At 40.3% G+C, this 281,038-nt stretch overlaps 2 protein-coding genes across 2 annotated transcripts; one reads left to right on the top strand and one right to left on the bottom strand.

Annotated features, from left to right (window-relative positions):
- Nucleotides 1-70,935: 70,935 nt before the first annotated feature.
- On the bottom strand, nt 70,936-97,039 carry MAN2B2 (mannosidase alpha class 2B member 2; the record flags this gene model as incomplete). Its single annotated transcript, XM_079534219.1, is given in 20 exon segments — nt 70,936-71,030; nt 71,916-72,033; nt 72,563-72,675; nt 73,049-73,195; nt 73,842-74,034; nt 74,120-74,230; nt 74,335-74,587; nt 74,857-75,048; nt 76,058-76,314; nt 78,448-78,581; nt 79,471-79,654; nt 80,640-80,830; nt 84,281-84,479; nt 85,225-85,402; nt 86,469-86,584; nt 87,474-87,646; nt 89,948-90,053; nt 93,557-93,703; nt 96,822-96,955; nt 96,958-97,039. Coding segments are annotated over 20 exon segments (3,123 nt in total).
- A 53,364-nt stretch (nt 97,040-150,403) lies between these two features.
- On the top strand, nt 150,404-269,107 carry PPP2R2C (protein phosphatase 2 regulatory subunit Bgamma; the record flags this gene model as incomplete). Its single annotated transcript, XM_079534795.1, is given in 12 exon segments — nt 150,404-150,473; nt 184,745-184,754; nt 184,756-184,820; nt 184,823-184,894; nt 221,338-221,435; nt 221,994-222,159; nt 226,468-226,580; nt 228,073-228,250; nt 244,849-245,013; nt 257,345-257,514; nt 261,410-261,501; nt 268,816-269,107. Coding segments are annotated over 12 exon segments (1,491 nt in total).
- Nucleotides 269,108-281,038: the final 11,931 nt, after the last annotated feature.

Raw genomic sequence — 281,038 nt, 5'->3', positions numbered from 1 at the left:
CTGTGCAAGTTTTCTCCTCTCCAGCTTGACAGCAGAAAACAAAGCACAAATCCAAGCAAGAAATATACTTTCACTGAAAGGAAGCACCAAAGAAAGCACCTAGCAATATCTACTGGTTCACTCCAACCTACTGCAAGGTGCAGGGGACAGACCCGCTGAAACAGCCATTCCTTACTGTAACTCTGAGCAATGCTGTGAGGGCAGTGCATGTTTTGTGGGCAAACAAAATGAACAGTGCCTTTGCTATTGACATGTGTCTATATGACTTAAGATGACAGCTTTTAGGAGCTTTCTTTGCATTACTATTCAGATGCTGCTGTATACTCAAGAATTTTAATGAATTGCAACATCATCAGGAAAAGAACCTAAAGCATGATAATGTGACTTGACAAAGCCCTCCCTACAGTTAAAGCTGCATTACTGCCTTACTCCAATAGAATCATAGAATCATAGAATCATAGAATCACTAAGGTTGGAAAAGACCTAAAAGATCACCCAGTCCAACCGTTCACCTATTCCCAATAGCTCCTACTAAACCATGTCCCTCAACGCAACATCCAGTCTTTCCTTGAACACCCCCAGGGTCGGTGATTCCACCACCTCCCTGGGCAGTCCATTCCAGTGCCTGACCACCCTTTCTGAAAAGTAATACTTCCTCATGTCCAGCCTGAATTTCCCCTGGCGTAGCTTGAAACCATTCCCCCTGGTCCCATCACTAATGACACGAGAGAAGAGGCCGACCCCCAGCTCACTACAACCTCCCTTCAGGAAGTTATAGAGAGCAATAAGGTCTCCCCTGAGCCTCCTCTTCTCCAGGCTGAACATTCCCAGCTCCTTCAGCCTCTCCTCATATGGCCTGTGCTCCAGACCCCTCACCAGCTTCGTTGCCCTTCTTTGAACACGCTCCAGGGCCTCAATATCTTTCTTGCAGTGAGGGGCCCAAAACTGGACACAGTACTCGAGGTGCGGCCTGACGAGTGCTGAATATAGGGGAACAATCACCTCTCTGCTCCTGCTTGCAACACTGTTTCTGATGCAAGCCAGGATGCCATTGGCCTTCTTGGCCACCTGGGCACACTGTCGGCTCATGTTCAGCCGAGCATCAATCAATACCCCCAGGTCCATTTCCTCTACGCAGTCCTCCAGCCACACTGCCCCAAGCCTGTAGCGTCGCCTGGGGTTGTTGTGGCCGAAGTGCAGGACCCGGCATTTGGCCTTGTTGAAACTCATCCCATTGGCTCCAGCCCAGCTCTCCAGCCTGTCCAGATCCCTCTGTAGGGCGTCGCTACCCCCAGGCAGATCCACGCTTCCAGCCAATTTGGTGTCATCTGCGAATTTACTGAGGGTGCACTCGATGCCTTCATCGAGGTCATCTATAAAGATATTGAAGAGGACAGGCCCCAGCACCGACCCCTGCGGAACACCACTCACGACCGGTCGCCAGCTGGATTTGACTCCATTCACCACCACTCTCTGCGCCCGGCCCTCCAGCCAGCTCCTTACCCAGCCAAGAGTGTACCCATCCAAGCCTCTGACTGCCAGCTTCTGCAGGAGAATGCTGTGGGAGACAGTGTCAAAGGCTTTGCTGAAGTCTAGGTAGACCACATCAACAGCCTTTCCTTCATCCACCAGATGGGTCACTAGATCATAGAAGGAGATCAGGTTGGTCAAACAGGACCTGCCCTTCATGAACCCATGCTGGCTAGGCCTGATCCCCCGGTCACCCTGCACATGCCGCATGATCTCCCTCAAGACGATCTGCTCCATAACCTTCCCTGGCACCGAGGTCAGGCTGACAGGCCTGTAGTTCCCCGGATCCTCCTTAGCCGTCTTCACTTGAGCAGGCAAATAACACACCGGTATTCAAGCTCTGTCAGTAGCATGTTTGTATTGCCTGGCCTCTCGTATGATAGCAGAAGGAAAAGCACGTAGAAACCCTTTGCAAAGGCTTTTCATCATGAAATCATGTAAAGTTGCGTATTGTGACTGATGTATTCTGAATGAAAAGTCACAAGCCCAAACTCTCCAGCAGTTCGTATTCTCCTAACAGCTGAAAAACTAAATTTCATTTATACTTTTTTTTTTTTGGTTAAAGTCAGGAGTTAAGACAAAGTGTCAACGTTGCCCCAAGACTTTTAGTCAAACTTTTATTATCATATTTAAGTTCCCTTTTTTAATGTTATTTCACTGTATCTTTAACATATACAAATGGCACAAAAACAGGAAATCTGAACAGAACTCTCCAAGCCTTTGAGAGTTCTCATTTTACAACAGCCTCCCGTGCTCTGCCTTACCAGAAGCACTAAGCATGTATTTCCATTATGCTTGAGAACAAAATCCTGTCCAAACAGAAATATTTCCCTATCCCAGCCCTACACAGAGGTTTTTACACCAAATTTACACACGTCATTCAAAGAAAAGACACTCTGCAAGATGCGAAGTCCAATTTGTATAATAACAATCTTTGACAAATCAGTTTTCAACTCTTCCTATCATCTTTTTGACACTGTCTTGTTAAAAAAAAAAACACCTTCTGTTCTTGCAATAGTAACAGCCAGTCTTAACAAGGAGACTACTATATAGCCTTAGCAATTAGAGCAAGGCTAGTTACTTTGACTACCAAGCTGGAAAGAACTCTCCATTTCCAGCCATAAAACATGGTAGACTTATGAGAATTTCCAAATAAGAAATCACACATCTCTCTCAATAGTTTGTGAAATCTGTATTCATCACAAATCCCAATGACAAAAACATGAGATGAAACTCCTACAAGACAATTTCTGCTTACAGCACACCCAAGTACACTTTCTAGTAACCTTCAGACTTTGTACTACTAATCAACGACCTTTCCAAAGCACTACAGCCAAATTACAAAGTGTCCTACAAAGGAAAGAGGATACAACAGTATGTAAATAAACACACCGACTTTACCACTGAGGCTATTTGAGAACAGACATTTCTCAAAATCACTGGACATCCTTTTCACCCATAACAGTGAAAGACAACAACTGAGCACTAGTATACTCAAATGTAGTTACAGGAAAGCAGTTGTAAGTGTTCCACGGTGGAAAATAGGATGGAAGCCCAACGATCTGGAAACTGAAGCTGGAACACCTCGTGCCAGTCCCCTATGTCACTGTTGCTGCATGGCAAATCTTTCTGAAGGCTAAACAACCTTAGTCTTCCCTGTAAGTGTAATGGAATACAGCTCTGGTCACAACTAGTTCGTAGTAATAATTCTGTGTGTCTTGGACCACACAAATGCCTTTTTGCGACAGTTATGAGTGCAGGCTTACAGAGCGCAGGCATGCCAAGAGGACAGTAAAAGGAAGGTGTAATTAAATCACTCCTCATTTAAACTGATACAAACCTACCCAGAAAGTACCAGTATGTGTAAGTGCTTTTACCAGACTACCAGCAGAGAGAGCAAACCAACCACATCCTTCATTACTGTCCTTGCAGGTAAACTAAAGCACAACAGACTGCTCCTTGTACACTATCAAAAGGTAACTCAAAAAGCAATCAAGCTGTCTGCAGGCTTAAACCCACAACATAGGAGACTACACTCCAAAGGAACAAAAATTAGAGGATCTATATATTAAAGGAAATAGGAAACTAATAATTATTTCTTTGCATGATCTGCAAATAAAGGCTCCCAAGCCACCAAGTTGTTCTTCACAAACTACTGTACAACTACTGCAGAGAAGCAGTTCCTCAATAAAGCGACAGGTCGTCTCTTTCATTCCTTCAATTCCCAGCAGGGACAACCTCCACATCTGTGCCTCCAATGCACCGTTCTGCCCAACACTGTACAATAACAACTGGAACAAACACACTGTCACACAGCAGTTGTCTTTAGAGCTGTTTCATACATTTCCACTAATATTCTGTAAAATACGCCAGTGTATTACATAGTTTACAATTAAAATTTCTCATTTTCTAAAGGTGTGGGCCTTTCTGCTACAATCTTTGATGACATAAGACAATTTCTCAATGCATGACGAAGCAATCACAGCACTCTTACTGCTTATAAATGTGGATATACAAGTCCACACATTTTTAACCAGGACACCTTTTAGAAGTAGCACTTTTCTACAGAGTGGTTTTATTAAAAACAAACAAGCAATCTTTCCTCTCCACGACAACTGCATGTAGCAAAAACCAGTGAATCCTATTTACTATAAATCAGAAGTGAAAATGTTACCGTGTGGTCAATAACACAAGTATCCACATTAGTATCTTTCAGTCCCCTGCAGAAAACTAAGGATCAAAAGCACAGTCACAGATGGCAATAAAAGTTCAAAATTTCTCATATGCATTATGGAAAAATCAGCAATTTTACCACTATTTGTTTTGCCTCTTTCAGTGAAAAGCCTCAACAAATCCTTAATACGCAAACCAATGGGCCACACACTGGGGAGGGCACTGTCACAGCCCTGAAACAAAGCCTATTTAGACTGCAGCAAACAATGGCATCTGTGTCCTTAATAAATTTCACATGGCACTTAAAAGACATGTGAATTCAGAAGAAGTTGTTGTTTTTTAATCACATTCCTTGACGACCAGAGAAATTTGGCTCTGTAATTCTCAGAGCAGAAACAATCTTTTCATGTGTTGGTGATGTTTGGTGGTGTTGTACAACAAACAGCAGAGCAGAGATTTGACTCATGACTAAGGCACTGAATGCAGTAAAACAAAAAATACTGATAATGTCTGCATTGCAAACAAACCTCTGCCTCCATTCCATTTCAGTCCATTCCTGCCACAGAGCCCCAGAAGCGCCGCTGCATTACAGCAAACACAGATTAAAGCATCTGTCAGGAATCAAAGGAGCACTTTAAGAAAGAAGCGTACAAGCAGCTCTGTGAATTGACTTCCTGATAGATACAGGTTTTCTCTTTTTAAGAAGTTTTATCAGAAGGGCAGTACAAGCTTGTTTCCAACGGGTAGACATTTTACAGTTGTCTGATGTCTACCCAGGCCGCCATTATGCTCTGGTTCTACGGTAACTCAGCCAAGTGGGAACCCACCTGGGACAGGACACAGCGCAGGGATGTCACTGCAGGATGCTTCTCTTGAAAAATCTGCTTGCTTATTTTCATAATGCTTATCCAAGGAAAACCTGAAGCTGCTAATCCTGCATCAAAGCTTAATGGAATTACTCGAAGAATTCAAGAGCTACCCTGTAAGCCTCATTTTCTTCACTCTGAGGGTGGTGATGCACTGGAACAGGTTGCCCAAGGAGGTTGTGGATGCCCCATCCCTGGAGGCATTCAAGGCCTGGCTGGATGTGGCTCCAGGCAGCCTCGTCTGGTGGTCGGCAATCCTGCACACAGCAGGGAGGTTGAAACTAGGTGATCATTGCGGTCCTTTTCAACCCAGGCCATTCTAAGGTTCTTCCTTCTTAGCAAATAAAAAGAGCACGGATACAATCAAAACAACACAGGGAAAGTTATCAGCACAGTTCTCTAGGACCTGCATCACTTCACAAACCTATAAGGGATCTGGAAGGTGGGATACATGACACAGTGCTGAAGACAAGGAATTGCAGCAAGCCAGCAGGGACAGCAAACAGAGAAAGAGAAAAATGCAGGAGATGCTTATGAAAGACAGTGACTGAGCACTGAAAAGGCAAACAAAATTCAGTGTAGAGAGACTGGAAATCACAGAATCACAGAATTGTAGGGGTTGGAAGGGACCTCCAGAGATCATCGAGTCCAACCCCCCTGCCAAAGCAGGTTCCCTACAGCAGGTCGCACAGGTAGGCATCCAGGCAGGTCTTGAACATCTGACGCAGGAATAGTAATTCCGTGCTATCAATACTAAGTTCCTCATATAAAACAATAGTTCTGAGCTGATTCCAGGATCTAGTTCCTAAGCAGTATGTTAGAAATTTCATGAAACTGCAAGTTTAAACCCTGCAGCAGTGAAAAGACAGAACCACAGTACAAAACCAAAGTCATCTGCTTCACTGCACGCGTATACAGTGCTATAATGGATATACCTTCAACTGATGTAATCTGTGATTTGAGCTGTTCCTTACAGGGATCCTTACAGGAACCACCCAAACTGATGGAGGATGAACATCCAGTGCAGCAATGCAGGTGGTGCAGTGCCCTGACATGAGCTGCCTTCAGTGCCCCAAAACCCATGCAGCACACTGCCCTCCTGCCCTGAGCAACTGCCACACACAAGCAGAAGCCAAGCCAGGAGCTACGTGAACTCCACCGACACCTCATGGACATTGTACAGGGGCAATGCACAGACAAGGGAAAGTCTGTATATAAATGAAAAGGCTGGAAGAGGAGTGGTGATTAATGAGAGCATGTTGGATAGTGTGAGTAGAGTATGGAGTGAAGATTGCATTGGTTTGGGCTGGGATAGAATTAATTTTCTTCAGAGCAGAATGTATCCTGCTGTGCTTTGGCTTTGCAAGCAAACCAGCTTTGATAATGCAGGGACGTCCAGGCCATCACCAAGCAGTGCTCACTCCACATCAAGGCCTCCTCTTTCTCAGGCTGCCAGGCTGCCAGCAAGGAGAACAGGACTACAAAAAGCCAGGGCAGCTGGCCACAGATGGCTGCAGGGATGTCTCATACCATGTTGCTCCCTGCAGTAAAAGCTGGGGGAAAGACGGCAGAGAGAAGCACATTTTCAGTGAGAAGTTGCAAATTCTTTATTTTGCTTTGCTTTCACATGCAGCTTTCTCTCTACCATTCTGATCCTCTTCCCCACCCTGCTGGGTGAAAGCGAGCGAGCGGCTGCCTGCTGTTAGCTGCCCACTGGCATTATGTGCAACAGCTGCACGAACTTTGCTCCTGTAATATCAAAACAGACGTGCCTCTCCATGGACAGGGATTGCTCAATGCACTGCTGTTTGGTTTTGTGTTGGTTTTTTTAACACGAGTTACATACAAAGCTTTATAAAACGGGGATCAGGAATTCCTTGTTAAAAGATACTGAAAACACAGAATATGTATATTTTCATATTCAGATGTGCTTCAAAAGCAATTGAACAGGAGAGATCCTTAGAAAGTTTCCAACAAGGCAAAACACATCAGGTTAAGAAGATCCCCTAGGCAGAAAATAGTGAGGGGCTGGGGGCAATCTGAAAGAAGTATCACATGTACTTTCCCTGTTCCTCTGTAACAGCTCACTTACAGATGCTGATGCAGACGAGTACTGGATTTGACAAAGCCTTTGTCTGAAGCAGTACAGTTGTTCTCATAAAACATTCATGTTCACCATAATACAAAAACAACACTCAAGAAAAAAGTAGCTGAGGAGTTCAATTAGCTGAACAGCTCACAGAGCTGCACATTATTAACATACATGGACTTTGTTACAGGATGTCAGAACACCAATCCTGCCAAAGAGCAAAGCAAAAAGTGAGCTCTGGGGAGCAATTACTGATGGGCTGCAGAAGCAGCAGGGATGCACCTGCACCAGGTTCAGCTGCATAACCGAGATCCCAGTGCCCTCGCTCACCAGAATATTCTCTGCTTCCTCAAAATAAACGTGTAACATAAGATGTACAGTATGTAAGTTTGAAAAAAGCAAGAGAGAAAAGCAGGAAAAAAGCAGGATTTCCTAGCAGGAAAACCTGCAAGCGCTGTGAAGAACAGTCACAGCACACTGTGTCCACCACACATCAAAACTTCACCACTTTACAGAGGTACAAGGTCTGAAAGTGGCTTCACAAGAAGGCTCTTTTGGAAGTGTTCCTATTATGTACAGCAGACTTGCAAGAAGTATCTCTAGATGGTGGACAACCACTAGGAAGTGGTTCTTTATATAATAAGAATTTCAGGAACTCTATCAGTTGACAAGTTTTGTAAAACCTGTTTCAACAGTTGTCTCTATTTAGTGAGCAAATTTGATCTTCAAGATGGGAGTATTTCATAGCATCACTGAGGAAACTGTTTCAGGAAAATCAAAATTCAACATCAAAAGACATTCAAAAAATCCAAGAGCAGGCACTTCATTTGCAGCACATCACCACTATCTTCATTCCCACAAACTTAAGGGAGTCCAGAGCAATTCAGACAACACTCACACACTTGACAAATAAAACAACTTGTGAAAGCTTTGGTTGTGTGGCTGTACCAGACAAGCCCAGGTACCACGAACCTGTAAGCCCAAACTGTCCTATCTCCAACACTCCAGTACTCCTCACAACTTCAGAAAACACCTTCACGCAGAGATTAGATTTAACAAACCAGAGGATATTTATAGATGGTCTGAACCTACACGATTGAAAACACTGCTTCACTGATTTCAAACGCACAGCTGTCATTAACAACAGAAACATCTGCATTGATCCAGGAAGAATTTGTCCAAACAGGGTTATCCACCTACCAACGCAATCCTAATGACTCTATTCACAACAGTGAGGGAGGTACACCGTTGTGACAATGTCCTTTTTTCCCCCATTTAATTTGTTACTGTCCAGGACTGAATTTGGCACTAAATTTAAAGCTTGCTTAAAGCTGGTGCTTGAACTCATTGGTTCTTGTTTAAACAAGACTACAAGATTCTTTAAATCCTAACTGAAAAAAAAGAAAAATGTACACTCATCACCCAACTCAGAAATCAGAATTTACAATAAGCTTTGAAATACACCTCGGTGTCTAACGGCAAGGAACTCAACTGCTTCCCACATTAAAAGTGAACTTAAGAACCAGTTTGTTCCGAATGGTAAAAAGTCACTTTCGGTGCCTTTTTTTTTTTGGTGGGTCAGTTTCCAACAAACACAAATAAGCCATCAACTTTTGTTGCCACAAAGTCTCCTCCACAGGTGCAGGTGAGGAAATGACATTGCAACTCAGCACACTTGGCTTTAAAACAAGCAGACCAGAGCCACAGCAGCCTGGAGACGACAAATTCCAGTTGCTGTAGATCGTGGTGACGCAGGGGGAAGCACTGCACTGCTACTAGCCTGGAACACAGTGGATCAGCCAAGCATGGCAAATCCAAGAAAAACTGGGTGCTAATTCAGAAGAAAGTATATATGCAATGCTTCCAAAAAGCAGATAGCGCCTCAAGTCATACTTCACATAACTCCCCAGACATTGCTATAATTTTGGTATCACACCACCATCAGGTTTCAGACTGTTCTGTTTCATTTCTTTCTGCCAATGAAGATGTCAGTATGATTTAAGTGTTTCAATCTGAAGTTGCAGATCCCATCAGCATACCAGAGCAAAGTCAGAGATGAACATCTCGCCCTCTTGCACCCATTACACAAATGGAACACTTGGATGGATCACTAGGGGGCTGAGAGGAGCTGCGAGAACCCTCTGGCTGTAACCTCGAAGAGGAGACCTCATCCATCGTTTTTATTCAGTCCCATGAGAATTTTTTTACAGACAATTTATCAGGAGCCGTATCTTTTCCTACATACACATACAAAAGCAACAGATGGCATGCCACTGATTACCATCAATCACCATTCATCAGCAACTCTTTCTTTGGAAAAGAAAACAACTACTTTACTTTATACGTTATTACGTTACTACAAACCATATATAGCAAAGATCACAAAGAACACATGCTCTAAGCTCACTGGGACATTTATTTCAGGACTTGTGGCATATGACATCTGCATCCCAATAGATTTACTAATTTTTCTCTCACCTAAAACACAGGCAGGGCTTTACAGTGCAGACAGGGAGGACACAGTCAAATAATGGAAACATCAGACAGAGGACCTACTGTTGAATCACTCCGCTTCCTGCCCTCCTGATGCCTTGCATTTGTCCAACTCCTGGAGTAGCTTGAGCTCTCTGTTACAACAGCTCCTTGACAGAGCTCAACCCACAGAATGACAAGTCTGTAGGGATTGAAAGGAACCTCTGGAGATCATCTAGTCCAATCCCCCTGACAAGCAGGGTCCCTACAGTACAGGGAAAGCATCCAGGTGGGTTCTGAATACCTCTAGAGAAGGAGGTTCCATACACTCTGCGGGCAGCTCATTGCCCCCCTCCAAGGAGCAGGGTAATGGCTCCCAGGTCTAAGCACCAAGCTGATACAGCTTTACCTGCAGTGTCACAGCCTCAGCACCAACACAGACAGGCACTTCCTGCCTCCTGCAGCACGGGCAGCCAAAGGGATCACCAGGATAAAATACTGAGTTGCCCTTCCCATCAGTCAGAGCACCACTGCATTAAATAGCCCACAGTTCATTCATCGCACATTCATGCAACTGTACAGCATTTAATTCAACTAATATAGAATTTATTCTTGGGCACACTTTGCATCTTTCAGCTCAGAAGGAATGCAGAATTAATTCTGTATTCCAGACATGCAATAATTACTGTCCATTTAAAGGTAAAGGTATTTCTCCAGCTATTTATACTTTAAAGTTAATCATTTGGCTATATATAAATTCCTCCACAGTAAATGGCCACACTATACATTCTATTTCATTAACATGGACGTGGCTCTTCCGTGAATGCTTCGTATTGAAGTTTTCTGTATTTGGCTGAGGTTTTCTATAGTGGGTCTGTGACTCAAACGGTCAGTTACTATCCTTTTGAAAAGCTTAAAAATAGCCCCACAAAGGGCTCAAAAGACAAAGAGACTTGTATGACCACACAGTCTTTTCAGTATCTCTTTACCAAAAGAAAATTATTATTGAAAAAAATATTAAAAGCGTACAAACTAAGCAGGTAGGACAGGTTAACATCGCTTTTAAAAACCAAATATTTGCTACTTCCAATGGTAGCTGGAAATAGCAGGTCAGCACTATGCTACTTCTCTTCCTGGAAGTTGTAGGACTGTTAGCCAAGTTATTTCCTTCACAACTCAAGAACCAAGTTACTGAAAACTGGAACTCTGAGGTTTCTCTCCAGCTGATAAGATACGCTGTTCAAAGAAGCTGGTGAAAAGAAGCAGAACTACATAAATACGAAAAGATAATAAACTAATAGCTAGTCAGAACAACTCCTGTGTGACCCCACACAACTCAATGTGACTCCAGTAAAGCGGTAATGAAAACTCTGACCAAACAAAACCCAGAACTCCTACAGGGAGCTTCGCTTCGCTGCTGAACTCAACCACATGGCAGTGAACTTCTAACCCAGAAGACAGAGGCAGGAAAATAGGAAGTCACTGAGCAGCAACCTTTAGCTAATTAGTAACAGTTGCCAGCTCAAAATCTTCAAGCAGAAAATACCATGAAAAAGCACAAATCATTCCTTCACCTTCCTAAGCAAAGCTATCAGTCAGACAAGTTGCTGGAAGCCTGCCCCATTCCTGCCAACATCCTCCAGCTCCCCCAGCTCGACGCACGGCACGAGCCTTGTGCTCCCACTCAGCCAGAGTCCTTACATTTGTTTCAAGTTTGTAATAACTCCGTACGGTGTCACAAGGATTTACTGAGAATTAATTACTCACTCAGTAGCAGCAACACGCATTACCTATTTTTTCATTACTGATGCTTCAAGCAGCTTTTTCCCTTAAGGCTAACAAAACTATTTTCTTAAAAAGCATACATGACACATCCCTCCAAAAATGCCTTTAATCACTCTGTGTATGTTTTGGTATGTGTCGCCACTTTGCCGTTAAAGATTATCTCAATCCAAATCTTGGCTGAGCTAATATTACCTGGAATAACCTTGCAGAGGGTATCTTGCAGCTGAGCTCTGCTGTTCTGATGCTAAAACGACACAGTTTTATGAAAGCGTGCTTTATTTCCCCTGCTTTCAGCGAGCCCCTGATCTCTCATCTCCAGACTTCCTTTAACAGGACACAAAATCTTTCCTGCAACGTAACTGCAGTTCTCTTTGGAATTCTTCCGCAACCAAACTCTCTCCTCTAATCAAATCTCAAAAACCACCACCAAAACAGCCCCCACACAGTTTCATAATATATGAACAGCACAACCACTCTTCCTTTCCATACAGCATGTGAAACACAGGCACAACCAAACGGAACGCTGTGCTTCCATCCACGCCGTGACGCAGCTGACAGAGCAACAGGTTCAGCTGCTGGACCACCTTCTTTCGCTTCTTTCACATAAAACAACATTCATATCTTATCCCTGTTACAATTTATAAGGTGTCTGTGGGGTAAGGAGGGGATTTTTTCTTCAGACTACAAATTTTCACCTGTGATCCTTTCTAGAATAAGGCCCAAAAGGTTACAGACATGAGCAAAGTTGGCATCGACTGCAGACTTGAAACTTCCTCCTCGCAACAGCACATCACTAAAATGAGCAATGTGATCATTTCCAAATTACACTGAAAATTATATTTATTACAGTGAGTCTGCATACAGACTATGCTTACACATCACAGGACCTAATTAACCTACCACATATAATACCACAACGGTAAAATGAATTTAAATTCAATTAAATTCAGCGAGGGAAAAAAAAAAAGAAATTTTAAAAAATGAATTCAAATTTAAACTTCCACACTACTGAGTGAGAAGTAGTCCTTCCTCCTGGAAGGACAAATAGATGCCAAAGCAGTCGTGCAGCAGCTCAGTTAGGAGCAGAATCCCTGAGAAGAACACTTCTGTGATTAAATCCAGATAACTGCACATGAAATTATAAAGGAAATAGGTTAAAAACTACAATTTCTAACTTACAACGCAGCTAGAGAAGGAGCTTTTAGTGAGAGCTTTGTGAAAGGAGAACCTTCTTACTGAACACTACTGAATGCTGAAAACAGCCCGATGATAAAGCACACATCCCACCACTCAGCATCCAAACGTGCCCAACCAGCTGCTGGGAAACTACAACAACCTCTCCAGTAACAGAAGAGGTCACTGTTGGTATAGATCCTTTCCTACTGAACACTCAAGAAGTCCCACAGTTACCTGCTATTTCTGCCTAACAAGAGGTTGGGTAAACGAACTCCAAATTTAAAAACACGCTTTTTCTTCACAGTAGCCAATTTTCTTTTTAACTATACGCTAAAATGCAACTGAACACTCAAACATTCATTTGAATGTGTTTGTTTTGCCTCACGGAATTACTGAGAAAATAGCTTGGGAAAACAACCACAAAACAAACAATGCAAAGACAACTCATTTCTATACTGATATTCAAATGACCAATGAGCCTGGCACTGCTCTTGAGGTGAACTGTACGATTCCAGTCTCTGTCCCACAACACAGAAGGCACAATCCCAATAAAAAGAGCATATGAAAGAGCTCCCACGATCCCATTAGTGTTCCAAGCTCCACCAGCAGTGTAGGTGACCAGAACAGTCCCTGCTACCTCTCAGCCTATAGGAGTTCTAAGTGTTGCTGTCCTCATCACACTCTGCTTCACCACATGTTATTACTCATCACTTTACATTAGTAAGTTATTACCTACAGCTATCAGCCATTAGTTGTTATTACCATTGCATAATTTTAGGGGCTTTACATTAGCACTCCATCAGACAAGTATGAAAGATGTGCTACCAATGTATGTCTGAAGGAAAAAAAAGCAAAATAAAAAAGCAGTGAGCTGCAAAGGAATACATAGAAATGGGGGTCTTTTTCTCACATCATCTACAGAAAGCCCTGGAATTACATATACATTTGAATTTATATCATTATACGGGTTTAGAGGCAACATTTAACATATACCACTTTCAATACCCAACATTATGCGTTTTTGTATGCTTCTTTAAGCAGGGTCTGAAGTGGTGATGATTTTGCTCAGTTTGAACTAAATAGCCAGGAATCCTATTGGGGCTCTGCGATACTATTCCGAAAAATCAGTAAAATTTCACTGAAGATTCACCAGCACCCATTACAAAATCAACCTCTTGGCTTCCTTCCCTGCCCTCATTCACCTAGAAACAAGGTGCTCAGGAAGGGCAAGTAGGGAAGCTGACACTAAATTATAAGCAGTATCCAGATCCCACTCTGTCCCTCTTCCTGCTAGGATGCATGGCAAAGCAGCAGAGAAAAATGCTGACATCATTTTACTCCTATGGAATTTCTGTTATTCGGAAGAGCAATGAATAGCAAAAAAGGAAAAGCAGTGCAGATTGCAGGCTAAGGAATCAGCATATTAAGGTAACAGATGTTCAAGGCCTCCTATCTTTCCTCTGGGGTCCCATATCAATCTGTTCTCCCCTTCCTTCTGATTCACCTGCCGATGAGCAGAAGGGCTGCAGGGTCGCATAGCTAATACCAATCTGCAGAACCTGCGGTCTGGAACAATCATTACCTCCAATGGTGCACAAAACAGACAAACTGAGATTAAGTTCCATTGCTGTCAGCACAGGAACACCTGCTACACGCAGTGGGCAGGGACAGCAACTGCTGAGGTTTTCCATTGAGAGTTTAAAGCAGGATTTCCCCTAAAATTCTTGGAACATGAAGGACATTACAAATGTACAAGGCACTGCTTGTCTTCGTTCATGTTACCTACTTCCTCTCTTACATCTCTATGCCGGAGATTGGGGATTTTGATGCATAGACAGCACACTTTATTAATTGCAAGGGAAGGGTTGTACACTACCATTTTAGCACATCCATACTGACAAGGAGCAGCAGATGGAGGATTAGCACAAAATAAAATCTGTAGAGTTACACATCAAGTAACGATCAAGTTACATGTCATTTACTTTTATAGGGAATATTTTTGTCTTCAACAATACATTAGAAAAAGGCCATTTCAGACGGGCAGGGACCACAAACAGCCTGCACTGGTTGGGCTTGGGTGCTGTGGTGAAATAGTCTACTTCATGCAATTACCCACTGTGAGCTCAGTGAGTAATTTTGACATGACTTTTGACAGCCAGGACACCCAACTTGAGCTGCAATTTCCTCTTCATCACAGCGACACTGAAGTCGGACGTGTGGAAGAAGGACATAAAGCACAGCACTTCCAAGGGCCGGCAGGAAAACCTGCCGCGCGCACCGCAGCGTCCTCAGCTCCGGTCCTATCAGCTACAACCCGACACACGAAAAGCACGGGAACATCGGAACGCCTTCTCTTCAGAGGACAAACCGCACCGTCCTCACCCTTCAGATGAGCTCCGGGTACCGCAACGCGCGTTTAAAACAAAGACAAACCGGCGGAGCACGCCGCGCTCCCACTTCTCTCAAAGTTTCGGCCGCCGGCCGCGCTCAACCACGTTTTGGGAAGCGCGGCCAGCGGGAAGCCGTCTCCGCTCCGGCGGGCGGGGGCTCGGCCGCGCCGCTTCTGCATCCAGCCGTAACCTTCGGCAAACCTTGGCCCCCGCCCCGCCCGCCGCCCGCCGCCCGCCAGCGGCTGCGGCCCTGCCGGGCCCGCCCCGCGCGGCCATAGGACGCCGCTGCCGTCACTCCGCCGTCAGCCGAGCCCCGCCCCCCGCCGGCGGCAGCCCGAGCCTTTCTGTCCGCCTTTCGCCTTCGATAGGCCCCTAAAGGACAATGCTGCGGGAGGGGAAGGAAAGAGGGGGGGGAAAAAAAGAAAAAAAAAAAAAAAAAAAAAAGAAGCGGGCCCGAGTCCCGCCAGCCGCCTCCCGCCTTAACCCTGCTCCGCTGCCCGCACCGCCCCGAGCCGCAGCGCTCAGCCCCACTGTGCTGCCCGGCGCCGGCGGTGCGCGGCCGAAAGGTCACGGCGGGGCCCGCGCTGCGCCGTCACGGCCGCCCGTGCTCCGGCTCTCCCCGCCGCCCGCCCGCGAGCCGCGCCGCCCGCCCTCCGCCTGTCCCCCTCCGGGCGCGCCCGGACCGCGGCGCGACTCCCTCCGGCCCTCACCCGGCGCCGGGACCCCGCGGGTCGGAGCAGAGCGCCGCGGGCGGTGCCGGGCCGGCCAGCTGCTCGCACCGGGACGCCCCGGCCGGGCCCCCGGCCCCGCCTCCCGGCCCTGCCCGCTGCCGGCGCTCGCCGTCACCCCCCGGCCGGCCCCTCTCTCCCCTCCCGCCGCTTCCAGTCCGCGCTTCCCCCCGCCCGGCCCGGGAAAGCCGTCCTCCCGCCGCCCGGCCCCACGGCGGCTCCTCCTCTAGCCGTGCCGCCGGCGCGGGGAGGGAGCGAGGCAGGCCGCCCCGGCCCGGCCCTCGGCGCGGCGGCGGGAACGGAGGCCCCGGCCCTGTCCTCCCGCCGCCCCGGTGCCGCCCCTCCCGCCGCTTTACCCGGGCTTTACCTGCCGTGGCGGCGCGGGGCCCCGGGGCCTCTGGCAGCCGGAGGAGGCGGCGGACTCCGTCCCGCTGCGGCCGTCCCCGAGTGAGGCGGGCGGGACGGAGCCGGGACCTGCCCCGGGAGGCGTTACGTAAACCGGCGGCGGCGGCGGCTCCCAGCGCCACGGGGAGGGTGGGGAGAAGGGAGGGAAGGGGGGGGGGGGGGGAGGCGGCCGTTCCGTCACCCGGCAACAGGACTCAGCGCCCCGGCGGACCGCGCCGCAGGCCCCGCCCCGTATCCTTCCGCCCAGAGGGCGACCCGGATCCCGCCGCCCGAGCGCGGGGGTGAGAGGAGCGGCGGGCGGGACGCGAGGGGAGCGGGCGGGAAGGCGGGAGAGAAGCGTCCCTTTGGCCCGGCTGTGCGCTACGGCCCCGCCCGCCGGGGGAGCAGCCGGGCGCCTGAGGAGAAAAGGGGCGGGAAGAGTACAGGGATGGAATGCGGAGGAGAGGGAAGTGGGGAGAATGACCTAGCGTCAGCGGGTGCGGGCCCGCAGTACGGCTCGGTGGCTCCGAGGGCGCGGTGTGCAAACAGAGCGGGTTCGGGGAGCCCGTGTGGATAGAAAGGGTGCCGTTGAGAGCTGCTGTCAGGAGCTGCGAAACTTTCGTCCCCGTGGATGAAGTGGTGGGTTCATCAGAGCTGTGTACGCACCGAGGGGTAATGAAGGAGCAGCACTTACAGCGTGGCAGATGGATGAAAATAGGCCGCGGTGAGACTGAAAATATGACGAAGGCGGCACGCAGCAGTGCTAATTAAGTGTCTTAATTGGGAAAATAATAACGCCCTCCTGGACGTGCTGTGGGTCTGCTCATTCCTCAGCTGTATGAGCACACACAGGTGGAAGGAAAGTCAATATTATGTAAGATGCCAAAGTAAGTCAGACCGTGTCATCCTGAGGGTTTTCCCTTTACTCACAGCCTCGTAGTGAGGTGTGCCATCTAACCAGGCTCACACTACCACTTCTGTCCATGCGGAGCCTTTGCTGCAACTATGCTCCCCGCTGACAAGATGATCCCACAGCTGGGTGTGGGCATTCCAGAGAATTAAACCTGCATATGAAAGCACATCTCATAGAGACCATGAATGTGTGCCAAGGTAGTAGCCACTGCCTCCCCACCTACATATTTATTTGTGATACATGACAGCAGCATTACTCTTATTTCTCCTTTATTTTCATTTTAGTTAGGTTTTTTGGGTTTTTTTTTTTTTAGATATTCTTTACCAGGCACCTAATTTAGTTGTACATTTGATTTAGCTAACCAAATAAACCTATTTTTAAAGTTTAACATGGACTGTGTGGCTGCATGAGCTACTGATGATGTCCTGAATGGTGCCGAGGCAGTAATTGATGTCATATGAACATGGAGTTGATCGGTGCAGTTTCTTCCAAACCTTGAGAGTATTATGGGAGTGCTCTGAAGAGAAAGCAGAGCTTCAAATTCCGTGCTAGAAGAGCAGAGTCATTCCCTGAGCTATTTAATTACTGTTTAACTTATTTTCTTTTAAGAAGAGCTGAAACTGAAAACGGAAAAGCTTGGGGAAAAATCCTGCTGGCTGTTTTCTGCTGAGTCACTCCACAGCTTTATCAAAAGCACTTCACCAACACAGCAATATGACTTACGACAATCAAAATCAAATCTCCCTGTGTTTTCAAGCTTAGAATCTGAGTTCCCTTTTTCAAGATAGAAATAAAATACAGTAAAATGTGGGACACCTGCGATTTGTCTGAAGTGAAAATTGGCACTGCTTTAAATTGATCTCCACACAGGCTGTCGAACATATTTTCAATGTATTAGTGATATATATTACAAGTGCAAATCTACTTACCTTATTTAACTCTTTATATGGCTTTCATGTGTTAAAAGCTCTGTGGAAGGGCCAAGCGCTCTGATTATCAGTGTTCTCCTAGTAGAGGAAGTCATAACATGCAAACAAATGACAGATTACTCTGAATATTCACATAGTTGCTGCTTGTCATTTCAAATCCACAGCACTGCCTCTGTGGCCAGGTCTCAGGAATACTGATAGTGGATTTTTTTTTGTTTGTTTGCTTGTTGGTTTATGATGAGTTTTATTTTCCTAACAGCCAACCAGATTCTGGTCTCCCTTTGGCAAGTGTTTCAGAAACAGCTGGTACATGACCATATGCTGTGCTGCCACTGCTGTGAGCTTATTTCCCACTTGTCCTCCTGGTCAATCAGAGCTGCTCCATGTGCTGAAGGACAGCTGGTCCCTTGGCATGTGAAGCAGCTAATGAACTTTTCCTCTGAAAAACCATGGGGATGGACAATGCTAACTCCAGTGTTTTGTTGTTTTTTTTTTTACTTTTTGAACTGATACCAAAGGTGAAGGTTCTCTAAAGGAATATAGTGTGACAGTCTACACACAGCATGAACAACTAGGTGGGTGTGTGCTGTAGGTAACTGCACTTGTTTGGAAAATCAAAACCAGATGATCTGTGCTGAAAAGAATGCTGAACAGACATGGAGTGACTGATAGATCTGTGCCTTTAGCTGTCAGCCTCAGCGAGTACCACTGTTTCCCTTTTTCATTCTGACCCCTGCTGGATAGGGTCTCCAATGAATTTCTTAGAAAATTATAAATTTCACCATGTAAGATTTTCTCCTATTCAGTTGCATATTAAAGAAGGAATTGCACAGCAATTCAGCAGCACTGTGTGCAGGGCTTATAAGCATTTACTCTCAGGCATACATCATACATCATTCCCTAAGATTTCCTGCTAGGTGCAATAAAAGGCTGAATTTCCTTGAGTAGGCCTTCCATATCACTAAACTTTGTAATTCTGAGAACCAATCAGTTGACAGTCTCCTATTGTTCACACTTCATTGACAGTTCATGTAAGATATTCGATAGAAACAATCTGCCCATTCCGCATTTTAGAAATGGAGATGGTGCAACATCCATGGGGGAGCAAATGTAGCTTAAGAAAAAAAAAAAAACCAAAAAACAAAAAAGCAACGAAGTGTGCAGGATCTAAATCCAAAATATATACATACATTTATAGATAATTTTAAAATCCAGAAAGTGAACCATCAAAAGTAATGCAACACAAGGAATGTCCAACACAGAAATAGTGTATGTTATTGGCTATCACAATGTACTGTGTATAGTTAACTTTTTGAAACTACTTTTCTTAATTGCATGAAGGCTTGCATAACTTTTTTAGCACTCTTGACAGTCAATTTCAGGTTTTGAATGAAGAGCCATGCAAAACATTCACACCTCCCAGAAGTAATAACTAAATTCAAATAACACACTCAAAAGGCATTCCTCAGCACCAGATCAGATTGCAGATTCCTTTTTACTGATCCTTCCTAATAATACCACTGCACAGTTAAAAAAGCTAGCTGGATTTACCCACAGCAGCAGAGGGTCGCTTTCTGGTTAGCATCAAGGACCTCATCTACGTGAATGGAGAACAATAGAAACGTTACTCAGGTCTGCGTTAGGCCTCTCAGGCCATTTTACGCTCAGATTTTGCTGTGACAGGTTTCAGTATTATTAAAAGGGCATAGTAGCACAGTTAGTTTAGAAGGCCTGAGTCATCTGAAAAATCAGTTTCACAACTCGAAGAGTTTTTTTGCTTTGTTTCATTTTGTTTTGCCAATTTAATTCAATTACATTAATTATAATTAATTAATTACAATAATACCTTGAGGAGCCTTCAGGAAGTCCAAAATAATACACGCACAGGCCTCTATCACAGCACGCCGCTTTGTGTGCAGAGCAGACCACCTGAAGTCTACTGTAAGAAATATTCTGAACAGATGTGAAAGAACTGTGATAATCACCTACCATGGTTTGGCCAAACAGCCAAGCAATACAAAAGAGAGAGAAAATGAAAGCTTTATCCTATGCAATGAATATAAAAGCCCAAGTGTCCAGGCAGAAGCCTCTGAAACAATAAAGCAAGGAACAGCTTTCACTAGTGATATAATGGAAAGAGCACAGAAGTATAGTGTTATAGAAGTGAAATAATTTTCACAAGTGATGAAATACAGAGGGATTGTTACATGTGACAGTGTTTCAAGGACAATCACCATAAGATACAACAACACCTCAAAATCTGTTCTTGTTTTGCTAGTGCCTATGTAGAAAAATTCAATGTCATAATGAGACACTAATTCAATTGCATTATATTTGTTGCTACATCAGCTATTGTCAAGCCATTAAGTTAATTACATTTTAAGTTTTAAACTAGATGAAACACATTATGACATCTGTTTTCTCCTATTTACTACAGCATTCCTGAATTACCATGCTGGAAATGTCTGAGGTTTTGGCAGCTTGCTGTCTTACAAATAGTCCATGAATACAATTAACCATCCTTGAGTAGCCTGCAGCATCAGCACCCAGTCCTCGCCTTACTCATCAGAAATATAATTATTGTTCCACAGTAATTCCACCAAGCATTTTTTCTTTTCAGATACTGACCGTATTTTCAGTCAGTGAGAATGCTGAGAGCAGGGTCGGTCACGTTATACTAGCAGCTGATCTGGCCGATGTTTTTTGAATGAATATATTGGAAGGATAGGCTGACTGGTTCAGTCTTTGTTAATCACTTACATGACATGAAAACTGAAGTAAACACATGAAAATATTGTGTTCTTAAAGTAATTGCCCTGGCATTATTCTTTTTTAATCCAATGCTTCAGCATTCTCTTAGCATGATATTCTGTTGCATACCCTGGTAATAGAAAAGATCTTTGTGTATTAATGGCTTGTTGTCCTGACACTTCGACATTCTGTTTTGGCTGATCAAAAAAAAGCTTTCTTATCTGATCCTATAGTTAAAACAAAACAAAAAAACCCTGCAAAACAAAAGTAATGCTTGTGTTCAGATACTTGCAAAAAAAAAAAAAATGAAATATGTGTTCAGAAAACTGTATGCATTATTTATAGGCTGTAATAAATTTACATCTCTTCTGTACTCTGTTTTTTTGTTTGAGCAGGCTGTTTTATTGGTGGAGCAGCAGGGGGGAGAATGGTCACTGCTCTCACTGATAGCCTAACAAGTGTAACTACTAAATACAACTAATTTCATAGGTGGTGAAAAAGCATTAAGAGTGACTGATCAATACCAGCAGCCGTTACAAAGAATTCATGTTGAATAGGGGAAAAAGTCAAGTTTGGAAAAAGCAGTATTTCCAAAAAAGCAATTGAATCCCAACCAGAAGAACTTTTAGTGTTACAGTTTGGGACAAGAAAAAAAAAAAAAAAAAAAAAAAAAAAAAAAAAAAAAAAAAGAAAGAAAGAAAGAAAAAGAAAAAGAAAAAGAAAAAGAAAAAGAAAAAGAAAAAGAAAAAAAGAAAAAAGAAAAAAAAGATGTTTCAAAGTACTTGCTGTGATGTAACACCTGAACTTCCAGTATCGTAACTACAACAAGGAGAGTCATCTGGACTGACTCTGTCTGACTGCAGGGCTTTCAAGCTGAAATAGAATTGGGCATCCTGAGAGCAGGAAAGCACATTTTTCTGCCAAGAAGTAAAGAACATTTTGATACTTTTCAACTGCACTGATATGCTATCTAAAATACCTTTTGTAATAGTTTGCCTTGAAATTCCAACTTAATTACATTTAGATGCTCATTTGAAGAGCTACTCCATTACAACTTGTTAAAAGAAGCAAAAGGCCATTTTGTATTTTGTACTTATGTTATCAAGGTGTTTTTCCTTGAAAGCGCTCTCCATTGAGATGAAAATTCTTCATTTTCTGCTTTCAGTAGGACTTTATGTTGAAATGAAGGTGTCTTTTGAGTTTGATACTGTTTCAGTGTTGTAGTCTTAAGAGACAAATCTGTCTGGTGTTTAAAAAGAAAAACAAAAACATTTATTTGGCATTTAAAGATGTCATTAAATAAAGGGATGGCTAAATATCCAGATTCATCCAGTCTTTCCAGGCATACGGAAGATAATCATTTCCCCTACCAAAGGAGCAATTGTTTTTCTTTGAGGCTGACTGTAGACTCAAATAGAGCTAAATCAGGAGCATGTGATGATCAGACAACACAAGGAAAAGCTATTACAATCCGAGCTGATGCCATGCAGGTGTATCAGAGAACACTAAATGCCAGACTGGGGCCAGAACTACAGATCACAGAGGAATATAATCCTATGACTGGATTATCCTATTTAGACTTTATTTTACAGCAGACGAACGTCAAATACACCATCATTAGATAAGAGAACAGTGTGTTTCTCAGAACAGGTATTTTCTTCCTAAATGTCAGTATCCAGAGTGGTAGGAATTATCAGTCAAGGACATTGTTTCATGGCTTGTTGCAATGTTACAATTTTTGAAGTTTTTCTTCCTGGGAGCCACTTTCTCAGGGGCAAGTTCTTCTGGATAGTGAACAGCACTTCACTGCACAGTTTTTCAGGTAGGAAATGAAGTTCTTAAGAAACAAGTGGAGAACTCCATTCATCACCACTGTGCATAGAAGTTATTTCCATATCTGGAACTGATGTATTGCTGTGCCAGGAAAGTACTATAAGATTTCTTTCACAGCCAGTTAAAAATTATAAGACCTTGTAAAAAGGGATTCAGTGCACCTGTATGAGGCACTGGCTGCTCTGTCCTGATTGCCTAGGACTGCCAGCTGGCTCAGGACTCCCACGTACTGACATGAAGTTCTGCAGGGAGGTCTTCAGTGGAAAATGCTATTGAAATCACCTGAAGAATGAGCAGGTTTGGCTTTGCCAGAAGTATCTGTGATCACCAAGACATTTTTAAGAGTACATAGTATAATGAAGCCTGCCAAAAAAGACTCAAACTCCTTATCTTCCAGTGCTAAAAATACTTTTTTGAAATGAGAAGTCTTTGGGATTGAAACTCTGATGCTGGTTATATGCATGCAGTTTAGTCAGCAATGCAAAATGTAAATACTATTGCAATATCATGAGTGAGCTACTGAGAGTTACTGGGAGGGCAGATATGGGCCTCATCCGAAGCTATTCTCTAGGCTGCTGCTGAGAGCAGTCTACTGGAAGAGCTCTCTCCATGGGCAGAACAAGACTGCTTGTGCCAACTGGAAGCACTAAATGGATTTTGAGCTAAATTCAATGCTGTTCATGGATACTAGATGTGAGAATGGGCTCTCTGGGAATGAATTTAGACACTTCTCAGTTACAACTTTAAGGGTTCATTTTGGGATGCATATAAGTATGTAAGTGTGGAAGACTGTAGAAAATTTTGCAGTCCATCATGGAAGCTAGCAAACTTTTAGCCCTTCCATGGATAATAGGTGGCCTGAATAGCTGTACTGCATTTTAGGCACCATGCAGATCGAACTATTATGAGGCTGTAAGAAGACCACTGTTGCATTGCCCGCAGTCACCTACAACAGACCACCAAGTAGTGATAGGCTTTTATGACTGAGTTTTGTTTGTTTTCTCTTCTTAAAGACATGCACATTTGGAAAAGAGTGGGAGGCAGCTTCTTCCCCCAGCTTTCTGAGTGAGAGGGTAAATTTCCATCGTTTAGATTCACCTCCTTGAGATATCTGATACGTTTTCTGTGCCTCTGCGCTATTTCTTCTCTGAATGAGGTTAACCGTATATATATTAGAGTAGTTTTCAAATTCCTTGTTTCATAGATTTAGCACCAACTGCCTGAAAATGTACTGTGCAGAGAAAGTAAGGCATTCAGCTGCAGTTTCTTTTCAGCATGCTCATTAATTGACTCTTCTAGACAGTCACTGTCATTACTTGTGACAAGGGCGTTTTGGAACCTTACATGAGCTAGTGGCAGAGAGAAATACTTCCTAAATACTTTTGAAGCACAGTCCCATTTTACAAAGAAGGCCTCAGCAATAGCTAAGCTGAAATTTAACAGCAGCCCGATTTCACTGGGGTTGGGGGTCTCATTCAAAGTTAAGACAAGTTCTTATGTTTTCTTCTCAAATTTTGAGTCATTATTTTGTCAATATTCTGCTTGCCCTAGTTACTGAGCTGATAACCAGCTTTCATGACTTGTTACGTTCATTTTTTTTTACCCATAGATGCAAAGAACATTTTAACAGCACGTTTTCCTTTTCCAGCTCACAGTCCCATTTCAGGGATTCACCTGACATATGTCTCATAGGATGTAGCCAGGTTTTCAGTTTATGCAGAGGCAGGTTAAATCAGCATACTTATTTGCTTGTAATCCTGATTTGGGGAAGGGTTTTGTTGTTTTTTGTTTAATTCTGTAGTAATTAGGTTCTCCAGCGCACTTCTCTTTTTTTCTGTGGTGGTAGGTTTTGTAATGCCAGCTGATATTACATTCCTTTGGCACACCTATTATTTGCATGCGCATAAGGCACTGAAGGTGCTCATTATTTTCAGCTAACAAGTAATCTTGTTCCCACTTAATTTGAAATACATTGTTCTCTGTATCCTGATTTTGACTTTTACAGTTACTTGCCTCATTGCATTTGGATTGCACTGCACCATGTTTTAATACATCATATTCAAAATCTGCAAGATAAACCACCACAATAAATAGCTACACAGATGTAATTGCAATGGAAACATTACTGCAGCTAGGGAGGTTATCGTGATTCATCACCCATCAGGTGTACTTCATCATGGGCACAGTGGGCAGTGCAGTACTGCTCCGTTGAGTGGAAGCTTAGCAGCCTCTCAGCATTCTCAGGGCTGAACGCAGAGGGCTGTACCAGCACATCTCTGCACTCACCTGACAGCAGCAGAGCTCTCTACAGACAGTCTCTTGTGCTAATATTATTGCAGCAGCAACCTATTCTCAGAGTGAGTTGGGAAGGTCATCAGAGGTTCACACACCTGCATTCTCCACTTTTTTAATGCTGGAGGACAAATTTTTATGCCAGTCTCTGCTTGCCAAATGATGGCAAGCCACTCCTTCACGTGGAAGCAGCAACTTCTGCTGAGATTCATGCACCTCCCAAATTAGTCATTTCCTTTCATCTCCTCTCCAAGATTGTACAAGATGGTAATGATAGTATGAGAGGAATTGTCCTGTGGGATGTATTTGGCTTGCACAACACCCACAGTAGTGTATCATATTTGCAGACAGTATCAGTTGCTGTTTGCAGGGGCTAAATGTCTCAGGAAGAGATGAACATAATGCCAACAAAAGAAGCAAGCTTAGTAATGTATCTAGTTTGGAAAGTTTAACAGTTTGAGCTATAAATCCTCATTTTTTACTGCATATGGGGTTGTTTCTTTCACTTTCAGGCCTGTTTCCATATGACATCAGCTAAATCAAAAAAGCAGCATGTACACTGCAATGTTAGAGTGTTCTTGAAAAGGCAGAGCAGAATATTATATTGAAAAGCTTGCTCTGAAAATAAAGCATTAAATGAAAAATATAATCTGCATTTAGCTTTGCAGTAAATAACATGCACAGTAAGTCTCAGAGCCTGTGAGTTCTTTGGGGCAAGGACTGTATGAGCTCTGCCACATTTGGACCCTTTAGCATATATATGTTTCCCACCTCCAGAATTCTGCCATGTTAGTTGTAGACTTCTGGGAAGAACAGAATCACAATGTTACAGCCAATTTTTCAATGTAGGAAAATGTCAAAGATTGGACTACACAGAGATGAATCTATGGTTAATATACAAGAATCCCTTGCTCCTCCAGGAAGAAGAAAAATTGCCAAATTTGTTGCGCAGGTCCATAAAAATGATAGTGGAAATCCAAAAAAAGTAGGTGATTTGTTGGTATGTATTTGTGTCCAGAAATTATGCTGGTATTGCAGATAGGAGTGCAGAATGGTATGCCTTGGCATCTCTCAGTATACATGTACGTAATTTCCATGTGTGTTTCAAGAGATTGACTGAGGTCTTGAAGGTGAATGATAAGAGAGTGTGAGTTGTGGAGGACTAAGATAATGCAGTCACCTGTGGGGTATGAAAAGGGTGGAGTTAAGCTTAATATGTCAGACCTCAAAAAGTTGAATATGCGAGTTGTCTCCCTGTCATTTAATAATTTTTTCTATCTCATGATCTCTTAGATCTCTTTTGCTGGACTGCCTGGATTCTGTGCCCCAGTCTTAGTGAAATACTGGTTTATGATAATAAATATTCTTTCAGGAATGCATTAAGCTTCTCTTCTAAACACTGAAGTGTACACTGAACCCTAAATGTGTGCTGAGGTGTCCCCTTGATTTCTCTGGGATTTAATTACAGGTTAAAGTGTTTGCCTGAGATAGGGTCAGAAAGATTTACAATTTACAACTAATTGAGCAGGAAGAGGCTGTTAAGGTCCTAGTCTGCTCTTGTCATCCATATACATGTGTTTACAAAATGATTTTCCTATAAATCTGAGCAAAATTAGAGCTTTTAAAATGAGTTCATAATTTGCATAGGGTTTTCAGATAATAAGATTAAGGGATACACGCAGGAAATTTGTAAGAGAAAGAAGGGAGCACATCAGTGCCTGCATATAGACTTCCCTTACATTGTCATTGATTTTGGAGAATTAATTCGAACTGTTCTCTATAGCAAACGTGATTTGGAATGGCCAGAAGATGCTGGGATGACATCTGAAAGGCAGTTTATAAAACAAAAGCTATTCACATATTTTGTGACTTGTATCCTAGCTCAGTAGAACTGGTACTGATAAAGCCAATGTGGCCTGGGTTATTGGCACTCAAAACTATACCTTAAATATTAGAAAGATTTATCAGAACTTGCAGAATAAACCATTTCCATGCCTAGGAAATTGATGTTTTATAGTAAATAATCCATTATTGCAGTTCAAAATTAAGTGTCATGTGAAGAGAATTTCTTATGTATCCCCATAGTTTGGGAAATACAAAAAAGGAGAGGCGTAGTCCACTATGAAATAAATCATTTGACAAAAATTAACATTATTGGAATGTATCCTTTAGATTCTTCTCTGTGCTGTATCAACAACAATAATCAACAAAAATAAACATTTCCAATATTAAAGATAGAATTAATATGTATCAATTTAGCTAATGTATACAAAACAGCAATACCTGTAAAAGAGAAATAGAGGACTTTTGAGAGCAAGAGCAGCTAGTCTCCCACATCTAATACCCAAAATCTGGGACCAGATCCTGTTTCCTTTATACCATTTTAGCTCTTTTTTTATTTGATCCTTTGCAGAACTGAAATAGTAAAACAAAGGCCAAATTGGCTCTTTCATGATGTCACAGTCACAAAGCAGGCTGCTTGCTTGCCTGGAACTTATGTTTGAGAACAACTGATAAGTTTTGATCCTGAAAATATTTTCACATCTTGTGAGTAGTAGCAAATTTCCTAGGAAGGGGCAGCAAGGAACAGTGGGCTGCAAATTTTGGCACGGTTTGTTAGACATCACATCTCTGTACTTTTTTCTCATCCCCAAGCTTGCAGTACACCCTTGTCAGCAGCCAGGCAGTGCGTGGTGCATGCAGTGCGCTACTTGGTTTGACGCACCTGGTTGTGGTGTCACAAACAAGGTTACTCAGTGATTCACCATAATGGAATTACTGGTCGCAATTGACAGGCAAGTTACTCATAGCCATTTCTCTGTAATTATGTAATGAGAGGAGACTTCACAAATAGGTAATGTTGCTGATCAATTGTGTCCATTTGGGTACTTGCATACAGTAAATTGGAAGCAATCTATATGAAATTTTCTGTTGCTGTTTTTTGTTTTAATGGGGATTTTTAAAGAAAAGAATGCCTCGAGCTGAGAAGTCATGCCTCAAGAATATGGATTTTTGAACTTTATTTTGAAATCTGAATTCTGATTTGGAGCCCAAATTATCAAATTGCCTCATTAAGCAATCAGAGACGAAACCTCTCCCTTGGATGGTGGCTTGTTCCTCTAGAAAAGAAGGTACTGAAGCTAACAGAAGTTCCACCCAGCTAATATGTAACACTTGTTTGTCATTGCTAATCCTCAGAGCGCTGTACAAATTGGCCTTCTTTCATCCTACAAAGGAAGAACCAGAGAAGTGAAGAGATACGATTGTATACCAAGGACTCAGATTCGGCCAAAGGCAGTACCCAGCCTCCTCGGCCTGGTGCTCAGGCCTGGTCACCAGTGCCATGCTGCTCTTCCATCCCTTTAGCAAATGTTCATCAGCTTCCTTCGTAATTCTGTGTGTTTCTAGCTCATATGCATGCATGTTCTCTTGCTTTCTCTGACTGGAAGAATAAAGAAAAAATCCCTTCAATTTTCAAGATGAGAAAGTGGAGCATTATAGTAAAATTAGTGCTGGCAGGAACATTTATATGTCTGTGACCTTTTGCTGTTTTCTTTAAACCAGCAGTTCCTCTCCCTCCGGTCTTAGTGCTTCCCACTTTGTGCCTGTTCAAAGAATCAGTTCAGGCTGATTCAAGCACTTGTGTGCAGGCAGCAGCCAGACAAATACATCATGATCCTCTCAGCTGCAAGCGCTGCTTAAGTCACAGGGTGCTCAGACATGAAACGCTCTGTCCTGAACAAGGGACACGTTCATTTCTTTCTTCTCCTCCTGTGTGCAGGAGGGGTAAGACTCACTGATTATCATTTATCTGTGGAATAAGGAGTCTGATCTCTTCATAAGTCATGCAGCAATTTAACTGTCTGAGCTGTGAATTTTTACAACTCGTTTAATTGTGCTGTTTAAATTGATGCGTGGTTTTACTGCCGTGAAGGTGTTTTACACTGTTGCTGTTCTGCCTTCTGCTAAGGAAAACATAAGCTATGCAGATACAACACCAGCCACGCTGGAGAGGTGCAGCTTTAACTTTAGGCACACGGTCAGGTCAGCACAACTTTCTGTCGTAAACAAGGCCTACGTTGCACAGCCCCGACTACATTACTCACTTTTTCACAAGATCTGCCTACAGAATATGCACAACCAGTGTAGCTAGTTATGTTTTAATAAATAGTAATAATAGGTGTCTAATTACAGCAGCCTGTTTATGCAATTTCCTGTGGGCCTCTCACAGGGCAATGATGCACTCTGTGCTTCACCACGCAGCCACAATGGCAATATATGTCATATGGACTGCTGGCAGTTGAGCACTGTCCATCCAGAAAAAAAGCATTGTTTGCAACTGTTACCAAAGGCTCAGCCAGGTAAATGTTTACTCATAGTCACAGATTTTACGACTGTGAATTGTCCCACTGATTTCAAAGGGACTGTGCCTGGTAGTAAGTCTTTGCAGAATCGATGCTTTAATCAGCATGCTTAGATGTTTAATTTTGTTCTTTCCAAACATGTTTGCAGGATGCTAAACCAGTCTCATGATTCCCCACGTGCAGGTTAGCTCCTCTTTGGGAACTGCATTGCATTTCAAATTTTAAAAAGCTCAGGCAAGCAAAATGCACTGTCACACTTACTCCAAGATATACCAGTATATATATTGGTGTTTTGTGATAGATGCAGTGGTCAGAATATCACACAGACAAATAGGAAGGTGCAAATATTCAGATAGACAAGTGAAAATAATCAAATGACAATGTTCCAAAGTCGTGTTGAATAGTGGGACATGGAAGCTGAGGATTGGATTGGTTGTGGGACGAACAGACATCATTCACTGATGTCAAAGGCTAGGATGAAATGGAAATAAAAATAGGTAGAAAATGGGGCTTTTACGGAAAGAAAATCAACACTGTTTTTTACTTGTTTTCCCTCCCCTTCTCTTATCATGTGTACAGTTCCTGTTGTCTCTTTTTGCCCTGCTGTCTTGCTTTTCCTCTCTGTGTACCCTTTTTATGCTTCTGTGTGGCACAAATAATTAGTTTTGTCTGATACTACCAAATCTGTGTGGTTTTTGAGTGCTCCTGTCTGGCAAAAAATCAATTACATAACTTTGGCACTTGATGTTTCCCCCCAATGCTTAACCTGTTACAGATCACTAAAGAATTTAGTCACAAAGGTGCTCACCTTCTTTGTAAGCAGCAACGGCCTTGAAGGTGCCTTGACCCTTTTCCGAGAAGCTCCAGGAAGATAGATGACATGTCTGTTCTGTCCAGATTGATCTGCTGCAAATCTTGTATTTACATCTTACCTTCCCTCAACCACAAAGCCTGCCTCTCTGTGTTCACTTGCAAATTCAGTTGGACACCTGTCAGCTGAGTATGTAGGTGAGAAATTCAAATATGGGTAGTAGCTGGGTCCATACCTGGGTTGAACCCCTCTGCCAGCAGGTTGATGCCTGTGCATTCCAAAAAGGTGCTGATATCTCCATGCTAGAGATGTATGTGGTGTACAGCACCTGGCTTATGAATGTGATTTTATGTTTTGACAGTGTAATTAAAAACATAACCACCGTGTAAAGAACCAGCTTTCTAGAAAAGGTTGTGAAGAAGTTGAAGTTATAAACAGTTATAAATTATATTACCATAATTATGTCTCTATTGTGAAAGCTCTAATAATTAAAGTCTAATCCAGTAAAACCATACAAGTTGCCATTGCTCTCACCAACATATGCATAGAAACAGGAGAATAGGGAGAATCTGTACATATACACATAGATATATATACACAATGAGGTTAATACCTGGTGTTTTCTCAGCCAAGATATACTGCCCGTAAACACCATTTAATGTTAATAAAGTAATATTAACAATTAAAAAAATGTTAAGTGCTTACTAGTGGCACTTGGAAGAATGCAGAAGGAAAAAGGCACAGATGAATCAACACCATCATGCTGCTGCACAAAAGCAAACATCCTATGGGGTGATATTCAGAGGAGTGTTGCATGTTGGTAAAACCAAGAAATGCTTCCATGCTACTCAACATGCTAAAGGTCTGAATTTCAGAATTACTTGTGCTTGGTTTTAAAGATCGAAGAGAGCAAAAATCCATGGAAAAGCAACAGAACTGATCGCTTTCCCTAACCTGTTATGACCAGAACATTAACTGAGATGCTGCAGAGAAATTGACTGTCTGCATTTTTGGATCTAGATGATTTGCATAAGTTTTGCATGTTCATAAAGTAGGGAGGGAATAGGATATTACTGACTGACTGTCACTGAAAGCACTCACAATTGGTGTAAAATATAATGATCTCCCTCTTCACAAAGCAGCATAGGACTTGCAGAACGGAGGCTGAAAATTTAAGTGTTTCCATTACAAGCACAATTTAAAAAGAAAGAGATTATTTCAGGACAGTACCAAAATACTGAGGCCAAGACTGTCAGAAGCAGCAGTGTGCAATAGGAGATTAGACAAGGAGCCAACAGACTGAATTCAAATCCTTCTGTTATTGATCTGCTCAGCAGTTGTGTTAAGGTCGTTTTTTCTTTCTCTTCCCCTTTGCACTGCTTGCTGTCTCTTCTATGCGACCTTTTTGGTACCTTTGACTTGTATCTCTTTGGAGCCTGCCCATCTTTCCCAGTGTTTCCCTAGTGTTCAGCACAATGCATCTCTGCAGTCTTTTGTGACACTGTAGACACTACTGCAGCACTAATTTAGCAGAGAGAAAACGAATTTTTCAGAGAAATTACTCCAAATATATATTAACATCTGAGGCTTGAATTCTTCGGCATAGCACTGACTTCACAGTAACTATGCTGCAGAGTGAAACTATACATATGCTGCAGACAGCTTTCCTTTGGCTGCAGACTGCAGAAAGTTAGACTGGCATTAACAGCTGCCTGCAGCACAGGTTACAGTAAAGTATATCATGTTCATATCATCATTACATACCTTGGATTCCTTGGCAAGCTTCAAGTCTGGGGGTGAGGATAGCCCTTGGAACCATAAATACATTAGCTTGACATGGTGAACTATGCAGTTCTGTCCTTCAGCTAGGAGAAAAAAACGCTTTTATTCCATGGAGATGTTCTTGAGACTGCTGAGGAGCAAATCAAGACTTGATCTCTTCCATTCTTTCAGAAAACTTGGAGACATTTCTGTTTGTCACAGATGCTACAAATATTCTTCATGCATGTACATATCTGAGGCAAGGTGAAGTATTAATCTTCATTCACAATGCAACTTGGATAATTAACAAGTGTGCTTACAGCTAAGTGTGCAATAAAACAGTTCATTATTGTTCATTATGCAGTTTGTAGAGGGCTGGCAATTTTCTCAAATGGAATAGGAGCAAAACTGTAGAAACAGGAGAAAGTTATTGAAAACCTGGGGAAAAGAGGATTATGGATTTTAGGATGTAAATATAACAGTGGGAATCCACGGAGGTGGGAATCCATCTGACTGAGGGTGGATCCAAGAGGGTCTTTTTTCATTAAAGTTCACTATGTAGTTGAGAGGTAAAGATTGTTCAAAATAATGCACATTTGAAACTAATTGTGTCAGCAGCTACAGGAGTAAGTTCAGCATTAGGCAGAATTGCTTCATTGCTTTTCCTAGCGAGGGAAGCATGGCATGACAGATGTCTCCAACTGAAAACAAGTTCTCTTTTTTTCTCTCATTTGCTGTCAAAGTTTAACAAACCTATCTGCATGCACTTCTCCCACATTTTCTGATGGTTTATCAGTTGCAGGTGAACCTTTGTGCCATGAAATGCAGCATCGTCAGCTCACTGAAACAAGCTCTGAGCTGCAGTATCTTTTGGTTTTGTTTTTAAAGGAATAAAGAAGTTCTGAATATAGGACATCAGCACATTTGTTTGTACTTGGAAATCATCACCATTTTTGAATCTTCCCAGAGAAATTGCTGTGCAAAGCAATTTCCCACCCTGGATTCAGCACTCTGCTTCTGCATCGTTCCCAATCCCTCTAATCCTGGGCACAAAAAGTCCCTGCGGCCATTGGTGCTGCTGTGGGGCACACGTGGTGCTGCAGTCACAGGGATGGCCCTGTTATGGGGCTTTTCACCTTGATACGTTGCCTTGCATCAAACAGATAATGTACAGGCCTCAAAATACTCATCTAGCAATAGTTCAGACGGTTAGTAGGAGAGGTTCTGCTGCCACATGCAAGTTCTGCAGCAAACAAGGGATTTGTGGACTGAAACCACGTAGCATCTCAGCAGTGCACCTCCACAATGCGAGGATGCCAGCTCTTTGGAAAGGGATGCAGAAGCTCATCCCCAAAACAATACTGCTAATTGCTTAATGTTCTTCAACAGGTGGAAACTGCAAGTAAATCAGCTTTTTGTCTGATGGCGTTTACAGAAAGATTCCCTGTATGTGTTCGCAGCCGGCACTACTATTCCTGACAGATTAATGGTGTGTGTTGCAGCAGCTCCTATAGACACCACTCATAAATCAGGTCCCTGCTGCAAGAATGTCAGTGGCTCTGGAAAAAATGTGCTTGCTCTTTCCAGTCAATTGGACATCCAGACTACTTGGAGTACAGCTGGCCTGGTCACATGCAGCGTGCCGAAGCTGAACGCGGCTGCTCTCAGCTCGTGATGTGTGGTCCAAGTCCTGCAAGAGATCTGCTGCCTGATCCCTGCGAGAGTACATGAGGGCGGTCAAAGGCATCTCATCATAGGCACGGAGCTGTGATGGACATTTAGGCTTTGGAAGATGTGCTATATAGCTACCCAGAGCCCCAGCAGTGCAGCTGGTGTGTCTCGGCGTGAAAGATCAGCACAGGAATGGGGATGAGAGCACAGAACACAGCCTCACGCTGTCTCACCACAAGCTATCACTGTGTTATGGCTGTGGCTGAAAATAGCTGCCCTACAATGAGTGTGAGGATAGCAGTGCTCACGGTGAGCGGAGCCACTGGCCTGGCTCAGGGCTTCCCTTCTGGCAGTCTGGGTCTGAAAGGAGGAACTTTCCATTCTGAAACTTCCACTGCGATGCTCATGCACTTCCCTAAAGTGGAGGTTTGCACAACCTGAAACAAACCTCTTGGCCTCACTGATCATCCTGTGGGAAAATAAGACAGAGAACAAACTTCCCTTTTCCCCCATTTCTCTCTGTTTTTACAAAAATTACTTCCTTTTTCCCTAAATTCCTTCCATTTTCTACTAGGCTTTGCAAAAACAGAATCCCTGATACTGTATGCCCTTAGAAGTACTTTTTCTGAGCAGAACTAGAATCCCTATGCATGATCATTTCCAGTTACTGTACTCCATGAAGAATGAACTATCCTTACAGTTCAAGCAGAGCAGGTCAGACCCCACTCCACTGGCGGTGTTTGCAGCTGTTCTCACAGCTCCAGCCGTGTCCTTTCTGTGTTTATGTAAACACGCTCTATCCCATTTATTATTGCCAAACTCCTGCCCATCGTCCGCTTCAGAGAAGTATCCGCACGTGACCTGGCACGCATCCCTCAGTGATAACCCTGCTGGTTATCGCGCTCCCCACCTGCCTGCCCCCTCCCCTCCTTGCTGCCTTTTCGCTCTTATCCTTCTCAGGATCTCCCTTTCAGCACTTCCTTCCCCGTTTGCTGTGCCGGGGAAGGATTCAGCTTTCACTGCTCGCTGTGTGTTAAATCAGAGGTATTTCTGTAAATACAGAGGCTGCACATGCTCTGTTTCGAAGTCATGCCTATGGGAAGCTGTGACTGGGTTTGCAAAAAATGCGTGGAAAAAAAGACTGAAGTTTTCAAGATTCCTTCAGTGCTGCTCAGAATGAATCATCCACACATAAAAATTATGAAAACTTCAGAAATGGCACGTTAACATACCTATGAAGAGCAAGTGCCTGGCAATGATATAAAAGCTGTCTGTAGCAGGATGTGGAATATAATTATAGGCTCAATTTTCTGAGAGATGAAAGAGGCAATTCTTCAGAAACTTGGTTATGTCTGCTCCTCAAAGACACTGAATAAAGTGATGGAATTTGGTCCTGCTACACTGTTCATATTAATCAGAAAAATTCTTTTTTGTTGTTATTTGTTTGTTTTTGTTTTTTCATAATGTCTTAACTGGTACAAATGCTTCTTGGAGAGTTGTGGCAATCACAATACTGGAATTTCAGCCTTGATGACTGGTAATGCTAGAAGATGGCTGTGGGGCAGTAATTCAGGTTGGTGCAGCTACGATGGGTAAATCTTCTCCTGACTTTTTAACATTTTTATTCTTTAAGTAAATGTAGGCAGTTCTCAAGGCTAGAATTTATATTTTCCAGTGGATTTTCAGACTTTTAGTTCATTTTGTTCTGCCTGTCCCCTCTTCAGGCAAAGCAGTAGAAGGCATGATCACTAGTACTTCCACTCGATCCTTTGAGTTTGCAGTTTGGTTTACTTTTGTGATGGATGCAGCAAAAAATGCGTCAGTCCAGGCTTTGCATGAGACGAATGGCAACCAGCAGCTGCTCTCAGGCAGGATTCCCAAAAGCACCTGAGAAGTTCACTGATGCTCAGATAGAACGTGTTTATGTATAGCTCTGCTGCATCTGACAAGGCTGCACCGAATGACTGCATCGCATTTCAGAAGTGGCAGAGATGCTGTGATGTCTGAAGGTGCAGCGTGACAGCATGCAAAGAAACCCAAATTAGAGGCAAGTGAGGTCACTCTGGAACCAGAGTACAAGCTAGCCTTGGACCTGAATTAACCCAGCAGCCTGCCCTGGCTCATTGACCCTGCCAGAGTGTGTGTGGTCATTAATCTGGGTGCAGTATCATGCTCATGCCAATCTCTAGACTGAAGCTACTATTTTGGATGGCTGTGACATGCAGATGCAGGAATTTGCTCGCAGGCTCACAGCACTGTGCTGCACACACCAGCAGGTTTTCTCTTCTCAGTTCATCAAAAGCCTGATGAAAACCAAGACTGGGGCCTCCTGAAAACCCATCCGTGTTGCAGGAGGATGAGTTTTTCTGCTCAGTACAAATATCTGCTTTGGTAGTTCATGTAAACGGGTTGAGAAAGGCAGCAGGCAGTGAAAGCTGGGGGAGAAAAGTGAAAGGCAAATCTGCTCAGGGTTAGGGCTAATCTGACAGAGCATCCTTAATCTGGGAGGAGAGGCTGTAATTGCTGGGCTGGCTGTAAAGTGCCCAAAGAAAGTCCTGCACAGCTGGGGGCTGACTGGCACCTTTCTTGCAGCTGTTTCTTCACTGCATACTTTTAAAAATAAATGATTCCTTCTAAAGCACATCCCAACACATCAGTGAACAGTGCTGGAAACCTCTCTGCATCATTTTATCTTGCGGATGCACATAGGAGCTATCAGACTACTGTTGACATATATTAGGTTAGGGCTCCTCAGACTAAGGGAACTTTGTAATTCTTAGCAAGGAACTTCTGAACTTACTGATAGTCTTTTATTTATGATATCAGGGTAGAATTTACATTATCATCTACAAAAATATGCTCAACTCATCAAATCCAGCGGATACATTACTGCTGGAGGTTCAGCCTGGAGGCACTGAGTCGTCGTTTAGAGTAAATGAGACATTTGTGCCTGAAAATATCTTGGACAGCATGTTACCCCAGTGTTCATGCTTACACTGGCTGTGACAAAAGGGTTTTGCTCTGGACTTCACAGAAAACATATTTTGGGTCTTACACTCCTTTGAAAATCTAATTTTGCAAGTTCAACAGGGTGAAGATACAACTTCTGCACAGAAGATTTTGCTTTGATGAAGCATCTATCCCATACACAAAGGGGAGCAGAGGAAGAGGATGTGTTCTGGGGAAGATTTGGCCTGCAGTAATAGGAACAAGGGCAGAATATCTGCATGAATTTCCACTTGATGGTAAAGTTTTCCTTTTCCAAATCTGTATCTGAGTGGATGTATGTTTTGTAAACTGCCTAAAAGGACAAAGCTGTCTGTGGATAATTTATTTTTGTTTTGTTTCTGTAAGGATTCCTCTATATGCCTGCTCACCTCTCTGTCTGTCCCACCAGTAAGTTCTGGACCTATTTATCAGATCATAATTAGTCAGAAGAGTGAAAGTTCTACAAGAAATTAAGCTCCTATAAGTCTTGTGGGAGAGGGTATCCAGTAAGAAAAAGTTTTGACTGTGTGCTCAGCAGTATCCAATCTGCTGCTAGCAAATTGCTATGTGTGCTCTGGGCAGGCAACCCAGTATGCATACACAAACCAGACATGTATTTAAATATACGTATTTCAGAACAAGACAGAGCATATACCACCTCTTGCTCAAGCTGGTAGTTACCAGACCAGGAAAGGCTGGGAGATGGGTGAAAGCTCAGCACAGACACGGGAGTGAGGATGTCCTCAAGAGAGCAGGGAAAGGGTAAAGATGTGTAGGGAGATAAGGCACAAATCCATAAGTAACTGGATTTGATTTACTCTGGAGCTGATGGGACAATAGCTCTAAGAACTGTGAGACTTAGGTGGCAATAACAGAAAGAATGAAAGTTAGTCTGGCTGAAGCATGGCTTCTTGCTTCCATGAAAAATGGTGTTGTTAACTGCAAATTGGATTATTCCATTCTCAGTCTATTGCTACAATATCTGATGGATGCCATTTGGTTTAGCTTGCAGCTTCTTCTCTTTCTTGCTTTGGGATGCACATGTGTGTACATTGCAAGCAAAAGAAGGAGTGGTAGTGAGTGTTCTACAGGAAAGATGCTGGTTTGCATTTGTGAGAGCAGCAGTGAGATGTTTGTTAGGAGAAATGGAGTTAGTGTATGTTCATGGCTTAATTTGAGTGAGCTGAAGTGTGTGTACACAACATAAAGCCAAAATTCTCTCCCTAGCCTTTGTATTCAGAGAAATGTCTGGGCAGCAGGCATGCAGCAAGAGCCAAATCTGATGGAAGCCTCAGTGCTGGGTCAGCTATCCATTCCTGTTAGCTTCTTGGAGTATGGGTGCTTTTTTCAGCTTAAAATGATGAGATTAATTTAGATTCCTTGGCTCCATACTTCAACCAGCAAGAGAGCAATATATTTATGTTGAGAGAAGAAGATATATTGCTTGTGAAAAAGACTCGCTGGAGAACCCTGGAAACAGAAAAGTCTGCTACTTCTCGTTCTGTTATTAAAAATAATAGGGCATGGGCTCCCTTCCCTTCTCTGTCACAAAAAAAAATGGCTCAGTTCTGACTTGAGGAGACTAGATTTATGCAGAACTGCTTGAATTGATGGGTCCAGATCCTGGCAAAGGAATTTCATAAGCCTTGGATGTCGTTAGTGTCCCATGAGTAATTTGTATTACATGTACATGACTTATTTGCACGTTCGTTGAATCACCTATTAAGGAGACATTTTGGAAGGTGTGATGAACTGGAGAAACATCGGATATCAGTTTTTCTAAATGTCCTGCTGCAGTGGAGGACAACTGTTTTCCTCAAATGGAAAACCAAACCTTTTAACCAAAATGCAATCAGCGTTAGCTATCTCAAAAGTACTCTGTTTTCACAGGTGTGCAATGCCTAGGCCAGAGGAGGCCGGAGGAAAATGGACACTCCTCATAGAAAGACAGAAGACACTGTGGTGGCAGATACGTGTCTGAGAACCAGAGAGCTCACATGAGGGAGGGTGAGCTGCAGGAACGGCTGGCTTCAGTCGATCCCTGCCCTTTATTACACACTAATTATTCCCACTGCAAGCCCTGCTGCTCTGCTGCTCCTGCTGTAACGGAGCAGCTCAGGTTTTGTCCCTGGGCCCAGGTACCAGCATGCAGGCAGTGAGATGGTTCCAGCATGTTTTAGACAACACTAAAAGATCTTGACTGAAAATCTGGTGAATTTAACCTCAACCAGTGAGAAGACACTGTTTGGGTGTGGTTACCTGCCCACGGACACCTTGAGTTCTAGATTATAATGTTATGCAAGTTTGTCCCAGGTATCACTTTGCCAATACAAAGAATAATCTGTGTTTCTTCATCTGGGTACCCTTCAATGCCCCCACAGTGCTGCTAATTCCAGATAGCTCAACAGCTGCTATTGGCCCTTTAGTTGTTTCAAGAAGATCCTCAGCCCTCATGCAAGTTGTAGTCTTGTCCCTGTGATTTCTCCGTTTCTACACAGAGATAAGAATCGATGATGGGACACACAAAGCCTTTTTCCTTCCCCTTGCAAAGGGAGCTTTCGGTTAAGGAAAGGGTGCAGCAGCAGTCCCACAGGAGTAAGGACCTGGACAAGTTGTGCTACACCCAGGCCCAAGTGCAATGGTCCCTCTCATCTGTCCACCTCTGTGCCTCCACCCCTGTAAAACTGGTCCTCAGAACATGGGCGTGTGTTGCAGGACAGAAAGATTACAGCGTGAAAAAACCCAGCAGCTTTATGCAGGACAAGAAGAATGAATTACAGGGCTGGAGAGAGAAAGGAAACCCAGGAGAGCAGCAGTTGATTCACACATAAATCAGCAGAATCTGCTATCACCCAGCCAGATTACTGAGTTATCCATCCTGAACCTGAACAGCTTCCAAATCCTGCACTGCAGATTCAGCTTATCTAATTCAGTGTGTTTCAGAGGCTTCACTGCTCTGCATGCCTCTCCAGACTTATTTTGCAAAAATGTAGGTAAAAAAAAAACAGCAGCTACCATTCACACCACAGATACTGAATCTGTTGTGCTTGAGAGTGCTCTGTAACCACAGGGTGCCACTTTCCCAAGAGATGCTGATTTCAAACAGAATTGCCGAGATTATTACTGAAGGCAGCGTATTGGTCCTGTTTTTGAGGCTTTGCTGCAGATGTCACACATGACCATAGTTGTTTCTGGTTGAGAACAGCCCCTTGTTTTCTAAAGACAGGCAGCAGTCCCTGAAGGCAGACTGTGTCCTTCCTAGAAACTGACTTAACTCCCTTCAAATACACCCACCCCACAGGAGAAGTCTTGATCTGAATATGTCTAGTCAACATAAGTCACAGTACAAATTCCATAGAGGGCTGACAGTGTGAGTCACTCCCAGAAACTTCGGGCTGTGCTCAGAAGTGTGCTGGATTGGGATCCCATGCACTGAGGGGAACACAGGACATTTCTGCTGTGCAGTCCTTTCCCCAGGGTAGGAAGGGCTTTGGCAGACCGCTGTCCTGCATTATCTGGCTCAGCCTGTGTGTCGTACCATGGTTTGCTCCTTGCAATATCTCCAGCAAACCCATGGATGTTCCCTGAACATCTCCTGTGCCTCCACCACAGCGACCCACATGAAGCTCATGTTTTGCACTTCTGCATAACCCCATTAAGGCCCTCCAGAGACAGGGCGGGTACAGTGTCTTCTGAGGAAAGAAATGTTCCGCGGTGATGTCCTGCCAGGGAAAGAAATGTAGTCTTTAAATATAAGAGTGGATTTATTACGTGAGAAAAATCTAGAGTGCATTTTGTCAGTATGTTTTTAATACTTTCTGATTTGGAGGAAAAAAATGTATTACCACTGCAGGTGCCAAATCAACTGCTACTTCTCAGCCATCCCCAAGGTGGGGACAGCATGTCACCTGGCTGTGGGCAGAGGCTGAGGGCAATGACAGCTGGTTTTTAATCACATATCACCAGGTTTAGTATAGCTCAGGTTTACAGTGGTTATTTACTGGCTGTTTTATGACCTCTGCGACGTGATTCTGGATTTTCTCCAGTTTCTGGTAGAAAAAATCTCGTGTGTTTCACTGTTCTGTTATTCTCAAACTGCTGTCCCGTCCCCTTCCTTGTGCCTCAAGGGAGCTCTGGTTGGTTGGTCACTGCATCCTTTTTCAGGTTTTGGAATGTATTCGTCAGGGTTTCAAGTGAGACCTCAGCCAGATGAAGTAACTATTGACTTCTTAAAGCCCATGTCATAGTAGAAAAGTGTGACTAGTGTAAGTATACCAGTTAATCTTTGAGATGCAATTTATTCCAGTAGGCACAGGTATTTGCTGTTGTTTTACTGTGTGCCTTGTTATTTATGATCTTTACCCTCATACTCAGTGCAGAAATTGCACCTCTAACTCTTCTGTATGTCATCCTCAAAGAGTATTCAAAAAATCTCCGTTCTACTTTGATGCCACAACCTGCCTTTGCAGACAGAATCTTCTCCCATGCCAGGACAACGGTAGGGTGCAAAACCTGGGTTCCCATGGGAGCTCCCACGGATCCAGCTTTAGGGTCTTCTCTCCTTGGTATCCTTGATTCTTCATTTCATCACAGTACGTGCATTGCCGGCACCTTCTGTGCTCGTGTCTGCTGGCTGCAGCTCTCCTGGGGCAGGTGAACATGGCACAGGGAAAACAAGATGATTCAGTCCCTTGCTCTGAGCATGGTAGGGCAAGAACAAGTATGTTGCTCTTGCTGGCACAACTGCCCAGGGAAGCTGTGGGTGCCCCCTCCCTGGAGGCTCTCGAGGCCAGGTTGGATGAGGACTGAGCAGCCCGATCTGATGGGGGACAGCCCTGCCCATGGCAGGGGGTTGGAACTGGGTGGGCTTTAAGGTCCTTTCCAACTCAACCCATTCCATGATTTGATGTTCTACTGAGCCACCAGCCCTGCTACCACTCTAATGCCTGATAGAATAATATCAGCAATAGCAATAATATAATTTTAAGTTTTCTGTCACTTGCCTGTGCCTGTATAATCAGTGCAACTTACGGACACTACTGTGATGCTACCAGAAATCCATTCCCTCACTCTCCTGAGTTCACTGAGCCTAGCGTGTAAAAGCAGGTGCACATAACACTTCCACCTCTTACGCAAAGGGGAAGAATTAATTCACTTTTTCTTTTGCTTTGAAAAAAAAAAAAAAAGACAAAATAAATAGCACTGAGAATGAGGGACATAAAGTCTGGTCTCCTCAATTTCTCTGAAAATGTTCTGTGCGTGAACCAGGAAAAGAAACTGAGTGTCTTTATCCAGCTTCTTTTAGCACTTAAATTTGCACAGTACATATTGCTTTTCAGTGAATGTGCTCACTTAGTCCGGGATGTCTCCTCTTCCCCCAGATAGTACAGAAAGCAACGCACTAAGCAGTTAAAGCACAGTGCAACCCAGTCCTATCTGCTACTGGAGAAAGAAGTTATCCTTGCCCCAGTTCAAGCTGGGGTTGGAGTCAGTGGGCCTGAGAGAGCACTGAGTGGGGAGAAGAAAGGCACAGAAGAAAAAGCTTGGACTTTTTTTTTGTATCAGAACTAATAGTGCCCAAGTGTGTTTAATATTCCATTCTTTCTTCTTTTTCTAGTGAGTATAATTATTATTTTTTAAATGACATACATAAGAGGACTGTATATAATGGGCTCCATTTGGGAAAATAATCAGCTTCTATTGCTCAAAGCAGCCGTGATCAAGTACTGTTCCTTCAGGTACCTGTTTGGAAAAAACATCAGTGTGCATTGCATGTACCACAAAAGCAGGAGTTTAGAGTCTGAGAACCGGGGAATGAAGAGAAGATCATGGATGGTTGGCCTTTCTGACTGCAACAGCCACTTCCAGTCCTGGTTTCTCTTTAGTTGGTGAAAGGGAAGGGAGCTTAATGAAAAATGTGAAGTATCCCATCAAGGACCGAGGGGCACAGCATCAAATAAGTCTTCTGCTATACAGTGGTTGGGGGCAGTTTCTGTTTTGGAAAAAGAAGGAAACGGTGACTGGCCCACGGGATGGCTGCTGAACAGGAAAGAAACTTTCCCTTTCTGATTAATTTTAACTTCCAGCTCTGAATATTAGAAGGTATGTTTGCAACAGATGTTTCATGAGGAGAAACCTCTTTAATCCCTTCCTTCAGGCTAAATAGCTTTACAAAATCCTCCCCAGAGCTTTGATAACCCCGTAAAAATAACAGCTGAGCTACAGATGATCACTAATCTTGCTGTATGCTTTTGATCACAAAATGGATGGCCAGTAATTTCTCAGACGTAATGGGGTTTTTGCTTGGATATGACATAAGATGCACTTTTTAAAAGTCCCGATATCAATTAAAAAATTAGAAGACTGTGTTCTCAGATCACCAAACATAAACCACTTTCAATAACAACAAGATGAGTATAGAATCTACCAGGACAAATTATTTCAGGGTTAGCATAAGGTTGAGTTAATATGGTTTAACAAGGAAAATATTACACTATAAGATTAGAAAACAAAATACTTCTGTGTCCCAAGTGATACAATCATATTGGGATCTATTTTGAACAAATACCTCAACCTCTGGAAGCAACAAGGTCACAGTTAGAGCAGCACTGGGCAGTTCTCAAAAACCCAGCCATGAGAACTGTTAAAAGATATGTAAGCAACTGGAGACACCTAATGAGAGGTATTATTAACATTCTTTACTTAACTTGCCATAATAGCTGGAGCCTTAAATCAGGAATGGGAACTTCCTTGGGGCAGGGCACAATGCATAAATCTGAGCAGACCTCTTTAAATGAATACAAAATAATGCATTTAGAGACCAAAATCTATTAAGACATAGGGTTCCATGTGCCTTCATCTATGCTTCTACCAACCAGAATGAATAACATCTTGAGTGGAGATTTTTAGGTGTAAAATCAGCAGCAGCACATGGTTTGCCGAGAGCCAGGTGCAGATTAAACCACTGGCTTTAGGCTCTGTGGCTTCTGGAGTCACATGTCTTCACCAGCATCTAAATCGTTTCTAAACTTAGATTATTTTAAAAAAGGAATTTCAGCTTTGCCCTTTATTTCCTTTAGCACTGCTGCTGTATGTAGGTCAGTGGCCAGCCTGCTGGAGCAAATGGTCCTTGATCTTGCAGCAGAAGCTGGTATGGAGAGAAAACCAAGGCTCAAGACTTTGTGAAGAGTTTTTTTTAGATGGAGCCAAAACCTGTTGGCACAACTGTTAATTACAATTTTAATTCCTGGGCTTTTAGAAGGCTAAAGTGAGTGTCTGCTAAACCCGCCCGTCTTTGGCAGAATCTCTCACATATCTCAGGGCCCCATCCTACTCCATATGCCCTGAAGTGTTTGCTTTCAAGATTTTCCAGGGAGGACCAGAAAGGCAGTCGTCTCTTGCACAGTGCATCAGGGTAAAGCTGGCTGCAGGACACCAGGGCCATTGCCTTTGCTCCTTCAGCTGCTGCCTGTGCACAGCACTTTTCCTGGGAAAATGAATGCACTTATATTTATCTGGACAACAATAAACAATTTGATCCTGGACAGAAGGTATAACTGCTGTCTTGGTTTAAGAGTCCATCCCAGTGCTGTCTTGAAAGCAGAGTCTCACATAGATGAAGGCAAGGTCGAGGCAGAACCTCTCTGGGGACGAAGGGGACAAAGGGTAAAGGTGATTCAGAAAGGTCTGAGAGACAAAAGCAAAGCTAAAATGACTGTGCTTCTCAAGTCAGAGACATCAGGGCAATGTAGACATTCTCTGTATGTGATATAAAACTTGCAGCACCCATAGCAATGAGTTATTCTACTGAGGCACTGTCATATGAGGAAGCATTTAATCATGGTCTCTGCCTTTTCTCTCAGGATGATGCAGCAAAAAGTACATATACTTGCTTGGCATTCACAATTTCAGCTCTAAATATAGCCATAGGAAACTATTTTAATTCTTTTGTTCTGCTTTCCAACTGTCTTGATTCTTTCTTAGGAAATACTACTTTTTTAGGAAATACTGCTTTTCTGCAAGAGTGGTCAGGCGCTGGAACGGGCTGCCCAGGGAGGCGGTGGAGTCACTGACCCTGGAGGTGTTCAAGGAATGTCTGGATTTTGTGTTGAGGGACATGGTTTGGTGAGCACTATTGGTGATAGGTGGATGGTTGGACTGGATGATCTTGAAGGCCTTTTCCAACCTTGGTGATTCTGTGATTCTTTTCCTCTGTAAGCCCAGTGCATTGTTCTCACTTGAGATACTGAGCTGGCTTGTTTGCTTCCATTATCAGTCGCTGCTTTCTGTTTCAGTGCTGTTATCCTTCACTCAAACTTTGAAACAAAGGTAATATGTGCATAGACAACAAGTGATATCCTATAACAAAACCTCTATGGCTTTTGTGTTTAGTCATGAATCCATGTTGTTGAGCAATGGCAAAACCTTGTACTCTTTGCTATCAGTTGGAATTGGGAACCCAACACAGAACCAAGGTCTGCATCTTGTGTGATGGCTATGGGTCAACATTCCTGTAGCCTGCCAGAAGGAGGCCACCGCCTCTGATCCCAGCGTACAGCTGATGTTTGGTGCTGACTAAAAAGAGCGATACCACACCCGTTAACCCAACACCATTATTAGATAGAGACTTAAAGTTACTGAACTGAATCCTTCCCTAATCAGACGTGTCAGGAAAATCAAATGATTTGTCCTTCTATTTTCATTAATGCTGAGATCTGCATAAAACAGGCTACCTACAGAGAGCTCTTTTGCTTGTGCTTCTGTAGATAATACCTTACAGAAAACTAGCACTGTTTCATTTTTACTGCTGTCAAGTTAGGAAGATTTGCAAAAGCAAACCTAAAACAGATTTATTTTATCTAAACCATGAGGAAATCGATTCATTAATGAAGTAATTGGGCATAGCCTGAGCAAACTGGAAGCAACATATTCAGTGCTCCTCTTCTGGGCACTGAAAGATGGAGCTGACACGTGCTACTGGTTAAACTGCAGGACGAACAGCAGCCTCCTGCACTAAGGGGAGAATAGCTCTTTTGCTTGATCTCTGGGGGCAGAGCATGAGAAAAATCCTTCAGTTTGCTATTCAGCTCGCGGAGGTGAGACAGAGGTGAGGACACACAGTCAGCAAGGATGTGCTACTTCCCATGATGTGGGGCAGCAGGATGAGTCCTCTGATGGGAAGACCAGCAGAGAATCACCTGGGTTCACAGGGATTGTGTTCATCCCTGTCAAACCCAGACTAAAACCCTCCTGCCATTGCCATTTCATCCTCAGCTTCGGGCAAGACATGCGTCTTTTCTCCAACAACAGACTCCTCACAGGACAAACCTGGCATTACTCTTGGTATACCTGGGACTTGGGATCTCCTTTGGATCCTCTCCAGCTCCCCTCCAGCCACAGTTTTGGGCTTTCTCTTTCTCTCAGCTGTTTCATTTGGGATCAGCAAATCTCTGCTCTGCTCCCTTACCCATTTCTTCTCAGGAATCTTTTGTTCTTTCTGAATGCAACAGTCAATAGCTACCTAATACTTCAGAGACCTACTTCTGCCTGTCATAAAATAAAAGGTTATTGGCAATTGTGTTGACTGAAAAGCTATAAAACCATGAGGAAAAAATATCAATGCATTTATTTGGATGTCATGGAAATGTTTATTAGACAAAAATAAGCCTATCTGTAGACTGTTCTGCTGCCTAGTCCTGCTGCATAAGACAATGTGTGCAGCTATTTAGCACCTGCTGGAGAGCAGAAGTGCTGTGCTGGTAAAAGTGTTGTTTTTCTCTTCCTACAGACAGTGACCAGCATCAGACAGAGCTGCGACCCAGGGGTTACTTCTGGATACAGGAATAAAATAATCTCAACTAGGGGGAAAAATAATTGGAATGAGTCTAGGGAAGAAAATGGCCTGAAAAAACTGTATAAAAGCACAGTCAATTAGCTGCTGTAATGACTAATTTCCATGTGGGTGGCTCAGAGAGCAGACTGCAAGAACCTGAACATGGGAAAGGTGTCTCAGAAAGGGGTCTAAGAGCAAGTGTGCAACCCCTGGGGAGCAAGAGGACACTGAGCAAGCAATGAACCTCACCTGGGCTATAAACATGAAACTTCTGTAGCAAAACAGAGGTGTAAAGTCTTCCATGTGTCTAAGCAGGAGTCACCTAGCATTTAACACCAGTTACAAGGATGACTGGCTTCTCTGAGGAGGAGAAAGAGGAGGAAGAGGTGGAGATGCCTCCTGCCCTGCTGAGACCCTTCCAGCCTGCTCCATGGGCTCGAGTGAGAGGAACGGCTTGGGAGTGTGGCCCAACCTTTCAGTGGTTTTGGAGCTCAGCTAGCAAGGACCATCTTTTCAGTTGTGCCAGATATGTATTTTAAGTAGATATTGATTAAAATATAAAATCTGCCCTTACGGAGTATCCAGGACACAGCCACCCGCACTACTGGCGACATACTTGATCTGCCAGGCTCCAGGGAATCACTGCTTCTTGTTCAGTCCCTCCAGTCTCTTAGAAAACAGAGGGACCAAGTGGAGTCATACCAATGCTAGCTGGATCCTGCTGCATAGTACACTCAGCTGACGTGTGTCAGAGGTGAAGGGGAAGGCTTAAGCACAGTTTCCTAGCTCTTAGAGGAGTGTTTTACCATGAGACAGGTCACATCTCCTCCTCCTCCTTCTCTTCCTTGTCTCTCCCATTTATTGTACGGAAACAAGCAGCTCAAACAAATGTTGTGAAGGTCTTGATCTTAGCAATATAGGTCAAGTGTTGAAGGTGTTCTCTGCTAGCATGGAATGCTCAGAGTACACAGGGACAGAAGTGTCCTGTTTTAGCCCCAAGCTGGGCTTACTGGGAATATAAACCCAATGCTTTCCTGGGAGATGTATTTTTTTTTTTCCATGAATCTTTTTTTTCCTGTGATTATTCTGAAGGTTGTATGATGAGGGACCTTCTCAGGTAACGCCACAAGTGTTTTCAGGGTTAGGTAACCTGATGCCATTTGTATATCTCCTGTATATACACTTCCATTCTTACAACTGAAAGCCTTGATCACAGATACTGGAATATGTTATCACTGGAAGGTGACTACTGTTAATCCAAACGCATACTGTTCTATAAAAGACAACACAAAATATCTATTGGCTGGTCTTCTCTTAGCTGACCTTTTGAGCCTTTAAGCCTTTTCTCCTTTGAAACTCACCATAGATGAATATTTCCTATATCTTCATTTGCGAGTCATATTGTTTCCCAAATCTACTATTTTCTGTTAACCCAACTAAAACAAACACACGCTATCCACAACTATTAGCTCATATTTGCTGAGCTGCTGGTTGTGTTGTCTTTTTCTTTCCCTTAGAGTTGCCTTATACTGTCTCTTAAACTGTCTCATCCTTTGTAATACTTAGGCCTAGGAGCTAAGATTAAACTGTAGGTACAAAAACAGGCCCAGCACCTCTGCAACCTAACTAAAGTTTACTCAGGGAAGGAAACGCAGCACATTCTGGATAGATGTGCTGAAAATCAATGGTACTGGGGAATAAAATCAGTGGATTAAAAGAGATTTAAATGACTCTAATGAAATGCTTTTAGGTTGATAATATATTCTGAAAAGTCACTTTTGTTCCATGATAAGGTGGGAGCTATATGTTAATTTCTTTTATTCCTGGATCATTTTCTCTCTGAGGTGTCATCAGTTGAATTTTCAGCACTACACTGAAATGAATATTCATCATGGAGTTGGAGCTTTTGAAAGAACTGCAGCGAAAAAAAAAGCCCCACGCTCTGTGCTGCCAGGGATGCTCTCGTAGCTCCCCAGGTATCCCTATGGCTGCTAGTGGGACCATGGCTCCTAACAGGAGCTAAGCACATGCCTAAGAGTATGCAGGAGTGGGGCCTTCAGGAACAGTGAGAGAAATTATATCCCACTCATTTCCTAGCACGCTTGAACTGCTAATGAAAAGGAGAAAGTGCTGTAGCTCAGCATGTTGCTAGGATTTAGACTGTTTCATATTTTGGGACTGATTACAAAAGGTTTAGCTTGGTGCTGCAGCCAGGCAGAGTAAAGCAAACCTTCAAATGACCTACAAGGACAGGCAAAACCTCACCGTCAGGAAAAGGGGCAAAATGGAATGAGAGAGCAGATGCTGTTGTGTGGATAGTGAACACCAGCGGCAGGGAGCTCAGGAGGGAAAAAAAAGGTACAGTTCACAGTAAATTACAGCATTGCTTATAACAGTATACAGCTCTCACTACTGAGCAGTGTGTTCTTCAAAATTAGAGACAAATTGGAGAAATAAGATTCATCTCTTTGCCAGGAAGGCTGCTTTTCACCAGTATGCTCTTTAAAAGGTGTGTTTTAAAAGAGCTGGCAGTGGTGTAAAGAACTACGCTCCAGTAATTGCACGAGGGATCTGAGATCTGCAAATAAGGGGAAGTGCTTTCCCTGGGGTGGCTGCAGCAGAGCAGCAGAGCCCAGGAGACAGAGCACCTCAGCAGGGAAATGCTGGCTGCAGGCAACTCGTCCCGCTCTCCATGGGATGTTGATGTAGAGAGAACATTGCCACAGAAGTGTGAACACTTCTGATTTTTTTGAATCTTAACACTAACTCTTCAAATTTTGGCTCAATAGTGATGAGTGAGGTTTTAGACCCAACGAGTAAGAAAAAGGTTGCATGTAGTGCCACACAGTGGTAAAAACAGTAATAATGTCTGTGAGAATGGATGTTACTGAGCAACCCAGAGGAAACCTGTGAACTCAGCAGCCCCTGGGTATCATTTAGCATGGCTGTGTATCGCACTGCTGTACCACAACAACTGGAGACTTAGCTGGAAACTCAGCTGGAGACTCAGCCAGCCCTGTGGCTCAGCTTCAGCCTCACTCAGCACAGCAGAACCCAGCCCTTGGTCTGGCTCTGGATGTCTGTGGCAGTGGCAGCTGCCCTGGAGTGCCTGCGTGCTTCACAAGGGTGGGGACAGGAACCGCCTGGCTCTGAGGACAACACGGGCATGACACCAAATGGGATGGCTGTGAGGATGAAGGAAGTGAAGTCGTTTGTGGATTTGTACCTGTAATGCACTCCAATGCCTGCATTGCTTTGGTCTCTGCGCAGCTGGTGGCTGTTGCTCATCTCCGGGGAAACCTGACTGTGGCCTTCCAGTACTTGAAGGGAGCATATAAACAGGAGGGGGAATGGCTGTTTACAAGTGTGAATGGTGATAGGACAAGGGGAAATGCTTCTAAACTGTGACAGGGGAGGTTTAGGTTAGATATTAGGAGGAAGGTTTTCACTCAGAGGGTGGTGACACACTGGAACAGGTTGCCCAAGGAGGTTGTGGATGCCCCATCCCTGGAGGCATTCAAGGCCAGGCTGGATGTGGCTCTGGGCAGCCTGGTCTGCTGGTTGGTGACCCTGCACATAGCAGGGGGGTTGAAATTAGATGGTCATTGTGGTCCTTTTCAACCCAGGCCATTCTATGATCTCCCTGAAAGAAAGCAAATAAAGCAATTCCACTGACCCACACAGGCACAAAAATCGCTCTCTGTAGTTATGCCTCACTTTGGCATGCTATTTTGGGGCAGAGGGGGTATTGAATTTTATTTAAAATAAAATAGTCATAGTGCGCAACTCTATCTACCTTGCCAACTGCATGGCAATATCACTGTATAATACCATTATGATGTTAGAGGAATTAAAATCATCTGAGCTGGGTAGCTGGGTGAAACAGTTTATCAGCACACAAAAAGAAAAAAAAAAAAAGCACAGAATCCTCCATGCTGAAATATATATACATATAGATAGATAGATATATTTTTTTCAGCCAGAAATGATAATCTGAACTTAAACAGCATCATGGCTGAAGGTAGTGATCAGGCTGTGCACACACACGTGTTCTGATGGCTGCATCCCAGGGAGGCTGCTGCACAAAACTTGCCTCCGGCTGCTTTCACAGCTCCAACAGCATTTATTCTTGCCTGGGCTCTGCCCTGGGATGGATATTGAGCCTTTTGGATAAGAGCAGCATTTTAAAAAGCTGAGAAAGAGAGAAATTCTCCATATGAGTCAGTGTGACCCATCAAGCCCAGGCTCTTCCACAAAGGAGTGGATATCAGCATTTCAGACAGGGATCTAAGCTGAGGAAGATTTATTTTTACAGCCCAGCATGCTTGGAAACTACATCACAGTACATGGAAGGGATGACGGGATCCACAGCAGTAGCATATGGAGCACAGGCAAAGATGGCATCTTGCAAGCATTTTGACAACAATTTGGCTGCTTTCTGCTCAAAATATTTATGGCAGCAGCAAGTCAGAGCTGCCACAAGGATGACAAATTCTTTGAAGTCTACTTGGGAATCACCGTTTTCATCCAGATTCTTGAAGACCTTATTTACAGCATCCTTGTCCTTTCTTGTCTGTGAAAGAAAAGGAGCAGGCCAGAACCCCAGAGCGCTATTACCTGCATCCCAACATCAAGCACGTGAGGCATGAGGACAATGCCTGGGAGGTGGGCCTGAGGGAACGGCATGGAGCTGCAGGAGAGGGCAGCTGGGGGTGAGGGAAAGAATCTGCACCACAGGTGGTGGGCATGGAACGGCTGCCCAGGGCAGTGGGTGCAGCCCTGAGCTGCTGGAGATCAAGGAGCGTTTGGACACTGCTCTCAGACACAGGGTTTGGGTTTTGGGGGGTGCTGTATGGAGCCAGCAGTTGGACTTGATGATCCTTGTGGGTCCCTTCCAATTCAGGACATCCTGAAGTGACTCCTGAGTGACCTATTTCTCCCGCACCAGATCACTACACTGATTCTAAGCACGATGACAGCCAAGCCAAAAGATGCGTGTGTTGTGTTCTTAATTTTGATAAAATAAAAAGCATTTCTCTAGAGAAGCTCACAGGAGGCCTTTTTTCTTTTTATGGCTCGAGTCCTGGCACTGATCAACTCCAATGATTTTAGGAGTAAAAGCAGTTTTAAAAATAAGCAGGGGATGGCAGTAGAGACCTGTGTAACACAGAAAGCAAGAGCAGGCCTTTTGGGAGGCTAAACAAGCAAACAGAAATAGAAATATTTGAACTTGTGGCATTTTTCCAGGACTATAACAGTAATGATTGCCTGACCCGAACCCCCACGGCACTCTGTGATCATGCTCCGAGTAACTCCATTTTGCATTCTGTAACTTCATGTTTCTCTTAATAAATAACTAAAGGAATGCATCTTTAAATCACCATAAATGGACACAATTGCCCAGGTTTCATGGATGAGTGTGTCTGGGAAGTTTTACTCCTTGTCGATCATCAATATCAACTTTGTAAGTGCATATTTTAAGTCACTTAGTGGAATGCATGAACTAGTTTTAGCCTCAGAATTACTTCTGAAAGGCTCGTGTGGGATTTTTGTGTGCATGTGCAAATACTGGTTCACTGGTTTGTCCAATTCTTCAGTCCTATGGCATGGATTTATTTCTGCTTTTGATTGACCGAAGGCATTTCCAGGCAGTTGTGTGCTCTGCCATTACTCATTCTAGGACCAGAAATATAGGAGTATTTAAAGGACTCTGCTTCATAGAACATTCTTGAAAATAATAATAATAAAAATTATGCATATATAAATGCCACTGAAATAACAGCAGGTATAATAGTGACTATTTTTCTGAACTAAGACTTACATTCTCTGTTGCTTTCTTGCAGTTATTAGCCTTCAAGACAACACGCTGTTGATTTAAATTTACTTAAAAGCATTTATTTAGAGTACTGGCATAAAATTTTTTCATATATATATTTGTGCATATATATATATATATATATATATATATATATTTTTTTTTTCCTAGAATAGGTAAAAATGGAAATGGAGACTAGAACATAGCAGCATAAGTAACTAATAAGCTTCTTGGAAAACTATGTTCTGTTTCCAGTGATTTCAGAAAATAACCAGAACCAGGAAGAGCAGCTACGAGCAAACAGAGGTGGTGGGTGTTGGAGCCTGGTGCCAGGGAACACACTCAAGAATGGCCTCTGGGGATCCAGCATTTTGCTGTCCTCTGGGGGAACGGCTCCACAGAGTTTTGGAGACCAAAAGTGAAATGACAGTTTTTGATGAGATTTCCACGCTCATCATCATGATGGGTGAGGGGTTCTTTTGTTTGCTTTTCTTAATGTGGACGTATTGTAACTCACATCCAGGCCCGTGACGAGGAACGGGATACTTACTGTAACTCTTACGGGTCACAACCACTGGTCTAAAATATTTTCAGGCACATTTTCTTCTACTCATCCACAGTCATCCAAATTCTTACTCTGAATATTGCATCTGCATTTAATTTGTGAGTCGTAAATCCAGCAGGCGTGGATTTCATACAGAGATTTCATACAGCATACATGGAAAGGGACTAAACCGTATTAGGCACCCTGTCTGCAGTGCCCTGATTTTTTCAGTTGTTAAAAAATTGAATTATACAGGATAAAAAAGTGGCAGCTACATTTGGAACATTTGATTCTAGACTTTTGCATTTAAGGAGAGTATTTATTGGCAGCTAAACATAACTCCCGTGTGGAAAGAACAAGACTTTAAAAACATCTGATTTTTTGCAAAGAGAAGCAAATACAAAGAATTGAAAAGGGAAAGTTTTATCTCCCAGGTAATTAAAGCTTTTGCTGCAATGTGTTAAGAATTTTGAACACCTAGACAAATTACATAACTATTTAAATGTTCACAGAATCACAGAATTGCAGGGGTTGGAAGGGACCTCAAGAGATCAAGTCCAACTCCCTGCTGAAGGCACCCTACAATAGGTTGCACAGGTTGGTGTTCAGAAGGGTGTTGAATATCTGCATCGAAGGAGACTCCACAACCCCTCTGGGCAGCCTGTTCCAGTGCTCCGTCACCAGTATTTAAAGAAGTACTTCCGCAGGTTTCTATGGAGCTTCCCATGCTCAAGTTTTAGGCCATTGCTTCTTGTCCTGTTGCTACACACCACTGAGAAGAGCCTGGCCTCATGTATTTGTCTCCCAACTCCTTTTAGATATTTATGAACACTAATCAGGTCCTCCCTCAATTGTCTTTTCCCCAGGCTGAACAGCTCCAGGTTACTCTGCCTTTCCTCATACAGGAGAAGCTGCAGGTCCTCAATCATCTTTGTGGCTCCCTGCTAGAATCCTTCTAGGAGATCCCTGTCTTTTGTGAACTGGTGAGCCCAGAACTGGACACAGTAGCCTAAATGTGGCCTCACCAGGGCAGAGTAGAGGGGGAATCACCTTCCTCGACCTGCTGGCCACGCTCTTTTAATGTACCCGAGGATCCCCTTGGTCTTCTTGGCCACAAGGGCACACTGCTGCCTCACTGCCAACCTGTTGTCCACCAGGACACTCATCCTTGTCTACAGAGCTTCTCTCCCACAGGTCATTCCTTAATCTGTACTGATGCATGCAGTTATTCCTCCCCAGGTGCAAGACTTTACGCTTGCTCTAGTTCATTCTCATCAGATTCCTCCCTGCCCAACTCTCCACTCTGTCCAGGTCTTGCTGAACAGTAGCGCATGATGCTTACATACAAACCTATGATGTAAAACACTTTTTCATGTCTTTCTTTTACTGTAAAAGATAATTGCTAAATTCTTAGTTCACCCATTATTCATGTTTATGCATCACTTTGATGTACACACTGAGTATGTAAATAAAATAAATGTAGAAGTATATAGATTCCCCATCTCCAGTCAAGATCTTCATTTGTTGGCAACATAGCTACCTTCCCAGAAACTGTGACATTATACAAGATTGTAAACCCAGGAATTAGTTGATGAATTCTCAAGACAAAAACCAATCCATTTCAAAGGTTTTTTCTTGATGACTTGAGTGATTAATTCAGCAAATTAGGAATGGCCCTCAATGTGAGAGTCAGTTCTACATTTATATCAGCTTTATTCAAGAGATGAACTTTAAAAAGTTTTAACAACGTTGTTGTCCTTTTCTGACACATGAACATAAAACATGGCTATTAAAGAGAAACCAGTTCTTCCGACTAGGGGAAACCTGAGCAAAATGAAGTGTCTATTTCACACACTCTCTGGACTTTGGATCATGTTCATCTATATTAGCGACCATAGAGGAAGAGAAAAAAATGCCCCCAAAAAACAGATGGGGGACAGCATTAGCTTCAGTCAGCAGGATGCATCGTTGCAGCCACACCTTTGCCATGGAACTCAGCAGAAAAGGCAGCCTCATCCCCAACTTCTCTGTGCAAAACAGTTGAAGTGAGGTTTTCAGAAAGTGTCTCAAAAATGCTAAAACAAAATAGACCACAGGACTTGAATTTCTAGAAATAGAAAGGTCACCATGGTGGCAACGTCTGCTTTCTATTTATTTATTTTCTTTAAATGTTACATATTTGCATTCACGTGCACGCACACACCCCAGAACTACTCAGACTTTCAATTCACATGCTTTGTATTGCTTAAATATTTTCTTCTGATATGCTTTTCATTAAGAAGAGCAGCTTGGTGCACAAGGCACCATCCCCAACTGTTTGCCAAACAGAGCAGAGTACAAATACGAGGCCATGCAAGAGAGCAAGAAATGCTTTGATGCCAACCCACCTATCCAGCACTCAGGGAGATGAGCTGGGAGCTGGCGTTGGGTTACATTTTATATCAGTCTCCATGCAAACGACAGCCACCAGTTGCTTCCTTCAAGTTTCTTTCTTGGAAGAATGTTGTAGACAACAGCTTGGATGAGGCATTACAGAGAATTTATACAGAATTAGGTCCTGCTGCCCTGACTTGGGCCAGAAGTGTGATTTATTAATATGACGCTGATGTGCAGAGTCATGCTGTTTCCAGAAACCATTCAGATACTTCAGTTGAGTGGCACTTGGCCAGGCACTCAGGCTTAAATGTGATCTGTACAACCTTGAGCTGATTTTCTCTCAGAAAATAAATTTTACCCTGTGCTCCTTGCAGCGGCTTCTGCTTTGGAGAAGTCTGACTAAATACATTCATCAGGTCTAATGAGCCATTTGTGTCAGCGTCACTGCCGGCAGAGCTGAAAGGTTAAACTTCTCTTAGAGCTTCTCATCCCCTAACATTTACCCCAAAAGGTTTGCAGAACAGCTTTCTGACAGTTCTCACAATTTAAATACCAGAATGTAGGAAGCACAGGAGAAAACACAATTTGAAGTGAATTCAGTGTTCTTCTTGCAGCAGTACTAAACAGCCCTTCCCTTTCCAATTAGTATTTCTAATATTCCCTTTTCAATTTGCCTTTTACAGAAAAACAAGCGGTGCATGTTCTACACTGAGACATAATTATCAAAACCCTCATCTTCTTCAGCATCCCATTTTCTTGTTGAATTTAGAGCAACAACACATTTCAGTCACTAAAGAGCAAGGTTCTCCTTTGCACCAATTCCAAAAACTTGCTCTGCATCTGGGTAATGGTTTTAAAGGCCATCTCACTTTCACAGCACACATACGTACATCTGGGGATTAAATGCTGCAGCCACTCAGAGTTTTTTGGCAATTTTTCAGGGTTCAAAACTGCATAGGTCATCATTTTATCATTTATTTCTCAAAATACCCTTAAAATTGATTAATTAAAATATATGTACATATATTTTAAAGACAGGTAAAGCCATGCATACCAAAGCCAACTAACAGTAAATCAATATTTACAGTGTAAATACTTCTGTCTAGTTTTCAGCCTCTGATTGAATCATTTCCTTCATGCTACCCTGCATGGGATTTATATACTTCTGTGCTGAAGTTTCATGATATTAAGGCTTCCAAGGCTCTTTTGTTTTTTTATTGTAATGATAGGCAGAAGTTTTTCACTGTTGTTTTCCAACAACCACGACAGCTTGGTCACTCTCACACAGGCAGTCCTGTTGTCATTTGCACTACCTTCATGCTTCTGTAATTCTGCAGGCACATCCTACTGAGCTGTGGTCAGCATGGGGGAAAGTCCTGTGCTATGGTCAGAAAGAACAACAAAAAAACTCCCAAAGGGATCATTTCAAGCAGTGGTCATGAGGCTGACCCCCAGCAAATGACCGAAGTGGAATGCCAACATGCTCAGCATACTTGTTCCCTTGTAAAATATTATGTATGTGGGTTCAGAGCAGAAATAATACAGGATGCTTAGCAGCCCCATAGCACTGTCACAGCATTGCAGACAGGAAGGATGAAAAAACAGCTCTTGGTCTTTCTGCCTAGAGGCCGTCAGCCTCCTCGCTCAGAGCCCGAACAACATGTCAGCTGCTTTTTCCATTTCCTTTCTTGCTCGATAGAGCCCACTTTAGGGCCAGACTATTTATGTAAAGTTAGCATTTTAAAAAGAAACTTACAAGGAAAAACTAAATTTAACATTGTAGAGCTGCTAACATGAGAAAGGAGGGTTACTCTGAGCCAACTCCATCAGACTAGCAGTATCTTTGTGGAGGCTGTCACTTTACCAACTGACCTCTTCTGCTGCATTCACTGGTGATGTTTACCTTTCACTCTCTTTCCAGAATTAAAAGCTGTAACAAGGGAGCAAAACCTATTGCTTACATTCGGATTTGCTTTCACAGCCCTAACCAGAGGCTGCCATCCTGCTATGCAGGAGTGCAGGTATTCAGGTGTGGAACAAGGCAAACACGAGCAGGTAACAGAGCACCGGGCATTTCACTGACACAAAGATCTCAGATGACTTATCTGAGGGCAGCTCTGCCTTCATACAGCGTTGCAGCCCACACATTATCATCCACCCTTTCTCATATTCAGAGAAATCAGTGAACGTTCTTTTGATCTCTACATCCATTTTCCAGTTGGATTTGCAGTTTCCTGTTCACAGGAGTGATATAGGATGACATATTAAAAAAAATAAAACCACCACCAAACCAGCCTTTGCTGTACCTACCCAAGACAAGTATGGCGGCAAAAATAAATTCTGATCATCATATATTTATTCCGCTTTGTTTCTGCAGTTGTTTATAAAGGATGTGGCAACATGCATCAGTTTGGTGTCTGACTGAAATTGATGCAGTGCACAAAACTGCACTGAGGTAGGAAAGCCCAGTTTGTGAGCCAGAATAAAAGCAACACAACGTTTGTCTTAGGTGAGTGGAAACATGGGCCCCACATCATATGCGTCAGCTCCTCCTCAGGTGGTTCTTCAGAGAACAGTGTTTTCCTTAAATAGAAGATCTACTTGAAGATGGTAGTCTTCAATGGAGGAGCAGGCAAAACACCTTATCTCAGGTCAAGCATTAATTTCAGCTTCTGTCTCGCAGCCAGCGCTCGAGTTAGCCAAGTGCTGCCATCCGAACACATCCTGCCTGCATAGATCTGCCCTCTGTACGGACTGGATCCAATCACACAGCTGCCTGCCCCATGGAGCTGTGCTTCCACACTGACAGCATTCTCAACTAACACAGGAAGCAGCCTGAAATCAGTTAAAGCCTGGGCCGTAGGTGTTGTTTTTGTGAACGCCAGCAGTTCTTGATGTCAGCAGTACAGAGAAACCACTTCAGATAAAATCAGATTGCGGATGAGTTTTAGTTTAACTAAGCTAATGTCACTGCTGTTCAGAAAGTGCCATTAAGAGGCACAAAAATATGAGTCACAGCATCACGCACAGGAACATGACTATTTGGCCAGAGGGTTGGGGGCTCCTTCTCCTCCTGTCTGCTGCCAGGGATGCCTGATGCTACAGAGCCAGGGGTGCAGCTCCAGTCTCCTCTTCCATAGATTCCATGCCAAGTTAGTAAGGTTTGAGCCAGACCAAAGCACCCAGCAGCCAAACTGCCAAGGGTAACTGCCCAAATGCCAGGTAGCTGAATGGAGCTGAGCCCCACAGGACCTTTGCGCAATGAAGCAAGGAAGAGAGCAAGCTGAGGTCTGCAGTCCCAAGTGAAAGGAAACAGGCTGAAGTGCAACAACTCCAAGCCAGTGCCATCAGTGGGATAGAAACAGGGAGGGGAGCTCAGCTGCAGCTCACGGCTCTGTCAGACAAGAACAAGACACGATGAAGTGGGGGTCGATCTCCCCATTGCCAGATGTTGGACACAACGATGTCAGCATTCAAAATACGAGCAGCTGTCAGTAATGTGGAGCTCTGCTACTAGAAACCACATTTAATCAAGGATTTGTTACTGGTGCTGTAATGAAAATATGATTTACAGACTATTAAACTGTGGCCAGGTGGCAATCTTTATTTAGTGGTTTTACTTATCATCTGAATATTGTACACATCTCTTCACAGAGCTTACTCATAGAAGTAACCAGTAACAGATAAAATGGCCAGCATTTACCACACCCAGTTACATCTGTGATACATAAATGAGAGTTTCCTTGACCTGTTCTGAAGGTCACCACTCCTGTTACTGCCTCTGACTCTGTGGTGTAGAGAAAAAAAGCTGCAGTGTTTGCAGAAATCAAGGACAGTCATGTCTGTGAGCCTCAAAGGAACATGGCACAGCACAGAGCTCACCACGCAGCAGAGGAAGCATCTGTAATCATGACTTTCAGGACAAAAAAGACCAAGATTTTAAAGTGACTGAAGTTCAAAAGGAGGAAAAGAAAATCCTCTACATAAATTGTAGAGTAAGAAATAATTTCTCTCCTGCAGGACACACATCCACAATGTACTGCAGCACTCTGGGAGGGCAATCCATGAGCTGCAGCCACCACAGCATGAACAGAGCCAGAGCACAAGGCACGCTGTAAAGCAAGGAGTTCACTACAGGATGCTGAGCAGCCAGCAGCCAGCAGTTGAGATGGTGCCAATTGCCTGGAAGGGCTTTGGAAAGCTGCTCTGTGTCCAGCATAGCAGACACTAGGCAATAAATACACCTAATTATATTACATACAACTTCATTTAAACCAAGTATTTCTTTTGACACAGGAGACTGCATTCTCTGAAAGACTTTCTGTAGCTCTACGAATTAACATCTTGCCCCTTTCCACAGGAACACGACGCCTCCTGGCACACCACCCATGCTATGACACTGTCAGCACAGATGACCTTTTCAGAGAGCAGACGTCATCCTGTACGTACTACTGACTGCTTGGCCAAGTGATTACCATGACGTGCATTCTCCTTTAACTTCTGCAATTTCACAGAATCATTTGAGTTGGAAAACAGCCTCAAAGGCCATCTACCATAGCTCACCTGCATTCAACAGGGATACCTCTATAGCTCGATCAGGTGCCAGTCTGATCTTGAATGTCTCCAAGGATGGGGCATCCACCACCTCTCTGGGCAACATGAGCCAGTGTCTCACCACCCTCATGGTTAAAAAAAAAAAAACACAACAATAAACCTTCTTCCTTATATGCAGTGGTAATCTCCTCTCTTTTAGTCTGAAACCATTTCCCTTTGTTCTGTCACAACAGACTCTGCTGAAGAATATGTCCCCTTCTTTCTTACAGCCCTCTTTAAATACTGAAAGGCCACTCTCAGGTCTCCCTGAAGCCTTCCCTTATCCAGGTTGAACAGCCCCAGCTCTCTCAGGATGAAAGACTGATTTACAGAGGGGCTACCTGAAGAAATGCATTTGCTGTTCAGAGGAAGTTGTTCAGTACAGAAGATTTTTCAAAATATAATGCATCCTATATTATTTCCATACTCTGAATTCGGAGGAAGAGTTAGAATCATAGAATATCCCGAGTTGGAAAGGATCATTTGGTCCAACTCAAAACAGTTGAGTTGAAGACAGTTTTCTAAAAATTGCTCTCAAAATTCATAGACTCCTTACAATAAAGTCAGTCAGAAAACATTCAGGAAATGGTGTTGAACCAACTTTTCTTCTGACACTCTTCTCACAGGAAATGCATGTAATCTTTATTCCAGCAGCACATTACATACTGTTTTCAGTTCCAGAACATGTTAACAACATTATAGTTATTACATGATCCTTTAGTTCTGAATGTCAAAGTGGATGGAAGCTCCTCACCACACCCCAGTTCTAGACTTTGCAGCTGCCCCAGTTTGTGGGATTTGCTCATCTGCTGCACTGGGTCCAGTAGTGACAGTGGGTTTGTCATCTTTTAGTTTGATGCATCGTAAAAAGAATCGAGTGAGTTATAAAGCGTAGACACAGCCTTAAAAAACAAAGAAAATTTCATTAAAGGCTATTTAAAATGAACCTTACATCCAAGATACAATATATAGCATAGCCAAATGAAAAGAGGGACAAGCACGACACATCACAGAAACGTGGAGTTACAGTTCTAGATGGAAATTACTGACATTGAATGGCAAAATCTCCCTATGTTGGGATTCAGTTCTCAGCTAACGAAGCACCAGAATCAAGGTACCCACCTTAGGATACCAAAGATATATGGGTTCAGGTGTAAATAAGGCTCTATGAATTCTGAAATGCAAAAGCATTTCCCTTAATCATTTAGCTCCAATATTTCTAAAAAAAAAAATCTACCACATTGTTCCTTCTGGGTGGGTGCTTTTTGATGCAGTAAACCACCAAACTGACGTGGCATTCAGATGTTATTCTGGGCTATACAGAGACCAACGTATATTCATTTCCTAAGCACAGGTAGGATTTGGGAACTTCAAGTCAGTTCTTCAGCAAAACCTGAGAATTAGTGTTCTTGAAACGTGCACAAAGGTCTGAGCTCTCAGACACACAGCAAATAAAATTCTGACTGTAAAACAGTAAGAAGGTGGATGCTGTAGAGTGTGAAGACAAAAAGCTAGCACTTCCCTCTGAAGGCTTTCTGTTTTTGCCTTCATAAGTCTACCTGCTCTCAGCAAGCACTGCAAGTTGTAATGGCCTTTTGCACTGAAGCTGGTCCAAGAATATATGTGAACAAAATTATTGCTATTTTTCACTTCCTTTATACTTCTTTCAGACAGTATTTATATTGAGATTCTCCACTTTTTGCTGCCTTTCTTCCCAGAGTCATTGAACATAACCACCTTAACAAGTGAAACCAATACTTTCCTAGTATTCTGTGTCTTTTTCCTTAATTCAGAGTGCTGGCTTTTAAAGTACTTATTTTACATTTTTGTGCTTCAGAACTTCTTTGCATACAGTAAGATGCCGTTCTTAAAGCTGCAGTTTATCATTGCATGCTCTCAGTTCAGTCATACTCCCCACTGCCTTGTTTTGAAATTCTTTTCCTCACAGCAAGAGAAAGCTCTTTCATAAACCACTTACCCATCCAGCTTCTTCTCTGGTGGATTCAGTTCTTCTATAAATGTCTGCCACCTCAAGTGTCTGCTCCTCCTGATGCCCTTCTTGTGGTGCAGGAAGCTGGGCAGAACCTTAGTAGAAAAAAGTTATGGTCACCACTTTCTTGTTGCCCACACTTTTATTCTACCAGAGAAAACTGCTGAAACAAAGTGTGCAGAGCTCATGTATGGCCAGTGAGTGAGAGATGATGGTATGGCATTGTGCAGGCAGACGATATCAGCTACCTTCTGATTTGTCAATTTTTCTTATGTGATAGAGATCTTGATAGCAGCATGTGCCACAAAAAGCAGTCGATAACCAATCAGCTTACCTCTAAGTAGACACCTACTACTTACCAGTTCTCACATAGACCTCAAGTTCCATTCCTGTGTCACCTCCAGTTATCAAAACAGAATCATACATTCATAGATTTGTTTGAGTTGTTTAAAGATCATCTAGTCAAACTTCCCTGCAATGAACAGAGACACCTACAACTTGACCAGGCTGCTCAGAGCTCCTTCCAGCCTGACCTTGAATGTCTCCAAGGATGGGGCATCCACCACTTTTCTGGGCAACGCGGGAACATCTCCTCCCTTTTAGTTTGAAACCATTTCCCATTGTTCTGTCACAACAGATGCTGCTAAACAGTCTTTCTTTCTTACAGCCCCCCTTTAGACACTGAAAGGCCACTCCCAGGTCTCCCCAAGACTTCTCTTCTGCAGGCTGAACAGCCCGAGCTCTCTCAGCCTGTCCTTGTAGGAGAGGTGTTCCATCTCTTGGATCATCTTTGCAGTGTCTTCAGTGTCTTCTGGATGTGCTCCAACAGGTCCATGTCTCTTCTGTACTGAGGATTCCACATCTGGATGCAATACCCCAGCTGGGGTCTCGCCAGTGCAGAGTAGCAGGGCAGGATTTTGACCTGCTGACCACGCTAATATTGTTGCATCACAGGATACAGCTGGCTTTCTGGGCTGAGAGAACACACTGAGCTTAGTGACTCACCTGTCCTAACTGCCCCAGAATTTTTTATTTTTTTTTTAAACTGGGAGTTGAATCGAAGAAGTTGAATGTCATAGACATTCCACCTATATTCCTGATAGCCCACCAGCTGAGTAAGCCCCTATTGCCACCATAACATTCGTGTTATGTAGTTACTTAACAGGCTGCCTTAGGTTCTGCGTCACTGGCCTGCACCCATCACCTGCAGATGACTTATTTCTACAGTTACTTATTTCTACAGTCCTACACCCTTCCTGTGCACTATTTTCTCTCATGATTTTTTCCACCCAAGCCAGGTATCACTAGCAGGAATAATGCAGAGTTAAATTCTAGATGCTCAACTTCTTTTGGCTGTAAGATGCTCGTCTGAGGAACAGCCAGTGGCTTCTGGACCCTCCTCTCAAATTTCTCAGCTTGAGGTGCCCATTGCAGGTAAAGAGAAAGTGAGCAGAAGTTGTACCTTGGAAGTCCTCTTGGTGATGCCTCAAGTTCATCTGTTCATACAGCTCAAAATAAATATTTAGTTTAGAAAGCATGCGTTAATGGAAACACTGTCACTCACCAGAAAACGTCGACTTCTGTTTCTTTTTGTAGCAGAAGTATAAGCTCCCCACTGCAGCTAAGAAAGGAATGATGGGAACGATGAGCCAAACTACTGATGTTTTCTTATCCAATGACTGAGCTTCTGCAATTACATTTTTAAAGTAAAGTTATGCACAACTCAAAGAAACAATTGAAGAACATTATTACAAACCAAACCAAAATGCAACTTCAGGAATGAATCAACCTATTCTCCCACTCATATGCAAGGTCATCTGTGCTGCATCATTCGTGCTGGATGCTCTCTGATGAGTATTACCATCAATCCCACTTATAGCTCATTGTTCCTACAGTAATGAAAGCTTTTCCCCCAAGTGAATCTGAACCTTTTCTACTGTACTTCTAGGCTACTGCTACTTGACCAAGAGATGGAGCAGATCACTAAACTCAATTCAGGAGAATATTTCCCCCTCCTGCTTAGAACAACACTATTTCCTTCACTCTTTATTTCAAACCTCCTTTGGTGTTTTCTAAATCTTTTGTCATCTTTGTGCCTCCATTTGGACTACCAGATGTCAGAAGCATAAAGCAGTGCCCCAAACTGGACTGGATGAGCAGATGTTTCCATGCAATAAGCGGCTGATATAATGGGTGTATGATCATTTTAAGGTCTAGTCAGAACTGTCCACCTTGTCTTTTCTTTACAGTTCAGAGGCAGAAAAAGAGAGAAAGAGATTGGCATTTTCAGAAAGTGATGCCTGGTATCTCGAGACAGCTGTGAAACACAAGTGAGGTAAATTACTTTCTAGGTATGACACACTCTTTCTCTGGAGTTAGGTGAAGCATATCTTATCCCTGCTGCCTAATAACTTAATTGTGTTTGAATACACATTGCATTAATGCTTATCAAACTTGAATTCAGAACTGGGACCTTAATTTGTTCTTGCTAAAGTTCAGCGCGTGACAACATTAAAGTAAGATAATATAGCCTCTAGAAATCAACTTGTCATAAGTTAATGGACAAAGACTCTTATAAATGTAGACACTCTACTTCTGTATCTTTCATAGTTATCTCCTATTTTTTTTTTAAAATGTCTTCTCAATAAAAGTAAATGCATGTTACTCAACAGGGACCACGTGATTATTTCATCCGTATCCCACAACACAAAAGATACATTCATTTTCTCACATCCACCCTAATGGATTCCTCTAAAGAAGGAATTGGGTTTGGGCCTTTTGTGAAACACACTGCTGTTACACAGGTTTTCTGGATCCTAATTCAGTACTAATTCTTCTTAGTAAAGCCCTTAAAGAAGAAAGCAAACACTTTGCACTGGGATAGTTAAGGCAAGGAGCTTAAGGTAACTGTCATAAGGAGCTGTTCAGGCCCTGCTGTGTTCATCTTGCTCATTCTGAGATCTGCAGCATTGAGGGAGGGATGTGGGAAAGGGAGGAAGTGATAAGCTAAGTGACATAAAAATACTCCTGCATTCTTACCTCGCTCTTCAATGACCAGCATTGTTCCATTTCCATATACTTTTTTACAGAAAGGTATTTCAATAATTATCTCACAGTAGTAAAACCCAGTGTCATTTGCACTGGCAGCTTCAATCACTAGGACATCCTTGATTTGATGGGTGGAGTTGCGTACATAGACAAGATTTGATGATACAGTTCTGGTGATGTTCTCCTTATTAACAAGATACCAGCTGATTCTAAATCTCTTAACTGACTTTTCCCAAATACAGGCTATTTCAGTGGAGTCTCCAATAGACAGGTGCATTTCCGTTGGTGTTTGGGTGACTATTACATTACTGGGATCTGCAGCTACTGGGAGAAATACATATAGATTTAAAGAGAAAGAGGTAATTAGAGCATTTAACACCTCTAATATCTACAATTTTAAATACTATTTTAAGTAGTGCTAATACTGTAAAATAGTGATGACATTAATTTTTATTACTAGTTACTACCCACTTCTTGAAAATAGACACACTGTGGCTAAAGTAAACTTTTACCATGTGTTGTATCACTTCATCACTGGTGCAAAACATGTGAAGTTTTTCTTTGTACTTGACAATATACTTATTTTTCCATTTTAAATAAATAGCTTTTTTTTTTTTTTTTTTTTTTTTTTTTTATAAATAAGAGATGTTGAATTAGAAGCACATTAAACACATAGTTTTCATCTGCCAGATAAGGAATGACCAAAAGGAGTTATTCGGAATGATTCATCCACGATGAAAAAGATTTGTCAAAAAGAAAGAAAAACTCACTGGAAATTTTTGTCCCCATGTAGGAGTTCTTTTTCTGCCCTGCTTCTACTCAGTGACAAAAAGTACAGCATTTTTGCCTTGGGTTCCGTAATTTTGTTTGAAATTTCCTTTTAAGTTATTGCTGAAAAAGTTACATCTATAGCACGACATTTACCTCCTTATGTTATTACGTATCCCACTCACACCACAGTTTTTTCACCAGGTTTTCATTTGGCTTTAAGCTAAGGCTAACTCAGATATCAGAGGACATCACACTTTTTACTCTTTGCTGCTTTCAATCACTTATTGCCCACCTGCTAGATTGTCTCCATGAAGTGCAGTACAGCAGTGTACAAATTATTTTCTTCCAAAGTAAAATCACTGTGTGGACATCAGATCATGTTTTTATTCAGTGTCAATGATTTGGTTGCTCATCACAGAAATTCCAGTCTTATACAGATCTATCCCTAGATTGCTGATCATACGGATTTCATTTGCTGTGTGAAGAATTATCATCACTGTTCTTCTAGTGTGTAAACTGTTAAAGCGAGGAACTAATCAAAAGGAGTGTAAACTGTGTAATTTTCTTCCAATTCTTACCCTGCAACTCAGACTCTTTACACCAATACATAAGGAACGTGATGACTTGGTCTTCAGCTGCTCCTAACGTGGCATCTGATTAATTTTTGTTAGAAATGCATAAATTATGCTTTCACTTCCTTAGCTTCTTAGCCATCATACCTAACAGCACCTCTACTTTTTCCTCACAATGCAATGCTCAACAGCACCTCCATTTCAGTGAGCCCAGCCATTTGCAGCTGCTCTGTGAATTACCCAGACCTTTGCTGGATATGTATGAGAAGAAGAGTAACAGCAGAGGCTCACAAAACCAGCCTGAAATTCTATCAGGAGCCTTATTATTACAACATTATGCTGGAAGCCAAATGCTTTGCACTCCCTATTGAGGATACTTCTAAGTAAGAACTCATCGTATTTACTGCAGTCAATTTGTACAAACAGCTCTAAGTTTGCATTAAGACGTAGACTAAAACAGAGTATCTTCCTACATTAAAAGCAGAGAACACCGTAAGGGTAATAAACAGCTGAACAATAAGGGAAAGGACCGATGCAGTGAGCAAACACTTGGAAGCTGTTTGAAGAACTGATTGCTCATGCCACTTCTGCTCACTTGTTTTGTCATTTAAAATACGTTTAAAATGTATTTTAAAAGTCTAAAATTTGTTCCTCTACATGTTTTCCTACAACAATCTCTTGGTAAAACTGCCTTTCAATCCCCCACACGCTTTAATTTTGATTTCTGGATTACAATAACACACTTCACTTTTGTCTCACATACACACAAGTCTGAGGTTGACACGCTTTGGGCTGGATTTAAAATAAATAAAAATCTCACGAACTACAGGTTACTAACGATAAAAGAAGAAAAGCCATCAGCAGTACTTACCTAAGCAGCCAACACATGTTGCTAAAAGGAGTTCCAGTGAAGAGACTACCATCATGCAGTTATTACAGCACTCACATCAGGGTGTCTTTGCTGAACTAAACAACAAATGAAAGCACATCAGAGCTCCAGCCCAACTTCCTCTTCCCTCATGAAGTGACGATGACATGAAATGCAAGTATAGCCCCGTGTTTCTCTATGCTCTTTTTGACGCTGCAGTTGTAGTTGTCTCTGCTTCAGAGCCCAGTTATGCCTTTTGAAATCACAAATCTTCTCAGAGTTTCCACCAGTTGCCTTTCCTCACAAGCAGACGGGCCTCCCTTCCGTTAAGTCATGAAGGGCTGCCTTCCAACAGTTGCAGCACTTCAAAATTCACCACTTTCACAATCTTACATTTGGGAGCATTTTGTAAAGATGAGATTTCTCACCTCCTAAGGCTGTCGATAGTCTTTTCCATCCAAACTGAGTAATGCTGCCCAAGCCTAAGAGGCTATGCTCATACATAGGTTACACTGATAGCAAGCACTACTCCTTCATTTCTTTATCACACATCTGCTTGAGGAAGATTATGAGCATGGGTTGTATGAAGTGAGCTATGGTATGTCATTGAGTTAATGGCTGTCTTGATGAAACTCATCTCCATTCAATTGTTAGAAAAATAATCTGAAACTCAGACAACTGCACTGATTTTTGATGCCAGCCCAGAATCGCTTAGATTGCCTGGCAGAGACAGAGAAGGCAAAATACATCATCAGCCTTATTCCCTTGACCGAAGCTCTTTCAAATGCAAAAGTAGCAGGCCACACAAAATCGTTCCACAAATATGCTTAGTTGTATTACATTAAAAATTGCAGAGACAGAAGGTAAAAATAAAAAAGAAATTAAAAATCTAATAGAACATGAGTAGTTAATTTAGAAGTCTTGGTATGAGCCTGTCTCATCCACAAAATATTCTAGTGCCAACATCTGGTTGGCAGCAGTACCAGGCACGTGTCCAGAACAGCTGAGCTGCTATTTGTAATGAAGACACAGCCACATTTACAGCCTAGAGCACTGTTCTCATCTGTCAGCAACAAAACACGATGCATCAGTATGTCTGTATCTCAGCATCTGCCTTATCAGGGTTGATTCTACTGTCACTTGCATTGCCAGGTCAAACACAAAATATACCCCAATACAAGAGCAAAGATAAGTAAGTTCCTAAAACCGCAAATTCTAGGACTGCTGTAGAGTTCCTTATCTCTGATGGTACCCAGCTGGCTAGAGCTACTGAGAGCAAAACAAATATCTTTGAACTGAAGTGAAGAGATAAATACTTAGAAATATTCTATTAGCTATGCTAGTACTGAAATTTTGTTAATTCTGGTGCAGAATAAATGAAATATGTATGCACAGATCCAATGGAGAAATTAGCTTCTTTTGCATTTAAATATGTGTATTCGTGCACTTCGTGTTCAGGTGTGCAGCTGGCAGCTCCATATGTAGAGGCTGGGTGAAACTTTTCCAATAGTGCTGACAGCAGCTCACATTCACTCTGAAAGATGCTCTGGTTCTGATCCAAAGCATCCACTATCAGAGACGAATGAATTGGCATAGAAAGAGGGATAGAAAAAAGGTTTATTTTTAGCCTGCATTACTTCATTATAGCAGTTCACAGCATGACCCCACAAATGCAAGGTATTCATATTCAGTGGTATTACTGAGTGGGTGGAAAAAATATGAGTGTTTCTCAAGGCAATCTGCATCACACAAAACAACTGTGTGGTCAGAATGCATCCTCAACAGAGAGATTCTTCTCAGTTTTCTCACTTCGTCTACAATTAACATCACCACATTTGGACTCTGCAAGACTCACAAGTCTTCCTTGCCTCCAGCAAACACTAGGTGTGAAGCATGCTGCCACTTGGGCTCTCACCTGGCTCTGTGTAACAGACCTGGTAACATCTCACTACCGCCAGTGGAGCTTTACTTGCTTTCCATGATACATCCACACTACTAATTTTGTCCAGCTTTCACCCAAGCAAAAAGCTGAAAACTTGGTTTAATATTATCTCCAGGACTTTTCTCAAAACCTTTGTTAGCATGGAAATAAACCCCATCTAATTTGTTTTCCAGTAATGAATGACAACTTACATCTGAGCAGAAAAACAGCTCCGTAGCACAACAATCGGCCAGCTGTGCCTACCACAATTCATTTTCAAATAAATATGAGCGAAAGTCATACTTTTACCTGCTCTAGTGATTAAAGTAGTGATCTGCAATATTTCCTCTTAAAAAAAAATACAACAGAACACCATGTAATTATTGCACAATGAAAATAAATCAACCACGGTAGTGGTATCAATGCATTCACCAAAAGCACCTTCTCAAACTAGGTGAGTGCAGGCATGAAAGAGGAACTACTTTGGGCAATATTTGCTTTGCTCACTCAGTATACAGCTCAATTTTATAATCTACCAGCATGCCTTATTGTTTTTAACATGTGTATCAGACAACACAACCAGTTAATCCACAAAAACACAGGGTGAAATCATACCACTGTGCAACCTACACAGTGCCCATGCCCATGATGATACATGGTACCTCCAAGCAGAGACTGAAAAAAGATTACCAAAGTGACTCAGTTGAACACATTTTGTTTTCTGAATACACACAAAATAAAATGAAAATAGCTGCCATCATCCTTTACTGCAGCCTGGTTACAGTGCTATATGCTTTCCCTATGGGATTAACGCTGCAGGAAAACAGCTTCCACTGCAGCAGGGCAGGTCAGATTGGTGTATGCCAAGTGTTTATGGCCAAGTGTGAAAAATAACAAATATGTAACAACAGCAGTCCACCTACTGAGAAGCAGCACTTTCTGGTGATTTTAAGGTGACACAGTCAGTTTGTACAGGCTGTCTTCACAAAGAAGCCGACACCAGTGTAGCTCTTTCAGCACAGCTGTTTTGCAACAGTCCTTTCCACTGTTTCCTTTGTTCTGGAACAGCATCTCTGCATGGGGGGAGAAATTATTGGTGAAATAATCAGAACTACATCAAAACAACTATCACAGCAACATTTTTTTAGATGAATCTAGATCTGAAATTATAGATTTAAAACCCGCCTCTATTTCCCTTTAAATCCCATGTGTTTCAAGTTCTGCTGGCCAGAAATACAGTTCTGTACACAGCACAATTCAGCATTACCACTGCAGTAAGTGATCAACTTGATTCTCATCTCAGCCACGTGCATTTTCACAGTGAATACGTAAATCAAGGGCATGTGAACAGAATGAGATTCTACAGTTTCAGCTAAGAAAAAATTGAAAAATGCAACGTTGCTTTTGAACACAAAAACATACCAGCTATTAGGAAAGCTGGTTGCTGTCTGTTTCCTTTAGCTGCTGCTCAATCAGATCTGCTTAGAACTTGCACTTACTGTCAGTTTCTCTCTAAACACTGTACTTTGTATCTAACTAGAACAGAACAGAAGACTAATGGGATAGTGTGAGGCAAATCTAGTCAACCCCAAATCTTAAGAGAGACAGTTTTAATGAACTTGCTGCACAGGAATACCAACACCGCATTCAACTTGAGTTCACAGTAAAGCAGAAAAGTTGTGGTTGTTGCCTGAAAGACAAAGTAGCTTAAAGACATGATTGGCATATAGAAACAGAATGGATTTGGGCAAATTATTATTCTGTGACTGAGAAGCCATCACTAACAATAAAAACCCTGTGAAAGGACTGTTGAAACTATCGCAGTAAGAAAGACAATTCAAGACTAGAGGACTAATGCGCCTTTGTCAGCATTCCCAAATGAAACATCATAGAAGCAATCACTTTAAAGCCACCCACAGCAAACATGAAATTGTTCAAACCACTTGTACGGCCACACTAAGGCCATTTTTGTATTTTCAAATTGAACAAATTTCAGTTAAAAAAAAAAAAAAAAAAAAAAAAGAATCGTAAGTAATTAAGTACTAAAAATATACACAGGTCAACGGTTAAATTTAGAGTTCATTCCAGAATGACATTCTTTTCATTGACAGCAGCAGAATACCTTTCAAGACCATCATTTATGTTTACAAACAAAAACGGAAAGCAATTACATATTCAGTCCTGAAACAAAGTCAGACTTTATTGATCTTGAAAATACACAAAAAAAGTCCTTATTTCCTTTGGGTGAACAGTTACAGTAAAGTCGTCGGAGATCTTTGTACTATTGGAGAATCCTGTAAGACACAGAAACATTGGTAACTTATTCAAGAAGGAGCTTTATTTAAATTTAAATTATTCTATATCAGCAGATGCAATTTGTGTATTCCTTAAAAGCTAAAATGTTTGAACAGGTTCTCTTCTTTTAAAGCTATAGGTTACATGGAACTTACAGTGCACTCTCATTCTTAATATTAAGATACACAACAATCTATCTACTTTTCATACACTGACTCATACTAGAAAACGTGGGTGACTTTCCAGTCATGCATTTTAGATCATCATGAGTAAAAAACAAGCCAGTTCCTAGCTGCAGGTCAAGCAGAGCTTGAAACTCACAGCTTGCCCAGGCCAAGATACCTGCAAGCATTTTACAAGGCACATAATATGCTTGTGAGAGCAAGGACTATGTCCAAGCAACTAACTGGAATGGGAAATGAAATGAGGTCACCTACAGCACTTGAATGAGAGTCCTAACTGGAATCCTATCCACACAGACCTTTAAGCTGATTACAGTGGGAGATTTTTAACTCCAGCTGTCTGTTTTTCTAGAGCACAATGTTAAGCTCAGATTGACACAACTCAACAGCATATAACAAAATTCATGAAGCATGACTTCATAGAGTAGCCACTTCAATCTGGCCAAAGATAGAAACCTGAAATCTTTTAGGAGTTTAACACTTCTGGGTGAAATAAGCCACAAGAGAAATACTGAGGTCTAGTTCTTGCTGAGAACCTTTGCTAATTCCTACTGCTTGCAGACTATGCTAGATAATAGGTATGTGACGTAGACGAACAAAACATTTTTCATCTTGCAAATACAGCAATATTTTTAATCAGAGAACTCATATAGCTTCAACAGTCAACAGGAATAAAGACACCAACTGTCTTGTTCCACCTACCTTTGCTTGGGTTTTGTGCAGTCTTCCACTTCCACCGCTTCAAAGTGTTTACATCCCAGGTGCCTGTGAGTGATCGCTCTTCCACGAACTTCACTGCCCCCAGTTCTTTCAGCAAACACTGTGAGTAAAGAATCACAGTTTATTGAGACTAGCTTAACAACGACTGATCTAATACATAGACCAGAACTTTATCTAAAGCACTGACCCGGTAAGTAGAGCAGTAGAGACTTAAATCTGCCATAGGATTCTCCAAGTCACAACACAAGGACAACTACAGGCTCACCTGAACGAAGAAGCAGAGGTGCCAAGAACTTCCTCTGTACTGTAGCAGAGTTCTAAGCAACTAATCTTGCAATTCAAGAACTGAAACTCTTACTAACTTTCAAGAAAAAAACAGAAAGCCCTACACCTTGTTCAACCTTGCTATTGTCATGTCTGCATACTGTATCTAAGACAACTTTATCTGAAGTAATAGCTTTTGTGGTGCAAGTCCGAATATAAATAAGACCTGCAATCCTCTGAAGCTAAAGTTACAGCAGCATTTTCATACCTTTTATGGAGTCTATCACATGGGACATATCATTCCAGAACCAGTTCTCCTTGGAACAAAAATACCTTAAGCGGTGTTCCACAAGGATTAGATTTACCTTCAAATTCAACATCACAGGCTGAGACAGCACAGGATCCTCCCCAACTTCATACAGGTGTCTAATTCTTAGCAGGACACGACTGAAGTCTGCATCACCTTGCTTCTGTTTACCTTTAAGAAAAAACAACATGAAATGGTTTCTGACATAAAATAAAACCAATTTTTTTTTTTTGTTGTTCAGTTTTTATTTTAATTTTTTGTGCTTCACAATTACATTATTTGAACTTATGTTCCATTTCTGAAGATTAGCCAGAGTGCTAAGAGCAAGAAGTACCCTGTTCCCACTGTTAACAGGACATGACACTAACTCATATAGGAGATGTTTTACCATTTGAGTAGAGCAATCGTTAACTGTCAAGTAATCAAGACAATTATCTGTCTTGATGGAGGGATTTAACACTTAAATGCTATTTAGAGAATACAGAAAAATAGAAAGACAGATTTTTGGAGCATAACTTTCAGACACCCTTATGAAAGCACCTACCCATGTGAATGGTGCGGAGCTGCTTTGCATGATTAGAGCTGTATCTCCACCCTGGAATGCTCAGAGTCTGGAGATGAAGATTAGGTGGGACAGTTACAGAAAAACTGTGGGCTGATCTCTGCTGCCTGGGTAGCTCTGGTTTACCTCCTCCATGCAAAAGGAAACAAAGTGGACATCAAACATCCATCACGCGTACATAAGCCTGGCTAGAGTACCATAAAAAGATTTTTTCGTTTCCTGACAAAGCAGATCTAAAGCAGATGCTGTGTTTTCTCCTCTGAGGTCTTCTGAGATACAACACCGAAGGAATTTATGAGCTGGAGAAGTGTATTAAAGCTTCCAATAAAGCAGAATTCACTGCAGTCTGATACTACTATTCCACTACCAGGCTTCAGTTTTAGTTAATAAGTCAAATATTTTTAAAAGAATGACTCAAAAAAGGTCACTAAGACTCGCATCCAGGAAGCTGATTGCAAAGTACACTAGCTACTTTGCAATAATTCACTGTGTGGACATTTTGTTCTCATTACATGCTCTACAATTTTTTCTCCTCTAAAAGCAGAGATAATTACGTAACAAGAGAAACATTCTTGGAAACACTTGGAAAGCATCCATATCTGAAATTAATGCAAAATAATTAACAGTCTCTAAACCTGCCTTCAAACTCACAGTATACTAACTTCACCAAACAGGAGGCTTAAAGTCTGCATTTACAAACTTAACAGTGTAAGACAAAGCAAAATAGATAAACTATTCAGATACTAAAGATAGCACAGGAGATAGAATGAATTACCTGAAAATGTTCCAAACATTACAACTGGCCTGTGTTGTAATGCTAAGCCACTTGTCTGATACAAAGCATTGGTGGCAGACTTAGTCCCTAAAATAAGCCAAAACACAGGACGAACCACTGAAGAGTCATTCAAAGTAAGATTGTTATTTAGGTCCCACTGAAGATTGTTCCATAGTCTCCTGTGAAGCATCACCTGTGTTGAGAATGAGTCACAACAGTTATCAGTCACAAAGCTATCCTCTCCTAATAAAAAAAACCCGCACAACTGCATTTGTTACCTCCACTTGCCCATTCCCTTGACTTGAGACACCATGAGCTCTTTCTGCAAGCAGCACTAGCCTTGTGGTATCATCTTCAATGTAGGCAGTCTGGACCATAGGATAATAGTTCTGAAAACACATAGTAATTCATGCTGTATTAATTTTAATCTAGATAAAAGTGATGAAAAATGAAGTTAAACAACATTTAGTTTGGATTATGCCTTGGCACCTACCCGTGCTACCGTATTATTCACATATGTCTTGAATGGTCTCTTCTGAATCTGAAATCCATTGTCATCAGTGTAGAGCAGCTGCCCAGTGCTCAAATTTGTGCTTGTTCTTAGAACTGCCTCATGATTTACTTCCAAAGGTCCAACACTGTATTCTTGCTCTATCCTATGACAGAGCAGCTTCCCATCATAGCCTTCGGGTACTGAAAACATCCTTGTAAATACTGCATGTGTGTAATACTGAGCAGTAACATTGCTATAAAAATAAGAAGGGTTATTAATTATATACAATTACATTATAAAGCAGACTACTGAGGTAACTCTGAACAATCCTTGCCTCCCTCCCCCAGTGATACGGCTTATCTAAAACGTAGCATTATGCTTAGCAGATTCATGTCAGTTCTCGTCTGGAACTTCCAGAGTACAAGAACTCCACTGTGTGGAGGAGGAGCTGCACTGAACAACTCACATACATCAACAGATGACTACACATTCAAGTGAAGTGAAGCTGTAATGGAGCTGCACCTGAAGAAGTATTGCCGTATCTCTGTCACTAAGTTTCCAGAGACCACTTCCAATCCAACCGCTTGCGATACTGGAACAGCAGAAGCATTAGGGGCAAACAAGTAGTTGTCTGAAATGGGTCCTTTTGTAACATCTCCATTCACATGGTACTCGAGGAACTCCTGGGTCACCTGGACAGTCTGGTTAGTCTCCCTGTGAACCACAGAGGGAAAAAAAACAACCCTGTTATTACCCTACAAATACGTTTTTTACGTATTTTATACTTCCGTAAAATAGGAACATCTTAAAACAGGAACAGCACTTACTTAGGTCATGTTTTGAAGCGCAAGTGAGAGCTGCTACAGGATCTAAAACTAGCTGCTGCACAAAAATGAGGAACGCCTCGATTTAGTAATGAATAATTAAATTAATTTATCTGATGTTGTAGCTAAGAAAACTGCTGTGGCAAAGGTTTCCACATTTAACAATGGTGACAAGGTATAGTGCCAACAGGGTAACAAAATACACACTTGCTCAGCATACTTTGTCTCCTCCTTATGGCTAAGATACTTAGGAACCCATTTCACACTCCCTGCAAAGTCAAGTGAAGATAATTTAAGATGCTATCTTAATCCTGATCAGGCAAAAAGCACAGCTCCACTGAAACCTCGAGGAATTGGGCCAATTCACATCAGCCAAGAAAGCCAAGCTGCAAACCTCACATTGATCTTGATTGTTCTTTCATTTCATTTGCTTAACCAAATTTGCCTAATTCATCTGCCTAAATGTTTACTTTCAAAATATTTTGTAGTTTCCTAGAAAGAATGACTTCCAAATACTACTAACTAGTAAGCCCTTAATTTACCTTTTAAAGCTCTTACTGTAGCCATAGAATATGTGCTTACATCTTTGCACATTCAAACTTCTCTTTAGCTCAGAAGTGAAACAAGCTTCTTCTGATGTATTAATATTGTGATCTGTCATGTTCTCTTATTACTGGTTGTATGGTTAAACAACAGGACAGAAATAGTACAAAATTACATCCAACATAAAATCCTCCATTCCACAGAAAATACCAACATGCGAATGGCAGAGAAAAATAAATAACTATGAAGAAAATTCAGTTAGGTCTCACAGTATTAAGGCACACAGTGTAGTACTTGGACTTACTTTTACAAAATGGTTTTACAGAATCTGAAACACAAAAAGCAAGCAATCTCACCTGTTCGTAATGCTGTGCATTAGATTAGTGTTTTGGTCAAACACGATCTCGTAGCAGTTGCTGGCCACAGGAAGCAGTTTTTGACTTGGCTGAACTGAATGCAACACGTCTTTTCGCTTGTATTTAATTGATCTTCCAATAAATGCAGACTGCTTATCACTTGAGGGCTTAACATTGTATTTTTTGTAAGTCAGACCACTTACTTCAACTAGAATATACAGATCATAGATAGAATGGGACTCAGCTGAACTTTGAATCTGTAAGTTAACATATACAACATTGTTCCATTACAGAAAATGAATTAGCAAGGGAACTGTACTCATGTGTTATAAGCTCTAAACTACATAATTAACTAATACTATAAAATATATTTCTACACATGCTAGTCTTATGCTTCTTAATTATAATGTAGATCCATACTGCTTTTAATTAGGAGTCTAGTGACCTCAGAGTAAGCTTAGCCCCGCTAGCAAAGGGAAGAAGGTTGCTAAGCACTTTGCAAAGTTGTATCATACTTCGTTGTGAATATAGCATTAAAGATCTTGACTTAATATCACATAACAAAAGATAATGACAAAAAATAATCCTAACTAAAACTAATCAGTTAGACAGACGAGGCAGAAACATAAAGGAAGCGATCAGTGTGAATATGAGAAAACAGGTGGCAAGAGGAAGAAGCAACCAGGTACACCCTCACCTTAAGAAAGAGACAAGGAGAAGAAGTGTAATCTTGTGGCATATTTTTGTGTAAAGAGAACACCAGTGTTATTAAGTACCTAAATATCTTGATTTTTTCTTAATCATTATTCAATTACCTATATTCTTCCCATTAATGTTATGTAATTTTTATTACTTCCTATTTGGGGAAAGAAAATGAATTACATAAATTCTATACAGACTACATAGTCAGAGAGCTTAATTACCATTACAAAGAAATTAAAGCAAGCTGTCTAAACCTTCACACTTTGGACTGGCACGCATTCACTTACTCATACTGCAGACCTCCTATTGTTGGTACCAAAAGGGCCTAATCCTATTTTCTCCCTTTACTATGCAACTCTTACACCTGGTACCAAAGGCAGCAGTGTTTTTTGCCAAGCCCCACTTCCTTTCAACCATATACTTAGACCAAAGCTCCCAGCTAAAGATTTCTCTCGAGGGGAAGTAATGTACGATATAAATGTACACTGAAATGATCCTGAACTAACTGCACATTACTTATAAATGGATTTAATTTTGCTTTAAGTGACTCTCCATGTGCACATGGGGGTAACTCCTAGCAAAAAAAGACTACAGAACAACTCTGGAAGAGAAAACTTTTAGGTAAAAAACAACAGCTTGATCTGAGGGCATTCTATATCCTGAAATAAAAGCTTTAAAAGCATTTTAGGCTCCCACTATTATCTTACAAACCTAAAATAATTCAGAGAAGATGACTTCTGGGAGGTAAGTGGCTGATAGGTAAGCACGATCATGTACTAACCCAAGAGACTAATGGCATCCTGATAAAGGCAGTAAGACCTCATGCCATCGTCACGTTCATATGCCAGAACCCCAGATAGCTGCTGTGTATCCCTAGCAGACTACAGCGTGATGCCTTGATGCATAGTGACAGTAATGAGCCACAGATAAATTAATAAGAGAAACTCTGTCCACCAGGCAAAAGCTGCTGAGTTACATGGCATTTTGGGGACAGAGGGGAGCATCAGGAAGCATGTCAAACCTCTTCAGGCCTTTCTGTGCAGGTGGCATTCCTACAGGTCTTTCAAGCCACTGGGTGAGGCACTCTACAAAGCAAACTATCCTGTGAAAGGCTGGTGCTAGCTTTCATGTAAGGTCATCATCTTTCCTCCTGGGAAACAGATGTTCTTGTCATGGAGCTTGATTACAACATAGAATGAGCTGGATTTCCTTGGAAGCTGCTTGTCCCTCATTCCCTTTAGGCTTATAACTAAGATCCTACTTTTCTAAAACCTCTCTTCCTATCCAAGGCAATATGTCAATTGTACAAACTGGACTATCAACTGGGGAGGGCAGGGTTTATGCTCATAAGGCTTTATTGGAAACAGCGGTGTTCCATTGCTTTTATTTTTTTATTTTTAAAACACAACATAAAAGCTAGATAAAATCCTGTCAGGTGGCACACAACAGGCATGCAAAGGACAAACCAAACACACAAGAGTCGAAAGGCTTTGGCACATTAAAGCCAAAAAAAATTCTAATTGAGAGAACAGGCAAGGAAAACAAACAAACAAATCACTTAAAGGAGAACTAGGCAAATCCCAACTTGAAGTAATCCTTGGTCTCCTATGTACTATATTACCATGTAGGATCAAGTCAGTGAGAACTGGCAAATGAAAGAAAATTAACAGAAAGAAACTTTGCAGTACCTGTGCTGGTACAAAATGTCCCAGTTCATCATAAACGCTCATTGATGAGATGTTGACAGGGACCGTGACAATCGTGGTGATGTTCCAGGCCAGGGGATTGTAGACAATGACGTAATGGTCAACATCTGTAGTACCTTTACATAGATAAGCAAACAAAAAGAACAATCAGTCACTACAATTACAATCTTTAAAATGTGATGTTGAAAAATAGTTAAGAGGTCTGTCTGGCACCACTACATTACAAAATTTTAACATAGCGACCTGCAGTAACACTTCAGGATTGAAAGTAGTAGTACATTTCACAGTATTTCATGAAAACCCCTTCTGCACTATTTTTCCTATTATTTACCCAATAAAAAGAGACCTTGTGTTCAGCCAATGGCACCTGAGTTGAATGTTACATTTAGTGAAAATAAGCAGCTTACCAAAACTCGCTGTCATGCAGAATTAACTTTATACAGAGAGTTATACAGAAGATCAAATGAGAAGCCTAATCTAAAAACAGCCCTGTAAAAAACCAAATCAGTCTGTTGTGCAGCCCACGGCACTGCTTATATTTGACAGCTTAAAAAGTTTCCAAAGTCAAGACAAAAAGCAATGCAGCCTTTAGAACAGCATCCTTAAAACTATTCTATACTCACTGGCAGTACATCATAGCAAGAACTTTTCTTAGCTGTGACTATGATTCTTACTGCATAGGATTATGTTGTGTAGTAGACGTAGTTTAGTAATTATACCACCTCTTCCTCCTCTCTCTTATATAGGAGAAGTCTGAACTTAGGAGCCAGCTTTGACATTTGCACTGGGTCAGAGCTCTGCCTAACAGCTAAGAAGTCCTGTTTTCAGGTGTTCGAGATCTGAGAGCTCATTAATTAGTTCAGGCTTAGCACCTCTTACACAGTAAACAATTTTACAGTTTTGGTTGACAACATATAGGTGGTAAATATCTTGACTCTCTCTGAAGGAAACATGGTAACTTTCGTAAGACAGGCAAGAAACTGGAAAAGCTGTTCTAAAAAGTACCTGGTTTTCCCGAGTCTTTGTTGTAAATATAATACACCTCTTCACTCTTCTTAGCATTGTTCATATCAAAGATTATGGAAGCCATTAGCTTCTTAACGTTGAACATTCCATACATCAAGTTGTCCATGTACATGTTTGTCACTTTGGGAGACTCTGTGCCTGTTATGCCATCATGGTGCTGGACCTTACATTGAAGAGCAGTTTGAAAGGTCAGAACACAATGCAAACAAATGACATCTTCAGAACATTTTTTTTTTTTAAATAACAAACAAAAAAATCCAGTAACCCTCAGACATTTCATTTAAAATAATAAGGTATTACAACTATACTCACAGATTTGCATTTTGCCTCTCCATATTGCTATACATAGAAGAAAATGGTCAAAGAGAAGATAGACACAGATGTCCCCCTATATTTTATCATTTTTTTAGTATTTAGACATTTCTGAAGGTATGTATTAGAAGAAAAAAAAAAAAACACTTAAAAAAAAAATATCAAGAATACCACAGCAAGATAGATTTTTCATTTGCTACAAAGTTCTGTTCAGTAACTTAGCTGACAAAATATTCATGACCAGCAAAAGCACTAATGTCTATAAATTCTTGCTTGCTTACTTGCTTAATTTTGATGGAACAAATCTTTCCTCTCCCAACTTACACAAGTAGAGGTTATCACAGAACTCTAAGTTTGTTCAGGCTTTTATTGTAATCATTACAACTAAATAATATAACTGAGAAAAGGACTTACACATTTTTAAAATTTGGAAGTAACCACTCAATGAATGTATGGCTAAGGGATTGAAGTCTTGTTTTGGGACAGTTATTTGTCAAATTTTATTATTATTATTATTATTTATTTATTTATTTATTATTTTTTACATGTAAGACTTGCTACAAGGGAAAATTATTGCTAAAACAATACATGTGACATGGAGACACTATAAATGAAGTGTTTCCTTTGTGCAATAAATACTTTTATTAAAAACAATTCTAAAAATATAAAAAATATATATGATATATATATACTATATATATAAATATAATATATATGTTATATACATATTATATATTTTATATATATGATATAAAAATATGTATTATATAAATAAACATATTTATAGTATATGTATGTATATATACATACATACACACACACCTATCAGTCTTTACCTCTGAAACTGCCCATCTAAGGCTCTGAAGCTGCTTTAGGGCTCCGTGTTTGCAGATGGAACCTGCTGGGTGTTTCCGAACATACTGTGTGAAAAAGGACTCTCCAGCATAAAGCAGTGAACTTGCTCTCCTTGCAACTCCTTTTAACACGCTCCGAGAAGTATAAAATCCAGTCCAGGCTTGGAATGGCTCTGTTAAGAGTTGAAGAGATCCAACAAAGGCCAAAATACCGCTTCAGTTACTGCTCATTTGCTATTTATTAGACTATACTGTACACCTTCTCACATGAAAACTGCTATGTATTGCACACCATACATCAAATGGAATAGTTATAAATCTTACAAAGAAAGAGCTATAAATATGCCCTTTAGATAAGTACAGTCTTTAGTATAAGTCTAGGAATGCAGTTACTGATACAAGGCTCTTGCCTGCGGCATTGACCTGCATTTGTAGAAACTTCTCTTGTGGACCTGTACAAAACACTGTAGAAATTTCAATACAGGACATTATATTAATAAATCAGATTATAATCTTTGCTTATTAGCCTCCATATTCTCTCTGTTAGTCAGATAAAATGATCTGTTTTAAATTATAAATCCTCAAAATGGAGTAGAAACAGTGATGAGACAACATGACCCCATACTACTCCAATACCTCAAACTACACCAAAACGTGCCCAAGTGGTAGTGCAAAATATTTCAATGGTTCCTTTGTGCTAACATGTTTTAGTATCACAAACTAAGAAAATAAATTATTTGTTTTAAAATTCCCAAATCTTTCCTTAGTTGCTGTTTTATAAGCAGATAAACCACTGATGAATTAGTTTTTCATAGAGAAGCTGCAGACAGTGATTTCTAAAGTCTGTATACACAACTGTAACAATCTGCTAGCATTCTACAACTAAAAGCAACAATTAGAGAATGGGATCTCTAGGTTAAAAACCGTAGGGCAACCTCTTTTTCAACTGAAGAAATGCTATGAATTCAACCAGGATTAATTCCTTTCCAATTTTCAAGGTTACAAGCAAGTTTTGCACGCGCACAGCAACATGGTGCAACAAATGGAGAACGGAAATAACTTTCAGGGACTTAAAACTTGAGTTTCCAAGGCATATGTCAGAAGTGACACTGAGCCCAATAAGTGACTCATAATAAAGTGACATAGAAAGAATGAGAGAGGATTAATCATCATGAAGCAAAACAGTACGTGGGAGAAAGTGCACTCAAATCTACACTGTAATTGCAAGGCACAGTACGATGTTTAGGAAAGAGATTGCATCTACGTGTAGGAACCCACATGGAGCATTAAGGGCGCTGCTATTATGCAAGCGAGTGACAAGTGACTGCTGCCTGTAAATTACACCAAAAGATACAGGTAAGAGCTCAGATGTAAAAGGCTATTAGCAGTTAGAACCCACAATGTATTTATTAGCAAGTTATTAGATATGACATGATCCCTCAGGGGAAGTGAGTGAGTCAGGGATTGGTCCATGCAATGACTCACAGGAGGAAACAGTTATTTTTATTATTTAAAAGTTAAAAGACATGCTACAGATTATTAGATGTATAAGATATATTTGGGTCATAATAATAGTCCAAGAGATAATCCACAGCGTCAAGAATGTGATGAAGCAGTTGTAGCTACAATTATATATGAAAGTTATTTCAATAATAATTTTATCCAGAAATGAAACAATGAAAGAAACTAATGAGTTTTGAAAGTGAGAAGTTACCTATTGTCTTCTCCTTTTTTTTTTTTTTTTTTTGCCCTAATATAAAAAAAGATTGAAGATTAAATTTAGTGGGGAAAGGGATTAAAAGGATGGTGAGTACAGCACATCTTCCTTAATAACTTCCCAATTTTACCTGAAAAACACAGCAAGTAACAAGCAAGCAACAACTTCAATAAATTTGTGCCACATCATACTACAAAAATTCAGTATTACAGGGGATGTTTTTCCTTTCTGAGGCCTCACTTATAACACAATTCTTTTTCCCAAAACTTACAACTGTTTCATTTAATGAAAAGGACAAGATTTTCTCGTAGAGCTACAGTAGATGGAAGTGGGGTGGGGACTGGGGGTACTCCTACCAGTGTTTTGCTTGGACCAGTACGATGTTGTCAAGTGAAACCACAGGTCATCCTTACCTACTATGTTTCACTTGACATTAAAAAAAAATGGCTTTACAGATCACAAACTAAATTTCTTTCATGTAGTAATACTCCTGAAAGCATGTTCCAAGTGTTATTGGACCTTCAGTCCATGCAATCAGATTATACCTATATACCTAGAGCACGTACCATGTGAACATTAAGTTCTCAGCATCAGTTGTTTCACTTTGATCCACTCCTGTTCTACTGCACTAACACAGAAGTAATCTCTAAGATCACCTTGTGCCCTTCTTTGTTCCCTTTGTTCCCTGACTCTTCCTTCAGATTACTCAATACCACCCTTCCCATCTCTGCTCTAATTTATGCAAAATCCAATTTTTTTTGAATAGGATGGGACATCACTCTATATGGCCACACAGCCATTTGTTTCAAGGCATCTTTTGGTTTACTGGTTTCCTTTCAGTTTTCTGGATCCTGAAGCACTGTGTATCTACTATAGATCATTTTAGAGAAACACAAATATAACGCACACATTTAATACTGTAGGAGACCACAGGTATTTGTGCATTTGTGCTGTGTATAGAAGGCAGAGAAAATAATGAATAGCAAGTTTTATGTCTACAAAACAGATTACTAAAAAATGTACACTTCAAGCAAAACAGAGACCTAGGAGTTTTCCTATTTTCATTTTTTTTCCCATGGTTTCTTCCTCCATTCATTGCTGCTAGCTGTGCCAATGAATATTACAACCTCTGCACTAAGTTTGGATCAATTTGTCTTATTTTATAGAACGTGGTAATGTAAATAAATGCCTCATCCCTGGAAGCATTCAAGGCCAAGCTGGACTGGGCCCTGGGCAGCCTCATCTAGAGGGAAGTGTCCCTGCTCATGGCAGGGGAGTTAGAACTAGACAGTCTTTAAGGTCCCTTCCAATGCAAACTACTCTATGATTCTGTGATTCTATTTTTCACAGAATCACAGAATTGTAGTGGTTGGAAGGGACTTCTGAAGATCTTCTAGTCCACTTCCCCCACTACAGCAGGCTCCCTACAGTAGGTTGCAAAGGATACACCCAGATGGGTTTTGAACACCTCTAGAGAAGGAGATTCCATAAACTCTCTGGGCTGCCCATTCCAGAGCTCCATAATGCTCAAATTAAGTAAGTTTTTCTTCATGTTCACATGGAAGGCCATTGCCCCTTCCTCCTCACTGGGCACCACTGAAAAGAGTCTGGCCTCAACCTATTGACTTTTGCCCTTTAGAGAACTTCTTATCAATGCTTATATATATCTGTCTTCCTTGAACTGAGCAGCCCAGATCTGGACATAGTACTGCAGATGTAGCCTCATCTAAGAAGAGAGGAAGGGGTGGAGAACCTCCCTTCTAGCCATGCCATTTTTAATGCATTGGCCTTTTTGGCCACAAGGGCACACTGCTGGCTCTTTTATTTCTCATTTTCTCAGTTTCCTTTATTAAAACTATAAATATGTGCAATTGGGCCAGATGTGTGCAGTTGTTAACGCAATTACCTGTTGAATACGGAAGAAAGTCTCGAGAATTCCTTATTTCCCATGTAAGATTTCTGCTATAAACTGCTTGGAAGTAATCACCAACAGTTGCATACTGGACAGTCACTCCAAACTCATCAGAATGCTTGTTAATATAGTCCAATAATAGGTCCATGTTGGAGTACTGAACAGATGCATTAAAGAACTGTTTGTCACAGCCCTGAAATTCCAAAAACAGAAAAGTAAAATAACTTTAAGTCATATAATTTAGTAGGATCTTTTTAACAACAACCTACATTAAAGTGGTATTTCTTTTGAACTTCAAAGCTTCAAAAACAGACTGAACATTCAATTTAGAAAGGGTTATTATTTTCTATCAACTTAAAACTAGCAGAAGTATATCAGTGCTATTTGTACATGTTGGACATAATTAATACAGCAGATTGCTGAAAAAAAAGCGTTTGCATGACCCATTTAGGATACATCACTGTTTTTAACTAAAATATAAAGAATAAGGCATAAGAAAACGAGTCTGAAAAGATGTTGTCTATCTAACGCTTAGTACATTTTTCTGTAATGCTAGCATTTTTTTAACACAGAATTTTGTAGTGCTAAACAGTTACGTAAAGAGGTAATCTAAATAGGCACTACAAGGTGAGGAAAACAGACCATAGTACATAGTTAGGCAAGAGGTTATCTTCACAACTCTGGTACATCTCTTTCTACATTGAGTAGGCTAGAAGATTTGGTAGACAGACCACAGACAGTATGAGGAAGCTCTAGTTTTCAAAAATAATTACTAATCAGACACTTGGTCCCCACGTATTAGAAAAACACTTCTCAGTCACATGGTTTGTACTCCATACTTGGGTAGTACATACTGTAGCAGAGTAGCACCTACCTACTGCCCATACTGTAGGTGTACTGGCCACTTCTCAGGCAAACTCTGATGATAATGCACTTACCCACGGCCACAAAACATCATTCGTTCGGAACCAGGCTGCTCTCTCCTTAATGTTTGCCACCATGGCCTGTGCATACATGTGGATGTTGGTATCTGTAACAGGGAGGCTCATGTTTGGATAAACACCATCTTTTGGTGGATCTGGGAAAACTGCAAATCCATTCCAATAAAATCCTGATCTAGGTAGAAGAAGAAAATAATAGACTATAAACAAGATTTATTCAGCTAACTGAAAGAAACTCATCAAAAGGTGCTAGGGTAAAACATTGACAGAGGGTATACAGAAGCAAGAAATTCAGTTAACATCTGCTGTTAATGTTTAGTGTTTATTAGGAGGTAGGTTAAGAGGAAGGCTGCCTGCTTTTCTTTCTCTCAGTGCAATTTTCCAAGTCCCTACTGCTTGCTTCCATAGAATAAAGAAATCACAGAACAAACCAGCCAGGTCTGAAACAATGAGGATGTTCCCCCAGGTAAACTGTGCTTACATGGTGTGTATTATTGGATAATAAAGTTTTCAGTTCACAGCTCTTTTTTTTTTTCCCACAAAGTAAATGGAAAATTTGTCTATTCTATATACACACAATGTACACAATCTCAGTCCAATATAATGCTGAAAGTCTCCCACAGAAAATCAACTGGCAATAGCCAAATCCACATTAAGCTTCCTGGAGTTCTTAAATTTTCAGGCAGAGAAACAAAAATCCAGTCCCGTTTTGGGCAGATCCTGCTTGCAGTAATTGATTTGTTCCCCATTTTCATTCTGTATTTATTATTTTGATAGGAACTGACATAATTTGTGTGTAGATGAAAGTTGTACCTGAGTTCTAAGACTCCTGCTGGTAGAAAAGATTATTTTTAAAGTCTGTCAATATTTTGAAGTATTTTTAATGCCTGTCAGTAGAAAATGTCACTTTTGAGAATTCAATTGTCAGGTAGTGAGCAGATTTCATGCATCACGGTGGGTAGCTGGGGGTGCTTAATAACCTGACTCAGATCCACAGTCTAGACTTCTCACTGACCTACCACAGGTCTACAAAGGAAAGCAGGAGAATATTGTTGAAAGAACACTGTTGTGGGTGGTATCCTTGCCCATGGTATGAGGGTTGGAATTAGATGAACTTATCTTTAAGGTCATTCCAAACACAAGCAATTGTACGATTCTACGAGCACCATCAAAGGAAATCCTTAAACTCTCAATATAAACTCTCCAAAGCATATTTCTGCTTATTTTTGAAATCTTCAGACCTGTTTGAAAAAGGCAGTTGCGATGGGGTACAGTAGCTGTACTGATCCATAGTATGGGTGAAGATCTCCTGACTTTCAGATAAGGAAGGAGAACCCTGCCATACAAACTGAAGCTTCTGGAAAACAAAACAACAACAAAACCATTATCCTCGAGGACAAGCACAGAACTATTATTTTGGAAATCTCTAGACTGCCAGGTTCCTGAGAACGTTTTCATGGGAAAAGATAATCAAAAACTCATAAAAGAAGAAAGGAAGAATCAGAATTCACTACAAGCTTGAGGCAGTAAGTCCTGGTTTCATCAAATTCAACAAGAGTCCTGTTCTCCAGAGATGCTTGAATTCTGTGCAACATTCACAGCAGCTTTGCCTAATGCCCAGCTCATTCCAGTCAAAGCCTTTATTAGCACACAATTTAGTGCATAAAAGCATTGACAGACCAAGATAAAACATCATGTCATGAAAAGAAAAATATTTACTGGAACACTTTGTGCAAGAGAAAGCAGCATTTGAAACAAACTGAATTCAAACAGTGTTTAGCTGCAACCCTGACTGACAGAATATTATCACTTCTACAGCCACAAATAAGTGTTCCAAGCCATGAGAGTCTCCACCCCAAACACAAACTCTACACTTTAAGGCTGTGTATATAGAAAACAAGATACCAAAGATTTTCTTGTGGGAAGGTGAAATACATTCTAAAAGATTACAATTCTAACAGTCCTAACTGCATGACCACTTATTCCTTGACAAACTGCCCACATTTTGCATCCTTCTCAAGCTAGACTACATTTTGTCCATGACCAGAAGTCATGAAGACTGACAGTATTGTACAGACAGTGTATTTTACCACTACCACACACAATATTAGAGAAGAATTTCAGTTACTTTTAGAGAAGAAATACCTATATTTTCTTGCACAAATCAGAGAGGGCTTTCATAATGTCATGGTTTAGATTATCATATGGGTATGCTGTCATGGGTTCCAGTCCTCCAGTATTTTTACCTTGTTTTTCTGCATGTCAGCCTTCAGGTCATAGTCAATTCGAGAGATAAGATGAGCATTAAAGCCAGCAAGAGCAAAAAGAGTTGGTGTTGTCGCTGAGGCTCCGAAAGGATCAACGTGCCAAGAAAACTGAGGTCTGATCCCAAAAGTTTCATATAAAAACCCATGGCCCTCTGCAAAGCAAAATTTGTTTATATTAGGTGCACTCCTACAAGTTCATTCTCTAAATGTAATATGCATGTAGTATGACAGATAGGCACTTACATGATAGCTCTTTGTTGCTGTTTACCAAAGCATTTAAAGTCTCACAATGACAGTATTTATTTTGCTATGCCTAGCATACCTTATTAACACCATAAAGGATGAATAATAAACAGGAACTAGATAGCCTCAGAAACAGTACCTAAAGAAAGATTAAGTTACGGCTAGTAGGTTGATGCTGGAGTTTCAGCTTGGGTTTACTGAAATCATTCAACCTAACCTCAGGAAATGTTAATCTCCTATCAATGACAAAAGAACAAAGGAGGCAGCCAGTAGACAAAACTAATGTGAATATGACTGAGGATCACAAAGATAGAAAATAGACAAAGGTTAACAGCAATATTGTTAAAAGATGTTATTTATAACCAGTGTTTTTTTATACTGAAATGATTTTCAATAATAAAGAAAACAATACACAAATCGGAGACACCAGACAACAGGATAAATTCAGGTAAAACCAATTAAATGAAAACAACTCAACCAGCTAAGCAGATGGTCTCACAGAGAGCTCTAGAACATGGCATATGGATTATCACCATCAAAAAAAAACCAAAACAAAACAGATCTTTATTTTATAGCTCTAGAGTTGCGCATGTAACTACTTGAATATACAAACATCTTTCCATTTTGGACTAACTTCACTCCAAAGGCCATGTGTAAATAACTGAGGTTGCAAGGCACCTTCTTTTCACACCATCTTTCCCATGGTTAATATCTGTTCTAGTGAAAACATTCGCAAATAGTGAGTAAAGCACATTTCAGACACTGTTTGCTAGACCATTCACCTAAGCTCAGCTAACTGGGCAGAAGGAAAAGATAAGCAACGTAGATCCCAGTCATCCACACTGGCTTTGTCTTTTCAAGGTGTACACAGTGCAATTATACAACCTTTTTCTCTTTTTCTTCCACATACTCCTTTAGTGGAAACTGAGCAGAGTTCTTTCAAGAAAAAATAATGGGGATATTTTATGATGTTAATATTTGTTTTTCTGCCAAATTAGCTAGTAAATTGGAATAATCCTTTAAACAACATTTACATTTGCACACTAAATGAAACATTAAAATACAAAGAATAGTTTGCACAACTAACTCCAACTGAAGAAAAAGTTTGTAAATACCATATATTTTTGGGTGTACTAAGCTCTCAGCCAGTTATAAACATAGGATTCAAGAGAAAAAAAAAATTTCCATCCCCTCCCTATCCTTTTTTGCTTGAGTGTGATGTGGTGACTCACTGAGATGGAAAAGCAGCCGTTCTCCTTGTACTCCAGATAAACACCAACAAGCAAGGAACACAGAGTGTTACTGTGCAGTCAGGTTTAGCTGATGAAAAACCTGTTATCTGACCCATTATTCTCTGATGTAAGAAGCTGTCCAGAGTGCAGCCCTAAAACGGGCAAGGCCTATCAGCCATGATAGGCAACTAGTGTTAATTTACACACTCTTATCCCTCCCCCTGCCCCCAAATATGCCACTCCCTCATAACGTATTCTAGGCATATGTAGTGTGACAGTGGCATGAACTGTCTCCCCCTCCCCCACTTCAACCAGATGGAGATAACCTTAACCACTGAAAGAGCCTTTACACCATCCGATAGAGAGGTGTAACATACAAGTGGATGGAAGCAGAAGCTAGAAAATTAAAATCAGAAATAGTGCACCTCTTGGAAATACGAGACAATTTCTAACAGAAACTGTCCTTAATTATTACAAATAGGGGCTTCTTCATTAAGCAAGTCTTTCATGCAGGTTAAGATGTCCTCAGTGACCTTCTGCGGTCATTGCCAAAAGACTTCATAAATACACTGCCAAAGACTTTACCTAAACAACACAAACCCTCTGCCCCAAATTCCTCAATTATTAAGAGGTATTTTCTTCCAGAGTATTTCAAATCCTCAGTTTAATCATAACTGTCTTCACAGGAGCTTTAGCCCTCAAATAGACAAAAACCGAAAAGGTCTCTGCCCCAAAGGAGTTTATAACCCCCCTGTTTACTGCAGGTTGTTTTTGTTTTTTTTTTTTTTTAAGGCAAAGGCTTTTTTAATACAGATGACTCATCAGTGAATAAAAAAAAAAAAAAAGAAATACTTAAGTCAGTTCTTAAAGAACAATATATATATTTTTAAAGCAAACTGGGGGTTGAGAAATGAAAACAAAACCAAACCCCCAAGGTCACAACAACAAAAGATAAAAATTAAATGCACACATGCATACCCGTCAACTGTAAAATCTGATCATCAATTAGTGTCACAGCTTCATCATGCATCACTTGCCCTCCAATGACAAATTCCAATCGTCCTTCCTGAAGTAACTGATGGACCTATGATATTGAAATTAAGACACAGAACATAAATGTCATTTCTGTCTTCTCCAAATAGGCTGCAGATTCATTTCAATCACAGCATATTACCTAGACAAAACAGTTGTCAAGAGGGCATCTAGGTCATAAGTAGGATAAAAGGCTGTCTGTACTGAGTGCCATGAAAAGCAGAAAAGCAGGGAGTCGGGAGGGAAAGTACATTAATTGGTTGCACAGTGCATTGATTTCAGCTTACAATGAAACCAGGTAGAGGCACAAAGATGCACCACCATGTAGATACTGCTGCTCAGAATAAAATCATGACAACAGCATCTACTAATCTAAACATCAGGCTCTTGTCCCCACACACAGCCTAGGATCCTGTCTGAAGACTAAACTAGAGTTGGAAGATTAAAAAGGATAGTATTGCTTCTCCTGAAGAGTTCCTCCTGCTGCAGCCATCCTGACTTAGGAAAGCCGTTGGGCAGCTAGATGAGAGAGCAATATGAAACCCCATATGCAAGCAGCAATGCCCAGGCTCCTGAGGTTTCCTATTTTGTTAACTCCAGCCACTAGAAGCCCAAGCATATGGTCAAGTGCAATAGTCAGCAAACATGCTGGATGAAGTTGTACAAGTTTGTGTGGAGGGAGGGCAATAACAATCTGTGTCTCTTTCCAAAAGTCTTCGTGAGGCTTCTGTCTTCATTATGGCTACTTCACTACCTGGAACTTTGAAGATACAGTTGTTGAAAGTTTGAGGTATAAATACATATTTTATTCTCCCACCACTGTTTGTTTATTGTTAAATATCTGTCATGTAGGATGGCTGTTCCAGGCCTATTATGTTCATTTCCCCAGGAACCTTCAGCGAATGCCCCTGTGTCTGCTCAGATACGATGCCAGATTGTCAATTCTGATTATAATCATTTCTCTCATTCACAATGTTGTGAAAATGCTTCAGGGCTCAGCATTCATAAATTAGTTCCAGCTGACTGTGGTGACTGATTAGCATGCTGGGAGACCAGATAACTGATATCTGGTGTCAGCATAGAACTGGTCCTGACCTACATGAAAAGCATCTGTGGTTATTATTCCATGTTTGAATGGATGTCCAAAAAAGATATCTTTGAACTAGACTTTGCACTGCAGAAACTTCATTTAAGTTTCACGGAACCACACAGAGGTTGAAAATACTAGAAGAATAATATAAGTAAATTGAATTTTATCCAACTTGAGGAAGGGGGAAAAAAAAGTAAAAATGGATATCTACATACACTACGCCTTTCACTGACTTGAACTGAGAAAAAGGACAGGGGAACTTAGGAAAGAAATGTAACAGTTTTATGAGCAGCAGGCTGCTACAACAGTGGAACACATCTGCAGATCTTGCAACAACCAGTACTTCCTTACATGAACCCACCTCTACAAACTAGATAAGCAGCTAAATATCTTTTTTCCCCACTAACTATTGCCTTGAAACATCAAGTCAGGGTAAGGAGACAGGAATATTTCACAAAATTAAACACTGAGAGAACAGACTGCCAAGAGAAGTTATGGATGCCCCATCTCTTGAGGCATTCAAGGCCAAGTTGGATGGGGCCCTGTGCAGCCTGATCTGGTGACCAGCAGCCCTGCCCAGGTAAGGAGCTAGAGCTTGATGATCCTTAAGGTCACTTCCAACCTAAACCATCCTATGAACAACATGTACTGAGACTTAAGAGGTTCACATCCAGCTACATGCAGCTGCAATGCCTTTCAGTCTTACATACACCCTCGCCCAAACTGTAAAACCAGGTTCAGTTTCAGGACATAATTTTTAATGATTTGAATATTACCACTAATCTAAAGCAGAAAGGCCCAAAGAAAAAAGAATTAAATCCTGCATTTCAAGTAAAATACGAACTTATGAGAAACCAGCAAAACTAAAGCCCAAGGAAATAGTTAACGATGGAGTTCAAGTGGAAAAAGCAGGGCAATAAACAGAGCGACCTAATTCGAAGGCCCAATATTTGCAACTTCCTAGTGTTAAAAACATGTCAGCTATTAACAACCATCATAGCTCCTACAGATTCAGTGTTTGGACACACAGGTTCAAGAGAAACTTGTTTTTAATCATTTTAATTTTCAGAAAAGCATCAACTATAAACTAACTAGAGAATGGATTAAAATGCAGAAAAGTCTCAAGTATCAGGACAAAGAAAGTAAGGGCTGAATCATATATATTAATTTGGTGCTGCTGAGGTCAAATGCGATAAATATTTACTCTTCAGATACCAGATAATAAGAATAGATATTAAGAACTATAGGGAATTATAGGTCTTTTACTTACAGTTTGTATCACTGCAACACAATGTACTTTAAACAAGAACAATTGCCATTTGAAAGAGAACTTCACTGCAATACACAAAGCAGTCTATGCTATTTTCTTTAATGGCCCCACCCCAGATTTACAACACTATTTTTGAATAAAAAACAAGAAAACTTTCTTGCAAACCATGGGCAAAGAGCAGCCTATGCACAGCAAAGCTGCACACAGGTTGCAAGCTATTATTTAAACAAGAAACACTACAGAATTTTCAGAATTTAGTGAAAAACTGTGTTTAAACAAACGAAACAACACAGATAGGAGGAGCGTTTCTTACACAGCACTTTACATCTACAGAGCTTCATAGAATCATGGATCATGGCAAGTTGGAAGGGACCCACAATGATGATCAGATCCACTCACACAGACTCCACACAGGATCAGCCAAAAAATCAAAGCAGATGTCTTAACACAAAATGAAATTTAGTGTACTGCATGCAATATGATGCTGTTGGCTGAAGTTCTACATGAGGACCTATAGGGAGATGCACTTGTACCCACTGATCTAGAGAGGGTTAAACATTATACCCTGCAATCAGACACATAACCATCCATTAGGCTGCCACTCCAGTCTTCTATTTCACCACGACTGATTCGTAACAAACCAAACGTCAAAAAGTATTTACTAGGAAAAAAAAATTCTTGAGTTAAAACTCTCAAGATTCAAATGGATCGTGGCTCTTCAATAAACAAACCCAAGGAACAATTCTTGTTGCTGAATCATATGTTTTTCCCTTAGCTACACTAACACTGCTTAAACAGCAATTTTTTGAGCAACGTTTAACTGCAAAGAAAGAAAGAAGTTCATTCTTGTGGACAGCATCAGGCAGCTGTAATTCTCAGATGTTTGAGAGGTACTAGGCACAGGTTCTTTCAGAATAACCCATCTTACACCACTGTGCCACCAAACAAGAAACTCATTGATGAAACAAGAATTGCGAAGTGTGAAGAGTCTTCAGTGCAAAGGTCACCACCACCTACTGCTCTGATCTGCAGCTTAGCTTTTAACCTCTTGCAACTGCCTGCAGAGTTAAAGTTCTTTAACTTACACAAGATCTGGATAAAAATCAAATGCTGAAGTACTTTGCCTCTTCTCACCCTTCGAAAAAAAAAGCACGGATGCTTCGTTAGAAGCACATTTGGCTTCAGTACAACTTACCTGCTGCTTGTGTGTATCCGTGGCTACTGCATCCCACCAGAGCCGAAAGAATTCCTGTTCCACAGCAATAAATTTGCGCTGCTTACCTTTTGTTAGTTCTTCTACAACAGATGTGTAGACATTTGCTGCATAAGCATGCATACTCTCCTGAAAAAAAAAGAAAAAAAGAATATTGCTTTGTTGATATTAAAAGGGCTGTTTTGAACACTCACTGGGCTTTACCCTTTCTGCTCTTTTGATTATTTAGAACATCAGTAGAATTGCTTTTGCAGAGCAAGCATGCTCTGCTGTCTGTGTATGTTTCTGGTATAACAGTTCTGCACAAATTAAAAATTTTACAATTATGGCCCTAGAGGTTTCAGTCATGAACTCTTAAGACTGAAACAGTAATTTTTTGAGCCATATTCAAAGTGAAAAGAAAGTTCCTTCTTGTGAGAAGCATTAGGTATCCGTCAAACAAAATGGAGGTCTGTTCCTTGATTTAGAATAAAACAAAACTGGTAAAGGACTCTTAGAACAAATCTGACTGTTGATGTAGAATAATTTGACACGAGAATCTGCGCACCTACCCCTCCTGTTCCTAAAGCATCTTTGATTCTAGAAGGAGGCCTATGGATTTTACTGGCATGCAAGCACAGCAACTGAACTCATCAAATAACCTATCACATGGCTACAGTGCTATCAAATTAGCAACATCATGTTAATTTAAAAGTACACACATTAACGTTTCTTGAGTAAGCTTTCCCTTGTCAGAAAAAAAATTCTGTTTGTCCAGATTCGGTCTTCTACCCTTAACTTCAAAGTGATATTCAACACCTAAAGGCAACAGAAGAGCTCCTGAAAATACCTGTAATGTCTGTTGCACCAGTTTCAGCACCTGGCTACAACAGCAGAGTTGTTTTAACATCAACCATATCGCTTTTCTACTCGATGCCACTGGCTTTTGCTAAAGAATACACGTAAGACATCCACCTGAAAGTGATTAACAGACATCCCTCATGCAACTGAGACTAACAGGCATGACACAATTTTAATCCATAGTTTTAATTTGTGCAATTTTCCTCCAAAAAAGAAAAGTCTGCTCTGAAATAAGAGCAGGACGATGTGATTCAAAATAAGAAATTAACTTTTCCCATGTCCTTCCTTTCCACAACTGGAATCTTGCTATCTTGTTTAAAGGTTGTCATCAGAAAAGCAAAAACATCTGAATGTAGGAGGAAGGGCCTAGAATAATTCAGAGCATATGTAAATAACTCCTTGCAATGACTTACTCATCACTTCTTAATGACTTCATAAAAAAAAAATAAAAAAATCAAGACTATGATTAGAAACTCATTATTATCCAATTTTCAGAAAGGGAATAGCCTTCAAGTTTTACTATTACTCAAGCGATTGCTAAATTTTCATGTGTCACTAGCAATCAGCTGCAAACTATATATTCTAAAACCTTTATTTACAGGGATTATGACAATAAGCTTAATTTAAATTCTTAATAGTTAAGCAAAATACATTGTGTTTTAAGAGCTGATCAAGGACTCTTGAAATGCAACACAGTACTAAAACATTCAGAGCAAAAACTTCCTAAAAATACTTTCTTGATGTATTTTGGAGAGTAAGATATGACTCAAAATCAAGCTAATCAAGAACTCCTACAGAGCTTATAGAGCCCAGTGGTCTGGGAGTGAATTAAAAATAATTGTTCTCACAAGCCAGGCCACCAGCAAGCAATAATAATAATTTCCTTTCTAATACATATCCTCTATCAACTAAGGAAATGAAACAATAAGCAGTGATAGGACAAAACTGCACTTATTTATATGTAGATTTTAAACTTGTAAAGTGATTTAAGAATTATACTTTGCTTTTCATACAGCATTATGACAATGGTGAGGTGTTCTTCACATCTTCAGTAAGACATGTAAGTGAAATGCCACATTTCACTTAAGTTAGGATACCACTGGTACTACCAGATTGCAACAGATTGCCATTGAAGATGCACTGAAGGTGAAAAACAAAGTTTTATCAAACATCTAATACTGGAATTATCCATCAACACCATAATTTCCAGCACACAATGAAGACTAATGTTTTCCACATTATAAACACAGAAACAAAACACTAAAAAGGTAGTATAAGTGAAACTTAATAACTAAACAAACCTGTACAGCAGGTTGGGACCACATCCCCAGGGAATTACCTTCAGGCTTCATCTTACTACAGAAGCATGTGAAAGGATGGAGAGGGAACCTTCATGCTTTTTGACCAAAGTAATCTTTGACATTCATAATTTAATAACAGAGGAACTGAAGTTTCTAGCAACTGAATTTTTTTTTTTAACAAATCATTATCTTAGAGGAGCTCTTCAGTCACTAACTGCATAAATACAATTAATAAATAGTAAAAATTAATGTTGTGTCCTCTTATGGAGTTTGAATACTAAAGGAGAAATTCACTGAGCTTCTTAAAAAATATAACACATGCACAACAGATTTCTTGGTGAGCCAAAATCTTTTCATTAGTTACTCTCAAAGACGTGATGCCAAAGCACTATAGCAAGTCAAGTATCCACAGCATCTTCTGTACAACCTAAAAAAAACAGAGCAACGAAAAAGGATGCAGGATTTAGCTCAACAGATATAAAAGGTACTTCTGTCCCACTTGATTTATTTTTTCCCTATGCATCTATCTCCTCATTTAGCTGAAAATATTTTGCTGCTACACTTGTGCTGCCATAGGCACCACCTCCACACTGGACAATGGGAAGAGGAGTCTTTGAGGACTGAAGTTTCATCACAGAACCGCAGAATCTTTGATTTGGAAGGGACCCTTTAAAGGTCATCTAGTCCAACTGCCTTGCAAAGCACAGGGACACCTACAGTATTTCTTGGGTTTTGGCTTAGGCACAGGATAAACTAAAAGACCAAGAAAGCATGCAAAATAACTAAAGCACGCCGTTTGTTAGATTGAATACTTTTTCCTTTAAGAAAACCCCACAGAACACACAGCACGGCACTTCGTCAGCACCCGAACTCCGGTACAAGCAAAGCCCAGAGTCCGGCAGCCCTAGAGACGGACCCGCCTTCCCAGGCCAGCACCTGGAGCCCCAGACAGCGAGCGGGTGCCGAGCCGGCCTCCAGGACGGCGAAGGACGAGGGAAGCCCTCCGGGCTGCTCTCATTTCGTCACAGGCCGAGCAGAGAAAGGCAGCGGAGACGCCCGGCCCGGCCTTGCCATCCCCGTACCCCGGCAGCGGCGCGGCGCCCCACCTGCACGGTATACACCCAGCCGACGTCCATGTGGCTGTGGGCGACCACGAAGGCCCGCAGCTCCCCGCTGCCGGTGGCCGGCAGGGCGAGGCAGATGAGCAGCAGCAGAAGACCCATGGTGGCTCCGCGGCCCGGCCGGCAGCAACCCGGGGCCAGCCGAGCTTCCGCGTCCCGCCCCACTGCGGTCGGGTCCCGCCTCCCGGCTCGGGGGGCTCCATCTTGGGCGAGCGGTTGCTGGGCCTGATCGCCAAAGCGCGGGTAGCGGTTCACCTTACGGTGAGAGGATGCGGGACGGCACTTGTCCCCGTGGGGTGCTGGCAGCCCCAGTGTATTCTGCAGGGTGCGAGCCCCCGGGGAATTCCAGCCCCTGCTCGGTGCCTCGTACTGGTGCCTCTGGAACTGTTTTGTTAAATAAGATTCCTCAGAAAGATGATGAGTTGGGCATGGACGAATATAAATCCTTCCTTGCTTTTCCTTCCTTCCTTTTTTTTTTTCCCTCCCTCCCTTCTTTCTTTTTTTTCTTTTTTCTTTTCTTTTTTTTTTTTTTTTGGTGGAAATTCCATTTTGAATGAGACAGGAGTTCTTTATTTCAGGGCACGATGCTGCAATATGGATTATTGTCTTTGAGGGCTTTGAAGTAGTAAGATTAAGATTTTATTTTATGCAGTTGACCTTCTGATCCCATTTAAATTGGTTTTCTCCCTTGTTTTATCACTGTTAGCAGGAGCTGGCCCCTGTGACTGCAGAAAGCCCTTGTGAAAAGGGAAAAATGAAAGTCCATCATTACAAAAATGTTATATAGGCATTGTAGCTCAACCAGCCTCTGCAGGAATTTTGTCTGCAGTTTCACCTGGTTTTGCCCAATATGTCAGTATTAACAGCCAAAATAGTTCTTCCTGTCTTTACACTGACAGCAGTATAATTTGGCTATTTTATTGACGTTCTTGTTTCAGTAAATTACATGCTTCTAACAATCTCACAGTCCTGCAATGATTAAAAGTATCATACTTAACTCTTTATTTCCAGCAAAAGGAAAAAGGAAAAACTCCAGCAAAAGGAAAAAAACTCTTTATTTCCAGTGCAAAAAGAGATCAGCTGAAACTGCTCCCACCATCAAGCTTATCTCTTGATTTAGTACTACTAGTTTAACTAGTTTTAGTTAAGCAGTTATCTCCAAAGGTAGATCTCACAAATAGTTTAAGTGTCCCTCTACTGATTTATGCCAATAAGATAAATTCAAACAGAACTTGCAAATTAATCCATTTAAATATTCAAGGCACCTGTAGAAACTGACCAAACTTCAAGTAAGATCTACATTTAGACAAGAAAAAAAAAAAGTTGCTGCATTACATGCCAAGCTAGATAATTTTTTTAACATACAAAGTTTGTAAATCTTTGAAGTCCAGAACAAGTCCAGAATAACCTTTGAAGTCCAGATTAATACAGAACTCACTAATACTGATTTGAAGACGCGATTCCTGTATTTCATAAAAAATAAGCTTCATATGAATAGATTATCCCACATTAGGGCCCCTGTTTGCTTATCAGTATGGGAGAATATAATTTTCCCTAAAACCAAGAAGCAAAACTGGAATCCTCAGGTCAATTTTATTTAAAATAATGCTTTGTGAAGAGCAATCGAGGTCTGTGAGTACTTTGTAGAGGGAGTTATTATCTCTGTAAACAAAGCTTTACTAATAGAGCCCTATGAAACCATGTTTTCCCCCGAATCACCAGCTTAAACCTTTTCAGTTCCAAGAAAGCTATTGCACATCCAGCAAACATATGGCTTAGAGAGATATATATACACACACACAGTCTAAATGAAGTGATGGGTTTTTTTTTTTTACCTCAGAAGGCATTATGGTCTTTGTAATTCAGGTGAAGTTTCCAGGAAAGCTTATGTGTTGGCATTTACTTTCTTCCTAAAGTAGCTGAAAATGTCTGCAGAATGTTATTCTTATTTTGAACCTATTTTCATCAGAATATGTAATTGTCCTCCTTGCTGTTTCACAGGGGTCATAGTGTTACGCTGTGCGGAGTGGATAAAAACAGAAACATTTCAGCAGAATATTTTCATTAGTAAAACGGAATCAAATCACCTGCAGTTTATGAATGTGCATACAAATCTGAAGGCATCACTTGCTGTGAAAAGGAACGAATGTCAGCACATCAATTGGAATTTATGCCAAAGATAATGTTTCTCCACTGCTTACACACTGCTTCAAAAATAGCAAGAAGCTGGATGGCAGATCCGCTGCCAGCGTGCCATGACAGCTGCCTACATTGATATGTTATTCTTGTGCTCCTCATCTCTTAGTGTGGCTTGATTATAGTCCTCCTGTACTAATTCGTACACTTTCCTCATTTCCCATGCAAAGGGTGTTCGCTTCCTCCATGTGAGCTATGGCACGAGTGGGCCTCTGTCACCTTGGAAAGACAGGTGAAGTGAGCACAACCTGCTGGCAGTGAGCTACAAAGCCACATCTTTGTGCTGAGCCAAGAAAGCACCCGGCGTACACAGCAACTAACATACCTTCACATTCCCTCCTGTGGTGTTTTTAGGGTGGACATCTGTAAGAATAAAGGCATTTCTAACTAAGTTTGCTCTAGCTGACTGTTTCCTTATTCTAAAATCTAAAAATTCCCAGTGAAGACAAAGGTCATTACACAGCACGTAAGCTCACTTTGCATGAGGTTTGCTTTCACAGTTGCCTATCGCAGAGCTAGGAGGACAGCTCGCAGACCCGCAGGCTCGAGGACAAGAAACTCTCTGCAGCCTCGCAGTGCTCGAAAGGCCGCCGAGCTCTCTCGGGGTCCCGTAGGGAGGAAGGGCAGGCGGTAGCATCGTGCGGTGCCGCTCCGCTCCCGCTCGCACCTGTTGCGGCCACGGCAGAGCCGGGCGCGTCCAGCCGAGGCGGCACCGCCCCCGCCGAGAGCTCCGGGTGGAGCCGCCCCTCCTTCCCTCCCGCCCTCCCCCGGCTCTCTCAGCGCCCCGAGGCGGCGCGGCTGGTGCGCCGCCCGCTCCGCTGGGAGAAGGAGGAGGCGGCCCGAGCTGGCGGCGCTGGGAGCAAATCACAGTTCAGAGCACTGGGCACCTTTCGCAGGGCTGCACACATGTCCCAAAAGCAGGGTATTTGGAAACGCTCTCTTTTCTCCCGGCTCTCCGTAGTCCTCTCGCGTCCGCCCGCTCCCTTCCGTCCCCTTCGTTTCTCCTCGCACTCCTCCCCACTGCTGCGGTTCATCCTCTCTCCGCCGCTCCCCGTCTCCTCTCCCGGCTGCCCCCGACTGACGCTGCCTTTCCTCCTCCTCCAGTTGGCGCCCCCCCAGGCGAGAGCGCGGTTGACTGGTGCCTCTACCAGCTCAATGGAGCGGCCGAGTTCGAAGTCTCCGAAGGTGAGTACGGGGCGCTGAGGTGGGATGCAGCCCGGTGGCCGTTTCCACGTCCTGCTGCCCGCGGGCGGCTTGCGGGCTCGAGGCCGATGGCCTCGAAACGTGGCGGCTGCGCTTGGCCTAATGAGGATGGCTGTGGGTGCTGCTCAAGGCAAGGGGGGGAGAGGGGCTCGTGGTGGGGTTTCTGGTGTGAGCACCTCGGCTGGTTGGCTTTTGTGGGGAGATGTTGGGTTTTGTCCTGTTTTGTCCTTTTGTCCTAGGTGGTGTTGGCCTGCTTGGCCACTTGGCTCTGCTGTTGCTCGTGAGGCCATGCAGGGCGTGTGGAGAGTTGTTGTGTTTTCTTAACTTTGATGAGAATCGTAACTTGGAGAGTCTCATTTTTGAATATTCTATAAAAAAAGGAACAGCCTTTTGGTGCTAGGGCAAGAAAGTCTTCCTTCTGCCTCTGAGCCATGTATTCTTTCGAATGTATGCCGTATTTCAACCTAAGGGTCAACCTTTATTTTCCAGTACATCCTGTACGTAGAGTTGTGAGTGTCAGTGAGCACATTTCCATATGTCCACTGATTTTGTTTCCAGTAGGTTAAGTGGAGCAAGGACCTCATCTCCATGATGGCAGTTGTTAGTGTGATTTCTGAGGGGACTGCGTTGCTGTTTGCAGGGTGAACGCGTGACAAGTTCAGGCCTGGCTGGAAAACTTTCTGGTAGTGAGGAAGGTGAAATGCTGTGCTAGGCTGGGCTCAGGTGTTAGACAGCAGGAAAAGCTTTCCAGTGATGAAGCCCCAGAATGGGTGAGGTGGATGAACAGTGAAGTCTCACTCACTTGAGATATTGAAAGTTTGTTTTGCAAATGTTGGTTGAAGTGAGAAAGCTGCAGATCCTGCCATGGGGCAGGTGGACAGATTAATGATTTGAGGTCTCTTTCGGCATTGTTATCTGTGATCCAGTGGGATGCTAACTTTTCTGTTATGTCTATGTCTTGTGTTTTTTTTTCTATTTGGAGCACTGATTTAAACCCCAGTGTACTGATAATAAGCTGCAGCTCAATCTAGGCTTTGGGCTAAGTTTATTTTTTCCTCAAACTATTCCATGGTGGTTTCTATTTGAAGGTTTACTTAATAGTGTGCATAATTGCACTCGCATGCATACCAGATATTTCTTAAAATGCTTTGTGATTTGGTGCCTACGTAATATTTTGTTCTTTTTTTTTCTTTGATATTTTTTGTGTGTAGCTGCATACCAAACCAGATGTGATGACGATAGGTGGGGGTGGAAATTACATCCGTGTGAGGGAGTGTAATGAGTGAGTGACAGCATTTCTCAAGCATCATAGAAAGTTGAAAACAAGCTTTAGGTTGGCATTTAATTTTATTTAAAGATTTGAATGTGTGGGATATGCTTCTTAACCTTACTTGTCTGGGTAAATACCAGTGTTTCAGCACTGATTTGATAGTATTATGTTTTATTCAATGCAAGTGTTGCATTCCTTTGATTTATTGGACATCTTTGTCATATGACAGAATCAACTGTGACTTTTAAAATTAGTTTGCTAACCCTGACTTCAGTTTCCTTTAACATGGATGATTTATGGATGCCCAATTTTATACCATAACATAAATGGAAATCTTGTATGTTTTCTCTTTCTTACTCAGCATGGGAATATGTGAACTTCAGAGGACTGAAGACAGGCTGAAGCACCATGATTTGCTCACACGAACTGCAGAATTATAATCTTCTGCAGGCAGTACGCCCCATTTTGGTTAATAGGCTTATATATCTGACATGCATTTTGTTCTTTTTTTCCATTTTCCAGAATAAATGTTGTCTACTAAATAGTACTGATATGTAGGGACGTGTACAGCAATATAACCAGCACACTTTGCATAAGAACAGCATTTAAAAGGAAATATTACAGTAACAGGTGGCTTGACCTCTTGCATGATAGTAGAGGTTTGGACAAAGTCAAAACTTTATTTTCTGAAGTTTTCCTCTAAAATAGTACACAAAGCCAAATTCCAATTTTCGAGCTGGAAATTGATTGTTCCTAGGACTTCCAATGCAGATTTTTCTTCCATTCTTATCCAAAATAAATCCTTTTACTTTCAAGAAAGGCCATAACAACTGTGATCACAGATGCGTTGGTTGGGGCCACCCAGTCAGTGAACAAAAGGACTAATTAATGTACATTAAATATAATTGTGTGTTCATGTAGATATATATCTGTGCAGATAACCATTTATATATTAATAATTCTAATTCAGTGATTCTTCTGGGCACTTCTTGCTGCTTTTGTTGCTGAATGCATGCAGTGGTCTTGCGGTACTCTGTCAGTAAGACTCCACAGTTGTGTTCAGCAACATTTCTGTCTTAGACTAGGAAAGAAAATTATCTTTTTCCAAAAATAGATGTGTTAGATGAAAAGCATTCATTTACATAACACAAAAGCAAAATTGCATATTTCAAATGCAATGAAAAATAGAGCATAGTAAGTAAAACATAACAATCAAAGCCCAGATAATCATGTTTGATTTAGTCTTGCTTCCTTGAAACAAAGCCCCATTTAAAATATTGCTACTTCTATAATTAACATCTAAGTGCAAAATATATTTTATTCATGCTAAAGATTTCAAAGCACTTTGCTCGCATTAAGTGCAGCCTCACAAAAGCTGCATGAAGAACAGTATTAGAGTTCCCATCTATGATCTAGCAAAAGGAAATACAGAAGGATGTGATTTTCATTGTTGGTAGGAACTCAATGTCTGCTATTGAGCAGTGAGTACTTTGAACTTCTGAAAAGTCAGATCTCATGCTGTTTGCCCAAAATATCTGGTGAACTGTGAGCAGGACTGCTTGTACAAGACTCTTTGCTTTGAGTTACAAACCATGTTAACTTTTTGTAAATGTTGTGTAAGTTAAAAAATGTTTGAGATGTTCTGATAGGTAAAATCAAATCTGTTAGATCTCGTACAGAATGTGAATAGCATTGCAATCACTAATGACTGTGTGCTTAAGAGAAGATTGAATTAAAATTCATATTCCTAGTTTTCAATCTTGGTAACTCCTCAGAAACTGATGAATTGAAATTGGTTTACAGTTTTAATTTTCGTCCAGTTTGTAAATTTATGCTGCTGAGTGACTGAAAACCACAACAGTAGTGCCTTGTGAGTCATGTGATGTAAACTTTCCTGACGTTTGCCTTAATGCTGCTTTACCATTCTCTTTTCTTCCTGAATAGTTTGAAAAATGAGTCATTGAGTAGGGAAGGTGGATTAAACTCTTCTTTTAGTGTAAATATACATTTGAGCAATGTGTTATTTGAAGAAGCCAAAAGACTTGGGAACTGATGATTCTGAATTCAGTTACTGTAAGGTTTAGGTGCAGTAGTTTATTGCTCACTGTAGTTTTCAGAGATGGTAAGTCTGCTTTTGGTTCAGCAGTGTCTTTTCCAGTATTACATGAATTTCATGGAAAGCAATTTGATTGCACAAGCTTGCAGCTGAAGTGACATTCTGGTGGGCCACTTCTTCATTGCTTTTGTGCAATTAAATAGGAAGTTTCCATCTGTAGCTATGCTGACATTTCAGTCTTCTCTTGGATGAACTAAACAACTGTCCTCTGTTTCTTCTAAACAGACATAGTGGCAGCTCTTAACAGTTTGTAAGCATTTCTTTTGAGGTGTGATCACCATGAGTGGATGTATTTCTGTGAGGCCTTAGTTGGATGGACATGCTTTACAGTTCTGGTCTTCCAGTTGTCCAAAGTGGAGTTAGACTGGAATGAACCATGCCTCTTCTGAGCCTCACAATTTTGGGAGAGACTGTTAAACCCATTGCCTCACCGCAGTGTACACAGAAAGCTTGCATACAGCACTGCAAGGTGATCGCAGGATTTGACTGTGCCCTAATGTACCTCCTGATACCATTTATGTGACTGATATCATTATTCCAATCCTGTTTCACACATCCATGATTACACATTCAGCAACTTGCTGTTTTTCATCTCTCCTCATTGTACAGTCTCTTATGTTGGTGTTTGGTTGGTCAACTGTCAGTGATATCTGGGAGCTGCTGCGGGGCAGGGAAAGGTCTCCTTTCTGGAAAATGCTATCACTGTATTGCTTTCATTATGATGGTTTAAATGGCTGTGTAAGACAACAGGAGATTCTATACAAGAAGATACGGGTTTTCAATTTGGTGTAGCAGAATCTGATGTGTATTTCCAGTATGAAAAGCTCTGCATTACTGTAGACCAAGGTATGCTGAGGCTATGTTAGTTCATCTGATGGCCTTACTTCTAATTATACTTACCACAAAATAGAATGTAGGTATGTTTATCTCTGGGTTTTGTCTTTGTGTATTCATGAATTGGGTTTTTTAAGGGTCTTTCTTCAAATGTTACTGTGGATTACTATTCAAAATGCTTCTTGACTGACAATAAAATACTCAGATATACTCATGTATGTAGTTGTTATAAAAAAGTAAAGGTGAATGGCTTATTTACACTTCTTGTTTTCTGATTTTGTGCTTTGAATAAGAGTCAGTTTAATTTTTTATGGAATAAATTAATTTAATGAAATACATGGAGAAGACTGAAGCAAACTGTTGTGTGAAGTCTGCACGGTGTTTCTACTGGAACTTAATATGGGTGCTGGATTGTGTTTTCTCCAAAGAGTCATTAATTGTCATTTGACCAAGAGAAAATATTTTGTTAACACTTTGTTAATTATATTATTTCAATATCCGACTGAGAATTTTAGCTCCTTCTCAGTAATCTGAAGCATTGTTTGAGAGACGCTTGAAGAACATGCTAAGCTTTGTAAAATTTTTTGCTAGGTTTCCAGTTTTTTTTTTTTCCTGTTCTTTTCAAGGACTCGCTCCCTCTAACATACCGTATTTGTTTATGTGATCTTCTGGCTCTTTGCTGTCTAAAGTTGTAGCCTTCACAATCTCAGTGTCTAGGATGTGGTCTTCAGCCACATTTTCCTCTCTAATCTCCTATTGATCCTTTTTCTTTCCTTCCAGTCTGCCCCATTGTAATAGCTTTACTTACATACTCAGTCATATTTTCTAAGCTCAGTTGGTTTCGTTTTGCTTTTCCTTTGTCCCTTTAACTCTTCTCTCTGCCAGGCTGGTTATGGGGGGGTCTCAGTCCATCAACTGTGGCAGGGTCTGGTGAAGGGATCTCCCCTCTGTGCCACTGGAAGTCTGCCATTTGCAGCAGGTGCTTGCACAGCAAATCTTAGCTCTTTTCCCTCTGTCTCTCACTATTTCCAGGTCTCCAAGGCTTACCGTTTTATAGGATCTTTTCAGTTCCATCCAAGTAATTCCTGGCAATTTTGGGTTTGTTTGTGGTTGAATGATCAAAATTTCCTTGGGCGTTTCAGTTGGCTGCATCCTTTAAGATGCACTTGGTATACACATCATGAAAGATGAAATCACGCTGTTGTGTGCCTGATTATGCAGGTATTAGCAAGTCAAACATCATGCTTTCAAGTTATCTGGTTCAGAATTTAACAGGAACGTCTTTTATGCTCCCTCTTTCTCATTAAATACGCGGTAATTTAATTTATGCCATGATTTTGTTATAAATAACAACACTGATGAAGGAAACTGATTTTAGTGGTGCCACAACTTTGCCATTTAGACTAATTTTTGTATGTAAATTAAATATTATCATTCAGCTTGAATATAAATTGGTATGGAATTGCCTGCTGGTCCAGCTGGAATGCAGAAAAATCACCAAGTCTTCACAAAGCCTCCTCTAATGTTATCAGTCAAGTCAGAAAGCACTGTGCAGTTGTTGCTGATCTGTATGAACCTGTTAAACATGAAACGAATTCTAAAAATGTAAGATTGTTTTGTTTCAGGAATTTCAACCCAGAAGCTTATGTTCTATGAGCGCGAAGCCAAAGGTCGTTACTGAGCTGTTCAGGGGATTCAAGCATCCTTCTGTCCCAGTCTATGTTTAAACAGAACCTTTCTGTCCTCAACTATGCAGTCTTTATTCAAAACTGTGGTATGTAGCTCGTGTTTCTCTAAGTCTGTGTGATCAGTTGATGGTCTGGGATGGAACCCGAAAGAACGGAAGGTATTGTGTACTGGCTGAATTCTGCATCTTGCCGTTTAGGTTGAATTGTCATTGTGTGCTAAACCAGAAGAGGGAGCTACTTCACAAATTTCCAACAGTTTTGAACGTAACCCTCGTGGGTCTTTTCTCTTTGGCTGGGTGGAGGGTGGAAGACTGAATCCAGAAACTTCTTGTGATGCCTTTTTTTTTGTCACTCAGTTCATAGTTTGTTGATTTCTAAGGATTTTCTTTATAGACTTGCAGATATATATTTTTTCTTATAGACTTCAATTTTCTTCAATTTTCAACTGTCACTTCAGTGTTCATCTTCAAATGTTGTGTTTGTAGAACTCCATAAAACCTTTGGTTTTATATCATGATATCATGATTGCAATTTCTTATGTTTAATGTGCTGAGTTCTTTCTAAACATAGGTTTCCTGACTAGGATGCTGTGAATGTTCGCAGGGTTTTCTGCAGCATGCAGAATGAACTTGGTGGTCCAGTGAGATGGATCAGGCATACAAGGCATTGTACTAGAGTCTTTTTTTTTTTTATTTCTGTGTTGAGGGCATTTCTTCTGTTTGTCCCAGTAAGAAGATACAGATAGTATTTTGAAAACAGCAGTTGTAACTAAAATAGCAGAACAAATGCATGCTAGCATGTACTTTTTCTTTTTTATTTTTTTTCCCCCAAATTTTATTTTAAACTGCAGTGCAGTTTAGTTCTAGTGAGTAAATATGCTGTTTCTGAGCTGTAAAGGACTTTTGAAGTTTGCTGACGACACCAAGCTGAGTGGTGCAGCTGGCACAGTAGAAGGAAGGGATGCCATTCAGAGGGACCTCAATGGGCTCGAAAGGTGGGCCCAGGTGAACCAGATGAGGTTCAACATGGCAAAGTGCAGAGTTTTGCACTTGGGCCGGGGGAATCCCAGGCATCCGTACAGACTGGAAGAAGCAGTCCTTGAGAGCAGCCCTGCAGAGAAGGGCCTGCAGGTCCTAATGGATGAAAAGCTTAACATGAGCCAGCAGTGTGCCCTTGTGGCTCAGAAGGCAAATGGTATCCTGAGCTCCATCAGTAGAGGGGTGGCCAGCAGGGACAGGGAGGTGATTGTCTCCTTCTACTCTGCTCTTGTGAGGCCCCATCTGGAGTACTGTGTCCTGGTCTGGAGCCCCCAGTACAAGAAAGACAGGGAGCTGTTGGAGAGGGTCCAGAGTAGGGCCACTAGGATGATCAGGGGACTGGAGCACCTTCCCTGTGAGGACAGGCTGAGGGAGCTGGGCTTGTTCAGCCTGGAGAGAAGAAGACTACGGGGTGACCTCATTGCAGCCTTTCAGTGCCTAAAGGGAGCCTGCAAGCAGGAGGGGAATCAACTCTTTGAAAGGGCAGATAACTGCAGGACAAGGGGAAATGGTTTTAAGTTGAGGGAGAGGAGATTTAGGTTGGTTGTAAGGGAGAAGTTCTTTACAGAGTGTGGTGAGGTTCTGGAACAGGCTGACCAGAGAGGTTGTGGATGCCCCGTCCCTGGAGGTGTTCAAGGCCAGCTTGGATGAGGCCCTGGGCAGCCTGGTCTAGTATAAAATGTGGAGATTGGTGGCCCTGCATTGGGCAGGAGGGTTGGAGATTCATGATCCTTGAGGTCCCTTCCAACCCTGGCCCTTCTGTAAATCTGAGAAGTACCAGGAAAAAGCATTTTAGCATGCATTTACAGTGCTGGTTGGGAAGGAGACCAGACTTCCAGTCATTCTGAAGTGCGTGACTTGCCTAGGTCCCAATATTTGTTGGCTGGCTGAGCTCTAGGTTGATGCATGCTGCAGTGACAAATCTTGTCAAAGCTATTGTACCTCCAGGTTCATTGGTGGTCATTTTCTGTTAAGAACTGGCACAGTGCTGTGACTTCACTTTTTAAGGTACTGCTGAGAAAGAGATGAGTCTTCTTCCAACTGACTGCTGTGTTCCCCGTGTTGAAGGGCAAAGGAGGATGCTCTTGGTATTTTGAAACTTGTTTTTGTTTTTTTATCAGGAAGAGAGGATACAGCATTGCACTGCATATTGCTTTGTGCACAATCACCTTGATTAATTTCATGGGAGTTTTGAGATGCCACCGGGGCCTTCTTTTGCTGGAGATGAATATAGGATAGTAAAAGTCCTCATAATGCCACTGAGGGGTGAGAGTGAAGTATTTCTTTTGTTATTGCATTTGGTAGCATTCCACTGTTGACTAACTTGAGGTTTGCTTTTAGAAAATCTTCAAATATGGCTGCCTTCATGGTGAGTCCCACTGGATTCCATTCAAACCTATGTATGCTGTTGTCGTGTGCCCTTCAGGTTATGCAGACTGCTCTGCCACAGTGTTTAGACGTCATAGTAGGTATTAGTATACAGCATTCTAAAATCTAAGTGAACCAAAATGAAAAATTCCTTTGCTTATTTTTAGCTGTGTTGTAAAATGCTTTTTTTTTTTTTTGCATGTACACACATCAGCAAGTGCACACACAATGCACACTTTTTTCTTATGTTCATGCAAGATTTATACAAAAAATCTAAGAATGGTAGATTAGATCAGTGAACATGGGTTTGTCCTTTTCTTTCTCCAGAAGTTTTTAGAATACATAGTGTTTATTTAAAATAGATAATATTTTATATGTGATACATGTCTATAATAGTTGAAATATGAAATATTTAACTATATGGAAAAAAATTAACCTGTTATTATTTTCTTAAAACTGACAACTTGTTACATGTTTTTAGGTTGTTCTTAGAGCACAGTTTTGTTTCAGAACGCACGTCTTCCCCAGATGTGTTGGCTATGTTCATTTACAAGCACATTTTATAGAGGCTCATGTCACAGTGAATAGCATTGACAGTTGTGATGATTACAGGAACATGTAAAGTGTTAACCTCGTAAATCTTTCTCCACCTATTGTGTTAAGCAATTTTAAGTTATTATTCAGAAGTATGATGCAAAAGACAGTTCCATTATTTTAGTTGGAACCATTTTGATATCACAGTTAAAGACCATGTATTCAATTCAGAGACAATTAAGTCTAGAAACTAACAGGGTCCAGTGACTTGAGGTTTTACTTACAGAGAAGGCACGTGTCATTCAGAAGAGACTTGTACCGTCATTTAGCACATTTTCATTGGCAGTGATGTGCCACTCCATTTCAAAGATCTATCTTAAGTAATTACTGTATTTAACAATCTTTTCAGAACCCTGTAGCTGAAATTATCCACAATTTCTTTGTCAGGTACAAAGTATAGTAATCTTCATTCTCTTTGTATCCAGAATAATTTCTTCTCTTTTCACTAGACTCAAATAGCTTCATCTTTATGAAGATGATTCAGACATGAAGATGCATGTCTAATAGTAGAAGTGTTACTCTTACAAGACTCAATGGTTTCTTAGTAGGTCTGTCTTACTGAGTAACCTTCTAGATCTTTGGAAGCTCTAACATCAAGGCTATTTCTGTGATCAAATGACTCTTAGTTTAGAAGGTTCTCTGATAAGCTCTCGCATTAACGTTATAAACTCCGCTTTGAAACTGAGTGCTTGCTCTGGAAATACTCTGTGGTTTGGATTTTGTTCAAAAGAAGCCTAGCACTCACTGAGTTGCTCAAGTGCATTCAGAGGAGAGCAGGAGTCTGGTGAAGAGGCTAGAATACAAGGTGATGAGTGTGGTAGGATGTGAGGCAACAGCCTCAGGTTATGCTATGGGCATTAGGAAGAATTTCTTTGCATTAAATGTAGTTAGGCATTGGAATAGGCTCCCCAAAGAAGAGCTTTAGTTGTGGTCCTGGAGGTATTTAAGGGATGTGTTGTCTTGATGCTTAAGGACATGGTTTAGTGGTGGCTTTTTAGTGTGAGGTGATGGCTGGACTTGGATGATCTTAAGGATCTTTTGCATTCTACGTAATTCTATGATTCTAACTTGGAGACCTTCATAATAACATGCAAAGTAGGTATTACCAGTTCTAAATGATTCTGGGATTCTAAATACTTACGAGCTCACATTTTAAGCTTTCGTCTTATTTTTCATAGATTTAATTTATATTATAATATATATATATATATAATATATATAATATATATTAAATATAATATATATTATATATATTAAATTATATAATTAATTATATAATTTAATATATATATATAACCCTATTAATATAATAGGGTTGAAAAGTTAAGAACATGATCTGTTTATTTATTTATTTGAAAAAAAATCTTAAGGCTTTCCAGATAGATAGGAAGTTTATTTCTTAGGCTTGGTAGGATATTGTTTTCATGTGTGCTGTCTCCTTCGCTCTGAGCCAAGAGAGTACAGCTGTATTTTACTTTGGCTGTTTTTTCTGTATTTAATAGAGGTTTTGATCCCACTTGCCCTTGTGGAACACCCACCTTTTCTATTATAAATGGAAGCTGTTTGTTCATGGACAGACTGGCTGTGCATTGCTGTGTGTTCTTCACAAATATGCCAGTGTCTTAGCAACTTTGTGACATGATTTTGCTTTTTGATTTTCCCTTCTTCCTAAACTCCTCAACAGTAAGTAACATTCTCACTATAGAAGTAATACCTTGTTGGTGTTTTTTTGGACATAGTAACTGTGCAATGGATTTTATTTTCATTTTAAAATTCTGTAATATTAACTTGGTATTTAAGATTTCTAATCTGATGATTTTAGAGGCATAACTGTTCAGTGACAGTTCCAAAATAGTGAAGTTTGTTGAAAACTCCCTCCCTGGTCCTGATTATGCCAGAAGACAAGATGTAGTAGTAGGGAAAGAGGAAAATGTGTATTTGGGGACAAAGAAACTGACCTCAGAGTTTGATTTCTTGTTCCAGCCATGAGACAAATCAGCCTTTGCCAGAGAAAATCTCCAGGAGCAGCAAGAGGCTGTGCCTCTCTCCTGCACTGATGCATGTCTCTGTAGCAGCTTGTGACCTATATTGCCTGTCAGGTGTCCGTCCTCAATAGTCTTATGGCAGAAATCACTTCCTTTTACTCTGTGCTCACAGTGTACCATAGCAATCAATGCCCTTGCTGACTGGGGCTAGGTAATACGGGTTTTGACAGCTCTGTCACAGGGAGATAGCAAAGATGACAATTATATATATATGCTCTCTTAAAACCTTGAAAGAAAGCATGTACTGAAACCTTGAAATTCAGAGGTGGAACAAATAAAGGAAGATGGTTAAAAAAAAAAAAAAAAAAAAAAAAAAAAAAAAAAAGCTTTCAGTGACATCACTGTGTTTCTGCTATTTCTGCAGGTGCCGTCCTGCATTTGACTCACAGGTTTTATGTGGCTCTGTTTTACTCCTTGTATATGCAGTGTGAGAACAATTAGAGTGCTCTACTTTGACAGACACAGCCATGTGTTCTTTCTTTCGTAAGAAGAGTTAAATGTTTAACCATCCGTGTAGGTTCCTTTTTCTGGAAAGAAACCAGCACATACTTACCTATGTTAATGTAACATTTTAGTTGAGATGATGGCATAAGTCAAGAAATTCAGAGATACAGTTCCCACAGCAACCATAATTCAACCTCATTGCTGGGAAAGCACAAAAGCCCACACCAAACACCATACACTGCCTGTATGCAAGTGTGTGAAATACAGTTGCTAGGAGAGCCATAAATTTTACTATCCAGAGGTTTTATTTTATTATTATTTTTTTAATTCATATTTTGTAGCTGTAGTTCTTTGTATTTTATGGAAACAATGCAGTACTGACAAACTGAGGAAAAGAGGCCAGTTTGAATAGTGTATCTTTTTGCTTTCTTGTAATGTATAACAATAGATTATATTCCTATATCTGCTTTTGTGTGTGTGTGTGTAGAGTTTTCCTTTATTTCAAAGTGAATAATACTGAATACGAAATATAATCTGACTTGCTTCCTTATTGATTCTATTCTTTTCTCTTCATCTAGCCCTATTCCTGAACTGTTGCAAATGAAGCTTATTCCTTTGCCTACCAGGGATTAAAAAAAAAAGCCCAGTATTTATTCAGAGACAATCATGTATCTTGTCATTCAAGCACATCCATAGTGTAAGATTCCAGTATAAAATATCTCAAAGCATTTGGAATGTATTTCTTTTCAGTATTCATTAGGACTTTGTCAGCTGAATCTGCCGATTTCTTGATTTGGTCCCATTAAACATTTCAGTATTAGCAGTTAGTGAAGAGGTGGAAGCATCCTTGTTTTGAAATTAGAAATGTGTAAATACTTGAAGTATAGTTCGTACTGGACACAGAAATGATTTGTTAAAAAATATTTACATGATTTCCAGAAGATGTCTGGCTGGAATGTAACTTTGGGACATGTGATATGTGTATGACTTGAATCTTTTGAATCTGGCCAATTGAGACAGACTTTGACGCTTGAAGATTGTTGTACCAAGTTTTATTGTCACTGAGGTTGAGTATTATATCTGTAGGTTGGATTGAACATTCATGATTTTTATTATTTTTTTAAATCAAACACATCCCCTTTGATTGAGGCATATGCTAATGCCTGCTAATTTATTTATGAAATCCATCCTAATAGAACTGTATCCCATCAATCATTAAAAAAACATAGGAAGTTACACAAGATAAGGGAGGTTAATGATAAGATTTCTTCTTCGGCAAACTACCAAAAGATTAATTTGGACTTAATTTAGTTTCTACTAGACTGCATTTTTTTCAGCTCTCCATCAAGTCTTAGCCTCCAGTATGAGCTCTTTTATGGACTGTCTGGGCAGAGCTGAAAGACTGATTGGATGTGAAAATGTTCTCCTAGGAAAATCCTTGGATTCTGCCCTTCCCAGATAGTTAGGCAATCTGCAATAGGAAACCTGTTCTGACAGTGCCTGTTATCTCTGCTAGGCAGAGACCTACAGGGACTGTCACGGTGTACCTCAAAGCCAGGGTGAGGGGATTCACTCTGCAGCCCACCGCCTTCCCAAAGCTTTTATTGTTTGTTTCATTTTGCTTAAAAGCTACTGAGGAACTGCAGGGATTTTATACAAGCACGTGTACAAAGGTATAGAATTATTAGTTTATATGAAATGCAGGTTTTCTTGTGTGAGAGTTTATGTACCAAAGTTGGAACTCGACCTGAAAATTAAAAGGCAGAACAAAAAGCCGTTCACAATGGCTCAATAATTTCTTTACAGCTAAATGCAGAAAGATTAGTTGAATTGTGGCTACTGTGCGATCAAGAGTTGGTGTAGTCTCTCCACAGAATCTTTACTGTTTCTGAAATGAGGAAGGGGACTGGGAATTGTGAATCATAGGAGTTCTTCAAGGGGAAGGCACAATAGTGGAATTTGGATTGAATTCTAGGTAAAGTTTTGATGTATGAGGCTGAATGTGCTGGTAAAGCAAAAAACTCCATCAGCAAAGTGAATACTTGTGGTACACAATCTGTGTGAGCATAAGCTTGCATCAAAATTCTGACTTATTTCTCGTTTCAGTGGAATGTTTTGGGGCTTTTTCAAAGTGTGAATAGTTACAAGGTTAGCTTTATTTTCTTATGTTTATCTGCTTACACCTAATAATTATGGAGTTGATAACTGAACTGAATACATAGGAGCAAAATGTCAGTGGAAACTAGGAACTGTTGATTAGCGGTGTTGGCAAACAATGAAGCATCCCACTTGAAGTTGAGCTGTTGCTAATAAATAGGCAGGGGATCTAGGAAGCACTTTGTTTGCATTAGTTTTGTTACAAGCGGATTAATAATGGCATTGCTGGATGATTTGGTGCGGTGATAAGTTATTATTTTGTGCAACAAATAGCTCTGCTTTTAGGTCTGAGGAAGTGCAGTGCACTGTAGATACTGCCAGAGACTGCCAGTGATCTCAGGCGTCTTGTTTTGTTTAGGCAGGTTGGGGATCCTCTCAGTACGACTCTACTGATGCGCATGTTTTTCCTCGAGTGTGTATCTTCCTCTGTGTGCACATAGCCCCCGAGATGTGGATTTCCTAATGGAACGGAAGACTTTGATGAGAGCGGATGGCCGTGTCACCTCTGTGTTCTCAGTGGAGAGGAAAATCTTCCGCAGTGGGATTAAAGCCATCTGCTTGCGTCATGGGCTGTTAGGTGTGAGATACGATTCGGCTTCTATTTGTTAGTTGCCATTAGGAAATGATTTTTGGTCGCTGTTGATTTGGTGTACGCCACGTTCCATCTGTTAGGGACTTTTGTCATTTCTCATTATTTGAAAATATGTATTTGTGTCAACTGCAATTAGCTGGAAAGAATTAATGGGAAGTTTTTGCAAATTTTCAGTTCAGTGGTGGGGAATTTAGAGTATTTTACGTTTATCTAGTCATTAGGATGTCATGTTGTCAAAATTACCAAGAAGATGTTTGTGTTGCTCTTGTTAAACTGATAGAGGTTTTACAGAGAAGTTGATAGTGCTCTGTTAGTGCAGCAAGCACTGCCTTTTGCAGGATCGTGTTTCCTGCTTTGACCAGCACCTGACCACTGAAGCTGATAATAATAATATTTCTTTTAGGTTTGTCTCAGACTGATTTTTCACAGAAAATTCTAGTTGAACCTGCCTAGGTGGTTTTGAGAATAAGCCGTAGAAGAAAAAATACTACTATCCTTTTGCCCATTAAAAAAAGAAGTAAATTTGTCAACCTTTCCTTTGAAAAGTTTTCATTTTTTGCATGTTTTGAATCAGGTGCTTCATAAAACGATGTACCTATATTAAGGAGTGTTTTTCACTATAACTTTGTTCAGTTGACCAGACCTCTGAAAAACTGCAGTTTTTTCTCATTTTGCTACAGCTTGGTATGTGTCTTCTCAGGGCAGAACTGGAACGTATGTTTCTCTAAGTTCTGGTTTGATTTGGATGAGAGGTGTTTCTGGTACTGATGTCCTGCAGATTCCTGTATGGTGTTGGAGCTTTCTCCCTGCTGTGAAGGAGGAACCTCTGTCTGTTTTGATGCAGAGCAAGACTGGCTGTCAAGAGAAAAAGATACTGGGGGAGAAGGAATGGACTGGCACTGTGGAGCTTAGATGAAAAGAAAATCAAAACTCTGAGGATGTGGAGGAGGTGTGTGGTACCAGGTATGACATTAAGTGAGCTACATCCATCTTGTGTGCTGAGTAAAGTAACGTAAGAAGTTTCAGACTGTCTCAACATGTACCGGTGACAGAGGTACTCATATTTTGACATTTAGTTTCTGTCTGTTTGCATTTGCAAAGCTGGTGAATAACTTCTTAATTGTGAGAATGAAGGAAAAACAGTCTACGTATGAAAGAAATCAAATATCAGTGTGGTTTTTATTAAAATGGCTTGGCTTTAGAGAAACATTCAGCATGAAAAAGAACATATTTAAAAAAAAAAAAAAAGTTGAAATGGTCATAGGTATAGTATCTTCCCATGTAGTTTCTTGCTAATGTAAAAAAATATTATGAGCTTTGTCATCATAATTTTTGGGACTGAAGTGAAACATGGATATTTGGATTTAGACAAGAGATAAAAAAAAAACTTATTACAGAGTTCAGGAGGTTGGCATAGCATCCTTTGCAGCTTTTCTGCCATTCCACATGGCCAGACAAGTAGTGGATGCCCTATCCTTGGAGACATTCAAGGTAAGGCTGGACCAGGCTGTGAGCATCCTGGTAGAGCAATAGGTGTCTGTGTTCATTGCAGGGGAGTTGGGTTACATGGCCTTTAAAGGTCCCTTCCAACTCAAAGGATTCTGTGATTGTCCGATCGTGATTCTGTGCTTCTAAGAAGCCCTATGACTAAGATATAACATAGCACATGGACTATTATGTTCTGAGGTGGGATAAACAATTAAATTAGAGTTGTTTTTTTATTGTGTTTTGCAGTCAATTGTTAATTTGCAGAATTTGGTAATTCTCCATAGACATCTCTGTCATTATTATGGAGTAGCAAGGTTCTATTGTAATTGACAGTGGCTGAAAATAATTAATATTTCAAAAATGCATACATAGTTATTTTCCTTTTTTTTTATTAAAAAAAAAATCTTTCAAAAATGATTTGTATCCCAGTGGGAGTCAATTTAGAACCTGCCCAATGATGTACTGAAACTTTCATGGACTTCATTAGGAATAGAAACCTGGCTTTTCACATCAATTTTTGCTGATGAAGTGATAGCTGTTTTTCTATGGGGAACAGTTATAAAGTATTGCTTGAAACCATGAAATAGTAGCTGCTGTCTTTGTTCTCCCCTTTGGCATGGGATTCAGGGATACAGAACATAGAAACCTCTCTTTTCTGAAAGTAGAGAAATGTCTGTTAGATCACAGCTCTTCAGATCCTCCCAGAGACTTGCTTGGGATATATATTTTTTAATATGTGTAGTAGTAGATGACAAGTAATAAAACCAGGGGGGTTATTTGTTGTGTGTTTATGGTTGAAACTGTCACATTGTATTTTCAGACTTGTCAGTGGCCAGTCAGCTCTGCCTGAAGTCTCAGAGGTCAGGATCTGAGCACTATGGAATGACGGCTTGTGCTGTGATTGTAGAGAAGGGCCTTAGGTTGCATTATGATGATTTAGGTTTTTCAAACAGGAAATTTGATTGCTGCATCTTGGATGACTTATAACGTGACAAGCATGTTATGTATTTAATTATAAGGCATGCTGATAGAAGGAGCTGGGATGGCAGAATTGTGGGATAGAACAACCTGCAGTGTGGGACGTACTGGCACACTGCATCCCTTTGCCAATCTTTTCAGCTGCAGCTGATGGGAGATTTTATCTGTTCCATTTTCCTAGACCAGATGCAGTGCTCTGGCTATTGGCAAAATGGCTATACATAATGCATGGAAGGAAAATCTTAACTAGCAGGAGATGGTGAGTGCGTGGCAAAGTTTAAGCTTGTATCCTTTAGATATTAGGAAAATAAAGCAAGAGATGTGCAGGGTTTAAGCTGGTTATCATTCTATTTCTGTAGATACACATAGATTAGTAAACTATTTTTACTGTATCGTGAGTAGCAAAGAGCTGTAATAAGCTGAACTTGTTCTACAAGTATCTTTTGATACTGCATTGATTCTTTGTTCTTACATGTTGTTAGATATTTGTATTCCTTGACTCATTTTTTTCTGAATTACATATACATTTGTACACAGTATGCTTTATTCTTCCTTATTCTTCACTCTTTTTTCATTCTTTATTTACCATGGTTAGAACTGTCTCTGTTGTCCCAGATCATTCTAAGTTTCTCTTGCTACAAGAAAGACACTGAGGTGCTGGAGCATGTCCAAAGAATGGCAACAAAGCTGTTGAAGCTTTGTTTGGAGCACAGATCTTACGAGGAGTGGCTGAGGGAGCTGGGATTGTTCAGCATGGAGAACAGGAGCTTGGGGTGGCCTTCTTGCTCTCTACAACTACCTGAAAGGAGGTTGTGGTGAGGTAGGGGTCAGCCTCTTTTTTTCCAGACAACCAGCAATGAGGAATGAGCCTTAAGTTGTGCCAGCGGAAGTTCAGTTTGGATATTAGGAAGAATTTCTTCTTGGAAAGAGTGGCAAGGCATTTGAATAGGCTGTCCAGGGAGGTGGTGGAGTCACTGTCCCTGGAGTGTTCAATGAATGGAAGATGTAGTACTGAGTGCCATGGTGGTGATGAGTCAATGGTTGGACTTAGTGAATTGAGAGGTCTTTTCCAGCCTTGATGATTCTGTAATTCTTTTTTCTCCAGAGGCATGCAGAGGCTGTTACCTTTTCTGGAGTCCTACATAGCAATGCTTCTGTTTAGCAGCCTTCATGGTTTCCTTTCGTTACTGTAAGTCCAGATGTAGGTAGCACCCATACACAACTCCATCCAGCTGTGATGTTCTGTCAGCCTCTGCATGCAGTTGAAGGTACAGATTATTCTCATCAGTCCCTGGTTGCTGTGCTGTGCCCAGGCACAGGCTGTGTGTGTGGAACCCCTGAGCTGAAAAGCAGCTGCAGCAGCTCGCTGCCCCTGTCACTGCCAGCTGCCCCCTGCGGCTTGCACTGCTGAGGACATCTCATGCAGAAATCCAATCTAGCTGTAACGTCAGTGAGCACTGCTGGGGCGTTATTTAAAACTTCCCTCTCAGCGTGATACTGTGCAAATACACACAGTAGATTATATGCAAAGACTCAGGGCTTAAGTCTCCAAACATTTCTGAGTTCACTGGATTTCAAGGGTAATTGTCTGCTCATTTGCTATTGCGTGTTTTTAAATATAAGTGAAAAGCTTTGATAGATTTTAAAGTGCATTATGTTTAAAAGAAAGAACACAACCCTTATCTCACATCTTTTTTCTATACTTACTGGATACTTCTGTACTGGTACTTTTGCTTTGTTTAAACAAGTAGTGTACACTCCTAAGTTATTTTTTTTGTTTTTGCTCTGAATAAAATAAAGTGTTTACCATTTATACTGATAGGAAAATATGTTCTTTAGGGAAATTTCTAGCCACGTCTAACCTAAAGAGACCTCTAGGCCTGCTTGTTTGGTACGTTCACTGTGCCTTGCCTTGGTACTGAAATGTGTGGTTGGACAGATGAAGGAAAAAAACACAAACCAAAACAAACCAGTACGCAGTTGGTTGTTTCTCTACATTGCTACAGAAATTAGATGGTTAGGAAATATCAGCTACCCTGATTCTTTGTAAAGTTTAGCTGATGGAATTAGGGTACACGCAGTGGTGAGTGACCTGTGTAGAATCAGTTGCACATCTGTCTTAGTAACAGTTGGTATGCATTTGGTCCATCTGAGCTCCAATGTTAAGATGCTAGGAAGATCGATTAAAAATTAAATTGATATTTGAAATATTAGGCTTTTTATGTAATGTTTCCATTATTGGAGCCTCTGTCAGTTCTGCAGTTGGGGAAAGTTCTCTCCTGTTGCTTTGATGTGGCTCCACCAAGCTTCCAGACAGAGACTGAAGATAAGAACAAAGAGATGATTTTGACAGTGTAGTCTGACCTGCTTCATAACACAAACCATGAACTTCTACCCAATGATGGAACATTAGATGAGTAATTTGTGAGTTTTATGGACAGGTCTATGTGGGGAATAGCAGTCCTGCTCTAAATTGTAGGTTATAGGGCAAAGCACCTTAATGAGTAAGCTGTTGTTGGATTTATTGGGAATTTACTTAAGTGAAAACTGGAAGGATTTGGCTCATTTACTTTTAAATACCTGGCTGCATGCACATCATTTTCAGCGCATCTCATTTACTTTTAAATACCTAGGTGTATACACATCATTTTTAGTGTATTTAGATGCTTTATGGTATGTCTCTTTGATTTTATCCTTTTTTATTACACCTGCATCTGTTCACCATAATTGTACATCGTGGATGTTTACCTGAGGCTGATTCAAAAACCATTGCTCACATTGAGTGGCTCTCTACTCGAACGAATAATTTGCATCCATACGGAGGAGAAATCCAGTTCTGTCCTTCCCTGTCAGCTAAGTATATCACACTGTTTTAAAATCCATTCTTAAAGCCTTTCTTCTGCTGATATCCCAACTGGTAGAGAGTGTAACCAGTGGTGGCCGCTCTGTTTCTATCAGTATTGCATCCTCATGGACAGAGCCTCTCTTGCATTACAGTTATTTATTCTTTGTTTTCAAATATAAAAAAAAGGAAAGCCTTTTTATGTGCTTAAAAAGGTGTGCGTTAACAACTGTAATGTGATTTAAATATGATTTAAAATGTTTTTCCAGCAAAACTTAATAAAAATGATGTTTACTTTCATAGGGATTAGTTGGAAATCAGGAGCAAATGTACAGTAATTTCATCTAATTTTAGAATTTGTGAGGGTACTGTAAAATAATCTTGTTTGTGAAAAGTACATGGTTTTGGAGAGACAAGCAATAGGACATTAGAGTTGCTGTTCTGTCTTCTCCAAGAAAAACCCAAACAACCCTGGTGCCTTTGCCTGATACCTCTGAGCATAAGCCAACATTGTTATGCCTTTGCTGAGATCATAAAACTTTTGCTTACAGGCTGAAAACTGAATGGATCAGAGTTCTCCCAGAAATTAATGCTGATTTTACTTTTTTTCTTGCTAAATGAACTTAGAAATGAGATGGAAGAGAGATTTAATTACTTTACACTAAAGCCATTTGTGCCTGGCTTAGAGCAACTTAGGGAGGTGTGGAAGGGTTGTTGTTTTTTTTTTTTTTTTTTTCCATCAGAAACACCACCTCCATTCTCACCTCTGCTGATAGCTGGTACCTCTGGTTCCAGTGGTAAGCATTAGTGCAAAAATTTGAGAAGTGCCACAGAAATGCAACATCTGTCAGCGTTTATTGAAGTCTTGCAAGTCTAGCTGGTATTCAAGTCGCATGCTTTCAGACTTGCCCATATGGACCAATAGGGCATTAAGGAAGAACTGCTCTTGAAGTTCGATGCAGTAACTGCAGTGCATTAGCTATTCTTCATCAGGCACCCTAAATGCTTTTTTTAAATTAAATTAATTTTTTAAAATAAAGTGTGCTTAAAGAAGCTCATCACTTTCTGTCAGATGATGGTGTTGCTTCTTTAGTTTGCATTTAGATCGTACAGCTCTGTTTTAATTTTGGAGCTGGGAAGCAAGATGTTCTTAAAATGATGCTGACTGTATCACTGGTGCGATAAAAACAGAATCATGTGCAGAAGTTAGCTTTTCTAAAATGGAGAAAAAAGCCCTGTGCAAGTTCAGAGAGTTCACATTGCCGTTTCTCAAGTATGTTGAAAGGAGAGACTGTACTAACCTGTTTTTGTATAGTTCAGTCTAGTTACTTTGTTTCTACTCAGAAACCAATGAATAAATCATAAGTGTTACATGGATGTTAATCTAACTGGATCCTCGAGGAAGAGTAAGTAGAGCAGCTGTTATTTTTACAGCTGTAGCTCATAATTTGAGTGCTTTCCATTTAGCTAAGTATTCAAATGATGTCTATTTAAATATAGTTGCAAGATTTAGACTTGTGGTAAGCGTATTGATACAATACATCAAGTCTCTTTGCTTTTTCCTGAAGCTCTAATTTTATATCCACAATTAGCTTTTAAATTAGTTTAAAATTAGCTTGTACCACAATCCCTTTGGAGACGGCTCATCTCTTCAAAGATGTTTCTGCAGTACCTCGCTCCATCGTCAAGTTGAAGCTGTTAATTCTCCTTCAAAATAACTACTAAACTCTAGCTCTCGTGCAGGTCTGCAGTCCAGAACCATTGAATTCTGAAGATCTTTGTCCAGAGTTGAATCTGTAAATGGGAAATCATTGGCTTCATAGGAGCTAGAGAAAGTCTAAGTTATTCTCTGGCAAAAGTGAAGGATACATTTAGAGAGGTAGTGTGCTTGTTTTGCATTAGAAAATGGTTGTGTTGGTCACTTATTTCTCATATGGAACAAAAATGTTGGCATTTTGCCCGTACTTTTTTTGTTTCATGACTTAGATGGTGACCCTGCAAATTGATTCCTCTCAAGAGGCAGTTATGAATGAAAATGAAACAATCTATGAGTCACATATGGTAACTAATTACTGGTTTACTCAGATGATTCATGTATAAAATATTGTTATTAATTTTATCATTACTTTCTAAAGTGAAATAGTCTCACCTTCTGGCTCTGTCTTCCTCAGAGGTACTGTATTTCTGGTAGTACATTTAAATATTCAGAGGAGCTATTAGTAACTTCATGGTAGAGATGCAATGCTTGTGTGTTTGAACAAAAAAGAACAGGTTTTGAAACAATTACAGCAAACTTTAAAAAACTTACTATTTCTTTTATATATATCTCTGTGTATCTCTATATACATGCTTAAGTCAAAGGAGAGAGACAATTCAATACCCCGAAGGTGCAGTACCGTGGCCTGGCATGTTGTGACACTGGAGAGACTTTAATTTGGCAGCTGGTGGCATTAGGACTATGATTCAGTTATTTCTCAAAGGCTGAGAGCTATAAATAAAATTAGATTTACTTGTTAACGTGCTACTGAAATAAATTCAAGTATTCTTTTTAATTAGGTTATTTGGTGCTCCTCTGTTCAACTGTATACATCATTTAGATATAATCAGTAATTCTTCAGTCTGTAGGAACTCTTTATCTAATCAAAATGAAATATTATCCTGATTGCTTTTGAAAGAACGAGGATGTAGAGCTGAGAAGAGAGCAGACCATAACATTTCCAGTGGCTTCTAGTAACAGGTAGCACAAGCAATTTGTTGATGGGTGATGCCCTAAATAAGCATATTTATGCCCAATTAGGTAAGAACTGTGTATCACTGTGAAGGGAAGCACTGTGATTGAGTTCAGAGGGTTGGCATTGTGCTCTGCATACCTTTGAAGACATTTTTATGCTGGGCTGCGGGGTGCAGCCCCAAGGACTTTGCTGAATTTTTGTTTGGGATTCTTGAGGTGTAGCACTGTGACGTATGTGCTGAGGGTTCTTCATGAGGGCACCCATCTAATTGATCTTCCTTCTGCCTTCTTGTTCTAGTTCGTGCTTGCAACAAAGACCCTTTGTGTCCTGGCCCTTGTGGGTCTCCTTTAAGGGCGCATCCATGCACTGCTGGTAGTGCTAAGTGTTTCCTAATTAGGTCTGAAAAAATGCTATCATAGGCACTTACAGTTTTTAAGCATCAATACCTGTAAAGCATGACTTTCCAACCTTTTGCCTGGGCTGCATTGAGTGAAGAGGAATTATCTCTGGCTGCCTACATGTACGTTGGTCCAAAAGTAATGCCTCCTTTTTATTTCAGTGGAAACAACAGATAAAAAGAGCACAGTTGGTAGAGCAAATTCTCGGCTACAAAGCACTTTCAACATAGACACCACCATTAGCTGTGCATTTTTGCCAGCAGTGAACAAGAGCCTGCATACCATGCTCTTAAACATTTGCACCAGGATCACCAGACTGCTGCCACTGCTGAAGTGCACCATGCACAGCCTCACTGTGCTCACATCCACTGCTTGGTCTCCATAAACATTCAGCAAGCATCAGTGAATGTCAGTGGGTACCTTTTTTTTGCATGGAGGAATTCCGTGAGACATCTTTGCTTCATTTGCACTTCTGTGTCAGAGACCATTTTGTCAATGTGCTCCTCTGCTGCCATCTGTCACATGGCAACAAAATGTAATGGAATACTGGTGGGAAGGCTCACCCTGTACTGCCATACCACCAACATCTGCTTCTGTTGTTGTGGGCCAGTATAATAAAAGGAGGAGGCATTATTTTCAGAGCAGCCCTTGTAAAATGCACAATATCATTAATATATCAGAAAAAAAAAACCAAAAAAAACAACAAAACCAACCCAAACATTGTAATATTTTTCTGAAAGCATTAAAAAAGTGAGGAAAAACCAAAAAAGTAGTAGGATATTTGACCGTGTTTTTGAGAAAGGAATGTATCAGTGCAGCTTGATGGCGGTGGTTGCAGTTCTCAGCGAGGTCTCAAGGTGTTCATCAGAGGTTTTTGATGAAATTTTACTTTTCCTGTACTTCATCCTTGACCATTGTTCACAAAGGAGCGTGCTGCCAAAAAGCAGCGGCATGAATAAGGTGTGACAGTGAAACGAGGGATGTTTCTCTCTGATAAGAGAGCGCTTATGAGAGTCTGGTGGAGAGCCATCACCAGATTTGTAGTTGAGGATCTGATGGCGGCCGCATCGCGAGGCAAGACAGACTGCGGGGTGGATGTGCCTGCAGTGTAAAGGGTAATGGAAGAGAAAAATGAAGCTTGTTGAGAATGTGCCACAAATAGGATCTACAGGTGCTTCAAAAAAACCCCAGTCTTTTCGGCACCAAAGATTTTTTTACAGATTTATTTATTTTAAAAGTGAAAACCTTTAAACATGATTTCCCTTGGAATCAACAAGAGATGTGAAAAGTTCCTATTAGTCTGTTGTTTTGGTGTGACCTTTAGGGTATGGTTCTCATTGTTCTGCAAAGTGCCTTGGCAGGTTGCAGTGCTGTAAAGTGCAGAGGAGCCCTCGGTGCCTCAGGGACCCATCTGCCTGGTGGAAGCTGGGGCTCATAGGGGGCCCCTGGTGTGAACCTCTGCAGTGAACGCTCTGTAGACAAGCATGGCTAGAGGGTTGATTCCCTTTTGTTTTGCTCTTAAGGAAAAAGGGTCTGTTTTTAACCGGATTTTTATGTAGGTTTCCATGGGGCTGTTATTGACAACTGCCTTGGAGATTATATACTGTTGATAGAAGCAGAAATTTCACCTTTGAGTCACTAAGTTAGTTTAAATATTAGGAAGAAGATCTTTTCACTACCATTGTCCATGTTTGTTCAGATTACCTCACAAAATCTATATATTTATTTGTTTTTTCTCATTGAATCCAACGTCACTTTTAAAGTATAAATATTTAAGAAACTAAAAATGTAGCAATATCTATTACAGTGTCAAAAAAACATACCCAGCTTACTGATTTAGAAAAATACAAAATAACTTTGAAGTTTCTAAACCTAAAATAAGTTTTGTAGCGAGAATGGTTCTTCTAAGCCATTGCATGTATACATCTTTCCTTGAAGGTAAAAAAAAAATGTATATTTAACTCGGTATTTCTGATTTCTTAATCTTATGTTCTGTAATTTATAAAGTAGTTGAGAAATTTAATTTTCTTTATATAGGTTTGAACAATAATCAGGAGAATACCAGGTCAATACCATGCTCAATAGACAAGTTATGATTTCATTAATCTTTATAAGTTAATACTTATGTGCTCAAGAAGAAATTCCTTCATAATTGGACTGTGGGAAGAGTAAGTAACTAAATTGGAAACGTTAATTTTAGCAAGAAACTGTCAAGCAAAAGGAACAGTGCTATCAGCTGTGCTGCTTGCTGCTCTGTTGGAGATGGTGTGAAACAACTGCTGAGACTGTTCTGGGGCAGGAACGAGCCTGCCTTATGGCTCACGTTCCATGAGAAATGACAAGTGATTTTGTAGGTAAGTTCTTACAAATGTGATATTTTAAAACTGAAGTATTGAGTCAATAAAACAATTAGATTATGGCATCTGTAAGAAGTTAAAAAGGTCATTTTAGGCAATCTTCTTGGGTTCTGTGTTTTCTTTATGCTTTATGAATTCTCAATGGAAAAAAAAAAAAAAAACCACAACAAAGCAAAATAATTCCTTTTAAAAACAGTAATAACAGCTTTCCTCCCTAAAATGCTTTTGCTTGTCTTTCCTTGCATAAAAAATGCTTTTTATGTTCTACAGTTACAAAGAACTACATAAGTGTTAGAATCAAATCCTTTCTCCTGCACTCCCAGGGGAGAGTGTAAGAGAACAAACATGGTCTGGCACAGCAGAGGCTCCAGGAAGGGGTTGTAGGGAGCATCTGCACATGCCCTGTTGATGAGAATAGAACCACCTCTATAGATGAGAGGAGTAATGCATTCCTCTTGCTTCCCCCATTCTTTCTGTCTGGAGCTCTAGCTTGCTTGCTTGCTTGTCCTTTACAGCAGTGCTACAGGGTGAGAAGCAATTCAACAGGATAAAATGATCAGTGCTGATGAGCAGTTAAAGTCTACTGTCAACATATTTCTTCAGACTTGCCTTGACTGATGAGACAGTCGGTGCATCTCTGACTGTAATTTGCAGAGAGTAACAAACTCAGAACTGTTTCAAAATGACTTGCTCATACAGATAGAGATGTAATTGGTGCAAGTAAATTATGTGTCACATCCCTCAAGAATATTTTTTCAAGGATATATCTAGTTTTGGGTGTGGAAAGTCAGTAAAAAGAAAACAGTGCTTACAAGAGAAATCCTGTGCCGTACTTCAGTAGTGCAGTACTTTATTTATCTTTATGGTTATTTATCTTGCTGGTTTAATCACAGAAGTATTGGCATGATGGGACTTAAGTGTTACCTACTCTAGCCTCCCATTCTAAGCATGCTGTGTATATGCAGAAGCTTTTCCTATACAGATCAAGACAAAAAAGACAACCGGGCCTTCTCTTGTCTCTCACTGGGTCTGCCTGTCACCCAGAAATTCTTTGGACTTCCTTTTGCAGCTGGCATGCTTATAGCTCCCTATGTCTTGCCCAAAATGTCCCTCCCTCGCTCTGACATCAGGTGAGCGCTGGCCTTCCCCATTTTGCCTCTAAGCTCCTCAGCAGTGCTTTTATACTCTTTCTTTTGTTGCTTCTCCATGTTTTCATCTCCCATTTATAAATTTTCCTTAGCTGTGCTGTTTACAGCAGGCTGAGCTGTAATGCCTGTGCTATCTAAACAGGTTTGTTTGTCTCTGCAGAGCATTGCACTGCGAGTAGAATGTGCCTTAATCTGATCTCCTGCATAATGGAGACCAATTTGTTATCTGTATACATCTTCTATCTGATTTCCTTTTCTCAATTTGTGTTGTGGAACTGATCTCAACCTCTTGCTGTCAGTTTTCCAGTTATGATTATCATCTGGCTGCGTTTCCTGTGAAATTACTACTTTTCTTGTGGGGCTGCTGACAGGTTGGAGCTGACAGGCTGTTGCATGCAGACTGCATATTTATTTGTCAGAGTGGAAAACCATATTTATGTTTTAAGCTTTACTTGGCATAAGTGACTGGACTGAAATTTTGTTCTAATGAGTTTAAGAGAAATTAATGACAGATTTACAGTACTTCTGTATGGTGCTAGTGTGAAGGGTTCTGGTCTATCACAGCAATCTCTAGGCACTAAGAAAATACAAGAACTTCAAGTCATGATGGAACTGTGCAGGTTATAAGTGTTTGAGCATTCCCTTCTTTCACTCTCCTTCTCAGAAGTGCCGTAGAGGCCTCTTGAAGACATGCAGAACCACCACAAGCTGTAGGAAACTGCTCCTCCACACCTGGAGCACCTCCTGGCCTCCTTCTGCACTGACCATGCTGGATACAGGGCTGCTTCTCCTATGTTTCTTGCTGCTCTCTCCCACCTGCTGCTGCTCAGCTTTTTCCTCTTTTTTCAGTCTGCTCTCAATGGCTCAGCTCTGGCAGCAGCAGATCCCCTTGGACACAGCTGTGATCTGACATGAGGCAGCTGCTACACTCCAGTAACAAAACCTGGACACGTAAGTGCAGTATAGAAACCTAGCTAATCTGTAACATATTATATGGAAAAACAAAAAGGTATTTCATAATTGCTGGTGGATGATGGATGGTCCCTTCAATTAAGTGACTCATGAAAATTCACATGATAGCAAGAATGAATGAGGGAGTTGTATCTACCCAGAGCAGTGGAAAGGTGCTGGAAGCTGATTGAGAGTGTCAGCCTTCTGCCCTGCTCTATCTTGTTTACTCTGTTAGAAGTTGTGTCCTGTGTTCAGAAGGTCAGGACGAGTCACCTTGGGCCTTGCTTACGGATCCCAGAATTAATGAAATTCATTGGGCTGTATCCCTCTTCCACTCATCTGCACAGAATCAAAAGAATAACTGTGCTAAGTAAAAAGCACCACTGAAAGGATATGAATTTGCCATAATTCCCAGTGTCTCACAGCTTTTTGGGAAGCTCTGCAGGTGAATGCCTTCTGCATTTGTATGCAGATAATAGATCTTAGAAAATGTCAAGTCTGGCTTGTTTCTGAAAGCATTTGTTCAGGATCTTCTGATACATTTTTTAAAGCTGTTATGTAGACTTAGAGAGTTATTTTGCGATCTCTGTGAAGAAAGAATGAATTCACATTGCTGTGAATGTTGCAGTGAAGAACTTCAGTGACTGTGAGCACTGACTTCATTGGTTAGAGGAATGAAGACTATTGTGTATGAGAGAGCCTGATGACTTCAGAAGGTTACAGACACAAAAGTGAGATGGACATGGCAGTACTGCATAGAGAGCATCAATTAAAATGAAATTGGGAGTTATTAGTACGTCTTTCTTGAAAAGAGGGTCATGCAAGGTGTGTTTTCTGGGGGCACAATAGACCACTCTGTCTCTCATCAGCAAAGTTTGCCAATTACCCTATCTTTAACCTTCCTTTTATTATGGAAAATTAATTAGAAGTTTCTGGAGAGGAAATGGGGACTAAAAGGGGTCTTTATTTTTTTATGGCCTACTTAGCTTTAAAAGCATAAATCAAAGTATTTTTCTAATATTTATAATGGAATCTGTCCTCCCATTCTCCTATCTGAGTGATTACAAAACAAAAGCCCAGACTGCGAGGCTTCAGCCTGTTTAATGGAACAAACAGCAGCTATGTATTTACTGTGCCAGTTGAAACAGAAGCGTAAAGAATTTAACCAAGGCAACATGAAATGTTTTGAGTCATTAAAAATTCTTTTTAAAACAAAAAAGTTGGTATTCACTGTATTTGAAAGCTGGGAACCCTGTAGAATAGGGAAAGCTAATGTGATAGCATCTAGCTTCACTTATAGCGTTGAGATTTGATCAGAAAAATGAGGCAGTCTACTGAAGGTAAGGTAAGGCATACAAGAAATACAGCTGCAATTTAAATATGATGAGATCATTTTAGGTAGCTGAAATTGCTTACTAATTTATTTCCTTTCGTAAATGTATTTGACCGTGTTTGGACAGATTTAAAAGCCATGAGCACATTGTTCCAGCCTTATAAAACTGCTCAGGTAGGAATTGTACCTCCCTCACAGCTTGAGTCCTTGCTGCGTGGTGGTGTATCACAGATTGATAACTGCAGAGCAGATGGAGAACAGAACGCCTGGACAGCTATTTTATGAGAAGATCAGGAATTATGACTTTATAATCCTCCTTCTTGCTATATTGGAAAAAAGCCATGTTTACTGCTTTTACAGTAGGCATTAGCATAGCAAATTATGCTATCAGCCACAATGAGTAGTGCTAGTGAGAGGAGGTGAATAGTGAGATTGGGAAAGACAAGCTTGAACCAGAAGAGCAGGGAATTCTTATTGGAAATAAATGTTCCTTATGCTGTCTGTGCACTGAAACATTGCTGTTTAATGGTGAGTCAAAGCTGAAGAGAACCAAAACAGTTTTTTACTGTATATCCTTTTTACCAGCACATGCCAACAAAGTGAGACAGTTGTCATGCATATTTGGTGTGTTCTTGTGCCTTGCAGGGTATGTGGATGGGGAACATTAAGAGAGAATGCTTCCCCAGAAAGGCTTTAGCATGAAGTGGTTCTCTTCCCTCTCTCCTTTCCCCTCCATTTCCTTTTTTTTTTTTTTTTTTTTTTTAATTTGACTCCAGGAAGCTGAAGTGATTCCATATTCCAATTTGTATACTTGTGGAACCAAGATGTAGTGTTTGTGTTGAGTCAAATGCATATTAATGTTTATGTGAGCTTTTATGATAATTTCTGCAGTTTGTAATTCAAGTCCTATATATCCTCATCTACTTTCTTATCACTGAGTCTGTTTTTTCTCTTCCCCTTCTCCCTTCTCCTGCAACTCCCTACAGCTCTTCTTGTTTATGAGTCCAATACTGTAATGGTTTAAAAAATGGCACTGTTGGCAGTGTCTCCATAGTTTCTAGTGTAGAGAAAGGAAATGGTTCAGGGAAGTATTTATTAATGAACTCTGCTTTTGATGCATGGCTGAAAGCAAAGCATTTTAAAATGTTGCATCTGTATGTACATATAAAACAACTGCGTTATAATGCTGCAAGTTTTCCAATAGTCGTAAAAGAGAACTTGAGGCAAAGGTAGTAGTCTCTCATCTCACATGAACTGCAAAGCAAGAGAGAGCTCTGGGGACTTCCTATATAGCTATTGATTTTGTTCTGTATTAGCAGAGGGGTTTTTCATCTTGTTAAATAACAGTGGCACATATCTTTCTGGTTTGTTCGCTGACATTTTGACCAAGATCTTTCAATGTTGAGTAGATCACCCCAAAAACATTTTTCAGTTAAGGCTTCTTGCTGATCATCAAAACTATCTGTTGCCATTCCTCAACCTATAGGCTGCAGTGGGGAAAATCACTTCTGGAAAATGGCTTATCCCTAGTGTAACCTGAGAATCAGAAGATGTAAGAATGGCAGTCTAAAACCTTTGTGGACAATCCTTTTTTGTAAATTGCAGAGGATTTCTGCTGTGAGATGACAGAGTGAGCTCCAAAGTTTCTTTGAAGAATTGTATTCTGCACCTGGAAAGAGGCAGCCCTGGCTATACATACAAACTGAAGGATGAGATGCTGGAGAGCAGCCCTGCTGAAAGGCATGTGGGGGTCTTGGTTAACGGCAAGTTGAACAAGAGGTAACAGCGTGCTCAGGAAAACAACCATATCCTGACATTCATCAAGCAAGGCATTTGAGCTGCTGGTGTTCAGGAAGTGTGGGAACAACCTTCTCACTCATATGGTCTGATTTTTGGGTGGTCCTCTGTGGAGCCAAGAGTTGGACATCTTGGGTTTCTTTCAAACTCAGGATGCTCTTTGATTGTACAGTTCTATGTCATCTTATTTGCCTTAGTAGCTCTAATGATCATGATTTGCAGTAGTGGATCTTATGTTGTCTGATAGTAATTCAAGAATTTAACTGTTGGTATCCATGACAAACTTTAACTGGCATGGTGTTTGATAATCAGTTCTAGTCACCACCTGATGGTGCGAAAGAAAAAAGTTGTGAGTGTAGCAGTTAACACTAGCACCACATTGGAATGCAAAATAATCTGAAAAAATATGGAATAACGTGGATGTGAGAAATGAACAGAAATGTAAATGGGAAAATAGAGCTGCTTGAATGTGTCTTCAACTCGATCCCATAAATCTTATCAGTTAGAGCCATCGAACCACAGAATCCTTCTGCTGAGATGAATAAACGCGTGGATAGGTCTCTTGTCTGTGAGAAGTCTGTACAGTTTACGTGCCTACTCCGTTTGATTGCCTTTTCAGTATTTGTCAACTACAGGTATTAACTCGCTTCCTGCTTTTTAGTCATTATTTTATGTGTAATAAAACATGTTCTGAGTTTTAGAAATGCATCAGGAGATTAGAGTTAGGGAAGACAGGATTTTATGTTACTCTTCCTTTTGGAGCACACTGGTTTTTGTTTTTTTTTGTTTTTTTTTTCTCACGTAATTTGATTAATTTGGAATAGATAACAGTGGTTTTCTTTTATTTTTAATTAGAGTATGAACAGTGTATGGGTATGCTTTGACCTGCTTTCTGTGAAAGGAAGGAATGTGTAGGAAGGAGTATAATCTTGCCTTGAGCATCTGGCTCAGAGCAAAGAATTCAGATGGAGCTGTAAGAAACAGAACTAGTAAAGCAAAAGGCCCAGGGTTTCTGCTTTGGTTCTAAAGCCAAGGAATACAAAAAGTCTTGCGCTTGCACAAAGTTGCTCATGTGAAAATACCCCTATACGCTTAAAAAAAGAAAAAATAATGGATACTTTGTGAACTTTCCTGCCACAAGGAAGGATGTTAATTGCTTAAAAACAATTAAATATTCTCTATGCTGCATCTACTCAATCTGTCCCTCGAGGCTGTTTCTGATACTTTGCTATGTGGGCTTTTGACCACGTCCAGCTGATTTTATGTTCTTTCTTAATTATAATAACTGCTTTGTCAAGTGGTGGCCTTCTTTATGCTCAACCATACTCAGTCTCATTTTGGCAAAGAGAATACAAGCTGTTTAAAGAAGAAACTGCTGCAAAGGAAGAGTAAATTCTGCATATGAATCTTGTTGACATTGCACTTGACAGAGTTGGAAACTTTGTCACAACACGGCAGTGTTATATAAGAGAATGATGGTGCAGAAATGTTGCTGCAAAGCATACAGATACTTTATCCTTGTCCCTTAGGGATGATCTTCTGAAAGAGACAAATAGAAGATGACTGGGGAATGAGAGTGTAGAATACAGGACAAGAAACATATTAAAGAGCTGGCACCGTTTGCTTATGTGCTAATAGTTGTGTAGGTCTTTTTTTTTTTTCTTTTTTTTCTTTTTTTTTTTTTTAATGACAGTGGAGGTAATGAATTTTTATAATTTTAATTTACGCATTTGCTGTATTGGCAATGAAAACAGAAGTATGTAAGGTAGGGAGGAAGTGGGAGTGGTAGGGGCCAGCACAGGGAGCTGCAGCAATTCTGCAAACTGCTTCTATCAAGAATAGCAAGGGCGTACTGTTGGCGTCCATGTGCTACTTTTCCACATGATACCAATAACAGAGAGGTTAATTTTGGATTGTAGTTGCAACCAATAATATGTTTCATAGTATTTTTTGTCTTTTTATTTCACCATCAGTTATTATTACAGGGAAATTGAGAACTATGGCAGAACTTAGTTCTTTAATTTATGTCATTTATATGGCAAAAAAAGCTCAAGTTCTTCATGCCTTACTATGACTATTGTAATCCTACAAGAAAATGGCATGTGAGTTGTGTTTCTGTGCTTTAACATGAACAGCTTTGACTTCTAGACTTAAATCAATCCTGTCAACTCCTTACATTTCTGTTAATAAAGTTGTATGAATAGAGCATCAATTTTCTGCTTAAAACAATCAGACTGTAGGTAGGGACAATAAGAGGCTGGAATATCACCTTATGCCTTAGTAATTCAGTGGCATGTACACGATGGATTTTACATTTTCTTTTCAACATTTGCTAAACATCATTTCCTTTCCTTACATGGTGGATATTTGCTTAATGCACGGTTGTTTGCAGTAGCAAGACTGATCCTATTGCACTTTGGTGATAACATAGCACAGAATAAGAAGGACATAAAACTAATGGAGAGCTTCTAAAGGAGATGGTGAAGGCTCTGGAGAGGAAAATATATAAGGAGCAGGTGAGAACAGAAGAGGCTGAGGGAGGTCTCGTAGCGACCTACAGCTCCTCACAGGGGAAGAAGAGGCAGCACTGAGCTCTGGGCATGGAATGGGCTGCCCAGGGCAGTGGGCACGGTCTTGAGCTGCTGGAGTTCAAGGAGTGTTTGGATACTGCGCTCAGACATAGGGTTTGGATTTTGGGTGGTCACGTGTGGAGCTGGAAGTTGGATTCAGTGATCCTAATGGGCTTCCAACTTGCGATGCCTTATGATTCTATGGTAGTACTATTGGTTTTTTGAAGTGACACCTGATTTTTTTTTCCCCATTTTGTGTGACCTGATTGTATCTCTTGGGTATTGTTATGGTAATAACTTCTATTTTCTTTATCTGCTGTGTGTATTAATTTTAGTCTGTACTGATTTTAGTTATAACAAAAAGAACTAGAGCAGAGGCACTGACCTATTTGTATTGTCTTAGGTAAAATACATCTTCAGTAAAAAGTCATGTGCATCATCAAAATGGGTCATGTCCTGAAATCCTTACTAAAGTTTACTTGAAGTTCAGCATGTTTTTAAAAGTGAGAGATGAAAGCCTTCACTAATTTGATATGAAATTGAGAAATTCACCTACAGCCACATTTTCTGTTCACTAACCGTATAAATCTCTTTTTAAAGTTGTGATAGTTGAGTGCATTACATCTTCCAATTGCATCTTCCAGTCATTTTACTCACTGTTGTTTAATGAGCCATAAAAAAGCTTACTACCAAATCCATGCATATAGTGAATATTTTTCTACAATATCAGGTAATGTGCATTTACCTACAAAGCGTAACTTTATACACCTAGCTTTAATATGGAGATAATGTTCCAGATATTTTTTTATATTGGTGGTCCTATTCAAATGCTTTCTCTACAGACTTCCAAAAGCACAGCTGGTTTTGAGTAGGAGGCATTCCTTGGATTGATAAAAGCAGAGACTGGGTCCTAGATTTCATGTGACTCTGAAAGGTACCTTCACCACTGTTGATAAATATTTCATCACTATTTATAAATACCAGAAGGATGGAAGTCAGGTGGATGCAGCCAGGCTCTTTTCAGTGATACCGAGTAACTGAAGAATAGGCAAAGGGCAAAACTGGGACCTGGGAAGTTCCTTACAAACGTGAGGAAGATTGTTTTTACTGTGAGAGTGTTGAGTTTTTCTGTTTTGCTGTTTAACGTTTTACAGGTGTCTTGGCATGTCACAAAAAACCAATGCCATAGTTTGCTTTGCTATTATTCATTATTATTATTGTTCTTTACATTTCCAGTGAGAACTGCAAATCCAAGTTCAAATGTGCCACTGAGTTGCTTAGAGAATCTAAAATTTTGTGTTTTACGCTTTTCAGTGGACGCTGAAATACCTAATTAATAAGAAATAGCAATGCTGTTATTGCTCGTTTATTCTGTATCTTCTTTGGTAAATATCAGATGTATTCAACTGTTTCTTGCAAAGTTTTTCAAAAAAGTTGCACAAATTAGCGTTTTTTTTGTTGTTGTTGTTCTATATCTTTTATGTTATTTTCTGCTTTCTTTAATATATTTTCAATGCATAACTTTCTCTCGTCACTAATACCTAAACAAGAGTTGCAACTCAGGCTGGATTAGAGAGAATCTACTTGAGTAGAGGAAATTAATTGCTTCCTTTGATGCCTTGAAGTCATAATGCTAAGTATACAAAAATACTCGTGAGACCTTACGCATTTGTGTTGTCTACTTTTAGCTTCCTTTTTGGACATTCTTTAGATTCTGTGGAAATACAGTGAAATTTGTTAGGGTTTCTGTCTTTCATCATGCATTATGATTTGGTGCTTAAAATCTCTGACAGTTTCTTTGGTTTATGTGCTGGATGTTCTCCTTTAACATGTTGTGTAGTTGAGCTATGCATAGTTTTGTTTCCAGGTTAGTTGTGCTTTTTTGATTTTGAGTGGAATAAATTTATCAATTTTATGTCTTATATAAGAACCTATGATAATTTCCAAGAAACCATGCTTTTGTTAAATAAAGAAGCTATGGCATGCTTCTGAAGATCTCTGTTTCTCTTCAAGTGTCTGGGGATGTGCCCAGAAGAACACTTGAATTCTAGCAATGCGGGCTGTGTGCCATGTGTGCCAAAGCAGATGCTTGTCTGTACAAGAACAAAGCAAGCAGGGCCCCAACCTTGCATAATCCAATCTGTGCAGAAGTTCCCACAAAATCCTGCTTCAAGAGGGTGTTTTTTGTGAAGTCTAGGAGGGTCCCTGGGAAATGGGGATTGGGATCAGTGTTGAGCCTTGGTTTGTTCGTATCATGCTGCTTTTTACTGATAGAAAACCAGTAAAAACCTGCAAGTAGAGTGTTGCAAAGATTGAAAAGTAGAACAAAATACTTATCAGCATTGTATAATTGATTGTTCTGTTTTTGAAGCATGTTTATATTTAGAATACTTTATTCTTAGTGGAAATTAAAGTTGATTAATGTGATTCACCTTTTCTTAACAAACCAAATATCTGTCTACTCTGCGTATCCCATGATGTTTAGAGCAGTATAAAATTCCATTGTTATTTATTATTTGTTTGAATGCGATTCACAACACATGGCTGTAGAAATTCTCCTGACAGTCTTGTCAGATTGGAAATATTCTTCTTGGAATATTACTTGAAAATTTGAATCTGAAACTTTTAGACTGTTTGATGGGAAGACCTTTAGTATCTCTATGAAGAGCCTGCAGCACTTCAGAGATGCCAGCTGGGCAGCTCAGGGATCAGTGGCAACACTTTGGTTGAAGAAATAACTAAAGACCTTATTCTAGGGACTGCTGCTTCAACATGCTTCGTACTAATGAAGGCCTTCATGCTGTTTTTTCCTGTGCTGCTGTCATGTGCCCTGAAGGAAAATCTGATTTGACACATTTTTATTTGGATAGTACTTCCCCTTTCTGCTCGGTAGATGGACAGTTGGATACTGTTTCCTTTTAGGCCCCTATCTCAACAGAAAAACCCCTGCTTTCCCAAGAGGAAAATTGATCATCTCAGCCCGGATGCTTGCTTTGGTGGGAGTCAGTAGGAGACTGCTGGGTGTGGGAAGGAGTAGAGAGAAAACAAGATCTGAGAAGAAATTAGGTGGTGGAGCTGGTAGAAATTTTAGAACGTCTTTGATAAGCTGTATAAAAAGTTTTAGACACATATTGTGCAGTGTAGAAGCGTGTCAAAGGATGCTGGGTTTATGTGTAGCAGTTTTTGCCTTTAGAGTTCACTGGATGAAGATAACAGGCTGAGTGAACCACTTTAGATCCCCGTCCACAGCTTTCATCGTTGTGAAAAACCTGGAAAGAATTGCAAATGCAATTTGCCATTCAAAGGCAGATCAATTGCATTCATTTTCTATATGATAAAATAGGGTTGCTGTAGCAGTTGGCTGCTAATTATGAATAAAGACATAGCATTTTTTTAACCTTGCAGTCTTCAATGTCGAGTGCTTATTTTGGGGATTAAGCTGGAAAGTGTTTGGAAGAAAGCCAGCATCAGTACTGTTACTGTTTTAGATATTATCACAGCTACCAGTCCATGCGGCACATCTGAATCTTCCTGCATTTCTAAAGCTAATCCAAGTGGTTTCTTAGGTTTTGTCACTTTACCTCGTTATAGTATTTTAATTGCACAGCCAATTCCTGATGGTACAAACCTCACTCCTAACCACAGAATCACAGAATCACAGAATCACAGAATCACCCGGGTTGGAAGGGACCTCAAGGATCATGTAGTTCCAACCCCCCTGCCTAGCAGGGCCACCAAACATACACCCTACCTACCCTGTTTGATTGCACCGTCAGAAAGATGTCAGAAATTTGTTGCCTTTAGTTTGGGGATTCATAGTGTAGGGGCTTTTTTTTTTTTTAATGCATGTTAGCAGCATATGGTTTACTTGTCTTTTAAATTGCATTTGTGAGAAGACATTACTCTCTATTCTTGCAAAGATGGGAATAGTGATATGAAGCACAAGGCTTGTGAAAGATGCAGTTCAGTATGAAGCGTGAATATAAATCTTACAATGTTTCTAAAAATCTTTTAAAATTTAAATACAATTTTTAAGTAGCAGTTACACATGCCATTTAATACTGTAAAACTGGTCTGTCTCTCATTTTGGTACAGAGTAATTAATGATTCATCTGTTCTTATAGCTAGCCAATTTATATTTTATGTTGCCAGCTGGTTTATGGTATGTCGAAGACGCAGAGAAAGGTATCATGGGTGTAATACATTAAAAATATGGTTTTTATCTATTGCTACACAGATACAAACTAATCAGAAATGGAAATTATGACCTTGCATTACTGAAGTCATTATGTAAACTGGGTACTTTTAAAATGATGACAAACAGCACGTAAGCAAGACAAGACAAAAGAACTTAGTAGTTGTATTTCTACAAATAAGTGGAGCGTTTTAAAGTTGCAAGAGGAGCATTAAGTTACTTGCCAGTGAGATTTTTACCAGCCCTCTTAACTGGATCGTCAATGTCATACTGTGGAGGTACTTGTATTACTGGGTGTTCTCTTTAATTTTATCATTTTTACTGTGTCAGCTTTTATTATCATTAACAACTAGGCTCACAAACTCAATTGTGTCCCGCTAGGATTTCAGATTATTCTTCAAATTACAGCAATTTGTCATGGTGTCACTGTTTTTTAACCTCTAACCCTAGGTTACCTACAGAGTCTGCAGAGTCCGGATTTGGCATGCCACAATTCAATTTATATTGAATGTAAACAATTACAGTGTCTCACAAACAAACAAAAGGCAGTCAAAGTCAAAACTAAGGGTCGAAGTCTAGCTTGTTGTGAATCCATCTCTAATTGAACTGTTTTTTCCCCCCAAATAAGATCTAGGCGATACAATAGTATCAGCACTTTACCATAAGGAGAAGCAGAAGTGAGTTGGGCTCTCATTAATGGCAGACACCCTACTGTGTTGGCAGTGACAGAATTTAGAAGAATCACTGCTACAGCTAGCGTTTTTCATGGTATGTCACTGAAGAGGTTTTCAGGAGTTTTCATTGTGTGTATGTGTCTGGGGGTGAGAGACAGAGAAGCCGACTAATCTCAAAGTCGACCAAAGTTGAAGGAACGTACTAATTCAGAGGCAGGTAAGAAAAGGTAGAAAGGAGGGGAGAACATCCAAAGCCAGAGAAGAGAAGGGAGGGTAGGGACTGAACATCCTCCAGCAGCTCATGGGGCATCCCCAGGTGATCTGAGGGCCAGGTGTGTCCAGGTGGCCCGATAGCCCTGAAGTAGCCCTGCCACCCTGATGGCCAGAGCTCTCTTGCGGGACACAGCTCTGCTTACTTGCATGGACAAGCCTTCAGACAGCCCAACTGCTGAGTTGTGGTTGGGACAAATTTATCATCTTCAGTAATTCACAGATGTGGTGTTGCAGTGACTAAGGGACAATGTGATTGTTAAATGTGATGTAGAATTGCATTTCATCTGTTCCCTTTTTGCCATTTTGTTACTATTTCAAATACTGCCATCATAGATCATCCCATGACTTAGAAATATCTTTTTTTTTTTTCCCTCCACTATATGTGCTTTCCATTGTCTTTGAAGGACAAACACAGATATTTCTCAGAACTCTCTTCCTTTTGGATATTATAAATTCTCGCTTTCATTTGGTTTTTGTTTTGATTGAATGCCATCATTTCATCATTTCATGAGTTCAGATCGCAGTACTTGAATGATATGGTAAAATCTTAAAGACCTCACAGACACAGTGTTTCAAGCAGTAGCAATTGCTGGTATGGTCAGATCTCAAAAATAAGACTTTCAATTGTAAATATAAAATCTTAATGAGATTTGTAAGGTGTACTAGTTCTGATCACATTTTTTTTTTTCTGACAGTCATCTAAAAGTCTGCAGTGTTACTATAAAACTCGTATGTTAAATGTTACTGAAGATTTTCATAGCTTCAGATAACAAACCTTCCATTAAAAGTCCTTTGTCTGGATTGTTTTTTGTGATATAATGGTGATAGCTGCAGTTATTTCCAAGGGCTGGGGTGATTTTTGCCTCTTTAATTGGTTTCTTGTACTCCATTGCTGCTAGTACTGGAAGCTCCAAATTGGCTGATTCACAGTTTTATTTGCTTATAGCAGGTATGGGTTTGTTGCTTGTTTCTTCCTCTTTCTCAAAGATGGAAGAATTGATGCTCATTTAACATCCTATAAAAAAAATTTCCACACTCCATTCAGTTCTGAATTATTTCCACTTTGGAAAATTTGCATTGTGAGGCAAAATATGGAAATATTGCATCATTCCTTCTGTATTTAACTTGGAAAACTAATTTGCGTTCTGTGAAAATGCTGAATTTCAAATTGGTGAAATGCAATTTTTTAAACTTTTGTTTTGTTTTTGCTCAGAAGATAATCATTGAAGGGGTCTTTGTTTCATGCAAAAAGACCATTTCTGTCAAAAAAAAATGGTAATCTTTCATAAACTTGACATTCAGGAGCTGTGGCTTGAGGAGGTCACTTGGAACAAAGTGTTACAGTGAGTACCCTGTGGTCAGCGGTCATACTGCCAAAGCAGGCAGTGTTTTCTGTTGAATGTGAAGTGCCTACTTCCATCAGTTACATTGGCTCAAATAAAAGATAAATCTTCAGGCTTATTATAGATACATTGAATAATTAAGAAGCCACTCTTAATTACTGCCTGAAGGAGTCATAGAAGTTACAGTACTGTGTTACCAAGTAAATTTTTAGATTAAACTTCTTTAAATAGAACTGTGCAATGTACATACTAGCAGAGGAATCTGCCATGTCTTATTTTAAAGGATCTTTTATAATCTAATTCCATCTGTTCAAAATTTTTAGAAGTGCTTAAAAAAGTGGCAGTGTAAGGGATGATCAGAACAGCGAAGGGCTGCAGGCAGGCTCAGCAGGCAGGGAAGAGGAAGGGCGCCGTGGGTTAAGATCACTGGTCACTTTGCCCTTAGATACAGTGTCCCTGATCTGCAGATGGTCTTCTTCAACCCACCATAGGTAGCTGTCCCTCAGAACTTACAGACATCAGTCTCTTTCATTTGATTTATAATTGTCTTAACAGTAATTGCAATACTGAGTGCATATTCTGTTATTTCATTGTGCTGCCTCAGCAATTCATTAGTTGAAATTAGTTCACTCCTACAATCTGTAGATATTTTAAGGTTGAGCATTTGTGCTTGCTCAGTGACTGAGTTAGTCTCTATCTAGCTGTAAGTAAAGTTAAATATAGTTGTGCTGAGTTCAGCAAAAATTGCACTGTGATCAGCCAACGCTCCCCTCCTCCTCGTCGAAGGGCTGGTGATGTGCTGGGGGTGTATTTCTGCTGGGCAGACCCCTCTGAAGCCTTTCAGCCTGTGCTGGGTGGGGGCCCTTCTTCCCTCCTTGTGTTATGGAACTGAGGCAGCCTTTGCCAAGCCCAATCCCTCTGACACAGAGTTGCATGTCGCTGTGCTCCTGCATTTGATCCGCATGACTATTTTCTCTTACGTGTGTAAGGTAACTCCAAGTGCAAATCTTTCAACTACTTTTCCCAGTGGGATAATTTCCCTTGCCTAAGGTGAGCATCTCAATCACCAAAACACAGATCTATCTTCTTTTTAGTTGGGATTATTTCTGGATGCACAAAGAAAACATTCTTTGTTGCCGCCTGATGCGTCTTCAGCAGGAAGTATAATAAATATCCATACCCAGAATATAATTATCTCAAACCGAATTAGATGATATTGGATTTCCCATTTCAGTGTTCAGCATGCTATTATACAATAAGGTGAGACTGTCTCCCAGTTTTTCAGGGAATATTTAGTGACACCAAAGTCTTTCATCAGCGAGCAGGCATCCCTTGTTGACCTTATTTCACAGAATCACAGAATTGTAGGGGTTGGAAGGGACCTCCAGAGATCATCGAGTCCAACCCCCCCTGCCAAAGCAGGTTCCCTACAGCAGGTCGCACAGGTAGGCATCCAGGCAGGTCTTGAACATCTCCAGAGAAGGAGACTCCACCACCTCCCTGGGCAGCCTGTTCCAGTGCTCCGTCACCTCACTGTAAAGAAGTTCTTGCGCATGTTTGTGCAGAACTTCCTATGCTGCAGTTTCCGGCCGTTTCCCCTTGTCCTGTCTCCACTCACCACTGAAAACAGTCTGGCCTCGCCATTCTGCCCCCCACACCTTAGATATTTATAGACCTGGATCAGGTCCCCTCTCAGTCTTCTCAAGGCTGAACAGACCCAGTTCACTCAGCCTTAATTTGTGACCTCTAAGCTCTGGGAAGGATCGTACCTGCCTTTGTGTTTGGTGGTTCCAGTTATCTGATTCTGTGAGTGCCAAGCTAGCAGCTCCTGTGCTGGATGGGCAGAGCACTTCACTCAGCATTTCCATCATCTCCTTGGTGCCAGGCATCTCTTCTCTCTTCATTATGACACTTCATTTTCAGGTGCTTACTTCTTTATTAGGTTGCAAAATCAATTAATTCTAGCTATACCTTTACCTGCAAGTATAGTTCAAAATAAGCAATGTGTGATTTCCTTTATTTAATTTACAATTATTGTGTCTTCAGCCACAATAAAAATAATTTGTTTTGAAGTTTGTGCTTACCTTCCTTCCAACTGACTGCTATAAGGAGCCTTGTCCAGTCACTGTTCCCTTCTAGTTATGTTTCCAATGCCAAATTACCTCTAATTTGTTCTTTTTGTGATTTTTTGATTCCTGCTTTTGGTATGAGGGTGGCCAAAAGTGAAATTTCTGAGTAGGTGTATTTGCTGTTTATTCCTTGTAGGCTTCCTTATTTGAAATGCCCTGAAATGTTGGGTTTAAGCATGTCTTGCAAACTTCAATTTCTATTCAGTAATAGCTTTCTTTCTGTATACAGATGTTTTTTTGTGTTTTTTTTTTTTTTTTTTTTTTTTTTTTCCATTCTGGTGAATGCTTATGCATTTGTTTTGTTGTAGTTTTGTTTATTAAAGTAGCTTGAATTTATTTTTGTCTTATGTTTGCCAGGTGAGCATTATTTCAGAGAAGGAAGCTCTTACATTGGGTGCTTCAAATGCTTCTGTAGTTTAAATATTTAGATGATCTAGAGGAAAAACTAATAACAAAATCATTGCTTATATTGAAGCAATTTTTTTGTTGTTTATTTTAAATTTGAGAGATTGCACCCCTCTTAAGCTATCCCAACAATATTACAGTTAATTTTATCTACAAGAAAAACACAGGGCTCTCTAGAACAGCCTTTTTGTTCTGCAGCAGCTCTCTGGTTGTGGTCTGCAGGCATTCCCAAATCACCAGATTCCTGTGCCTCCTTAGTTATCACAGAACAGAGAAATACGTAACCACTCCTTGTGAACTAAGGCAGTACTGGAGAAAAAGCTCTTGGCACTTTATCTATCTGAGTTAATTAAATACATTGGTGAAAGGAAGGAGGCAGCATGACTATCATGTGCCACGTTATGTCATTTCTCTGCAGGCTTGTGAAGAGCATCGCCTTTTGGGCCAAGTTCCCTTTGCAGCTGTCATTTCTGTATGGCTGTGTGTGGAATGTAAAGATGGCAATAAATGATCCTGTACATTGATTTTGTTTAATAGATTTGCCAAGTGCTCAAAGGCTTCCTGAATTATTATTTCCTGAGATATTTCCAGTTCTGAATTAGCAAGGTGTTAGGAAGAATGGCTGCGCTATGCTTTTTAATGTGAAAGCTAACACACTCTTAATTTGATTAGATTCTTAATTCTTTGCTTGACTCTCAAAAATTTTTTTTGATGTGTGTTACAAATTCTCAGGCAGCTTTTGATATTTTATGACAGGTCATAATGTTTAAAAGTTTATCCTCTGTTTCTTTCTTTGCATAGAATGTTTGTCTTTTCATACCTGTTTTCTTGTCTCTTCAGTTTTGCTATTGAAATTGTTCCAGCTTCATCTGTCTGTGGTTTCTGTATCTTCCAGCTTAAGGCTTTCAGAGCACCCATTTTGTAAGCTATTTTTGGAATACTTTCCCAGTGTTTTGACTGTGTTGTAGCTGCACTATACAGGTGCTGTCTTTAATACAGTGTTTCTTTGCCATGCAAGGCTGTGAGCCCAAGGATTTGCCCCTGGGTACTTTTCCTCCTTGCCAGTCTCTACTATGACTTCTGCTTTGCAGTTCTGTTTCTTCAGTTGCAAGCTAGCTCTTCCACTGCTGGCTTGCTCTGCTGGACTTAAGGCAGCAGATAAGGAACAGTTCGTTTTTTTCTGTTTATTCCTTTCTTAGAGAGAACACCTGCAAGCAGTGCCCAGGGTTACCAGCCTGGGTTAATGTGATGCTGTGGGGCTTGGAAAGGGCTGTGGTATACGCAACTGCTGTGATGGCATGGGGGAGCCTCCTGCTTCCCTTTCAAGGTGAGATGGTGGCCCTGCAGGGGAGCATTTGCCGTAGTAATGTCCAGCTAAGGGCATCTGTCCTGCTTTGGATTCAGTGGGACTTTTTGCAGGAGCCACCATGGCCAAATACCCTGACTGCGTTCTCCTAGTTGTAGAAAAGATAGAAAGTTAGGCCCAGAGCTCTCTCTGTTCGTTAGCTCTGCTGTCCTCACCACCACACTGCAGAAGAGAAGGGCAGAACTGTGCTTGGCTATGTGGAATGCTGAGCATGGTGAGGACCCAGTTCATCCTGTGCTCTGGTTTTCTGCACACCTTCATGGCACTGACTCTCAGGAACAGGCAGAGTGGAGGATGCTGAAGGAAGTCTGCTTCTGTAATTTCAATTACTTGATGATAATTTTTAATTGCTTGCTTTCTAATATCGCCAGGTGCTGGGAGGCATTCGCTTTATTCGGTGTCTAGAGTATATAGGCTAAAAATAAATTATTTCTTCTGGGTTGGTGTTATTTTTAGGTTTAACACAGTGTGTGTTAAAGAAGCACGCTCTTTGTGAATAACAGGATGGCTTCCATTGTGGTAGTAGCCATTAGGTTTTTCAAAACAGTTGGGCTACTGCATCGTTTTAAATATTAAGTATTCCATTCAGTATGTAGTAACTGAAGATTGTGTATTGAAATGTAAATTAAATGCTATAAATTTAAAGATTCTGAGCAATTACTGGAGAGGTGTTACAGTAAGACAAAATGATTTACTTTTTTCTTGAGGGTAATGATTGATGCAGTTTTTCTTTTATTACTTTTTGTATGTTAGCTTTTAGCAGTATCTTTGTTTTTGTTTAAGCTGTCAAAGAACTTAAAAATGGAATTATAAGGTAGTGCTGTGCATTGCATTTGACTGTTAGAGAAGAAATATAAAGGGCTATTCAAAAATGTATGGGAATATGGATTTTTATTTTTAAATCTCTTATCAGAATCATTTATAATGCGTTATCACTATAACAGCAATTAGATTAAGTCCTTTGCCAAATACACATCATGTAATGAGATGTGCTTGAAAGTCTTCAAAATAAGGGAAAGTGGAGGGATGCCATTACATCTTTGTCATGTGTGGGGTGATTCCCCCTAGGGCAAGTGGCTGGTACTGAGGTCTGTGCTGTCAAGGCAAGGTGGTTTCTACGATCTCATTTGTTCACAGTTAGCTTGGATATTTCCTCTGCCCTGCTGTGAGGGGCTAGCATCACACAGGAGAGAGAAGGATCCAGAGTGATGTGCGTTCATTCGGGATGGAAATGCTAAATGAGGTGTAGATAGCAGAGAAAAACATTACTGTAAAGGTAGTATTTTCAAATACTGAAAAGTAAAACCCCTCGAAACCAGAAGGAATATATTTTCTATCGCACAAAATGCTTCTCCTGGGCTGAGGGCTCTGAGTTCTTCTCTGTTGTGCTGAGCTGGGCTGGAGGAATACTGGATGTGGAACACTGTATCACATGGTGATTCCTTGTTGCTCTGTCCTTCAACTGATGGGCACACAAGGAGTTCCCATACTTCTGAAGAGGAGTGTGGCTGTACTGCACAATCTTATTTTCCTGAGTGTTAAAGATAAGTAAATAAAAAGCCAAACTAATTTGCCAGTGGCCTAATTGGAGAAGTCTTTAAGCCTTTTCTGTAACTGTATGTAAACGGAACATGCATAAAGGGAAGTGAGCGTCTGGCTCATAAATATTCTCTGTTGGTGAACAAATTCAATTGCTATGAAACATCAACATAAAGGGTTAGCTAAATATTTTATTATGTTTTTCTGTAGCTGGCTGTTTGAATGTGTTAATCTGTCCCATTTCAAGATGAGAGGACAAAGTTGGTTCTGATTCGCACAACTCGCTAACCTTGGGATGTGGTGAGCACATTCTGTCGGGGCACTAGAAGGACTCAGGTGGCTACACAAACATTACATTAAGGCAATAAGATAGTCTATCTTCACTACAATTTGTGTAACTTTTAAGGATTTTAAAACTCACAGTACTGTGAATCTTTCATTCTTCAGAAATCATTAGTTTGAAGTTCAGAGCCAGTTAAAAATTCAGTTCAATCTGAATTAAAGCCTTTGTGTTTTACTGAAAGAACTCAGAAGCATCTGTATATGAAAAGTTTGGTTAGACAGAGAAGATACTTCAGTATTCAACCACTTTTTTTTTTTTTTATCAACTGCTCTTCAAGCTTAACTGTTATAATTCAGTGATGAATTTGAGGGTAGTAAAATGGAAACAAGTACTGACAATCCTCTATTTCAGATCTTGAGGGTTTAAATTATTAAAGGTTGTGCTCTGATATCAGTTTCTAACAAAGCTAAATGGAAGCTCTTTGTGTGAACACGTTTAAGAGAAGAACAAAAACATTCTGCATGAGCAAAATGGAAAGATCAAACAATCACCAACTATTTATGAATAGGATCACATGGAGCTCAGGGCCATTTGTCTTCAGGCTCCTCATTCTTCCCACTCATGCAGTAGGGCTTATTGGTGGAAATACAACCAGCAAACATTACAGCTGTTGTTCAGTGAACATGTGTTCTCTTCTGCTTCAGTTTCATCACCATCCAGCTAAGCTACGTTGTAACATAATCATGCATTCTCAACCCTGTTTACATTTTTGCTAGTTTTGATTGCTTCGTCAAGGTCTGGCTGCCTCCTGCTCCATTCTGTGGATCCTTCCTTTGTTTGACCTCCATCTTCCACTTTCTCCACTGTATCCTGAAACTCCTGACAGGGTGAAATACAGGTTTCTTCCTCATTTCTCTCCCTGTCTTTGAGTTCTTCTCATCTTGGCACAGAAACAGTTTTTGTTTTCCTTTTCACTGTTGTTTTCTTACTGACACCATCAGTTTCCACTGGTATCTGTCCTGTGCCCGCTCTTACTTTGCTCCTTATCTTTCCCTCAACCGACGCTGTCTCTGAACAGCTTGCACACGTTATAACACATCTTAGTACACTTAGTCTTTTCCACCTTTGGGGAAGGAATAAAACAGAAAAAGCTCTTGGCTTGCTAGCCTATCTTCTTCCTTTCTCCTCTGTTCTTATTAGGCATGTATATTTCAACCTCTTGAATCCAGGTTTTGTTTATTGCTGCTCTCCACAAAGTCTCTAATGACCTTCTTTTAAAGGAAGCTCAAAACCAGTCTCCATCCTCATTACCGAATCAGTGTTTACTCGCATGTCTGACTGATCTGTACTTGGCTCTCCCACTTTGTAGTTTGCTTGTAAATTCTTTAGGATAGGGTGCTTCTTTATTTCTGTTTGTATGCTATTCTGCTCAGTTAGAGGGCTGTTCTAAGCACAGGACTGTGAACTGCTTTGAAAGTGCAAATAACTAATATATTCTTGATCAAAGCTCCCTTTCCCTGGATATTTTGACTGGATCAAATTATGTAGATTATCAGTGGGATTGCTAATCAGCAGCATTTTCAAACGACATGGCTAGTTATCCACAAATGTTGTCTCACAAATTTGCATTGCACTGCAAATTTAGAGCAGAATTCTGCTAATCTTTCTCATGTGAACTGACACACTTACGTCAGTGGACGACTGAGATTTGCCACACAGTAAGGATTTGGCTCATAATCCCGGGGAAAGCATTTGCATACACGCAGGGAATACTGTCTGGTGGCTTTGTTAAAAGCTTTCTCCTCACTCCAGTCCTCCTTGTGTGATTTTCAGCTTGACAGTGGGAGGAACGAAGCAAACTCCATCTGACCCATGGTGCCTAAGGAGGTTGTCTATAGGCTGTCTAATTCAAATGGCGAGAGGAGAAAATTATCTCTGGATGAGAGTTGTTGCACTGACTTCACAAAAAGAAGTGAAAAAGCTCTTTAACTGCTTAAATTATACCTAACAGTTATGGGCAGGGTGCAAACTCAGAATGGCTTAAAATCATAAAATTTCAACAGATTGAGGATGAAGGACAAATAAGAGATGGCGACTGTTGAGCTTATGTTGAAAGGCAGGGAAATTTTCTCTCAGGTGCTGTAGAAGTTGCAAAAGCTTTGGTGACAGAAATGTAGATGTGTTTACAATAGTAATTTGCAGTGTGGTTTTTGTTTCCTTCTCCATGAATTGCCAGTGTGGCTTTTTTTCATACCTCATTTGAGAAATTTATTGTAGATTTATTTCCAATATTTTTTTTTTTTTAATGTATAGGGTTTTTTTTTAATGGGAAAGATGCAAGTTCATTTCCTTTATGTTAGTGGATATAAATTATTCACTGTATTTTTAGTCAACAGTGTTAGGTAACTTTTGGGATCAAATACCCTGCAATGTGGCATTTCTTCCAGCTTCAGCAGTCACAGATCAGAGGAAACTGCTAAAAGAACATGGGTGCTTTATGCATCCGTTATACAAAATGGAGAAAGAGATTTCTGACTCATATGCTCTGAATTGCTCCCCAGGTTCCTAATGAAAGCAGCCAGGTTAGTTTTCTAAATTTGGGTGTAAACTTGCTCTTTGTACTCTTTGCTGCTGACTTCAGGGTGTCAGGATGCCATGCGCAGTGCGTGTTGCTCACGACACCTCGTCAGTGCAGGACCAAATCCTAAAATAGCACGACAGAGAGGGACAAAATAAACCAGCTCTATCAGATAGATTAGAGTTATATAAAATAAGTATCAGTATTTGTAAGGTCTTCTTTCTTATTTCAGTCAGCTTCTGGAAATATTTTCCCACTTACTCTGTTACAAACTCTCACAATTACTTCATGTACTAGCTAACATTGTCTTCCAGTGTTGATGTTGTACTTGCTTCTGATAACCAGATAAAAAAAAAAAAATAAATCAGAATAATAGACAGCAGGATAGTCTACCCAAAGCAACCAGAATGACTGGATCCTTGTTTTAGGATCTTACCTTGTAACTGACACTTCAGCTGTCTACCAGTCCGTGTATGCCTATAAAGATGTTCCTGATCATAAAGCAGCAGGCCCTAGGTTGTTTGGTGTTGCTGCTGATGTGCTTTCCCTCTAAACTGAAAAAGAGAACTGGTTTTGTGCACAGCCTTGAAAAATGGATGGTACAGTGTGTGAGCAGATGGGATATCCTGAGGTTGGAAGGATTTTGTGCATGGACAGGAGTGGAGAAAGGCAGCACCTGGCTGAAGAGGAATAGCTGCAGGTAGCACACAGCACTGACCGATACTGAGTGGAGAAGTAAAGGTTCTAGTGTTGTCACCTTGAACTGCTGTGTGTATGTAAATGTCTTCACAATAAATGCAAGTTTAGAATATCTTCTTTTACTTCCCTACCTTCTCAGATGCGAATATATGATAACATTTACTTGGTAGCTTGAAGATGTTTTGGTTTTATTTTGCTTCATCAATGAGAAAGGGGGGTCATTTTGCTGCTATTTTTCCTTCTTCCCCAACCGCACTTCATTCTGAAATTAGATATTTATCCCAGGAAAGTCATTACAGAGAATATTTGATAGTTGTCTGCTTTTTCCAAAGTCATGTATCCCTTTTATAGTAATGGCACCGTGCTTAGTACGTATGGTTCTTGAAAGTAAAGCTATCTTCATTAAAAAGATACAAGAACAAAGATCAACAACTCCAGGATCCGTGTAATATTACACACACAAAAACGACCTGTGGTAATGCTGGTAACTTAAAAAAATTTTCTGTGTTCAGTTCCAGGGCCTAAGCCACAGGCCTGTCCCTCTCCTCTGAATGATTTTGTGATTGTGTGCTCCCTGTAATTGCTATGATGGCTTTGGTACCCAGCCGCTTGTCCTCTATTCAGATGTCTGTACTTCAGAATACATTCCCTCTGCAAGCAGTTTGTACTTCCTGAACAGGAACTAAAAGCTTTCAGCTGAAAGAATTTTGTTTTATTACATACCGTTGTAACTGCCCTTAATTTAAATACTTACTCTAAAGAACAAGGTTTATTTTATAATGCAAGTGCATCATTTCTCAATTCTATTTTTTTTTTTTTTTTTTTTTTTTTTTGTATTTCTAAGTATACAAATTTCAGCACTACTTTTTCCAACTGATGGGCAAGTTCAAGGAGTGAAAAAAGATCAAAGAAATTGCCTTAACCTGTATCATTCCCTTTGTCCAGGTTTCCTCTATGGTGGGGCCACTGAGACTTGTTTTCTGGCCCTCATTTTCTTTTCCATACTTTGAATTCTTCCTTTTTTTTTTTTTTTTTCCTTTAATGAGACTGGCAAAAATGTTAAGACAAATGACAGCTGTTTTATCTTACTTTTTCCTGGTGGATGCCTAGTCTCTCACCATTCCATTTTCAGAGGCAGGCATTTGGCAATTTCAGTAATATTTATCTAGGCTGACATTGAACGACTGTTGCTTTTGCTGCATATGACAGTATTGACTAGCGCAGAGCTGTGGCCTCCCGTCAGTGTGCAATACGTGTCGATGCAAACCCATTTAAGCAGCTGGAAGTTTTTTCTCCTGCATCCCCTCCCTTAAATTTTTCATTGCCCATCTTCGCAGCAGAAGGGCTAAAATAATTACCTGCAGTCTCATTTTTCACTTTCCTACATGCAGATCTTGCGTGGTTGGGCAGCGAGAGGCTGGCTGGGAGGGGCCTGCTCTGATGCAGCACAGGCATATGACAGCAGCAACAGCCAGCAGAGAGCTTCACCAGGCAGCTTTTGCTGCAGTACGCTGATTGCCACTTGAGAGCATCCGCCAGGATCCCCGGCAGCAGGCACTCGGAGGAGACGCTGCGTGGGCACTTGTTTAAGGAGTACCTGACTAAACAATTGGGTTATTCTTTAACTGCAGGAGAAGTGCCTGTATTCCCTTCACGCAAGCTCCCCACTGGCTTTCTGCATTCTTAATTTGTCGGAGCCGTTCTTCCCTCCGCTTCCCTCCCGTGACTTCTTTTCCTTTCCTTCCTTTTATTCTCGTTATTTATTTTGAGCGTTTTCACCTCCCAAATCTGTGCTGCATCACCAGCTCTCATTATGCTGTGCTCGGTAGCCCGGTGTGCTCCCCGCCTCTGCTAGGCAGTGGCAGCATGGATGGTGCTCTTGTGACGACCTCTGCTGATGCTATCAGTCCACTGCGGATAGGCATGCTGAGTAATCCTGCTGTAAATGGGCGAGGACACGGACACACGAAAAATTAACCACAGCTTTCTTCGAGACCACAACTATGTGACTGAAGGTAACAGAAATACTGTCGTTATTCTCTTCTCGCATTGCATATTCTGTGCCAGGAATGTGCTGTCACGTTTGGAGATGTAGGCTGTTCTTTCTTTCTTGTTGTTATTTTTTTTTTTTTTTTTTTTCCAGCAGTCTTTCAGGGCGTTTTTCTGTGTGATGTAGCGACAGAATCTGTTTGAATTTGCTAAATCTCAAAGGCATTCTGTCTTGATGTGATGGTATATGAAACTATATGTGCTGAAGAAGGTCTTGCATTGTGCTGAGTTTGTGCTAGTGAGGTGTGCAGCACCTGGCATTGAATGCACAGGAGCTGCAGTGTGAAAGCCTGGAAGCAGCCGATCCCTTTAAAAAGATGAAAGATTTCAGATCTCTGCAGTAAAAGAAACAATCTGTAAAGTTAACTGTTTGCTGGTGTAATAAAGGTTATGCATCTCATTTGGGTAATTGTAGCCTGAGCATCACAGACATTGCTGAGCTGATTGTTCCCTTGAGAACTGTATAAATTTAGAAAGGACGTGTGTGCATTATCTTTAGAAATACTGCTGCCTCCTTGCCACCCTCTCTCTGTATGTGCAAGGTATAAGAGGAAAGAAAAGGCACCTTCATTTTGAGTCCTTCAATGGCTGCTGGTTTATTACATAAAAAGGGTTTTCTTGCAGGTGACATTAAGTACCCAGATATTTTATCTTGAGGTGAATGAAATGATTGGGTTGGGTGCTGATCCAGCTTGCATCACCAAAAAGTTGCTTTAAGAGCAGGCCATTTTAAGGTTGATTTAGTGAACAGGGGAAACCTAACTGTAGGTGCTTGACTTTGCAAATATATTTGTGTGTGCTGAGTTTTAACAGCACTTTCTAGCATAAGAAGCAGTACTTCAGTGTAGGCTTATATAATATGAACATACTTAACATCAGGGTCACCCAGCACTACTTGAGACTCAGTCTCCAGATTGTGTCATCATTTGATCAATGTTCAGTCACTTAATACTCCCATGCTGCATCCTGAAATGTGATCAGCTGATTCTCTCTCGATTATTGATGATTTGCATTTTTTCAGAATGTGGAGAACAGTGAGACGATGTGGCCAGACTGAGAACACAAAGCAGATTTTTTCAGAAGGGAAATTTAGAAAGCTGTGCACTGTAACTGTTACCACTGGCTGGTGTAGCTGTTTGATCATCCTGCCTCCGGGACATTCCTGGCATCCTGGTTCATGTTTCTGTGCATTCTCAAAATTTGTTTTCAATTTTCAGTGCCTTTTGTCTGAATGATGCTTTACATTTTGAGATGTATTCATCTGTGAGAACATTTGAAGCAACTTTGTCTTACGTTTATTAGGTTTATAAATTGATGTCTTTGCTTTTGCAAGATGTACTGTGCAGTTACTGCAGTGTACTACCTACATGTTGAGATTCAGATGTATATTTAATGTGCACGTGCGGCTGCGTGAAAATTTGGACTTTTAACCTGTCAGTTTTGTAATCTGAGGGAAAGAATCACTTGTGGATTTTGCAGATCAGTCCTTTATATGTTATAGGTGTTTTAGATGGCATTTTTTTAGTAATTTGGGGCACACGACTGACTGAAGCGTGAGATTTTCTCACTTTCTATCTTCACTTGATCTTTAGATTGGAAGGACTGGATGTTCTTCCATGATTGCACCTGGAGTGGCTCGTCTTAAGTGGGTCAAAGTGGGCCTGAAATATCAGTGTCAACCTATATTTCCCATGGGAATGAGAGTTGTTGTGAAATTTGTTGATTTTAAGTAGATGACATATAGGAGACTGTCATAGCAAAGGTTATTTGAAATGGTGTTAATTCTTCAGCTCTGAGTACTGTAATGCTCAGCTGGACAGCTGTAGTAAAATTCTTTCATCTGTTACATCGGAGGTTGTCACACCTTTTGAAAACATCATGAAAATCATGAGGGAACAGATTTATTTGTGAAATTTTTCCAGGGAGGCCTTCAGGGATCCAGCTCACAGATTTTCATTTCTAATTGATATTAACTGATCTTATTGATAATTGATTTTATTTAAAATGCCTAATGACCATGTAAGTTAAACTTGCTTAAAATGTACTTTGTTCATTGTCTTATGTTTTCTTTTTCTTTTTTTTTTTTAAAAAAATTTTATCTTATGATTTTATTTATTTAAAGATCTGGCTCCATGAAACAGCCTTTAACACTTCCCATCTTAACTTAACATCTTAACATCTTCCCATTCCCTGAATCCCTTTTGCAGCCCTTTGCATTTGGCTCTATCATGTTGGTCCTGTGGGTATGATAGAGCGTACATCTGCAAATGCAGCCATGCTGTTTTGAAACAGTTTTGCATTATTTTGTTATATTGAAATATGTTTTGGGGAGGGTCAAACTGAAGACGGACTTTTTTTTTTTTTTTTTTTTTTTTTGCTTTTGTAATCCACTGTTGAAAACAAATAAATACTTTACATTTTATTCAGCATATTGGAAAACTTATTGATCTGTTGTTGTCTGTGAATAATTACAAAGCTCTCTTTCGTTTTCAGAGTTTAAAATCTTGGTAAGGGGTTCTTCTGTTGTTACTGCTCTAAATTCAGCAGACTAAATTCACTTGCAGAAGGAGGTGTTTCTGACCTTTATATGCACTTCTTTCCCATCTGTTCCCTGAGGAAAGTAAAGCAATCAAGATGATGTGGGTTAACTGGAGTATTACTTTATTTCTGATCTATAACTTTATAAAAAAAAAAAAAAAAAAAAAAAAAAAAACCCAAACCAAAACAAAAAAAACAAAAACAAAAAACCAACAAACCACCAAACAAGCCTTAGATAGGTGCACTTAGATATGAATGCACAGGGTGCTGGGAGACTGTGAGCCAAGCCTGACTTGGCTTTGCTCTCACTAATGCCCCCAGCACATCCCTAATGGACAGCTTGCTTGGGCAAAGAATTATCTCCCATGTATAAGACGTTATTTTCTAACATTTGGATAATGTACCAAGCATGACTGACCTTGACTACTGGAACTTTAATTGTTTTATAAATCTCAAATGTTTCTTGATCTGATTGATGATGCATTGCTGTCAATGTTTTGCTGTTTCTGATAGGCATTATAGACACACATAAAGCACTACAGACATTTAGATGGCAGCAGTGATAACCTAGACTTGTTTCTCCTGTTCCATATGCACATTTGCAGTAAAGTTAATGGAGTTAAACCAAGCAGGACTTGAATCATTTTGTCATTATAAGTCTTAAAAGTATGTTACAGTTGCACTGTGGAAATAACGCAATTTAATTCCAGCAGCACCATGCAGGAACTTACTCAATGATGATTTTCAAGAGCGGTTTTTAAGGGAATGGCTTCAATTTATGTTGTCTGCTTGCTGAGATCTAAAAAGATGAGATTTAAAGAGAGAGACAAGAAACACCTGAGGCCTGGAGAACATGACCTGCAAGAAAAGATCCCTAGCTTGTGAGGTTTCTGTCACTGGACACTGTTAAATGCAATTTCATTCTACCAACATACAAAATATGTTGGTAGAAAGTGAGATAGTGATGGCTGATCCTCCCCTAGGCAAAATAGGAGCTCAGTGATGCCCCGCATCCATTCAGGCTCATGACTTGCTGGGAGCTGAGGTCTTTACAGCCTCTTGCAGCCCAGCTGCCCAGGAGCTGCAGCGTCAGTGAAATGCAGAATTTCAGTAACACAGTGGGACATGGCTGGATGGAGGAACAGGGCTTTGGTCACAAAGTCTGTCAGGGAAGATGGTGGGAAAATGGTGGCCAGTGGGGTGGGGGCAGCACGTGGGTAAGTGGTAGTGTGCTTATGGGGCCAGAGGCTGCCCTTCAGTCTGATGGCTGCCTTGACACTACCTTAACAGTAGAATTGACAGATAAGTAGTTATGTGAGGAGCAAAACTCAATATCCTTACAGAACAGTGTTGATAAGTGTGATTAATCTCCATGAACTTGAATTTATCTGGAGAGTTGCTTCTCTGGAGGCAAAGGCATTCTGCAGGTTTTATGCAGGTGTCTCTTACTTATCAGTTCATCCCCATGTTTTCATGGAGTTTCCCTGTTTTGGGAAAAACTAAAAGGTTATTTGTCCTCTCAGTTTCTCCCTTGATCTGTGCCTTTACTTTCAAGTGAAGCTGGGGAAGATGCACAGGTGCAGTGAGGCAGAAGCTGACCTTCACTATTTAGTCACTTATATGGCCAAATGGTGCAGATTGGTTCCATATGGCTTAACTTCTATTATAAAGTTAATCATGTTAATGGTGTATTAACCTTCTCAAATGTGATATTTGAAAAATAATGAGAATTACCAGTGCAGTGTAAAACATATTGAATCATAACCATGTAAAGCATTTATTATAGAGGACGAAAAAAAGATACTTTTTTATTTGGTAATGATTTTAAAGTAAAATCCCCTGTAGATAATGAAAACAGATTTAGGAGCCTTTTTTCTCCACTTAAATGGGCGAGTTAGTATCTCTGTTCTTCATTAATCAGTGTTAAGGGAAATTATCCATTCTTGTACACTAAGAAGACATTTATTTATGAACTGCCTTTCATAAATATCTCAAATGTAATTTGAATAAGAGCTGACTACCAGAGAATACCAGAAGAACACAGAGAAGAGGTATGGCTCTGCTGGCTCAGGCTCCCCATCACTGTTGCTGGTTCACCTGTTTCTTAGACCAGCTGTTAACAAGTTTATTCAGAAAAGTGCATAGGGAGCTCTTCCTACCTAATCTCCAGCAATTCAGGATTTATCTTGTGAATACTGATGGCTTTTATCTTTTTACAAAACTCGTTTAGAATGTTTAGAACAACCCTAAAAATTATTGTTCATTCTAACTCTAGTCAACTGTATTATTTTATTTCTGTTCCTGGATTAGTAACTTCCATCCAAGTGACGTTGCTGCCTTTATAAGCTTCATTCATGCAGCTCGCTTTGGAGAAGCAAAGGAGGCAGGGCAAGAGCACAGCTGTCACACCAAATTGTTTGCTTTCCTGCTCCATCTTTTCATCTTGCAGCTGGATGCATGGTTCAGCATGTAGGAAAGGCAACCATTGGTACTACCTGGAGCCTGGGTCAGTGTAGCATGGACTTAGTTAAGGCTGAATTCTAGCATGAGCAATGGTGGAGCAGCACTTTGTTCAGATGAGGCACCTCAGCCAGTGGTCAGCTGCTTAATCTGCCAAATGGGCAGGGGTATGTTAGGATGGTTCTGACTCTAGAGTGGGATTTTGGAGTTTCTTGTTTTGCTTCTCTCAGCATCCCCATAGTGCAGGGAGGAGTCAGTGTAGTTACTGCCTCTGCACAAGACCTTGGAGCTCAAGGAAGGGGCTGGTGTGATGAATGTCTGACAGTTGGGTCCTCCTAAGAGAGCACTTGATGCTGTTCTGCACTGCTGGTTGTGCTTAAAAGGCATGGAGTTAACTCGCTCAGGAGCTGCACTTAATGTTAGGCCTCCAAAGGACAATTATTCACCAGTGTCGTGTGTACCCTGTGGTGGCAGCTCTTTCCCCCTGCAAAGGCAGAAGTCTAATGCCAGAAGGATGGTTTTGGTGGCTGCCCTCAGAGACTGACAGCAACTTCAGCTCTCTACACACACATAATTAATAGATGATCTCCCACTCGGTAGCCAAATAAAAACTACAGATAGTTGCTGTGCAGTGTCATCAACAAAAGGAAGGAAGCATCTAGAATATTGGCTAAGGGATGAACAAGCCAAGCTGCTTCTACAAGTGCAGAAGATGCAGCAGGTACCTGCACAGGGCTTTTGTCAGGAGCCCAGCAGCAGGGTCTGACAGGTGTCTGAGTGGCACAAAGAACTGCTTGATTTCAGCAATTTAGGCTGTATGCACTTTATTCATAACTACTTTTGATACTAACAGGTAGACTAGAAACATTAAATAGCGTTATTTATAGTATATTTAACCATATAACTCCAATATGTAATATATTCAATTACACCTAAACCTTGAAGTTCAGGAGGTCAACGGTGTGTTGTATATATGAGATAAAATCCAGCAAAATATGGATTTATGCAGGCTCTACTCTATCTATGCCAGTTTTCTTTCTAATTGAAACTGACAATTCAAAAGCATTGAATAATGTAAAACTAAACAACGCAGTGCAGGTAGAGTAAGTGTCATCATTCACTGCAGGAGCAGCTGATTTAGCATATGCATCATTATGAAAAGAAAACTGTACCTTGCAGTATATTTTGTTTTCTACGCAGACCACAGACATTTCAACAATGTATCACATATTTAAAGAATAATAGATGTGGTTCTTACATCAGTTTGAAATGTGAAACAGAATACACTAACACTGAATATTTTATAATAGAAACAGAACTGAGTATGTTTTATTACATCCATAAAAAGGTAATCAATCAGTACTGCTTGCGTTGTGTAATTACTTTGTTACTAGTTTCTGGATCTTCAAGACTTCTCTGTTGCAGTTTATTTCTTCCCCCTTAGTAAGGCTTGGTATAGAGGAGCATATGCTACGAGAAGGCAAGGTATTTACTTACTAGCTGGGAAAGGATGGCAGAGGAAATAATTATCTCAGAGAATCACCTGCTGTTGGGGTTTTCGTTGTTAAACAAGCAAGGGTTTTAAGTGCACTTCCAGTCATACAGAGATGCTTTCTTGATCAACTGTTTCTGTAGTTCCCAGGTTAACACCAAATTGCCTTTAGTAATCAACATGGTTGATTACTTTTTTATTTTTAATTATTATTAATTACTTTATTATTGATTTCTGGTAAAAAGCCCCCCAATTTTTTACCAAAAATAAGAAAAGAAAGCCTACCAAAGCCACTTTATGTATTGTTAGAATTCCTTTTCTCAGGAATCTTTCCCCGTTGAACTGTTTTACCTCTTATTTTTGTTGCTTAAATGCAAATGAGAACAGACTGTATCTGGGCAGTGCCAATGCAAGTTATAAAAATACACATCAAAAGACTCAGTTCCTAATAAAATTTTTCAGCACGTGTCACACAGTTAAGTAACTTTTGTGAATTTTTAATATGATGAGCTTTGCAATCTGTATCAGCAAATATAGCACTGCCTTTCATATTTGTCTACTTAAAAAAAAACAAACTTCTGTGTGTGATACAATGACATCCATGTGTGTTTTAATTAAGAGCAAAGTACTGAGGAAAGTCAAGGACTGAGAATTATTTTTATTCTCTAGTTCAGCTCAAATCTGAATGGAACTTAATTGATTGTCGCCTTTGTTCTCCTGGCGCATGGTGCTTTTGTTGTAGATGTGACCCAGGCATTGCAAGTTGGGTTGCAATAGTTGATGATAGTTGATGATAGAGCAAAATGGGACCATTTACACCAAGTCTGAGGTTAATGCTGCTTACTGATGCACTGGATGCTGTAATGTCAGCCATACCATCCCCTGTTCTGGGAAAAAAGAAAAAAAGAAAAAAAAAAGCAGAAAAGATTTTTAGTAGATTGGTACTCTTTATCCATAATCTAAAATGTTAAGGGCATTTTTCAAAGAGAATTAAGATAGATCTCAAACAGTGAGCTGGTCTGCAAATTTCAGTAATGTATTTCTAAACTTTTATCCAGTCAATGAGACCTTATGTTCCATTAACTTCTGGTGGTTTCCGTTTATGGCAGAAGTTGACACAAGTCCTTAAACCTTTCCGGAATGTTATCAGAATTGTAAATCAGACTTTTTATATCCTTATTTAATAATTTCTGATATATTTATTTCACTACTGTTGTACATTAAAGAGGAAAATTTAGTAATAAATTCAGTAACTGTAATTAGTAAATACAATGCAACAAATATGCACAGCGAACTGGGCAGTGCAGAGGAAAGTAGGCTACCAGCATAGCACACAAAAATCTCATCAAGCTATGTTTAAACTTAGGTACCTTGATTTGATAGCTTTCAGCTGTGCGTGCACATCAGCAATCCTGCAGTAACCAGGAGATAAAGTCATCTGTGGGTTCTGGAGTCATGTTTGGAATGGCAGTAGTAGGTCAAGCACATTCTCTTTAATCAAAGCATACTCTTTTTAATCTCAAAGTAGAATTCACATATGTGGTGTCTTTGAAATAGGTAGCTGTGAATTATTGCTCATCTAAAAGAAATTCCTGGAACACCTGATGCTAAGAATCAAGAAATGGCCGTATGGACAGGTGGTGCTTTGCATTGCTTAGAGGCGTATATTTTAGGTCAAAACGAACACCTTGTCCCCAAACACCAGATGCCAACTTTTTAAGCTCTGCCAGAGGGTCTTTCTTTCAAATAAAGAAAACCTGGAATTTGGCCAGTAGTTCAGCATTAGGCATTTATAATTTCTGCTCATCAACTTGACAAATATGTGGTTTCCAGGCATAGGGATGGTGTGTAGAGCTTAACATGCAGATCTTGGTCGCACACACTTCTTTCTTCTAGAGTGCTGCATGGTTGGTTGGGAAAGACTGGGTTAAATGTGTGCCAGAGGTTTATTTGCCTATTTGTTTTTATCTGCCCTATTTAACTGGTCTTCAGGAAAGTGTGATTGTGGTGGGACTCTCATAAATTATAAATCTGCTCCATAATTCTATTATGTATAGCCAGTGTCCAAGAAGACCCAGCAATATGAAGTGTGATTTTATTTGTGTGATGTGTGTTCGTGTATATGTTGCACTCATGAAAGTTTTCTCGATGACTGTTGTCATGTGTGTCTATTCCTACCAGTTGCTACACTTGAAATGGGAATCTGAAACTATTAGTATGACTATTTATGTTTCAGCATTGGGAGATGGGACAGTAAAAGCCTGAATGTGGAGTGCTGTGTGTCCCATCTGACTTGCATTCTGTTATGTCCACCAGTGTTTGCTAGACTGGGAAGTCTGTCTGGAACAAAGCTTGCTTTCTTTATAAGTGGGTGTGAGAAGCAGTGTCCTTGCATTTCTGATTGTCCCGTGCTGATGATGAGCTGAAGCTCTCTGAAAAAATGGATTAATAATTTGGATAAGGATTTTACTTTTCAGGATTAGGTGTGTGCTCACTGAATTGTTGGGTTGGACGGTTCTGAGCTTCCCCTTAGTTTCAGGAAGCAGTTCATAGAGAGTAGAGATCTTTTGTGACACTGGAGTTTATAAAAACACCAGATTAAAAATAGATAGCAGTTGCACCTCTAAGCAGTAATGATCTTGCTCTAATAAAACTTTGACTGTCTGCAAGGATTTACAATATGTGCAAACGAAAGTTTTTTTGTGACTTGAACTTCGAAGTGTCCTGCAGAAATGAATGCAGAATATGATTTGTCCAGAGTAAAAACACTTGGTTGTTGTATTGATCTTGATTTTTTGTTAGGTAGAAATATTGAGAGAATTTCTAGTACTTTTTTGTACCATCAAACCAACAAAGTTATTTTGAGTTTGGGGCTTAGTTTGAAACTACTTGTGCATGCAGATAGTGGAGGCACAGTCCATTATTCAGGAAGAGCTGCAGTATGTGCTGCCTGCTTTTTTTTCCTCTGCCTTGGAAACCTATTGCAGCTTGTCCTATGGCAAGGGGAGTGTCAGCAGAGAGGGGGACAGGACTGGGAAAGGCACTGGTCAGCCTGGCAGCCTGAATCCAGCTTCTTCAGAAAGTCACAGACCACAGAATGTCTGAGGTTGGCAGAGACCTCTGTGCCCATCTGTTCCAACCCTGATCCAGTAGGGACACCCAGAGCAAGTTGTCCAGGTCCAGATGGCTTCTGAAGACTGCAAGGAGGGAGGTTCTGCAACCTCTCTCATTGTGCCAGAATGGTGGCCAGTTTTTTAATTTGTCCCTTGCTAGCAGAGAAGGAAGCATCACACCTGCCTTCTGGGAGCAAAGGTTGCAGTGAGCAGTGCTGACTCGTGCAGGGATAAAGCTGCCATCTGTCACCAGAACCCCATAGTTTCTGTCAGCTGTTACATGTGCACCAGAAACGTCAATGTCTCAGTGTTGCAAAGACATACTTAGTAGTGATCCTTACCATAAAACCATGTTTTTATAAGGCTTTAATGTTATATGAGCACAGTTGAAGGAAAGGGGGAAACACGGGCTACAAATGTATTGGAAAAATGACTGTTATCCTGGATGTACCAGAGTAACAGCAGAAACAGCAGTATTAAATCTGAATGTGGAAAGCTGCAGTGCTTCTGCCCCATTAATAAATACTAACAAAGATGATTGCCAACATGGACCTTGTTTACATAGGGATTCATTTCTGATTGTTAAGTGTAAGTATATTTAGACAGAAAACGATTTTTGTTCCTGAAAGCCAAGAAGTTGTTGTAAATGGGAGGAATTAGCAATTCAGACTCCACAAAGCAAACACCAGCCTGGTTATTACAGATGGGACTTAATAGATGCAGTTATATTGAGGTTAGCACAGGAAGCTGTGCCTTTGTTTCATGTTTTAGTGATTGAATTCAATTTTTATGGCTGGCATATTATTGTTAGAAGTTGAATTTACAGTTTTATTTAAAAAAGACCTACTTTGGCCGTTTTCTTTCCTGAAATGCTGCAAATATTTCCAAGCTATTCATATTTCCCTTGCTAAGTCATATCAGCTCCAGACATCTCCATTTATAAATTTGTTCATACAAGTGTATACATTCATGAATCTTAGACTAATTCAGTGTAGTAATGCCTCTTGTAACTTCAAAATCTTGTGAAATTTGAAGACTAAAAACTGTCTGAATTTTGCTAATGTTCCAAGTGTAAATTTCTGTGTTAGAAGTGCTCTAACTTGAGCGCTATCACTAACAAATTTGCTTGTCTTTTAAATGTCTGAAATATATGCTCTGTCACAATGACAGAGTCCAAATGACAGCAGGAAGGAACTGAGAAGGTTTTCTTCTCAAAACTGAGCAATGCAGTCTGGAAATTCTGACTCCAGAATTTGAGTTCTTATTATCTAAGTGAATCCTTATAGGAGTTTGCCAGGCAAGACATAATGGAGTATTGCTAACACCTGCATCTCATTTGTACAGAAGGTTGATGGATAGGGTTTACTGCGTGTGACAGAGAGAGACAAAGAAAGATATCCAAACACTTGATTGAGGCTGTGGAGGGTAGACCTGCCCCTAGCAGAGGTTGAGCACATTTCCAGGATCCCAAGCAGTGTTGTGTTCCACCAGCTGCCCGGTCCTTCCTGTTCAAGGCATTTGGGAAAGCCCTGTGCTATAGCCTGTAGGCTGTGATTCTCATGAAATTATATCAAGAATTGTGTTTTTTTTCTCTTCTTTGTTCTGAGGCCCACTAAAAACCTTCTAAGGAGCACAGGAATATTTTCTCAACGTGTCTTCATTTTATTTTTCAAAAGCTGTTTTTACTGATGGAAGGATCACAGAGTCACAGAGTTGTAGGGGTTGGAAGGGACCTCCAGAGATCATCAAGTCCAACCCCCCTGCCAAAGCAGTTTCCCTACATCAGGTCGCGGATGAACAGAGTTTATTGATGGTGCTGTTGCAGCACATGGGTCAGAAAAGGAGAGGAGGCAAAGCTCCCGTTCATCCTGATAGCTTTTAAAAGCAGTAATCTAACAATTCCCTGAAGCTTTTATCCAATTCAGAATTCCCACAGCACCGCTTTTCAGCTCTGAGGTTACCCAGATCACAGCAAGGGATGGTCCCTTTCTTCTTTTGAAGCTGGCTGCTTTAAGAGCTACTTGCTTGTTATGTTTTGTTTCAGTGAAACGCCGTCTTGTTTAGGGCCCAGCTCAGCGGTTACATGTCCATCATGTAACATGCCATTCCCAGTCCCAGAACCTCTGGCTTCCCCTGCTGTATGAGTGGAAAATGATTTTGAAAGTTTTAGGAGCTTATGTTTCAGAGAGGAGAGCCTTTCTTCATTGCAGGCAAACTAAACACAGAGCTAATAAGAGAACAGAAATGTGTGAGTGGGTGAATACCTTTGTTTCTCTGTTTTTAATATGTTTTAACTCATAGGTAGCTGAAGTTTTCCTGAACCTGATCTTCAGTTCCGGGAACGTAGAACACTTAAAGATGAAGAAGTAGGATATGCTGATCAATTATGTTAGTTCAAAATTTGGGCAGAATCTAAAATACATCTGTTCTGTCTGACATGTGGCCAAGACTGTGGAAATTATACAAAACAGTATGGATATCTGGGGGCTAAATATTTCAGAAGAATAATTTACATTTCCTTTGGTTCACGCAGACTTCTGTCCGAACAACAGATACTTTCTTAAACCTAGTGGTCTGCCTTGAAGTCCCCTTTCAAGTGCTTCTGGTATGTGTCTTCATGCTGCTAAAGTCACTTTGATCTACTTTTGGCCCGTTTCCAGACCATCCTTTAATTCCTTTTCTGAAATTTCCATACCAGCTTTAATTCCTGCCAGAAGGCAACTGTTCCATCTCTGTTCAAGCAGGGCCCCAGAGCTTTAAATTCACAACGTGTCTCTTCCTGGAAATAATACTCGCTGCTCAGACTTGGGAGAAGTCAGGAATATGGACATCTCAGCAGCGCCGGGGGAAGAAATAGACAGAATACTGTCATTTGTTCCCTGACTTCAGGTTTTCTCTTTCCACTTGCTGCTTGACTTGACTGTAGCAATGCTTGGCTTCTATCTGCAGTACTTGCTAGGCTTTGAGCTCCAGAAATCTTTAATTAAACAAACAAACAACGCAACAAAACCATCCGCAACAGCAAAATCAAAATGCTGGCTCATTTGTCACTCAGTGTTTGCCGTTCTTTTTGCTCTGTATTTATATTCATTGGAACACATGAAAGCAAGATCCTGGATTGCCATGCTGTTCCATTCTCCTGTTCTTTTGTCTTCGTTAAAGGTCACAGATGTGACTCAAAATCGTCTCGGCTTTGAAGCCATTGGTCAGTCTGTGTGTGAACCTCAGCAGCAAGGGAGGGTCTCTGAGATGGAAGAAGGCCTGGCAGGTGTTGTGGGTAAAGACCCAGAAAAATAGGCTAGTGTGAACGGCTTGTCTGAGCCGTGGGGTCACCTGTTCTTGTGAGGGAAAGCTTGTGGGGCTTTATTTCTAAGTGTACCACTTGCTATCAAAATGTTATGAAATGAAATGTTAGACTTTTTACTTTTATACTTTTTTTTTTTTTTTTTAAGGACACTGAGATCCATGTTTCCAACCAATAAAAAGAATTTATTCTTTAAAATCCTGGCAAGCTGCTACAGCCTTTATATAACTATGATTTAGTAATGAACAAAGCCTATTAAGAATCTGCCAGTGACACTGGATCATGGTGCATAGCTGAGCTATATGTACATACTGTAAGTCCATTAAAATATGCCTATATATACAAACATATTTTTGTTTTTCACTTAAGAGTACTGATCTGTTCACCTAGTTTTTTCTAATTATGTTCTGTGGTAACTTCAGTACTTTAGTTGCTTTTGTCTGCAGTACTATATTACATCTGTTGTGGGTGTGTAGTATGATATGCTTGATGCTGCTGTTGTTTTGTTCTGTTTTTTGTTTGTTTTGAAGAGTTTATCTGACTCAGGAGTCAGTGCAAGAATGGGTGGTGAAGTAGTTGCCAATGGAAAACCTTTCTGGGAGTTTCAACCTACTGAATCTTCAGAGATTCAATGCCAATACTGGATTTGTTCTTTAGAATAAAACCAGATAAAGTTAGAAATTCGGCCTAACTTCTAAATTATTTTTAGAAATCTTAGATTCTGTACAGCTTTTCTACACGTCAGGAAACACAGCTATATTCTGCAGTTTCACTGTAAAAGAATCCTGGGAGTTGAAGCTGTGTGGATTTCTTAAAGATGTTGGTCAATCTTATGCTTTATCTATTTCTATTTCCTATTTATCTGCAGACTATATATTTAGTCTGTTAAAAATCATTCTGTGAACAAAAACAGGTTCTCGATATTTAGTGCAATTATTTGGAATTTAAATTGTGTTTCTTTGCACAATGGGGTGGGAAATCTACTTGGAAATTCACATGCACAATATAACATTAAAAAAAAAAAGACTATTTAAACTATCCAGTTCAATACTATGTTCTTAATACTACCTTTGCAAGTTTCCTTGGGAGCTTAGTGTATGCAAATTTGCAATAACCTAGGCATAAACTCATTTCCTTTTCTTTGACCTTTTTGCCTTGTCCTTGTATGATTTATGATTTCTGCTTATTCATTTATTTATTTATTTTCTGTTAAATACTCACTCATACATTTCCTTGGAGCAAAGCTACTGTCCAGATTTTTCCTTTGAAATAATCTTGCTTCAGGCTACTTTTAACTTTCTGAAATGCAAAGTAATTGTAGTTCAGATTTTAATTGTACGTCTTTTTCTTCTTTTTAAGTATATGCTGCCTGGACACATTATCAGTTTGTTATTTAAAGGGTAATAAATTTTTCTCAGTTGTATTAATTTGTGTTGCAATAGAATTCAAATTAATACTAACCAGAAGATTTTCTAATAGGAGAGTAAGGATGAAGGGTGTAATTAAATCTCTGAAGTAAATTACAAGATATTTCGTGAACGTCAGTAACATACTTGCAACCCTTTAACACATTTATTTTACAGACGTGTTTCAGAGTTGTGAGTATCAGAATTTTTAAAAATGTACTTTTTTCCCCAAAATAGTCATTATTCCTCAAGATCTGCTGCCCATTCTTGTATTTTTGAGTTTTTCCAGATTTGTCAGGTTCATTTTGTTCCCCTAAATAATGCTTTTAGAATTTCAACAATATTCATATTACGGTAGTAGTAAAGTAAGTGGGTTTTTAAAATTACTATTTGGTGTGTGTGTGTGTGTGTGTGTGCTATGTACAGAATACTTAGGTGAATTGATTACTTTCAGATGCTGAGCACTTGGTCTCTCTGTAGCTGGTGATCCCTGCAGGAGCATTGGTTGAGATGTTACCTCAGAATTGAACCCACTCTCAAGAAATAGGCTGTGCCTTAAGAGCTAGCATAGGTTTATTGGTGGAGGGAAAAAATATAACATGGCAAATCCAGAATAAGTCACTGCAATTAATCAGTTTTAAAGCGATGGTTACCTGATTCCAGTCACTGCTGGAAGCATACCAACCTCTTGTGAGTAAGCTGGAGGAAAAAGATGCCACCTGCTTTAGCTCTGGGTCTCTGAAGCATATTTCTTGGCATGATGGATATGGCAAAATATCTTGCTGGACAGGTGAGGTGCAGAGGCTTACCAAAGGAATTTTGTAAAACTTACCTGTTTTCCAAAGAGCACCATGAAGTTTAATGACTTTGAAACAGAGGGGAAATTCCAGCTTGGAAATGGCAGCTGGGTGAATTCATCCTATAGACAGCATGTGCTCTCTGTCACAGAAGAACTTTCAGATTGAATCGGTCTCTGGAAAATACAGTCACATGTGAGGAAATGGTTTTCATTTTACAAACTGCTCTCCCGGACAGTGAAAAAGTGTCTATGTTTGCAAATTATCCCGTATGATTTAAGTGACTCTTGAAGAGCTTGGGATGCGGAGACTGCAGGGGAGGTTTAGGAATAATAATTAACTTATGGGGAGAAAATCCAGAGGATATAAGCAGAGGAAAGGCCTTTTGGAGCACGTAATGCATTTTGAATGTTTAAGGCTTGCTTTTGAAACAAATGCAGGTTACCTTCAAAGGGTCAAAGACTCGACATTTTTGAAGGTTAGTAAAATAAACAGTCCACACTGAGGCTGTTTCAAATTGCTGTGTGGCACTCATGTGTTCAGTTGCAGCTTGTACTGCTTTGCATTCGCGTGAGGGTAAAGGAGGTGACTGTTGTGGTTTTGGATGGACCTTGGTTCCACCCCTGCCAGCCCTTACAGAGACTGTTAGAAACTATCCTCAAGATTTCAAAGTGTTTGAGTTCTTCTCTCTGTCTGAAAAGAAATTTGTTACTGGACCGTCCAGATTGTCAGTGAATTATGGTCACTTTTGGGCAGTTTTGTTGTGACTCTGAGATGGGCTTAGGCCATATGTAAAAACTAAAGTCATCAAAGTTCCTTGATGATGATTCTTCATGATACTCCTAGTACTTTTCACATGAAGAAAAGGAATAGATTTACTAAAATTCCTGTTTTTACTTAGAAGAATTGCTTCCTCTTTTGAGTAAGGAGCAAAACTGTAATTTCTGCTCAGTGATTTTTTCCCCATTTCTGGTCTTTTGACTGTATATTTAACTAGGTGGAGCTGCGCTTACTTTGAGTAAGTCTTTTTGGGCATTTCTCTAATGGTCATAGTAATCTATCTGATTACAGCATTTTATCATCTTAGAACCCCTGAAATATTGAGATTAAAGCTCAGTGATATCTATTTTGGTATACTTAGATTTCAATGACAGCCTCAGCCAACACTGCCAATGAAACAGCAACTGGAAATCGGACATAACACTCGTGTACTGCTCAGGGCACAATCCTTGTTCTGTGCTTCTAAGGCAGCTTGATGTATCTTTTTATTTAAATACTGGGCTTACTAAATATATGAAATATGGTGCTTATTGAATATAGCTATATATATAGTATATGTTATATATGTAAATCATTGCTACTGTTTTGCTTGGAGATACCTCATCCAAATATCCAGGCCAAATTCTGCTTATAATCATAGTCCTTAATAGGCCACGATCATAATCCAAGGTTAATATCTAATCAGAAATAACCTGCTTTGTTGCTTATTATGTTGGACTTTGGGAACTTTGCAAAGAGAAAAACAATATATAGTTTTGGCACGTAAAGGCATCAAAATAAAAATGAAGAAAATGCCTTGTGTGGCATCTTTGTTCGTGAAGCAAGTGAAACATAAATCTGTTTTGTCCAAATAAGGAATGAAAAATTCCGTTTACCTCTACATTCACTTTTCAGCACACATCTAGTGAAAAGACTGAGCTTAAGCAATTGACCTAACGAAAGCTGATATATTTTTTTTCTTAGCAAAGCTCCTCTATCTTATTTTTATAATTTTTTTGCTTGCTTCTCGTACTTTTCAGCAGCTCTGAAGTATATCTAAAACTCACATTTATAGGCTTTTTCTTAACACTCAATTAACTTGTAAAATCAACATTGCTGTTGACCACAGTTAAGCAAATGCAACAAAGGCTGATAAGGTTCTAATTAATTATGGGAAATTGTTCCTTCCTTGAGCATCAGTATGCACTGCATGCTCCTACTGGACAAAAATGGTTGGTTGTAAGCTTCCAGTCCTGCATGTCTAAACTTGACAGCGTTCCCTCCAACAAAACACGTTGTGGTGCTCCTGAAAGATACGCGGAGATCACTCCTGGAAGCAAACACACTTACTTCTCAGTACGGCTTCAGAGAATTGTTTTTGAAATTGTAAAACACTGCATTCATAAACACATTCAAAAGAATGATTTATTCATATACTTCAGATAATTCTTTTCTTGTCTCTTTTTCTCTCTAATGGATTGCGTTTTGTTATATACAAATCATTTGTATTTGTCACACTAAAAACTGGTGGCTGAGAACTGTTTGCCTAGCTGGAAATCATGAGGATAGAGGAAAGCTTTCATTTTCCCTTTACAAACTTTCTTGGGATTGATTCTTGTGGTGTGTCTATTTGGATTAACATGAAATTAAAATAAATATATGGAATGAGTGGAACATGAAAAGCAGGAGAACTGCTTCTCAATTAGGGTAATCCATATGGTAATCATCTGCAAAATGAAATGTGTGAAGAGCAGACTAAGAAACGTGATTGTGGAAGGAAGGGAGAGAGTTACCCAGTGGCACGTGCTAGTTCATGTCTGGGTTGAGATGTTAATTTAAGCATTACTTCCTACTGTATTTTATTTTATTTAGGCTGTGGATCTGGTAACGTTGATTCTTAACTGTTACATCCCAGCTTGCTGTATAGGTAACTGGCAAGAGTACCATCAACTCATGAACCTAAGAATCCAGCTTGCTGTCTAAGCAGACAAATGGAGCTCCACAGAAGATGTGAAATACTGCAGTAACAAATGCGGGTTCTGCACTGCACCCCAAAATGTATTAGCTTCATTTTCCTTCACTTGTAATATAGGAGGTGCTGGCTGGCAGCCCTGGAAATTGAGTCCTCTATTTCTCCACAGGAGAGGTATAGCAAGGGCAGCAGCAATGCAAGCTTCCCCACATTGTCCTGCCAATGTTCCTCAACCCAGTTCGGAAGAGGTCACTTCTGGAGGTGAGTGGGTGATGAGTCTCTGTCCATGCAGTTACTGCTGCCAGGACAGACTGTTGGACGGAGACTGGCCCTGTGTCTTGAATGAACCACCAGTCTTTGATAGATAATCACTTTGTGTACTGTAAAGCGGCGTGGGCTGGATTCATTGAGGTTGCATTATTCTGCTTGACTGCTGTCACGTTTTGGTATTGCTTTTTGGTTGGATGGCACCTTTGTATGTTTTTCTTTTTGCACTGTTTTGTTTTCAGAGACTTTGCCAATGCTTTATGTACACGTCTATTCAGTAGCATGCGGATAACTGAATGCAGTCTGGTTGTGAATGTGATGCAAAAGAGCAGTTACTGATGGCAGCCATGTATGCAAGAGGAGCATTAGAGCACTAGACCAGGAGGCATGCTTTGAAATGCACCAAAAATTGATAAGAGAGTGAATGTTGGTTTTCAGTATCTAAATGAATGATTAGGTTTCTGTTGTAAAGCCGTATCTTAACATTTTCTTTTTCCATAATTACTATGTAATTTAGATATTAACACTCATTAAGCTGGTAAACTAATGCTCTTTTTTAGATTATTTTACAATTAATGAAATCAGTCTATCTAAAGTTAGACGCATAACATCCTGCTCTACGTGAAAGTATTGTGTATGTGTTGTTGCAGTTGCAGTAGGTAGTTGTCACCTAAACCAGGAGATATGTGATAGATGATTTGAGAAGAAATAATGTAATTGATAGCAGTCTTCAGAATAAAAATAATAGACACTTACACCCATGGTAAATGAATTTTTCATGTACATTCCTGGGTTTATTTAAGTGCTTCATACTTCCAATGCAGTGAGTACTATTCTGTTTTCAGCCAAATTTAAATCTCTCAAATATACAGATGTAATATAGAAAATGGAAACAAAGGCTTAGCAAGGCCGTTAGGCTGTAGTGAATCATTTCTGCAGCTTCAAATGTTTTGTGAAGGATTTCTAACAACTTGATTATCACTTGTAGTTGAAGCCTGCAGGTCTGTATAACTCTGCTTATATGGCTGTTTGTTAGCAGGTATGATAGCAAAAGAACATACTACGGTTCAAACTTAGTGTTACTAATTTCTGCAAGATCTGAAAGAGTTAGTTTTCCTAACCAGAAGATTTTTCTTGTCTTTTGTTTGAGTGATATGGTTCAAAATATTATTCATTCCATTCTGACTTCTTCTTTTGTCAGAGCGATAAGGAGTACAAGGTTTGGTTCATAAATAAAATCAGCAGTAGAGTCCTCTTGGGAAGTAAATTGTGACTAAATCATAAATCCAGTTTAAAAGTTTGAAGATGATGACAGTTCACTACATTAGGCAATATAACATTGGACATATTTGCTAATAAATCACCTTATTTAGTATTTTTATGGTGCTAACAAATCACTGTGGAATTGATTTTTCTTTTTTTCAGCCCTTCCAAATGCAGTGCAGATTGCAAGCTTCTCACTGACATGGGCAAACCCTCATGAGGTCCTGAGCTGGCCTCCCACACACCTGTGTAGACTGAGCCATGCACTCAGTTGAAACCTTCCTCTAGGTCACATAAGCCTTTGAAGACAACTGCACAATTTAGCACCATTAAACTCTTTGTGTAATGAACTTTATTTTAAATTGAAGTATAAAAATACAGTTAAACCATCATCAGTATGAACACAAAAAATATGGAAAGGGAATTTTCTCACATTGCATTTTATTCATACTGCATTCGTCTTTCTATTTCTGAATGTGTTATCTTCAACTTGTAATTAATGGAGAACCTGATTTTTGTGTGTATTTACTTTGAATAATGGTGATCTAAAGGAATCTACTTGTAAAACAAGGTATTACCCAGAGCATGAATAAATATGGCACGATAATCCTCAGAACCTTGATCCTGGAGCCCTAACTTGCATAAGGAATTCTGTTGATTCCAGTCTGACTGTCACATGAGAAAAGGCTTCAGCATTCGTAGTTACAGATTGTTATCCTGTGAGCTTCAATGTTATTATCCCTTCTTTACCTCCCATTATATCCTAGTGATTTTGCAGTCTCGCTGGCTGTGTCCAAGGTCTGGGAGCATGGGAAAGTCAAATCAGCCCTTAGAGAGCATATATATAAATACCTTCGCTGAGCCTCAGTGAGTTGATTTGAGGCTGTAGGTTTAATTCGCAAAGTCATTTTTCTCATACACCTTTCTCAGGTTGGTGTTGAATAATAATATTCTGGACTGTGCATGGCCACAGTTGGGAACCCCTCTCGCTAAAACTTTGTTTCTGTTTGTGGAGATAACATGGGTCTCCATGTGCAAGTGATCCGGAAGAAGCTTTGCTTCTTCCTGATCTGTTGGAGGTATCTCTAGCAAAACATTTCCCTGACAGATTTGAACCTGGTATGGATTCCATTGGGCAGAAGTCCTGTTAGGTTGTTCAAAACCAGGTGCTTATTTAATGCACTTAGACCTATTTCATGTGTCAGACTTCTAAAAATAAATGATTGAGATGGAGCAGAGGGAATTTCATATAATGACAACTTTATGTTATTGGCATCTGTAAGTAGAAGGGAGACTAAGGAACCAAATCTGTTGGAAATGAGAACTCATTTCTCAAATATCAGGCTGTGCAACTGCTGTCACTGATTTGCCATGTAGTTATTGTGGGCTCCCAGCGTGATGTTGTTTAGTATTATGGTGGTCATAGGAATTACTTTGTCACCTGCCTTCCATGGCTTTATAGAAGATAGGATTTTATCCTCCGTCCACCTGTAGTTGGGCAAGTTTAGTCTAGCCAAGTTCATTGGTGACCAGGATGTTGTTGCTAATTAGCACCTATATGAGGACGCATATAGAAAAAGTTAGTTCATGTGTGTATTCAGTTCCTATTATTCTGCAGTCTTACAAACTGCTGTTTCTAGTGGTTCAAGTGTTTGCACAGAAGGAACTCATTGCAGGATCAGAGCTGATACATTTTTCAGCGTGCACGCACCAATCCTACCTTGAGACTTGAGAATACTCTGTGATGTGAGTACTATAATTATAACACTTTTTTAACACTTTCTGTGCCAGTAGCAAGCAAGAAAACAATCCTCCAAAACCCTCGATAACATTTTAACTCATTTTATTATTTTCTTTTTAGCACTTGGAAATTAAGACCCAATAAAACTGCTCTGTGGTTTTGTCACCTTTATTTTGTAAAATACTTGAACTCAGACACTGAAAGCATTTTAGGAGACAAAATATTGCCAATGCAGTATGAGGTATGAGGACAAAAATAGCTGATACAGAGGGTGAATCGTTTTCCAGTGCTTTCTTCTTTCGACGTTAAGACTGCAATATGGATTGCTGTCATCCTCTGTGTTCCATAAAAAACTGACTTACAAATCAGAATTGAATTTTCCTAATATGCAAACTAATAGATCAGCTGCAGAACTCAGTGCCAAGTTGTTGCTTTTTTGAAAATCATTCTCGTGTTCCTTGAAAGAGAGCTAACGACTCAAGAATGTTGATGTTTTTAATTTTTTTTCTGCTTTAGTATGCAGGTGTAGCAAATTCAGAGTTAACAATCAATACTGAGACCCCAGAAGTGGGAGATTTTCCAGGGCAAAGGGAAGTTTCATTTGTTTGCACTTTGTGACTTAGGCTTTATCTGCTCTGCGTTTGGAAGCAAAAGAGAATTTTTTCTGCGCTTCAGTGACACCAGGGTGCTATGGATCTTTGTAAGCATTCTTTTTTATGTCATGTAGTTTAGGCCCTTTTAAAACCTATCTGTAATGAATAGAATATTCAAGCAAATCTGAACTTCCAGAAGAAAGATTACTGAATTTGAGATGTTAGCTGGAATTTTAGGGCAGGGATTACTGGTATTTATGGAATTCACTGCAGCATTATCTACCAGTGCTCATCTGTGATATTTGTGTTATGTTGACTGACATAGTGACATTTATATTGCCCAGTGATTTGCCAAGGGAGGAGAAAAAAAGGCTTATATTTCTAATTAAATAGAAGACAATGATATACTGTATTCTGGCAATTCCTGACCAGGGTTGGGAAGACAAGCTCCTGTTTGTTTTCTAGGATAGGAACGGTAGAGAGAAATTCTGAACACAAACGCTGATCTGGATACCAGTTTCTTTTTGGAAGATGTGATTGATGTGATTTCATTGTTTGTATTTGTATTTTGTATTATTGTGACTTCATGATGGAGGAGTCTCAGTGCTGAATCAATAAGTTTAAACAAAATCTCCCTCAGCCCAGTGGCTGCTGAAGGTACAGAGAACATTTTGTGGTGGCTGCAGCTAGATTTGTGCCAATGGGTGCATTTTTATAGCATGCTCTCTCTGCTGAGCACCTGTGCAGCTGGGAGGTGATGATGTGGGCCGTGCACTTCCCCTGTTGCAGTTATACAGCTGATAGTGCAGTGATGCTGGCAAGCTCACTGTGAATTAGCTCACTGTGAAGTAGCTAACTCCACCTCTGTAACAGTGACTTCTTGTTTGGTGTGAGCAGTGCATGAGTGTGCTTTCTTATAGCTCATGGAGGAATCTGCCATGATTCTGAGAATCTCAAGGCGAAAGAATCTGGAAGGCAAATCAAGTTGTGTCTTGCCTGCATGTAATATTTTTCAATCTACAGTGCTGCTGGGTTCACACTGGTACGGATCATTTTCTGGTATTTTCCTTGTTGTAGTATTTGCTTCCTTTGTAGGGGTGTTCAAGAAACCTGGAGAGGTGGCACTGAGGAACACGGCTAGTGGGCATGGTTGGAATGGGCTGTGGTTGGACTTGATGATCTTAGTGGTATTTTCTAGCCTTAATGATAATGTGATTATTTAATATTTTGCTTGGGCTGTTAGCTGGACAGTGTAGGGTCTGTGTGTTTATAGTTGGCTGTGCTGAGATCTGTTTCATTCGTTAACCACAGTTCTTGGCATCTTTTAACAAGAACAGGAAATGAAGTGATAAAATGTTACTTTGTAATATTGATGGACTGAGTTCTATTCAGCTTAATTTGGAAACTATAAGCAAATGATGAAGCTTGCTGTTTCCAGCAATTAGATACAGGACTGCTTGATGGTGGTGCATTGGTGTGAAGGAGTGGCTATTGTAGAATCATAGAATCATGGAATGGCCTGGGTTGAAAGGACCGTAATGATCATCCAGATTCAAACCCTCTGCTGTGGACAGAATCACCAATCTCTAGACCATTAGCATCAGCAAAATCCAAATGAAGGACCATAAATCAAAACAAAAAGCAACAAGAAGACCCTCTCCCATACTGGAAAGTTTTGTAAACAGTCCACCTACCCCACGCACTTCCCACCTACTGGAGCTTCAAAGCTTAGATGGGAATTTTTGTTGCAGACCATGCAATAGAAGGTCACCATTTTACATAAAGCACACGAGCAGTTGTGCTGTACTTCATCTGGACAGTAAAGTATGTGTCTTTTCCTTTTCTTTCCATGAGCCAAAACTCCCAGCACTTTCGTTGCTCATCTTTACAGGATCCAGTGCTGTGCTTGAAGGCACAGGGAGCTGTGGTATGAAGTGAAAGATCTCACTGAAATCAGTGTTGGTATTTTCAGCTAAGAGGAGACTTCTGAGGGTTCTCTCTGAGACTGAATATACTTTAAATGTTAGATGTCATTTGAAAATGTGTAATGAATGGTGGGATAGGGAAGGAAGATGAGACCATAGCAGTAAAATGGGAGGGTGTATTCCCTAAGGATCACCTTACCCCATAACCAATCCCATAAAGGTAGAAGTGCTTAATCATGCCAAGAGCGTGCACAGCCACGCATTCAGTACAAACAGCAAAGGAGGAAGAAAGAAGCACCAACCCTGGAGGTGTTCAAGGAATGTTTAGGTGTTGTGTTGAGGGACGTGGTTTACAGAGATTTATTGGTGACAGGTGGTCAGTTGGACTGGATGATCTTGAAAGTCTTTTTCAACCTTGGTGATTCTGTGATTCTAAGCAGTCCTATGAATATTCTTGAGAAAGCAGAATGTACAGAGAGCTCTGATAATATGTTCTGCATTTAGTCAGAGCAGACAAGAACAGCCAATGCATTTAAGGGTTCATTTTACGGAAAAAAAATGTTGTGAGAGTGGGAATGGGGACATGTAACAGGACAGGTTAAGCCAGTGAAGCTTTGGCTTTGCGATATTTTGTATATATGTTTTACATATTTATTTATATTAAAAGTTGGTGTACACGTACTCTTGATTTTTTTCTAATTAGAATCAGGTCTCACATTTAATTTTAAACATCTTTTCTTTGATCTGCCTTTTTCAAATAGAACATACTTTCAAGGGAATCTGCACGTGCTGTTATTGAAATGTAGGATTGCTAAAGGGTTTTCTGTTTTTAAAAAAAAAAAAAAAAAGTAAATAAATTTTGAAGAGCTTAGTGTGCGCACATCTTTTGTGTATTCTTGACTTTTTTTTTTGTCCCAGTAGGACTCTCCTAGACAAAGCCTTTTGCTACAGTAAACCTGCAGTGCTTGGTATCTTTGACCATCATTCTGTGACAGTCACAGTGTTGTTTGGAATGCAAAAGATAAATTCATTATCTGTTCAGTTTTCCCTTCTTTTTGTGGGCGCTCTCTCAGTGCCTTTGAGTGCTGTGCTCCTGTCTTGAGGGCTCCACAGCAGGCAGAGGTAGATTAGCAAAGTCTTTAACTTTGCATGTGGTAGTTTCTACTGTTTGAAGTTTTCTACAGTTGAGAAGGACTGAGTAACTCCTGAGTTTGCACAGGAATGATTTTTTCCTCACATCCTTCTTTCCTTCTGCTAGCAGATGATCCTTTAAGGACTTTTGCTGGCAAGTTTTAGCCACTGGGTGTGATTGCTCCAGGGAAGATGTTGGGCAGCCTCTCCTTGGTGCTCAGCAGAGCCAGGCCACTGCTGAACCTGATGTAGTATTTTTCTCTTGGTACTTGTAGTAGCTGCAGAGATGAGGCTTAGCTCCCCACGAGAGTTGTCAAATGTAACAAAATATGAAACTAAATGATTGTTACAGGATAAATGCCTTGTCTTCATACTTCTCTGAAACCACAGAGGTACTTTTTAAAATGTAAGCTCTAACATCAAACTTCTGTTCAAAACAAATACTACTTCTGAAATATAATTAACAGTTTCACAGGTTGAAGTAATGCCCATGATGCCTCCTAGTGCTGCTCTGTAGCACTACTTTCTTAATACTACTGTAATATTTCTATATATAACCCAGATTTAAACACCAAAAAATTTTAAATAACATTGGAATTTCATTTTGGTAATAATTCCTCTGTCAGGCTGTGTTCAAACTGATTTTTCTCATTCTTCTGTAGTTTGTTCCAAATCCTCCCTGAACACTCAGCTCAGTCTGACCTCTACCACTGTGGATTAAAAAAATTGCAGAACTCCAGATGGTTCACTTCTTGTAACAAGGGCACTGTTTTTGGACAGGGATTTAAGTATGAAGCCAGTGATGAGTTAAAAATCCAGCAAAGAAAATAAACAGCTTTCATCAACAGTTTCAGACATCCATGAGTGGCAGCACAACGTTGGATTTCAAAAGCCTTGAAAGATTTCCCACCTTTCTCGCAGACTATCAAAGAGAGCTATGAAAGCTCATTAAATGTCTTAGAAGCCAATGTTATAGTTGTAGGTAGCCCATACTTTCTGATCTCTTTTCTAATTGCTATAGTGGCATGCCATTTATTTTTAAGCTATCTGGAATTGAGTTTTAGTTCTATATCCACCCATCAGCAAGTGGATATAAAGTACAGTGTCAGTCAGTCCCTCCTGTGCCCCTCAGGGACCAAAATAGATGTCTTTTAGTCATCTTTTGTTAGATATCTTTCAAACTGCAGCCGTTTGAGTTCTAGGACTTCCTCTGTGCGTCACCTGTCTTGGAAGAAATGCGTAATAGCAAGAGAATATTTGACAAAAGTACTGGTGAAAATACTTGTCTTTCTTCTGTGACAATTAGTTGTGGTAATAGCTGCAAGGAATCAGAATTAATGGGTGATTTAAAAAAAAAAAAAACACAAAAGCTTTTTTTTTAAACACAAAAAAGAATTTGTGCTAAGGAGTTATCAAAGTAACACAACAAAAAAAAAAAACCTTTGCTTCATGAATGAAAATTTCCATCAACTCGAATTCGGCAGCTATTTGACTGAATGTGTTGTTGAGCTCTGCCATAAGTCGCGATCAGATGCACATCATTTGTGCTACTGGTGGTGCGGTAGCACTGAGGGTCACTTGGCACAGCTGGCTCTGTGAACACATGAGAAGGAGATGGTTTGTGGCTGGAGCAGTGCTTCTGTTAAGGAGCAGACAACAGGCGATGTGTAGCTGCAGTAAAGGAGGGGGAACATGGGGTCGTGGCGATGGCTGGTCAGCACAGGCAGCAGCCTAACTGCCAAGGGTCTTTACTCAATGATATTCACTTATTGCTGCACCTTGAGGAACACCATTTGTCTTAGCTAACCCTGGAGTTGAAGTTAGACCTAGCAGATATTCTAGTCTATGAAAGTGTTCTTCATGTTGAAAGCATTCTCACACTTAATCTTAATCTGCACTTAATCACTATTTTCTGGCAAATACCAATGAAACGCAATCCAGACACTGTAATAACCGACTGTGCCGTTGTACTCCTGTTAGGCAGCTGTGTGGTGGTTTTCCAGGAGACCCTGGGGCCCCAGTGATGACCCCAGCAACCTAAGAATAACCTGGAGAACCATGCTGATTACAAGTGAGTAAGAAACAAGTTTTTACTTGTTACATGTGAGGGGTCCTCAAAAATCCTCAGTGTAAATATGTGGTAATCCTTAGTGTCAGCAAGGGTAGACTTGGAGGATTTCAGTTGTGAGACAGACTTCTCAGCAATTTAATCTTATTGTAAGCACATAATGCATGGGATTTTTTATTTATTTCATTTATAAAAGGTGTGTGCTATAATTTTCTTACTGTACTGTGGAGTTTGAGCATAGTGCAGTAAGTCAGTTAACCTTGTCATGGGTACATTGCGTGCTCTTTCTGTCCAGAAACAGTCACCAGGACAGGCAAAGTAGTGCCTAGGCAGGTTTGGTGGAAGCAGAGTGCTTTCTGCAGGGGCTGACAGCAAAGGCATGAGGATCCTTCCTTTCTCCTAAGTAACTCCAGATACATTTCTTATTCTCTCCCTTCCTATCTGATGGGTTCTCATGCCATAATCGATTCATAATCTATCTTCAAAAGCATTTTTTGCACTCTCCCAATTGTTCCCAGCTGAACTGGATTTGAATTGTGTTCTGTTTGTCTCAGCAACAGATGCCAGATATCATTAAATCATGAAAAATCAGGCAAGAATAGCCATTCTTTCTGTAATTTTGGCCAAAATGATCTTCATGTTTTTTCAAGACAGTTTTTTATGTTTTCTATTACTGAAATGTTAGGATGTAGACAATGTATCTGTACTCCTGTGGAACTGAATAAAATTATAGTGGGAATGTGACTAGCTTTTGTTAACTTTTAATCCATTTTTCACCTATTATTAAATGTAAAAATAATGAGAGAATTACAAGTAGTGCCATAAATCAATGCATGTCCTGAACTGCAGTGCAAATCATTTTTATGAGAGCAAGCCCCTGTATTTATAATAAATCAAATTCTTTATCTTTTGAGCTTCCTGATTAAAGTAATTAGTCATTTATGTTGATACAGAGCCATCAGTGAATACTTGTTTTTTATCACAGGTATTGAATCTTAAAGAAGTTTGAAAGGGTCATTGGTTATAATTAGCTACACACTGTAATGTAGATTTGTTGTTTTGTTGGTGGGAAAGTAGTTTCTTCTGACCTAGATTAATATGCTGAGCAGTTCTCCTTCTGGAATTAGAACAAACTGTATTTTAAGTAAGGTAACTGTCAATAGCTTAAGAGGCTTTTAGAAACTGAACATGGAAAAAATTTTTGGACTAATGTGAAATGCCAGGTATGACACAGCAGAGGCACTTGGGTAGGGCACGCTGTACCAGCATCCCCACTTGTGAGACTGCAGCATTAGCTCCTACCCCTTCCCATAGCAGCTGGGGAGAGGTCTGGCTAATGCCATTTGCAAAGTGTTTGGTAACTTGGGAACTGCACATGCTGTGTACCTGTAAAACACAGCTGTTGGCTGAGAGGTTCTCTTTGGGATGTGGTTCTTACCAACCCATACTTCGCATCACTCCCACTTGGGTGAGGCCACACTTGGAGCACAGTGTTTGGTTTTGGGCCTCTCACTACAAGAAAGACATTGAGGCCCTGGAATGTGTCTAGAGAAGGATAGCAAAGCTGGTGAAGGATCTGGAGCTCAAGTCATTTAGGAAGCAGCTGAGGGAAACTGGGATTGTTCAGTTTGAAGAAGAGGAGGCTCAGGGTTGAGCCTTATAACTTTCCACAACTCCCTGAAAGGAGGTTGTGGTGAAGTTGGGGTTGGTCTCTTCTTACAGATAACAGTGATAGAACTTGTGGTAATGGCTTTAAGTTGTGCCAGGGATGGTTCTTGTTGGATATTAGGAAAAAATTCTTCTCAGGAGTAGTGAGGTATTGGAACGGGATGCTCAGGGAGGTGGTGAAGTCTCCGTCCCTGGAGGTGTTCAAGAAACATGTAACACCTTGGCACCAAGGGACATGGTTTAGTGGGCATGGTGGGGGTGGGTTGATGGTTGGACTGGATAATCTCAGTGGTCTTTTACAATTCTGTAGAATAAAGCCACATTTGCAGACAAAGATCATGCTTCTGGGGACAAGTTTAAAAGTCTCCAGAGATGTTTTTATGGATGTGAGATGGGGCAGCCTATGCTGATTGGCTGATGAGCCACGTAATTTCAGTTTAAGGTGAACTTACCTTTTGGTGGCATTATGACTCGATCAGTACTGGTCTCCTGATTTGCTGGCTGAAGTTTTCATTATATTTGAAGACAGATTTATATTATTTTTTTAATCTTCTATGTTGAACTCCAAGGATAATTATGAAAGTCGAAGTCTTTCATTTCTTATTAGATTACATGCTTTATTTAGAGTTAAAATAAGGGAACCTTCCATCAGTTACTTTGGTCACCTGCTGTGCAGGCTAATAATACCATGCTTAATCTTAAAAAGCAGTGTCGGTCACAGTCGCATTTGAATTCCAGTGTAGCAGCAAGGAGACAATGAAGGGAGAGAAGTTAGCTGAATTAATGCTGGTTTGTATTAACACTTTTCAAAAGCAAGTGCCTGGATGAATTCTGCAGTCTAACAGATACATCAAATTGTGGCTTTGAAGATGTACTTTTTAGAAAGTGAGTCGTGTTAAGATTGAAACATATTTTTAGTTTATATTCCTGTGAGTAGCGCTATTAAAGTCAAACTTGTCTTAGTAATGCTTATGGAGAAACAAGTAATAACATAATGTGAGAATGTGAGAGGTTCCTCTTACAAGGGAGAAAAGGGGTTGTGACTGAGGGCAGTAAATGTGAGCGCTGGCATTATTACTATTGCTTTTTTTTTCTATTGTGAGTGATGAAGCACTGAGCAATTTCACAAGGAAGCTTAAATGTGCATTAGAGAAAGTCTTTACATCTTCTAAGACAAAGGAAATGGGTTATTTTTTGGAGAATATTGTTACAAAAAAAAACCAACAACAAAACAACAAAGCATCAGGCAACACAAAGTCCTCTACAAAGATGAACATTGTCACTTGAAAAGAAAATAGGTACTCACGTCCGTTTACCACCTGGGTATTAATGCAGCCAATTACTGTGCCCTGCCTTTCAGACATTATTATGTTACAGCAAGAAAAGAGCCAATATTGTATTTTATATGACCTTTCTAATGCTGTATATACACATATAGATTTGTGTTATTTGACTCTTTGATTTGCCAAATGTTTCTTATTTCTGGCTCAAGGCATTTATTTATTGCAAGGCTTCAAGCTGCGGTAAACAAGGTCATAGATTAAGAATTGATTTCCACAGTTGCTCTAGCATACAAACTAAATTTCTCTTGGTTGGTTATAAAAACCACAGCTGGGCATAAATTCATATTTTCAGCATTATCTTGAAATTAATGTTAAAGCACATGAAAAACATTCTTAGTACGCATTGCATGCTTATTTTAGGGCTTCAGCTAACGCTTAAGGAAACCAATTGTTTTTACACTGCAAGTTTCTAAATGAAACCATGTTATTACTGATCTGAAGCTTCTTTATTTTACTTGTTATGTTTTTTTCTTTATCTGTTTTTGTTGATAGGTTTTCTGTACAGCTTATGGCAAATTTTTATGATAAATAAGTTGATTAGTTCTTTGTTTTTGCTATATGTTCACAGAGATCTTTCTGCTTATGACAAGAGTGGAATATCATTTCTGTTCTTTCAAATTAGATGATCCTGCTACAAATAGAAAAATCCTACCGTTCTGTTATCTTTTGCTCCATCTTTCCCATTCCCCCCATTTTAAGGTACGCTTTGTGATAATAGAGTGCTGTGTACCACAATTGATTGATGTGACTGTCAAAGATGTTTAACTCCTCTATGAATCGCTGGTGCAATACAGTTTTGTAGTAACTATAAAATAAAAAGTTAAGTACAGAAATTGGCTCCTTAGTCATGTCTTTAAAGGAATTCTTTCTGTTACATAATCCCATGCCCCTGCCCTCCATGTTTGAGTTAGTTCAGTTGAGTGAGCAGAAATCACGATAGGTTATGTGTGTTTTCAGGTCGTAATCACCTTCCTCAGGTGGTTTTATGAACATTACCTTGGCCTCCACTGTTCCTATGGATATCAAAGTTATTGTACCTGCCATAGGCAGAGATAAGAAAAAGGAAATGTGCATAAATAAATTACTTCAGGCTTAGGGCTCACTTTTTTCAATTCAGATGGATGTTTTGGAGGACTGAAGTTGTGAAATCTATCTGCTGGCACTGATTCCTGTTCCCTCCCTGAACTGTGTTTTGTAGGATTAGAATATATGGATCTCCTTTCATGGCTATATCTGTTTTGTTAGCACTTGATCTCATTGTACAGAATCTTTAGCTGGAGCTTAATTGAAGGTATCCTAAATTGACTTTTGTCAGCGTTTAAAAATGCATGTCTATAAAATCTATAAAATACAAAATAAAATTGACTTTGACTTCTTAGGATTTCCATATGGAGATATCTCCAGAAATGCAACTTTGTGGTGAAATGAGGTAAATCAATTCAATCTAGACTTTCTCTGAATAATAAAACAGTCTTACTGGAAGCCCTGTTAGATGGAATTATGATTATCAAGTCTGGTAGTCAGGAAGATTTCTTGTTAGGGTATGGCTGCAGGACTAACTAAAGTGTGGTTATTTTATATATATTATTACATAAAAAATTTGCAACCATTTCTGAAATGTAGGTTGCTGTTTTGAAAAGCCCTTAAATATGTATAACAAAGCTTGGACTGATGCATTAACCTTGAATAAATTCCTATGATGAACGAGGGAAATGAAGAGAAAGCACAAATAACTTATTGAGCAAGACTCCTTGTATGTGGCTGGCTCCCTGCAGAGGCACAGTACTAGGACAGATGCATCTCTGATGTATCATTGTAGATCCACCAGAGGCTTTGAAGGAGCAGAGCCTTATCAGAAGGAAATCTTGCATGGGCCTCCTCTCTACTGACACAGTATTCAGATTTTCAAGTTTTTGTTTTTCCCCTACTCCTTTTTCTCTTCTATTAATAGGTGGACAAATCTGATCAGTTTTACTTTTATGCTTTGATGGGGTTGGTGTAAGAACCTAATAGTGCTAGAAATCTACTCCTGTTTTACTACTCCTTTTGAATTTTTCTTGCTATTATCTGTATTCCTGATGCCTTGCAAAGTCACTCTCTGCAGTCACCTAATTCTCATGTTCTCATATTCTCCACATAGAACCATTCGTCAGTGATCCCTGGTGCAAAATACTGAAAAAGGGTCCTTGCAACAAACAGAAAAGTTTGGTGAGCAGGGAGGGGGAGCAGTCTCTCCATCTGTGCACTCTGCAGTAGGAAGAGAGAAAAGAATGGAGGTGAATGAGGGGAGATGAACGCTTTCCTGTAGACTACCTGAAAAGACAGTGATTTCTAGGTGGAAGTTGGCAATGTACATCTGGGCCAAGTCTTATCTAGCCAAATCCTAGAAGTTGGGTTTTTATGACGTTGTAAGTAATGCAGTTTGAAGAAGTCTGCCCATAGTAAGTGGTTGGGACTGGGTCAGTATCAAAGAAGTGTGTTATTGTGCTGACTTTTTACTTTAAGTCTATTTGGTATCTCAGCTCTTGATGCAAAATCTGGGAAACTGGAGGACCTTTCTTACTTTAATAAGAGAACTAAGCTTGTAAAGCTTGCTGAAGGTTTGACACATTGTTCCAGTTACCTATTTGGTAAGTATTTTTGTATTGCTAGAAATGTATGGATTCTTTTTACCAGCTGAAATATTTGCAGAGGATACTTCATCATTAAAAAACAGCATTATCGTGGATCCATTCTCAGCCTCATCAAATTGCAGTAGCCCAACATCTGAAAAACATAACTTGATTCAAAACAACCTTGAATCACCGATGCGACTTTGAGGGGAGGCACCAGCAACGTAAGATGATTGCAGTATGGTTTTCACTCCATGGAAAGTGTGCTCAGTGTTTTGCAGTGCCATGCATGTTCTGATACATGGCATACACCTGCGCTGGCTCAATCAGCGGAAAATCAACCAAAACATGCAGATGCTGAGAGAAATGCTTGAAGAAGTTGAAGAAATAGAGGTCACCTGATGTGAAGCTTCTAGGTATGCCCTTCTTTTTATCAACAAAATGACATAGTTCTTGAACAATTGATTTTCTTTTACTGGATGTCTGAATGCAGATTTGTTTATCGCATTTACTGCTTTCTCGTTGATAGAAGTTGAAGAAGGGAGACAAACAAAACATACAGGGTTGTTCATGTGTATACAGATCTTTTTTCCCTTTTCCACCCTTTATATGAAGTGCAGCACCATGGACACCCAGTGTAGTCCTAATGACATGGAAAAGTGAAAAACAAGGCCACAGGCTTGCAAATAAAAATTATTTACTCATTTGAAACTGGAAAGCCGGCAGTCAGTGCATTGCTTTGTAACTAGCTCCAGGATAGGGATGGTACTTGAACTGTGTTTTTGTATCACACCATTCATGTATTTGATCATCAATCTCGCATCATATTTTATGTTATTGACCTGTCCAAATTCATCTGTGACAGAAAAAGGCCTCTGTACTCTTTTTTTGATGGCTTTTTCTGTTTTTTTTTTTCTGTGGTTTTTTTTTTTCATCTGTCTTAGCTGTGTGGACCATGAGCATCCAGCGTGCAACAGTTCTCTGCTCGTTTCACGACTACTCTAGCAGCTCCATGCTGTTGTAGTTGCTTTTTGTCTCTTCCGCTCAGAGGCACTGATATGTGGATATTTCCTGACTCATTAGCACTTTTTATTTTCATAGTAAATTAATTGAAATTGATTTTTGTTTAAAAGGAGGAGATGGTAAAAACTTGCGACACTGGAGCAGAGTAACAGAAAAACAAGTAGGTACTTAGGCTCGGTTCAGATGAAAGAGTACTGTTCCCTTAATTTGTCTTTCTCTTAAACATACCAAGGGATGTTGTTCTTCCTTTGTCCACACTCGTCTTTACACTCTTCTTTACCTTCATCTGCAAATGGAGTCCATTACTAAACTGAGATGCTTTCTTTATCTAATTTTAAAGTAGACCCAAAGTGCAGTCTTAAGAAAGCCAGCTCATATGACTGCACTTTCATACTGTGCTGCTGTTTGTAACCTGTGTATTATTTGAGCTCATTATGCTGGCAGAGAAGAGCTAGTCCTGGAGATAGGTATTATATTGCTTCATTTTGCCCACTTCTAGTCATGTCAATCCATATGAAAAGTAGCATGAATCTGTGTTGAGGCTTTCATCTCAGTGTAGTCCTGGAATTTGGGCTGATGCAAGTGCTCTATGTGGGTTAGAGGTTTTATTCTGTTTTGTTATAAAGTCCTTAGATATTGGACTTGGAATGAACTGACATTCAGTTTTGAAACATTGGGGGCTTAAGGGAAAAATGAAATGACTGTTCCTTTGTATACCTGAAGTGGATCAATGGCTTTGTTTTTTATGTTTTTATTTGAAAGATATCACTTGCTGGCTTCAGAGTGGGTGGATTCAGCTTCCTTCTGGATCCTGAGCAAGTCACCTGTGAGAGATCTTGTTTTTGGCTGGGTGTACAGACAGCATGGAAGGGGAGAGCATCTATGAGGTTGATTCTGAAGATGGACCTGGAGGTAAGGGTGCCTGTAACTTCCGTTTTCATCCCAGATGGCTGGTTGCAGGGCAGCCCTTATGACAACGGACCACAGAAGCCACAAATAGCAAATCTAACAAAGATGTGTACAGTTCTTCCATTGTACTGTGTTGCTTTACAAGCAGTGAATAAAAGTGATTTTGAAAACAGCTGTCTCCTGGAGGAAGTGGCACATTTGGATGCTGCATGTACAAAGCATTGCTATTTGGAGCCTGAGATTTTCCAAACATGATGCAAACCCCAAGAATTTACAATAAAATTAAAGCCATGTAGCCCGTTCTCTATTGTTTCTTTCTCTGTCTCTCACCTGCTGAGCAACTCCGTTATACACGCCATCTGTTTTGTTAATTTTTTTTAACTGGACTGTGGAAAACTGCATGAAATGACTCTGACTTTCTATACATACCCACTAACACTACAGCTGTCTTTGGTCAAACGTGCTAAATTCACTGTTGTGATTTATCACTTTAATAATGGGGAAAGCAGAGTTAATATTACATACTTCTGCAGTCATGCTGATGTTTGTGTATCACACTAGGGAATTTTGTCAGTTTTCAGACGACGTACTTTTGTGCTACTGCTTTTTCCCACCAGTTTTTTGAATTCCTCATTTTATAAATTGTCTTGTGAGACTAACTGGGCGAACACCCTTGTGTGGTTTGTGAAGCACATTCAACTGCCTAGATCAACTCACTTTTGAACTCAGAAGTCTAAATATTGTTGGAAGGAATGGGGTTCATTCCGAATAAAAGAAAGAATAATGTATAGATACAGGAGTTGGTGTGCTGTGCATCTGTATGATGGTTTGGGTATTTTCTTGCAGTGATCACTGTAAGAAGATGGGTGTTTTTTTTAGTAGATTGTACTGCGCTTCTACTGAGACACTCCCTTTCATGTTTAATATTTCTTTTCTTGGGCCCTAGCTGTATCATCAATATTATTTATTGAAGGAGCAAGTTATACTGCCTTAGCTCTGAGTTTTCTTCATATTGATGAGTTGCCTCCAGCTGCTCTTCAAGCAGCCTAACATGCAAATATGTACACATGAAATTTATTTTTTTTACAGAAACCTCAGTAGTTCTGTGAAATACCTGTTTTATCATAATAATTATTACTACAAGAAAGGTACCAGCACTTACGTTTAAGTAATGCCCTTCTGCTATGTGGGTGAAGGATAACAGCAGCGTCCTCTCCTGCTTTCTGAGCATTTGTCATACCCTCTGCCAGAGTTTTTGAAACACTGCAACTGGAGCCATTGTCTGACCATTAGTGATTAGGGTGACTTTTTCATTTCGTATCCTGTCTTGGGAACTAATTTCCTGGCCTTATCATTATGTCCTTCGCTGAATCTCTGCTGCAGTACTGTATCTTTGTCATTTCTTTCATGCCATTTTGTGCATGGAAAAATTCTTTCAGAGCTGAGGTCAAAGAAAAAAATTGTATCCCAGCCCTCTTTTAGACTGACCTTTGCTGTTAGAATAATTTATTGTCCTTGATCTACGTTTTCTAATTTGTATAGGCAAGACCGAGTGTGTGTGTGTGTGTGTGTGTGTGTGTGTCTGTACACAGAATGAATAAACATACTTCTGGCCTGTTTTCCTGTCTTTCCTCTTCATTTCTGAGTTAAGAGATAAGCTCTTCAGAGGAAATTTACTATGTTTTTGGGAAATGGTAATAATAAATCATTACTTAAACTCAAGTTTAATAAACTTATTGGTATGAGAACAAAATTTGATCCTGTATGTGAAAGGGATATATTTACAGCTACATGTCAGTATATATATATGTTGCCTTTTTAGACAGTGTGTCTGCATAAGTAGTACTAAACACAGAGGACCATTTTGCATGTTCCAGAAAACAAGTGCTATTGTCTGTGTGTTTATTAGCTAAAAGCTCAAGTAAAAAAAAACTCCTTGCTTCAAAACAAACAACTATCTCATTCTGAAAGTTGGAGTTATGGGGGTTATCCCCTCTGTTATCCCTTCTGTTATGATCTACCCTTCAGGTGCTGTTAGCTGATGGGTAAGGGAAACGTTGGACGTTTTCTGTGTTCATAAAATCTAGAGAAACAGAATTCTCTTTGTCTTGCTTTTCCTGTTTCTGTTTGAGATAGAAAAATGGCAAAGGTCTGCCAAGCTGGAGGATACTGCGCTGTTTAACAGAATGTGAACTAAATGAAAGTGTGACTTCAAAATGAGCCAACAACTCCACGTTTTGAGAAGAAGGGCCTTTGTTTAAGGTGTCTGCATACTTTCTGATTTGGGTACATATGTATCAGTGGCATGTAACAAAGTACACATACATCCTACATACTATAGATGCAGCTATACCTGGAGTTATGTACGTCCTGAGTACAAATGTTTATTTACAACTAGGCTGATTTTATGTCTGAGTTCTGATACATCACAGACTTAAAACAACTGTGCCTGATTTCAGCAACATGAGTAGAGCTTGTCAAGCTGTTTACCAGTACAATGAAATTAATTCCAAAACCCAATTATGCTTCGTTAATTCGTATGTCTGTTCACTGATGAAAGTGTTTCCTGTGACTGTAAACTCACTGATAGGCTGCCTGAATTTGAGCGTCAAAGATTCTTAAGAATTTTTTGTCTTTTTCTGGCAGAGACAAATAAATCAGTAGGTCACAATCCCACTAACGCTCTTTATTTCATTGGTAGTTAGTATTTTCACATTCAGGAAGGTAAAGGCCCCTCCCCTTGTTTTAATACAAGCAAGAATTTGTACTTTTGTGAGTGTGGGTGGCTGATGGCATTCTTTAATATATCAGTGGGAGCTCACTGGGAATGGTGCCTGTCGAGTCAAGTAACTTAATCTGGTGCTGTAGAGTTATGTACTTCACTCACATGTCTCTGGTTTGAAAGCACTGTGGGTAGCTGTGCAGTTGGTCTCGTACTTGGTCCTCTTCACTTGATATATTACTTTCATGGTAGGTTTTGAATTCCTTTTCAGTCAGTGCACAAAGAATGATGAAGATGGGTTTTCTCTCAGCCTATAAAGCCTAAACACAGTGAGCTTCATCTGCCTAAAAGAGTGTTGCTTTCCGGAAGTAGAAGGCCTCTTGCTGTTTTTCTAGAGCAATATTCTGCTTCCTGTATTTTTTTTTGTAAACCTGATGCAGATTTTACAGGGTGTTGTCATTAAATGATTGTTTTTACTGGTAGCCATTTGTCTACTTTGATGTGTTCGTAAAAGTAGCCATTAACATGGACAGTGCAGAGTTAAATATATTTTGAGATGTTTCTTTAGAAACTTCTAATCTTTTTCAATATTGAGTGATAAGATTATTAATTAAAACTAAAGGTCAACATCTATTATTGCTCTGTTTCCATGACTTGATTTTTCAATATTTAATCCTATTTGTTTTGGCAGAGAGTCTGCACTGGGTAGATCTATATGTTGAATCAATACCATAGCATGCATTTTTCCTTGTTGGCTGTATTTAATGAGAATCTGAAGATTTGCTGCTGCTCTTTGCAGTTGAAAGGTATGAATGGGGAAAGATTAGGGAGAGGTTAAATGCCTTGTGTTGTTCTGTTGCATTGCTGATGTTACGTCAGGTCTGCTCTATGCCTGGTGTTTTCACTTGTAGCTCTCGTTCAAGTACAAAATCCTTCCTGCATGCTAGCAAGGTTGCAAGTCAGTTGCTATGGTATTCAGCATTTTATGTAGCCAATCGGCTTGCTTTTCAGCCCAGAATAAGAAATCGGTCACACAGACCAGAGCCGTAATGAAAAGAACAGCTATTGTTGGTGTGAAAATCTACAGAGGTTGGGAGAACAGCAGAATATGAGTTTTCAGAAAATACTGATAGCAGTCCTTGTTTATGGTGTATTTCCTACTGTATAACTACATGCTAATGATAGTGTCATAACAGTATATTTTCAGGATTATGATAGATTCTGCTGCTTGTCTTCTGCTGTTTGGCTAATCAGAAAATTCTGGAATGCTGCAATGTAATATAGAATGGCTTTGAATGTCATAATGGAGCTGAGTGTTAGCGCAGTCATCCAAGGTCATAAGAAAGACAGGTTACTTGGATAGAAGTAGCATTCTGATAGGTATTATCCAAAAAGAGAGGACAGATACCTAAGTCCTTTTACAGGCTTTTAAGAAACTCTGGTTTTCTTGTAGGTAGGTTTGTTCTCTTCCCTACTCTGTCCACAATTGTATCTGTAGGAGAAACAGAAAATACTGCTGCTTTTAAAGAAAACTTCATCACTCTGAAGTCGTGGTTATACCACAAATACAACTTCTTCATTTCAATTTAGAAATCACTAGAAACCATGCTTGCAGAGGAGAATGCTACATACCAAAGGCCATCAAAAACCTAGACAACCTGTCACAACAGGTATGTGAAAACACATATTTGAATTTGGAAATAACTTTACAAAAAAAAGTAGTGATTTATTCTAGGAATTATTTTTATGTACTCTGTACAATATATTGGCACAATATCTTTGCCCAGTGGATAGCAGATTCTCCTGAGTTATGAGAGCTTTTGTTTTCTAAACCTGCTGACAGTGAACTCTGATACCTCTGCTGTCCCTGAATAGGAAGAGAGTCATCAGGGGTTTGGTTAAGGATAGTAGCTGAATGATGAAGTTGAATCTTGGAGAGGCTTTAAATGATACTGCCAATTAATGCTTAGGTGAGGTCTCCCAGTGGTGGCAAAATGGTGTAGAGATGAATGAATTTATTTGTTATTCAAATCACTGCAGTCACTGATTGCATTAAAAAAGAATGAACATCTGAAATTCTCAAGCCAGAAAGTGTACAAGAGTGCTCAAAGTCTTGAAAGTACTTTCTGCATTGACCACTGCATTTATATACTATTGCAAGAAATTGTAGGCAAGACATTAATTTTAGTACTTTTTGGTTTTTCATCTTAATTGCAGATATGTTCTTACATACTTTCACTTATAAATTGCCGTTTATTAGTAATTGCCTTTGTCTACTTGCCACTCAGCTTTTGCAAGGCAAGTTGTATGGGATGGGATTTCATTTAGAAAAGCCTTGTCTTTTTAAGGAAAGGGCAATGGAAGAGTTGGGGAGTGGATTTAAATTCAGTTACAAAAACAATTCTCTGTGTTGATCTGGTGCTCAAAGACTTGGCTTGCTTCATTTGATGCTTTATTTACCTTTCACAGGCTATTCACTGCATGCAGTGATTCTTTTCAGGTTGTCACACATACCAGTCCTCTGCCATGTTAATTATCATAGCCCCACTGCTTTTGGAAATTATGATCGAGTTATGATAGTCTGCATTCCAATAGGACTTGCTTCATTTTTACCACAGTAATTCTATGAGCTCGATTTGCATTCACTGGTCATTAAAAGTGCTGCTTTTAATAGCAGAAATGTAAGCAGAAGTTAAGCTTTGCCTCTGTAGGATGTGTGCAGACACACCCCTGAGTGACTAAGTTGAATGGATTGCTGTTGTCTGGACTAAATTCACATGATGACAAATTCCTTCATAAAAAGGTATTATCAGCAACTCATCTTTCTGAATTTCAAAGATCTACAAATGTAAATGTAAGCATGTGTAAATAAGCATTGAAGTCATCCTGCCATGTGTAATACTTTTTTTTTTCCCCTGTACAGAGCTTGCATCTATTTGCCTTTCAGTATATCTTCTAGAAAAGAAAGGCTTTGGAAGAAAATTGAAAGAAACAAATTGAAATGAAAGATATATTGCACAAGATTCCATAAAGTTATTCTTTTTGATGCTGTACTGACTCGGGATGAGGGATTGATAGCTTGGTCTTCTCTGTTTTCAGTATTAATAAAATGGGTTCCTTAACTCTGTCTCCTTACGTTCTGATGACAGACATACAGTTTGCTTCTATGAAATAGAGCATTTTATTTTTAATGCTTGTGTGATTTGTTGTTCCTTACTTTTCCCAGTTTTTGAGTTTTCATGAAGAAGATCCTACCTTTCATTGAAAGAGAAGGGGCACCTGTTCTCTAGATGCTATTGACTGATACTCTGGTGTCCATTTAAAATTTTGAGTGAATCAGCTGATTTCTTCTTAAAACTCTGCTTCAATAAGCATCCTGTTGAATGGTTTTTAATGGTGGGTGAATTGATGAATCTGAGCTGAATCCCTTCAATGGCTGTACAAAGGGCTTCCAGTTACGTAGATCAGGAGTGAACTATGGTACCTGTCTGGTAATTCAAGAAATAATTCTTACCTCCTTAGGATTAAGAGTTTGAGACAGGAAAATCACTTGAGTGTCTGCAAATTACACAGGTGGAAGTGAGCAGAAGAGTTGGAGAGTTCTGGGCCGAAGCTTTTGATTTACACTCTCAGAAGTTTGGGAGAGTCCATTGAGAAGGTATTTTTCTGTTATTGAAAGAGATTGAGAGAACAAGGTGCTTTCTTGCTTAATGGGGTCAACAGTTTTGTTCCTGCTTGAAAAATTAAACTTAGATGAGGAAAAATTTCACCTTTTTTTTGTCTTGAATTTCTTTGTTTTTTAGGGAAAGCTATAAGGAAGCTTGTGCGCAAGGCGACTGGTGGCATCTAGAATCCTCAGATTTCCTTGACTGAATCCATCTGGTTTTAGCCCTAAATATAGTAGACAAGCTGCACTGCTTGCACTGATAAATTTTATCTTCCAAATGATAGACCAAGGTACAGTCATGTATACTCACCATTTTTGATCTTATTTCACTCTTAATTTTGTTGCTTTTTGGATAGTTGTAACAGTATGGTTTGTCCCTATTGTTGTGGAAGCTACTAACAAGAACAAGTTTGCATCTTGGTGGTAAACTTACCCACTCCTGTGGTTTATCAGCTTGTCTGCAGATGCAGGTAGACAGTGGGACTGCTGGCAGGACAACTTCTTATGGTTTTACTATATGTGGAAAAGAAAAAAGTGAGAAAACAAAACCAAATGTCATCTCCTTTTTTTTTTTTTTTTGACATGTATTTGCATTTACTTTGTTTAGTTGGCAGTTGTAAAAGGGAAAGAGACTGTTCTAACAGAGCATAGCTTTTGACTGTAAGGTAACACTTCTTATCAAAAGAAAAAATGGATCGCTGTTATGTTAAGTGATAGTTAATCATTAGTTTTTTTATATCTGCTTTGGTATCTCAGATAGCTGTGGGAATAGCAAGCAATCTCAGGCCAGCTGGCCTGCATTCTGAGTCTAGAAATTCTTTTTGCTTTTGTTTTATTTAGGGGTGCCTTCTGTCTCTTACCTCTGTCTCTTTTAAACTATAAAGGAGTTGATTTTGTTATCACAGATCATACTGATTTCATGATGTTTTTTGAAGTGTTATTTTATGTGTGAAAGGACTTGTTTCCTCTGATATTCCTGTGGATATCTACTCAAATATTTTGTTCTGCTTGGATAGTCCATGAGATCTAAAACTTAGGACTGATTCTTTTCAAATTGTTTTATCTGAGCATGACATAGATTGAATATTAATTCAGTTGCACAGAGTCCGTTAAAATTTTGATCATATCGGATATTGAATTGGAAAACTTCAAAGCTGTCAGCTTTTGGCTACAGGTGAAGGGGAGGAAGCTTCCTGGTTGTTTCTTCTCTGTTCTTCATGCTACATGTTGAGCTGCAGCTGTTCCCTGCCTCTACGTTCAAATGTTGAGCCTTATCCTTACATTGGTGTGGGCCTGGATACAAAATCTTCCAATGGTTTCTCTCTAATCTTTCAATGGTTTCTCTCTAATGCAGAATGCACTTGGGATAACAGCTGGATCTGGGGTGGATGGTCATAAGCTGTTGGCATGTTTGTTGTGAACATTCAGATCTTGCTAAGGGAAATGCTACAGCAATCCCAGTCTGATCCTATGGAGCATGACCGCAATAAAGAAGACTGCAGGTCACGCACAGAAGATTTGCTAGTTGCCGGCAGCTTTCAAGCTGCTACATGAAATCTGTTTTCTGTTGTCTGGGAAAAAAAATACTAAAGTATGAAAGCTGCTGGGTTCAGGCTTGCAAAGCTGGTCTACAGATGGTTATCCTTCTGAATAGAATGCTGTTCAAATACATGTTCCTGCTGAGAGGCTAGTGAAAAGCTCCCATCATTCTGCTGTTTAATTAATACAATACAGCAAATAATTGAAAGTATATGTCTGCCATTTCGATCAATAGCAATAGATTGAACCTTTGGCATACAGATAATAGGTAATTTTTTTCTCTGTTATTAGTAGAGCCAGAAGATAAGGTTGCTGAGTTATGATACAATCTCTGATGACATTCAGCTGGCCTGTGGTGGTCAGTGTCAAATCCTTCCTGTCCTTCTCCATCCCTAGTGTTTCGTGATAAGTCTCAATGTCTATTGTGTACCTGTCTATTTAGCAACTGGCAGGTCAAAGCACTTGGGTATAGTGAATTCATTTTCTTTGTTCAAGGAAATTCTGGTATTATTTAATGCTGGTTTTAGGTTATCAAAATTATTACACTCCTCTATTTGCAGTCAGTGGGAAAAATCTGCCAAAAGAACTTCTGAACAGGAAGGACCTTGTGAGAGGTTTCTAATTCTCAGTGTGAACACCACATAGGGGAATATCTGGGAGCTGGTGAAGGAAATTAGAGCTGATGATAGGCTTTGGCTTAAGGTGGTGCTGCTTAATGCATGCTGTGAGAAGAGGGAATGGGCCAGGCTCCCTCTGCAGTAAGAAAAGGGCTATCGTGAGATGAGAGATTTCTGGTACTATAGTTCTGTAACAGTGGTAAGAGGCTGAAGATTTTTAAATCCTGCTAATGAATGAAAGGGATTTAGTAATCACAGAATTTAAAAATACCAGGGACATTGAAAATGTGGAATGTAAAACATATACTGTAAAGAGGTACACAAATATTAGGGAAAGTTGGATGTTTGCTCATGTGTTTTGTTAGCTGCCTTTGTGTTTTTGTGTATAATTACAATTGAGTTTTACTTCAGCACAGTAGTAATTCACTGAAGGAATAAATCTATAGAAGGTAATCTTCAAACTGTCGTGGCAACTCAGTCTCTTGTGTCACTGTTCTTGAGAGCTTGATCCAACTACTTTTCTTTATTTTAGAAGTCTTCCTATATTAAAAAAGATTTGTAATAACACAGATGCTGCAGCTAGATACTAAGAGTGAGAGCACTACAGTAATAAGCTCACTTTAGCTCCAGTTCCTCAGCACAAAGGGCTGATGATAAGCATCATTGGAAGAATGTAACAGAGGATGCAGATTTGAATAGTTCAGTGAAAGAAATCTAAAAGGTGGTTTTGCAGAGAACTGGTTGTGCTAATCTATTCAATAGTCAGTAAAGACAGACCTTGCCATAAAGAGGCAAATAGCAAAGAAAGTTTAGGGCAGAGTGATGCAGTGAATAACAGAAAGTTATTTTCCATTTTCAACTACTGAAGAGATTTTATGGAGATTTAAAAAATTGCTAACAGAGTCAAGAATGCAATACAGAAGGTAGGTCTGATCTGTGGAAGAGCAGTCCATATAACCATAGGTCTCTAACAAAAGGACCAAATGGGTTTGTTGAACTGATGAGATGATGCTAAGTGGACAATGAGGCAACAAACCAGGAATAGGCAAAGCTTTAAATTCTGTTGAAATTAACAGCTGGAGCATGAATTTGGCACAGCAAAGTGTTTCAAAATGAGGTTTCCGTTCTTCATAACAATGGGCAGGAAAGAGGCCTGTTATTATTCTTTTTTGGTCTATCCAAGAACTGTATATAATATGGTATTGTGTGGCATTTGCTTTTGTAGTGGTTCTGTTTATCTCACTGCATTGCCATCTAATAATACAGCAGATGTGGTCAGCAGCTGAAGTGGCGCTTCCTCAGCAGCAGCATACTGATCTGAACTTTTATGTACACTCAGCACTGCAACTCCATTGGCTGCATGCTCACAGTGCTGCTGTTTAATGCTGCTGTAGCTGCTTCTGACAAGTTGATGTACTGGCACATCAGGAGCCTCTATTGGTACATCATGGGGAGACAGGATGATCGGTAACTGTGTGCCCTTGCAGTGCAGTGGTTATAAATACACTTCATGAGGAGATCACTTCTTAGTCTTCAAGAGATATTTGCACTTGCGTGTGTTACGGAGGTGGTGCTAGTGTGACCTGTCTGATAGAGTATAATTAAAGGTACCAAAAACCTGATGTGCTGCCACATGCCTCTAGACTGATAATGCAGTGCTGTGTTTTTCAACCATTAAAATGTGCAAGTTTAATAGCTAACGGGCTTACACACCTATGTGTTGTATGGTGTTTTTCTTTTTTCTTTCTTTTTTTTTTTTTTAACAAAATGTTAAAAAATGCACAGCCAGGAATTTCCCTGGGAAAACAAATAATTCTGAAGAAGACAAAGAAAAGCTTTTAACCAACATTATTAGTTATCTTTTTAGAATATTCTTTTCGTTTTGGGTTTTTATCTCCTTACCTATTTGTGTAATGAAGCCATTAGTTTACAGCAGCAATTAATGAAGATTAGTTTAAATATTAGCTTCAAAAAAAATTGATCTTCCACTGAGTTGAAGGATAGAAGTCATAATTAGACAGTCAATATAATAACTTGGTAGCACACAATGTCTTCAAAGTTTTAAATACTAAGCAATGGCAGTCACTTTGAACAGCTGGTGTTATACCCTTATCTTAATATATTTAGGAATCTAAGCAGCTAAGCTGACTTTTGTCTTCAGAAGTTGTGTAGAATGTTTGCATGTAAGTGTGTAACACGATACCTGGCAATGTTCTAGCTCAGATAAATTCTGAAAAACTACTGCAGCTGTTTTATTTAGCAGTTATTTTTAAGCCTCCTTATAATTATACTTGTTACTTGCTAGGTTGCTAGTAAAATTTAGATACATTGCTTTAATAATCCTAGTAGATAATGTACTGTTTTTTTGTTTCTGTACATGTATCTTTTCTGATTAATACAATGATTGAGACTAAAGAACAGGGGTAGGAAAGACAACGAAAGAAGCAAACAGCAAAAGTGAAAATAAAACACATGAAAACATCAGGAGTCTTCCTCCACTGTAAAAATGAGCAAACCTCACGTTGCTTCCTCTCTGTTTCCCAGAAAAAATCAACATATACAAATATAAAGTTCACAGAATCATAAAATCCTTAGAGTTGGAAGGATCCTCTGAGGGCCATCTGGTCCAACTCCCCTACAGTGAACAAGGACACCACAGCTACATCAGGTTGCTCAGGGCCTTATCCAGCCCCACACTGAAATCTCCAGGGATGGGGCATCAACCACATCGCTCGGCAGCTTGTTCCTGTGCCTCACCACCCTCACTGTAAAAGATTTTTTCTTCTCTTACAATCTAGAATAGGTCTGATTCTGGAACTGGGTGTTCAGCTGTCCTCTTGTTATTGCTTCCTAATGCTATGCTAATATTCTACCTAGGAGGTAAAATACCAAAGCCTACAGCCCCTTAAGGGTAATTGAAGGAGACCTGTATTCTTTCTCTTTAGTTTAATTAGGGATTTAGGACATACTTATTGAGCTTCTACTCATTAAACTTTATGGCCAATAAAGTTGAAAATGAGCATTCATCTATAGTGTAGTTTGGGTACAGATTGTCAGTAGAAAGGCAGTAAAGTTTTTGTCATCAGGATGTGTGCATGTATTCTTCCCTGTTGTTTCCTAGCATTTTAATGAAACATTTAATGTAAATTAATAACTGTGTAAGCTCACTATATCCAGTTATGCTTTTGTGTTTAACATGAATTTTAAATAATGTTTTATGCTGCTTCTGCTGTGGTTAAAGTAAATTACTATGTTGCCATGCTACTCAGTAGAACTGTGGACCCTAGGGGCACTGAATTACGAAGTGGTGAAGTTAATTCACATTGTTTTCTGTAGCAATTAATTATGATTTCAACACAAAGCCCTTTAACACAAACTTACCTTTTAATTGTAAAGTAACCCAAGTCCCAGGTTAAATAGTGGGTCATTGTTTGCTGTGTCTTTGAGCCATAGGCAATCTGCAGTGGTTGTATTTGTAATTGCTGTCCACAAGGCCCCTTATTTTCCCAGTACATCAGGGTGCATTCCCCTGACAGTGGTCGCTTCCATAGAGCACAAGGTGGGTCTCCTTGCAGCATCTTCTGCAGACTAATTTGTGCTACAGCTTTGGCACCAATATTTGCTGAAACCATACAGTTCTTGGGGTGGTCACACTGAAGTCAAGCTGTTAAAACACTCAGAGTATGGAGGAACAGAAGAAGAAAAATTGTGGAGTAGTTAGAAGACTATCACTGCACTGAGCATTGCATCTGTTTCCTGCTTTGCTGTTGCTACAGTTGCAGTGCAAGGGAAGCTCAAATGATGTTTTTAGGCACTATATATATCCCTATCTTTCTTTCTTATCAATTGTTTAATTCTTAATCATTTGTAATAAAGTATTCAGCTATCTAGTCCACTGGATAATACTTAGCTGATCTGTTTCTCTACAACAGAAAGCTAAATCAAAACCTCTTTAGCTGTAGATAGCACAGTTGTGTTGCTCACTGGATTATTTAGCTGTTTCCTGTTGATACAACTAATAATGTATTGGATTTTAATCCAGCTTGGAGAAAACTGTACGATAAACAAACGTATTATCTAGGAAAATGAGCACCATATTTAATAGCTTGTCAAACTGCTGTTATGAAATGATTTTATCTAAACTTTAATAGTCATGGACCTCTTCAGGAAGCAGATAGGAGGCATGGAAAGAAAAGACTTCTGTAGACACTTAGTTTGATTAAAATATTTTGGTAAAGAATCCTTAATTATTTTAAAGAAAGCCACAGTGGGGTCTTTTCTCCTGTGCAGATAAGAAACTGGGAAGTTTTCATATTGCATTCAAATGTGCGATGTGAAATGAATTAGTTATTAGCCGTGTCTCCTTGGGACATATGCACTATAAATAGGTTTTCTAAGTCTATTACTTAATTTTGCTCTCTACTGTCTTGTTAAATTGCACACCAGAATAAGAATGTCTCCAGTCCATTGAACACTGTAGCCATATACAGAATATGGTACAGATTTGGCTGTTTCAGAGTGAGGTCTGTTTTTGTGGTGCACAAGCAAATGGAGGACTCAGTGACCCTGATTTTTAGAGTGCCAGGAAAACAAAATATCTGTTGTTTGTATCACCTGTGATTGTTGTACAAAACAAGTAGGGGTTGAAATCTAGGTTTAATAATTTAATAAGATCTGTAACACTATCAGTAAGTGATTCCACGGCACTACGCTTGAACCATATTCCTACCAAACACTCCCAATAATAGTCCACAGCAGCGGCACTGTCATCTTTGTGCTCTGTGTCCCTGCTCTCTTGGCAGTATGTCACTTTCTGGCATCACAGTATTTCTTCCAGTATCTGTTACATTGAGATTTAAGTGACCACCAGGCTGCCACGGCCCAAGAGCTGAGTGAATATCTAAGATGAAAGCTGGCCCTTGAGCAATTAGCATCAGTTCAGGGAGGCAGACGAGTGTGATTAGCTACTCCTCTCTTTATATTGTGGCACAAAACATGTGCTCATTTGGTTCCATCAATAAATTGTGTGAAACAAAATGCTTTGCATTGACTGCAAATTTTCTACGGGAGTGAGAAATAGTAAATACAGGTTTATAATGCTTTAAATATTTTCATGGTGTGTTTTAATTTGCTTGAGTGATCTCACATGGTGCCTTGAAGGGAGATATTATAAATAGAATTATTATTATCCTTTTTGCCAAAATGACATTGACATCGGTTGGGATTCTGTTGCGAACTGAATAGCATAGCACCACTGAAGTAAAAAGACAGATTTGGTACCTTCTGTTTAAGTTGTCAGGGTTGACTGAATTCTCGTTTAATTCAAAATCCTGTTTTATAGCCTCTATTACAGTTTCCTGCCCCCTCCTCCAAGTCTCTTGTCTGGGGTGACAGAATGTAACCATAAATGCAGTTGCTTTATATGGATTCTTTTTTGTGTTGTATTGTATGTGGTTTTGATTTTGTTCTGTTTCAAGTAATAATCCATGTTGCTGTGTAGGCGTGTAAGCAGATCTTTCTGCTTCTCTTTGCTTGTAATGCAAGTCCTCGGGACTGGACCAAAAAATGCCGATTCAATTTTAAAATGCAAATAGACTCCTCATCTCCCATGGCTGGCAAACTTTCCCTTTTATCCCTCAGCCAACTTCTCTCCAGTCCACTGGTTCCCCTTCTCTGTGTCATGCTTGCTAACTTTTGCAGATTAATTTTTTATGAGAGATGCTACTGAAATGACTTTGGAGATTCACATAAATTATCTCTATAGCTTTTCCCTCACTCTTTGCTGTTGTGAAAGATTTAGTAACGTTTCTCCAATGCCGCATAAGTTCTCTAAGCCAATATTGAATGCTTTTCTAATTTGTGCATTAAGTAATTTCAACTTGGTAGTTTTTTTTTCAATGAAGTAAAATGTTAAATACATTAGATAAATTTTAATCAAAGAGGGGAGGTGAAAAAGTATGTTACTTCTGTTTTGTTGTATACACAATTGTTAAAGCTCTGCAATGTAAATTGAGCAGAGCTCTGCCTGCCGAGAGCAGCTCTGTCTGCTCCTCTGCCATTGTTCTCTCATGGTGCAGGGGCAGCAGTTTCTGCTGCCTTCATTAGCAGAAAATGATGAAATGAGGCTTCGCTGTTTCCCTGCTTCACTTTGTTCCCGCTCAAAGGAGAACAGACAGGGCAGCTTTTTCACTTTTTCACTGGATACCTGCCCTTGAGTTCTCGAGAGCCTGAGCAGGAATTTATACTCATATAGGAAGAAATGACGTATGAGTGGCTGTGTCTGGTACTTGTTTCACTCTTTGAAGTCAGCAGGAGAGCACCATTTGTGTTGTACAAAGCTTTGCCTGCAAAACTGAGATGTGACTGCTGTCTATTTTGTTCTGCATGCTCTCATGTTTTAATATCCTGGTAGAGTTTCCCAAATTATTTTCATGGTTAACGCTCTTCTGGTAAATCTGGGAAACTTCGATTTTTGTGAATAAATTGATTCTGATTTGTTGCAATTTTTTTTTTAATTTTTATTTTTAAGAAATTAGATCTTATATTTGGTATAGCTGACATAAGGCCAAATTTGCCATCTAAGAGTCTTATAATTTGCTTTTGAGACAACAGAGTGAATAAAACCGAGTGTTTGTTTCTCTACGAAGTGTAGCTCCAAAGCATTGCAGTTTAAGGGTTTTCCAACACTTATGATTGGTGGGTAGTGTGTGTATAGGTATGAAGGTTAATTAAATCAAGTGGTGAAGTTTGTAGAACAGGGAATGCTTCATTAAGCCCTGTGTGAATTAACTTGTACAATCTGTTCACAATACCCCAAGTGCCATTCACTGAGACAGTGTAATTACAGCTTACACACATTTTCATTAGTTTGTGTTTCTTCTACTGTGGTTGACATGTATGTTGTCTTCACTGAAACCTTGGGTTAGAGGAGGTACTGCTCACTGGTGGGCATCTGAGCATGCTGACATCCAGCAAATCATTTTTCCTTTGGGTTCTAAAAAGTCTTATCCCAGATGTAATTAGGCTTGTAATTCATCAGCTGGCACATTTCTTTTTTTCTCAAATTCCAGACCTAGCTGCAGTCTTGTGAAATACTGTTCTTGTACATTTCTTTGCTTTAAACAGACAAGGCAATTATCCTTATCCCTCTGCTAGGTTTTTTTTTTTTTTATTGTTTGTTTGTTTGTTGGTTTTTAATGTAAAATTCATGCATTTTTATCAAGTCAAGACGTAACAATAACCTGAAGTTGTAGTATTTTAGACATATCTCTCTTTAATGACTATGAAATTTGGGCAACCATAGTACCCGTGCAGAGACATGAATGCTTCAGTAAGAATTTAACCATATAGATTCCCAAGGCTTTCTTTTAATAACAGCTTACAGTGCCAAAGAATGCTCTTAAACTGAAGTGTTGTCGCCAATTGAGGCAAATTTGCATCTCTCTTGATGTATGTTTAGTTGATTTCCAGAGAAGGACAGTAAAAGATTCAGTTGTTATCACAGAATCAGACCAGATGCATGCACAAAAATCCTGTAAAGTTATGTGCGCATACTTAGCATTGCCCTTCAGATAAGTCCCATGGGTGTATTCAGGTGAGAGAAGTTAAAGATGAGAAAGCAGTTGAAGATTCAAGTCTGCAGACAGAAAGCAGTATTAATGAGGGTAATAAAAGGCCTAGTGAGGGGGAATGAACAATGACCTTTATTGCAGAGCTCATCTGTAAATTACTGCTTTATGTTAAAAAAAAAAACCCAGCATAAATCCTTTGTGAAGTTTCTAGACTGATGCCAGTGAATACAGCTGGAATGTAACAGAAGTAGCAATAAAATCAACCTCCTGCTATTCTGTTAATACCTTTAAATATCTTTAAGAGGTTTGTTTAAAATTTAGATCCATGCCATGGGGTGTCCCAGCTCTGCCAAGGGTTATCTTCTGCCATGTGGCCAGCAGACTCAAGCAGTAGTCTGAAAGTACAGGAGAGTTTAGGGTTTATGCATTTTATCTAGTATTTCTTTTTGGTATCTAATCAAGTAAAAGTAAAACATTTCACAGAATCTTCCTGCCTATGTTTTCTCATGTCAAGAATTAGTGTTTTCAGATGATACCCTAAGTTGCTATCTGTGCTTTCTGGATTTTTGAATGACTGCAGATAGGATTGGACTAGATGATCACTGTGGCCTTTTCCAACCTTAGTAATCATAGCATCACTTGAGTTGGAAGGGACCATCAGGTTGTCTACTCCAACTCCGACTCCCCTGCAATGACCAGGGACATCTGTGGTTCCATCAAGGTGCTCAGAGCCCCATCCAACCTGACATTTTCTGTCTCTAAGGTTGAGGCATCCACCACCTCTATGGGCAGCCTCTGTCACTGAAGGGTTCTATGATGCTCTGATTCTTGGTGAGTTTTAGTTTTACACAATACATTTCATATAAAAGCCATTCCAGAGGAAAGTTGGCAATAAAACATTTGAAATTATGTGTGTATTTAAGTCAGCTCTTCGGCATGCAGAATGTTACGCAGACATAGGCTGAAGGAACTTCAGTACCTGAGAAAACCATCAAATCATCATTTCAGGAGTAGAATGTTTTGGAGCAGAACTCCCAGTCTTTGAGCACATCATGAAGAATTACGGAAATACGGGAAAGCGGATGAGGGAATGAGGGAATGCAAATATCATCCATTTGCACCAAGTGCAGAAGCAGGTCTTGATGCTGCTGCAGAGAACAGATTGCAGAGCAGGCACACTATGCAGAGAAAAACATCTAGCATGACAGCTTGGGGTTTAGGCATAGTGTTCTGTAGACTTGTGTGCTCATGCTGGGAAGACTATTAGCTGCACAGTGACACACGGGAGCTTTATATTAAAAAAATACATATACATATATATATTTAAATTTTTGGCCTTTGGAATAATGGGCTACACTGATTGAAGCTGTCTTCTGCTTGGATCAGTACAGCATACCATACTACTAAGGGAGTTAGCTGTGTCTTATCAAAATAAAAGGCCTTGTGTTATTTATTCATATCAGTGCCACAAGAGCGTGTGGTGCCTTATAGGTGATTAAAATGAACATGCCACCAGAATTTCACTACTTAGACAGAGCACAGCAAGAGGTGACAAAAAAGGCAGATAAGTACAGGAAGCATGAGGACTGCAGTAGCAAAAGCTCACGAAAATGCTTTCATATTGCTATAAATGCTTCTACTTATTCCTCACGTGTGTTTCCTCACTGCATGCTGCCCATGTGTCTTGCTGGTTATTTGATTTTCGGTTTTGCTAACATATTCTACTCGTAGACTGTGGTCATGATTTGTTTCCCTTGAAGTCCCTGGAAGGAAATCCTAGCGATTTAAACAGTGTTGGAGCAACCTCACTAAACCAAGAATGATAGAATGCAGTAGGGAAGAAGTTACAATCTTCTTTTAAAAGGAAATGTTTTTTAGAATGAATAATCACCCATGTAAATCACGTTGCTGAAGTAGTATGTGTAATGCTGTGTACAAAAACAGCATGTTTCATCTTGACTTCAGAAATACACAGTTAAGAAGTTTGCTATTCTGAAACTGTCTCAGTTCATAAAACTCCAGTGATAATTAGCGCAGTGGTGGATAAGTGCATAAATGCGTGCATCTCACGTGAATCTCTCGGCCTCCTTCTGTCGGTGTTGTTCTGCTGATTCTTCCTGGGTTAGGTACTTAATGTATTGAACGTTGTTATCATTAGCTTCAAATATGATTTTTTTTTTCATGTAATGAAGACTCTTGTGCCGTGAGAAGATTGCAGATGATTTCATTTGCACAAGTTGTGGTTTTGTCCTCTTTAATGTTTTGCCTCCAGTATTAAGGCTCTTGCTGGTTCACTCTCATCCTTCTGATTTTGCTGTGCCTCTTGTAGCAGTATTATCGTTTCTTCAGAGTTTGTGTGTAATGTTTCATTATTCTAAAGGGATCTCATCAGCTTGACATTAATTCAAATCATTTTAAAGTTGAGAATTCTTTAGATGAATGTGCTGTTCTCTGACAGGGTGTATTCTCAAATGCAAAGGATCCTGAAAACAGGATAAATTTATGTTTCATGCTGCAAAATGCGGAGAGCAAAGGAACAATGTTGATATTTTTGAGTAGCAAATGGTAGATCCTGCCTTGTATGCATTTGTTTGTGTTTTAAACTTCACATGAAAGAGAACCACGGAAGTGGACGAAGACAATTTCTTTTTCTATCACTATACCATTGGTTTCTGTTGAATGGATTTGAGGAGATTTCTTAACTATTCAGATGTGTAGATATGCAGATAGGCCAATTGTGAGAGCTGCAGGAATATCTCTCGCAGTTCAAAATACTTCTAAAATCTTATTAATTTGTATCTTCTGTGTCCCAAGTAGATACTCTTCAAAAATAAATGTATCACAGCTGATTTTTTTGATGATACATGTATAAGAAGCACCAAACAATATGAAAACATTAAGTGCATCAAAGGGAAACAGATGTGTAATGAACTGTAATGAAATTTATTTACCTGTTTATGTGAATGCTGCACATGTTTGATGGATTTAACTATTTAATAAACAGCTTGCCCATGTGTTGCCCAGTAGTGGAGTAAATCCTAGTAAGTCAGCTTAAATAAGGCTATATTCATGAGTGTGACACTTAATCTATTCACGCCTTTGCAACTGGGTGAAAATGTCAAAAAGATGTATTTTTGTAATACAAGTACCTCATTTCTTTTTGACATTATTTTCTGTAGCTCACCTTATATGTCTATCTTTCTTCTATATTATCATCATGATGGTATTAATTTGGATGTGCAAATTAGCTCTTCATGATGTTGTCATGTCAGCATCTGGATTCAGGTTGTGCTGTTTCATAAGTACTACGTCCTATTGCGTTTCTTCAGAGTCCCCCTTTCCTAATCTAATTATTCACAAGAAACCTTGGGGATTGTGCTAATGGCTATTTGAGGCTATAAAGAGTAATGAAAGTGGTTGTGTTACTGCTTTGCAATTAAATGTATATAGGATACCATTCACATAATTAAATTCAGAATTTTTGCCACTCTCTTCCTTCTTTATAGTACGTTAATTATTTCTTTTAAGTTAAAAAGAATGCTAATGGAGTTTAAGAGGTTTTTGCTAGTGTTGTGTTGTTCATAGTCTCAAGTTCATCCTGGCTATTATTTTTAAAGGCATTCTGCAATTAAACAGCCAGTTGTGTGAATTGATTTTTATGAATTTTTCATGTTTTATCTGTGGAAGGGTGGAGGACGTTGCTGGCTGATGCAGAATTGGAAGTGCTGGGCAACAGAGGGGGGCTGTTGTGTGCTTTCTGCCTAGTTTATGTCTCCTGGTTGGATCGGGTGCAGTACACTTTATGCTGTGGCAGTAATGGGTATCGGCAGTCACTGCGATTTATAAGTTCAGCATGACCTTTGGTCTGGGCTTAGTTTTGTGTCTTTGTTCGTTTGTACTAAGTGTTTTGGATGAATGAGAATGAAGTATTTAGATCAAGTAGTCAATATGTTTTATGCTGATAATTCCATATTAGTAAGTGCTGATGGTTAGCGTGTGTGAGGTCTGCTGGTAATCTGACTGAAATCAATGGCAGTTTTGCCTCATTTACTTCAATGGGAACAAGAATGGGTCTTTAACCAGCAGAAAATTATAAACACCAATCTGCTCATGTGTCATTCAACATGAACAAAAGTTTTCATGGTGCTGTCAGGCTAAAAAAAATCCTTTTCCTTCCTGATAACAAAGCTGTATTTAGTTGAGGTAATCCCTAGGTAGCCTGTTAGAGGTGTTCCAGCTTTGCTATTTCCAACAATAGGGAATGTGGCCACTTGCTGGTTCTACTTATTTAAGTAGTTGCTACTGCTCAAAATAGCATGCAAGACTGCTGTGCTGCTGAAATTCACCTCCAGACAGCCTGCATTAGCCCCGTTATGTCGAACTTTATGTGAAATTCAGACTTTTATTTTAATGCTGTGGAGTACATGGTAGTACATACATTGTTCAGTTCCCTTTTCCAGAACACTGGTGGCAGCTGTGATGATTCATAGCAATGAAGAGGCCAGGGATTATGAAAGAATCCTCCACCTTTGATTAAGCAAAGATGGTGGAGGTCTCACCCTTTGTTCTGGACGGCTTTCCATTTCCTAACCGTAAAAACCACACTGTCATTTCAAAATTGGCCATGTGGATAGTAGCCTGCTTCAAAACTGAGTACTAGCTTCATAAAATAATTTTTCTGGGATGTCCTCTTAGTCTTCTCTGCAGGTACCCAACAGGAGAAATGGGCTGTGAAGTTTGAATGGGAATTTTAATACGTCCTGGTCCTGTGTGACCACATGGCAGAATGTCAGAGGGGAAGTGTCAGTTTCTCTCTAATCATCACTAGAAAGGCGAGGAGGGAGAAGGAAGGGGGAAAGTGCACAGAAAGCATGATCTCTCAGCTGGATTTTCAGCTTGCTCAGGGCGGTAAAGGTCAAAGCCAACATTTAGGTTGGTGCCTCCTTAATTACCAGGAGGCAGTCTCTAGAACATAGAAATAGTATGCTTTTCACTTGCCTCAGCAAGCAAGATTCTGCAGTCCACATTTGCTTGCATTTTAAAATAAAGTTAAAAGCACAACAGTATGTTGGTAGTTCTTTATTCTGTCATTGGAAAGGCAAGTAAGTTTTGGTTCCAAGAGGAAAACGTGTATCTTACTGGCTTGGCAAAATACTCATGGTCATACTGGCGGTGAGCAGTCTGACTAATGCTGTCGTATTTGCTACCATGATTAAGGATCTTGATTCAATGCCTGGCATGTTTGCTGGCTGATTTCCATGGTTGACCATTACTATTCTTCCCATTTGCTCTTAAAAAACTCGGCATTGCTCTTGTGTACCTCCCAAGCATATCCTGTATAACAGGCCTGTAGTCTGAAAATCAGTAGATAAGAAGAGAAAACCTTCTAGACATTCATAAAAGCCGCCTTTTTTTTAAATTAAAAAATGGTAATTTGTTTGATTTTTTTTTTTTTTTTTTTACATTTGTATTTTCTCTAGCAATTTGATTTTCCACATTATACCAGTTTCCCTTATTTACAGGGTAAAATCCTTAGTCCTCTGTGCTAATACGTTAAATACTGACCAACTGAAATGAATTCTCATTGTCTACTGCATGCTTTTTTTCTCTCCCTGTTACTTTTGCGTATTAATATTTCTTTTTTTCTGTGTAAATGTGAAAATACTTGTTTAGAACGATTTAGAAACAAGATATCTGATTTTGTACTCCTGCCTAGTATGTGCATATTCTATGTGCATATACTCATTCTATTAGTACTGGTCAATGAAAAGTAATTCTGGATACTTACATTAAAACTTCAATAAGGAAAGCTTGTGGTTAGTCACTGCTTCGTTAGGCCTGGCTTCTAATATAACTCTTCTGTTCTTGTATATTATATAAAAAACCAACAACATGATTTTAATGCTCCCTAGGTTAAATTTTGTGCAAATCAGATATGAGAAGTTTTTCTGCCCTTTTTTTTGTTGTTGCTGTTGTCACACACAGAATCAAATGAGTTTCTGTCTCTCTTTTTAAGCAAATTTCCACACAGAAGTTCAAATCCCTTAGATCAAGAATGTGCTCATTTAGACAGATTATAATTGATTTTTTGGCCCTGTTTTCAATACTTTGCACTGTAAATGACATCCCAGTGGAAAATAATCATCATACAGATGTTTGAAAGCTCCTTCCTGCAGAGTATGGTAATTGAAGTCTGTAAAGTGTCATCAAACTGCATGTTGTTTCTAATGAGTACAAGGCGGTTTCTCTTAGCTATGTATAGTTTTCTGGTTGCTTTCCTTTATTAGTTTATTATTTCTGGCTAATAAATCATAAAATATTGATGACAGTAGGCCTGTATGGTTGATGCTGAATTTTTGAAGCTATTGGTTTGCTCTTAGCTACAACTGGACAGTTGGTCTCTGTCAATATACATACATATACTCTGATATCTTTTGAAGGGCTCTTCAACTTGCACTAGCAGGAAAAACTTCAGGTGCAACAAATAAATGCATTCATTCACAATAGGGTCTTTATGATAATAATTTTCATTTGTCTGTTTTTTTCTGGAAAAAAAGAGTTAGTAATTTCTTGATGGCAGGTGATTTTCCATAATTTTTTTAGGTTGAGTGCTCTTAAGTCTGTGCAAAATCGTTAGAAAAGAAAGATTTTCTGCTTGCTTTTGCTTCCCTGTGTTAAGTGAAGCTGATGGGTCATCCCAAGTTATCTTGTTGTATCTTGAGGACCAGATTTTCTCTCCAAATTTGTACATCTTTGGTAGGTTCAATTAGTCCAAAGTAGTGTCCCTGTATTTCCAGTTGTCCAGCTGCAAAGAATTTGAAGGCCCTAACTACTTTCTTTAGGCATCTATTTTACGCATGGAGGACTTAAATAAAGTCCCCTTTCTGATACGAGCTTGTATCCTCTTCTTATTTAATATCATTTAAATTTTATTGTTATTGCACTGTATTGGTCTAATCTTTGGGTGGTCCTGTTTGCAGCCTGGAGTTGGACTCAGTGATCCCTGTGGGTCCTTTCCAACTCGGGATATTTCATGTACTCTATGGTTTGCATTGTATTTTATTGATGAAATTTGTATTCCTCCCCCACGTATGGTTAACCCCTTGTCTGAATATTAATTCAGAACATTCAAGACTTGTCATTATGCATTGGTTGTAAGTTTGAAAGATACTTCTCTGTTGTGAAAGGTCCACATCTTACTTGTAGATAAAGACGATCAAGACCATGTGTGAACAGTTAACAGACAAATTTGTTGAGCTGACATGGAATATGAGGCTCTGCTTCAAGATTTAGGAGAATGATTTGTTCTCTCCAACTAACAGAATCCAGAGGAAATTGTTTTGTTTATTCTCTGTCTTTGAAACACATTAATAATGATTTATTTCCATTTCTTCACATCTTGTCCTTATAGTCTTTCGTACTTGGAAAGAAAATAACATGCAGTAGCTATATGTGGAGAATGTCATGTAAATACTTACCAGACTTCTTAGTGGTTCTTAGTGGTTCCATTGCAAAGTACTTATAGTATCATTTGTATGATATTACTTTGCACTAGACCCTCCAGTTAGTGGAAAACACAGAGGATCAAAACTATCTCAAATGAATTTGCTACTAAATATGCAAGTGTGTATGAGGCTACTGAAGTAGAAGCTGCTTGTGTTATTCCAACCAAAGTTGCTTTCCAAGGTAAAAGATTTTTTTTTTTCCTTATAAATATGGCATCATTTAGGGATAAAAATGTGAACTAAAAATACCATTGTAATGAGCCCAAGTAACATGTCTGGGTCTCTCTGGGTCTCTCTGCTGCCCTCTTCACTGCAGCACAGGGCATGATGGCAGTGGCAAGTCCACACCAGCCTGTGGGACATGGTGGTTCTCTCTACCCAGCCACCCTTTGGCTAATTTTCCAGCCTGTATTCCCTGGTTCCAGCTTGGGTGACAACTTTCTCCTTATCACAGTCCTTTGAACACCTAATAAGCGTGTTTTGCCTCAGAGAAACCTGTCAACACCTTTTCTCTTCATTCTGTGTTTAATAGATATGTCAACATTGCTTAATGGAGGATGGTGAAAAGGTATGTTTAGTATTTAGCTTGGAATGCAGTGGTGTGTCCTGCCAGCAGTGCTGTCACAGGCTCAGAACTGAGCTGACGCTGTTATCTCGGCACTGATGCCAGTTCAGGTAATGCAAGCTCCAATATTTCTCTGCAGTGCTCTTCTGCAGGGCATAAATACACCCTCACGCAAACAAAAATTCGAAAGTAGCATCTCAACTGCACATCTATCGTTTATAATTATAGTGGGATTAAAATAGAGCTGAGCCTTTGGTTGGCCTCGTGCCGCAGAACTCGCTTGGCTTTGAGAGCACAGCAGTAATTACTGCGGCCTGTTTTAACAACCAGTGATGATTGCAAGGCACATCTTCAAGGGTATGGGGGTGGGGGGAGCCCTGCACATCTATTGAGGGCTTAGAAGTCTAAATGCTATCTGTATAGGCTGCACATTAGCAGCTCTCCAATGATAAAGCCCCAGGTTGTGTGGCCGTGGGAAAGGTGCCTGCAGATTGGCGAGCTGTCACAGTATGCTTTGAAGCCCCCTGATCCGGGGAGGCTTCTAGGAAAACTGCTTTGTCTCTGTTTGGGAGACACAAGTCTGACCTGCTAAGGTTGGCTTTTCAGGCTGTTTTTTACTCAACTTTTGAGTTTTACCTGTATGCTAGCAGAAGCTGTATTTTGCATTTAACTATTTGATGCAGAAAGAATGGTAGCTCTTAGTCCTAAAACACGGTTTGGAGCTTGGAGGTTCCCATCTGTGAATGCAGTGGAAGCAGGCTGAGTTCCTACTTGCAGTATTGTGTTATTAGACTGGAAGAAGTTTTAAGGACTGTTTTAGGAAATATACTGAGGTACTTGAGTGTTGTCACATTCCTCAGAGTAGAAAAAGAATCTGAAATTGCTTGACAAGCAAATGGTTCAGTTACTTTTTTAGATGCTGTCCATAGCATTTGTAATATACGCTGATCCAGTCTTGTTATGTAATTGGTATCCTTTGGGAATATTGCAAAATGGGGATGTTTGTTTCCTGAGGCTGTTAACAGTGTTTGAAGTTTCTTTATCAGACACAGATTGAGGTGAAGTACATTGACTCATTATCTTCTGTTCTTTAAGTGATTTTTTTAAGAGAATAATTGCAGTAATTACTAGAAATAAGATGCACTTCAACTTGTTATCAAATTTATTCTTCTTTGCACACTCTGACTCTCTAGAACTCAGTCTTTTAGGGCTAGGACTGCCTCTAGTTCCTGATATGCAAGAGTGGTTTAGCATGCCTTCATTTTAAGCATGAGTAATCCCATCTTTCATCACATTTATTGTGCTGCATTCCTATATACACAAGGACTTCAGTCTTTCATGAACAGTATTATGGGATGAGCTTTTAGACCATCGTGAAAGCCACTAACAAAAGGTTAACATTAATTCTTTTCACTATGGTTTGATGTACATGGTTTAACAGTTGTTGTATTCATTTTGAGGCCAGCCTAGGAGCAGCCTTTGATGTTACCAGTAGCAACAACCCATGTTAACATTAAAAAAAAAAAAAAAAGTGATTTTTCTGTTATTAGGGTCATTACATAAACTTGTTGAAGGAACTGATAGTGTGATGTTCAAGTTTGGCTGGGGTTTAACTCCACCATTAAGCCAACCATTAGTACCTGGATAATTCTGAGAGGTCACAAATGCTGATTTCAAAGGATGCTTAGAAAGGCTCTAATATATTACGATGTGCATGATCTTCATCAAAGAAGCATTAGGCATTCCCAAAAGTCCCACAGTTATATGATCTTGTGACAGACCTAGAGGCAAATTCAGAGTTGTCAGCTGAACCGCCTTTGGAGCCTGCCAAGCAAACAGATGCTAATGTTAGATGAATATCTACACAGCTTGGCATCAAGCTCCCCTGACAGCCAGTGAGCCCTACTGTGACCTTCGCTTGCTGGTCCACTGCTGGGAATCACAGAGGAGATGTCCAGTGGTGTTTAAGTTTGAGCTGCACGTTGCTCACAGGGTTTGGCTATAGTTTATTGCACGCTGCATAGTCAATGAATATAAAGATGTTATAATTATGAATTAAACAAGAGAGTTTGGCAGAGCAGATTATAATAACAAAAAGAGAATAGATAGAATGCTTACCCGCATTCTGGTCTCACTGCAAAACTCCAGAGAAGGGATCTCCAGAGATCCTTTCCCACTGGTAGCTCTTAAATAGGTCTAGGAGAGGTGGGGCAATTCACCTGTGCTCCCGTGGCTGACTCACTGCTTGCCTCAGGTGATCAATCAGAGGTTCAGGCTGTGATTCAGCAGTTCCCATACAACACTATGTGCAGAAAGGATTCCTATGACTGACATTCACTAATCACATCTGCTCAAGTAAACTAGGCGTTACTGAGCACTGCAGCTTGCTGGCATAAAGCGGCCCATGCCTATGATAGTTAAATTTCAGTTTCTGAAATGTCAGGACCTGTTGAGAAGTGTCCCTGGCTCATGGTAACTCCTGAACCATGCTGAGGTTTGTCTGTGGGAGAGCAGCGTACTGCAAGCCTGTCAAGGTCCACTCTTCACAATTCAACTGTATTAATAATAGCATTACAAAGCCCAAGAAGGTACTGGATCTGTCCTGCATATTGTAGTGCAGGTATGGCTTTGTGTCTCCTGCTTTCCTTGTCATCGCTCTGCACTTAAAGACTCTGGCTCTAGTCCAGCTCCTAGCTCCAACCCTCCATGATGTTTAAGATTATATACCCTCAGCTTCACTTGAAAGCTTGCTCACCATGGCTTTTTCTTCCTTGGTGCATGTTATTGTGATGCTGTTAGGTCTCCTCCAGTGTATTCATTTAACTACATGCATACTCATTAGAACTGAATTTGGGAACATTTAAGTATCTAGACAAATGATTAAGTGCTTTGCTAAATAGAAATGTTTCGCTGAGGGTTAGCCTGGCTTATCTGTCCCTTAGTATGTGTAGAATCGAAACTGCTTCTCTGATCTCAGATAATAACTCTCAAGGATCGTTTTCTTTTTTTTTTCTCCTTTGTGTAAAATGGGAATGCTAACATTTCCTTACTGACTTCCCTAGGCTGCTGGGGGGTTTAATGCCTGTAAAGCACTTTGAACATAACAACTGCTGTGACAGAATTACTGAGAGCTTTGCTTCTGGAATTTAATTGCTTACTTAAAAAAGAAAAAAAAAAAAGTTCAGAACCAGCTGGCAGGGAAATTCTATTGAAGTTCCTAAGTATTATGTTGGAAATAGCATTCATATTGAATCAGATTATTCAGCATTATATTTTAAATTTTGGATGACTTTTCATTACCCTTGGATACATTTTAAATTAATGATTTTCCTTTAAAATGTAAATATGTTATTTTGTCTCTGTTTTATAATAATCTTTTAACAAAACTTGATGTTTGCTCGTTGTCGACCATTGCGTTTATTATGCACAAGTATAATCATTTCTGACAGTGCAACTAAAATTAATGTATTTTAATAATTTGTACGAATTCCATTCTTGGCATTTGCTTGCTCTAAAACAAGGAGTTAAGTTCAAGGTCTTTTGGTGCTCTCAGTAAAACCCGGTTGCCTAGCATTTTTAGCACTTGGCAGCACAGTTTCTAATCTGTCTTTTGCTGGCAGCCAGGCTGTGCAGCTCCTCGCTGTGCAATAACGTGGATCTGAGCAGGAGCTCCCAGCTCAGGCAGCCCTCATTTTGTGATGACCAGTTCAAACCTTGCTCTGGAAATTGCATACACATAATGTGATGCCCATGGCAGCTTTTTCCTTTCTGCCCTTCACTACTGGTTGCTAAGAGGAGCAGACTGGCACATTTTCTAATTGCACTAATGTTTATGAAATGGAGGGTTGTAAGCCTGTTGCTGAATCCTTAACTGTCACAGTCAGGCCTGCCTCACTTAACAGCAAGCAGCAAGAAAGAAACATCTGGAGATTCATTTCTCAGAAATCTCAGGAGAATAAATTTCTAGCGTGCGTTATACTGCATAGCTTGTGGAGAAGCTCATTGGGGATGAGCATTTTGGAAGTTTTTTGTGGATATCTTTCAGCAAACAGCCAGGTTGACTGTCAGTGGTTTATTCAGGCATCAGGCTCTTTGTTACCTGCATGCACGCACATAAAGCTGTGCTCTCCCAGCACTGCAGGGCTGCTTGTGTGCTGCAGGTGATGCTGTGCCGCCATACGGGTGCCCCTAAATAGGTATTAAAATGGTTTATGGCAAACTTTTTATCAGTCCATTGAGTGTTTCAGGTTATGAAGGTACAAGTAGTGCACTTACTGACTTCATTAGGAAAAATAGTAACATTAATTAGGGGTTCTGTGGAACTAACGACTGAAGCGTTGCAGTCTTGCTGACCTAAGCAGGTCACCTTGTACAGAAAGAAACTAAAGTGCGTGTAAACTATAGCCAGAATTTTAAGAACTGTGTCCTAATTTTCAGCTACACTGCATCTGACAAATGTTCCTTGACCTTATTTATCACTGAAGTAGTGAGAAACTTCCCATTTACTTCAGTGGGCATAAGGTCAAGTCTCTAATCCCAGATGCCTTGTACTCTGCAGGAGAGGGATGAGTGCCAGAACTCTGAAATAAGGTCTTTGAGACTTTAATAGCAATAAAGGTGGGGGTCGCTTTATTAAAATCTGAATCTGTGACATGTATTCAGTGTGAAGTCTTTTTTTACCACAGAGCAAAGAACCTTTATAATCTGTGTTGCATATTTGTGCTGTAGGCAAAAACATATATTTTTTTCTCATCGACTGTGCTCCTGTAGTTGGGTGTTATTTGCTGGTTTTCTAGAAAACCAGGAAGAAATAACAGGAGAAATAACACTAGAAACTAGTGTGAGATTAAGAAACTGATGAGAATTGTTTAAGCTCTCAAATGTCTATACAAATACTGGAGGAAAGCCCAACTATATCAAAGTTCAAGGCTACAAACTGTAAATCACAGTGGTGGTAGGTACTCACAGAATCATCGAACATCCCGAGTTGGAAGTGACCTATAGGGATCGTAAAGTCCAACTCCCAGCTCCATACAGCACCCCCCAAAACTCAAACCCTACGTCTGAGAGCAGTGTCCAAACACTCCTTGAGCTCCAGCTTCTCAGGGCCGTGCCCACTGCCCTGGGCAGCCGTTCCGTGCCCACCGCCCTGTGGTGCAGACCCTTTCCCTCACCCCCAGCTGCCCTTCCCTGACGCAGCTCCATGCGTTCCCTCAGGCCTGTCGCTGTCACACAGAGCAGAGCTCAATGCTGCCTCTTCGCTCCATGTGAGGAGCTAATTTGTCAAGATCTCTCTGCAAAGCCTCTCCATCCTTGAAGGATTCAACAGCTTCTCCTAATTTAGTATTGTTCATGAACTTCCTTAGTATGCATTTAAGTCCAGATCATTTATAAAAGCATTGAAGAGAACTGGCCCCAAAATGGTACCATGGGGAGCCCCATTAGTGTCTGGCTGGCAGCCTGATGTAACCCCATTTGCTGTGACTCTTTGACCTCCCATCACGTTCTATATTTGTCTAGCAGTATGCTGGACATTTTGTCCAAAAGGATACTCTTAGAAATAGTACCAAAAGCTGTACTGAAATCAAAGTAGATCACATCAACTGACTTCCCTTGTTCAACTTGGTGGGTAACCTTGTCATAAAAGAAAACTTAAATAGGACTTGCTGCTTACGAACTCATGATGTCTATGACCAAGACTGTGTTGTCTTTCAAGTGTTTTTCAGTAACTCACACAATAATCTTGATTAATAGTTATTATTTAATTAATAATTAATTAATCCATAATTTTACCAGGCACTGAAGTGAGACTGACAGGCCTATAATCATGAAGGTATTCTTTCTTATTGGAAAATTGATTCCATGTTTACCAGATTACAGTTGGCTGAGACCTCTCTGGACTCCCAAGATTGTTGAAAAATAATTGAGAGAGTTCTCGCAATGGCTTCAGCCAGCTCTTTGGGTAACCTTCAAATGCAAATTTTGGATTTGGGTTCTGGAATTTCTCAAATAAATTTGTTCATTGAGTGAGCACTGCACTGAAATATTCTGAATGGAAAAGTACTTTTTGTGGTTCCTGAGTATTTAGAGATGCATAGACCTGTGAAACTTAGTGAAACTTGGCTGCATCCTGGTGGTAACATGGCCAGCCAAAGCAGGTGAGCACACTAAGGCGTCTATTTGTAGCATTTCTAAAATTCAGAAGGTAGAAAAAAAGGGAAAGATCTACCCGGTGCTGCTGAGGATTTGAAGTTAGGTGATTTTTTACTCATTATTTTTTACCACTCACCCAGAGTGAAAGACTTGTTTTTAAAGCTGCCTTTCAGGGAGTAGTCAGCATTCAACCCTGTAGTTTTGGGTTTCACATCAGGAGGATATTGCTATACTCAGGAAGAAAGGTGATACTTGGCTCAATAAACTTCCTTGATCTTACTTGACAGGATTAAATGGGGCTGATGGATACTGCCCTCAGTATGTTTGTTCTTGCTGACAGTGAAGCCAAGAAAGGCATCAGTTAGGAAAGCAATGACACAAAGTGCAGGGACATACACACTTCTCTGGACTTTGTTCTGCTATTGATTGATCACCTTGTTTCGCTGATCCCTGAGGCACTTACGCTATTAGCGCTTACGTTCTGAGTTTGCCTTGGCCAAAATGCCTGTTGTGTTTTGCATAGCATGGAACAAACACCATTTTGTAGCATAATCATTATCTGGGTTTAAAACCAAAGTGAACAAGAGAAGCTACAGAGTGTGATTTAGCAGGGTGACAATGTCAGGGGCAAAGCGGCAGATAAATCCTTTGTTTCAAACTGCTTTCTTGCCTTCTGTTGTGGCATTTCAGTCCACACAAACTTTCTGTTTTGTGCATGCTCATGCTCTCTTTTTCTCTCACCCATCCTTCCCAAGTGGCCACTCAGCTGAATACTGCTTGTCTTACACTGCTTTGATAGCATAGAAAGGTGGTAAGATTGTGAACAAAATGTCTTCTAGTAGAGTGGAGTTGGTTTTCTGGTGTATCAGCTTTTAGTTAGTTATGGTGTGGGCAGTGCGATATGTGAGATTTTTCTTTTTGCTTCCTTGCATTTTGAGGGGTGGTTTCTGATGCTGTGTAATTGCACAGCACTGCTGTGAACGAGAGTGAATGCATGCTACAGAGCCTGCTGAGTCACGTATGCAACTTCTGCTGTCAGAGATATTTCTGCCAGCTGCTTCGGAAAAGAAGGATTCATCAGATCCTCATACCTTTGGGATTTGCATACGTTGTTTTCTAGCTGCTGGAGGAAACCTGTGAAAGTTCAGCTTGATAAAAGGGGAATGGGCTCTTTCACTCAATTTTTTATTCACCTTTTTTCTTTTCTTTTCTTTTTTTTTTTTTTTTTTTACTAAGTCTAAATTAAATTCCAACAACATAGCTCAATCTAATGGCCTCCCTTCACATGAGTTACTGTAATATTGCTCATTCTTTTATCTACCATTTATCCTCTTGTTTTATATCTCTTTGTTGCAAGCTTCTTTGTTGTTTCTTCCAGATTACATTCCTCGGGGACTTTAGTATCAGTATGACCGAACATTGCTTGCAGCCATGCCAGATTGTGCTGTGATCTTATTGGATTTCACAAGCCAAGGTTAGGCCAGGTCAGAACTTGGTTGAAACAATGTAGACTATAAGATTGCCTTCTAGCCACCGGGAAAACACAAAAAAACTCTAGATGCTGCTAGTCAGCTCGGACCAGTGTTGTGATGCTGGTGGTGGATGAAGTATTAAGGAAACGTTCTGACCTGTTCTCATCAGTGGGATTTCACAACCTTTTATGAGAAAAATACTGACGTTAATTACAGCATTCTGGCTCATTGCAAATCCTTTAAGTCTCTATCAGGATTATAATGCTGTTCAGCTGTATATTATATTCTCTGATCATCTTTTCCCTGTACAGCTGCATCATGATGTTTTCCCTCAAAAATTGCTCCAAAAATATGCATTTCTCTGTAGGATGAAATACTTCTGAAAATGTCATTGCTTGCCTGATCTTCTGAAGCCAAGGTGATGTTTATAAAATATACCAGTGCCTTCAAATGAAGGGCCTTAGGAAAGTAGAAATTATTAGTAAAAGTAACATACAGAAAAGTGTAATTGAACTTTTCTTAGAGTTGCTTGAGGTTTCTGACCGAAAGACTGTATAAAGATGAGTAAAGCATGTCAGGGTCTCTCTTGCTTTGCATAGTGAACAATTTTGGTAGAGTCCCCCAAGTGATAGAAAAATTTATTACACAGATATGAGTTTTTAATTACTGTAAAGGTATTTTACATGGTCTGTGTTACCTTTTACTTAAATCCAAGGAAGAAACTATTAAAAACCTGTAAAATAAACCTGAGAGAGTCCAGGAGCTGAACACAGAAAAGTATGAGATGGTGTGAAGCACAGAGCAAAGTAACTGGGGCTGCATGTGCCTGCCTTTGTTTCATCCCACCCCACGCTGAGTCTGAGTGGGCACTGCTGAGAGTTCATTTGCCTGCATCTGTGTGGGAACTGTGCTAATGAAACTGAGGGAAGAGAAGTACAAACAGCTAGAGATGTCTTGATGTGCATAGTTGTACACTGCTATACTTAGATCTATTAGAAACGATGAATATAGATAACTAAGCAGCAGCTGCTCAGTATGACATCATAATTAAACGCCTTTGAAGAGGGTAAACTGAAGCTGCAGAGGAAATAGGTAATGGGGTATCATGAGAGATGACTAGGAGTCAGGGAATGAAATGTTTCAGATTGGATCGGGAAAAACTTCCTGTTGGTTTAGGGTCTAGGTTTGTGTTTCTGTCAATCTGTAAAACCGGCCTGAGGAGTGAGGTCTGTAATATGTAGTGTCTTCTGGAACAATTTGCTGTGGCAGGATATAGAAGAGAAGCAGGTGTGTACCTCTCTGGAGTGTTCTCTTATCCTTTGGAAGTTTTCTGTGTGTTTTTCTCAGCCAGCATCTGTATATTGAATACTAAACTTGTGTTTTTTAGTTGTGTGAAAATGTTGTGCATCATGTCTTTTAAATACAAATTTATATTAATATCTGTGTAGACAAAGTGGGGAATTTACACACAGATCAGGAAGATTAATATTGCATTAAAGTTGAAATTTGCAATTTAATTGTCAACATTGGCTATTGAGGTTACCTGTAATTAATAGCTAAATTATCTGTTTTTCATATAATCAAAGTTAGTGCCAAGTTTGATAATGCTAGGACATGGAAGGTGTAGAGCAGGATGGAGCCTTTCATCTCAATCATCCCTTACCAAGGACTCACTGTACGTGCAAATTCACCATCTCTTGCATTGTGGAGCATTTATATATCCCAGAGAGGGTAGTTCGCCGGGACTTTGCTTCTCTGCATGCTCAGGGAGTCATTCTCCAATGTAAGAGTCTGCAGGGAGACCATAGTGGCTGATGTTGCTATAGCACTAAGAAAGCTGTAGGGGAATGTCCTGCAGAGGGATATGAAAAGCTTTGTGGATTGATTCTGTTCCTGCCTCATCTGTCTTAGAAAGAGCCATCTCGGCTAATCTTTATGAAAGCAGCATGACTAATGCTTGCCTGCTGAACTGGCATGTTGGATAAGATATTTTGGCTGTTGTTTTCAGCTGTTATTTACAGGATCAATAAAAGTGATTTTTCAATTCAAGGCTAATTTTTTACCAACAAGCTGCATACCATGTAAGGTCAGAATATTGGTTCTGATCTTCTTTTAAGGACAAGTTAATTTAAAAACGATGGGCGATTTCCAGTTCAGAATTCACTTCTCTTGTTGAAAGGAGAGATGCCTCTGGGAGAAACAGCTTATGAGGGAGGGAATTATGCACTGAACTATATCACATCGACTGCTCAGAGATACTTATGTGTTAGCTGCTTTTATTTAAGCGATAATCACTTAACAGCACACTATTTTAATAAATACAGAGGTTTTATTATTACCCTGCTTTGGTTGCTTTGATGACTATGCAATTCCTGTTGACTTCACTGGGCATTGGCTGAAGTGTCTGTGGTGCTTTGTGACCATTTGTGACCATTTTGTGCCTTCTGTAGTATCTTGTGATCATTTACAGACAATTTCATGCCACTGTGGAAGTATTTCAAGCCAACGGAAAGTGTATTCACATATGCTAATGTGAAACCATTCATTACTTTTGCATCTGATTTTTTTGTGACCTGTTGGGAAAATCAGTTATGTGCTACATATGCCTGAGTTTATACACCAATACACACATTTTCTTAATACACTTCTCCCCTCTTCTTTTGCCTTCTTGCCAATACGCTCTAGAGATAGGTCTAAAAGCACTGTCAGTATGAGTTGTCTGCAGTTCTGCCTGTTTGGCTGGGGTCAGATACAACTTTAAATGACTAAAACCATGCAGATATTGTTTTATGAGCCTGAGCTCACACCTACCATTGGTATGAGTTTTGCAGGATAAGAACAAAGTAACGAAGATGTCTTCGTAGTAAGAACTACGGATGAACTTTACATGCCAAGAAAGTTGATCTGATTTTTTTATGTTAAATATTTCTTAGATCCAGCCCAGCCCCTCCTGAGCCCCATAGCATCACCAGCCGTAGCCTCTCTATTCTTTCCATACTCTAGTAAGGTGAGAGCAGCTGGGATAATCACCTGTGAAATACAGTCTGCAGAGATCTGCATAAAGAATCAAAGACCATCAAATATGAGAAGCTTAGGATTCATGACCAAAATGTTGCAAGTTGTTGTATGCCATTTCTTTCAAAGGCTATGTATCTATACATTTTATTCAGAGAAAAGAAATAATTGCCTGCATACTTTACGATCCTCCCTTCCTTCTTTACATGTCAATGTGTAGTGAAAAAAAAAAAAAAGATGAACGTTTTTTAGAGAGACAAACGGAATTGAATGACGGAGATTTCTTAAAAAGATCAAGAGATGCTTTATTATTATTAGAGTATGGTTTTCCTTCTTCAGGTGGTGCTTATGATCTTCCAGTAAGAATCTGGGTTTTTGGAAACTGTGTTCTGATGAGAGCTACTGGCAATAGGAGCTTTTTAACACTCAACTGCTGGTGTATTAGAGGAATAATAGGAGCAGATGTTTTCAGTTCACGAAATGTATCCAATAAATGGAGCATCCACTTGTTATTTTAATTCCTTTAAATTTTAGTGAACTCATTTGGGGCTAGGCTTTCAAAAGAGCTTAACCCCCTGTAGCCCCATTGTTCTCGATATAAACTGATGGATGATGAACACATTTAAAAACCACAGCTTTTAATGCCTGAAGAGGAGCTGCTGACTATGGATGCTTCAAAAAATGCGGCCCGTGTTTCTGCTGAGTGCATACTGATCATTATAGAGAATTCATACGTGTAGTCTCTGAGTAATACCCTGCGTTTGTCTGTGGTTGTATATGTGATGGCTTCTTAATTTACTATTGCACTAGGCATTTTAATTTAAATTATGCTAATAGTGTAGGATTAACTGTGGATGATGATTCTCGCATTTGCTGTCGTACAAGCAGAAGTGCCAGCTCTTTTGCTCCTATCAATTTCTCCCTTCTCATTCTGATGTTCAGTATTTTGTGCTCAAGATTGGCCTCAGGTTTTGATGAGGTTTCTTGTATAAGCTGATGCAATTGCTTAGGGAAAGAGAATTGTTGAAAATTAGAAAAAGACTGCAATCTTTTTATCTTCTGATGACACGTTTTTATGGTGCTGAAATGATTTACTGAAAACTCTGATTTGAATGGGCTCTTGCCAGCATGGCACGGTGAGCAGTTCTCTGTGGCACATGTACTTTGCCTTTTTACTGTTGGCTCAAACACTAGTAAACTAGTGCTTAGGGTTTTATTGGAACCCTAATAAAGAATGAAGAATAAATAATACATGCAGCAGGAATAAGCTTTCACATTGGTCCCTGCCGAGGAAATAGCAGGGGGCCAACACTGTCTGCTATCTCCAGTAGCAAAAAAGCTTTATAGAGCTGGGTTTGCTCTTCCTGAATCTTAACCCCTCTAGAGATCTCCAGGCTGCAGACGTGCTGGAAACAAGTTTGCCTCCTTACGTTTGCACTTGTTTCTTTGTGTAGCAATCTTGGATTCTAATGGCATGCAGCCTGTTTGCATTAGTGCCTTGCTGTTGAATTCATTTCCCTTAAAATCCCTCATTTTTTGTGGAGTGCTTGATAATCCTAATGGCTTTGTGTTGTAGCAGCAAACTAAAATTTTCCTTTTTCTCTCTCTTTTCCACTTTAGCTGATATTATTTCTACAGTTGAGTTCAACCACACTGGAGAACTGCTGGCTACTGGTGACAAGGGGGGTCGGGTTGTTATATTCCAAAGGGAACCTGAGGTATGTGAGTTAATAGCTTGCTAACAGCTGTTTTGATTGTTAGTACTTCAATTAGATCTAACAAAAAAACTTGCTTATAATCTCAAGATTGAGTAAAAAAGAATGGAAGGAGGGTAAATCTCTTTTCATCAGAAGTTTAGTCTTGTTCCTCTAAAGAATACGGCAGAGCTCCACAATTCCAAGCTAAGAAGAGAAGCGGTGGTCTTTGTTTTACTTTTTAATAGCTTTTGCCTCTTTGATGGAGTTATTCAATTTCAAACAATGTTTGTGCTGTGCTATCTTTTCTGCTCCAGTTTTAAATTTAGTCCATGCACAGCATCTTCTGTGCAATTGACATTTCTTTCAAAATTCTGTCCTTTATAAAATGCTACTTCGATATTTATGGGAAATTTCATTCCTGTAGAAACGGATCTATCAATATCATGTTTTAAATGAGAAATTTAATTATACATTCAACATTTTTATATTTATAAGACTGCTAGTACACCTTCCCCTAGAGCAGGAGAAAATATATTGCCATAATACAACATGCACTTTTGTTGTTCTTATTCTTCACAGAGTAAAAATGAGCCTTACAGTCAGGGGGAGTACAATGTTTACAGCACTTTCCAGAGCCATGAACCTGAATTTGATTATTTGAAGAGCTTGGAGATAGAAGAAAAAATAAACAAGATCAAGTGGTTACCACAGCAAAATGCAGCTCACTCACTTTTATCAACAAATGGTAAGATAGGAGAGAATATATTGGACATAACCACATTTTGCTCTTTCGCATTTTAGCACTGACTGTATATATTCAAGTTCTGCATTCATTTTGATTTACTGTTTTAGTGATTTCATGTGTCAGAGTTTACTCAGACTGCCATACTGATTCTGATAGCTGTTACTTTTGCATTTTATGCTCAGTCACAAGGTTTTCTCTTCTGATGTTTAGAGCACTATCTGTTTTTGTTCTTTGTGTGCCATGCGATCCTGAAATTAACTTTGCGATAAAGACATCACCTTATCCAGCAGCTGTGTTTCACTGGGAATTTAGAATTTTGTCTGCTGTATTTGTCATAACTTTTATTCTTTGCAGATGTGTAAATGAAAGTAGGTGAGATAAATGAATTTCTTTTTCTCTTCATTCATTATCATCAAAATGCTCTATTTAAGTCCTACAATAGGAGTAATAATAAGAAATGGGTACCGACTCATCTTTCCACATGCTTAAGGCCTATTGCTGAAGAAAATGCAGAATCATTGCTAAGAGGGGAGATGCAGGATAATATAGTTGGAAGAAACTGAATGGGTCCTAATTTGTACATCTATCATTTAGTAAATATTTGGTCACTGTTTGCCAGCTTAAGATCCAGCAAAATGTTTGGCCCTCTATTCTCCCTCCTTCCTAATTGTGGAGAATCCTGTGTGACCTCTTTATGTGAGGAGAGCAGAAGTGATGTCATGGGCATAGCCTTTGGATGTTGGCTTGGGATTGCAGAATGTTTTTCTGTGTTAAGGAGAATTCATAGTATCCTGGCACAGTAAGGCTGAAATCTGAAAATTCATCTTGTGGCATAGTCATAAAATAGTTACAGGTTTAGGATACAGAAGGCCCATGTTGAACTCCTTGCTGCCACACAGACTTCCTGTGAGAATACACAGTTTATATCAATTCCATACCTGTTAGAAGTGGAGAATACTATTTTCCCCAGCGTGTACAGTGTGAAGGCGTTGTCTGCTATCCATGCTTACATTGGTCCTGCTGTAAAAACACTTTGAGTACTGGCTTATATTTTTACCTGTTTGTGAGCCCTCTGCTAGTTTAGGATCTAAAGCACAGTTTTGGTCAAAACAAAGAAAACTATAAAAGATCCTATAAAACGTCTGCAGAGCATGTTCTTTGCCTAGTTACAGGTAGGCAGTGCCTATTGAATTTGCTGGAAGGAGCATCCCTGTGTTAGGGAAAGCATGAGGGGGAAGTCCATCTAATCTCACCTTCATTATCTGAGACCTGACAGGTCTGCACTTTCCCAAATCTGTTTCTGCCCTTCTAAGGACTCCTTCATGAGTCACCTTGCTATTAGAGAGTTCTTTTGCAGTTCACGCATTACCAGTAAGTTGTCAGCTAAGCTCTGCTTGCATTGTCTTAATTAATGGAGGCAGAAGAAAGTCACTAAGGCTTTCAAGTCCCACTGTGGATTTGCAGTGCTTGCAGTTAGCAAATTCCTGGTTTGCGTTGTAAACTGAACTAATTTTGTGGTATAGTATTACATTATTAAAATTCATTGGTATCTTTTGTACCAGAATATACTGGGACTTCCTATTTGATTTACATTGTGTAAATCAGAATTTGACCCATACACATCCTTTCATCTGAGAATTTGAGATTTCTTATCAGACGTTAATTAATTTAAACTTCACAACACTCTTGAGACTGAAGGAATACTGAACCTCACGAAGATATTTCAATATTTTGCGAAACATAAGCGTACTTGGAATTTCTATGGAGATTTTGAAGTCCGGAAGGCAGACGAGGGAGAAGAAAACCAACACACAACATCCTTAACCACTGAAAGTTTTCTCTCAGGGAAGTGGTAGATTTATCAATAGCAGTCAAGCTCAGCAGTGGAAAACACACTTTCTTCCTACGTATTTTATAATCACTGTGTTTAGTAATATTAGATGAGCAAAAAAGCACATTTACATGTAATAAAAGTCCCAAGTACATGATATACCCAGTATGTACTTTTAGTAATTAACATGACTGATAAAAATGAAATGTACTGAACTTCTTTTGCAACTGTTCAGCTGCAAATGGAAATAACCACTTATTCTGTAGATTGATCCATACCTGTAGGAAGTGTTGTGGTGGTTTCATCCTGCTGGGCAGCTGAACTCCACTACACCACTCTCTCACTCCCCTTCCTCAGAGGAAGAGAGGGAGGAAATGTGATGAAAAAAGGCTCAAGGGATGAAGCAGGGACAGCGAGATCACTCGCCAAGTACCAGCATGGACAAAACAGACTAAGCATAGGGAGCTTAGTGTAGTTTATTTCCTATTACTAACAGACTGGAGCAGTGAGAAACTAAAACCAATTTCCTCCCATCCACCTCCTCCTGCCATGCAGTACAGTGTAAGAAGGAATAGGGGCTGCCATAATGCTTCATCTCTGCTGCTCCTCCATGGTCACTCTCTCCCCCTGCTCCGCATGGAGTCCCTCACACGGGACGCCAGCCTTACTGAACTGACCCTGCGTGGGATTCCCACAGGCTGCAGCTGTTCAAGCACTGCTTCAATACAGCTCAGTACCACAGGGCCCATCTGTTAGTAACTGCTCCAGAATGGGTCCCCATGGGCAGCAGCTCTCCCAGAATTCCTGCCTCACTGCAGGCTCCTCTCCACGGGTCGCAGCTCTGTCGCAGGCCCTGCTCCTGGTGGGGCTCTCTGTGTGCTGCACCTCCTTCAGGGCTGCTCCATGGCTACACGTGGAGACCTCCACATGGTGCCTGCGGGCTGCAGGAGGGCAGCCTGCCTCTCTGTGGGCCTTTCCTGGGCTGCAGGAAACTTCTGCTCTGCACCTGGAGCAACTCCTGCCCTCCTGCACCTCGTTGCCCGCAGGGCTGTTTCTCTCATGTTCCTCACTCCTCTTCCAGCTGCTGTTGAACAGCGGTTGTTCCCTTTCTTAGATCTGCTCTCACAGAGGCACAGCCAGTGTCACTCGTGGCTCAGCTCTGCCCAGTGTCAGGTCCCTTTTGGAGCCATCTGGAGCTGGCTCTGATCCGACATGGGGCATCTGCTGTGCCCTGCTCATCCCTGCAGCCCTCCAGTACCAAAACCTTGCCACATAAACCCAACACAGATGCATAATAATAAAAGCTCTCTGAGTAGTGGAGCAACTGATTGATTTTTAAAATCAAAAGAGATCAAAGGTAAAATTGCTATAGAAATGAGGAGTGATTTCTGTATTGAGATATATAACTTTTAAAATAATATGTACTAGCATTTGAAAGAAGCGTTTGGAATTTTGGGAAGAGAAGGGTGAAGGAAGAAGAAAGGATTAAATGAGAAAAATTGCAGGAATGGAGGTTAGCATCTGACGTGCAGATGCTTTGGAAAATCTGGCTGCTCCGTGAAGGATGTGTAAAACAACTATTAGAAGGTCAGGACAATGTATGTGCATGTGTAGAAGGAGAAGAGCTGACATTTATTTTTCTGCCTAAATTTGCCAGGTTGGGTGCAAGGTTGGAGGGGAGTAGACAGTATCAGGGAAATCTGCAGCTTTAATGTGCAGCTACAAAAAGGAGAAATTCCATCTGAAATATTTAAAAAACTCTTCACTAAACAAGAGACATCCTAATTCTATTGTGATATTCTTGATGATCATCTTATCCATCATGAAAAGGGAGAGTTTAGGTTTAACTCAATTTCCTGTGATGCTAATATATTTTTCTCTCCGCTTCTCTCTCTCTTACCCTTACAGCATGTTTCTCTGTTTTTTAATGTGTTTTTGTTGATATCCCTTGTTAGGAGAGCAAAATGTTTCATACTTCACACTTTCATTTCTTTGCTAGAGCTCATGATGTTACACCAATACACCTTTGCCCATTTCCACAGCAACCTAAACAGGTATAACTGGTCTCTGTTCTTGTGTGGTTCAGAAGTAACCTAGCTAACACGCTTTAGTATCAAGGTTATTTCCTTGACGATTTGACTTTGCAAGTTTGACCTTCAGCAGGAAGCACTGTGTGGTTTTGGTATGTTCTGCCTGCAAACTGCTGAGTTGGATATGAGAGCAGTGTGTGTTTTGCAGGGTCTGTCAGCTGTCAGGGCCCTCTGACTCACTTCAGGGTATGGGTTGTGCTTTATGAGTATTTTTTCCAGTTGGCAGCATTGATTGAATGTGCCAGATTTAGAGACCTAGACTGTTTCAGCATGGAACATGGCTAAGCCAAGGTGCAGAAACTTCTTTAAAGAGTATTTTGTGAAAGGTGAGTAACCATGTTCAGAATTCCTATGCTGACAGAAAGCTGTTTGTCTCTTCTTTTAAAGATAAAACAATCAAGTTATGGAAAATTACTGAAAGAGATAAGAGACCAGAGGGGTACAACTTAAAGGATGAAGAAGGAAAGCTGAAAGATCTTTCTACAGTAACGTCACTACAGGTAAGATGCTGTCATTGTCCTGGTTGCTTCTGTGTGAAGAAGATAGTCCTGGGCACCAAGTCAGTGAAAGATTTAAATATACACCTAGTGTTAAGTATATATGCAATTATTCGTTAAGTTTTGGCTGACTTTACAGTTCTGAATCTATAATCTATTTTTAAGTCACAAATCCTTTACAACATAGTGACCATCACAGAAATGTTTGGAGTTTATCATCAATTCTGTTTTTCCTGATAAAATTCTCTCAGTGTGACTTCACTTTCTTTCACACAGGGTTATGGAACTTAGTGTGCCTGGAAGAAGCCTACTTATAATTAATATTAAACAGTACACTCACCTCATTCAGAGTAACGGAGTTAGACAGTATAGCAAATTTCAGTCTCATCATTATTACAGTAGTATAAAAGAATTGTCTTCTTTCTGGAGATATGCAGAAGTCCAGTGAATGTGAGGCTTTGCATTGCTGATGGGTTCAGTGGTCAATCTCATATTGCAATATATTTTTGCTCTCACACTGTAATGGCTGAATCACTTCAGGTGTTTTTCTAAAGATGACTAAAGGTTAGAGCTAGAAGTTCTATCCTAGGCTGTGTTGTACAAGTGCTATTATTTTCACTAATCTTAAAAAGAAATAATCAACTCCTACCTGCAAGCCAAGCCGATACCCACTGAAGTCTGCAGATCTACATGAATGGAATTCTTGCAGAATTCCTGTTCTGTATCATTAAGCAGACAAAGCCAGTTAGGATTGCTTGTAATCTGAGAATTCAAAGACGGAGAGAATCATTGCTTTGTTGCCGTAGCAGCAAGTTAAACTCAAAGCTTTAACTTTTCTGTGTTTCTCCTTAAATGATCTTGCATGTTTAAGAGATTGTTTCTGATGCATGTTCAACTACATCAAATATTCCCAGTTGAGGATCACAGCATTTCTGTGTTTAATGCTCTACCAACAGGGCATTGTCTAGATTTCAGAGCATGACATCAAAATCACACGCAGGGAAATAACAAGGGTGCAATGATCAGTTGGGTTTGTTTTCTAAGACTTTATTTATGATGTTTGGCAGAGATTATAACCTTTTCGCTGATTGACTTCTTTTTGAGATAAAGTAGCAAAAGGAATAATGTGAGTGATTTACAGCAAACAGAATATATGAAAAAATAAATACTAGGAGTTCATTGTTTGCCTGATGAAGCCAGAACCTTCTGCATATGTGAGACATGGGACTGGCCTGCACTGTGGCAGCTGTCAGTGCCTCTCTTCCTGCGGCCCAAGCTTTCCACTGTTCTTCCTAGCTCTCCATGGCTCTTGTCTTGGCTTCCCCGTTGTCAGGGATGGTCTTGCCCAACTATTCATCCATAGAGAAATTCAACTTGCATACACTGCTGAGAAGTTTTATAATGTCAAGTCTTTGAATACTTGCTCTCCATCATGCTAGCAAAAAAATTAGTAAAGATCTTACTCTGTTTCTGATCTGTTGTTGTTTTTTGTCAGGTGCCTGTATTGAAACCTATGGATTTGATGGTAGAAGTCACTCCCCGGAGAATCTTTGCTAATGGTCACACCTATCATGTCAACTCAATATCTGTCAACAGTGACTGTGAGACGTACATGTCAGCGGATGATCTCAGGATTAATCTCTGGCACTTAGCAATCACGGATAGAAGCTTCAGTATCCTTTACTGTGATTCCTTGGTCAGTGGTGATAGCATTAGTGGAGCTTAGGAGGGACATTATAAAATATTTTTTCTGCAACTTTATAAATATATCTTACCCTTACCAGAATCCAGGCAGTATTTGTAACAGAAAGCACTCAGATATCATAAAGGACAGCTAAGAGGTTGCAAAATTTAGGGAATTTTGTGAAAAATAGCAGTGCTGGAGTTGGTCAGTGACACATAAACAGAAAACAGATGATGACTGAATGATAACTATCCACTTGACTAGCATGTTACAGCATACTGTAATTTCCATAAGACATTTCATGCTGAGCTGCACCACTTTTTTGTAACTTTTTTTTTCCTGAAAGGCCTATTCTTCCTCTGTCCCCTGTTCTCAGCCACCCTCCTGCACAAAACCCTTATTTCTGAGATGTGCATAGTTCGGGGATTAGGCTTGCCTGCTTCATGTGAGTTCTGTTTGGAGTTAATGCAGTCATTGCTGTATCAAGTGCTGGCATCATCCTGAAAGCCATGTTGTGGGATCATTGCAGTCAGGGAGGCTGCCACTGCACTGCACAGTGCAGGAGGAGCCAGAGAAAATGAAGTCAAGAAAAATGCTTCTCTGTGTGTTACAGAACGTAAGGGAAGAGAAAGACAAGAAACAGATTATGGAGCCAGTTCAGAATATTGTATGCCCTTTTTTGTTGTTGTTTTGTTTTATTTCAAGAGGAATTAGAAGAATATTTATCCATGGAATTGTATGAAGGACTATTAGATGTTGATATTAGATATTGCTGTGGACAAATTCCTTTAGCCAACACGAAGAGCTCTTTTTCCTTTTCCTATTGGTCTTTCATGTTTCTTGATCTGTAAGCTAGTTAATCTCTGGAGCTTGGCCTGTGCTTTATTAAAGTCAGAGGAAAAAATTTATAAAGTGAAGCAATTCTTGATGTCCTTAAAAACAAAAATCCAAATGGGACTGCATTTGTAGTATCGAATGACAGGTGCATTTATTCTTGGTAATATGAGTTTGGAAACAAATTGAGGTATTTCTTTTCTGCCTTTCACCCGTCTACATTAAGTGAGATCAATGGTGCCTTCTTTAACAAGATTGTTTCTAGGATCAATCTTTAGGTGGTCCTTTAAAATGCAGCAGTGTTTGCCTTTGATATTCAAGCAACTGTACTTCTGTAGTTTCATATGAGAGGACAGAGTGAGAAATTATTTTGCCAGCGCATCTCTATGGAGTAGCAGTGTGGCTTCTCACAGTGTCCTTCTCACTGTAGCTTCACCCTCCACTCTTGTGTCTCTCCTGGGCACTTCTGTAGGTGCCTGATGAATGTATTCTTCCTCTTCTGAAGCAGAGCGATGAGTCAGAATGAGAACAGCAGTCTCTGTATGTCTGTATGTGATAACCAAACCACACTCCTGAATACTTATGTAAGTCTTTGCTTTTGGCAATCCCCTACTGTTGTGTTAAAAGATGCTTTATGAAGTATGGATTGTGAGGATAAATTTTTCTGAGAACTTCAAAAACAAAACAAAACAGTTATTTGTTGTAGTTCATGAGGATGACCTGAGATTTTAATGACTCATTTCTCATGATAAGAGCTTAGTGACTGAAATATCAGATCCAAATGAATTTTCAAATCCCAGATGTGTGTAAATACTTGAAAATAAAACATTACTGAGAGTATTGATAGAATCAGAACAGAAGCATTGTGAATAAGGTGGTGTAAGGTAATTCTTTGTATGCATATATTTTCCTTTCTCCTGTACATGTTGAACAATTAATCTTCACAAAAGAATAAGGAGCTGGTGGATAGATAATTGTCTGCTATTTTGTAGATGAGGAAATTGATACAGAAAGTTTAAAGAAATTCTGTATGAGAACTTTAGATTTCATAGCCTGATTAACAGAATTTTAATTCATTTACCCTTTGTATGAAAATGTTTATGTGTAGTCTTCTAAAGTGTTTTCTACAAAGATACTTCAAACTAGCAGTGTACCTGTGAAGAGCTGGAAAACAGTTTCAAGACCATAAATGCTACCATATGTCTTGATGATACAACATGGACATCAAAGGTACTTGAGACTGAATAACTATTATTTAGAACGTTACTGACCCTACTTGTGTGTACTCATCTGTTGTGTTCAGTCACAGCTGTGTGTACTATGCACACCTTCCTGTTGTGGAATATTTACTAATAAGTGTGTTTTCTAGAGTTTGTGTTTGAATCACTAATTTAACCCTTACAACACTAGACAGTTTATAGTAAGTAAGCTGTTAAGTGTCTGAGGATGTTCTAAAACTGCTGATTGGGGGTGAAATCAGACTCTGTTTCTGAGTTTTAGGATGGGAAACTTTTTGTTTATAAACTTTGGGGATACTTGTGTGGATAACTTTGAAATAACTGTGTTTTATCCTGGATTCAATACAGATCTTGCTACTTCTTTTAGATACGTGTGAATGAATACCTGTCAGGTGGTCATGAGAGAGTTCAGGCAGTGATAAGAGAGAACACTGATAAAAACATTAGTAAAGAGGTGGTAAAACTTAGGTGGCAGCCTGCTTTTGCTATGCTGGCCACAGTGGCAGGTATTTTTTTTTTCTTTTTTTTTTTCTTCCCCTATATAGGACCCTTTAAGTTCTTGTAAAATTGCAGCATCGTGTTTTCCAGTAGATTTTGAAATCTGTCCGGTAACGAAACTGAATCTCTAACTGAAACCTCTAAGATCATCTAGTTCACTTGTGAACCCGTTGCCCACTAAATGCCCACTAAACCATGTCCCCATGTCCACTCCTGCCCTCTTCTTGAACACTTCCAGGTATGGTGACTCCACCACCTCCCTGGGTAGCTCATTCCAATGCTTTATTACTCTTAGAGAATGATTTTTTCCTAATATCAAACCTGAATGTTGCTTGGTTTGGTGCCTTGTTCTGCAGAAGAGTTAAGAGAACAGACAAGAAGAGACTGAGTTTTAAAAATGCTTGCTTCACACTTTCTTACTAGATGTAAAATGGAAGTGAAACATCTTGTTGTTTTGCACTGGGGGTATGATTCCTTGAAACGTTTAAAACAATAAATAGAAAATATTTAGCTCTTAGTTGCATTTGTTAATAAGGGATCTGGCAGTGGTACATACTTGTCTTTCTACTTTCCCTCAGAGACAGCAGTGCTGCATATAATGAACTGCAGTCTATTTACCCAAGAGACTGTTGTGACGATGGCACAACAAATACAGTGGTAGAGCTTCTGGACATTCAGCTGATGTTTGAACATCTTTACAAATTACCGGGGAAAAGCTGGAGAAAAACTGTCAGATTAACAGTGATATGCTGGGGTTTTTTAAGTAAAATACTTTGTCTTTTAAAATTTTAGTCGAGGACAGTTATAATGGCTTCAGTTGGGTTATAACCATTACTTTAGCACTTCTGTGAATCACTGAGAATTCTTTGTGTATTTCAAAACAAAAAGACAAAGCAGTGCAGACCTTAAGTTAGTTCTCGTTCTGGCTGCCTTGGGAAATAATTCAGCTTTGCAAAATTTGATCAAAATATGTACTTTAGGTAAAGCCTTAGGCAAGCAAAATGCAGTTAGTGACTTTGTGGTTTGCTTTGATATTAGCATAAATAGTAACTGGGGTGAAAAGCAGGGAAGTGAGTTTTATGCTATGACTGTAAATTTTTGTGAGAAATATGCAAAACTTTTGTACATGACTTCCCACTTGCAAGCATGTTTGCTCAGTATTGTTTGAGCAGGATGAGGAAAGGGGGGAGGAGGTGAGAGGAAAGGAAGCGAGAGGGTCAGCTAGTAAATAATTACACATATGAGGCTTTTCTTCGCTGAAAGGTTTAATGTGTGTGATCATGTTATGGAGAACGAGAGTGTCCTTAATTATAGATGATACCCTTCACTGGAAAAGAAGGGAGGTAAAGGTTGCTGTATTTGTTAATGTTCAGTCTGAAATGGCTTAGCAGTGTTGCCCATAGCTGAAGCATTTAGGTAAGTCATCTTTGGTGTACTGAATGAGAAAACTGCAGCGCTGGAAGCATACTGATAAGGCTTACTTCACATCAGCAGCAATCTTTGGACTATCTAGCTGCACTAAATATTCTTTATGAGAATGTATTTGGATCACTCACAGAAGTATGTAGCTCATAGCACTTGAACTCCCTTCATTTCCTGGTAGTGCACTATTTCACTTCAGCAGCAGTCATGGCATTGCTATGGAAACAACATCACTGTTTCCAGCATGTACTCATTTAGAGACTCATCTTGACTAAAATACTCGTTTCTCAGTCAGATCAATATAGTCCACTGTTATCCCGATTTAATAAAAAATTCCTACTTCTCTGTCCCATAAGAGTTAAGCTAATTAGCAAATCACCATAGGGCCTTCTTATAGTCTAATGTATTCCAGTATTTGAAGCATATCATGGATAGTCAGATCGTTAGGCACTGTATCTTAGGGAAATTAATTTACGTAAGAAATAAACAACAACAAAAAAGCAAAGAAATAATATCACCAAAATAACAGATTATGTGGATGGAGACCAATTTCGTACAACCTGATGTGCATCTGAACTGCACAGGGCATATCACGGCGTGCCCTGGGGCAGCCTGCCGCCTTGCAGAATTCCTGTTCCCTATCTCAGTGCTATGCATTTGAATGCTAAACTGAGAGCAAACATGCAGTTTACTCTTGGCATTCTTGGAGCTGGAAGCTGACAGGTTTATGCCCTTCAGTGAGATGTGGTTGTTTCTATAAAAATTCCTCTGACACGATGACTGTGCACAAACTGTTCACAGTGTGTTTTTCTTGCTCTAGGAAAAAAAGCCTTAACTCCATTAAAATCCGCTGCTACCCCACCCTCAGCTCTGTTTTCCTCAGGCATATGCTCTCTGTTTGGACAGTTGGAAGACGTTATTTCTCTCCTTTTGATAGCTCTGTATATTACATTTTAATGCTTCCTATTCTATCAAGAAAAGTTCTGCCAGTCTGCATTGTGTGTTTAGAAGGAACACTGCATCAAGGAGCCCTTTTCTAATTGAGTTGAGTTGTTGCTAGCAAAATTGAGTAGCTTTCCTCATGTTCTATATTTCCCAGAGTCCCTCCTTCTCCCACAGGCTTTTTCTTGGTCTCTCTCCATTAAAGACAAATGAAGGCATCTGCAGAGCTAAAATCAGGTCTTTAAGTCAGAAGCAGGGGATTGCAGAAGAGATTGCAGGATGTACCCTATTTGTATGGTTTGGCAAGCTCTTTTAGAGTGTAACTATTGAGAAATGCTTGCTTTACAGTGTAGCTAATGAAGATCAGTTGCTCTGCTCTCCTAATTAAAATACTCCTACTTGAATAACTGAGGGGAAAAAAAGCTATTTTTGACAGGCTTAGATTCTAGATAGATGTAATGTACTTTTTGGTCTCCATTTTTTATTTTTTATTTTTTTTTCCAGCTGGGTAATACTGGCTTTCTAGCTAAAGCTATTGGCAGTAGTCAAAGATTTTGGCACCTAACTCACGTCTGAGTACTGTGAGCTGGAAGTTTTCTGTATGTTTCAGTCAAAGATTATTGAGTTAAATAGTTTGTTGGAATTTCAGCTCAGAATCTGAATCTTGCATGGCGAGATCCTGCTTTCCTTTACTTCCATCTATAGATTAAATGGCACTTTATTTAAGCTAAAATATGAGTTACATACCAAACATCACTGATGTGTACAAGCAAAGCTAGATGGAGTTCCAATATTAAAGTTATGTATACACCATAAAAAGAATATCTGATATACATTAAGTTGGACAAAGGCAGCTCTAATTTAGAGTAAAACTCAATCATTATTTTAATGGAGCTGTTAAACAGTGTTACTAGATATCACTGATCAAATAAAGCCTGATTTTTCTTTAATATGTTTAAGATTCTGTAGAGGTCTACACTAATTGGATATGTAATACTGGATAAATAGCAATTAAGAAGAATATAGAAGGAGGAAAATTTTCTGACTGCTAGACTGGGGACCACACTGGCTCCATGGGTATGTAATCAAATAATGCACCCAGCACCTGTTCTTTGTAAGCATTATAGTTAAATATGGGATAAAATAAAGAATTTTCAGTCGTAAGCAAAATATCCTGTGTGACCTCTAAAATGAGGATTTTAGAACTGTAGTAGTTGAGAAAGACATTGACATATATTTTTATTGCTGATTTGGAAAAATGCAGTAGGGATTCTTTTGTTTAAGAACATAAGAAATGTTTTTAGTATCAGTTGTGGAATAAAATTAATAAAAAAGTATATGCAGTTGTAAGTTGCCATCTTCTCTGAACTGTATAAAACCCTGATAACAGCAGAGCCTTTCATGAACTCTGACCAGACTCATCTGTTTCTGTGTCCCTAGTGCAAAGTGCCAAAGGAAACTGCATTTCTAGGTCACCTCTAGGTTCTTACAGCCTCTGACATAGCTACAGCTTCTACCACACAATTATTCAGGAAGTTATAGGCACTGAATTGGTTCTACTTCTGTTGAGGTAAAATTATGCCCAACATGTGGGCACGGTTATTTCTGATGTGGTCATCATATGGCACAAATATCCTGAGTACGTTTTTTAAGAGCTGAGATAGTTTTGTGTTTGTATATTACCCTGTGTTCTTCATCTATAGCTAGCTGGTGTGATTCAAGTAATAGATAATAATTCTGACAAACGAGACTGCACGAGTAGTGACTGTAAGAATCTTAAGGATTTTTGTTTTCAAGAAACAGAAAGAAGTCACTGTGTCTTTTAGAAGACTAATTCCAGATTCAGAGAGCTATGGAAACCGTAAGTTTGCAAAAGTAGTCTTTGAAACTTTCGTGTTGTTTTGTCCTTTCACTCCTTGTCAGAAACCATCAGTTTTTAACTGTTCTCATCACCTTAAGTTGACTCATATCTCAAGAATGTGATTGTCAGCTAGTCAAGTAGAATTGGATGAAAGAAAATATCTGAAAAAAAGTAGCAAAAAGAGAGATATCAGAGCTAGTTAAATAGTCTTTTAGCATCAAATTGCTGTCTGAGGCCATCCATCCAGAGTGCTCAAACATGCATTGCAGCAAAAGCAAGCAGTCCACGGCTGGAGGATCAGATACCAGTGTCTTCAGGGCATGAGATATAACTATGAAAATATTCCCTATCTAACTGTCTTCTAAAAATAAATAAATGGGAGGTGTTCAGCCTGGCTGTGAAAAACCAATTGTAGCTGAGGGCTTGGCATTCTTGGCAAAGACAAGTCAACGTCTTTTTTTTTCTTCTTTTTTTTTTCTCTGAAGTTGGTTTTGAAGAAGTTAATTTAAAGTGATTTGAGCATAGCTATAGCTTTGGGATAACTACTGCACTGCAGATTTATTGTTTAATAAAAATGTTAGTTTGTTAATCAGTGTACCTAATTTCCTTACTTATCACTCCTGTCCATATACAATTTGAATGAATAAGTATGTGATTCTGTTAACCTTTTAATGGATTACTCTTTATTTAGCTCTCCATCTTCTCTAATGCAGTTGTCTCTAAATAGTGATGCATACCCATTATGTAGTTGCTGCAGAGGTAAGGAAAAACAGCCAGAGGCATTAAAATACTTCTGGTTTTTAGAAACTTAAACTGAATTGCAAAAACAAAAAGGAAAATTATCTGGAGTTGCAGCAGACAGTGAAGAATATAGTGAAATCCAGGACCCACAAAATTCGTGTCAGAACCTTTTAACATAACATTAAGGAGTAGTGGTGGGATTTCACTATATTAATGTGTTTGTAGAGCGATCTAAGTAAGAAAAAACAAATACAGAATTTTTTTTTTATAGATCTCTGCAGTGAGTTGCTTTCCAGTCTACTTGGCTCAGTTGTTTTTCTGACTGTAGCAAACAAATAACTATGTTGTACCAGGAATGTCATTTCAGGTGCCATGATCTCAAACTTTCTCAAGTGTTAAAGAGAGAAAGAGCACTCAGTAGAGCTGAAATTAATCTGAACAGCATCAGACAGGTTTCCATTTTCACCTTAGCATCTCATTAGAATTTTTAGGTTTTATCTGCAATCTGAGATCGCTCAGCAAAGAGAGGCGTGGGAACTGTTGCAAAGAATATTGCAGGAATGTAGGGAGGAATTGCAGCTAAAGGGTTGCATCATAGAACTGATTCTCACCTAAGGAGCACTCAAATCTTAGCGCAGTGCGGCTGCAGTCAATGAAGTTATTCCTGCAGAAATAGGTAACAGGATTCAAACCAAGGTTTATTGTCTTGCTAATTTTATTTCTTCAGCTGAGGAGTTTTAATCCGTATGGTATCATTGTGGAAGCTTTTAAACTGCATGTTTCTGTTTCCCTTTGGATTAATTTCTCGAAGCATTTTAAAAGTGAGCCATTCTCTGTTGTCACAGGTGCAGGCGGTGCGTCCAACTTGAAACACAAGTGTTATGAATTTATTGAAAGTTAGACAAAAAAAAACATTTATGCACTCCTAGGTACAATTATATGAAAAGATAATGTATAAATAATTCAATTGACTCTGCCAGAGGGGAGAATTCTTTTAAATGGGCCTAATTATTCTCATTCCCTTGTGAGTTTGGACTTGAAATTAACCTTGCAAAACACAATCTTTTGTGGACTATTAACATAAAGAAGAAGAAAATGTTACTGCTGTGTTCATCAGCTAAAATCTTTTAGCTCAAAGACCTTCCATAGAAGAATAGAGATGTAATGAAAATGCCCACGCAGTCATCTCGGCATTGAAAGCCATATAGACTGCACTTCTGAGTCCTGAAACCCTGGAAGCTTTTGTTTTTGCTGTTGAGGTAGCCAGTGTACTTCTTGTTAGGGTAGACATTTCAGTTTCTCTTGTCTGCTCTCATAATACTCACTGGGAAAGATTGCTCTGTACTATTGCCATTATATATGAAATTACAATACTTTCCATTTAGGGAGTTCACTTTCAGGGCCTTTTGGAGTGAAAATGCTCTTGTAAATAAAACCCATATTAACTTATATGAGAAGACTAGAGTTAAAAATACATCTGTTATGACAATTTTCATACTGAATAGAGTTATGTGACTTATCTGGAATCAGTCTCCTGAAGAGATTAAACAAACAACCGTACGGCTGTGGATATCAAACTCCTTTCCCTCAAAGAATAATATTGCTGTTTAAAACCTCAGGAAGCTGTGATTCTCTGCGATGCCTAGAGGGGAAGCTGATGAGCATTTTTGTAAATCTTTCAATAGATTAATCAGCTAGGTCATAGTCCTGTTAGAAGGTGTGTTATGTGTGTTGATAGAGATGATCTTAAAAACTTTCACTCTGGAGATTCTCATGAGGATTTGTTCCTTATTTTCATTTTCACATTGCTGATTTTCAAGGATTTCTTGGCAGTGCAAAGTGCTTGCAGGCAGAAACATCGCAATAACATCTGAACTGAAGCCTTTGTCAGTATTTTTAAAGTAATTATTTTTCAGAAACATTTAGATATTTTAAAGATAGATTGTTTTGTTTTACTGCTTCTGTAGTATATATGCAAGGAAGAAGAGAACACTATGCTCTAAAAGGCCTATTTTTAGGTAACTGAACTGTGCAAACAGTGAATCTTTGAGTTCAACTATAACTTCAGTAAAAATGTGGAATACTTTTATATATGGCACAAATACTGCTGCTCTGGGGATTTCTGTAAAATATTTCTGTAAGGTATGTGAATGAATAAATTGCATATAGGGAAAGAAGAAACTCCACCAAAATCCTTTAAAGAGTCTGTACCCTCCAGCTAGAAACTCTGCATCTGCCTCTTAAAAGACAGATCTTCCTAAGGTGCATGAGATTTTAATAGGTGTCAAGAAATAAATTTATTGATAGTATTCTCTGTTATTGCATAGACTTTTTAAAAAGTGTTATTTCTACTTGCCTATAAATCCCTGGCTATTCTAAGATGCAGTGAAGGAAGTTATATATGCTGTACTTCTCTGTACTATAGGAGACTGGACTCAGCAAATGAAGAGGCTCCTTCTCAGTTCTCTTTTAAACATCTCATTCATTTCAGGATAATACATTTGTCAACGATGAGATGATTTTGCCACAATTTATAATTTTTCCTCGCTTTATTGTACTGAAGTTGTGCCCTTTCTTGCAGCCCTGGCTGGTGTGTAACACATGGTGCCATTTGCCATACCATAGAAAAAACTGCTGCCTAACAGAAGCTGAGCTAGGTGACTTTCATAGGTCTTTTCCAGTGATATTTTATCCACACTTGAAGTGTTGCTGATATCTGCTAGGTTTCAAATGCAATGTTAAGCATCTCACAGTAGTTTCAGACAAATCATAATTAATTAACATGCAAATATATCAACTGAATACTACTTTGCAACCTTTCAGTGGTAGAGTACTATGGGCTGAAAACTCCAGATGTGCTTTTAAGCGCAGGTCTTGTGTTGACTCATCCACTTAATTTTGCTCTCAACTGCATGCATCTGCAGATAATGATTGTGTTGCTTTTGAAAATTTGGATATGCATATGGTTACAGATAAAACAGGCCTGTGAGTGTGTCTCCAGATGAAAAGGCAGGCATTTTGTTCTAAAAAACAAGCTGAAGATTCAGTTTTTAATTACATCAACATTTTCCAGTAGCTACTTTAACTTTGTTATTCTTTAAGAAAATTAGGGGTTGCAATATGCATGAGCAAGCCTATCTATGAGAAAATTTGGATCTGATTTGCACTGTTGCATCTCCAAAAGACAAATGTAATAAAGCTCTGAATATCCACCTCTCTTCTCTTGCTAGGTTTTATGATGTTAGGAACATAAATAGAGAACAAAATTGGACAAAAATCTGACTGAAGCCTTAGCTATTAGACTGTGAGGAAATTCTTGCACCAAGAGTTCTATGCTGAGCATGTGTGATGCCATTGCCCATGGAGCACCATCATGAGTTAAGAGAGTTCAGAGATCTCTGTTAGCGTTACCTCATCTGTTCTTTGTATGCACTTTGTACTTGCTCTTTATATAATGACCAGTCTTTTTTACTTTGTGTTTACCTGGCACCTAACATAATTGTCCATGGGTTGGTTTTCCAGGTTGAGCTGAAAGACTTGTAGCAATTTTACTATTTCTCTATCTATCTCATAATCCTAATATGAGGAAAAATACAAGGGAAAAAAAAAAAAAAAAAGGTGTCAGAAGCCTTTGTTCTATCATAATGGCACCAGCTAAATGCCTTCAATGGAAATATTTTGTTGCTAATCAACATCAGCAAATCCCCATCCGTGTGTGAGGTGGCTGCCAGACTTCCCAGCTCCAGTTTGGTATCTTGAAGAATCATTGTTGTATGGACTGTGGAATTTAAAAATGGAATTGGGCTGACCTTGTACTACTAAGTCATTTTCACAAATGGATCAATACCTTGCATTAGCAGATATTAGGTACAAGACAGCTTGAAGGAGCAAACACTTACGCAGCAGTTTCTTTTTTCGTGGTTCAGAAGAGTAAAATGGTACAGACAACATAATTGCAACTCCCTGGGCTTTTAGTAAAACCCATATAGCACATGCTTTTAGTGGAGCAGTGGGAGAATGTTGCATGATAAAAAGCATTGACATTGGCTATTAGGAGTACTTAGAGAATAAATACTGGGTCATCTCTCTGCCTAAGGTAAGAGACAGAAATTTGACAAACAGGCCAAAATCATTAACCTATTGATAATCCATTCCAGAAGTCCTTGACTCTTGGACAAAGAGATTAAAAAGCTGGAATCTATCCAGTAGCATCCTTAGTGTTGTGACATGCCTACTGCAGAATTGTCCTTCAACAGTGTAAACATATGTTACATCTTTAAGGAATGAGAAGAAACAGTGAGAGGATAGCTATTAAAAAGTTAGGGCTCTCTTCTGCCTTTCGTAGTAAATTGATGTAATCACATCATGCATGCTGAGGCCTGATCCTTTCTCTGCTCTCTGCAGATGCAGCCTGCAAGCAAACTGAGTATTTGGAATGAATTCCCTCAGTTGACACATGGTATAGGAATGATATAACCACCATGTAGGAAGTGTAAAACTGGTAGAGCTTGATTTGTAAGCATCACAGTTCCCTCCTTATAATGAAAATTGTGTGCATTAAATTACTAACAGAAGAAATCACTTGGAGAAATGCTTATATTAAAAGTGTAAAGCCTCAACAGGACCACAGCAATCAATTACCCTAAACTGAAGCCCTGGCAGCTTCCATGAATTGCTATTGATTTCAGCTCCTAGTCAGTGAATATTTCTAGGTCTAGGCTAGGATGTAGGTGTGAGATGCAGACAAAATTAGGAGCTGGAACAGACCTCTGTGGAAAACACAAGTAATAGCCAAGTCTGGAAGGATGTGCTATGCTGAATTTTATTTTTTGAAAGTGCTTACAAATTTAAAAAGAAAACAAATCCCACTCAGGGGTAAAAATAAAGTGACAAAACAGCATATATTGAAATAAAAAGAGGATTTTTTTTTTCTTGTGAAGTTACTAAGGAAAATTCTGTCTGACTTCCTAAATAAAGCCTCTCTTCTGCATTGCAGTTGAGATGCAGTTAAATTCTTTTCTGCAGCCTGAATGTGAATATGCCAGTGATTTCCTTCCTTCAGCGAACATGCAGAAGATACAAAAATGAATCCAAATGAATGCAACTAGGAATAAGTCCTTTATGTGCTGTATCTTCTGAGTTGTAAGTTTGTTATCTACAAGATTTGGTTTCTGATAGTATTCCTTGTTGGTTTCTAGAAGATGAAGCAGCTGTTTCTTTATGCATACTGTTCACTTCAAAGGGAATTTAATCTGTTTTGAGGAAAGAGCTATGTATCCATTATCATACAGGGAAACTCATTCTGGAACCTGTTTTGCTCAGCAGGAGCCCTGTGTATTTTCCACTGTCACGTAATACATGTTCTGGCATGAGCATTAAGCACACATGCTCATGTATGCTCTGGCTGATCAAATGGAGAAGTCTGACCAACTGACATTTTGGATCAAGATGAGGGTTATGGTTGTAACCTGCACTAGAAGAAACTTTATGGAGCGGCTTCTCGCAGAGGCATCTCACATTTTTCTGCTTGACTGGTGGCCCAGAGGCAGTGGAACAAATCATCTTCGTCCTGTTGTCCTCATTTTATTATCAGCTGCGCAACAGCAGCACAAATGGAATACAGCTGGTCATACAGTGTAACTGAATTCTGCACTCAGATTGCATCCCTCCAACTGCGTGTTGTTGCGCACTGTTAATTGTGCTTTTCCTTAAGCAATAGTGGTGACACCTGGTATGTAAGGAGGTGGCAAATAGTGGTATAGGAGGAACAGAGACTTGTTCTAATGTTAAGGACTGAAAATTCTGCTAATGCATTCCCTATAGCTGCCGAGGCACCAGATCAGCCTTTTCTTAGTGCAATCTGCCAGGGCTGGAAATTCCTCCTTGGCAAGCATGTATGAGAGTGAAAGCAGTGTGAAGACCTTTCTCATTTTCTGAGGGAAATTCCTGTTCAGGCCCAATAGCACTAAGGTCTGTTGTTTTTTTTTGTTTTTTTTTTTAAGGACAACAGTTATATCCCTGTGCACTGCCAATTGTAGGCTAAGTCATTCATTCTCTTTGAAAGTGTTGGTCTTTATGGTTTTTTTGCACACCTTGGAAATGCATCACATGGTGTGGTAGACCAGGTCTCAAATGTGACTTTGATGCTTGACATGTGGGTGAACTGAGGGAGAAGGACTGCGAGCTGATCCAGACATCTTTCCATGAGATAAAATTGCAAGGGAAGCCATTAGTTTAGGAGTGTCTCTATAGCTTTCTGACATTAGAATACTTTTCAGCAATGACATTTTCATTTAATCAATTTCTGCCAAATATCCTTTTCATTGAGCTCTGCTAGTTCACCAAATGGCAGACTTCTGAGCAACATTGTCAGGGCCAAGTTTTTAGATATTTTCCTGCTGAGAGACATTGTGTTTAAAAAGGGGAAAAAAAGGGAAGATGGAAAAATGGAAATGCAGTGTCTCATGGGAGATGCTTGCCCATGTCATACTAGTTTAAATACAGTTTCCACACATCACATGTCAAGCTGTATTTGATTGTTTTCAAATAGATGGCAAAAATCACAAGAGGAGGAAAATATTCTTTTGTGTGACATGCTCTTCATTTGATACACTGGGTTTTATAGCTGTCAAAGCAAAAGCTGTTTTTCCTTCTATTGCTTGGAGTATCTTCCACAGCTCTCTATTCCTTTGATTATTCCCCTTAATACAAGTGTTAGTTGTTTTTTTTCTAAATCCGATGAAACAATGAATTTCCTGTGGTGCATTTTCTCCATGATCCTCAGTAGGCAATGAGTTTTTTCCTCAGTGGAGATTTAGATCACATCTGGAAATACAGTCTGTTTAAAGTATTTTATGCTTTTCTGGCAGGCAAATGGAATGCTTAATTTCATTATTCAGCATAGGGTTATTCATTTTATACAATGAAGGGAAGGAAATTCGTCAACATTGTCCACAACATCCAGAAAAATGATACTTACCATGACTCTTCACATACTCTATTTATTTTTTATATCTTTCTCATTGCTCAGCAATAATTCATCTCTGTGCTGAGAGGTGAAATTCTTGTATTGAGTTACTGTAATTTCTCTGAACTCCTGAAAGCAATTCAATCACTGAACGCAATTGCTTTCACTTAAATGTACTTCTTGAGACAGATATACAAAACACAAATAACTGAATAAAGGTTATTTTTCTTCCTATTAATTTTCAAGACGATTTAGTGATAATTTATAAGATTAGGTAAATCAATGTAGCTACATCTTAATATTCATTGCACTAATATTAATCATGGTGGATTATTGGAGATGGATGTGAAAGTGCAAGAGGGAATGCAGTTGAAGTGAAATATTAATTCATTTCCCAGTTGTTATTGAATGTCACGAAGTATTTATAATCTTGCTGATGCTTTGCTTTTAAAATCATGTGGTGTAAAATAGTCAGTGTGTGGTATTTGTTTATGCAGAATCCTCGAAATAATTATCTCTGAATCTTTTGTATTGTTATGTTTAATTCTACTGCAGTGTCTCTAAATCTGCATTTTTGGAAAGATGAAAGTACAGAATATAAAGTTGGTGATGGACTCAACCTTACTCCCGCAGAAATCAATTAAAAATCTTTCATTAGGAAATGTGAACAGAGGGAACTGAAACCAGCCCAGTATCACTGAGACATGATTTCTCTTGCCATTGGTAAAACAGATTTTCTCATTTATCTTATCCTCTGAGTTGTTTAAATTTTGAATGTCAGCTGATTCAAATTTTATGTTTGGGGAATCCAGGCACTGAGATGATCTGGGGTTAGAGAACTGAAGTGGGGCTCAATAGATTTGAGTTTGTTCTGTCGTGCGTTTCCCATGTGATCTTATGCTAATCATTTTCTGTCTCTCTGAGCCTCATCAGCAAAATAGGGTAATGTTACTCTTCTTCATCTTCCAAGGATTTGTTAACATTTGGACGGCTTATCTACAGTGGATTATCTAACGGCCATGTGAAAATGCACAGTCTTATTTAAATACACTGCTTTACATATGCACTCTTCTTTCATTTTATATATACTGCTTTCTTAGAGCTTTCTCATGAGACTCTTTCATTCTTTATCAGCAATCTTCCACAGGCTGGCCTTCTCAAAATAAATGCTTGCATGGTTACTCCCCAAAGTAGGTAGCATGTATGGGTGGATACATATTGGGAAGGCCTCGAGTGAGTTGCACTTGATGAGGATAATATCTGGTGTTCCAACTGACAGATCTGTGCTTGGGAAACTACATTTTTGTTGTTTCTTTTGTTCCAGATTATGTCCACTTAAATGATCCAGACGTATTGTTCTTGATTACAGAAATTAATATTGATTTCAGTACTGAGCATCTTTTACGTAAAAAGAAGAATAAAATTTCTAATACTTTTGCAAGTATTAGAGTCCGGGCAGTAAAATCAACATTGTGCTCAATTTTGTTTTGCAAAACTTTTTTTTTTTTTTTTTGGAAAGTAAATGATAATATTAGATATGTACACAGAATTGTTTGGCTAAGTTCTGGTTTTGTACACATTTACCTTTGCAAAAACATGTTTGTTGTTTGAGGCTTTTAACTTATGGCACAAACACTGTTTAGATTCAGATGCCTGTTTATAAAACCCAGCGAACCTTTCCTGGAGTGAGCAGGTCTGAGTTGTACATTGTTCTCTATCCATCAGTGTTATCTGGGGTACAGCAGTAATGTCAATGTCAAATACAGGAGATTTAGCTACCTACTCTCACTTGGTTTAATGAAGGTGGGAATTCCAAATCTTAAATACTATTTATTTGATTTCTCTATGTACACAGCATGGACAAATGTTGACTACTCATGACATCTGCTGTAGAACTGTTATCCAGTAGTGGTTTTTGGATTCTGTCTGGATGAGGCAAACAAATGCCCCGTCTAGAACATCTCTATCTAAGAGTATTAAGTTTATGGATGCTGTTTAGATCACTATGCTTCCTTCAAGAAGGCTGTAAGAGTCATAAACAACCTGCAAACAACTCAATTTTCCTTAATGAAACTTCCGTTCAGACATTGTAGATATAAAGCCAGCCAATATGGAGGACCTGACAGAAGTAATTACAGCCTCTGAGTTTCATCCCCATCACTGCAATCTCTTTGTCTACAGCAGCAGCAAAGGCTCCCTGAGACTCTGTGACATGAGAGCATCAGCCCTCTGTGACAAACATTCCAAGCGTAAGTCCTTCCTTATGTTTATTGTACTTTGTGTCGATCCCTTCCATCCTCAACAAGTTTGTGATTAATCAGGCAACTCAAATAAAAACCCCTAGAAACAAAAACCACCCAAAGCCACCATATTGTGTTCTCATAGAAGATGTCATGTCTTAATGTGATTTTATATAGCGTGTAAGACTTTGGGATGTAGCCTCTAATTCACAGCCACTTGTGTTTGAAGCCTACCTAAGAACAAGTAGAGCGTGAGGCTGTCCTCAAACAAAGGGATGAAGGAAAATGTGTGTTCGTAATGTCTTGCTGGTAAGACAGAATATAGGCTATGCCACCATTATCCTGGCAAGCCCAGGTGCTTTTCCTTATGCAATCAATCTTTTTATTCCTTATCTTCTAAGACTGAAAAACAGCAGACATTGTGTCATGTGGTGGTTTCCAATGAGGAGCTGAGAACCTAATGAGCTGTGGTGGTTTTGCATTAGGCACCTTAAGGACTGGACTTCTAGAACACTTTTATCTCACAGAATCAGGTCTTCACTGTCTTTGGCAATGTTCAGTCATTGGGAAGGAAATCTGGGAGAAACTTTCTTAGTGCAGGGGTCATGTAAGTGATTTTGTATCAGTCAGTTTGTATCTGAACCTTTTGAGGTAGGTGGGCCTTATTAGTAGGACAGGGAAAAGAAAATACTTGAAGATTTAAGTGAGACTTAAGCACTGCATAACTTAGCACAGTTATTTTTTTTTAACTGAAATAAATATAGTAAAGAGTCTAGGGGAAGACCTTTTGGCTGCAAGGAGTACTGCACGTGCTCAGAACCTCTTAGGTTGTGATTTCCAACTGAAGAAAATAAACTTTCAGGACAAGTTGCTAAGTGTTTTACTTTCGTTAGCTCTATGCCCTCATACATGCAGGAGGAATCATTACTATGAAGTAAAAGGCAAGCACAGTCTGACCTGTTGCATTGTTGTGAGTTATCCTGTCCCATAATACTTTCATTTCTCCCTACTAATATGTCTGTCTTGCCCTGTAATTCAGTGCCATGTGCCAATCGTAACTTATTAAAACAAGAATACAGTAACCCTTGATGAAAGAAGGCATTTTATGCCAGAAGGGAGTTCAGGGTCGAATGGTCTTTGATTAAACCCTATTTTCCAGATCTGTGAGTTAGAAAATAGCCATTTGATGTAGCATTGCTGCAATAAGTCAAGCTCATTGAGAAGCCAAGTGTGTAGAGCATGTACAGTACAAAATTGAGAAGGTAATAGTAGAACTTTCAAAGCATTAAAAGGAGGAAACCTATTGATTGGAGTGATTTCAGTATACATCTCAGAAGCATGCAAAACTGATGATGTAAAGACTGTAGCAACCAGAAAGGATGTATCTTTGGAATCAAACAATCTGGGAGATCAAATGCTTGCATGATCACCTCTCTAGTACATTCTTGTTGCATCTGATTCCTCTTTACTGTTGTTTTGTACATGGTTACATGCATGATTGACATCTTACTCTCCTAGCTCAACTTCTCTTCATGCCTTTCATACTCATGACTGGCATGACTTTCCAAACAAAATAGCTATGACTAGAGTCACTGTAAACTCTCGTGTTCTCCCATGCAACTCTACTTTCTTCAGTCAGTCTCATTTCATGACAATCTGTACTTCAGATGCTGTTCTGAGATTGTGGTGAGCATATGTATTTTTAGGGATAAAAGACCCAATATTACTTATAAAAATACCTGGATGCTGAGGATATGTTGTGAACTTCTGGTTTTATTTTTTTCCAAGACCTTTTGTTATACAAATCTCTATGGTTAGGCTGGTGTCTCTTGCAGCTTTTGGAGGAAGGGCCCCTCCATTTCCACAAGTCTAGAGCATGCTACAAGTAATTACTGTGTTATACTATATAAATAAATGTCAAAGTTAATATCTGTAGTAGAAATCACTGGCACAGGATGTTAATAAATTATACTGTTGTTGAAGATTTCTGTTTTGCTAAATTCAGTGATTAAATCTCTCTATTCAGCATCAGTGACAGCGATGCTACATGGTTTTCCATATTAATGTTTTATGGCTCTGACATGGAAGAGACTTCTGTATCTGCTTATCTTTGGTGCCTGGGCTGAGATTGATTAGCAAGCTGCCAATCTGTATGATGAGTTGTAGTGGGAACCTCTGTCCCACAGAAAAACTGTCTCAAACTACCAAATCCATCCATAAGGCATTGAAAGAATATCAGGTCAGTAGCTGAGTTTTAAATGGTCTTTGAGATACCGATAAGGTATGATAAAATATGTTATTTTTCTAATAGACTACCTGAAACTGCTTCTTATAACACATCTTTAATAGATCATACAATGCTGGGTGAGCCATCAGAAGCAAAACATATGTGGCCATTACAAATGGATATCCAGGAGAGCCCAATCTGCAACTGTAGGAGAGATACATACATAATACCACTTCATTTTATTGTCAGACTTGGCAAATAGTAGGAGATAGATAGTTCCATCAAAATTTTCTGGAGAGGGGCATAAAAAAAGACTCATAACCCTTCTTATTTAGAACATCAGAGGAAAAAAGTGTTTTTGCAATCTGTGGGATTACAGGTAAAGATTTAAAATGATTACAAAAATCAGACTCCAGCATGAAGAAATGGGGAAATGATTTAAATATTATGGAAGAAGATCAATATTTATATCAATATTAAAATATTCATCTAAATAATACGGGATAATGATGGGTTTTTTTGAGGTGTAATTCAGGCAGCGTGTGACAGTGCAGTGTATAAAGGCAGTATGCAGGGAACCTGTGAGAGCTGGAAAACTAGGGGAAAAATTCCAGCTAACAGCTGAAATAACCTCATTGTTAGAGCAGCCAGCTAGGAGCATCCAAGCAACAGAGGAACCTGTCCCTAATTCCAGAAATTGTCATACAGAATATTCAGTTAACGAAGAAGACAAGTTAGAGGCTATTGATGCATTATGATTCTCCTGAATGAAGAATTCTTGCAGCAATTTAAGGCACAACTGTTTGATTAATGAATAGTTGCTAATTTGTTTTGTCTTACTAATGCTGTGTTCAGAATTCCTTATGAATGTGCTGGGAGATACATTCTTCCAAACAGCTGGTAGACTGGGTAGGTACATACTGCTGTTTCAGCACATCATGCATTGAAGCAGCCAGTGAGAGAAAACAGCTTGAGCATGTGAATCTGGAAAGAAATGAAAAGAAATGAAAGAAATTTTTCAAGAGTTTATCAGAATTACGAAGCTCAGAATTAAGAGGAAAATGGAAACTGTGTATTTATGCAGCATGGAAATTTAAGTCACTGGAGTATAACTCTTATTGATATTCAGTGTAATAGCCTTAATATCTTAAGAGTTATTGCATACTTTAGAAGATGTAATCTGCTTAAATGTCATATGTTGCTTTAAGCATTTTTTTAGTGTTCATTTCTTAATGTCTTTGTAGACTAAAACATTGTTTCTAATTATCCATTACCCACGTGCAAAATTTAGAAAAAAATATTTCAGAGAAAAAGGGGGTTCAGTTTCAGATTTATTGCCTCTATTTCCATAGTGGTCTTTAGAACAGAAACTTGGGGTCATCCTCCCCCTTATTTGAAGTAGGGGATCATTTACAGATGACAGGCAGTCCTAGCAGTCATCTTCTCTGGAGTCCTCCTGCAAAGTGCAAAGCATTACTGCTGTAAAACCATAACAGTTAATTGATGTCTAAAAGGTGTAAGGTGGTCTTCAGAGCAATGCACAGTGAAATCCAGGTTTGGTTTGGGACCAGATTATGCAGTGGTGTCCTTTGCTTTCCATGAGAGCCCTTGACCACATTTTTAGTTGAGATTTGGACGTGAAAGTGCCAGCCCTTCCATTAGGAGAAATTACACTATCTTATAAGCCTGGCAGTTGACTGAGTTTGGTTATCCGATGTTTTTTTTAGAGATTGTCTTGATTTTAAACTTCAGAATTCTGGACTATGGAAGCAGCCAAAACAGAAATCAGGGAGAATGTATTTGAATGTGTTGAATTTAAAAAGTTAAATGAGTGATATTTACTAACCTTTTAAGGGAGATTGCAATTACAGAGACAAGGCAGCTTTCAGACTTCTAACTGAATATGGATTATCTTTCATTTGCAACAGAGAACAACCAGAAGCACAAAAAAGCCTGTGACAGAGTATCCCTGCTGGATTTGCTAATTAATATTGACCTTTTCAAATGAATGATGCTTATTGTATGACTGGAAAAGAGACAACTTGTTTTTCTTTTATGTGAGCTTTACATTGGAAATAACGCTTTTTATTTCTGCATCTGGTTTCATGTCAAATTACCATCTGAGGGAGAGACAGCCAGCATTTTCCCTTTGTGCACTGAGAAGCTGCTGTCAAAGTAATGTCCATTTGGGCAAAATCTGCAAGGTTTTGAATGACAGGAAGGGAACTTATGTGAGCTTCCTTAATGATTTAATCCCACACTTTAACAAAAGTTTGTTCCCCTTATCCTACTTCTGGATCTGTTTTTAAGTGTGCACTACAAAGGCGTAGTCATTGATGCCTTTATATACCAAGGGAAAAACTGTGCCTATACCCTGATAATTTTGTAATTATGACTACTACTCAGGATGTGTCCTAATTTTACACATAGTAAATACGTGCTGGATTGGATCTTTCCTTGTGCAGGAATCTTGTTGAAATGTAGTAGAAGATTGCCTTTAGCATGGGCTCCAGAGCTTCCATTCTGCTCAGTTTATATGGAAGTATAATAAAGACATTCAAAATATGGTAGTGAAGATGAGGAAATGCTTCTGCAGAAATACAATTATGTCTGTATAGTGTTTCCTCCAGTTATGCAAGATATGTTAAAATTAAATCAGAGTAAGAAAAAGACTGATTTATGTACTGCTAGCTATCAAACAGTAGGAAGAAAGAAAAGCCTGAAGCAGTGGTGAATGATTTATGATTGAAGAGGTTTCATTAACCCCTCTCCCCCAACTACACACAGATAAAGCAAATAATTGCTGTAAGATTCTTTTAATTATTCAGACTATTAAAATTTCTGTCTTGTTTGCTTAATTTTCTAATAGCAACAAATACTGCTTTTCAATATCTCTTGAAATCAGCATTATTTTTTCAAGATCCTGTTTCACTGGGGAAAAAAAATCACTTATTGCTCACCTTGTACATCAAGATTGGAAAGACTTACGCATGAATTTGGCTGTACAGGAGTAGTTTCATGTTCCATTACCTTCCATGGCATTGCTCACAACACACGGCATTAAACAAGCAAGCAAGCCTTTGTGAGACTGAGCTTTAAAGATGATTGTTCCTCCAGATTAGCCTCACGTTTTTTTCAATTCCTTGCTCTTTTAGCACCATTTCTCTTTATTAACAAACTCACTGGCAAAGTTACATTAATGTAAGCAGCTCCATGGTGAAGCTCCCACCCACTGATCCTTAGCTATTGATCTGGCTTTGCCTTTCAGCACTAATGCACCATCCCTTGTGGTTTGTGACAAGCTGCAGCAACTCGCCACAGATGGTAAAACAGATTCTTAAATATTGATTTGAGGCTCCACTTCTAAAAGTCAGATTCTCTAGAGGTATTGATGAGGAGCTCAGTTTTAATAACAGGTCTCTGGATAAAGGAATGCTCTGCGGTAGGTGGAATTTCAGTCTTGAGGTGTGGGGGTGGCACCTGAAACTTACCCTTGCTCAGAGAAGGAAAATGATGAAAAGGGCGTGAAGAGCTGCCCTCTGAATTTTATAAAAAGAAAAAGAAAATCAAATTTAAAAAGAAGCTTTTTTTTTTTCTTTTTTCTTTTTTTTTTTTGTTTGAAAGAGGATGAGTAATGCAGAACGACTGACCGTTGTGGTTTAACCTGGCAGGTGGCTCTGCACCACATGGTCGTTTGCTAACTACCCCCTTCCCAGTGGGATGGGGAGAGAATTGAAAAAAAGAACCCACAAAGTGGAATGCGTGGGTTGGGATAAAACTGTTTACTAAGATAGAGAAAAAGAAAAGGAATATTACGACGTGTATGTCATAATCCTCTTTGAATGTATACTCTTGTTATATATGTATATAACAATACGCAAGGAATTGCTCACCATCCTGACAGATGCCAGATGCACAGGTGGGTTGTCTGAACAGCATACAATAAGACATTCAGAGGTGGTGAAAGATAAATAATAATGGTAAATCAAACTATCATCATAAGCAGTGAAACTAAAAAGGCATGAAGATACCATGGAGGGAGCACTGCAGCTGATTTTAGTTTGCTTGTAATGAACTCAGGAACATTTTAGTATGAAATCCTGAAGTGGATTTAAAACTGCATATTAATGACTACCTATGGGTAAACCAGAGGTCTTGCCAGCTCTGAAACAGAAAATGTAAGAATGGAGCAAATATATAATCTTTACCCTTTGTAGTTTACTGTTGAAAACTTGAGGTTCAGGGACACTAGCAAGAGTGAATTTACGAGCATTTCACAGTTGTGCATTTATTTTTGAGCCTGTATATAATTTTTTACCATTCCCAATATCTGTCAGTGAAATCTCCTGAACTTAATGAGGCGTAGTGTGGAGAAATGTCTGCTCCCACCTGTTCTGTTCTTACCCTTTCCTAGTTCCCCTTGCTGACCCCTGCTTGATGATTGGAACCGACATATACAAGGGTACCTGTCCTTCCCTATCCATCCATCCTGTGCCACTCAAAATTACAGACCACTCAAAGCAGCCTAGACTGAGGATTCCCATTCTATTTAGCTGTTCTGTGCTCATTTGATGCTTTTGGTGATTGCTGTTGCCTGTTTTTGCGTCTTTGGTCCTTTCCCAGTTTAGAGATAAGACCAGAACTAAGCGTAACTCAAGCTGTGAGCAAATTGAATCTAAATGGCACACACGCACAAAAAAAATAATGTTGGTTTCATGTTTTCTGTGGTGGAAAATAGTTTACAAAAAAGTGTTCATACTTTTATGTAACTTTGACATTTAGCTTAGTTTTTGGGCAGATCACAGCTTTCCTGGGAATCTGTGCTAATTCGCCATCTAAATTTATTAGTGTGTGTCAGTCAGTGGTAAGATTTTAGCTTAGAGTCATATTTTATAAGAAAGTTTTCATTAATATAACCATGTAGTCCAGGGAAAAAAAAAAAAAAAAAAGGATGTTTAAAAATTCTTGTTTATCAGCTCTCAAGAGAGCATCTTGGCTCTTGACTCTCTGGTAAGCCGCCTGGCTGCGCTGTTCAGAAGGGCAAGATTTCTCCATTCTCATTACCATTTTCAGCACACTTCTATTAGGTGTTGCAGCCATTTCCATTTGGGATCTGACTGAAAGAGAGAATTTAGGTGAGAAATTGTTCGGCCTGGGACTGCATCTGTTTTCTGTGCTGGTGTGGCTTGAAGCCCGCTGAGAGAATACCTGACCCACTGACAGTTCGTATGCATCCAGTTGAAAAACACCTATTGTGAGTGTTTGTGTGTAACCTGGAGGTTATCTGCAAGAAGCCCTTAATTCAGCCTAGCTGCAGTCTACGTTTGTGGCAGGACAAAGCAAATGATTCCCTTTGTTGTTCCAGCATCTTTCCTGGCTCTGGTCTCTGCAGTCCCCTCCCTATTCATCAGTTGCCCTCCTTTCTTTCTGGAGTTCCCCCAAACTGTCTTCACCAGTCTGTAGCCGTGACCCTTGAGCAGGAGCTGGAGAATGTTGAACATCTGTTAACTGTCTTTGAAAGGGGGCAGGGAGCTGGGAGCTCATGGTGCAGGATTTCCAGGTACTTCAGCCTTCGTAATGCCAGATCCTTCGAGTGCCATCGACTGTACGTGTGAAAACTATAGACACTTGTTATTTCAATATCTTATTCAATGGCAGGTTTTTGTTTGTTTGTTTGTTTTTAAACAGGAGAAGCAGTGAGTAGTCAGTAGTCCAGTTTCACTTTTTCATCCTTTTTTTTTGTACAAATAGATGTTCTCAGGGCAGAATACAAACTTTTAACAGTATTCTCTAGGAAGAATCTCAGGAAGGTTTTTGCCCTTAAATAGAACATAGCTGGAAGAGAACCTTTGTTCTATGTTGTATTTTATAAGACTGGTTATAATTTTTGTCCTATGAAATTTCTTACCAACTCTGTGAAGCTGCTAAGGCGTCATCCTTAGGTGTTTTTGTTTTCTTTTCAGCTAATCATGTGTTCTGAAATACATGTAGGCATGATTCATCTTTGGTTTTCTTTTTAAATCTGTTTGGCTCTGTAATAGCAAAAAGTTGTTTTTATCCACAGTTGTGCTTTTGGTTTTTGGTAGTAACAGACATCTTCAAGGTTCCTGTTTTCATGCCTCAAGGAGTACACAGTATTATCAGAGCCTTCCCCTTGCCAGCTCTCTTTCTCTCTTTGTTTTGTTTATTGATACTTCACAGTAAACCTCTGCAGTTATCATCAAGTGCTCAGGCCACAATAACAACATTTTGCCAAAGCTTATACTCTACATTTCTCCCCTTCAAAAGCAATGAAAGATTTGTTTAACTGATTATAGTTGGCTTTTCTTTTATGCCATCAAGCCCTTATACATTTATAAATTCCTGTAGAAAATAAAAAGTACCTCCAGATAAACTTTCATCATATCAAATAGATAGCTTTCTTAATCCCTTGCCCCATATTATCTCAGATACTGTTATTGCTTTCCCTTTAATAGATCTTTTATTCTTTGTGCTTTGAAAGACATTATTCACATTTGAATTCGGGAGCTATCTCTCTTGCAGCCGTGCTGTGAAGAGCTCATGCTTCTGTTTCATCTGGGTAGGAGTGAAGGCAAGAGGAAAAGGGATGTGAGAGGAGTTCTGAAAATTTTGCTGAGGCATTAGCCTTTAATATAATTAATACAGCATAAAGGATCACCTGTATTCCTTGTGATGATCTGGGGAGGAACACAGGATTGTGTGTGCTGTTTTGGACTGTGACGCTGCACCTACCCTATAAGCCATCTTTAGCATTATTGTTTTTTAAAATTCATGTTACAGTCATGAGTGGATGGGTGATACAGGAGTATAACAGCAAAAGGACTAGCATGGATAGGATAGTATTTCAAAGGAGAAGTAAAGGTACTTACCTATCTCTGAAGATCTAGGCTCACAGGAAAGACCCCACAAGAGATGGATCTCCAACCAGAGACATTTCCCCAGTGGCAGTCAGCACTTAAACGAGGTCTAAGAGAGGTGCAGCCAGGCTGCAGCCCTTCAGGTCACACAGCTGAATTGCCTTCGCCTGTGCTCTCAAGGCTGACCAGGTCCTTTCCCCAGGTGCTCAATCAGTGGTTCAGGCTGTGACTCAACAGTTACCATACAACATGTGCCAGAATATAGACCCTGTGGTGACTAAAGCTCAGGCCTGCAAACAAAATAGTAATTTTCAGTGGTATTGGTGACTGCATCAAAAATGTGAACTTTTGGAAATGGGACCAACAAAAAGAGAAAAATCTTTTCTGAGGCCACGAGCCTTTTTCTGAGGCTGACGTTATATTTTGTCTATTGCTAGGGTTTCATAGCTGGTTGACTCCTAAAATATCACTTAGTTACAGTCTGCTTGCTGTTCAGTGATGTGTGCAGTGATGCTGTGTGATTGATCACTTTCCTGTGATAAAACTGTAGATATCTGCATATATTTCTGCACAGCAAGTGCATGCTTTGGCAGTGCCTTTTGCAACCACCGATAGTCTACATTAGGTCATAGAAATCCAAGGCACAGTAACAATCATCATTTTTTAAATGAGATGAGAGCTTTTCAGCAGATGGCAGCTCCTTTTGAGAAAGAACGTATTTTTATGCCTTGGGCTTTCTTCAGAATTCAGGAAAACAGTGCTCTGGCAAGTATTCCTCTCCCAGCCCATCCTTCTGCCCAAAGTGTGGAACTCTGTGCAAAGCTACCCTGGTTTTCAACTTGGGAGCAGGAAGCCTGGCAGAAAGGGACTGCACATTGCAGGAATGGTGTCTGCCCTAGAAATTAATCAAGGAATCAATTGGGGGGTGTAGTAGACTTTGCAATCAAATCTCAGTGAAGTTCAGATTCCAAATTCTAGTCCAGCGAGATCTGTGTTGCTTGCCTGAATTAACGTACCAGGTACATGGCCTTCATTGCTGTTCCGAAGGTTCTCACCTTCATTTCCCGAGGCCACTCAGTGCCCTGTTCTGTTGTTAGGCATGCTGTAGTTGCTGCACTTCCTTTGTAACACCGAGAGTTGCTCCTGATTTCCTTTAACAATTCTCCTCCTTTAGTTATGCTACTGTAGGGCATACCTGCAAAGAAATTCTGTTCATAGAATTGCTGCCTTTCTTTCTGCAGTGATATTGGGCTTTTATGCCTGCAGTAGTTGGTGCAGCTTAATTAATCTAAGTCATTCTAATATTAACTGTAGTGAGGCTAGAAAAGCAATAAACAGTGCAGATAAGGGATGAAATGGCTTAATATCATTAATTAACAAAACACAGAGCATCCAGGTACAAATATTACTTCTAATCACTGGCAGTTGGATGAGACACATAGAACTGAGAAAACACATCTAAGCTCTAAATGAAGGTGTAGTTCAGTTAGGTTTTCTTTTTCTTTTCTGGTTTTAATAGCAACTTCACATCATAATTAGGAGGATGAAATTCTTGCCAACCAAGTATGTAGTTTGGACAGATTAAAGGCAAGAGGTATGAGAAATGATAATTGCTTCGTGCTCGTCAGAATTCTATTGAAAATCTGACAGGATAATTACAAAATACCTACTTTGCAGAATGTCTAGGCAAATTTTTAAAGAGCTATTTAAAGTTGCTCATTTACAGTCTGTCTGAAAAGTTTTTCCCCCTCTTTTGAAATAGTTCAGAGCCATTTAGAAGTGTTGTACATGTACAAATATAGACCTTATTCCCATGTGCATGCCTGGCTGCATTCCGCTGCACACCCCCAAAGAAAATTGCCCATCATTTTTTTGCATTACCCCCTCATCCATCACCCACATACTCACCCTTAACTTTCCGCTGATTATTTCATCTGATGGAAAGTGTAACTCTGTTGCTTTCAACAGGCTGAATCATAGCTATAGATAAATGAACTGAGAAAAAAAAACGTCCCAATGGACTGCACAAAAAAGTCTGTTTTGACTGACAGCAAAAAGTTGTTCTACTTTCAGCACATCTCATCTTAGACGGCATGGTGGTGTTGGGTTGATGGTTGGATTTGATGAACTTGGAGATCTTTTCCAATCTTAAGGATGCTGTGATTCTGTGAAATGGCTTTTCTTCACCTGCTTTTGTAACTTGGAAGTCAGGCTCACCAAATTACCAGTTTTCAAAGAATATTCTAGACATAGCTGCCAGAACCATACTGACTCACAGCATGGTTCTGGCCCTGGAGGTGTTAAAGAAACATGTAGATGTTGTAGTGAAGGACATGATTTCATGGTTAGCAAGAAACATTGGTGATAGGTGAACGGTTGGAGGGTTGGATGATCTTAGAGGTCTTTTCCCCTTCATAATTCTAGGATTTTACTGGTAGCTGAAGGACTGAAATTTTGACTTCCTACTAAACTTCACCATGTGAGGTCATTTGAATCACAGGGCTACAGAGTTCTGTAGAAAGGCCACGGAATGGCCCAGAGCTCCTTTAGGAGTTGACTTATGCCTTTATGTTCTCTTCAGCCATCTGTGTCCAGCTATAGGACCTGACACCAGCACCACCTGGTCTCCTCAGTTCCGAGCTCTGGCAGGGCTAGAATTAGTGGGGGATTTTTGGGGAAGGATGAAGAGATCTTGGTTAGTATAATGGGCTTGTAACAAATGAGGTGAGGTTCACAAAAAAGAGTTGTTTCAATAATGGCAATTCAACATGAGTCATCAATATCATGATTGTAGACAACCAACAGGGGTGTCAAGGCCCTTGTACACCTCCTGTGTGACAGGAACAACTGCATTTTTTGCTACGTTCAAGAAAACAGGATGTGGGAACCCCAGGATGGATGCCCACGGGTGAACAGCCTTGCTGTTCTGTAGCTGTAGTCAACTGCACGCTGTATTTTATGTAGTTTCCCAAAGAGATGCTTTGGGACCACAGTGATAAGGTTAATTACTGTAAATTTGAAGCTTATGTTTGTATTTTTATATGAAGATAAGATAATCTGCATAGAAAGATGAAAGAGAAAGGATAAAGGTGACGGGCATAGAATTAATTCTATTTCATGTGCTTCTGTGTAGTGGATTACCTTGTTTCTCAAGAAATACACAGTACAGGTTGTGTAACAAAGTGTTTCTTCTGTAGAATTCTGATCTCTCCCTTGCTTCTTTTTCTTTAAACAGTTTATGAAGAACCAGAAGACCCCAGTAATAGATCATTTTTTTCAGAAATTATCTCTTCAGTGTCAGATGTCAAATTCAGTCACAGTGGTAGATACATGCTAACAAGAGATTACCTCACTGTCAAGGTTTGGGATCTGAACATGGAAACAAAGCCTGTAGAAACGTACCAGGTAGGTGTCTCCTACTGACCACCTCTTCACTGAAATGCAATGATAGAAAAACATTTCTCTATTAAAAAACCGGAGGTTTTCTTAAGCTTTTCCTGCTTGCTTTGAGTAACTGCAAGTTAAGAGTTGTTAACCATTGTGAACAAAGTCCTGATACTGGAATCCTTGCAGTTGCAAAAGGACAATTTCAGCAGTAGTAAAGAAAGATGTGCAACTCCTAGGGAATCAGGATAACAGTGTGGAATGGGCTCTTGAAAGAGAAACAATGCTTCCAGCAAGGGAAATCATCTCTTCACTTTGGCATCCATTTTCAGTTGATGTATTCTACTATTAACATTTGAAAGCAAGTGAGGAAAGGATGTTGTGAATTGATTAGTGTTCTGCTCCCTCTGGGACTGCTGAGAGTTTACACCTTTATCATTTCAGAACTTTTTTTCGAAACTTCACTATACATTTCTCCCTCGTGCCTAGTTCTAAAAGAGATCGTTGTTAAACCCTGACATTACCACTGACACAGCACTTCGTGAATGCCAGACAGACACATCTGGTTGCCTGAATTCATTGTGATATTATCCAGACAAAATGCCAGTGGCTGCAGCCAGTGCTGCGTTTGTGCTCTGACATCTGTTCTAGTTGGCAGTGGAGGTCTGAGCTTGTGACTCTGCCTTCAAAAGGGAAAATGTGTCTGGGACACAGAAAATGCCTGTAACAAACATGCAGTGAGAAAAAGCTGTTAAGCTACCTACAGAAGAATGGGAAAAGAAGGGAAAATGTCATTCATGTGGCTTATGCATAGAGACGGTCCTGCAGTACTGTGGAACTTTGTGTCCAGTGGCAAGTGGGGCACAGCAGTTCACAGTAACTACTATGAAGATTATATTTAAAATAATATATATATAATATATATAATATAATATAATTTGGTGGTGAGTCTTGTCAAAACAACCATCACTAATATTGGAGGTGGTTATTAGAAAGTGTTCAGTAGACAATGTGGGCAATGTTTTCCAGTGCACCCATTGCATTTCAATGGATACCCTGTGCTGTATCTCATGTTAGCATTGGGAACTCTGAGCCTGTGTATCTTTAAAATGACAGAATTGGTTTTGCTCTGAAAATGGCAGCGTTTGCAATGCTAAATGTGTTTGAAAAGTTGATATGCTGTAAAAATTGAGTGGGGAGGGTAAGAGTGAGACTGTTTTATAGAAAAGAATTGTATCTCAGGTTTTAGGAACTTAGATAATATATTATTTTATATTCATGCTAATGGAGTAGGCAACCTTCTCCCCAGAGAGGAATAGCTGGTCAAGCCAACCTGTTCATCTTGGCTTTGACATCTGCTTTTATTTCCTGCTGTTGTTAGCTATGAAGCAAGCTGGCCACCTTTAAATCAGTCTGACACCCAACAGTGGGGCCAATTAAAAAGTTACATTTCTCCATGCTGAGATGTGGAAATTGATTATAAATGTGAATTTCTCAGTACTAGGTATTGCAGTCAGAACAAAGAAAACAGAACTGTGTTCTGGCTGCATTACTTTAATCCAGAGATTGCCTTTCTTTTTCAGTGCTTTGTGAAGAGCATGCAGATGCAGTGTCAAGTGCTGTAACCCAGTGAGGAGAATCCACAGCTCAGAGGCCTTAGGAAATCCATAGCATAGGGCTGTGTAGGATTCACACAGTCCAACCGCTCTCAGCAACCTCTGATTTTTTTTCAGCTGCAGAGTTGTTATCAGTGCTGTGGCCAAAAGACTGCTATTGCATCGAGCAGCTGTTGCAGAAACACTTTATCTGCTGACAGTGATTCAAACATGGTTATGCTTCACATAGAAGAAAAAAAAAATAGGCAAATGGTGCCCTGGACAGCACAGAGAGCAATACAATAGCCAGTGCTTGAACATTGCAAGGCATCCCTGCCTGAAAGGACACTCTTTTCCTGCTGCCCAGGTGAATGATTCCAGCAGAACCATACCAGCAGCTACCAGAGGTGAATATGTTTGGAGCTGATAATAGCTTGATCTACTTTTGGCAGGGTTTATTGTATAGGGATTTGGACTAATGTGTCACTTAAGCATAATTCTTGATTGTAAATAGTTGGTCCCAGTGAAATAGCTCCCCACGTAGTCGTATTGCTGTGTAATTCCATAGCAGAAAATGACTTGATAATTCCATGAAGGTCTGACCTAGAACAGCACAGTGAAGGAAGGGAGAATGCCTGGGGTTAGTAATGAATTTGACTGGGACTGGGATGTGGAAAGAACAATATGTACAGATGAAGCAAATCTGATTTTACCCCCAATCTGTTGTGGCAGATGAGCATGAATGCAAGGTGAAAATTAAGTGCTTTCTGTTGGATTTTCCTAGTCTCTGAGGGTCTGAATGTGGTCAAATGTGGTGACCAAAGGGCCAACAGGAAGAGCAGTCTGCTGTCCCAGGCCATTTGGGAGTCAGCCAAGAAAAAGGGGCTGAGACCTTGAGGAAATCAGCAAGACAACCGAGAGAGAATATGCAAAATGCTTCTTGGCAGAGCTGATGAAAGGCACAGCTCGGAGCTGCGGAGTCAGACACGCATTGCAGAGGGTGTGTGCATTACAGTGGTCATGACAGATGGCTGCTGGAAGTGGGAACTAGGGAGGCCTAGAAATGGCAGTCAGCAGGCAAATATGATCTGCTTTCATTACCTGCCTTAACCTTTGTGTTTCTTCCACATACTGGGAGCTCACAAACGTGGTAGTGGAAAGAGCTCCAGTTCTGTAAATGATGGTGGTAGCACAAAAAGGCTCTAAGTAAAGAGAAAGTGAAAGGATTTCATTACAAAGGGTGCAATAAACTGCATCAGTTCCGAATATTCTGACCTATGAGGTAAATGCTCTTCAGGGCAGAGGAGGGTGCTGGGGGTGTGCAGGAAGAATCGCAGTCAGCAGACCCTTATTCAGATGGCCAGGAACAGAGCAGTTTGTATGGACCCACAAAGCCAGTGCCCCTGTGCCAGAGCTCAGCAGTGCTGTCGGGTTGCTGTGTGTCCCTGGAGGCCCTCCACACAGCTTTGTTTTACAGTTTCTGCAACTGCTAGAAGAAAACACCAGGAATGAGAGCGCATCCATAAATTCACCTAGGCAGGGGTTCTCTAGCTCATTATTTCCATGCAAAAGGAAACCAATCATTCAGAAGGAAAACTAATCAAATTCAGCAAAGGGCTGAAACAGTTTGCGTGAGGTCTGTCTCTTTATAAGAATTCTTATTCAACCCAGAGGAGAGGTCTTCTCCTGGTTAATCCCACTTTTCAAGTATTTATGTGAGAATGTACAGTGTTGTTTTTAAGTCTCAGCCAAATAGTAAATGTCCTTGGGCTAAATTAGTGTTCTAATTCGCAGCCTATGGAACTGCAGCCTTGTGCTGTATTTTGCTTCTGAAATACCTTACCCAAATGTATGTATTACCACACGCGACAGGTTCTTTTAATGGAGCCAGGTTCCTTCTGCCACAAGAAGCAATAATCCACTTATTTTGGAATGTGACATATTTGTTACAATTTAAATTAGATTTCGTGCACGTTAATTAGCACATCTAGGGCATCAGGTGGTGAAACATCTTTGGGAATTAGGCTGGCATTGAGAAAATCACCCAAGCAAGAAACAAGTGTGTTGTGGAGGGGTGGTTTGCAGCCTGCTGAGGAAGGTATGCTTCATGCCTTCCTGCAGCAATAATTCTGCAGCACCTGGTTAATTGGGTTGTGGGAAGGCGTGGATAGCTTCTTTAAACACAGTATCTTCTGCACAGTCACCAATCTGTGCAGCATAATTTGCAAGTGACTGCGAGAGATAAAGCAGGGAGTAGGGGACTGGCTTTGGAGTTGGCTGTGTTGTTTCATGGATAACAGCTGCTGTTTTCTACAAAACAGGTCCACGATTACCTTAGGAGCAAGTTGTGTTCCCTCTATGAAAACGACTGCATCTTTGACAAGTTTGAATGTGCGTGGAATGGATCAGACAGGTAATCCATCCTTATGTCCACCATTGCCTTCATTTAGCAAAAGAGCACCCTCCATAGGATGGACCACTCAAAAAGTAAGGCATTATGTATGGTTATTTTCCATATAAATTTCTATCTCTGCATGGTTGCGCTCAGGCTGATAGGAGGCACATGGTTATTGGTGTAGCTTTGTCTCCAGCATCCATGGACATGATGCATAGATATATTTTTAATCTTGGCTCATGCCTTATGGGAAAACAAATTCAATTTTTTTTTTTTTTTTGCCTAAAACGGTAGGTGCAAGAATTGAAGAGAATGCAGGTGATGCACACAACCTCAGCAGCATACTGAGGAAGCTTACGTGTGATCCTGCGTTTACATGAGCTCTTTCCAAAATCCAGTCCATTTATTGGAAATGGGGAGAGAGAAAAAGCAGAGACAGACCACTGATTCTCTGCAAACTGCTGCCACCTTCACACTGATTCTTCTGCAGCTTATGCCTTATGTGCTCCCCGGTTTTATGAATGCAAGGAGTGGGTCCTGTTTGTATCTTGATTACAGTATCTTGTTAAATCTTTTCACAAGAGATACTGACACAAATGAGAAGGAGAGAGAGGGAGGGTGGAATTCAGCAGTACCTTATTGCTCGCAGATAGTGGTGGTACTTTGGGCAGTGGGGATGTTGCATTATAAGAACTAGGCAGCCTAGAGGACGGGGATGATAAAAATGAGTGAATCCAGGAGCATGAAGTAAGGCGAGGATTTTAGCTGGAAGAAAGCACGAAATTCCATTTTGCCAATTGAAAACAACTCATGGGGACATTCATACTCCATGGAAGGGATTAGCAGACTTAGAATGCATGAGAGAGGGCGCACAAACCAGGTTTGCATGGCACACAGTGACTCGTTGGCTCAGCACAGCTGGGAGCCAAAAGGCAAGTGCTGCCAGTCAGCTTAGCATGCTCAGAGAGCTTGGAGCTGTGCCTTCAACTCACTTAGCCTCACCTTTGGGGAAAGCAGTCCATCTCATGTCACAGGGAGCAGGGATGCATGCCTCGGTAATATTTGCTCACCAGGATTAACTCAGTGTTGAGTATACTCCATGATACAAACTGCAGGCCATTTAAAAACATGTAGATGGACCACCCTGGACAACATGCTTCCTAGATTATCATTGCACTTGGGATACCAGCAGTTGTTTTCAGTGTGGTCAGAAAGTGGGAACAACCCACCCAAATATGAGGGGAAGAGCCTGGTTTTGGAGCTTCTCTCTGATCTCCCAACATCGTGCATGAGAAGATGGGTTGACTCCAGAGATTCTGAGTGCTGCTTGTTCCTGCTTGGTAGTTTGGTTCTACTGGAAATACCAAAGTAAAAGCCTTTCAGTGGTGCCAACCGCTGTCTAAATCTGATATGAAGAATCACACAATCATAGAATAGAAACACAGAATCAGTTGAGTTGGAAGGGACCTTTAAAGGTAATCTAGTCCAGCTGCCCTGCAATGAACAGGGACAAATCAAATAATTCAGATATTCTGAAACCTGAACAAACATTCAGGCCATTCAGGCCCTTTCAGACCATTTTGCCTATCCTCAGTGGGAGTTCCCAGTATGTTGTGCAGGATGGGCAGCCACGTGGCCCAGAGTCCTTCTGCCTTCATCGCATGAAGTGCTGCCATCCACGCTGATGAAGCAAGACCACTATCTGAATGGCTGCCTGCTAATAACACAAGTTTTATTTAATAGCAGGATGTAAAATGAGTGTAATATTTTAGCTCCTACCTGACAGATCAGAAAGATCAGCACAGTAAGTAATTATTAAGTGGGAGCCTTGCACTGTGAGGGCTTAATTTGTTGTACTGCCCAAACATCAGGGGGTTGTTAGCCGTGCACAATTACCAGATCTGTCACTAAGCACAATATGCTGCTCTCGAGTGTAAGGAGGCATTCTGTAGAGTGGCTGGAACGTTTGACAGAAGATAAGGGTCTGCTCTAGTTTAGTTGTTTCTTTTTAAGAGTCAAATATATCAGTGCTGATGCTCATCTTTTGAGGTGATGAAATTCATATTCAATCTTCTGAGCTCCTTGCTTCTGTGCACAACAAACATTTTATCATTTTGCTACACACTACAAGATTATTTTGGCTTTGGTGGATCATAATTTACATTACATTTGGGTACCAGCAGAGAGCAGTTCATTTGAATAGTTAAGTCACTTACTTTGATCCTTTGGTGTATGTTTTTCAACAAAGCCTTTCTGCTAAAGGTAAGCAATGCTTACTAACAGTGGTATTCCTAAGAGATGCTATAATATAATGTTTATGGCATTAAATCATATTCATAGCAGTAATAATTGCAGTTCTAAACATTTAGAGTTACTTCTATCTTTTGCAGAGTTTACGGTGACAAGATAAAGTGAAAAGCTTGTTCGTTTAAAAATGAAAGCATGCTTATTACTTGGGATAAAATAGTTTTTATTAATTTTGTCGTTATTAAGGAGTTAGCGTAGGCAATGATAGAACCTGATGGTGAGGCTGCTTACAAAAAAATCAATGTTCGCGAGCTCTGATTAGAACGTGATTGATGCTCAGTTTCTCCAATGAACGGGAACTAATCTGATCAGACAGAGCCTATCTCATTTGCTGAAGGGCACATTAATCAGCAGGCACTTGGGCAGAAACAGTGGTCAGGGAAAGAGTCAGGCAGAGGTCTTACGGTAATTCAGCCAGATGAGCACATATTATCTGTGGTGGAGTATATTACACTAAAATCACGCCATCTTTATTGTATATACATCATTACGTGACTGTGGAGATACGCGAGCTCTGCTTTGTATGCCACTTGCGTTCGATTCTTCCATTCAACTGCAAAGTCAAGGCTTTCAGTAACAACCCCCAGCACCCTGCTACTTACCCGTTCTTTTATTCAGTTATACCTCAAAAATTAGTATTTATAAATCTTTTCTTTGTTTGTGATATACTGAAGAAATAAGTAGAAGAAAAATTAATGTAGTGCATTCTACATAGTAGCAAATGAATACCTGAGTGACTGTCCTGTTTTTAAGACTGCATTGAACGGTGTATGGCAGGCTTCTGAATGCCATCACCATTAGTGCTGTGCTGTAAGCAGATGAATGAAGCCACACAGCACTGTGCAGTCAGCCCCTCCCTACTTAAATGCCAGTCATCCTGGGGTACAGCCACCAGCCTTCGCTCTGTCAGGTGGGATTGGCAGGTCCCGGGGCACGGGCCGCTCACCGCCTGTTCCTGGTGGCACTGCGCTCTGTTCTGCTGGGGGACATCGGGGCTCAGCATGACTCATGTTAGCCTGGGAGGGCTGGGAGTTCCTCTTATTTCCAGTCTTAACCCCACAAGCAGAGTTTGAACAGCTGGTCTTTAAGGTCCCTTCCAACCTAAGCCGTTCTGCGATTCTCAGGATCGTCACAGGAAGATGTAAGGCCTTGCTTGTTAGTCCTAGAAGGTAGCAGGGTAGATTAGATGGTATTGAAATCTTGCAGGTGTGGGGGCTCAGCATAACTGGGCAGATGGTTACCAGTGAAGGAAATGGCCCCTTCCATGTTGGGTGCCTGGAGGGGCAGCTCTGCAGAGACTCAGGACAGCAGTCTGGAGGCAGCTGCAGTGAGCGCTGCTCTGATCCAGTGGATAGCTCTCAGTCTCCCCCTCAGAGCCTTAGGGGGCAGGCAGGTTTCATTTTTCCATGGTCTCTCAGCCTGCCCTGTGCTGGCCATTGAAGCTTTCCCAGACCTTGCCTCGTCTCATCCTGTGAGCTCTTGACTGGCAGTGAAGGGGGGAAGCTCTGACATGAGCTGGACTTCTCCGGACAATAGAGATCTGTATGTGAAGAAGAAACTGTCATGCAGCTCAGAAGACTGATCTGAGCCAGAATTGGCCCAAAGCAGGTTTTAAAACCTAAACAGAACAGTGTATGATTGGGTTTTTAAGCAAGCCCTAATTCTAACTGATAATCCCAGAGCTTCAGGGTCAAGGCAGCTGAATCAAGTTGTAGTGATTAAAATTGTCTGTGTGCTGGGAAGGGCTGCTACATAGATGATATTGAAGGGCTTGGCTTGCAGTAAAGAAATCTGAATAAAGTAGGGGAGTAACAGAGATTTGAGAAAGGCAAAAGTACGCCGGTTCTCAGTGACTGACTGACTGAGGAAAGCTCAATGGCTGAATGTAGTGTGGACAAAAACCTCACTGCAGTTCAGTATAAATGCTGAGGGCCAGTTGGACACACCTGAGGTTGGCGGAACAGGAAATACGTTGATGTTGGACTGCAATGGATTTTTCCTTCCTCCTGTAAGAATACATTTGTTCTGCTTGTAAATAATGGTTAAACACTTTGCGCTCAGAGATGTAAATTTAGCACAGCTGCCAGGGAGGTGGTGGGGTCACCATGCCTGGAGGTGTTCAGGAACCGTGGAGATGTGGCACTGAGGGACGTGGTTAGTGGGCATGGGGTGGTGGGTTGGTGGTTGGAATGGATGATCTCGGTGGTCTTTTCCAACCTTAACGATTCTGTGATTCTTGGAGCCTATGTGGAGCAGTGGGCAGAGAGGAAGGCTCAGCTCCCATGGGGTTAGAGCCTTTTAAAAAAAAACCATATACATATATTTGTATATTTAGTTATTAACTCATGCTTTTTTAAAAAGCAGCTTTGCTCCTGTGTGCTCCTTAGGGTCCACTGCTGTGTTGGGAGCCCTGAATGTCCCTGCACAGCTGAGGTGGTCCCTCTGACTGTACTTCTGAGTGAGATCAGAGGTTCAGAGGCTCTCAGCCAGGGCTCATTTGGGTGCTGCCTCAGGCTTCTGTGGGTTGGGGTGGGGGACTTCTGGGTGGGGAGCTCTGGTTTCTTGGACCAGCCTCACTGGGGAGGGTGTGGGTCAGGAGCTCATGGTAACACTGCTATGCAGAGCAGGTAGCCAGAAATACAGGGCAGGCACTACCTATATTCAGCTGCTATTTCTGTATACGCAGATATACATATATAAATCCTCCTTATGGCATACGTTCTGTCACTGTACATTACATTTTCCTGAACAAGAATAAATTGCAGGGTTGCATTGAGTTCTTACTCTCTTTACTGTTATTTTAAGCAGCAGGTAAGGTTATAATCCATCTGGGTTTGTGACCTTGAACAAGAATGGACACTTTCTCATTTCCATAATTCTATTTTTTACTGAGCCATTAAAATACAGAAAAACAGGGCCAGCATGAAAAGTCATCTACATACGTTAAAAAAAGCCCTGCGATGAATCCAACCAGAGGAAACAGACTTTAAAAAATATATGAGCTGAAGAAATTAAAACGCAAATGGTCTGTAAAAGCAGCTTTACTGCAAGCAAAACCTAAAAAAAGATTTTTGACAAGCACTTATCTGTGCTGTTGGTGCATTGGTCCATTGCCTGCGTGAGCACCGCTCCCCTGATGAGTTCTGGCTGCATCTGGTGCAGAGGCTGCATGCCCAGGAGCACCAATCCCCTAGTGCAGCTCTGCAGGCTCTTGGGGCCTTGCAGCCCCAGCTCAGACCCCCCCGGTGCTGGGCTGGGCTGTCAGCATCACAGTCATGGTAGTGCGGGGATAGGAAACCACCTCTGCTTTTTGATGTTGTGAATAACCATCGTAGCAGGAGCCCCAGCGACGAGGCGCGGTGATTTGGAAGGAGTGAAACATTAGATTTACTGCTGTTTATTCAGTTTCTGAAGTGGGCACTAATCTTGATCAATAGACTTTCTGCAGCTTCTGGGATACGTTTTATCAAGCTGTCAGGCTGCCTGTTCTTTTGTTTAGCCCATGAGATTGCTCAGGTGCAGCTCAATAAGCAGCACAGTGCCAGGTGAGGCAGCGATGGGGTGTGTCTGCAGACAGCCCCGCTGCAGCTGCTACTGCCCATGGACAAATGCCTCTGGTGTCCGGCGCAGGGCGGAAGCAGCCTGTCAGCTGGCTGCATGCCATCAGCAGACCGCGGAGCAGGACGGAGCTGCGTTGCTCATTTGTATTGCGGCAGCTCCTGAAGGCTCCTGAGCAGATGAAGGTGATGCTGGCTGCGAGCTGCGCATGCAGCGTAGGACAGACAGCTCCTCAACGCAGGGGCACCAAATCTGATGAGCTGGTGTGCAGGGCAGAGAGCACAGCTCACACTTTGCATTGTGCTACTGCTGGGTGTGCAGCTCTGCTGGCTGGCTGAGCAGATCCCCCCAGGCAGGAGACAGCAAAATATGAAAGCAGTGCGGCTGTCTCCACCACCCGTGGTGGAGATTAGTTTGTTAAATGCAGAGTGCGTGAAATATGCTTGTTTGGCTGTACTGAGCAGGCAGATATCGACTGACTGCCCACATCTGTCTTCGAACTCGGTGTGCAGCTCCTCCCATGGAGATCTACCTGGTGGTTTGGGGTGGGCTCCCCTTCTGGAATGGAAGTGCTGAAAGTCACTGTGTTTGGGGATAAGACAGAAAAGGTGAGCAGAGCGTGCCCACAGATGTGGATAGTGAAAACCTTTGCAGGAGATGAGCTCTCAGGCAAGGTTTTAAAGTCCATGAGTGTGTGTAAGAATCCAGTAACCTGAGGGCCGAGGATGAAATCCTGAATTCCTTAAAGCTGCTGACAAAATGCCTCCCCTTGGGGAATGGGGGAACGAAGAAACCATTATTTCAAGCTGATTAATGGGGGACTTATGCAGAGTGAAGTAAGGTTCTTGTCCCTTTCTCCAAGATGCAGAGATACATCCTGCCTTGAATTCTCCTTCACACTTTCTATACAAGAGACAAAGGAACCCTATTTACCTGTACATTCAGTTTGAAGAAGTATTATATACATTAATTTTAGAAGTGTCTAGACTTGCCAACAGGTCTGTAGCTTCAGAAAGAGAAAGGTTTTATTTTGAAAAGAAATGTACTTTGCAAACTCTCTTTCTTTTTAAAAGATTGTCTCTGGATCCACGGTAATCTCAGAGTCAGAAGAGGTCTGGCTGTGGCACAGGGCGCACTGACACGTCACATCATTGTCTTGTGAAGTCAGCCTCATGGAGTTGGGGTCCTGACTTGTGATGGTTTGTGTGAATGGCCAGGGTGCCACTGCTGGGGAAACTGTACACTTCACTGAATACTTTCAGAGGGAAGGAGGAGACATTGGCAGGGAGAAAACTTCACTTTGGGAGGGGGAAAATCCATGGTTTTATTCTTTCCCAGATAAAACCAGAAGACATCCAGACATCGCTGCTCGGCTGTCCTGAGGAATTCGTGTTAGCAGACCTCCCACAAGCTGCTCTGTAATTATATCTTTGTTTTTTCCCCTCCACCCTCTCTTTCTCTCCCCAGTGTCATCATGACAGGCGCATATAACAACTTCTTTCGAATGTTTGACCGTAACACCAAGCGGGATGTGACCTTGGAGGCATCCCGCGAGAGCAGCAAACCCCGCGCTATTCTCAAGCCCCGGAGAGTCTGCGTTGGTGGCAAACGGAGGAAAGATGACATCAGTGTCGACAGTTTGGACTTTACTAAGAAGATCTTGCACACAGCGTGGCACCCGACCGAGAACATCATTGCTATAGCAGCGACAAACAATCTCTACATATTTCAGGATAAAGTGAACTCAGAAATGCACTAGGTTTATCAATACCCCTCTGTATCTACAAACCAGCCTCTTGAGAGTTGTAAAAGGATGTGATCTTCTCAAAAATTAGGGCTTCTGTGGTGGGATTTGTAGGTTGCATCCTTTCATCCCTCAGCCTGTATCATTACTGGTGGCAAGCCAACTATTCTCATCACTGCAACTGTATGAGTAAAAGGCACGACTGCAAATCCAGCCCCGTGGTCTGTGTCGGTTCCTTAATCCCACAGGGGCACTTACACAGCTCGGGAGTGTTCTGAGGAGGTCTGGGACTCCTCGGCTCCTGTCAGTGCTTTGAGGGTCTCAGTGGTTCACAGGACCACGTCGTTCTGGTGCACTGCCTGCTTCTGCGGCCCACACTTACCACACTGTTAGAGCTTCTGCTTTAATCTTTTGATCAGTATTTCTTTTTCAGTAACATTTTTCCATCTTTCAACTAAGCTGAGCCTGTTTGTGCGTGAACGAATGAGTAGCCGCATCCCTTTGGACCACGTGGCACCTCGGAAGGGCCTCCCAAATTCCTGCTGGTGAGAAGCTGCCCTGTGTCACCTGTCCCATTCCCTTCTTTACACTCTTGTATTATGTATTCACGTTACTAACATTGTGCTTTGACTTCCTGAGTGAATAAGCAGCTGGCTGCTGGAGTTACTCAGCCAACTTGTTTCAGGAAGTTCGTTCTTCCTCAATCTCTTTGCTCTGTTTGATATTTAGCAGCTTTCCCCCTAACTTGGCATTACCGCTGCTCGGGGACAGGCTGCTCAAACACAGCCAGCAGAGTTAATCCATAAGCCTACACTGTCGCCTGGCGGGGGGAGTTCTGGAAGCCTTGGCTAACAGTGCTGTCCTTGGAGGCAAATCCTGACTTCAGTGGAAGTAAAGTCACAGCTCTGCTGGCCACTCCAGGAAATCCCATGTTTGCTCAGTGCAGAATGGTTATTCTTGTCCTGGCATATGGGGAATACAAACAACGCCGTGATAGCTGTAGCTATAAGAAGAACGGTACTGTGAGAGGTGGCTTTGCTCAGCGAACTGTGAGGTGTCAGTGAGCCCAGTGCTGGGTGATGGGGGTATTCCTGGAGAAAGAGGAAAACACAAAGTCCAAACCAAACCTTCTTCCACATAAACACATCACTGTGAGATCTACAGCTCTTACAGATCTGTCTTTGCTTTCAAATGAATAGGATGAAAGTACATGGAATTATGTGCTCCATTTGGGAAGTCCATGGGAACAGTGTAGTGCTAGGAGAACTTCAAGCACAAGAAAGTTCTGTCTGCCTCCCTAACAGCTCTGGAAGAAAAACTGATATCCCAAAGGATTTCTTCGCAAATCACAAACACGAGAACACAACTGAGATGATGGCGTTAATGAGCCCATATTAAAACTCCTCAGAAAAACAAAACAAAACAAAACAAAACCATTTCTTTAAGCCATTATGCACTGATGTCTTTGGTAAGTGGAGAACAGACTGATAAAGGGATCTGCATGCTTTCCTGTTTTGTTTTGGAGGAAAGGATGGGTGAAAAGCTACTTTAAAGGCCTGAAAAAGCCTGTGGCTCTTTTATAAGACATCTTAACACAACACGCCAAACCTGTCTGAAGTTTTCTACATCAGTGCTGTACATTTTGTGTGTGGAAGCACAAACGCACGCGCATCGGTTTCCAGCCATACTGAGCACATCCGGTATGAATCACATAGGTTAATTTAAAGGGAATGAGGAACGTTTGTTTGTTAGATGCTGTGTGCTCTAGCAGGCACGGACAGGATGTGTACATATTTATTCTAACGAGATTCAACAAAACTGCTTTTTTTCCTTGTAAAGAGGTTTAAGGATGTGGTAAGTTGTATAGAAAAGTTGCTCATGCCAAACTGCTGCTTCAAGGGCGTCGTTCGATTTCTTTGACTTCTGGCCTCCTCATTAACCTTTGCAGCTCAAAAAAAAATTGCTTTGAGCTCATATTGGCATTTACAGGTAGAAGTTCTGTAAAACATGTATTTAGCCTTCACCGTGCTCAAGTAAGAGATTATAGATAACTTATTATAAAGCAGCTCTTAATACAACTCCTTTCTTTTTTCTTTCCTTTTTAATTTGAAGTACCTTACCCTGTTACAACTCTGGGTACCAAAAAGATCATGTTAAAATTAAAGAAATAAATATATCTTCGGAGCTTTATAAAACTAATGAAACACCCAACCAAAATAACAGAGTGGTTGCAGAGGAAGTAAATAGAAATCTCTCAAAGACCAGTATTCATTCACATCTTTGACTTTGCTACTACAGTTGTTTCCTGGTCCTCTTGAATGTACGGAAAGTTAACATCGTCATTGTGAACGTTTCCAACTTTCTTTCTCTTTTTAGTTTGAGCTTTCAGTGGTGTAGAGTAAATGATGGTAAAGTCGGTAAATCTGATTGTTTTGAAAGCTGTTGTTCATGGCTGCATTCTTTGTGTTGCACAAATTAGCTAACTGTTGTTGAATAAAAATATAAATATGTTAATACCAGCTTTTTCAATAAAATACAACCAAAAAAAGGCACAAGTAGATGACTTCAAGGCACAGCTTATTTTTAAGCTAGGTGTGAGAGACTCATTAGGCTCCTTTTACAAAGCAGGGAAAGTCACAGGGATCAAAGCAAGTGACTGAAGTGTGTTGGGGCGAGTGGGGGAGCAAATGTAGGGAGTGGCTTCCTGGCTCAGCACGATGAGCAGCGCACGCACAGGCCGTGCAGCTGGAGATGCACTTTCACTTCCCACCTTGGGCTGCAGCCCAGGTTATGGTATGTTATGCCCTCAGAGATGTGCACCGCAATCTCCTACAGATGGAACAAGAGATGCACAGTGCAAGGGAACGCACGTAATCATGGGCAAACTCAGCAGCCACGTGGCTGTCCAGCGGCCAGGGTGGGCACGTCCCATTTCCACTGAGAGTGAGGACGGGCTGCTGCACTGCACAGGGATCCCAGGTGTCCTCCCAGGAAGCAGCAGCCAGAGGGCTGTCAGCAGAGGAGCAGCCCCCCTCCTCTTCACCACCTTTCCTTTTAGCCTCTGCCCTAGGGACAATAAAAGCCCACCAACCAACCTAACCCAAACAAGCTGGTTTGGCACACAACTAAAGGCTTGCTCACGGCTTCACTCCCAGTCCCGACTGCTGCCCAACTATCCCATGCCACCATGAGGCTTGACCCTGACCTTGGGCTTTTATTCTGAATCTCAACCAGCCAACCCTGCCTGCATGTTCCATACAGAGCCAGTGGCTTGGGATCCTTGGGACCTCAGCACACACACGTGTTACACCCCAAGAGGCTGAGTCAGCTCCTGTGCTGGATGCAGACCAGGGTGCATTTGCCTCTGCTGTTAGATGATGCAGGGTAATGCTTGCACAGCTCTCCCAGAGCTTACATGCTAATTCCATCCTCCCCCCTTCCCATCTTGGGAAGACCCGGTCAATCCCCCTCATTTAGGTGGGCAAACATGACTTGATACCGAAGAGAGGAATCTCAGCTGAAAACCAATACATCAAGCAATTCACTATTTACCCTTCCAGTTTCCCTTCTTATCCCCAAATGCCTAGCACAAGCAGGATCCAGATGGCCAACTCGTCTGCTTGTGAAATATTCACAAAAGCCTATTTAGTAGCAGCATACAACAATTTAACCCTTTGTGGAATGGGGATGGGAAGAACGCTGATATGAGCTGCTTGGTTTCCCCATTTGCAGCCAGTAGTCACCCAGCTTTCAGGTAGAGTTGCATCCTTTGAACTTTTCTAAGGTCGTGATAAGTAATCATTGGTAGGAGAGCAAGTATAAGGATTGTTTTCAGTAACATTATTGCCATCAATTTGCTCCCACTCCCAACAGTAATCCTTTTCCATTTGCTGCCTTCTCAGTAAGTTGCATTAAGTCTAAAATTAGACATGAATTCACTTATCTTTCCCATGTGGTAGAACCTCAGAAGGCAACAGGATCACTGGAGGGAATAAAGAGATAAAGAATTAGCCCTAATTTTTTAGAAGCTTGGAACAGGGTACGGTTCCTTCGTTTTGTGAAGCCATGAAACAGCATGGATGGTCAAAGTGCATGGCAGTGTGACACGGATCCTGGAAAGTGTTGCTTGGGAGTGAAAGCTTTTAATAGCAGTGATTTTCTTGTTTTAATTCTCTCTGAAATTGGACTAGAATCAAACTTTTACTCACATGAAAGTGAGCACAACTCCTTGATTGAGTTCGTAAGTCGAGACTGAGATGCCAGGCATTGCTCACGAAGCACCTGACAGAGCGAACTCTTGTGTTCCCACAGCTGTAAAAGCTTCCCCAAGCACAGCTCACCCCGTCAAGGTACAGGTAACTACTTGTCTTGCCATTTGCTAAGCAAAGACAGTCAGTGAGTAGGACAAGATATTTAAACCAACGATTCCATTAAACAATTATTTTAATCATCACAGTGACTAGATGTGTTCCATACGGGCGCTCAAAACACCCATGGTAGCGACTATTAAAGAATGCCCAATATTTTTCTGCACTCCTTGTCTGAAAACTAACACTGGTACCGTGGGCATGCTGACCCACGAGATTCCCCAAGCAGATATTAACTTTAATTACAGGACCAAGTTCTTCCATTGGCAATGCTGGCACTGTGAGTTGTCTGATGCAGGAGACAAGGCTCACAGTAAATCTGCGTGCATCTCGAGCTGTGTTGTGTAAGAGGTGGGGAGGAGAGCAGAGCCATTTGCACTATCGCCTACCTGACCCACTATCACCCTCTGACATCTCTGTAACACAGTGTGAGAGGAGCAGCTGCGGTCTCCATTTCTCACAGCTATTGATCCAGGCTTCTGCAAACCCAGATAGATGCTGCTGCATCAATTGCGCTGTGTCAACAGTATTAAAATTCCCTCTGCAGCCTTAACAGCTAAAGACTTACTTTGGAGCAGAACACGTTATGCTGCCTTCCTCCACACATTTTTTGAATGAACGGGGCTTGGACAGGCTTCTAAAAAACAGCTGTTTTGGGCAGTTGCTGCAACACTGCTAATGAACCTCCAGCAATCCAGTGCTACCCTTAAAGCTAGTATCTCCTCATCCCATTGTGGGGCTGCAAGAAAGGTCTGTTTGCACAGCTTGTCCCCAGGAAAAGCCTGCCCTACCCAGACAGCCTCAAACTCAGACTCTCCCAAAATCCGTCTCTCATCAAAGGGCAGAGTTGGCTTTTCCTCGAGAATGGCAACTGCAGCTTGAAGCTATGGAAGTTGGGGGACAGAAACAACTCCCCTTGTTATCACCATGCTGTCACATCCCCTAAGTGCCCCCATGCTGCCTCCATGCCTGCTCTCTGCCATGGCATTCCACGTTCCCCTTTTAGCCTCGGATCACACAGCGTGGCCAGAAGCCACCAAAAGCACACCGGGTCCCACCTGGAGGCAGCAGGAGCAGTTCTGGTCAGTGTGCTGCTGAGTGCCATCATCTCCCCATCTACTCAGCTGTCACAGAGGAACAACCTATTTGCCAGTGCAGCGTATTTCAAGTGGAAGATTTACAGAATCTGAGAGTTTGTATCTTAGCAACCACCAGGGCATCAAGGAAGCAGTTTAACTTAAGCAGTTAAGTAAAGTTAAGTAAAGACCACAGGCCATCACAGTGCTGCATCAGGAGAGAAGAAGTGACTCTGAGCCACAACCCTCCCCCGCACAGACAGACTGGGTGGTGGCACAGCCCCCGCCTACAGCACCGAATGGATCTCCTGCAGGAGATGAGGCATGGGAAGGGCTTCTTTTTGCAGAGAAACCCTGAGGTTTCATTGGCTGGTCTCAGAGGAGCCAAAACAAGATTCCCTGCTTTTCAAGAGAGAATAGAGATCTTCCACAATAAGAATCCAGAGTGAAACAGGCACAGATTGACCTTCATGAGATGATGCAGTGCATCTTCTCCCTGCTTTGTGCAACCTAGAGACCTTTCCCTCAGTTCTCTGTTTCCCTCCTCTACAAACTGTAGTTACTTTGCACAGAAAAGTAGGTCATGTTCCATTGCTGTACTTCATAGGCAGCCCTGGCATCAAGTCAGAGAACATCAGACATTGCAGGGTGGGCACTCACAGCCTTCCACAGGGCTGAGAAAGGTGGCTACTCTCGTCTTTCCTACACTTGCCTCATGGATGCACTATGCTGGAGAAACTGTATGTAATAAGGCAAAATTCAAACAAAAAAGAAATTCCGCCAGGACAGCTACCAGTCCCAAAGAAGACCGGTGCTGGATGAGAACTGTGATATAAGGCACAGTGCATGCATGGACTCTAAGTGCTCTAAGCTGCAAGACAGATGGGCTGCCCTGGGCTAAAGAAACCTCAGGATATAGGATTGAAAGATTCCCATGGAGACCCAGTTTTGAAACAACGATTAAAGGCCAGTTGAACTGTTACTAGAAGCTGCATTAGGAGAGATTAATAATCTTCCATTTACAACTCCAGGAAAGCATCTTCTGTAAAGAGCAGACTGAAAAATCTGCTTATTGCAAAACCGTTTGCTGGGATCACCACCAGTCTCTCGTGCCAGCGCAGGCATACAAGTGCTGCTCGGGCAGTAGTAACTGGATGTGGTGACTGTGAAAAAGTTTGCCAATTCCTTAAATATTTCTTGCCAGTATGTGCTTTGAACAGTGTTTAGCAACAGAATGAACTGAAATTGCTCTGCACAGCACCAAGAAATAATCTGGATTTTGACGGAGTATTTGATTTGGATTATTATTAGATTGTTCAGCCAGCGATACCCACCCTGACCTTGGGCTGGCAGATTGAGCTTTGATTCCACAGATTCTTGATCAGAATTCCATCTGTTCAAGCAGACTTTCAGAGCATCCAAGCCCTATTAGAATAACATTTCCATTACCTAATTAATTGTTTGAAGCTATTCTCAGTGATTACTTACTGAAGTTATAGTTTGTCACCTGAGGCAACAGAATGTATTGTTGTCGTGGAAACATCTCTGCTGTCACCGGCTCTGAATAGAGAGGGAGGAACAGGAGAGGGAACTGAAGAAGCGAGGCTTTGTTGAAATGCCTCACTCTTGAAAGTGAACAATTATTTCAGATAAAGCCAGGGATGCAATGCACACAGATCTCTGAGAGAGGAGGGGTCAGCGGGTTTGGTTTGAGTCCTTTCTTCTGCAGTGAGACACAGCTGCACTGCACCGCCACCCCCATGGCCAACAGCAACACCCACAAGGCCCCTCCTGCTGCCAAACACGCTGCTGTTGCAGAAAGGTCCTGCTGCCCTCAAAAACAGAAGAACTCCGTAACAACCTGCCATCGCCTCTCTACTTCATTTGGAAGATACTAAACTCTGACTTCTGGGATTTGTTGTGTCAGCCTTTACCTGGTGTGTGACTCTCACACAGCCCTTCTGCTTTCCCCACATCCATGCACTCATTTCTAGTGCGTGCACACCTGAAGAGAGCTGCAGCCAGAATTCCCTTAGAACAGCACATCTTCTACCAAAGTTTGAACACTGACACAGATTTTTTCTCCTTATTGTTCAGGTAACACAAAGTTAGTAAAAGGATTTAATCTAGATAAGCCCTGATGTTTTTGCATCTAACACATGAAAGTAGCAGAGAATGCCATCTCTATCAGAACAGACATTGGGACTGCATGTTGTCACCACACAAATTACAAGAGCAAACAGTGCTGATTAACACCACCAAGTTTTTGTTATAGAAACCTCCTCAAAATGCTGAACTACAAGGCAGCCAGAGAGTGCCTCTCACAAGACAGCTGTGCCTTGTTTTGTACACTCCTAGTTTACCATTACAGTACGCTGGCACATTATTACAGTCTCAGATTGAAGAAACACTGTGGTGACAACTTTGCTAGTTACTGCTTGTAACTTGGTGGGGTAGCTTGAAATTGTGCCTATGGATAGTTATCTATTTTTTATTTACTAATCGTGTTTTCTCCCTGAAATGGAGTAAAAGCAGAACGTGATTCTTTTGTTCACCGCCGGTGCCCTCTGGAGACAGCAGCTGAGGGAAAGAAAACGCAAAGTGAACCTGGAGTGCCACCTGATGGCACCGCATTAAAACCACACAGGCTGTGCGTTGGCAAGAGAAGGGGCAGGCACCCTGTAACGCACACGAAGTATCACCTTCTTGCAAAAAATACCAAATATGTTGAGCAAACAAGCACACAGAGGCTCCAAATTAAAAAAAAAGATCCCCAACCTAATGCTGAAGTGTAAATGCAAGAAGTAGGTGATTTACCTCATCACAAAGGTTGAAAGTTCCACCTCTGACATTAACACTAGGTTTTAAGATGACAGCATCCCAAACACCATATGCCCACACAACCATTATGTGCAAATCTGCTTCTTCTGCTTCATAGACAAAAAACATTTCAGTTCTCTTCCTGGCCGCATCCAGTGGGCTCTGCAATATGATCTCAGAGGAGATGCACCTAAGAGCTGGCAATAAAACTTCATGTTATTTGATTACTACGTCCAGCAGCAGCTTCCAAGGAACAACCCACTGCACCACTCTCTGCTTTTATATTTAATTTCTCCTATTGCTAAGTGTTTCTTTACCTGTTTTTCGGCCTCCCAGCAGCAATCCCAGCCAGACAATACCATCAATAAAAGATGTACCAGCTCTAAGCAGAACTCCTACCCACAACAGAGTCAGGAGAACAGGGACATCAACACACCAAAACACTGAGCAGGCATTCCTGCACATATCCTGCTCTGGTTTTCATTATTTGTTGCAGGTGGGAAAGCTAAGAACTAATTGTGCTCAGCCTCACTCGTTAAATCTATTTCCCCACACTAAACTTTGGGAAAAGCCCTTTCTTTTTTATTTTGTAATGGTGCTGCAGAAGGGGGAGGATACAGCAAACTATGAGTGACTTTGGGGAGACAATCCAGACAGATCTATTCCAAAAGGCTGGATTTGTCCTGCATGAAACTAACTGAACCATCTTCAAACAGGTCGTACCATCAGTCTCCAGGACTACATCTATTAGCCCAGATCAGGCTGTGAATGTCCAGGCTGCAGAATCAGGTTTAAATTACCAGTGTTTCATTGCTTCTGTAGGTATGTTTGAATCTGGGGGCCCTCTGTCTGCAGCCAACTGTGAGAAACTTGTCCTTCTGGAGGAGTAGTGAGAACACACTGGAAAACATCAGAGTTTTGCTGCTTTGTTTTCTGTCTTGAAAAGGAGGAATTCATGTTTCAACCCGCAGGCCACCTGAACTACAACAAAGAGGGGGATCGAGGGTAAGAAATTCTACCTGACAGAAGAGGTTGGGGATGGACTGCCAACATCCAGTCCTGAGGATACAAGGTTTTGTCAGGAAAGCCCCAGGATGTGTTTTTATACTGAAGTGTCAGATATGGCTCTGTTGCAAAAACTGCATGCACTGACTACACATCCTATATACAAACATGCTCCATCTTACTCGTGCTCAGCTTGCACCTGTTTCTTGACTGAACTGCTGACTATCAATAATATATTTTATGTTTTGTCTTGGGAAGTATGATAACACACTCCTTCAGTACAATTGCAAAGAAATTGCTGGCCTTGTTATCAGCTTCATGCCCTTAGGAGGGCACCTATCTTTGGAACTGCTTGTAATTCATCATGTTTTCAAAACTAAGAAAATAATAAATGTAGAATTATAATTAACAGCAGTTGCCACATTATCATAGAATTGTAAAATCACTAAGGTTGGAAAAGATCTCCATGATCATTCCAACCATCCACCTACTACTACTGTTTTCCCCCCTAAACCACTGACCCTCAGTACAACATCTTGAACACCTCCAGGGACAATGACTTCACCACCTCCCTGGGCAGCTGATGGGAACTGTTGATCACAGCTCTGATTGACCACCTGAAGCAAGCAATGAGTCAGCTGTGGGAGCACAGGTGAAGGTAATTCACTTGTGCTACCAGAAGGGGCAGAGCCTAGCTGCACTTCTCCTAGATCCCATTTAAGTGCTGACTGCCACCGAGGAAGGATTTTTTTCTGAAGGTTACTCCTTGTGGAGTTTTCTACAAGCCTACAACACTGGTGAGCATTTCCAATTATTTTTATTTTCTTTCCACTGTTATAATCTTACTAAGCCTAACCTCTGTATACTTACTGTTTGTACAGCAGCCTATTCCACCGCCTCACTACTCTTTTGGGTAAGAATTTTTTTTACTGCTATCCAACCTGAGCCTCCCCTGGTGTAACTTGAGGCCATTCCCTCTAGTCCTATTGCTAGTTATGAGAAAGAAAAGGCTGACCGCATCTCACCACAACCTCCCTTTGAGAAATTGCAGAGCTATACGTTCTCCCTGAGCCTCCTCTTTTCTGCACTGAATGATCCCAGCTCCCTCAGCTGCTCCCCCAGCTGCTCCCCATAAGGCTTGTGCTGCAGGCCCTTCTTTGAACACACTCCAGGACCTCGATGTCTGTCTTGTAATGAGGAGCCCAAAACTGAACACAGTATCTGAGGAGTGGCCTCACCAGAGCTGGATGCAGGGGGACAATTACTTCCCCGGTCCTGCAGGCAGCACTATTCTTATATAAGCTAGGATGCCACTGGTCTTCTTGGAGACATGGGCACACTGCTGGCTCATGTTTAGCTGAGCGTCAACCAAGTCTCCCAAGTCCCTTTCTTCCACGCAGTCTTACGGCTGCTCTGCCCCAAGTCTGTAGCATTGCCTGGGGTTCTTGTGGCCAAATTGCAGAATGTGGTACTTGGTCTTATTGAACTTGAGACACTGCCCCTCTAGTCCATCTTAGGAAGATGGACTGTTTGGAATATAAAGCTGTAGCACATAGCAGTAGAACAGTTACTTTATGCAGCTTGCCAGCAAGATTTGCTGTGGCAAGAAACAGCCTTTGCAAAAACACTGAGCCCAGGACTGCAACTGCTTAAGTATTAGCAGTTACATTTTGTCAGCTACAATTAAGAAGTATCTGCTAAAAACATTTTGGAACACTATTATTAGATAGATAAGAAAGTGGAACACCCATACATCATATTACTGTTATCTTATTTTCCCATTTAAGAAAATACAAATATTAAGGAACACTTGAGAAATGGACAAGAATTTAACCTTCTGGACCTACGTTCAGCTATGTCAACATAGAGATGTAACTGTTAGTGCATCTCCACCTTCTCTGCAAATACAAGGAGGGAGGAAACTCCACAGTTGCTTCATGACAAAAACCCAAATTCTCCTTTGAAGAAGCTCCCACCTCTGTATTAAATAAGGCAGTGTTTTACTGCAAGGAAAAAGTGATCATATAGGTAAAGATAACAAAAAAGCTTTATGCCATTCCTACCATACTGTAGTCTTATGCTAGAGGTTCTCTGCTGCTGCAATGAGTTGGTCAAGATTGTTTTCTTTCCTCCCTGAGGTCTGGAAGCTGACATAGGCACTATGCACTAGAAGGGCAGCTCCCTGATGTCCCTGGGATTCAAAGTCCTACTCAGCAGTTCATCCTGGGCTGAAGTACAAAGACAGGCAAAGATTAGAGGTGTTGCACGCAGATAGCAGCTTTAGAAAATCTAGCTCATCTAACTTGTCTCTACTTAACAAATGAATTATTTTTATCTCCTAACAATTTCCTAAGAAAATGCTAAACTAGAATTCTTGAAGTTGTTGGAGTTAAGCCTTGTAATAGTATTGTTATAGATGGGAACTGAACTACCTAGATTAAGCCTTTTGTCTCAGTGACAGAGCAACCATTTCCAGAAAAATCAATAAAACTACATACTACTTCTTGCAACACTTTCCACGTCTGACTTCATCACATTTTCCAGGATATACATCAACTTCTTCAAAACACACCAATTAGCCAATAAATTGACATCCTTGTGCAGAGTAAAAGCTTAAATAAAAAGATGATGCTTATTTTTTCCCCTCCTGACAAACACATGAACAGAAGTTTTAAATT

The sequence above is a fragment of the Tetrao urogallus genome (assembly GCF_951394365.1).
Source record: "Tetrao urogallus genome assembly, chromosome: 4".
Classification (NCBI taxonomy): domain Eukaryota; kingdom Metazoa; phylum Chordata; class Aves; order Galliformes; family Phasianidae; genus Tetrao; species Tetrao urogallus.
Note: the sequence above shows the minus strand (reverse complement) of the source record. Positions and strands in the feature narration are given on the sequence as shown.